The sequence below is a fragment of the Molothrus aeneus genome, chromosome 8 (genome assembly GCF_037042795.1).
Source record: "Molothrus aeneus isolate 106 chromosome 8, BPBGC_Maene_1.0, whole genome shotgun sequence".
Taxonomy (NCBI): domain Eukaryota; kingdom Metazoa; phylum Chordata; class Aves; order Passeriformes; family Icteridae; genus Molothrus; species Molothrus aeneus.
Window position 1 is genome coordinate 30,385,752 of NC_089653.1, and position 276,636 is coordinate 30,662,387.

The window sequence follows — 276,636 nt, forward strand, 5'->3', positions numbered from 1 at the left end:
GGTCCCGGTCCCGGTCCCGGTCCCGGTCCCGGTCCCGGTCCCGGTCCCGGTCCCGGTCCCGGTCCGGCCGCACCTGCGGGACCGGAGCGCGCCCCGACCGCAGCTGAGCCACGCCCCCTCCACCGCTCAGCCAATGATCGCGAGGAAGCTCTGGCCGACAGCCAATGGGAGCGCGGCAGCCGCGCCCCCGCCCCCTACTTGAGGCGCTCCGCGCGGCCGCGCGATCGCAGAGGCGGCGGACGGGAGCGGCCGCGGGCTCGGAGCGCCCGGTGCTGCCCCGCACCTGAGGCGGGGCCGCTCCCATGGAGGCATTCCCGGGCACCAAGCTGGAGCAGCACCGGCACCTCCCGCCCGTGGAGTGCCTGCCGGGCGCCCGCTACGGCGGCCGGAGCCACAGCGCCTGCGGGAACGTCTTCAACTCCTGGAACGACTACCTGGGGCTGGCCACGCTCATCACCAAGGCCGTGCGGCCCGGCAAGGGCTTCGGCCCCGAGCCCCCCTCGGTGGTCGTAGCGGCCGCCGTGCCGCCGGCCGAGGAGGAGGAGGAAGAGGAGGAGGAGGAAGAAGAGGCGGCGGGGCCGTACTTCGAGGGCGCGCTGGACTTGCACGACCTGGAGCTGTGCGGCCATCACCACCATCATCACCACCATCACGGCGAGGGGCTGCTGGAGGAGCGCTTCGCCGAGTTCAGCCCCTTTCCCGGGCGCGGCGGCCCCGCCGCCGTGGTGTTCGACTGCTCGGGGGAGCACCCGGGCCGGGAGGGCTCTGCCCACGCCTGGGGCGGCGTGGTGGTGGCGGGGCGGCTGCCGGCGCACCCGCGGGCCGCCTCCCGCCTGCTCAAGCCCGAGCTGCAGGTCTGCGTCTTCTGCCGGAACAACAAGGAGGCGGTGGCCCTCTACACCACGCACATCCTCAAGGGACCCGACGGCCGCGTCCTGTGCCCAGTGCTGCGGCGCTACACCTGCCCCCTGTGCGGCGCCAGCGGCGACAATGCCCACACCATCAAGTACTGCCCCCTGTCCAAAGTGCCGGCGGCCCGGCAGCTCCGGCACGCCCGGACCGCGCTGGGCAGGAAGGGCCGCTAGCGGCCGGGACCCCCGGGGCTCGCCCCGCGCCCCCCAGCGCTGACACTGCCCCGGTCCCGGCCCCGGACCCTGCCCCGGGGCGGCCGCTGCGCGCTGGAACGCGCGGAGCCCGGCGCCGGGCACGGGCACTGCGAGGCGGAGATGCGCTGTGTTTGTTTATTGTAAGAAAAAATATATCTATATGTGATTTTTATGGAGACGGCGAGGTCTGACTGGGTGGGGGTGCGCGGGGGGTCCGGCGGTTCAACCCGCGGCCGGGGAGGTGGCGGGGTCCCGGTGCCCGCGGCCGGGGGCTCCCGGTGCCCGCGGCGGGGCAGCGCCGCCTTCTGCCCCCGGCCGGCCCGAGCGCTCCGTGCGGCGGGAGAGCTGCTCTTCATTGCCAGCTAATAGCAGGGTATTAATTAGGGTACAACACTCCGCCCTTCAGCTCTTAAAGCAAACATCCCAGCGGTTTCCTTGGCCGGTATTAAAACCGGTGTGCAAATCGCCATCGAAGCTGCTCTCGGTGATTCGCTCCTGCTTCCCGGAATCGCAGCATCCGAGCGGTCAGCCTTCCTCCGGTGGGCACCGATGGCGCTGGTCTCGCTGGTCCCCGTGTGGAATACGCAGCTTTAGGGAAGGTCTGAGGGGAGAAAACATCCAAGTGCGTGTTTGAAAACGTGCTGACTCTGGGCTAGAGAGCAAACCGAGCCCTTGCTGCCGGCAGAAAGGCAGTGAGAAAGGCAGTGGAGCAAGCTTTGATGCAGCTGTGTTTGTGGTGGAGAATGGGGGAAGCCTGCTTGAAAGAGACCTGGACAAAGCAGAAAGCTGTGACTGTAGGAGAACGGAAGAAAGGGAGGTTGTTTGTTTTCAAGAGTTCAGAGAATGTAGCTCCTTGCAAGTAAAAGAGATCTACCCATGTGGATAACAAATATCCTTAACTCTACACAGACTGTTCAAAGCATAAGAATTAGGCTGAAGTCCTGGACCACTCTGGGTGATGGCAGTTCCTTGGTACTGAATATCAGCCAGGGTTATATCACTTCTAATCCCAAAGTGAAAAAAAAAAAAAGGCTTTTTTTTTTTTGGTTCGTTTGTCTGTTCCTTGTTGCTATTTTGATTTGGGGTTTTTTGTTTGTTTTTAATTAAGGTTTTTGTTGGGTTTTTTTTTTGTTTGGTTTGTTTTGAGTTTTTTGGTTGTTTGTTTTTGGGTTTAGTTTTTTGGGGGGCTTTTTGTTACCCAGAGATAGGACAAGGAGCAGCAGCAGTTTGGAGTTTAAGAGTACTCTGGAGCAGAGAGATGGGTGCTGGAGTTTTCAGGGCAGAGGGTCACACTGCTGTGAAGCAGAGAGGTGAAGAGAGCCTTGTGGAGGAACTCTGGGACATCACCAGGAAGATGAGAAAGGAGATGGGACAGAAAAAGGGAACTAGGAAAGTGAGGAGTAATCCACACTTGAGTGGTTTCCTTTTGAAAAGCTGCCCAGCAGGGTGGCAAATGGGGTCAGGAGAGCAGGACAGTCAAGGAGGGAGTCAAAACATGTGTGGGATGGGCTGGGGATGAGGACCCAGGGTTCATGAGTCACTGCTGTTGACTCCCAGCCACAGCAATTAGGAAGGAGAATCTGATTTTTTGTGGAAGTGTTCCCTTAAATCTCCATCAGATGGCTCCAAAGATGGTGTCAGGTCTAATTATCAAATGCAGTGGGGTTTGCATTAAGTAACACTCAGTGGCTGCAGCTATCCTTGTGCTAAATACATTACATTTTGTCTCCTGCTCTATGGGGAGTGCACCACAGGCTCTTCGAAGCTGTTCAAGTTAGATGTGTTTGGTTTTGTGATTCCTGGTCCACGTGGGTTTAATTTGTGTCCATCACACATTAGAATCGAGCTCCTGTGTGATGCTGTGGGAAGAGTTTTCTTCTGTACTTTTGTTACCTCCTTGTGGGAAGTTTGAAGATCCTTATATACATTTTAATGCAGTTGACTGTTACTGGACACAAAAGCAAGAAAGATCAAAGAGAAAACCTGTCTCGGGTGTTTTCTGAGGGTTAACTGGCCGGGCTGGATTGGAGGTGTTTGCCATGACCCTGCCCCTCCTCTCTGCTCTTTCCATTCAGCTGCTGTGCAGCACCAGCCCTGTAGCAAGGCCTGAAATCCCTCAGGATAACAGCAGATCCTGTGTCCTGGATGGCACTGGCCTTCTGCAGAGCCTGTGTGAGAGGAGAACTTGTGTCCACAGCCTGTAGCTCCTGGTTCTGTTCTGCAGGGAGCTGCAGCCTTGCTCTGGAAAGGCCAGGAGCTGCTTGGCCTCGCTGCTACCCAGCACTGGGCATCTCATCAAAGGCTTCACAGGTAAAGTGGAAGAGTAACAGCTTCAAGACCAGTTGGGGGTGGGGGAGGTACAAAAAAAAACCAAAAACAAACCTCAGACTACTGCAGAAAGATGACAGGATTCAGCAAAAGCCAGCCTGACAGCAAGGCTCTTCAGTTACTTTATGTAATCATTCAACAGGACAGCTTGCCCTTTAAAGATTTACAAGTGTGAGTCTAACAAAGACCAAACCTTAAAGGATTTTTTGGTTGTTTTTTTGAAGTAAGCTCCTGTGATTTCTGGTGTACCAGCACACTCCTTGTGGCACTGAGTGAGCAGAAAGATGCTTGTTCTTGGTCACTCTGAAAAGGTTATTACAATAGACAGTGTTTGTATTGCTACTTTGACTCCTTAAATACAGGGAATTGTTTGCATTAGTAATTTAAATTCTAGGAACAGCAAAGAGCTTAATCTGAAATCTATGGAAAGTAAGATCCTATTTTCACTCTTCTACAGGCATTTGCAAATCAAAATATTATGGTCACCTGTTTAAACTTGTGCATGTAAGTCATGGAATCTTTTTTTAGTGATAGTCTGGCAAGAGGAGGAACATAATATTGAATAATCATGCTCAGCTGGTGCTAGTTTTGGCAAAAAAAAGTAAGCTACTTCTAATTAGAAACTACTTTCAGGTGTATAGGAAACTTGATTCAGCTGAAGTCAGGTAAGTCTGGGCCCATCTTCAGTGGAAATTCTGTTTGGGCAGGTTGCTGTCACTCTGCTGACCAGTGCCTCAGGTAGATGCCATAGGACCAAACCACAACAGCTATAAAATGTCCTTTTTTTAAATTTTTTTTTTCAGTGCCAGTTTGATCCACCAGATATATAGATTAATTTTTACTGGAGATGAGTTGCTAAGAGTTGCATGAGGAAGAAGACACAATTCTAAAATGCCTGTTTTCTGGACAAAACAAGTGATTCACTAAAAATGGAACAAGGTTTAGCAAAGCCCAAGAGAGGAAGGGCTAACAGAACTTTAGGTGCAGCAAGGGAGGTTTTGATTAGTAAAATGCAGTAGAATAGTTTGTAAAATCTCCATTCTACTGTAATTAAAGGCATTAAATTTATTTAAGAGGAGAACCAGACAAAGTGTAGAGCATTTCAGCTCCAGCTGGTCCTGCCATGGCAAAAAAAGGAAGAATTGGGTGTTTTTGTTACTCCACTTGAGTGCCTACTTCTTGCAATGCTGCAGTAAACCACAGGATGGGCACTAGTGCCTGAATGAAAGGTACATTTTGGATCTTGCATTTCACTGACCCAGTGCCTTCCCTTTGTAGGCCGGCACCACTCAGCAGAACCCTTTAGCCACAGGAGGATAGCTTGCTTACATGCAGCAGCTCCTGCCAGTGGCAGCAGCCCAAGGACAGGGAAATGACAGAGATATATTTCATTTACAGCAAGACAAGCCTTCCAGTGCTCTTGCTGTCTGAGATGGCTCCTAGCTGCCCCCCAGCCCACCCCAACATCCTCCTGGCCCTCCTCATGGCCTCACTGAGGTCACCAAAGTCATGACATGTCCTGGGCTGCAGTTGTGGCTGTGCCTAGTCAGGAGCAACACCACTGCACCCTGCCAGTTCTCATAAATATGGATTTTGTAAGAAAATATTAGTTTTTATAGGTAAAGCACTCTAGAGAAAGCTTAAATATAATGCCAATTATGCCCCCTTCTGCTGAGGACCCTGATGTCCCTGCCCATGGGCTGGGTCAGTGTCTGGACTGCTCCTGGAGCAGGAAGGAAACAGCACTTCTCATATCTGACACTGCCCTGCTGGAGATTTATTTTAATCCAGCAACATTTGCACCCATTCAAACAGCAGCAGCCTTAAGTTCTGCCTTCCAAATACAGCCTGTCACAGTTTGTGTTCTTCTAAGGTTCACTGAAAAATTTAGCTGTTTAAGGGAATGTGACTCAAACAAGGCAAAGATTGACACAAAACTCATTTGGCAACATTTTCACGTAACCAAATTTTGTGTTCATTTTAATGATGGAGGTGGAGGTTTGAGCTGTTGGATTTGGTCAGCAGAGGTTTTTGATCACTGTCAGTATTGTGTCTAAACAGAGCAAGCAATAAAATAAACACATTTGCATGCCTGCAAAACTCACATCTCTCCAGCCTCTCCTCAAGCTGCCCAGCCCTGAGAATGTAACACAACATTACCACAATCTCAAATAATGCAAATTAATAACACAGATCGGGAAGCAGCTTTAGCTGGTGCAGGGATGACTAACACTCATCCCTGTGTGAAAGTGTCTTTGTGTGGATACAATTAAAACTGTGCAACTGAAGGTATAATGACTATTTACATATTACAAGGCTGGAGAAAGGCAAATGTTGTGCCTGTCGTTGATAAAAGGCTGAAAGGACCATCTGAGAAAGCACAGGCCACATGGTATCACTTCAGTTCCTGGGAGAATCAGAGGAAATCCTTTCAGAACATCTTTTTGGGGACATGCAGAAGACAACTGGGAACAGCCAAAATGGAATTACTGAGGGTAAGCCATGCCTGGCTCAGCTGCCTTCTACAATAAAATATCTTTGTGGACGAGGGGAGCAGCACTGGATGTTCTTCATCTCAGCTTTAACAAGGTTTTCAGCACTGTCTCACACACCATCCTTGCACCCAGCTCAGGATGCTGCAGCCCACATAACAAAGGGGGCAGAAAACCTGCCTGGATGCCCAGGCTCAGCACTGTGGGCAGGGGCTGGGCTGGGACCATCCTCCAGGCCTGGAGCAGCCACAGGATGACCCTGAGGTGGGATCCCAGCCCTGGGGACACACCTGGACGGGGCTGCTGGCCAGAGGGATGGACAGGAGCCTGCTGAACTCAGGCAGGGGCCTGCCCAGCCAAGGAAGGAGCCCTTGCCGTGCCAGGCTGCAGGCTCAAACAGGGGAAAAGGTGAGCACGAGCCAGCAGAGCCCAGGCTCTTTGAGCTTGGATCCAAGCCCGGAGAAGGGAAGTGTCCCCCTCAGTTCACCTCATCTTTCCTGTGTGCTCTTTGGGCTTCCATTCCCCCCACACAAGGACTCAGCCAAATTTGTTATCAGTAGAGGACCAACACAGTGTCCAGGGCTGGAGCACACATCTGGGAGGAAAGGTTGAAGGGACAGGGCCTGTTCAGCCTGGAGAAAGGAACACCTCACAGCAGTCACCCATTTCCTACTAGAAAGTTCTCTGAAAAATTCCAGCTTTCCGCAGTAGCACACAGTGAGCAGAGAGACAGGGCAGAAGCCAAAAGAGAGAGGTTTAAACTTTTTGAGGGCCACAAAAATGACCAGAGCACTGGAGCACCTCCCCAGTGAGGAAAGGCTGGGGTTTTTCAGCCTGGAGAACAGAAGGTTCCACAGAGCCCTAACTGTGGCCTTTGAAGGGGGCCTGTAACGTGGTCATCGTATTGCAGAAGTTCCACACCTCCTTGGTGATTTCTCATGGGCAGCTCCTCACAGCACAGCCAACAAACTCCAGCTCTCTCCTCACCCAGCTAAGCCACTCTTTTATAGCACTCATCATTACCGGACACAGCTGTGGCCTGTTAAGGGCAGGCCTGTTCCTAATCTTTGGTGATCAGTACAGCTGCAGCTCCTCAGATGTGAGATTACCTTCTACACTATTTTCTTACATTCCATCCCTCCACACTGTAAGAAGAATGGGCACAGATTTTTTGGCAGATTTTGTTGTGATAGGAAAAGGGGTAATGGTTATAAACTGAAGGATGGTTGATTCAGATTAGATACAAGAGGTTTTTTTAACAATGAGGGTGGAAAACACTGGCACAGATTGCCCAGAGAAAGGCTGGATGCCCCATCCCTGGAAACATTCAAGCTCTGAGCAACATGATCTATTAAATATGTCCCTACTCATTGCAGTTGAGGGCTGGACTGGATGTCCTTTGAGGTCCCCTTCAACCCCAAACCATTCTGTGACACTGATTTTTCACTCTGGAGCAGGCAACCATTGGAAGAGGCTTCCCAGAACACTTGTGCAGTCCTCAGCCTTGGAGGTCTTCAAAACCACACTGGACAAACGTGGTTCTAAGTACCACAGGAATTCCACAGCCAGCACTGGAGTGAGCTCCTGGGTCCCGTTTAACAGCATCCAGTGACACAGAATGCAAGGACAGCAGGAGGTGGCTGAAGAACAGCAGCAACCCCTACTCCAGATCCAGTAAGCACCATAACTGGATGGCTGCTGGTCTCTAGTTCCATCCTTTTTGGGACGGTATAAAGAACAAAAAATACAGCATTCTTTTTTATGCTTGGAAAACACTACTTGTCTGAAGGAGTCATATGACTCAACCAGCAATGACAGGATCCAAAGACACAAAAATCAAGCACTGAGAAGATGGCTCTGAGAGCAAGTTTTTCCCAAGAAAACTACTGGCCCTGGATAACCCAGAAAAGGGCAGGAAAAGGACAACCTGTTCACACACCCGATTTCTCAGGTGTTCTCACCTTCTCCTTCAGCTGGTACTGAACAGGTCTGAGAACAGAAAATGGTTGTTCAACAACTGTTCGGCATGGACACATGGTGCAGGACTCACCAAAAAGTCAAGACACTGCAGCAGCTAATTCCTTAACTTGTTTATTTATCATTGAAGAAACACACAGCAGCAAGTTCTGTGTTGGCTTCAGTGTGACCAGATTGTTCCTTGTTGTTACTGCACCCCAGCTTTAAAGTCAACACAGCCATTACTACAAATCACTTTTTTGGAAAGGGAAAGAATTGACCCTGAAGACAAAGAATTGGGGGGAAAATTGAACAATTTCTCCAAAACCACACATTTTAAATATGACAATATTTATAAATCCTTGAAAGGCATGAATTATCCAGTAATGGAAAAAGCAGTTGTGATATTGGCAACAGAAAGTACATAGCCATATGCTTACCAAAACACAAATTGTAAAAGCTGCAAGTTTGATTTGTACACTGCAGCAGTGTGTACATTACTGGAACAATGACTGCAAAGTGGCCTCAGAGGCATTATGGATTCAAGTAAATCTACAGAAAATATCCCAGTGTAGCTAATTCACAATGTTTATTGTATTCAATTCAAATTTAAACAACTTACTGAATTTAGATAGTGATAAAATATCTCAGAAAGAGCCTGCCCTCAAAAATACCTATGTAAAAGAGGGCTTTTCTACTTTTTGGCTAATTATGCAAATTCTTTTAGCTCTGCTTTTTCAATAATTCCACTGTGTGAACAGAGGCGTTTTCAAATGCGTGTCCTGTGACAATAATACCCCATTCCAAACTAAGAGAGACTAAAAATAAAAAGGGCAGCCTGTTTTTGGTGCAAAAGAGAAGCTGTACTGAAGACAGCTGTTGGGCTTGCTTCTTTTTATTTTAGCAACAAATGACCCATGAAATAAGCATCATTTGAAATCTCAAAACCTGGCATTCAATTTCCAACCTTCTGCTGTGAGTTTTGTGCATGATCAATCTATATGAGTAAGTAATTCATGCTTTCATGTTACCTCAAAACATTGGTTAAAGAATTCCAATTCAGAATGTTTATAAGCACAAATATAATCTGTGGATTCCATCAAATCAAAGCTAAAACATCAGTTAAACTCTGTGATTCCCACTTAACGTCGTACAGTGGTCCACCCTTCTTCGTCTGTCTCGTTTTTAGTGCGGCGTGTGGGTTCACGCTCCTTCTCTGCTTTCCAGGATCCCTTCTCCTTCTCCCCATCCCTTTCTCTCTCTTTGGATGCTGCTGGGGCAGCAGAAGTTGGAGGAGCAGCAGGAGCAGGGCCCGAGCGCCGCGGCGGCTCCCGCTCCTCGCCGCGCTCTTCCCTCCTGTCGTCGGCGCGCCGCCACGAGCTCGCTGCGGTGCGGGGAGAAAGAAAAACAACTCAGTCACGCTCCAGCAGCAGCCTGCAAGAGTTCCAACAAACAGCCCCGACCCTGGCACTGGGATTTACTGATCCTCAGCCCTGCCAACAGGAACACCATGACAGTGGCCAAATACACCTTTTAATTTTATAGGAAAGCACAGCAGAACTACTCAAACCTCTTCTCGGGTTTGGGATTGTTGTGAGCAATCTAAATGTCATCTTTAAAACACAGGAATGGCAATTAAAATGTTCTGCTGATGCACATGGTCTTATGGTGTAGAAATATATTCTTATATTAGCAGAATTAAAATCACAAAAGTGTCTCCTTAGAAATGACTGAACCCTGAAAACACAAATCCTGACTTAAAAACATTTGTGGAAAATGTTTGCTGTTATTAAACGAGAGGAAATTGCTCTTCAGCCTACTGGAATCAGAGGTAAAATGGTAATGAATTACATTACTCCACTGGTAACAGCATCCACCCACCCTTTACTGTTCCTTTCCACCAAAAGGATGCTAAGAGTGCCACCTGAGCTGTGTGTGAACAAAGCTGTGGCAGATGCCAAGAAGTCAAATCCCAAAACTTCTTGAAACATTAAAAAAAGAAAAATCTCCACACTGAGAACATTCTGCCTTTCTGTCAGCAGAACTCCTGTGTTTGCTGCCATGTTTTGCTCCAGCCTGCTCCCAAGTGTAGGAGCACCCACATTTGGGGCAGAGACAAAATGAGATTCTGAAGGTAAGAATGCCAGAATTGGAAGATGCGGTGGTCCCTCCAGGTTAAATGGATTTGCTGTTAGTGTATTTTTAGAACACAGTAAAGGATTAATAAATATACGAAATTAATACAGGTCTGTCATCAAAATTAATACCATTAATAGTGTGAAACCCTCATTCACAAATATTTCTGTCACATTTTAATGGTTTTAAGGAAAGGGTTTTAAGAAATTACTTTCTGGGATATCTGCCTTGATAATCTGAACACAAGGACTACATACACCCAGAACACAATCCTATGAGAAGTGCATATTTGAAATGTTATCCTCCTACTGTAGAAGTGAAATGCTACTAAGATGGAAAACACCACAACTACAAATAGTTAAGATTCCCTGAAGAATTCTGTATCACGCCAAAGGTGCTTTTTATTATTTTGTTTATGGAAAGGCACTTTAAAGACAGGCTGAAAATATAACCCACTCCCATGTGAGCCCTCCCCAGCAGTGTCAGGACTTTAGGGACACCAAAAGGAACGTACGCTCTTCCCGCTCGGATCGCAGCGGGGCTCCTCTCCTGAGGGGCGGCTCCCTGTCGTCACCACGCCGGTCTCTCATGTCACGGCCACCTCTGTCCCACTCCTCACGACGACTCGAATCTCTCCAGCTGGAAGTTTCCTCAGCTGGCCCTCTCCTCCAACCGCCTTCATCCCTTTGGCCACGCAAAACGTAAAAACGAAATGTTAGGATTTTTATCTTTACTATGGAAAGGAGCAGTAATAAATCACAACACAGATATTTACAGACTTAGTGGGTGTCTATTTAACATACTTCCAAAATTGGTTTTGTTTTTCTGGAGCCTAACATGGAATTCTCTTGATAATAGGTTAAAAAGAAAAATTTAAAAGCATTTTAAGCATTTTGGAATTCCTCCCGTAAACAGATATCATCCTAAAAATAACAAACCAAAAAGGTCCCAAAATGCCCCTATCCATTTGCTGCCCTAAAGTGCTTAGCTTCACACAAACTAACCCTTGTTCCTTTCACTCAGCAATTCCACGTTATTTCTGTATCAGCAGGGCCCTTTTTTCTTTTTGCAGAAGCATTCTAGAAGTACTTAAACAGAGCAGTCAGACCTGGGACGCCTGAAACGATCGTCTCGATCAAAATCTCTCTCCCTGTCGAATTCCCGCTCCTTCTCACTTTCATCCCGATCTTTGTCTCGATCCCATTCACGGTCTCCCGAAGGTCTGGAGTCTCGGGGAGGGCCCCAGCTGTCCTCACGAGCCTTCTCTCGTTCTCTCCACCCACCTGGAAGAAAGAAACACAGTCAAAGGAGTTTGTGACTGACCTCTGATCTCTGTTGTAGACAAAGAACCCTTCACTTCCATCACAGAAACTGATTCTTCAAGTTCTGACTCCTGAAGATGCAACTCAAGATGTTTGTAAGAAGTTTGCACACAGGAGGCACAGAGAAAACCTTGTGCAAGCTGCTAAATGTAAAGCCAGTAATGCACAGGGCTGCAGTTCAGCAGAGCCGGCTGCACCCTGCAGTTTTCAGCCAGAAACCACAAGGGTCTGGTGCAAAACAAGTAAAGCAGAAGCAAAGGTTGTAGCCCAGACAGCAGATTCCTTACTGAAAATCCACAAGTGAGGAGATTTTAAGGAAGCAGATTTTTAAAGAATTTACTGCTTTTTAAAGCACTACTTTAAAATGTGACTTTTGTTACCATCCACTTAACACAGTGCACTCTGCAGTACTGCTCAGTTATTTATGAATGGGAATTCTTTATTATGTAGCCTGCTTTGGCTTTAAATAGGAAAAACTGGAATGCAAGTTTTGATATTTATAGTAAGTTTTCTAAATGTTTGGATTATATAATTAGTGTCTATGAAAGCTGACATGTTGCCTGCCAATACCTAAGTGAAAAGAACCAGGAAATCAAAATAATATCTAACATTCAAATGTCATCAACAGCTCTGAAAAGAATCAGAAACAGCTCTAGACACCACCAATGACACTTAAAATAGAAATAAACAATACAAGAACAGGGTAATTCAGATTTTAAGGGACCTCAGAAGGTCATCTAATCCAAGCTCTGCTCTAAACAGGACTCTCAGTAAGGGTTAAAAACAAAAAGGGAATGTTAAAAACTTTATCTCTGTACACACTGGAAGTGCTTTTCAAAATCACACCCACTTGAAAGAAGTATCAAAATCTTCCTTTAGAAGGAGATTAACTTCACACACATGGAAGTGGTAGGGAAAGAGTCCAAGGTGTGCTAATCTAGTGAGAATGCTCCCAGCAGAGCATTCAACTGCATATTTTGCTTTTGCACACAGGGAGGTGACCAGTGTTAAGTGTGTGACCATCACGTATCTTCCAGACAAGCAAATTTTTTTTAATTCAACCAAATGAAAAGGTTTAATTACGCTAAGTGGAGGAGTGTGTAGCCATGATATTTTCTGAAAAATCCTTTCCTAAGGATTTTTTCTCCTGAGAAGCTGAGAGGCCTCAGGAACAAAATGTAACCAATGATTATCTGCTGCTGTGGAATGCAACAGGTGCATCTGGGATTGGTCTCGTGTGGTTGTTTCTAATTAATGGCCAATCACAGTCAGCTGGCTCAGACTCTCTGTCTGAGACACAAGCCTTTGTTATCATTCTTTCTTTTTCTATTCTTAGCCAGCCTTCTGATGAAATCCTTTCTTCTATTATTTTAGTATAATTTTAATATAACACATATCATAAAATAGTAAATCAAGCCTTCTGAAACATGGAGTCAGATCCTCGTCTCTTCCCTCATCCTCAGACCCCTGTGAACAGCATCACAGGAGTGTCCACATAAGCCAAATTAATCTAGATGTTTTCAGAGCCGATTCTCCCACCTCTGGTATCAAGTATGTTACACCCCCTATCTATGAGGACAACACACACTTTGGAGGGAGGATTATTGTTTCTGTGTTTTACCTGGTTTACCAAACGGTCTCCAGGGACCTGGCCTGGAGTCCTCACCGCCACGCCACGGGCCCCTGTCATCGTCTCTCCTGGAGAGCCTGTCATCGTCCGCGTTGCGCCAGGGTCCCCTGTCCTCATCCCGCCGGGCCATCCTGTCGTCATCCAGCCCGCGCCGGGGCCCTCTGTCATCATCCAGCCCGCGCCGGGGCCCCCTGTCATCATCTGCAGCCCGCCAGCTGCCCCTGTCATCATCCAGGGCACGCCTGGGGGGCCTGTCCTCATCCAGGGCCCGGCGGGGCGGCCGCTCGTCATCCAGCCCGCGCCGGGGCCCTCTGTCGTCATCTGCCGCGCGCCAGCTGCCTCTGTCATCGTCCAAGCCGCGCCGGGGAGGCCTGTCGTCATCCAGGGCACGTCTGGGTGGTCTGTCATCATCCAGGACACGTCTGGGGGGCCTGTCATCATCCAGGACACGTCTGGGGGGCCTGTCATCATCCAGGACACGTCTGGGACCCCTGTCGTCATCTGCAGCTCGCCAGCTTCCTCTGTCGTCATCCAAACCACGCCGGGGCGGCCTGTCCTCGTCCAAGCCACGTCTGGGGGGCCTGTCCTCATCCCCTTCTCGCCTCGGGGGCCTGTCCTCGTCCCCTTCCCGTCTAGGTGGCCTGTCCTCTGCTGATTCTGGAGGACGCTCCTTGTCATCTGCAGGAGCACGCCTGGGCAGATCGTCCCCTCGCCGGGGCAGATCGTCCCCGCGGCGGAACGGTCGGTCATCGTCTCGTGGATCTCCTCGACGCCAGTCTCTGCAAAACCACAGGGAACGACTGAAAAGTGGAAGGTGACATCCAGGAAAGCTTTACATCAACAGCATCAAAACCCTCGGGGCCATTTCTGACTGCACCCTCTTGGTGAGTGGCTCCAGACACAAAGTGTGCAGTTTCAAAATGCACCTTTTAACGCCCTCCATTGCTATGGGAAAGCAGTAGGTGACTGTTCCTACAGCTTCAGTGAAGACTCAGCAGTTCATCATCTCCTTTCAAGCTACAGTTTGGACAGTCCCCTGTTGGTTATCTGCTGCAACACCACAAAGAAGAGGGCTGGCTTCTACACCAAGCCTAATTTGGCAAACTTGACCCAAGCTGAAAGAATCAATACTAAATAACCCCACAACCATCAATTAAGTATCCTTCTCTCCAAGTACATGCCAACCCCTACATACCATTAAGTCTACCGTCTACAAGATTTTAAACATACATTTAGACCATAAAGCCTGTTTTTGTCACCACATTAATTTATTTCAGGAAACTAACATTCCTCAGCAATAAAAGAAAAAAAAAATAAACAAGAAATAGAACATCACAAAAATGTACTGGTACCTGCTTCTTGGCAGAAGCAGAGAAGCTGCACTGGGGTTAAACCTCATGGATTAAAAAAAAATAAAACCCAAACCAAAACACAACAGAAAGAACATCCCAAGGTTTAGAAATCCACTATGCTACTAAAATGTAAACAAAAACTAGCAATGACTTGCTACAAAACAGCAGATGTAGGACTTGAAGAGGTGAGAACAGAGAGACAACAGTTTGTGACAACTCAAGAGTCTTGAGAATTTTGAGGAATTGCAAACAGTGCATTTCATGGGTTTGGAAGAATAAGGGAGAATGCAATTATCATTGATCTGTGAGGTAAAAACCAAGACATGGAGATTGTTAATTTCCATTTAGATTCAAATTGGATAATATTTCCCTTTGAAAAATCTAATTATTTTACCATAAAAGACATGTAGAAGAATGGTTGTAATGTTTATCAGATGAACAAGTATTTAATTCATTCAGATACTGTCTCAGGGTCTAGGATTTTTAAATCTAATTTTAAACTATTACTTTTAAACTACCTCTACTCTAATCCATCTCTAGGAAAGTTGAATGAGAAATGACTAAGACAAGCTGCATCACCCTGTGTGGAAAAAACCAAATCCATTGAAGCATACAAATAAAATTAAACACTTCACAAAATCACAGAATGGTTTGGGTTGGAAGAGACCTTGAAGATCATCTCATTTCACACCCTACAATGTGCAGGGACACCTTCCACTATCCCAGGTCCTGTCCGACCTGGCCTGGAACACTTCCAGGAATGGGGCACCACAGCTTATGCAATATATTTGTACTGAAAGGCTTCATAAAACAGTTTGATCCAATTGCTAGATTCTGCAGTTCATGACAAAGTGGATCACTACCAAGAATGGCAACACAGCTTTTAAGGAAAGATGGACTTCTATTTTGTTTATAGAGATCATGCCCTTCTAAAACATTATAAGAAATTACTAGAGAGAGAAAGAGTCAATAAACTTGCTTCCAATGGAGTCAGAGCAAGCAGTAATGGATTTAAATGGCTGTATTGGAAATTAGGGTTAGACATTTACAAAAATCTATCTACCTACAAGACTAATTAAGCAATAAAACATACTGCCAACTGGAATCAGCAGTGTTATCTCCATCAGCACAGGCTTTTAAGAACAACTAGATGTGCACCATCAGAAATATTTTTAGCTACAGTTCATCCTGATGTGAAGCAGAAAAACAGACAAATGTTAAAAAATCTTGTTTTCTACAACTGTATAAACAGTTTTCATTATTAGTGAACATATCCAAAATAAATGTAAACAAGTGTGGATTTTTTTATATTTTTAAAGTTCAAACATAATATTCTTCCATCAGAAATCTATCCCTCCCTGTTCAATAAAGCTCTTCAGAACTTAGTTTAATTTCTGGCATGTGTTTTCTGCTCTGTGGCTTACTCTGGGACTTGCACAGTTACTATCAGTTTTCTAATTGGAAAATCTCTGTACAGGAACACTGTACTTGCTTGTCATCCTTCTCCATTCTGTATTTACAGAACTGACACCAATGTTTGAGTGGGAGAGAAGTTGTTAATTTAAAAAGGAATCCAAGGAAGAATATTGTTTATCACACACAGAAGGTGTCTGCTGGCCTTCACATATCTAAGCTAAATAAAACAGGAATGTTATCTGAACGTGGTTCCAAGATAAAACCTCTCTCTCATTCTGAGAGCCTTACAAAGCAACTTTTTAACAGAAGGTAACTTTCAGAGATGTAGAGGCATGAGATGCTACTCAGTTAGTGCAGCTTTAGCACCAAAATGGGAGCCTACATTGATCCAATGTAACTGGGGCTTGGTAAGCCCTGATTACCTCTCCACTGGTGCTCGACGCCATTCAGATTCCGGCTCCCCTCCTCTTCTCCAGGAGCTTTCTGACTCCCTGTCACCCCAACGAGATTCCTGCATGCCAAGAGAAATTAGGAACATTCTCTTTGAATGTTTAAAACAAAGATTTTCAACATATAATTCACTCTCAAGCATGTTATGTCATTAAAAACTCACTTGTCACACTGCAGAACACAGAATTGTCAGGAGTTTGAGTAACTAAAGTATGGTTTTAACTGACTTTATTGTTTCTGCTGCAGTTCAAACAAAAACATGGTTCCCCTTGTGCCACACACTTTACCAGCAGGGTAGGATATATGAAAATACACTAAAAAGTTTAAGAGAAGTGTATAAATTATTGAACAACAGCTACAGTCAGCCACAGACACTACCTGTTGACACAAAAGAGATGTTCTAACAGTTTCACTTTTCCTGGGCCTTTATAAAACAGGAATGAACTTAAGTAATTATTTGCTTTTGTGCTTTCTGATCTCATCAGGAAATGTAACTGAATACACTGAAAGCTCTCTGTGGCAAGAACGATTTTGCTCCCAATTCCTCAGTGCACAGAAGAGGTGAGGTATTGGTGATTCACACAGATTGCAGGGCAGAGCAATAATCAATCTGTATTTTTTTAAATAAAGTTAAAATGTCTCTCTCCATTGCCAGACAAACCATTTAAATGGATTTTTATGCCTTAATTCCACCACACAAAACTACTTAGCTAAACCATCCAAAATACCTGATTTCACATAATCACACAACCTCTTTATAAGAAGGGTATTCCAGTTTTAAACCCCTCTTTGAAAAGTGCTTTTATTCATCAATATGGCTTAACCAAGATCTTGTATATCCACTACTTTGTCTCCTTAAATGCTTTTGAAATGGCCCCAAATAACAACGGTGAGCAAAGAATCCCAAAACTGCAAATGGAATTTCTGGAGTGGTACAGGTATCTCTCTCACAACCTGGGCCAGCTTTTCCATATAATCAAGTGCCCACAGATAGGAGACCTCTTATGTGAAAAATACCCATCATGATTATTTACTTGACAGACTGTCAAAACAATTTATATAAGCTGATAACTTATCTTCATAGTGTTCCTCAATGAAATATGTACTAAACAAAGAGAAAGGCTGTGGGGGATGAAATTTAAAACTAGTTCTATTGAAAGGTAAGTTCTGAAAAAGTGGGAGTGTAGAAGGCTTATGGTATTTAATTACATTCTTTTAAACCATTAAACATTTCCAAGTAACTTTTGTTGTTTAATTTCCTGTTGGGTTGGGGTAACAAGTTCTCCCAACCCAAGTTATATTTGTAAAGAGAAAGTTGCACACATATCTTGGTTTTATGTTATTGCATATTTCTTATAAAATACAAAACTGTGCTTTTATGTTTAATCTGGGGGGAATTTTCCTTCAATATCCACTTGAATTTCTGACTTTTGCATGAGTCACTGCACTTGCTTCCAATAGTTTTCCTTCTTTTTGTATTAAAGAAAACTTTGTCCAATATTCATTTTAGTCTTTATTAATTTAGTTTTTAAACAGCTTGGATATCTTAGTTTCTAAGTATTTTCTTTACTTTACTTTATTGCTAAACTAGAGATTCCAGATCCTGATGGTGAGCTGAAACTAAGTGACAGTAATTTAATTATTAATTTAGCCACTCACATTATAACTTAAGAAATAAATAAATAAACTAACCTATGACTTTGCAATGCTAACACCTTATTTCAAATAAACTACTGAAGAAGGAGCAGTCAGAAAGAAACAAACCTGCAGGAATTACCCACCTTCCTTGAAAATGGGTCATCCAGCCCTCTCCTCTCTTCCTCTCGGCGGCGCTCTCTTTCCTCTATCTCCATTTCTCTCTGCCGTTTTTTCTTCTCCAGCTCCTCCAGTTTCTTGACCCTCTCCTGGTACTCCCGCTGCTCCTGCTCGCGCTTCTCGCGCTCGATGCGCTCCTTCTCCTCACGCTCTGCACAGTTGCAAACACACAGAGAAATTGTTATCAACACAAATTCCATTACTTTGCTGCATCTACAGAAGGGTTCCACAACACAATCTCTCCCCTTGGACTCTATAAAAAATAAGCACTTAAAAATACAAGCATTTTGTATGATGTGTTTAGCTAACCACAGAGCCTGTTTTCTGCAAGTTGCCTAACTCAAAAGCAATAGGAAAAGATACATCCATTAATGACACATCTGGAACAACTAGCAAGAAAGAAGATGTTACAATACCTGTATGTTAATTTAAGGTACATACCACAACTGTAGCAACTAAAATATCAGCAACTACCTCAAACATGGTAGAGGATCCTTCCCTTAGAACACATCAAACAAAAAAATCAGCTAACAGTCTCAGAAATTTGATATTCATGGCTGCTTCTGGTTTTGTTTTTTTTTTAAATACTGCATTGTGATGAACTCTGATACATAAAATCTTCAACCTCCAATTGACAAATAGGGCAGAAATTCATCCTGCAGTTTGCCAACCACTTCTTCTCCTCTAAAGCCCTGAAACAAGCTATTAGGGCTATCTGACACAACAATTCACAAGGAAAGGTGTGTGAGTCATTTACAATTTTGGAGTTCTTGATCTGATACCAATGTTCTTTAAGATGTGCACAAACAAGTCACCAGAACTCCAACTATAGGCTAAAATCAAAGACTCATTTTTTCATTAGATTAGACTCCCTTACTTTATCTCCTCCTTCACTCATGTCTAGGATCTAAAAAGCTTTATCTTCCTTCTGTGCTGCACAGGTAAGCAAGGAAGGTGCAACAACTGGAATTTGAAAAGACTTCCTCCAAACTCATGAAACAGGAAAGCCAGACACTAGCTGTGTTACAAAATGGGAAGGCTCAAGGATGGAAAGGATGAAGGATTCTCAATGCCACCTTTAAGCAGCTGCTCCTCCCGTAGCCTTTGCTCCTCCTCCTCCTTCTCCCTGTAGTAAGTGATCCGTCTCTCCTCTTTGCGCTGCTTCTTGCGTTCCTCTAGACGGTTCCGCCGCTCCTCTGCCAACCGCTCCTGGAACTGCTTGAGTTTATCCTGAAATACCAACAAGACACCTCAGAACACCACACTCTAATGTCTGACAGCCAGGCAGTTACACAATTGTTAAATAAAGCTACACAGAAACTCAAAACAACTGCAACGTTAATTTTGTTCCACTGAAAAATGACCTGTTTGGCATGCCAAACTCTTCTGTATTTTGTATAAAAGAATATAGTCCAGTGTAGAAGAAAGAAACAATCAAATCATCATGTACAGTATTAGTCCTTTATCTGCTTTTTCAGAATGGAATTGCCTAAATAATAATTTATCTATACCTAAAACGTATTACCCAAATATTATTGCAAAGAATAATACGCAGTTACTAATTTATATCAACGTAACACCTCTTCTGCTTTTCTTTGGGTAAAGCCAGATTTTACTGCAACATACCCAAATACTCAAAGCTTTAAACAGGCAGATACAGCTGCCTGCCTATCAGACACCCAGTGATCCCTTACTAACACCTGTAATGAAATAAACAATTTAGCTTCTCTTTTATTTTCCATATTAGCTATTCCAGAAACTGTCAAAAATTTTAAGTGATACTACTTAGGAACAGGTGCAAGAAATTTAATTTAAAAGTCAAAGCAGAAAATAAGCAATTCCACAGTTCTGAACCATTTTAAATACTAATTTGTTTCTACTTTGATGAAGAATCAGTTTTAGTTCTCCACTTTAAGGGTGTACTTTGTTAGCAATGCCACATCTCACGTACCTCATACACTGTTCGTCGTGATGCCTTGAGCCTGGCTTCAAATAAATCTCTATCCTCCAACATCCTGGAGAGTCTGCTCTTGTGCTCAAGGGCTTTCTCACGCTCCAGCTGCAGGGTGGTGATCTGAAAACAGAAAATATACAAACTATAACTTCACTATACATTTGGATTCAATCTACCCCAGCCACTAGAAAGTGAAATTTTTCTCTTCCCCTTTCAAAGCAAAGACAGAAGAAATTACTGTCCACTAAAACAGTGAAAGCACAAATCTAACAATTCTGTGAATTTGTGTAAAGATTTTAATCTTTCTTTCTTTTTTGGAAAAAGAAAACAGTGCAAACCCCACTATTTTTCATGCATTGCTAATGCACTTTATCAACTGAACAAAAAATTCTTACCCTTTCTTCTTCCTGTTGCTCCCACAGCTCCATATCATGCACTCTCTGTTCCTCATAGGCAGTCTTTATTAAAGGAATTTCTTCCAAGCGCTTCGCTCTTTCAAAGTAGTCAATCTGAGTAAAGGTAACACATCTTTAGTGTGACACAGTGCACACATAAACCCCTGACTTCTGGAGACTTCTCCAATATAGCTGATATATTATGGCAAAATAGCAACAACCACACTGGACCATCTAAGGTCAGCCTAACCAAGAACCTCCCTCTGCCACTGGCAACTAACAAAGTGTACTCCCAGGCAAGGATGCACGAATGGAGACAGGCACATCATAATTCTCTCTCAGCATCATCCATTTTCAGCTCCCAGCATTTTCTGTGTTGAAATTATTTTTATATTTTAAACAGTGGATTTCCTCTCTTGTCCTGAGCTCAAAGCTTTTCATATACAACAATGGACTTTGGAAAGAACTCCTGCATGTCTGTGGCTCACAGCATGAAGATCAAACTTCTACCTACAAACAGCTCTGAACACTGCTCCTGCTGGCTTCATTTGATGCTTCTCACTCCACTACCCCTTGCAGGCAGTGCAAGAACAATTGCTCCCACCAGTAGCTCTTACAACAGGTACACTCTTACAGACTGGCACCACATCCTCTCTCTAGAAATCTGTCAGACAGAGGGGTACTATTTTACAAAGACAATTCCCTCACAGAAGTCAATTTGCATCATTGATAATTCTTGTTGGCCTCTTGTCAGACTTTCAGTTCAGCCACATCCTTTTAGACATAAAGAGACCAGAACTGCAGACACTGCTCAAAATGCAGAAGAACCAAGTTCTCACTGCTAGCAAAGAATGGAAAGCCAAAGACTGAGGAATTCTTTCCCCAGTTTTCCCTATATAAAGTTTTAAATCTATCTAACCAGAATATAATTCAAAGACTTCCTTTTGTCACGCTACTAAGTTGGGGTTTTTTGTGAAGAGCTTTGGAATAAGCTTTTTTTTGAAATTCAACTTAGTTGCACCCATCAGATCAGCCTTAGTCATATATTTGCTTTGACAGCTTCAGAGAACCGTAAGAGGAAGCCCTTGCTAACATTCCTTTTACAGAAGCTGTGCTGACTTTCTCAGGTAGATCGTATTCACTCAAGTGACCACTAATTCCACTGGTAATGTATTTTCTGCTCTTCTGTCCAGTGCAGGGAACAGCTTTACAGACCTGCAGTGTCAAAGGTCCTCACTGGAACCTTTTTAACTAACCTTCCACTTTCTACTAGCCATTTCTCTTCAAACCAATGTTAAGTGACCCAAGTCACCAACTGTACCACAGAACCCCTGTTTCATTCCTGAATAGAGCAGGAAGCCCTGGCTGAGTTTCACCTTGCCCAGGTCATCTGTTTCTATTTATTACTACACATTTCTCACACTTTTATAGCTACCCACGTTTCAGACAGATCCTTTTCTATCATCTAGGAGGGCTCTAGCAGTGGAGTTTCTTTCAGTGAGGACTAACACCGTTAATTCATTTCGCTTCTCCGTCACGGCCTCTCCTCTGAACATTTAATCTGTTCTGAACATTTTTTAATTACAAGTCTTCCCAACTAAGACTCAGTTCACATCCAGCTTAAGGGTCCTTGTTCAAATTAACTCAATTAATCAGAACATTAAATTTTGCACTGAAATCAGAGACCCAACTGGTATATAATACATTTACCTTTCTTTAGTTTCAAACATTTCCAACACCACTATTATATATATATGTGTGTGTGTATGCACATATATGTATCAACACAGATCACATTCACTAAAAAATTTTATGGACATTTTTACCCTTCCTACTTTGTACCTTTTTCTCCTGATTTTTCAGTCGTTCCTGAAGTTCCTTCTTTTCTTTTTCCAGTTGTTCCACTTGTTTAGCCATAATAAAGTCAGGATCCAATTCTTCAAGATCCTACAACCAAGTAAAGTTATCAATACAAAAAGGAGACAAAACTCCCACAAAAGGTAGTCTTTATTCCCCCAAGTAAAAAAGGTCCCATCCAAACCCAGAACTAAAGTTAATTGTCTCATTTTTAAGAGAGACTACAAGACCAGTTGCAGTACAAACCTATGAAGCTCAGGCAGCCCAGCAATGTAACACTGAAATAACAAAATAACTCCCCACTGCAACAATAAATCCCCTACCTCAATATCAATATCTTTAAATGCTTTGGCTCCCAGTTCAGTCTTCTTGATCTGCTCCAAGCGCTCCCGAACAGTTTTCTTTTTGATCTGCTCATGCTCCTGCAGGATCCTCTCCTTCTCCCTCTCCTTTGCCTCCTGGCGCAGCCTCTCCTCCTCAGCTTTCCTCACTTTCTGCAGTTCTGCTTCTCTTTGCTCCAGCTCCTCCTTTTCTCGCTGGATGTTCAAACTTTCCAGGCGCTCCTTTCTCTCCTCTATGGTCTGACGGCGTGCAAGGATACGCTGGTGCTCCTTCCTGGAATTTTTTAGGAAGGCAGTGACTGCCAGCTGATGCTGTTCTTCCTTCTCTTGCTGGATTGAAATTGAGAATAAGACAAGGATGCAAACAATCCCTCTTTAAAAAGGCAGAAAGCAAAACAAGTGCTTCTCAAGGAAAAATGCAAAGTTAATTAATTCTATCCTCCCAACTTGCCAACTGAATGGAAGTACAGCTGTAGTGGTAAATCTAACCACTCATCCAAGTGGCATCCAAGGCAGTGCCAACTGCCCAGAATCAAGTGCACATGGAGAAAGTTGTCTGTAAAACACAATATTCTGCAACATAGCTTGGGTACGACAGTTTCATTTTTCCTGTCCAAAAATATTGTACACCCAGATGTCATTGATATTGAAATCTCTGACTGGAATGAGTGCGTGGGCCAATCTTGTTTGTCTCTGTATGTGTTTACAAGCATATCACCACAAAAGCTGTTCTTTTAAATTTTGTTATTTTCCAAACACACCAACAGAAGAAAAATGTATCCTAATTAACACATAACACTATTTGTGAGATGATAAAAAAGTAAGTCGACAACTTAAACATTGTATTTAAAAGCATTTTCATTACCTTATAAAAAACACTAGGATTCTAGACACTAGGACACAGACTGCTCTTTAAGCAGCCTTCCCACCCCCCAGCATTGCCCAGAGCACCCCCCAGTTCTTTGTGGACATTCATGCTGTACACACAAGGAGGTGTCACTGTGCCTGCTCAGGGAGCTGCCCATTTCCGTGAGTCCAGCCAAACACTGCAGCCCAAATCAGCTCCCACACTCCACCAGCCGTGCTACTCCTGAAATGTGAGCACCCACAGGGATATTTTTAGTAACCTGTCACTTCTAGGGCACTCAGCAAAAACACTGAAACATCCATACTTTGCTGCAGATCTGAATGCATTGAAAGCTAAATGGAGGGGCCAGAAACACCAAAGTAAAAATCTTTAGACAAATCTAATGGTTTTGTGAATTATTAGAAACGTGACAAATCAAAAGCTTTTAAGCAACTGACAAAAATGGAAGGTTTTGACCTGAATAGTGAAGGAAAAAAGGATATCAACTTGTTCTGCAGCTTCTCTAACCACACAGATTGATATTAACCTTGATACTGTTCTCCAATTATACAAGTGTAATGACCACTAATGGGTTAAATGAGGAGGATTTATGTCTTATTCAGCTACTAACTCTACTAAGATGTCAAGTGCAAGACTAACTGCCATGTCTATCAATGGATATATAGTTAAAGCATGTTTTTTCTTTCAAAATAACAATCTAATACTCATCACAAATCAAATATTTTTAAGGGAAAACCTATATAAAAATATTTTTATCTTAAGCACCAATGTATGGTTAAGCTAACATAAAACAAAGTGAGCATTGGGTGCCGTGATACAGTTCTATGCTCTGCATTTAGATTTTAAGAATATTACTTAGTATTTCAATCTGTAGAGAATCTAACATAGACATGTTGTTACCAGCCTTTTTTGCCTATGCAACAAATATCTAAAGCGTCAGCTATGAAATCTTTCATAAACCTGAAACAAATGAAAAAATTATCAGTGTTCCAGTGAAAGAAGTGAAGGTTTAATTTGCCATGAAGAAAGCATGCTGGAAATTTGAGACTGATTTACACCTCGTTGTTACAGAGCTCTGGAAAACCTGAAATACGAGTCTGACCTTGAAGCCAAGAGCCCCAGGGAGGAGGAAAAGAAGTGACAAAGACAGGTCAGTTCTTAAGCTGTGGGATGTTTTTGTTCTATAAAGCTGCATTCCAGGTTTTTCAAAACAGCAGTTTCTCCAGGAAGAATAAATGAAGCAGGCTCTTGGATTTTCAAAAATGCATACAAAACTTTAAACAAATCCTAGCTCTGTAGGCTCACATATGGGACAGTTATTATTTGTTATATCCTAGACCTGGTATTTGCAAGACTGGAAACTTTAAATTCAGGCCTCTTGTGTACATATTGTCATATTTTGGTTATGACCAGAAACTAACTAGCTGAGTGCTTTTAAGAATGACTTCTTTAAAAGCACAAAAAACTGATTACCACTAAGCTGAAAAAAAGGAAAGTAAAATGTCTAATCTGAGAAAACACATTCATTAAAATATAAGCTTTGTCAACATTCTCCTAAGACTTTAAACGACTTACCATTAAGTGAGGAGGCTTAATGACTGCAAGAGCCTTAGCCAGAGCTGAGGACATGGCAGTCAGCTGGTTTCTGATCTGCTCAGAAGGCATGCTCTGCAGCTGAGGGCCCAGGGGAGCATCCTCTCTAGTACAGTAATTCAAATCTGAACCAAAACTCAGTGTCCGGGTTGTATGATCAAGGCGAACCTTTGTAAAAACAGAAAAAAAAGGAAGAAAAAGGACTGGATTTTTTTATTGAACAATTTCTCTGTTGCTCTGCCTACGACCACCATGAGTCAAGAGAGGCTCTAAGCAGAATAACTTAAAAAAATTAGTAGGAGAAAAATAGCGCTGTCAATGAAGGTTAATTTCTATGGTTTAGAAAAAAAAAACCCCAAACAAGAACAAAACCAGAATCACTGGAAGAGGCTGAACTTTCAATGACTCAAGGAAATGAGCACTGAAAGACAAATCACTCTTGTCTCTTCCTCCACATTGTCAAGCAGTTCCTTTTTATCACATGCAATACACATGACCCCAGACATGACTGACAGTCTTTGTACAGCCCTCACCTGTAGGTCACAATGCCTGGCTGCATCCACGATACAACGCTCCAGCTGGAAAGCATCCACAAAGGGAACCAGGGTGCACAGACGAGCAAACTCAATGCTTTGATAAATCTGGGCCACCTGAATGTGAACAGAAACATCATGTATTTTTCCTCAATAAAAAGAAATCAGAAGTAGAAGTTGTTGTAGAGGCCTTAAAGTTAACTCGCTTAATTGTCAATAAATGAATGTATACATATGAATGCAGTTGCAAATACTGTTTGAGGATTCTATTTCTGTACTGTATTCAGATTAAACCCCATTCCTGAATGGCTGCTTTGTATGAAGGAGACTGGCAGCAGTAACTACATCCAGCTATGCTGCTAATTAGCCTTCAACTATTTCTTTAGCACACCAGAAATAACACTGCTCATCACTGGCAATGAAAGCAGGTCAATGAAATGTGCACTTTATAAAAAAAAACTTAGATACAAAAATACAATTAAAAAAAAAAGAAACTAAAAACCAAAGCAAAAAACTTCCCTCCCTGACCTTACTCCAAAGAGAAATAATGATGAAAGTCTAGAGAAGAAACTACACCACTGTACCCCACTATCAGGTATATCTACTATAGCTGTATTTAAATTATACACCAACTGAAGATATGGGTTATATATTAGAAAAATGTATTTGAAAATCAGTCTTCTATTTGATAGAAAGAAAAATTATTTCAGCATTAAAGTTTTCAACTTAATCTTCCTCCAAAGCATATTCTATCTAGCTTATGTATATTAGGAACATACACTATCTTTACTCATACCTGCTGCAGAAGGCGAAGGATGGTGTTGTTTTGCAGGTGAGGAATGTACAGCTGCAGCTCAGGTTCCTTCTCAGCTTGGTCCTTCACCCAGTTCAGAACCTATCAAAAGTCTGAAAAGTTACTCTATCTGCATTGACCTGTACAAACTTCACCATTAAAGTAACATTTCTGGTTTACACTCTTAAAACAAGAGCACTTCTGTCCAGATACTGTTTTACTGAAGTGCATCCTTTGATCAGAACACTTACAGTTACAAAGGAGAGCTGACAGTTTTTGTATGAAGGCGACTGACAGTACTGGCAACGTTTACCACACTGCTAATTTACCTTCAAGTTCTTTTTAGCACCTCAAATATCTTTGTTCCCACTATCAAAGAAAAAGAACATGATGTGCTACATCAACTGCAGAATTTACACTAATCTAATCAACAGCTCTCACATTATTCTACCTCCCAACACTCTACCTTTTAATAGTAAAACCAGTCATTGGTTCATCTTTCCACTTAGCACACAACCCACTTGCCAGCATATGCCCACGTGTGCACACAGTATTCTTATTTTGAACCTTTAAACAAAATTAACTCAGTATCATCTCCACCAACAAAACCTTCTGACACATTCCCAAAACTCTGCACCTTCATGGAGCCCTCTGAATAGCACCCAAAAGACCTGAGTGAATTTTCATTTCTATTTCAGTAACATGTGCACATGCCATGCACATGTCACGGTAATGGAACATCACCAAATCAAGGCTACTATTGAAAAACCAGGCAATAGAAAAAGGTGGTTGATATTTACCACAAATCAATACTGAAATAACAGACTATTAGTCAAGACCAATTACTACACACACAGAGCTACAAAAACCTTACCTTGCTGACACGGGCACTCAACTTGAGGGGGTGAAAGTCTACTTCAAGCCAATTGTAAAGTTCTTTCACTTCTGGGACAACATATTGCACTACATTGAACCTGACCTACAGTCAACAAAAAAAAATCCAAAGATCCCAACATAAATACAGTATTAACCAATAGTTAATGCTTTAAGAATTTCATATTCAACAAGTTAAACAGGAAACAGATGTGGTTTTTAGTACAGGAAACTAGGTATTTTTCATTACATTCTTAACTGCAGTGACAGTAATTCTACACTACATCAATCAAATGTAGTTAAAAATGGGAAAGTAGACAAAAAACAAGCAATCTAACCAGACTAGAGTGCCATCCTCAGCCATTTCTAAGACGCAAGCCTACTACACAAACACAGGCCCACATCCAAACTAAAACCACACATCTCTGTTCATTATTAAATTTCTGAAGCCTTAAATTGTGGGTTTGAGGCAGACTGGAGAGGTGCTGCAAGAGGAATAAATTCAAATTGTAAAATGAGCTTTGAACCTAAATTTTAGATATGAGCGCAAATGACTGCAAGAAATCCAAACATTCTCTGAAAATACCCATTACTTAATGTCTAATTTGTTTATGAGCATTGGGGGAGATCTGAAAAAAGATAAATCTAACATCCCTTCAAATTAAACACAAGGAAGTTTTCATAATCACTTAGATCCAACATTTGACATCTGGCCTGTGCTTATCCAAAATACATTTAAAACAGAAAAATAAGCACTTGGTTCAGTTAATTACACACTTCAGAGTTGGAAAAAAACCCCAAAGTTCTAGATCACAACATGTTTCAGACCCCTCAGTGTTTCTAATCACTATTTAAAGACTCCACTGAATTGCACACAAGTGTTCATTACCACTGCCATTTCCAAACACTCCTTGTGAATCTGCAATTAAGTTCCAATTACCCACACAGCTGTTTTAGCTATAAAATTGCTGTCCCACAGCTAAGCAGAGTGCTCTAGAAGGAGCAGGACTCAGCACTAAGAAGCTGCTGAGCTGAGCCCTAGTGCCCACCATGTCATTGATGAGGCTGGCCCGGGTAGGGGGCGCCTGCAGCCCCAGCAGGGTGGCCAGGCGCCGCTGCTTCTCCACGATGATTCCATCCATGTCCAGGAGACGAGCAATGTCAGTTCTCTCTGGAGTTATTGGAATGGACAGCGTTGCCAGAAGGACTCGAGTGGACATCCTGGTGAAAAAGCAGAAGTGCAAGAGAACACTTAGTAATTCCTGTTCATGTATGTACCAGGTCAAGAGAGGAATGGGGAGCATCCATGATGCAAAACTGTGTAAAAACACCAGAAATAACAGAGGAGACACCAACTACAGCATGAGAGGAAACAGTGAAATCTTGTGAGGAAAATACCACCACTCAAAAGAGAAAAAGAAAACAAACCCCCAGATATTTATTGACTTGCATATCTTCTCAGTAAAGAGAAGGAAGCTTAACTAAGGTGATGCTAATGTTCAAAATACTTACACTGCAGCTTTGTAAAACATCCTCCTTGCTCTAGCTTTCTTTTGAGGCAATTAGTACTGGCCAATTTAGGCAGAGCTGCTCATAGCCATACACGTCATCTGCTTCTTTTGGGGTACAATCTAGTTTATTTTTGAACCTAAGGGGTTAAAAGTAGATTCTAAGATCACAGCAAGTATCTTTCCCCACCTCTGCATCTCCTCTTGTGTGAGATTCTTTCGCATTTCTCTTGATAAGTGATAAAGGCGGTGAAGGGTGGATGCGTGAAAAAGAGCATTTCCTGATTTCCAGAAGACAGTTGAAACTTTGTGGTAGTAATTTGCCATCAGCTGTGGTTTGGGTGGCTTCTTAGACAATGCAAATAGTCCATGAATATCTTCCACTGCTTTGAAAGCTTCCTAAAAAATCCCAAAACAACCAAAGACACCATTGTTAGGAAGTTTTTTGCAACATCATAAAAAAGGAAAAATGTAAATTTATTATAGGTTATAAGACTATAAAATATTTAATACTACTGAAAGCTGTGATCTTCAGTTTTGTCAGCTACATGAAATTAAATACTTTTTTCTTAATAAATTATTTGGACATACTCACTTTAACTATCTGCTTAGAAGTTGGTATTTTTGAAAACTTGTTTCATTCCAATTTTCAAGCTACAAACCAAGGTGGGTAGGGAGCCAAACAAAAAATCTCTCAAAGTTCTACCATCAAAGCTTGGTTCGAAATGCTGTGCAGGAACACCAGACTAAGCACTCAATATTCTAGATATTAAAACTTTATTCTTCAGCTCTTATCCTCTCTTCATCTTGCTGCGTGTACCATGAGACAAGAACAGCTTGGGGAAAATTCTGGCAAGGCTGCAGACCAAGCGTGATGGGGAGCCCTGCTGCATACCTGCCACAGCTCCATGCTGATAGCACTGTCCAGCTGCACCAGCCTGGTCTCCAGGTGCATGGACTGGCTGTCAGGGTTGTTGAGGTTGATGGCTGTGCTTTGGTTGTGGTGCCGCTGGATCTGCCCCAGGTGCATGCGCAGGTTATCGCAGAGCTTGCGGAACTCCGCTTTCCGCGTGTACTGCAGGCAGAACTTGAAAGCTGCAAAAAGGAATGATGGAAATGGAAAATGTTCACTAATGGTGACTTCACGGTACTTCTAAATGGGATTCAAGTATGTAAATCAGTACACTTAAAAAATCTTCATTTGCAGTCAAAAGACATCTCAAAGATGATACAATCTGTCACACATAATGAGTAAGTGACAATGCAGCGCATTTTCATCTTGACCTCAAAAGATGAAGATGTTTCCACATAATTAAGATTAAAGAGCAAAGGGAATACTTTAAGTCTCTTTAAAAATGTTCTAATTTATGTAGTGATTCCAGTTTTTAGTCTGAACTAAGAGCACACAAAATCCTGTGAATGGCATGAATTCAGGTTTTGGCTTTATAAAATGTGGGGGAAAAATTCTCAAGTCATCTAAAGATGGTAACGTCAAACGAAGCTTTCAAATGACTGGACACGACACAGACAAAAACCCTGTCATTAATCCCATAATTCTCAAACACCAGTCCTTGTTCTGGCTTCCAGAGATAAGCACAACACAAGTGCAGGAAAGAGGTCAAGAAGAGGGGATGGACTGTAGAGGGGGATCAAGACCACCCAAAACCCTGGAAGCCCTCCAACCCATTTCCAGAAAGGTCCAGAAGAACAGATGGAACAGGAGAACGGATTTGCATAACAAGTGAGAAATTCATCTATAAAAAGGTCAAGCCCAGGTGTGTGTACACCCCAGGACACCCCCATCAGCTGGATCAACACTGAGGACTGGTGACTTCTCTCTTTTACCCTCCCATTCTTTCTCTCTAACCCTCTCTTTAATTCAACCCTCTCTTCTTCCACCCTATCCCTTTACCCAAAACCCACTTATGTGGGTTATACTGGGACTAACACACCAATTTTCAAGCCAAGGGTGTCATTCACTACTAAAACTATGTAAGCTTTCAAGGACCCTCTGATTCTTGTTGTTCCTTTTGACCACATGCATCTACAAATCTTGATGTTCCCCTCCCCTTCAGGGGGACACCACATCATTACAGTTCAAGTTTCCATCTTTTGCACCTACCTTGCTGTGCAATGTCATGGTACAGGCGTTCTACTCGAGAATTATTTCGGAGAAGATCCAAACACTGCCTGTAGGACTCCCACAGAAATTTAACCCAGGGTGTCAAAAGCAGGCGGTCAGTACGATCCTGAGTGTCTTCTCCACTCACAGCACTCAAAAGAACACTTCAGTCAGGGCAGTGGGGTAAGGAAAGAGAAAAAAGAGAAATGGTTTATTCCCTATAATTCTTTCTCATCAGTTTTTCTTACCAGGTTCTAAGATGAGTCTGGAAAAATCTGAACAGCTAATTGCTGCTGAAGGTCTATTGCTTATTTTCAAACTGGTCCCTCAGACTGCTCTCTTTTCTTTTAAAGGACATAGATAATTATTTCAAAGTTTTAAGTTTCAAACTTTGGCCACTGCATATATGACTGACATGTCCAAGCTCCAGAGGTAAGACATCAGAAGCTTGTATCCTTCAAAGGAAACTAACTCCAGGACCTTCACCTTCCCTTTCCTAGCAGGGAGCTGTGTCCTGTACCTCTGTTAGAGTCAAGTATCAGTGCCAATGCAGACACTTTAGTACTTGCTGACACTTCCCTTTTAGTCACCAGCACTGCTGCCAGAGTTCACTTCATATTGACATGTGACACAAATGCTGTGTTATGATCTGCACACATCAGAAACCAGAATACTCACATTAGCATTTCAAATCCTTTACAAATTCTGACATGAAAAAGATGATTAAATACATCAGAAGTAATACAATAATCTTGCATTTAGAGCTTCCCTCACCACAGGAATATAAGGCAGGGGAAAGCATTCCCAAGACACTGAGACCAATTCAGTGCTATGTCTCATATGATCCCTTTCTGCTAAACAATCCATTCAACATGTTTAACTCACAAAAAAACATCTTCCCTAAGCCTTCATTTTGAAAATTCTTTTTGAACTGTTTTTAATATAAAATCTCAACTCTTGTATCTTTTCTACTACACCATTTGCAGCTCTAATTGTCATCCTTGGGTACTACATAAACTATTAAACACGACACATCACCAGTGCTTTCTCTAACAGATCAAGAGGTGAATCCAGCAAAAAAGCATGAGAAGTCTAGAAAACAGGACCTAAAAACACTAAGGAAACTGTGCTTGTTTAGAGGAGAAGTGTGATTGAAAAGATCCATTCTCTAGTCCTCTGTTATAGAAAGGAGAACAAGGAAAAGAGAGGTCAGTAAATCTTCACTGTTTAACTATTAGTGGATTCCTCTATAACAATTTCAGGCACTGAAATAACATGAATGGCACTGCCCCCTATTGAAGACACGTCTGTCACCTTCTCTTTTTTGCAACCAACTTCTACTAGAGAGTTTTGCTGTTAACATGTAATACAGAGCAGGTTTTTGAGTATTATTTGACTACTACAACTCTATTCCTATGCAAGACAAATATTCAGTCATTTCTTCCAATTTTTTATCATTTCTATCACCATTCTATCACCATTACCTATCCTATTAATTCTCTCTTGACTGTACATATCATGTTCTTTCTTCTATTATCTCATCACTTAACCAAGCAAGTATAAAGTAACACTTCCTTTTGTTTGTAGGTGCACAATGTGGAGAGAAGAAATGGAGGCTATCACACACAAGAATTACATTGGTCTGATATAATTAACAGCATTTCTACATCAACTAGTAATGATCAGTTTACCATAATAAACTCTCCAAAACCACTACAGATGCAGATCTGAGCAGACACTGGAAAGTGGTGACCCAACTCCCAGAACCATTCCCACTGCACCTAGATTTTCTACTTCTTACTGCTTACTTTCTTTACTCAGGTTTTTATTCAATGTAGAATTGCTGCCTTTATCCCTATCTTTAAAACCTCTAGAACACCACTAGTATTCCATTTCAAGTCTACCACATATCTCAGCTCTGCAAATGAAATTAGGGATACTTTCTGCGAATTGCTACATTTTAAAGACAGGCTGCACACCTTTCTGGAGTCTGAATGTTATCCAAGTCTTCTATGTCCAGTACCATCTGCTGGGATTCTTCCTTAGCTGCTTCTGTTTTTTCTTCAGCTAATTTTAAATAGGCTCGAACAACATCCTCCAAGGATTTGATGTTAACCTACACCAAAGGCAAAAAAATGGGAAGATGTTTCCACCCACAACAGGCAACATATCTTTTAAAATGTAACTGCTACAAACCCAAGAACATCTAAAAAGCAGATTAATCCTAATTCAGGACAAATCAGTTACTTTTAGATTCTATCAGCTGACAGATACCACGCTTGCTATAAATACACACAATAAAAACTCAAAAGCCATACCTGCTGGCAAATATTCTTGTACTGGTACAATCCTTCTTTTGCCAGGTGGCTCTTGCGCAGATCCACGCAGAGCTCCAGGTACTTCAGCATAATTGGCTCGTGGATTTTCTGCCATGTTCGGTGTTTCTTACTTTTCATAACATCATAGAGAACATCAAGGGCAGGCTGCTTTTTGCCAACCTCAAGAAATTCTGAAAGTAAAATCCCAGTTAGCAAAAACTTGCACACCAGAAGATGCGTTTTTTTATGCTTAACACAGGAAACATTCAGTATTTAATTAACTCTACCCAGAGTGCATTGATGGTTTGATTTAGTTGGCCAGATCAAAAATGTTGGCAACTCAGTGCCAGTCGTTCAATGACATAACCGGCAAACAAATGTTGACCAGGAAATTTACATGGGAATTTCAGGACAGCAGAGATGTCTCTCCATGCATCCAGGCATGACTGAGCACTTCATACACATGAATGTGTATGAATGCACACATCCAGTTTTAACCATCCTGGTTTCAGCAAGGACAAGGAATACCCACCAGGAGGCTTGGGGGTACAGCACTTACCAAGGGCATTTAGCAAGGTATAAAACATACCACAAATGTGACTGAATGTACTGCTCTCAGGTGAGGGAGGGAGAAAGGAAGGAGAGGAAGGAAAAAAACTTCACTCAGCAAAGTTGTTCATTTGTTGTTTTAAACTCCTGAATGGTTTAGCACTTCAGTTTACAGAAGTTACATTAAAAGCTGCTGCAGTTTAGTTGAAGGGTCAGACAGTTTTTAGATCAGCGTTGCTGCTGAAACCAGTGCCCCATTTATTCCTTCCTAGGCAGCTGCTGTTATTAACAGGAGCTCTCAGCATCACAGCAACTCCCCCCTCTGACAGCCCACACATTCTGCCTTGCACAAAACACAGCAAACCACCCACTGGAAACACTGAGGCAGCGACCCACATACACACAGCCCCTACTCTGAATGAGCTCTGCACTGCAGAACAGCACGAGAAATGAACACACAGAATGGGAAGCAAACAGGTTTAAAAGATAAGGGAGGTCAAGTACAGCCAGTAGGAAACATGCCTGTTCTTAAAGGCTGAGGGGTGGAGTCAGTACTGCCATGAAGTGCCTTGGAAAGCACTCATTCCTAAAGAAATAATGGCAGAAACTGTTAAAGTAGGGGCCTGCTCCAGGGGCTCAGACATCACAGAGCTTCCTCCAAGTTCTGGAATCTCAAATTTGACATTAAACATGGCAAAAGGTTTAGACTGAAAGCAGCAGAGTGGTTTTAATTTAAGGACCACAACAGCTCATATTCATGGATCAGTTTATGCAAATAATGAGCTGGCAGAAGATGAGCAAGCTCCTTTCTAGAGAAAGCACCGTGATACAACTGAAGATAATCAAAGTTACCGTGTGGCAGTACCCAGCAGAACTTTACTCACCAGGGGAATTTTAATAAAGCTACCCTCCATCCCATAATTTACACTGCTCTTCTATCTCAGAGCTGCTTTTGAGACAATTACTGTTGAGCTTTACACTTTATTTATGAAAATAAACTTGAAAGGCAAGTTTGATCCTGCAACAATGCCAGGGCACTCCAAGCACAGTGCTCAGTGGTCAATAACCAACTAGACAAAGCACAAAATTAATTTATGTTGTTTTGAAACTTTTAATTAACTCTGGCCAAGCAGGTTCTTACAAGTAAGTCAAATAATTAAGGCTAATTTAAGAGACACTTCAGTAAAAGCACAAAATGAACCTGAAGAACCAATTACAGCACACAATGCCAAGCTCTGCAGTAGGAACTGTAAGTTATGGAAATTCAGATCTGTAACATATGAACTGTAAAGCTGAGTCCCTAAGTAGCTGTAAGAGTTACCTTCTACTAGTTTTGTTCTTTTATACTACTTAAAATGCTAACAGGTATCCAGAGTTGTAACTGAAGCTGAGTGGTCAAGAACCAGCTGATACACATCAACAACTCACCTACTGCTGCTAACCCAAAATCCTGAATTAAACTCCGTTTTCAATCTGAGAAAACATGTCACTACAAGAGGTGACAAAGATGTTAAGTGCTTTACAGTATCTCTAACAGTGAGCAGGCTTAGTATCTGCAACAATAAAACACTCCTTAAAGTTGCATTACATCCCTGAGTACAAAGCAATGCCAAATATAACAACAGCGGAGGGTTGGCCTTGACCTACATTTATCAATTATAAAAACACTTTTCTTACATATCTGTATACACTTAAACTCCTTCATGCTCTTCGTATTTCCAAACATAACCTCTGTATGTTGAAGTCACTGAGAACATGAAGTGCTTCTAATGCTCACTTGAGCCTTACTTATAAAACACACACTGAAATTCTGGAAACTGCACTGAATGTCCCCATTAAAAATGCCAGTTTAACATTAAACTGCTTCCTGCAACACACAATCTGCCTTAGGTATGACTTTCCACCCTTTAATATGCTTGGCTGTGGTTAGATTGAGCCCCTGCAGTTTGTAAGTGCTGACACTGCTTGTCATGTTTTCCATTCAGTCCACTGAAATTCAGGATTGCCAGCATCTGTCTGGAGAACACCCCCTACAGCTCCACTCCTTCACTTCAATACAACTTAGCAGACTTGCAGCAGTATAAGAAATGTGAACTTAAATACCTGGAAAGCATCAATAATAATAATAATAATGAGCAGTTTAAAATCAATATTCCAGAAATGTGATTTGCACACCAAATATCACTTCCTTACCCAAGAATTTCCAATTATAAATAAATTTATATATTATGGTACATGCATCTTTTCCAGTGCAAGGACTGACACAACACATCTTCATCCCTGAATGCTGCCTGAAGCTGATTTTATCTTTCATCTTTTTATATTTCTGGGAAAGATTTTTACAATGAATTTTTGATTAAAAATCTTGAGAATGTGCAGTACTTTCACATTTTCTTGTTACGCTAAGTGCTTGAATAATGCAGAGTCCCCAGACCACACAGCCTCTCCTGCTGTCATTTAAAGACCCATAAATCATCTCTAAGTTGTGCATGTCTTTAAGTGTCATCTTTCGATCAGCCTTGTGACAATGATCAGTCTAAATGGTCTTGCTAAGGGCTTAAAATAGGATACTATAAAAAACAGAAGCGTCAAAGCCATATGTTTGGCCCGAAATGAGCCAGCTGATAAATATAACGAGTCCAGCTTTTATGTGGCAGTCAGAAAGCAACGGCTACAGGGCTGAATTGTCTCTCTCGGTCGGTCTTCTAGGGACAAACCAGTGTTACCAGCCCGTGCAGCAGCGAGGGAGTTTTACCATTTGCGTTCTCACCGGAGTCACGCGAAGGACGGGATACAACACACGGAGCCCACAAGGGCCCGGGATCAGCCCGGGTGTGCGATCACCGCGGGCAGGGCAGCGCGCTCCGGCCCGCTCATGCCGAGGCCGGCGGGCTGAGGCCGTGCCAGCCCCGGCCGCCGCGGCTCCCCCTCCGCCCGGAGGCGGCCGTGGGGCCCAGGGGAGCGGGAGGCGGGGCCGGGCCCGCTCCCCGCGTCCGCCGGGCCTGCCTCCCCTCCGCCATGCGGCGCGGCCGCGCCGGCCTGCCCGGCCCTTTCCCCGCGCCGCCGCCGCACCGCCCGCTCCCTCCCAGGCAAGCGCTCCCGGGCAAGCGCTCCCTGGCAGCCTCCGCTCAGCGCCGGGGGATTCCGGGTGGGCTCTCCCGGGCGGGCCCGGCCGCGGGGTCCCGGGGCGGGCGCGGCCGGGAGCCGGGGAGCGGAGCGGGAGGCGACCCGGCGCTGCGTGTGTGTGGGCGCGGCCCGCACTGACCGTTCGCCCGCTTCAGGGCGTTCTCGGGCCGCTGGAAGTACACCGGCATGATGGCGGCGGCGGCGGCTCCTCACGGGGCGGCGGCGGCTCCGAGCTCCAGCCAGGCGGCACGCGCGGCCGGAAAGGGAGGGAGCGCCAGGGGAAGGGGAGGGAAAGGGGCCCGCGCGCGCCGCCACGGCCGCGGCGGCGGAAGCGGAAACCCCGCCCGGCGCGCGCGCGGGCCGCCCGGCCGGACCGGCACCGGAGCCACGGGGCATTGGGATAGGGACCGGGAGGGGATCGTGGGGAAATCGCGGGAAAAGCGGGAGGGGGATTGGGACCACGACCCTGAAGGGATCGTGAGGTGGGGTCATGGGGAGATCGGGCCCGTGAGGGGAGCGCGGGGCGAGCTGCACAAAGCCCTTTGTCCGAACGAGCCTTAAACGATACCGGGGGCACAGGGGGGTTACCGGGGAGGCGGTCGGGTGGCGCTGGGCCCCGTGTGAGTCGTTCGTCTGTCTCGCACACTCTGTTATTAGAATTGTTCTTACTGATCGTTTACCTATTCTTTATCTGCTTCTAGTAAATTGTTCTTAGCCCAACCCGCGATCTTTCCCATTTTATTCTCCATCCTATCACAAGGGGAGGTGAGGGCGTGAGCGAGTGGTGCGTGGTCTGGGGTGTTTCAGTGGAAACACTAAATTGGGGAATTCTGTTCCTAAACCATGACAGACGTGTATTTTACTATGGTCTGCATTAAGTAGAGTCACCACTAAGGTATTTATAGTGCTGAACAAGTGCTTTTCTTGTGTTCATAAAAGTCTGTCGGGTGACAATCTGAGGTCGAGGTGGGGCAGCTGTGCCCATGTCACCGGAGCCAGTGACTATCCCTGCAGCCTTGTCATGGGGGTAGCTGTGCTCTCATGGGGACTGCAGGTGTTCTGCCTGGTATTTATTGCTGGGTTTGCTATTGGGCAGCCCACTCCATGTTTTTGGATCTCTAAAAGCCCTCCAGGCTGGGATCACAACAATTTTGTATTGTCTCTTCCTCCTAATGTGTGTACTTGATGACTTCATGAAAATCATATGGCAAGCTGCCCTTTAGTGTGTTCCCTAGCCAGGCTGTGACAGGCCTGGCCTCTCCCAGAAATTCACACGTTTTTTATCAGCTTCTGATGCTCCTCTAGTTATCTCAGTTATTCCAGAAGTTTCTTCTCCTAATCAGTATCATGGTAGTCCTAGAATCATTTAGGTTGAAAAAGACCCTTAAGTCTTTAACATGGAGTCCAATGTTCAGGTGCCACTGTTCATCCAAACTTGCAAATGACATTACATTCTTGCAAATGAGATTTACATTCTCAATAAACTTGTTGCTGCATGGAGTTCCTCGGGAAGTTGTTCTGCTTCCATGACTGTTCCTCACACTGCTCAGTCCCCACTTGGGCAGGAGCCAGCCTTTATCCATGCTGTGTGGAAACACAGGAATATCTGTGTTTTGGGTTACTCAGGGTACAGCTCCTGGCCGTGACTTCAGGAGGTGGTTGGCAGCAGGGCCGCCCTCCTTTTATGTAACATTTCACATTAACTCCTTTTGTGTAACATTTCACATCAACTGTGCCCCATGGCTTACAGAGGGCTGCGGAGATGATGATGGCACTGGAGCTCTTCCTTTTTGGGGAAAGGCTGAGGGAGATGGGTCTGTTCAGCCTGGAGAGAGACAGGGATCTCATCCATGTCTGTCACTGTCTGAAGGGACGTGTCAGATGGACCAGGGGGTGTCCAGCAATAGGATAAGAGGCAGCAGGCAGAAACACACGCAATTCCGCCTGTATTGTGCAGTGATCCCACACCGGGACGCTGCCCACGGAAGGTTTGGAGTCTCCCTCCCTGGAGGTGTCCAGAAGCCGTCTGGACACGCTCCCGAGTGCCGTGCTCTGGGGACCTGCTTCAGCACGGCGGTGGCACCGGCTGAGCTCCATGGTCCCTTCCAACCTGAACTACCCAGGGATTCTCTTACGCAGACAACAAAAAGGCCCATTTTTCCCCGGTTCCCGCCGGAGAACGGGCGGGCGGGTCCCTGAGGAGGAAGCCGCAGGGAGCGCTCAGTAAATGGCGGAGGGGCGGAGCGGGGCCGTGAGGGTGGAGCGGAGCCGGGCGGGCGGAAGGCGGCGGAGCGAAGATGGCAGAGCCGGAGGCGCAGCTGCTGCGGGCCGTGGGGCTGATCGGTGAGGGCCGGGGCAGCCGGGCCGGGGGAACCGGGCTGGGGCGGTACCGGGGCCCGCCGCGGTACCGGGGCCCGCCGCGCTGAGGCCGCGGGCACGGGCGGTGCCGTGCCGGCTCTCCCTGTTGCGGAGCTCAGCCGTGCACAACTCGGCCGAAGTGTCTGAAATTCGCGGCTTCCGAGGTTGGTGTTGCGAAATCAGAAATAGGGAAAATCATAAATGAGCTGGTCCGGGTGCTTGTCCCTCCATACCGTGCTCATGTTGAATGTGCATTCAAACTTTGACCTCGTGAAGCAGGTCAAGAATAGAGATTTATTAGTATTTTAAAAAATAAAACCCATGTCAGAATTCCTGCCTTAAAGCTTGAACCGTAGTGGCAGAACTAGATATCTAGGGTCAGGGTAAGGTGGAATTTTAATCTGATTCCAGGAAGCAAACCTGATTAACCCATCAATTTACTTCCTTGCTGCTGTTTGGCATTCTCACAGTGAACATCTTTCCACCATAGAAAAAGACACCAACGGAGATGCTTTGTGGGTTTGGTGTTATCCGTCAGTAACAGCGGAACTGAGGACTCTGCTGCTGCGGAAGTGCTGCCTTACGGATGAAAACAAATTGCTCCATACGTTTGTGTTTGGCCAGTATAAAAGGTCTTGGTTCTACATCACGACGGTAGAAGTTCAAGATTCTCCAGCCTTGAAGAAGGTATGGCTTGGTGGGGTTTTTCAGCAGAATGCAGGGAGGGCTTCTGCAGAGTTCTCTGTGGGTTAAGCAGTGTTTTCTCATGGAGAGAAATGAGAAGGGATTCAAGGTGTTGTGCGCTCACAGATGCAGCTCTGTCCAGGTGTCCAGCTAGTCTGCATTTCATTTGTCACCAGGACATGGAATTGCAGAATGATTGAGATACTCATTACCCAATTCTTTGTGTTAACATACAAATGCTATTTCATGCTGCTGTTTCAAGTTAATTTGCATTTCAAGTTCAGCATTTTTTTTTCTCTGTGGAGTTTGTTTCATAGTGTCCAGAGTCTTGTTCCTATAGAACCTGCTGCCATTTTTCCCCAAAGGATTGAGTTATGTAGGTACTTCCTTTTCCACTGCATTTATTACTGGAAGACAGCAAATATAGTTGTATATTCTATCTTTTCCCTGTTATAAAAATCATTAAACTTTGGTTAAGTCTATTAAATTTTCATGTTTCATGCTATGTTGTTAAGTAGAAAGATAACATGGTAATTTTGTATGCCCACAGCAGAATGTTGCTTGCCTTTCCTCACTCCAAGTTTATATTTCCCATGAAGTAAAAATAAAATGAATGTCACAGTGCTGTCTTCAATAGGTGCAGTGGGAGATGCTATTTCAGGAGGACACATGAGCCTGGTCATTGTCTGCAGACTTCCAGTCTTGTACTGTCCCACCCCACAATCATTTGATTGAGGAAGTTAGAGCAGTTCTGTTTGTGGGCCTGCTGTCTGTGTAGTTTTTTCCAGTTTCTTTCTAAATATGTTGATGCTCTCTGCCTCCATAGCCTCCTTTGGCAACAAATTCTGGAAGTTTCCTCCCTGCTATGGGGAAGGAAAATGCCTTTCTGTTTTTTAATAACCTCATGAGGTTAGAGAAAGCAACTCTTGTGTGTAGGTTAAGCAGAAGATAGACTGTGTACTACAGCTGAGTCACATCAGAATTCCTCTGTCCAGGCCATTCCTGCAGTTAGGAGCTTGGAGCTTGACAGTGAAGTGACCAAGGCTGTTCCTGTGGGGTCATTGACTGAGCTCTGTGTGTTTCTGTGCCTGTGTCATGTGCAGGTGACCCACTTCTCCATTGTCCTGACAGCCAAAGACTTCAACCCAGAGAAATATGCAGCCTTCACCAGGATCCTCTGCAGGTCTGTATAAAAGCTGGCCTGAGGTTCTGCATCCTTAGATCTTGCCAAAGCAAAAGGTTCAATGCATTGTGTTGCATTTGTTCAAACAAATTGCTGGAAACTCAGTCCTACAAAGGAAATCAGATTATAAAAATCCTTTATTTGAGCTGTCATGTACAGAAAGTGTTGGGTGAATGTCAGATGTTCATTGGGTTTTAATCTGTGTCTTCTCCAGACACACACCACCACCACCCTCACACATTTCTCTGAGAGTATATTTTAAAAAGTGTAAATGATTGGGAAGATGTCAGTGCTGGACTTAAAGATCACCCTGTGGATGGTGAATGACTTGTATCCCTCCACAATATCTTTGTCAGTGCTGCTTGCAGCTCCTCTGAGCTAAGCACAGCACCCAGGGATGGTTTTGCTTTTCCTATGGGGAAGTGAGAGCCCTGTTCCAACCTAAAAACCTCTTCTCATTTCCTTGTCCTGTTTACTCACTTCCCTTCACATCCCCATTCTCTTGCTCTCTCTCTCTCTGCTTCTTCTTTTGCTTTTCCTTCAGTTTCCTAATTATTTCAGTCCCAGTTCTTGATACCAAGAGTATTCTCTGAGATTTTGCAGCTCATTGGATGCAGTTGTGAAGTTATTGTGCTCTTGGGGCTTACTATATATAAGCCAGACTTGGAAATGCTTTCAGACTTATCAGTTCTGCAGGGTACTGAAAAACTGAGATGTGTTCTTTTTTGGTGATACATGAAATACTCAGATTCACTGTGGATCACATTTCTCCTTTCAAATCTAGAATGGATTCTTCTAAGTGTGGTAATAATTGAGTTTCAGATGTGATGTTGTTTTGTTCTATAGCTGCCATGGAAAATGTGTAGTTGACAGCTTCAGTGCTATTCCTGAAATATCCTAACCTTTAAAAGAGGTTACAGTGTCTCTGCTTCTGGAAGACAGCTGACAATGCATGGTTCTCTCAGGCTGTGCTTCCTCTGTGTCATTTTGGGATTTTATTGAGTATCAAGGACATGTTTATATTTTTCTTTCATCATTTAGTAAAGAGTACAGAAGAATGGCAAAAGATACTTGGATGAAAAATTAAAAACTACCTAGTCATAGTCTGCATGTAATAACAGGAGTTACTGTGGTAGTTGCTTTTTATTAAGCAGACACCTTCCAAGTCTACAAAGAATCCTTTGTCTGGACAGCTACCTGCACCTTTGGGGTGTGTTTCTATCTTAGTCCATGCTGGTTCATTCATAAAATAGAAAGCTGGAATAAAAATACATAAATAAAAATTCTAAAAGACAGATGTGTTTGTGTGCATGTTGGAAGACTTCTAGTTTAGTATTTAGAACCTCAGCCAGCTGTCCAGAATTAAAATTATTGCCACCAATATTGCTATTTATGCTACTGATTTTTAATATATATCTATATATTGGTGCACTGATTACAGTTAAAATAGCAGCCTCTCTCCTTTTCACCCAGGATCTACCTGAAGCATGGAAGTCCAGTTAAAATGATGGAGAGTTACATTGCAGTCCTCACAAAGGGCATCTGCCAAAGTGAAGAAAATGGATCTTTCCTCAGCAAGGACTTTGATGCTCGGAAGGCTTACCTTGCTGGCTCCATCAAAGGTTAATCTCTGCCAGAGTCTCTACTCTGATTTCTTTCAGCCTAAAATACAATCTTGTTTTCATTTATGCTTCAAGTAAACTCTGCTGACACTGTTACTTGTGCTGTTATTATTAAGCTTCTTCAAAAAATAATATCAGCATAAATACCTTCTATAAAATATTTCCCTCTTTTTTTCTAGATATAGTGTCTCAGTTTGGAATGGAAACAGTTATTTTGTATACTGCACTGATGTTAAAGAAGAGAATAGTAGTGTACCATCCTAGAATAGAAGCTATCCAGGAATTTACCAGGTACTTTATCAATTCATTCCTTCCCACCCACCCCCAGAAGTCCAACAAATTTTGAACCTTCATTGAGAAAAAATCCTGTATTTTAAGGAAAAAAAAATTAAACCTCTTCTTCATAAAAATTCTGTTGAATCCCTCTTAAGGTTTAGCTCAACTCAGAGAAATTTAATGGTGGAATGAGTGATAAACTCTGCTTGCACTGATAGGTGAAATTTCTACAAGTCATATAAAAATAAGTATATAAATATATATAAATATACACACCCCCTAAATGGGACCTAGTGATAATTGTTCTTTTTCATGACATGCAGTTTTTAGTGTGAAGCTTTAGTTACTCTAAGTAAAAATGTACTGTGTCTCAAGTTGCACCCTGATCTCCCTAGGACTTTGCCTGCTTTAGTGTGGCATCGACAAGACTGGTCAATTCTTCATTCATATGTGCATCTAAATGAGGAGGAACTGGAAGCCTTAAAAGCCTGCACAGGTAGAGATGATTTCTTAATCAAAAATACCAGGAAAATTCATTTTCAGCTTCTGTTGCTGCAAAGTTTTGCACCAGGGAACTTTGGAGGGAAAAAAAAGATTATTTTGCTATTAATGCTATTGATCAAAGTTAAACATAATATTCTTTGGAAAAGGTAAATCAGCTAAACAAGTATATGGGAAGATAATTAGTTAATCTGGTGGCTTTGGGTGGATCCACATCAGTCTATCTCTAATCACTGATGCAAAGCAGCCTTGAGACTTCTTTGATGCTTAGATTGGATGGATTAAAAGTCTTCCTGCTGTACAGAACCAGCTCACTTAGATAAGCAACATTTTTTCCCAGCTTCTACACATGACTAGTAACAGAATGTTTTTTTTTTTTTAATTCCTAACTCTGAAGTCCCAGACTTCTGTTTTGATGTCAGTGAAGTCTGAGGCTCCTAAGCACAGGTAAACTTTACCTGTAGGAGTTTGCTCTGTGTGACACAGTGCTGTGTGTGCACAGTGCTTAATGCATAATCCAGGAACAGGCCCAAGCTTTATGCAGAGGTTACTGTGACACATCATGTGGCCATTAAGAGGATTCTTTATACAGAATATGAGCAAGGAGACTACTCATCTTCAGCATTTCTACAGCTCACTAAGCACCTTCCATGGAGAAAAAACTGCTCCAATTTGCTCAGCTGACATTCTATAAATAAGCAAATCTGCTGGGTTTATTCCTCTGTTCCAGTCTAATTGGACTTTGTGACAAGAAGCTCCAGAGTGGAGATTTTGAGAATGTAATGAGAAAGTTACAAATGAGTAATTTTAGTAGGAAGGGAGGAAGAGAGTTTAAAATGTCAGATTGGTAACTTGGTGATATTGCTGTAGTGTTAGCAGTTAATCCATGCTCAAGGCAGTTTTAGAAATTCATTTTTAAGCTCCTTGGAAATGAAGCATCTGCTGAGCACTTGTGGAATGACTGATAACATCAAGAGAGCAGCCTCTTGGGTCCAGTGGGTATTGTGTCAGCTACTCTTAGAACAGACTTTAGGACTGTGATTTTTGATTCTATTTCTGAAGATCCTAATCTTGCTCAATTCTGTGCTCTAGGGTACATCGCTGGATTTACAGACTCTGAAGTGAGCAGTAGATCAGACCTCTATGATGTCTATGTGAATTTGGCAGACAGTGAGATTACAGTTTCACCTGTAGTAAAAGGTTGGTTGCTCTTTATATTTTGGATTTAGAGGCAGTTTATTCCAGACTTGACAGTAATTGCTCAACCTTGCTGTAGGTCAGTCTTGATCCTTCTTCTATCCAGGTTTTGAAAAGTCAGTATGTAAGTTTCTGTCTTTATTTTATTGCCACCCTGGAAGAGTGGTTAAAGTTGGAATTTGTACAGAGATGTTCTTTGTTTTCCAACAAATGCACAATTGAGATTTCTTCACATCCATGTTAGACATGGAAAAGACTTTCACCTGAATGGAGAGATACTACATGGGTTTTTTGGAAATCATGGCACTAAATACTTGAAGACTGGGGATTATTTGAAAGAAAACCTTTTATGTTGCTTATCATCTTGCTGCTCCTTATCACTGCTTTGGGCCACTTCAGAGGTACTGGCTGTTGATACAAGGTTTTTGCCTTTATCAACAGATTTCAAATGGCAGTCATGAAAAGATTCCTCAGTTTGGTGTGTTACCCATATTCATTTCTAGGTATCACAAAGAAGGTGATTTTATGTGTGGTGTTTTGTTTTTTTCTTACACAGAGGCAATGACAATGGGAAAACTTCACAAAGAAATTGGACAACTAATTGTTCAATCTGCAGAAGATCCAGATAAATCAGACAGCCAAGTCATTAAGGTTAATATTTTATTTTTCAATCTAATTAACTTCTATTGCTGAATCTTGGCAGAAGGAGGGAGTAGGAGGAAGAGTGGCACTGAATCAGTCAGTCTCTTCTACCTTCTACCTTTTTACAAATGAGCATTTTTATTTATCATGCAGGTTTTTAAGGATAACTTACTTAGTTTATATTATCTCTTGGGTAACTACATTGCTGAAGAAAGTTCAGAAATTCCATTGATTTTAAGAATGGTTTCCCAGTTTCAGTCCACAAGGCATGGATTTTGCTCAATGCTTTGGCAATAGTATTGGCAATACCTTGAAAAGGTCCTGCTAAATATGGCTTCTTACCTATAAAACCTGATTTTTAAGATGATGGCATTTTATCACTCCCTCTCCCATTTAATATTAGACATTTCACAACTGAGTGACTTGGTCACAGAGCTCAGTAAGGTCAGGAGAGGAGTGGTTGTGCTTCCTTTATCCAATATGGCACAAGAGCAGGCTGAAGAACTGTTACAAGTGGGGTCTTTATTTTATGTGAGCTCTTTATTTACCATTGCTTCCTTTTCTTATTGTAAGTGCATGTGCAAACCTTTTAATACCTAATACTATATTCATGTTGCTTGTTTTTCTGTTCCTTAAGGACATTTCTCTGAAGACAAAAGAAATCTTGGCTACTTTAGCCTCACTTACTGAAGTTTCTGATGGCAATGAAAAACCAACCCTTAATGCTGAGGCCCTGAAACAAAAGCGATTTCCACCAGCCACAGAAAACTTTCTTTTTCATTTAGCAGCTGCTGAACAAATGCTCAAAATCTGATTTTGATGCACTGCATTGTTATGGACCAATTCTGAAAAAGCTGTCTCTGCCATCCAGATAGGTATGCCTGGTATTTTATATGAAAAGTAAAGGTATGAGTCACTGTCCTAGTTACTGATGTAATGCAGAATATTGGAGCTTGACTGGGAACATATGGAGACATATTTGGGAACATTCCTGGTGTCATTATCTCCCCCAACTCTAACTGTGTACCTGTGGCTCCTGTATTTCACCCCACAAAGTGAGTGGATATACAAGTAGCACAGGCCAGTGTGTCCAGGCTGTGTGTCCATCAGTGTAGTGGCTGTTTGTCCTGCACACTCCAGAGGCTCTAACTTGTCTGGAACACGGCTGCAGCACAGCTGGGATGTGCTGATCTCTGCACAGGACACCCTGAACATGCAGCTGCTCTGAGTGCTCCTCCTGGGCTTCCAGGGATGCCAGCCTGGTGTCAGATGCTGCTCTTGCTCTGGACTGCCTGGTACCTGGAAATCCCAAATAAATGGACAAGTTCTCTCTTTCTACTTGAAAGTGTCTAGGTGTGAATAAAGGATGTCTGGGAAAATCTGATGGGTAGCCTTAGTATGAAAAGGAAGGGATATTTTGAAGCTCAGGTGTGAGTTGAGCACCTCTTTGGGACTCTTGCCTTAGAGGTTTTCTCCCTTTCACTCCATCCCATGCCTCTGGTGGAGGGTTAAGATACAGGATTACTGTGCTTGGACTGGGGCTTCCTAGGGGGTTCATGGACAAGTGCTGCCTTACAGCTGGAGTCATTGGAGAAGTTGTTGGGGCTCTCAGCTGAGAAGAGACCTGCCTGGCCATTCATTCCTGATCCACGTGACAGAAATTCAGATGAGTCAAAGCCTTATGCACCAGGAATGCTCAAATGGCCAGGTGGCACAGGAAGAGCAGCAGCTTCTTGAATGACTGGAGCTGGAACACAGGTACTGTCTGATGGTGCTCTGTGTAAATTAAATCTAGATGGAAACTTCTCAAGTCATACTGAAACTGGGAAAGAGATTAGAGAAAATTAAAATTTGTCTACTTGTTTGGTTGCACAGCCATAACTCAAGAATGGGTTTTTTTGATTGTTTGTTATTGGTTTTTTGTTTGGTTTTTTTTTTACTGAGCAGTCTGAAACTAACTGCTTTACAATCTTCTGAGAAGAATTTAGAGTATGTAAGGAAATGCTCTGAGCCAAACAATCTGTATTTGTTCAGAAATGTCCACAACAAATCAGTCAATTCTGCAGTAGCACTTTGTTACAAGAAAAAAATAACCTTTTTCCTGACCTTTGTACAGATAGGCTGTAGCATCTGGTTTTACATAGAGATTTTATACTTATGATTAAAACTTTAGTAACCAGTATTTATATTGTTAAATAATTGGATGTTTCCTATTCTGAAACTGGTAGAGTTCATCAATAACTCTGTGAGAAAGAATTGTCCTTCTGCTGTGTGTGATACCCTAAGGAAATCTATTTTAGAATGTGATTAAGGAATGTGGCATCTGTGTATACAATGAGTGGTTATTACAGTCAGGAAATGAAAGTGCTTCAGAACAGTCCCCTATTTTCAGGGGTCTAAAATTCTGCTTTAAACACTTAGTCTGAAGTTTAAATTCTGATCACAGTAGCATGTAATTTTAACTTCTGAGAAAAATACTGCAACTGCCTTGGTTTACCTGTGAGTGCTCTACAGCTTTTTTCCCCATTTGACCATTCATGGTTTTTGTTAATGGTTCTTTAATATTGCTGCTTCTTTAATATTGCTGTTTTGGGGCCTGTAAAACAGTCAGATTAGAAGAACTGCAAAACTATGCTGAAATTTCTATTCAGGACCTACTTTAAAGTCCACTGAAATGGAATTCTTTCACCAAGGAAAATCTGAACCTGCTTCAGCCAGCTGTCTTAACACCACAGTGTAAGCGAGAAGAAATTCCCATTTTTCCTTATTAACAAACTGCCTTAAGGCATATCTAGAGACAACCACACAAAGCAGAGGAGCTCAATTGCAAACTAAACCTTGAATGCCTGTTTTGATTTCTGTTCTGGAAATGTTTCAGTTGAAAATCTCAGTGTTGTATTAGATCTCCTGCCGTTTGTGCAACACAGATGAAATATGATTTTGCACTTAAGGAACTGGACTCATAGCATGCTTATGCCTATTAAAAAATTCCTGAACAGTCTGCCCTTTCATTTATGTAAATTTATTTTTGAATAGTTGTGACCATGGAGCCACAGGCCTTAGCTCTTAATTTTGCAATACTGGGATTGAGCTATGGTTTGGGCTTTAGGTTGGAAATGTTCAAACACTTCTGTCATTGCTGATTTTATCATCAGCACTGTACAAGATTTATTGGTCTCTCTCAGCTTCAGTGAGTTCAAAGGATTGTCTTAATGTTCTTGCATTTTCTTACTGACTTTAGACACTGTTTCTTTTCAAAAATGTTTAAAATAAAACAGAAAAATTTGCAAGGTCAGGACAGGAAAATAGTTCTACTTATTTCTTGCTTCCCTTTCCCAGGATGCACACAAGCAGGCTGTGGGTGCAGTTCTCTTTTGCAGTCAGATGCCATCCTTTCTTCCTCCTAGAGGCAGAGGCCATTTCAAATGGAATTTTTATTCAAACCTTTTCATCTTACTACCTTTCTGTTCTTGGAGAAATACAAAATGGTGAATGGTTCCTGCACCATAACATCTCCACTACATTTGCAGAAATTGGAAGGTAAAGAGTGAGCAGGACAGAGGCTTGGAAAGGGAAGCAGAATAAACACTCAGACCCTGCAGTTGAGATTTTGCTGAGTAAATTGGGTTACTTGCTTGACTGCTTTCATCCCTGGGCTTTTAGTTCCTGGTAGGAGCTGCCCTGCCCTGTTTCCCTGCAGGCAAATGTGTGAAGGGGGAATGTTCCATGGAGAGCAGTCTAATGCTGTTCAACCTGGAAAAACTTGACATGGGACATCTTAAGCATCCTGGCTGCTTCTGCCTTCAGCCTCTGACTGCTCCTGAAATGGCTACAGAGGATTTGTTCATTGTGTGGTGTGAGATGGCAGTTGAAGCAGCTCCATTTCTTGATAAAAAAAACGCCATAAAGCTCAGTGCAGGGAGTTCCCAGCTGCCTCATAGTGCCTTACACCCTTCCCTAGGCAGCTGGCTGGAGTCTGAGTCAGAGCATCTCTGGTCAGGTGAAGTCATTCCTTGGAGCAGCTGAGTGATGTGGGATAGGAGGAGACTCCAAAGCTGGCCAGCAGCTCCTTCCTGAGTGCCACCGTGCAGCACGTGGTGTTTGCTGTCTGACAGGGAAGGAGCTGCAGTGCAGGACTCCCTCCCTGTGCCCTTCCTTCCTTCCTTCCTCCCTTCCTCCCTTCCTCCCTTCCTTCCTTCCTTCCTTCCTCCCTTCCTTCCTTCCTTCCTCCCTCCCTTCCTCCCTTCCTCCCTTCCTCCCTCCCTCCCTCCCTCCCTTCCTCCCTTCCTCCCTCCCTCCCTCCCTCCCTCCCAGCATGTGGGGAAAAGTGGCATGGCTGGGTTACAGGCCTGGGGGTAAAGCAGGGACACAGCTCCAGCTGAGAAAGGCTTTGATCTCACTATTTTTTAACATGGGAGTGGCTGATTTATTTTTTTTTTTAAGCTACATTAAAGGGGCCTGAAAGCCTCAGTGGATTTTCCTACATTTCAAGATGACAAGCTGAGTGGGTGAGGCACAGCATCTTATACTGTACTAAGGCTTCTGTTTTCCTTGAAGCTGAAAGCTTCCATCTGTTATTCGCCACAACTTAAACTGGTTCCACCACTAATGCACTGTCACTTAACACCAGGGCCAGCTAAGGCAGGATTCAGGCCTGCCTTGGGCTGGTATGTTGTTAATTTATTCCACATTACAAAGGGGAAGGTTTCCGCTTCCCAGGTCCCTCAAACATGCTGCTTTGCTGTTTGTCCCAGTCTTGTTCCCTGACTTGTATCTCTGGACTACCAGGTGTCTGCTCCTGGCAGTTCTCATCTCAGGGACTGGTTCAAGGCTGAGGATGCTAGGGCCCTTTTAGCAATGTCATTTCCCTGCCCTGATTTGGGAAGCAGCTGAGTCAGCCAGGCTGACAATTTAAATGGCAGGCACCTGCCTTCCTCTTCTGGAAAATTCTGGTTAGGGCAATAGGAACATATATGAGAATGGGGGAAAGGGGTATTTAATAACCCTAAGTGAGCTGGGTTTAATATGGCAAATTTCAGCTCAAGTATTCAGTAAGGAGCTGGTGGAGTTTGAGAAGGGGCAGCTGTAATAACAGACTCTATTACCAGACCTATTCCAGAAGCCTTACTCATGGAGTTGTAATGACATCAATTTGCTTAAAACATCCAAGTGTGCTGCCAGTGAATTTATAGCTTGTCTAGTTACCATGACAATCCAAAGTTCACCAATATATTCTCTTCTATTTGTTGGCTTTGCCCTACTCTTAGGTTTTGGGGTTTTTTGCTTGTTCCCACTCTGGTTCATGTAATTAGCATTTGCTTTAGCCATTCTTAAATTATGTTTAAAAAAGGAGTGGGGAGAGGTGCAGGTCTTCACTGTGGTGCCTGTTAGTGTTTACTGAGAGTGGAATCAGACCCCTCCTGCATTTGCCTTTGGTATGTGACAGAAATAGGAATAGAGAAACATGGTTTAGATAATTTAACTGCAGGATGTTATTAAAGCTTTGGAAGGAGACAAACACTTCACCCAGAGAGGCAGGCTGAGGCTCAAGCCTGTTCCACCTGACCCTGTGCTAGAATCATGGAATGGTTTGGGTTGGAAGTGACCCTGAAGTTCTAACCTCCTGCCATGAGCAGGTGACATTTGGCTCAGCAGACCCTTTGGTCTGACACAACACAATTATCTTCTTGACCCTGATGAGATTTTACCAGGTACTGAAGGACATCACCCCCAGAGGCTGAGTGAGCCTGCAGAGTTCATAGGTGTCAACAATTTTTAAAGGTAAAGACCTTTAAAAATTCACTACAGTTCTCCAGTGGAGTAGTGCAAACTCTGCCAATTACAGACAGTATCCATATGGTCTTCCTGGAACAGCTTTAGAGCATGTTCCCCTCCAGTTCCAGGTCCTTAGGATGTGCTGCTGCTCCTCTCTCTTCTTCCCTTGTCTGACTTTCCCCTTCCTTGTCAGAGGAAGGCTCAGAAAAGGCAGAACTCAAACAAGAAATTAAACTCAACCCCCAACTTCCTGCTTTTGTTCAGTGCCAAAAGCACAGCAGGATTCTCTTCTTGCAAAAGCCCAGGCCTGCTATTTTTCCTTGCTTTGCTCTATGCTGCTCTCTTCCTGTAGGATGGATTAGATTGGGCAACCATTGTTTTCCTCACACTGTGAAAAGAAATCCAATCCTCCAGCAACAGCAGAGCAGTGACCTGTGTATTGTGCCTAAGTTAAATTATGGCACACTTTGAAGGCTGCACTTGTGATAATCACCTTCACATCAATAATTTTATATTATTTAGTGCATTTCATCACACAGCCTTAGCAGCACATCAAATAACTACAGGCAGGGGTTGTAGCAGAGGTGGCTCAAAAATCCCTGAAGATGTCACAATCACAGAGTCTCCTGTAAGCTCTTTCTGCAGCTCTTCACAGTCAGCTGAGGATAATTTCATAGGATCAGCAAAATGTATCACCTTACTGATCCACATACAGAAATGATGGCACATATCAAAAGAGCCTGCTTTCTTTGGATAAACACAGCCAACCTGCTAAAGTGGAATTCCTCAATGTCCACCACAAGGTCAGAAAGACATGGGATCTCCTCAAGGCTTCAGTATAAAAACCAAGTTCTAAAGCTCAAGGGCCATCAAGCTTCACAACTCCTTCAAGGATGTTTAGAAAAACAGGAATTAACTGGTAGTCAAATTTGTCACCCATTTCCTGAACATTTTTTAAACAACTAATTTAAACCAATATTCTGTTGCCATCAGGGTTGCTTTGTCTAATATCACTTCAAGGGCTGCCTCACTCACATCTCATCCTCAAAAGGAGCATTGTTACATCACTGAGAACATCAAAGTGTTCTGAGAGGAACCAGCTGGACTTTACCCACAGGAGTGCTGATGTCAAAGCCTTCACCAGCTGGGTTCCTGGAAAGAAGCACACCAAAAGTTGCAGCAGCAGAACAAACTTACGTACTCAACAGTCATTTAATTAAGAAATCAATCATCTGGGGAAACACAGAACACAGCTTGTGACAAAGGCTACATTACAGTGCTTTTCTAGCACTTCTCAGCAGCAGCTGAGGTGTGTTTATGTGCCTCCAGGCTGGGCTGGAAAAGCCACGTTGCCAAGTTCTGCCTCTTTACAGCCTCACCATCGTACACTGGATCTGGCACCTCTGCCACACAGAATCACAATTCAGTCCCAAATGCCAGTGGTGCATTCAGGATTTCACTTCTGTATAAAAGCCAGGCTCTAAATGCCCCTGTTGTAGAAGAACTCTGTTTCTTCTGTAGATGACAGAATTTCTGGTTCAAGGTCTGCTCGCTTTATCTGCAATGTAGGAGAAAAGGGAATCAGCACCACCATGGCCTGGAAAGTCCTTGTTACTCCATTGTTTGTGCAAAGTGCAATGGAGTAACAAGGACATGTTAAGTCCTTGTTACACCATTGCACTTTGCACAAATTCAAGTACTGCATCCAGTATTTGGGACTTGAGGCTCTTTCTTTATTTAGGGATTTGAAGGATTTTGTTGTTGTTGTTTTTTGTTGTTTTGGGGCTTTTCTTTTCTCCTCCAACATTTTTTACATGTGCACACATATTGGAAAAAATACTTATTTTTTTTAAATAGTGACATTATCCCTGTTCACTATAGAATCACAGAATCATTTAGGTGTGAAGAGACCTTTAGGATCACCCAATCCAGCTGTAAATATATTTGGGTGACGCATAGAAGAACTTCTGCTGTGGGCTGAGCAATTGGGAAGCCCCAAGGGCATCAACCAGCCCTAATCTCAGTACATAATTCCTCAAAAGTCCCTTCATTTATGTTCAGTTTGCTTTGTTTTTGTAAGAGATGAAGAAATCTAAAAAAACCCAAAAAACTAAAATGCCAGAAAGTTTAGACAAATAAAAGAAACCACTGAAAATTTCAAGAGTTAGTTCTCCTGACCTTGCTTGCTTCGGACTGTTGTGAAAGCCTGATAAATCTACACTGAAAAGTGTAAATATAAATAACACACAATGCAACTCAGACCTCAAAAGTCCTGTGAGCCTCTGCCTGATACATGGGCCTTCACAAGCAGCCTCTCTGCTGCCCCATTTAAGATGTACCACATGAATCCTGTTGATTTTTTTTTAGACGTGGCCTTCAGAGCGCTGGCCATAGTTCTGAAAGGCTGATTTAATGTCACAATAATCTTAAATCAATTCCTGTGAAAGGACTTACCTCCCCACACTGTGGGAACATACTAAAGGAGACTGGCAGCATCCCTGCTAGGACTGACATAATCACAAACATCCTCACAGGACCCAAAGCACGAGGATTTTTAACAAATCTTGCTCTGTCCAAGACATTGAAACAAGTATGTCAGTACGTTAAAAAATAACCTGACAGTGACACAAAGAGCATTAGCTACTGTTTTACTGAAATTAGTAATAATCTAGGCTTATCATCTAAAGATGTTTCCCTACTTCATTTCCTATGTTCTTACTCTTAACTTCCTGTGCTTCCCCTTGGTTTTGTGCTTGCCTGCAGCATTTTCCAAGCTCAGATTGTCAACATTAAGAAAAAAAGCAGCAAGATCAAAGTGACAAAAGGAGAGAAAGTACATTAGTGCTTTAAAGTGTCTCAGGTTCCTTCATTAAGATTTTTCTTGCCTTACCCTCTTTCCTTACACATTCAGTTCCTGTGGGCAGCCCTATTTTACCTTGTGCGAAAATTTATGACTTGACATATAGATATAAAATTTTATTTTACATCTGCATTTATCTTCTGGTAACAGGAGTCCCTTAAGCTGATAGGGAATCAATTTAGGCAATACCAAATTACCTGACAGAGATGATCCCCACCTGTATTATTTACATGACAAAAAGCTCAGGGCAAGCTAAGAACCCTCTCATAAAGCATACAATGTATTCTTCTAAGGATACAGGGATTTAAAATGTTGAAAAGAAAGAACATGTTTTACAACAGGTGGAAGACTATTAGGAAGTTGGGAATCCAGCTATAATTGCAAATTCAAGTGCCACATTACCTCTTCAAATATACAAACCTAAGCTAAGTGCTGTGAACAAGCTTGATACAGACATTGAAACTCAAATCTTAAATTAGGGAACTGGAGGTAGGTAGGTGCTGGAAAAGAGCCTGTCAGGAGAGCACAAACATGTTTCCTGCATGGGAGCAGAGAGGAAAACCTCATTCCTACAAACCCTGGAGCATGGGTTAGACATAACCAGATTCACTTAATGATCTCCAAGAATCACAGCAGCTGAACAGCAACTTCCCACATCACCACTTCCACCAAGGCAAGCAATACTGCAAACCCAAGGGAAAACCTGGCAAATGGTGACAGCCAGACTGAAAAGCAGAGTCCCAGTGCCCAGGCACCCCCAGCCCCTGCAGTGCCTCTCACCTCTGCACACAGTACATCAGCACTTCTGGCAGGAAGAACGTTGTCCCAAACAAGACTGCTCTGGACAATGCTGTTTCCATAACGGCCTTCAGGGACAGAGCAAAACAAGTGGTGTCAAAAGAATGTTCTGGGCAGCTTCAAGCACTGCCTGCTGCCCTGAGTGCTTTTTTGTCTTACACTCTGGGGTTTAAAGCAACAGGTTAATGAGGGATAACAACACCTATTAGAGGAATTCTTTCTTAAATGGAACCTAAGAGGCAAATACTCTGCTTATGAATGAGAAATTCCTTAAAAAGAAGGTGAAACTACTAATGAGATTTCCTGCCATGATAATAATTTTGCTAAGACTTGCTTTTTAAAGTTGTGCTGAACTTCATACAATTGGTTATACCTTCTGGGCATCCTAACTAGCCTGTGTTAAATCTGAAGTTCTCTCTCCAGCTGTCCCCAAATCCTTATGCTCATGCAGTTGTTTCCACAATACAACTTTTCTCTGAGGTGTTCCTTCAGAAGATCCAAGGGTCTTATCTCCTTCTGGAGGTGACCAGAGTAAACACAAATGTCTGTGCCAGTGTCTCTGGTCCTCAGTATATTGGTGTGGGGAGGCAGCCAACCCTTGATGGCACTGAAGTTGTGGAATAACCTGGTTCCAGAGACCTAATCCAAGCCTTATTCAATATATCCAACCCTAGCTACTGTCAGCATCACATTCTGCTCTTAGCAGGGAATGAAAGGCAAGTCAAAAAAGTTCTGCACCCCCTCACCTACCTTCTCACCAGCCTTCTTGGACACTCCTATAACCTTGCCATTCCTGTCCATCACTTCTATCCCATTATCAAATTCTGGGCTTCTCACCATCGCCACGGTAAATGCACTTGTCAAACCTGCAGGGTTAAAGGGGATTTTGCTTTAATAGATCCCAAAGGGCTGCCTCAATAATGCCATCCATAATGATGTGCATTTTACATTTCCAGTTCAACAGTTCACAATAACCTGAATAACCTGACAGCTTAAAAAAATACTGCCCTATGAAAATCTACTCAAGATTTGAATCTTTGTTTCAGAAGCTTGAGAGAGACTGCAAGGCTTCAGGCCTAAAAGGTGCTTTGTCATTGTGGATTCAGAGCTTTAAAATCATTTCCATCCAGCTCAAACCATGAGTGCTTTGTCTTAAGAGAAAGTGGAGGGATTTCTGTTGTGCTTAGGTTTTGTCCTGCTCAGCATAAAATCCAGCACAGATGACAAAATCCTGAAAGGAAAAGGGTTTCAGAAAAGGTTGCATCCTACATTGAAAGGAAGAGCATAGACTGTCAAACTGACCTTGCCTGAAAGAAGAGGTTGCTCTTTTTATTAGTTTTTGGTAGAGCTATTCCATAAAGACATTAGTGTACCAGAGGACACTTTGCAAATGGCTGGACTAATGCTAATCAATTACCCTCAGGCTTTTCTCTACATTTAAGAAAATGGAAGCACATTTAACACCTGCTTCAAGGAAACAAGCCAGAAACCTCTAATGTACTTCAGAAAGATCTGAGTAGGCATCTCACATAACTTGCAACAGAGGAGATGATGCATTTTATCAATTTTTCCCTAAGAAAGGCCAAAAATGTCTAAAATGGCAATAGAAACATAATTAATGACATTAAATAGTTAAACTTGTCCTGGTGCAACTTCACCCTGGCAGTAGAGCTGTTGCAGTAATGAACAGCTCTTTCCTTGTAGGATTAGTGACACCCTGCTGGAGCAAGTCTCCCTTTCTGCACTCCCAGAGCGATGTCGCACTCTGGTGTCACACGTGTGCCACACCAGGTCACATCAGTGCCACTGCTACTGCCCTCCTGATGTATCCAGGTGCTTTCAGGTGTGTGTACAAAGCTCACAAGAGTGCTCTGCAGCTCTGATACTAAAAAATAGGTCGAGGACACTGCCCAGTGAGAGTTGTCTCCCACAGAAAGGAGGGGACCAGCAAAGGCAGCCAGAGAAGAAACAGAGACCACACCTGTGCAAAAAGTAAGAAAACTCTACAGTCAGACAGGCAAATGGCCCTCAGGCCAGCTGCATGGTGCACAGTTGGTTCCCACTCACCAAGCAGAGGAGCAGGCAGCAGTTTTCTGACCACAAGGTGCATTAATGAGTTCTTCAACGTGTAACGATTCACGAAGACAAGAGGGAGAGCCTAAGGCATGGAGAGGAAACAGGCCACTGAAAAAATGTGCAGCATTTCAGTGTAACAGGTCAGGAAAATCAATCTGTGACTTAGTTACCAGCTATGAAAATAAACAAATGCCTTGGTTTAACATTCCAACAAAATATACGTCTTCTCTAGTTAATGAAGGTGCTTGTAATCACTCTTTTAGATAAGAATGCAAAACATTGTGATAAAAAAAGCATTCAACATTACTATGTAGAGGACAGCAGCAGTGTGAATACAGAGACAGAAAAAAGAAAATAATTACCTCTGACTAATATTCCTTGGACATTCGTCCAACTGCATTGTGTCACACATTCCTCTCTCCCCCAAACAGGAAATCTGGTTTACTTCTGTATTTTTCCTGCTTCTCTGCAGTTTCAGCCCAATTCCATATTCCCATAATACACTTGCAGGAAGTTTCATGTAGGAATAAAGGGCCAGGACACCAGCTGGCCCTCAGACTCCTCTGAAGGACAAAGGGAAGCACTCCCAGGATGACCCACAGGCAGGGCTGCCTCCCCAGATTTCTGTAAGGCCTGAGCAATCCTGGCCAGCTGTTCTGCCCTGCAGTGGGCAGAGGTGAAACTCCCTCTAACAGAAGCAAGGAACAATCACATTTTTCTGCCAGAAGCCTATGAAAATCACTGCTTTGTGTGGGGGGTGAGGAGAGACATTACAGAGACATCTACACTTGTGATGAGTGTCATGGTAATTCCTGAGCTCATTCTGATGTAACAAACTCCAGAAACCAAAACCTCCTATCCCAGCAGAGAACACAGGGTCAGCTCCCTTCTGGAAGGCTGATTTCCCTGCATCCAGTGCAGTATTTTCATGGCTACGTTCCTGGGATTTGAGCAAACACCGTCCAGTACTGATGCTTGCAGACCTCACCACTTGTGTGGAGTTAGATCTCTTCCACAGCATCAAAAATCAGCTACAACACCCCAGTGGCTCACCCTGTGTTTGTAAACACTGGCCAGTTCCTCTCACCACCTGTTTGCTAAGCTTGCAAAACAACAAAGAAATTGACACAAGAGGAAGCATCAGGGGAAGCCAAGCAAAATAATGGCTGACATGATCAGAGAATATCCTTATTCTAGTTCTGTGGCAGGACATCAGAGCAGTGCACCAGAGCAGAGTCCTGAAGGATATGTGGCACTGTGGATATCCTGAGGGATATGTGGCACTCAGTGCCAACTCCTTCTCAGGAGAGCTTCTTAGGAAAGCAGTCATTGAGCAAATACTTACACCAACACAGGCTGAATAGGAAATGGCTCCCAAGCCAAGCAAGAGCTGCTTTTGCTGAAGTGAGTATTCCTAAGGACAGAAAAAACCACACTGCATAAATACATTGTAGAACACTTGCAAATCAAGTTCAAAATGGCATCTGCACAATGAAGATGATTACAAAAATAAAAATCAACACTCACTTCAGCCTTTGCGGTGCCATTTCCATTTACCAGAGTGAATGCTGTGGTGTATGTGTGAAACACAAACTGCAGAAACAAGAGATTGTAAGAAAAAATGAATTCAGGATTGAGACTAGAAGAACTGTAAAAGTAGAAAGAAAGAGGCAATTACCTGCCAAAAAAAAGAATGCCTTGCATGGCGCTGAACAGATGAAACAATGACCTAAGAGGAAAATGCACAAGAAAATAAGGTTTGAAGAGTGTGGAGGTTTTTGGTGCAGGAGCACCAGGAGAACTGCTGAGGTACCACTGGCAGCAGGGTCAAAGGCTCCAGCCAGTGCCCAAGGCCATCAACCCTGGTTCCAGCCTGGAACATTCTCTTGTTACAGAGGTGGCATGTTCATTTTTCTGTTCAATAGAAAGCACACAGACATGTATAAAACACAGACACATAGTGGTAAAACATTGTGTGCAAGAGTATTGCAGCAAGGTGCTTTCTTACCCAAAAGAAAAATGCATTTGTGCCTGTGAAGCTTAAATAGATGCAAATAATATAACTAAGGTAACAAAAGTCTAATTAAAGAAATTATTGAGAAAGGATCAGATTGGTTTTGCTGGGGATGTGAACACTAACTTACATCTAACTGATCTAAGATCAAAGGTTTTAGGAGTTAATTCTCAGCTACTTCTCAAATTTAGACAGTGAATAAGCACTTCAGCTTTAATAAAACACAACCTTTCTTGAGTTTTCAATCTCAAGGTGTGGAACATTTTCAAAAAAAACCAGAGTCAATCAAGGTAAGAATACAAAATATTGAATAAGAGGAAGGCTGAGAATCTCCAAAGCCTCAGAGAAGGATCAGTAATTTGTTTAATATTAGCGGATCATCCATCTTTATTATTAATGCCAGCACTGACTCTAACCACATCTATGAGAGCACATTAAGCTGTAAATATCAAAAATAGGTACTTCTATTAATTTTATTACTGTTATTAATGAATTTAACAGCCATCAAGACTTTCATTGTACTTTCTAGCAGTGCCATGTAAGTTCATGCTGTAATGTCTGCATGGAATGACATATCTCAGGATGTACACTCATAGGCCAAGCCCAAACCCAAAGAATCTAAATGAATAAATAAGCACATGATTACAGGTACAAATTTTATGAAACAAAATGGTGCCATTTATATCTTTGGTAATTTACTGACAACACCATTTCCTACTTGCAAATGCGTATCTAGATGAGAAAAAAAAAAATCATATTCTGGATCTGAGACACAGAACACAAGGTTCCAACCCCTTCCCCGTGCAGTTCCAGATTTTTGAGGCTGAACAGACCAAACCTTGCCTTGCTCTCATTGCTGAGTGATCTCACCTTGCATCAGAAAGCTGTCCTTCACACACGAACAGTCTCTTGGAATGCTGCTGGAGAAGGGTAACCAACAGCTTTGGACTTCCAGGGAGATTCTTTAAGGGCTTGATTTCCTGGTTACTTCCCATAAGAAGGATGTCTTTCAAACAACTTGTGCTGAAGCTACAATAAAGCCCCACAACTTCCATTCCCTCCCTCCAGCCCCTGGCTATGGAAAATGGAAGCCTTGCTGGATGCACACTGGCATCTGTCATGATTACTCACCAAGGGAAGAGTTACGGGCATGAAAGCTAAAAAGAAAGAAAACTTTATTTCAGTAAAAATAACATCTGTGAGTGTAGGTGGATGGTCTAGAGCAGAAAATTCCCCTCATTTCCCCTGTCCGTTTCCATCTCCAAGCAAAACGCTGCCCACAAACCCCAGCATCACCATTAACTTCAGCCCTAAGCTTTATCTCTCACTCCTGGCTCAAGAAGCCACAACCCCTGCTCAGATTTCACAGCCAAAAGGAACCCTCATGAACCTCCCTCCCCAGGGCTGCTTGGAAATGAAATAACTGAAGACAAGTTCAGCCCTCTGTTCAAAAAGAGAGGTGTAACAGAAGCTGCCACAGTTGTGAGTGCTCACAGGAGATAATGAGTACAGCCTCAGTGTGGTTATCTCTGATTAACAACCTGTGCTGCCTAAACAAACCCCAAGCACACCTGATCTGTCACCAGAATGTAAATTCATCCAGCAGCCACCAAGGGAAAAACTTAAATTACAGCAGACAGTTAAATGTGGAGGGATTTGGGAACTCATTCTGCACAACAAGAAGCAGAGACTGATCAGAGTGTTTCCAACTAGATGAGCAGATTATCCCAGGGAGAAATTCCCCAGCAGGACCATAGGAATAAATCAATCAATCTTCAACACATTTAACAATGCAACTAAGAGAAGAGTCTGCTTGCTTTTCTATGTGGAGAAGAGTGTGACTGTGGTACCACAGCAGCTGCTCACCATGAGCTATTCCTCCCTGATGCTTCAGTCAAACACATAAAATTTCACTTAAGGGAACCCACCTGGAGGTCTAAACAAAACAGGAATTATCTTGTCTGTATCAGGATGCACACTGGACTTAAAAAGGAAAAAAAAGCAAATTAGAACATCTTTCCCATACTTGAATAAGGGGGAAAAAATAATCTAAATATTTTGTAAACTTACCAGGCTTAGCAAGAAGGCCTTTTTAGTCTACAACAGTTGGAAAATTAGGTTAATTATTAAATTTCAGAGGAGGTTGGGTAAAATCTTCTTTCTAAATTTATTCTATGTCTTTTTCTAATCACTTCCTTTTACAAAAAGTGTATATGTTTATATATCCTTATAATTATATTCTTCCCGTGAAATTTCTCTCCATATACTCCCTGTGGAATATAAAGCATGCACATCCCATGAGCTGTGTAACAGCACCAAAGCACACACTAGGGCAGAACAGAAGGTTTATTTTAAAAAGTTAAAACTAGTAAGCATTTTTAAACCATAAAACAGCAATTGAATATGGATAAATTGAATATGGATAAATATGGATATGAAGTCTTATGTTAAGACTTCAACTGCAGTCCAAAATACCTGATTATTCTGTATGGGCTCACTTAGGGTCTTCTCATTGATTAGTATTGATAACCTGGTACTTTTTATTTCATTCTGTATTTGAGAGAAAAAAATAAACAAAACAAAACAAACAAAACCCCCTCAGTTTCAATATTTTAAGTGCAATATATCAGCTATAAAACAAACCTAGAAGCTAATGATGTATCTGTTCTTTGCAGTGAAAGCAAGAATACTCCTAAACACAATGAATTCATAATCACAGAAACTTTTAAACTATTGGGATAATTCAACTGCTGGCACAGTCTGAGCAGGGCTGCTGAGATGGCCGTGGGTAGAAATGTCCCTTGGTTAATGTAAGTAGAAGTGCACACACGTGTGTTTCTGTTTATTGTAGGACTGTGGAATGCTCCGGGTTGGAAGGGACCTTAAAGCCACCCAGTGCCACCCCTGCCAAGGGCAGGGACACCTTCCACTGTCCCAGGCTGCTCCAAGCCCTGTCCAGCCTGGCCTTGGGCACTGCCAGGGATCCAGGGGCAGCCACAGCTGCTCTGGGCACCTGTGCCAGGACCTGCGACCCGCACAGGGAGGAATTCCTTTCAGCAACACAACCTAAAACTCCTCTCTCAGTTTAAAGCCATTCCCTTGTCCCAGCACCCGTGCCCTTGTCGAAAGCCCCTCCCCAGCTCTTTGTCGCCCCTTTAGGCAGCGGAACATTACATCCACCGCTACATTCCTCACGAATTTCCTTCTCCTCAGCAGCTCTGCAGTGATTTCACAATCCCATTCCACCCCCGGCCCCGCCACAGCCCCTCAGGCCGCCCGCTCATCTCGACCTTCCCGCGCTACTCACGGAGGACTTGAGCAGCAGCAGCGGATCCAAGGCGTCCGCCCAGAGGAGAAACCTCTGGAAGAAAGACTGAGGGAGACACGTTGGAGGCGTTATTCCGGACCTTCCCTAACAGGACCCGTGCCCCCTCCCGGCCGCGGTGCCCACCTGCCCCTCCGCCCTCCAGAAGCGCAGGTTGGCGTCCATGGAGCCGCGGCACCGGAAGCGCCGCCGGGCCCGGTCCGGTGCCGCACGCTCCGCCCGGCCGCGGAGCCGCCGCGCCGGGGCCCCGCTCCCCGCAGCGCGCTGGGGAGAGGCCCCGCGGCCCCACGGGCTTTCCCTTCCCAGCGGCTTCCCCCAGTGTGAAAAATGCGTGTTTTATGTATTGGCTTTTCGCAAATATTAAAATGAATATTATATGTGTTGTGTTAGAAAGTGATGCTGTATTAATTCTCTTAAGTAGTATGTTAAATAGAGTTTTAGGTTATAAAAATGTTAAAATAGAAGCTATGCTATGTAGGATACTTTTTGCCTTGCCTTCCAGGTTTTTCACACCGGGAAGGCAAGGCAAGGTCCCACGGGCTTTTCCCTTTCCAGCGGCTTCCCGGTGTGAAAAACGCCAATCACTTGTTTTTAAAATTTTAAAAGTTTAATAGGAATAAAATGGTTATAAAAATAGTAATACAATTAGAGTAATAATAATTTGGACAATTTGAATTAGGACAATATAAGAAAATAGAAACAAAGAGTTACAGATGTCCAGATACCTTTTTCTGGCCAGCATAAGCCCGAAAAAGGACACACATTAACGAAGGATTAACCCTTAAAAACAATAGCCTGTTGCATATTCATACGCCTCATACATGATGCATAAATTCCATTCAAACATAGGATTCTGTCTGGTCAGTGTCAGCTTCTTCCTCTGAATCCTAACCGGCGTCATCCTGGCTGTGCGAGGTGGGAAGAAGTTCATTTCTGCTGATAATGGGCAATAAATTCTCTTCCTCTGAAAGATTTAGGTGTCCTGTGGCTGCTGTCTCACTATGAGTCCTTTCTTTAAAAAAAAAAAAGTATCCTACATAGCCTAATTTCTCTTTTAACATTTTATTATAACCTAAAACTATATTTAACACACTACTTAAGAGAATTAATACAGCATTACTTTCTAAGCACAACACATATAATATTCATTTTAATATTTGCGAAAAGCCAATCATAAAATACGCCTTTTTCACACCGGGCAGGCAAGGCAAGGCAAGGCAAGGCCCCTCAGGCTTGTCCCTTCCAGCGGCTTCCCCGGGCGAGCAGAGCCGAGCAGCGGGGAACCCTCGCGGAGACCCCTCGCGCCCCCCGCGGGATGGCGGCGGGAGGACAAGGCCGCGCCCGGTGAGGGTCGGGACCCTGCAGGCACAACCCGGCCACTTTGGTGCGGCAAATACCGGGTTAACCGGGAAAAACCCACGGTTACACTTCACAAAAAACCCAAACACCGGGACTGAAAAGATTTGCAGCTAGCGGGACCTGGAGCATCAGCACCGGCACCGCTTCAGTCGCATTTTTTCATGTTACCGTGGAGCATTGATCCCCGTTATAAAGCTAACTCAGGGCTCAGCCACCTTGTACTTCTTTGCTCAGAGGGACAGATGAAAAACAGAAACACACAGAGCGTTGTATTGATCCGTGCAGCCCCTCAGGACTGTGCCTCCATGGGCTGCTCCCCATGGCACCTGTGAGCTGCTGTCGGAACACATCCAGTTCCTTCCAAACAGAGAAACAGGGCTTTGGGGAAAGGGAAAGAAAAGCAAAGCACCACACCTGCTGCTAGGCCACGTTAAGATTATTTTATTATGGCTAGAGAGATGCTACATCAGGTTCAAGCAGTACAAGAGTCAAGCAAATTCAAGTGAAAGAAACTTTGCCATTAAGCTCTAATAAGTGCACTGTGGGGGTTCAAAGTTTTTTACCATCTCCCAAACAAAATTAAAGTTCATGCTTGTTAGTGCTCCTGAGAAGCTGCACTTGTTTTAAATGGCACACATTTACATTCTTTCCACGTTTTAGTGCATTTACACATAAACCCAATGATTTTAAAATTATTTTTACTTGTTACATTTATCTCTTCCTCTGCAAAAATCATTTAATATAAACCATATATCAAAATTCTATCCTTGTATTTTCTCTTTTTTTTTTAACGGACTTTTACGTTGTGTGAGAAAATGAAACGCAGGAAATTTTCTGGTCCAAAACTAGATAAAGGGAAAAGCCAATGGAAGGCAACTGTAACTTGTGTACTCATCACATTCAGGAAGATGATTAATGGTCACAGAAATCCATGAAACTGAAGTTGCAGAAGGCAGGGGGGAAAGCCTCAGTTTTACCATTTTTAAAGCAAGACAAAGGAGTCAGTAAATATTTTAGCATTTAATTTCTTCTTAAACATGAGAAAAATGACAGCTTTTATTTTTATTATTAATTTTTACAATCACAGCTGTTTTCCTAATGTCTTCAGTAGATAAAACTAAAGAATTTTGTCCACATATTTGAGTGTTTAGTAATGCACTTTTTCAAAATATTCTTTGGAACCTTCTGGGCTTGGTTTGATCTGTCAAGAAAAGAAAATTAGGTTATTACTTGGAACAGGTATGATAAAAAACCCACAGATTTGATACTTTATCCAAGAAAATACATGCATAGTTTATAAAAACAGTGATCTCTTTATTGATTGGTTAAAAGACAAAAGCCTAGATCATGTACAAGTCGTACTTGAAAATTTTAAGTATAAACCACATTTTTCCTCTTAAAGTAAAAAGAAAGTAAGTAATTAAGTAAGTAAAAAAATCTGAACTCAGCTAACATATAAACCACATTTTTCCTGTTAGATTACAATGCGTGAAGTGAGTAAAAAATCTGAACTCAGCTAACATATAAACCACGTTTTCCTGTTAAATTACAACGTATTAAGTAAGTAAAAAAATACAACTCAGTTAATGGAGAGTCCAAGTCAAGTTTGGAGTTCTGAACACAATTTACATCTCCTTTCCTTGCTTTCACTGCAAGGAAAATTTCTTCACAGAAATCCCACAATTACTACCAGACAAACAGACTAAACCGGCCCAAGCTGTAACAGCTTTGACAACAGGTGCAGTGAAGCACCTCACAGCTGAGTGGATCCCAGCCCTGCAGCCAAGCACCAGTGGCTGTCTTTAGGAGGATTTATTTGTCCCTGAGCAGGCACTCACCGTGGGGGAGTTTGGAGTCCAGTCGGCCGGGCACACCTCGCCGTGTGTCTCCACGAACTGGAAGGCCTTGACCAGGCGCAGGGTCTCGTCCACGCTGCGCCCCACGGGCAGGTCATTGACACTCAGGTGCTTGATGACCCCGTTTGGGTCAATGATGAACAGACCTCTGCAATGCAGCAGTTCAGGCAAGCAAATCAATTTCCCAGGCCAAACACAAGGAACTGGATGTACAATTTCAGCAGTGACACGCATCAGTTAGGAGGGGAACTGCAGCATTTGGTATCTTGTTTGTTAGCAAAGTGATCTCCTGTGGTACTGTGAGATTACTAAGTATCTATGGAGACTATTCAATCCACTCAGAGCAAAGGGAGAGTTCCACCTGTACTTCAAAACTGAAAGCTGACATCCTGCCCATGTCTTTTTGGTCAAATCTGTAGGTGCTGAGTGAAGAGCTGCTTGTGAATTATGCTACTAAATTAAATCCTGTTGCATACAAGCATTTGTGAAAACCAAAGTCCCAATCTTACCATACTAATTAACTTAATCTCTCAGAAAATAAGTGCCAAAAGTTCCTGATCCAAAGAGATCAGAAACTGAAGGTCTCCAGAAGATTGCTACCCAATCCACTGCCCTTCTATGCTGCTCCTTTTCCTTCGGGACATGGAGTTCTCAGCCTCTCTCAGAGCAGAAGAGCTTTTCCCTCACACATTTTCAGAGAGGCCTGGAGCCATTCTCAGCTTCATGGCCAAAATGAGCAGGTGCCCTTTTCTTAGGGTGGGATCCACTCATCCTGCAGCAGAAGCCATCTCCCAGTCTTCACCTGGTGCCATTTCCCTGCAGGAGGGGACAGTGTGCCCTGTGTTGGTTACACTGGGTTGTGTCCCAGCACGGCAGTCCAGCCTTACCTCAGTGCTATGCCAGGTCCTTCCAGCAGCACCCCGTAAGAACGGGAGATCTCTTTTGTGAGATCTGACAGAACTGGAATATTCATTTTGCCCAAACCACCGCTCTAGAGAACAGAGAAAGATTTCACTTGGTTACAAAAAGCTCCATAGGATCATCCTTCCTGAGTGCTGGATTCCATGTTCTTGAGGGCATAGAAACAACAAAACCCAATCACTGCATCTGCTCCATGAAAGGAACCAAGCATGTGTGGTGTTACTTGGGTTTTTTTGTTTGTTTTTTTTTAAAGTAGTCAGGAACAGTTTATTTCTTTAGAAAGTGAAAATTTCTTTTGCACTGAGCATTTTAGAATTGCTGTTTTCGGTGGTAAGAGGCTACCAATGGCAACAGCCATACATTTCCAGAAAAACTTCCTTTGTATCTTATTCAGGAGCTCTGAATAAAAAATTTCTACTGCATATTTAAGTGTTCAGAATTAAACAGGATGAACATGGTGGGGAAGGAAGGGAAACAAACTTGTGAACAAACAAACTTTGGAGCACTCATCTGATGAGGAACAGCTGAGGATATTTAGCCTGGAGAAAAGGAGAGTCAGGAGTGACCTCTACAACTACTTAGAAGTGGGTGTAGCCAGGTGGGGGTAAGCCTCTTCTCCAGGTAACAAGGGACAGGACAAAAGGAAATGATGTCAAATTGCACCAGGGGAGGTTTATATTGAATATTACCAAAAATTTCTTCACAGGAAGGATTGTTAGGCATTGGAACACACTTCCCAGGACATGGGAAAAAAAACATGGATGTGGCACTTGGGGTCATGATTAGTGGTGAACATGGTGATGGTGGTGGCAGTGAGTTCATCATCTCATCACCATCATGAGACTTCATGATCCTAGAAGTCTTTTGCAACCTTAACAATTCTGGTTCCAAACACAATGCTCTTACCCACACACTAAGTATGTCAGAGTTCTGCTGCTCTATTCAGTGCACATGGTTACTTTTGTTTTGCCTCTCACAAGTCAATTTAAATACTATTTGAAGAGTCAAACAAGATTTCTTTCGTTTTGCCACAGACTGAGACTGCAAGAGAGATAAGCTCTCTAACCTTGAAACAAGGCTGGAGTTTGTTAGCTTTGCTATTCTTGGCATCATCAGTGATTCACTGTGTAATCTCAGCCACAGACCCAGATCCTGCAAACACTTGTCTGCAACAGAGTTCCCTGCACAGAGCTGTGAGCACAGATGTCAGAGAAACCAAGGCTTCAGCTTCTCTGGGTGTCAGTTTCCTGTCTGTGCCACCATGGAATTCTTTCCACCCTGTGCAGGGTGTTTTGAGCTGGGCCTGATGATCCTTGTGGGTCCCTTCCAACACTCTGTGCATCTGTAAAACACTACGCACGACTGGCATACCCTGAACACCTTTGGGATAACGCTGGGAACTCAGGCCACAGTCACATTGCTGAGCTTTGAACAAAGCATGCAGAAAAGAAATACTCTTGACAGGCTCAGCCAAGGTCTATTAAATGCAGCAAACTCTCCTCCCTCCCCTGCATGTCCCAGTGGTGCCAGGCCAGGAGGCACCCAGCCTGCAGCACAACTGCACACTGCTGTCCACACAGGCTGGGACTGATGGCACAGGTGCTTCTGCACCTTCCTGGGACACCTGTGGTCCTCTACAACTACCTAAACCAGGGGGATGCTTTATGTCATCAAAAGCAGGTGTTTTTTATATCTGAAAGAGGCTCCTCTCCACTAAAAGGCTATCTTTATCACTTTCTTTCCCTAAAGAAAGTCAAAAACCTCCACTTGTACTGCAAGAGTGGAACCCTTTCATCAAGTGAGAATTAATGATACAAGTTCTCTAATAAACTGGTGGTTCCTCTGCTTCCAACCTGAAGCCACCACCGTTGGGTAATTGTTAACAGTAACGGATGAACAGCTGCTGCTCCTTTTCTGTGAAAGTTTCTGTGCATTATCAGCTGCCACACACACTTTGGGACAGTGACACGAAACTGAGCATTTGTCTTTTGAGATATGCTATCAACAAAGTATCATCACAGCAAAACAAGTTAAAAACCCAAGCCAGATAATTACGAAAAAGAAAACAAAGACAGAGGTCAGAATTATGTCATCAAATGCAGAAGTTGATGGCATACAACTTTAGGAAATCTATTAAAAATCAGAGGTGGCACAATTATTTATTCAACTCCTCTTCTCTGTAGCTCTTGAGAAAAGAAACCAAACCAAAAGAGAAAGCCCCAAAAAGATACTCAATTCCTACCCTTCGTGGTGTGTTTATCCATGCCAGATGAGTAAAATGAGAGTCCACTGAAACTGCCACCACTTCACAGTTCACATCACGAAATTCTTTTGCTTTGTTGCTGAAGGCCACAATTTCTGTGGGGCAGACAAAGGTGCTGTGGGAAGACAGATCAGGCTGTAATAATTCTGCCATCTTCTCTAGAGAAGACTCATGTCTGTTTCTAGGCATTTTCTTTAGACTGATAATTTTAGCAATGTTTCCTGCTCAAAATTAGTTTCAGTCTCAAACCAACAGTCACAGCCGCACAGCTGGCACACCAGCTCCATCTCCAAGTTCTAGACAGATTCCTTACAAAGATGGAGAAGCTGCCTCTGCTAGAGACTCTCTGGACAGAGAGTTTTTGGCAACTATAGCAGAACGATCTGCAGGTTAAACCCTTCTCCATGGGCCCACATGCACCAAGATACTCTCGGCAATTCAAGTCTTCCAAGCAGACTGACCCCCATCCTATCATGTTTTGCTCTAAAGCTGTTAGCTGCAGTTCTGCTGGCCTTGCTTCTTCAAGGACAGTCTTCAAGGCAGTCCCAAAATGCAAGGCAATGTCCTCACCCCCGGGATCTGAGTGTAACAGGAACCACAGCCAGCTCCTGATGCAGGCCCTGCAGCTAGAAGATGCTCTCCAGCCACCCTCTCCACTGCTTTAACACACAATGGCCGTGTGCCCCCAACCTTATCACTCACACCCTAGATACAGGCACATCTGCCCCGCAAGACTGGCTCAAATCGAACAAACCCAGGACGACCTGCAGCGCCTGTGATGACCTTCAGCAGGACCTTCAGAAGGCCCATCGGGAAAGGGAGAAACCCGCACTCACAAGTCCAGGGGGTAGAAGAAGAGAACCAGGTATTTCCCCTTGAAATCATCTAGGCTCAGCTCCTTGAACTCTCCGTTGACGACGGCCGTTCCCTTGAAGGCCGGGGCGTGCTGGGTCACGGCGACGGCGAACCGCGAGGAGCCTGCGGAGGGGAGAACGCAGAGCTGCGGGCCGGGCCCGGGGGCGCTCCCGGGGCGCCTTCCCCGGCCGCCCTCCCGCACTTACCGAGGCTGAAGGGGCGGCGGGCGCAGGCCGGGGGCCGTGCCGTCGCTCTCCTCCCGGCGGCGGCAGCCAGGGGCACCTGCGGGGACAGGGAGGGTCAGGGCGACGGCGGGGCCGGGCGGGCAGGCCGGCGGGCGGGCCCTCACTCACCGCGGCGCGGAGCAGCCTCCCCAGCGCGGCGGCCATGTCGAGCGGCGGGCGGAGCGGGGCGGAGCGGGGCGGAGCGCCGGGGGCGGGAACCCCGGAGCGGCCGTGAGGGACGCACGGGAATCGCGGAATCGATCCGGTTGGGAAAGGCTGCTCGGACCATGGAGTCCGACCTATGGTCGAGCACCACCGGATCAGCCAGACCATGGCACGGAGGGTCGCGTCCAGTCTGTCCTGGAAGACCTTCAGGGACCGTGACTCCACCACCTCCCTGGGCAGCCCATTCCAATGTCTTACCACCCTTTCTGTGAAGCACTTCTTCCTAATGTCCAACAAAAACCTCCCCATGCACAGCTTGAGGCCATGTCCTCTTATCTTGCCATTTATTGCTTGGGAGCAGAGCCCGATCCCTGTCAGGGAGTTGTGGAGAGTGGTCAGGTTGGCCCTGAGCCTCCTCCAGGCTGAACACCCCCAGCTCCCACCCCTGCTCCTCACAGGACTTGTGCTCCAGACCCTTCTCCAGCTCCATTCCCTTCTCTGGACCTGCTCCAGCCCCTCAATGTCCTTCTAGAACTGGGCACAGCACTCGAGGTGCAGCCTCACCAGTGTCCTGAGCGCTGTGCCCACTGATACAGCCCGGCTTGTGCTCAGAAACCTTCCACATACACACTTACAACTGGCTCTGACTTTGTTGAACTCACTTGGATTACAGTTACAGAATCACAGAATATACTCAGTAGGAAGGAATACACAAGGGTCATCAAAGTCCATCTCCTGTGCCCACTTCCCTGGGGAGCTTGTTCCAGCACCCAATCATCCTCTGTTTTTTCTAAAACCTGATGGTTTTTCAATATACAACCTAAATCTCTCCTGACTCAGCTTCAGGCCATTCCCTTGGGTCCTGTCACTGATCACCACAGAGCAGAGATCAGTGTCTGCCCCTCCTCTTCCTCTCACAAAGAAGTTGTAGACTGCAATGTGTTGTCCCTCAGTCTCTTCTTCTCCAGGCTGAACAGACCAGGTGCCCTCAGCTGCTCCTCATTCAGCATCCTCTCAAGGCCCTTTACCATCTTTGCAGCTCCTAGCTTCATTCTTTGTGTGTATTCATCTAAACACTTAAACCAAGCTGAACTCAGTTTCCCTTCTGGGTTTCAGTAACTTCTAGTTTCATATATTTATTAATATCCACAACATTTTAGAAAGGGTGGGCCTTGTGGACTGGAGAAAAGTCTGGCTCTGGATAAGCTCAGCCATCAGCATTGGGGGGCAAAGCCAAAGGCAGCCAGAGAAATGGCAGCTACCCCTGGGATGAGCTCAATGAATGCTAAATCTACACTTCTGAACTTGTTCCTGGTACTGATCCATCTGCATGGTCCAGTCACCTCTGTAACAGTGAACCTCTGAGCCTTCAAAAGTGGGAGGATTGTGTTCAATCTGCCTGTTAGGTTTGATAACTAGCTGGTATTAACTCCCTACTATGCCTGGGAATTGTTTGGGGCAATATTAGTTGGTGCTGTCCAAAAGTATGCTGAGACCTTTCTGAATATTTAACATCAAGGCAAATTTCAGTCACTGGCACCTTGAATTTATTAATCCAGATGTAGCCAATGAGAGATGGAAACGTGGCTATGAAAATCTTCTCAAAAAGAAAGTAATTCCCAGCAGAGCAGCCAGATAATGTTATCTACTCAAAACATGAAAGTGGAAGTGAGTAACCAATTTGTACATTAGAAAGTATGTCAGGTAGAGTGTTGGTGAACTGTGCCCCATCCTACAGCCTTGGATTAGGAGAGGGAAGGAGTGATTGTGGAGGTTGTGACCAGGTTAGAGGTGTGGGAGGGCTTTGTGCTGCTGCTGAGGGCTGCAAGCAGAGCAGTGAGCAGTGAAGCTGAGCCTGGGACACCTGAGGAGTTGTAGGTGGAGAGCAGCAAACCCATCAGCCATTACCTGGGCTGATGCTTTTCAGAGCAGTGCAGGATGGCATGACTGCATTCATGTCTGAAACCTGGCACATGCCCTCAGACACAGAGATGTGTTTGCCCAGATGAGTGCCCTGGGGCTGGGCAGCAAACTGTGTGCCCAGGGGTGGCTGGGTTCCTTTCCCTCAGGTGTGGCAGCTGCACTGTGGCAGCCAGAAAAGGGCTGTTGCTCGGATTTCCTGAGGATGGCTGTCTCATCCACAGATGATTATTCACAAAACTTCTAAGTTGATGTATTCTAAACCAATGCCCTTCCCCCATCCCCGGAAAGTTATATTTGTTTAAAACTCTTTGTTTAAACTCTTGGCTTGCAGGTGGGGAAATATTGCTCATGCTTTGTTATGGAGGCAGCATAATTCAGCTTCTCAGACTTCTGTGCAAAAGCTTGAACTACTGCCATTTAATGAGGATTATTTTCCATTTTGCTTTTGCAAAATGAGCATCCCTGCAATCTGAAGATGGACCTTGTCACTGCCAAAGTGCACCTGATAAAAGTTTTTCCTTTTTCCTCAGCTCTGGCTCTGGCACAGGCTCGAGCAGCTGCTAAACCTGGTTCTTATTGACATCCAAAGCTCAAAATCAATCTACCGAGTGATACCATTTACACATCTTTTTCCAAATCTTGTTGGTTGTGTCCTTTGCTGTCTTTAAGTGTGATTCAAATTGACATGTGAAGTTGCTGAAAGACTCTCCAGGGATTTCAACAGGCTTTAAGGAGAAGTTGCTATACGAGGTGCAGAGTAGTCCATAAGGCACTTGAATAGATAATGGGAGAAGTGAATGTTCTTTTTGGTTAGGATCCTTATCTGCCTGCTCCCATTTTGTGCCTCTCTTTTCCTATCTGGGAATAGTTAACTATGTCTTTCTGGTGAAAAACTACAATATCAGTTGATTAAAAATACAGATAATGCTTGTGTGTGGTTTCCATTATTGTTTTGTAAGTGTTAGATTTTAAAGAGCTCCTTGAAAGATCATTGTTCACACAAGAAAATTTTAGGGGAAAAGTAGCTGTTTCTCTCTAAACTTGATGAAAAGGATAAGCAAATCCCAAATCAGAACTGCTGCTGTGGATCACTGAATGGGAAATTCTGTGCAGAGTATGGGATACATATGTCTGCTTGTTTAAAAATAAAATCTGTTCAATTTCTAGAAGGTTATGTTATTCCATGTGGTCACATGCTGTAACAATCATTTGTCCTCTACCTTGAGGAAATAGATAACTGAAAAAGAAGCTGGGAAATTGGAAAAAAAAAAAAAACAACAGAGGCATAAACATTTTTATCTAAACCAAAGCAAAAAGTTTGGCTTAGGCAGCACGATGCATCACCCCGTGACTGTTGGTAGATGGCAGCCTCTGTCCTTGCACACAGGGGCGCTGGAAAAATCTTCCAGCTGCCTGCAAATGCTCTCACAGGCCTGTGTGCTCCCACCTGCTGATACCCAAGCTCAGCAGGAGGAGAAAGAATTTGCCCGTTCGTAGCAATAAGTTTCAGAAGCAATCCCAAGAACAATCCAGCTTAGGGCTAATCATGAATGGGCTTTACTGCACGAATTAACTGTTGGAACATGGATTTAGGAGACAGCTGCTGTTAGGGTATATTTCCAGGTGATAAGTACAGGTAAAAGCCTTTCTGACATCTGCTGCACCGGGGGTCTTACCCTTGGCTGTGGAGGCGGCCGTGCTGAGGCCGAGCGGTTTCTCTGGAGCCAGGATCAAACTGGGTGTGTTGCCGCTGTGTTTGGCTGGAGCTGTGCGAGCCCACCCTGCCGATGAGTCATCCTTGAGTGGCTCAGAATATCACACTGAGCCTCGCTGCTTCCCTCTTCCTATTACACTGATGCATTTGGGGCTCGCTCGGTGTTGGCGTTTCATTTACAAACCTCGCTTTTCCCATAAAGGAAAGATGGCTGCCAGCCCTGCTTCACCCTGATGTTCAGCACTTTTAGGTTTTTAGGAGCCTCTCCTGAATGACTTCAGATGGAAATTTTAAAGCACATTTTTATAGCACCTTAGAAAGCACATTTTTCAGAATATGAATTTTTTTGGGGTAGCCTCTCTTTTTTTATTTTTTCCTTCCAGTACTGGTTGATTCTGCATATGATTCAGACTAAATTTTCCTTTTTCTCCTTCAAGTGTTGAATCAGGATATTCAGGCCAGCAAAAGAGATGTGTATTCCTTCCCTGCATTCCTTCCCTGCCACCCTGTCTTTGAGTCCACGTATTTCAGCACCATTTTACAAGAGTGAATAGAGTCAGATATGCAGTGGAACACATTTACAGGTCTCCCGTTCTCCCTCACTCACAGACTGTTCCATTAAATAATGTGCAGACATAGCTTGAAGTTAAAGGACTGTGTCACCACAAGAGAAAATGGATATGAATAAATCTACCTCTTTCTAATTTTCTTTGTTGGTTTTGTGAACCAGTTGTTCCAGGTGACATGGGAATGAAGCTACTGACAGCTGTGAAGCAGTCATGAGGTAAGAGTCCAAATGCTGCAGTGGGTTTTGCAAAAGCCAACTGATGGACTTTCTGTGCAGGGGAAACACATGGGGGCCACATCCACGAAAGGGGCCATCCATCTTAGGCCTGTGTCATATACAGGGTTTAATCAGGCTTTAGCAATGCAGTAGAAAAGAGAGATGCAGTAAGGACTAATGTGGAGCTTCAGACTAATCACCTTGATCTTGCTTTTCAAAGTAGTGCTAGTGAGTGCTAGTGAACACACCTCCTTCCATGTCCTAGTGCACCACAGTGAGTCAGATTTATTAGAAACAAGGGGGACTTTGTTAATTAACATAAGAATATTGAAAAAAAAACCCCCTCCATTGGTCTTCCCAAGAGGCACAGAGGCAGAATCGCTGCTCTCCACATAGGTGTGTAAGTCAGACACACACATTATTGCAGACCCTCAGCAGCCTGCTAGCAGAGCTCAGCTATCCCACTCCCTGCACTCAGCCACATTTATGTGGCTGCCTCTGGTCCACTTCAACACAGAGCCATGCAGGAGCTGGAATAACCCCTGTGTCCCAGCACACTCCTGCTGCCTGGCTGTCCCTGCTCCTGCAGGAGCTGGAATTACCCCTATGTCCCAGCACACTCCTGCTGCCTGGCTGTCCCTGCTCCTGCAGGAGCTGGAATTACCCCTGTGTCCCAGCACACTCAGTGCTGCCTGGCTGTCCCTGCTCCTGCAGGAGCTGGAATAACCCCTGTGTCCCAGCACACTCAGTGCTGCCTGGCTGTCCCTGCTCCTGCAGGAGCTGGAATAACCCCTGTGTCCCAGCACACTCAGTGCTGCCTGGCTGTCCCTGCTCCTGCAGGAGCTGGAATAACCCCTGTGTCCCAGCACACTCAGTGCTGCCTGGCTGTCCCTGCTCCTGCAGGAGTTGGAATAACCCCTGTGTCCCAGCACACTCCGGCTGCCTGGCTGTCCCTGCTCCTGCAGGAGCTTGCTGAGCGTGCCTCCCATTGCCAGGATGGAGGAGCCTGCGGGAGCTGCGCCGCTCACGAACACTAGGTAGCTCCGTGGGATTTCCAAACTCCTGACAGATCTGTCGTAACTCTTTTGCTAAATAGCTTTGCCCTTTCAGGAATTAAATATTTGAAACTATACAGGGCAACATCAGCATGCTGGAGTCATGCTTTTGTCCCCCAGGGCAGCACTGTGGGTGACTCCACATATCTGGAGGTACATACAGATATGAGATAAGAGGAGCAGTACAGCTGTTGGGTGCACGTGCTGATCTCCAGTGCAACTCATACTTGAGCTCTTCAAGATCTGCCCTCTTCATTCAGGCACTTCTATAAAAATACAGTCCGTGCTCCCTGTGGAGTCTCCCATGAAGGTAAACCCCACTGATCAGTCTCATCCTGAGGCGCAGCAGAAACAGCAATATCCCAGTGCTGCTGCAGTGAGTGGTGCTTCACAAAGTGGGCATTTTGACACATGCCTTCATTTGTCCTCTGGACAGAGGAGTTGCTTGTAGCATTAAAAACATTCTGTATAATAAAAGTTCTGTCTTCCACCAACCATCAGCCTTGTTGTGGTGTTTGCATTGTCCTTATGATGATCATTAGTGGGAGGCTGGGCAGGGATGTGAAGTGCACTTAGAACTGAGCATAATCTGGTCTGTTTACATCAGTGCTTGCACAGAAGAGTTCAAACAACAAGCAGGGCAGATGCTCCTTAGGAGCCTCATCTCTGTGCTAAGGCTCTGGTTTCCAGGAAGCAATTTCTCCCTCAAGAATTATTTAATCAGAGAAAAATCTTCCGGTACTTACTGACACAACTGCTGCTGTATAGAACTTGTATTACAAAGAAAGGAACCACAACATGAAATGGCTCTGAAAGCTGAATGTTTTTCTGAAGCTACAGGAGAAAGGCTGTGGAATATTGTACATAGTAATGCCACCTGCTATGCAAAATAACTTTCAAAGGTCAAACCTTTGACACTTAATCAGGTACAAAAGGCATTTATTGTAGCAATTTTACCCGCAAGGTATTATTCATTAAATGCATTTCTCATCTATTTCCTATGTTCAGAAAATGTGTTCTAGGCAGTCTGCAATCTCTGCTATTGCAGGCCATTTCTGTGTGGCTGTGGAAAGAAATAAATTGATACAATAAAAAAAAAAAAAAAGAAGAAGAAAAAAGTAGTGTCTATGCTCCACTTACAAGAAGGTGCACGTTAATTTGATTTTCTTCATGTGGATTTAATCAATGCAAATATAGATGGAGGAAGAGTGTCAGTGGGAGTAATGGGTCGTTTTTATTTCTCTTTCATTGCTTGACCTGATGAATCGATCTACCCCGTTGCTAGGAAAATCAGAATCATGCTGACATGAGCATCTGTCCTATGTAGACACGGGAGAGCTTATGTTGTAATCTAGCGCTTAAAATTCACAAACTTTCCACAAGTGGCTGATGCTTCACACAGCTCCTTACGAGGGTGAAAACAATGGTGTGGCGGAAGAGATGGGGTTCCCTCGGGTTCTTCTGTAGGGGCTTTTGAGATTCCGAGAAAGGCGAGAAGCCCCGGCCCGAGGAGAAGGGCGGGGAGCGGGAGACATCTGCGGGTGTCGGCGACCCCTTCCCACGAGCGGGGACACCTGCGGGGGGTGACACGCACGAAGAGCCGAGCCGGGGAGCCCTGGGGACCGCGGGCAGGACAAGCGGAGCCCCGTACCGCGGGATGGAGCGCGGCACCAGCGCTACGCCGGGGCCGGGACCGCGGGAGCCCCGAGCATCCCCGGCGGCGAACACCCATCCCCACCGCCCGGGACGCTCTGACCGGCCCCTGTCCGTGCCCCTGCCCGTGCTCTCCCCCTCCCCGAGGCGGACAGTGGCCGTCCCTCCCTGCGGACCCTGCGCGGTTGTGGAACCAGCGCCACGTGCGGCGGGGCCGCCCCAGGACTACACGTCCCGGCGTGCCCGGCCCGGCGGGGCCGGCGCCTGCGCGGGGCTGCGGGGCCGCTCCGCGGTGCCACACCCCCGGGGGAGGGAGGCAGGAGCGCCCGAGCCCTCAAACCACCGGGGGAGCCGGCGGGGCGGAGGATGGAGTAGCGGGGCGCGGCGGAGCAGGCAGTGCGGGGAGCGCCGCCTCCGCCCGGGGAGCGCGGGGGAGCGGGCGGGCGGGCAGGCGGGCGGGCGGGGATGATGCGCGGGGGGACAGCGCGCTAGGGGCAGGAGGCGGGTGGTCGCCCGGAGACTCCGCACCTCGGAGTGACGTCCTGCTGCAGTGCCGCTGCCTGCGCTGCCCGAGCTCGTCAATGGAGCTGGAAAACATCGTTGCCAACACCGTTTTGCTGAAAGCCAGGGAAGGTGAGAGAGCGGCGGGAGGGGAGAGGGGGCTGGAGCATCCTTGTCGCAGTCGCCCCTCCGCGGAGCGATGCCCGCGGGATGCGGGCGGGCACCGGTGGGGATGCGCGCCGGTCCCGCCGGCGGCGGCTGTCGGGGTGCCATGTGGCTTGCCGGCGTTGGAAACGGCTTGTTTGAGACGGAGCCCCGGCGAAAAGGAAAATACCGCTGTTTTTCCCTGTGCGCGGGGGTTTGGGAAAGGAAGTGAATGAGATTGCAGAGATTACAATATTCACCCATCTCTTCCTTCCCCCTTCCCGCCTCCCCCCCCTCAAATCTGGTCCCACAGATTGTGCTATTTCAGCGTCTATTGTTAAAGGTCAGCTGCAGATGCATTCATTCAAGAGGGCTTAGCAAATCTGCAAATAGCTTTCCGCGCCGTGTGGTGAGACCGGCAGGATCGTATCGCTTCCCCGTACAGTCATTGCCTTATTCGGCGTTATTAGGTGAGATCATGTTGCTGCAAACATGCCCATTGTTGAGAGCGTGTTTGTCCCCGGCCGGAGCCGGCCGGAGGGGCTGGGGGCTGTCCCCTGCCCACGGCTGGCGCGGGGGTCTCCGAGCAGGGCTGTCCCCCGCGGCCGCCGCCGCGCTCGGGCGGCACCGGGGATGCTCCGGGCGATGCCGGAGCCGCCGGCGCGGAGCCGCCGCTGCTCGGCGCCGGGCGCCCTCGGCTGCCGGCTGCCCGGGGGCTCCCCCAGCATCCCCGTCCCGACCCCGAGGGCTCGCAGAAGCGAACCCCGACAGCCACCGGTGGATCGGGCTCCCGGCTCTTTCTTTCCCCCCGTGGGGAGCGGACGCGGTTTCCTCTCTCCGCGCGGGCGGAAACCCTCCCGCGGCCGCGGGGCGCTGGGCACGGCGGGGCCGGGTTTGGGGTCCCCCCGCGGAGCTCCGTCCGCCCGGGAGCATCCCTCCGGTTGGAGCGGGAGCGCCACGCACAAGCAACACGTCCTACGGCTGCGGCATCGCTGCCAAGACGCGATCGCCTTCTGTCTGCTCCAGCCCGTTTTTATGTTTGTGTTTATTTACTTGCTTGCTGCTTAAAATAAGGCATTTTTCCAAGCCCTTGGTCAGAGTTTCTTCCCTGAGAGCACTTGCTGGAGCTGGCGTTTTTAGGTGCGCTACAACCTGCAGCCTGTTCCGCACCGCCCGCCGGAGCGCTGGAGCTGCCTGCCCGCTTGGGTGGGCTTCAGCTCCGGCCGCTCTGAAGCTGTGGAGCTGCGAGTAAAGGAGCGTTCAATTTGTAAGAGAGATCATTCAAACAGTCCGCCCCTGGAGCGATCCTTTTGCTGGGAAAATAGCTCAAATTGTAAAATAGTGTTTATATAACTCACAGGCTGTTGAACTTTTGAGGCTTAGCTAAAGAGTAAAGTCCTGAGATCCTCCCAAAAAAGCTCTACAAATAATAAGGGCAAAGGTGTTCAGCAGATCAGTGAATTATAACTTTTTGACTTCTGATGGAGATCTTTTATTTTGTGTTGTCATTTTTAATGTTGTTTAGGATGTTGTTTGTTGCTACCAGTCATACAATACTGGTTTAGATTTCAGTAGACTTTAGGAATACTTTAAAGGACTGGTATTAATTATGCTTATTGTGTGTTGTTTACAGAGAGCTGATATTTTGCAAGTAATTTTAAACGTGCTGCTCAGTTTTATGGTCCTTTTCTACCATTCTCAGGAAGATGGTTACAGTCATGTTGCTTTATTGTGTTAGAATTGCATTAAAGAAGCTGTTAGCTATAATCCAAATGGCAGAAATTTATCAAGATTTCCTCCAAACTACATTCCAAGTGTTCTTTAAGCCACGTATGAATCTCCAAAAACATTTTCGAAGGCCTGGTGCTAATTTATTTTAAAGCTCTTTTTTTTTTTTGGAGGGGATATGAAATTTTTTTAAAGGAAGAACAAGGGCAAATTATGTACCTGACATCAGCCACAAGTATTATTGCTGTATGAGATAGGTTGCCACACTTTAGTTATTGTTGCAGGCTGCTGTGAGTAAAGTTGTTTTAAAATTTGCAGTGAGTAATGTAGGTGGCTTTCATTGCAGATGAGGAAGGCAGACAACATATGTAAGACCAAGAGTAAAAGCAAGTTAATATATTGAAGATTATGGTATCTAAAAATAAGTTTGTTCCAGGTTCTGCAGACTCCATCAACAGATTAAGCCAAGTAGGTGCCTGTGTGTTTCCACTGGTGAAGTCAAAATCAAAAGCTGTATTAGCTCAATCACATGCTGGTTGGTGCCTGCAATGTGGTCCTTAATGTTAGGAGAAGAAAAATGATGGAACCACTCTGCAAATGTTAGTAAAGGCAGAAATTTTGTCAGAATTGCAAGGGGAACACAAACCTACTCTCAGTAGCAAAGGGAGTGTCAAGGAGGGGTTTAGGTTGCAGTGTGAGATCCAGCAGAGAGGACGTTTGAGGGAGTCAGAATTAGGGCTGAGTGGCCACCACAAATGTTTTATAGCAAATATTGGTTTAAATTTTGCAACTCTTTTGCTCTGGCCTTGGTGGTAGCTTTTTTTTTTTCCCCTGTAGTCCCTTGTCTAAGTCCCTTCACCCCTGATGTAAAGTGAGCTATTTTAGCTGAAATACCAGGGGGCAAGTTTTATAACTGCTACACAAATACTTGCACTTAAATCCTGATGATCACAATGAGAAGCACACCCAGAATTAACTGATGCCATGTGATACATGAGTAATCTTATTAGAGCAACAAAAAGAGTAAATGTGGTTCACATACAAAAATGCATTTCAGTGAATAATTTTGAACAGAGAATAAATTTCAGGAAATTCTAATATTTTTGCAGAATGTGAGGGTTTTGACACAAAATTACACATAAGTTACTTGTTATACTTAGAAGTCTGTCAGTTTGAACATGTAAGAATGGAGATTTACTGCATTTGAAAGTCCATTCATTATTTATTAGGAGTAAATTTATGCTTTTTCCTCAACTGTAATTTCTCATTTCTTGAATGCAAAGTCCCATTTCACAAATCACTAATCCCTTTTCAGACCGAACGGAAAATACATCTGGTTTAATTATAGGAACCAAATAGGTATTTGGGAACTATCTAGCATTGCCTGGGGAGAAGAATAAGCTAAGAAGGGAAGGCAAGAAAGATGAGAGTCATAAAAAGAAAATCAAAACAATAACAATTGCAGTCATTTTGGGTTGAGTAAGAACCCCAGATTATGAGGTGATAAAATACTTACCTGGATCTTCATGGCATCATAGAATGGTTGGGTGGGAAGGGACCTTAAAGATCATCCAGTGCCATGGCAGGGACACCTTCCTCTGTACCAGGCTGCTCCAAGCCCTGTCCAACCTGGTCTTGGACACTTCCAGGGATTGGGATCCACAGCTTCTCTGGGCACCCTGTGCCAAGGCCTCACCCCCCTCACAGGGAGGAATTCCTTCCCAATATGCCATCCAACCCTGCCCTCTGACAGTCTAAGCCATTTCACTGCCCTTTCTTTTCATCAGCCTTTGTGTTCCTGAGTCTCAGCAGCGGTGGCTGAGGCTCAGAACCACCCAGCCATGAGCACTGGAGATCTACCAGCTGCCAGTCCAGGCTGGGCAGGGAGCCCCAGGTCACCTTCCAAATTTGGGGTTTGACAGAGGGCGTCATCAGAAACAAGGAACTTTAACAGTCCTAATCCAGAATTTCAGTTGTGTCCACAGAGTCTTGAATGTGTCCACACATCCTTGCCTGTCAGAGCAATAGGCTGACAAAAGACAAGTCTTTCCAAGAGGCTGATAATTAAACTACAGTGTTTGTAATAAAAATAAAGAATAGGGTCTGAAAAGCATGACCAAGGCATGGTGATTACCTGAATACTCTTCCTCATGAACTGTTCTTCCCAGCCATAAGATCAGCCTTCCCTGATGTTTCCTGCTGCTTCTGTGGGCATGAGTTTCCTCAGATAACCCAAAACACATTTCAAAACAGAAATACAACTTGACTCTAAAATTGCAAAATTCTTGAAAAATTTGTGCAGACAATTCTCACCACTTCCAAGTTCTCATGATAACTCTGATGTCTAATTTAGTCATTAGTCTTAAAGCACCCACTTTGGAAGATGAACTGTGTTTTTTTGTCAAATCTAGAGTTTCTGAAGCGCAAAGTTTACCATGTAAAAGGAAAAAAAAAATCTTCAACCGCTGCAACACAATGCAAATGCTTTTTTCCCTTTTTAGGTAGGCTGGAATTCTAAAATAAGCTTATTTATGGCACCCAAGCAGAGCCTTCTATTGGCCTACACAAAAGGAGGGACCTTTTATATGCTCAGAATCTTTTGAAGTGTGCACACTGATGCCATATAACATGCAAAATGTTCATAAATTGCTGTATTTTTAGCTTGCTTTTGCAGGATGATCACAGGAGAGATTTGTGTGTGTCCGTACTGGCAGAAGAGTAGCAATAAATCCTAAACATGAAGCGCAGTTGCTTTCCAAGAACTTGGCTGAGGAGCAGTTGGAAAAAGGGCAGGAGAACAATGAAAAGCATATTTTGAAGGAAAGAAGGTGTCTGTAGTGGCAGCCAAAACTCTATGGAGAATGTGATTATTGCAACTTCATTAACCACTGCACTGAATGCAGAATCTAAGGTCCTGTCCTCCATCCCTTGAAGTAAACCCAACATTCCTTGTATAAAAAACATTGTGAGCAGAGGAAGCTTCCATGTGGTGTCTCAGTTTAGTTTTCTTTTTAGAGTTCAAGAGAAGCTCACCACTGTAATAACTTTCAAAAAAAATTATTTCAAGAATGGAGTCAGCCATTGCTTCAGATGCAACAGGGTGCTTTCAAGCAGTAGTTTAAAAAAAAATTAAAAAATTAAAAAAAAAATTAAAAATTTAAAAAATGGAACCATTTCTTCCTGGGAAAAAAGGTACCCAGAAGAGGAAAGACTATCTCATTATATTTTAATCAAGGAAATTCAGAAAAGAGGATTTTTCAGGCCTTTCTGGAAAGAACATGCAAGTCTGAATCATGTCAAAGGTTCTTTTTAGAGAAGGCAATTAGTTCTGTAGCCACACCTGGCTTAGGGCAAATGTGTGTGCATGTAGAACTGGCTTGAAATATATTTCCTATATTGTTTTTTTAACATTTTTTCATAGCAGGGCTGATTCAGAGCAAGGTAGAGCTGTAGCTGTGCCCTTGGTGGACACTCTGGGATTCTCCAGTCTGCAGACATGGGCAGCAGGGCTGGGGATGTGGCAATGCTGGAGAAATCAAGAGCTCTCCCATCCAAACTTTTTCACTGCTCCTACCTGTGTTGTTGTGTGGAACTGTTATGGCCTGATTGCTATCTGTCTTGTTGGGTTTGTAGGCATTTAAAAATATTTAGTAGTGAGTCAGGTTATTAACACAGAGAACCTATTATGTAGTAAAACTTTTAGTACAAATGTTAACTGTGGAGGTTTAAGTAGAACTACTTACATCTGCTCCATTAATCTCATGGGATTGCTTTCCTCAAGTGCAAAATAATAAATCTAAGAAGAGACTGCCTGTCTCTGTTATCAGTATGTTCTTTTTCTGAGAAGGTTTTAACTTAGTGTTGCTGAAATTATCCACTCAGAAAAGAATTTTCAGTACTTATACAAGACATTGACATAACTTCATGACTCTTTTTTTTTTCTTAGTTAAGAATACTCTGAGAACTTAGTCAAAAACACCCAAAAGAGGTGGTGTTAGTGATGCTCTGCTGAGTGTTGCCAGAGCAGCAGCACGGGGACCAAACCAACCCACGTGTCTTTGTGATAAACAGCTCCAGAATGAAAGTTTTAAACACAGTCCTGCCCCAAGATGAGCCCTACCTGTCCATGCCTTTGTCCCCAGTGACTTGGGTTGGCATGAGCTGCCCCATTTTTAAGGAGAAAATGCTTAAGAGGAATTCAGCAGCTCTGACTTTGCTGCTTTAGGCCCTGTGGGTGTGTTACACCTGCTTGGTGGCTGATAGTGCTTCCTTTTTCCTTTATACCTGTGGACAGCACAATGTGTTGCTCCTGGAAAAAAATACTCAACAAAGACCCCACAATTGCATCCTGGCTGACTTCTTGGAACATGAGCTCCCTTTCCAGGTAGTGCTGTGCCAGCTGAGAGCTGCCGGTGATCTCTTCCCAGCTCAGAGGATGAAGTCCTGGGTGCTGAGGACTTGGATGCTTGCAGGGAAGGGTCTGAAGCCCCAGCTGTGTAGTCAGGCTTACTGCAGTTGTGTTCTGATCCCCACAAGCCTCAAAAGTGACTGCCAGGATGGGGCAGGGTCCTCCTCCGTGGGTAGAGACACCAGTTGTGGGTTTGTTGTTCAGCTGACTGATTCTTCTCCCACACTGGTTTTCTGCCAGTGTTACTCTGTGGGTGACTTCTGGTTTGTATGGATCCAGGGAAAGCTACAGTATCACATCAGGATCCATACTGTTGCACTGAAAAACTTTAAAAGCAGATTGTTTTATCAAAGCAGTTACTGTGCTTATGTAAAAATCCAACCAAATAAACACAGGACAGAAAATTGGGAGTTGGGGATTTAACTCATGTTCATCTGAGATCTTCCCCTGCATCTTTATTTTGAAAATACTCTGTGTGCTGTATGAGTTTTTTGTGTGGCAGAGGGGAAGAAAATAATTGGTTACCCCCTATTTTTACTGGCATGTAACCTAAACAATAACAAGATGATATAATCCTAATATTTCTTTAAGACCACAGGATGTGAAATTAAATTAAAAGGCCAGGAAAATAAAGAACCCTGCAGTTTGATTACACTCAGCTGGATTATCTTTGTAATTATTTTCCTTGGAAGATTTAAAAATGCGTACGGCTTTGTGAAAAAGATTAAGTAGGGAAACCAAAATTAAAGTAAACAATCTAAAGAAAATATTGCAAAGATGATGGGTATTTTACTTAATTAAAAAAATGCACCAAGTTGCCTGTTAAAAATGAAAGGATGGAACAAAACACAGGTGAGGAGGAAGATGGATGAGGCTGTTCCACTGGCTCAGCTGCTTCTAGCTCGTATAATGTCCTTTCAGACATAGTTAAAAAACTGTCAAAAGCAGTTATTTAGGGAAGAAGGGCAGGCTGAAAGGAGCAGAATTACACACAGGTACTCGAGCCTCAATTCAGACCTGGGAGCAAATAATACCAATAGTGAAGGTTGTCTGTGTTCCAGATGAGAACAGTTATTCACAGAGAAGTTTCTGGTGGTACAGCCAAGGCTGAAAAATGTCTCTATCCATCATTTCCAGCACCTGGGGATGTGTTTGCTATGCATGAGTAGTCCCATGGACTTCATGGGCTCTGCTTGCTGGTTGGAAATGCAGCTTGTTTGTGCTCAGGGATCAGCCAGCTCTCGCTGCAGCAGAGCTGTTCCAGGCAGTAAAACCACATGGATAGAGCTAAGGGGAAACTACTGGAAGCCACTGGGAAAGGCCTGCTACGTCATCTTGTCCCTGGTCTGCCATGTACTTTTTAAGGTATGAAACATTTTGGTGTAAAAATGACTCCATTTATGGGTCTGTCTCTCTAGATTTTTGTTTTTTTAATGAGCCCAAGAAATCTTGGTTATATTATTTTTCTCACTCCCATCTCCTTTACTCATGCAATCCCTTTTGTACAGTATTCATTTTTCCAGGTACTTTCTGTTCCTCACCAGTTACAGTCTTTGCCAAGTTGAGCAGGATTTGTTCTTTCCTTCTCCCAGCCTGTCAGCTTGGATGGCCCAGCTCAGCTTTTGTGCATTCAGCACTGGAGTTCCCTGCTGGTGCTGGCTTCCTTGGCCATGCAGGGAGGCTGAACCTGCTCCTCACCCTGCCCCACCTCAAAACCAGCCAGAACAGCTTCTGTGGTGGGGACAGGCCCTGGGGAAGGGGCAGGACCCCCAGGGTGTTTCAGCAGGGTGTTTCTGGGCAGTTTCTCCTGCTGAGGTTGCTGGTGGAGCTCCCTGTTGTCCCCAGGATGCCGGAGGGGCGGTGAACAGGCTGGAGCAGCTATTTTTTGCCTTGCTTGAGTATTCTCTTGGGTCCCATTGAATGCATGATTTCACTATGAGCCTGGCTTTTCCTGGTAGGCTGAGGTTATGTTGCAAGTTCTAGAAGTTACCGTATTTTTCATACAATACCTCTTTTGCTTCACTACTCAAAGAGGCAGTCTTTACCTTGTGTGGGTGTGGGGAATGATGACTTTTTGGATGCTGTTTGCTGGTTCCCAGTGCTCCTGAACCCATCCCTTTTTCCTAGCATCATTCTCCCTCTGAATAAATTTGGAGGATTTTATTTCCTCTCCCTGCTGGAATAGTCCAAACTTTTCTAGACCAAAATTCCCATATTTTGTTCGTCCCACTTCTCTGTCTAGTTTATTTTCCCTGTCTTCTGTTTCTGACACCACCTTTGAATTTGAGAAGTCTTTGATGTACTGTTTAAAACACATTTAATTAGTTTGGATTAAATGTCAGTTTTCTGGCCACATGTAAGGCTTTATGTATTTACACACTTCTATTATCCTTGGTTGCTCTTTGGTCAGTGTTTAGTCTGCGTGACAAGGCTCCTGTCTAAAATTACTGAAACTGTTCTTTTTTTCCTCTCCATGCATGTGTTAGGAGAGACCTTCTTGGCTCTATAGGAAGTCTTTATTTACAATGAAAGCTTTAGACTCTGCCTGCCTCAGAGTCGTCCCTCAGTTTTATTTGTGTGTCCCAGGAAAGGTCCTACCTGCCAGGATGATAGTGGAGCCTCGGAAAATGTTAAAGATAGAACTCTGAAAATGTTAGGCTTTGTGTTTTCTCAGATCACTGCACCTGCGTAAGCAGTATGATAAATTATATAATTGTTAGATGTGATGATTGTTTAGTAATTAAATTATTATATAATCATAAGAAGAATCATGAGAAACTATGTTGGAAATTTAAGGGGGCTATGTTTAGCTGAAATTTATGTATACAATAGAACAATATAAGTTTAATAATTAACATGAAAGTTATATAACGATAGAATATAAAAACACAATCATCTCAGATGTATGGTCGGAGTCAGATTTGAGTTGAATACTCCTGACACCCAGAGCTCTTAATACAAGCACCTGCATATAATCACTTATGTGACTATGTGTTTCTGAAGGCTAACAAGGAGAGTGGAAAAATTCTGTAACTTTACAGTGGTGTTCACTTAGCAGCACCTGCAGAAGGCACTGATGGAAGATCTCCTCTTGTGCAGAGAAAAAATGGTTAAAAAAGGAGAGAAATGCAGCTGGAAGAAGAGGAGATTCAGAAACAAAGGGAAAATGTCAGTGATGCCAGGTGAAAACAGCACCAGTGAGTCCTCCGTGACACTTCCGTCAAAATATTCCTGTAGGCAGTGCAGGGGAACTGACACCTTTAACAAGCTGATGAGTTGGAAAGAATGGATGCCAGGCTAAATCATCATTTAGCCAAGGTTGCCAGAATCTCTGTGGAAGATATAGATATGTGTAGATACATATTCATTCATACTGGTGGTGTTTAATGCTTGTCCTTAGCTTTCTGCTGATTTCATCTTCCTCTTCCCTCTTAGCTTAGATTTTGTTTCTTCCTGGGGATGAAGGTTATATTGGTAATCTCTTTCAGCCAATGTTCTCTCTTCCATCTTCTTCAGTTTTGGTTGTTAGAGATGTGGTTTCTCTATTTTCCCAGTGCTCTGGGTCTCTATGAAGGAGGAGAGGTTTTAGTGAAAAGGACTCTGGAAATCAATAGGGTTGCATTTTGTAGGGGTGATCTTGCTACTTGCACAGCAAGCCTTTCTCCTGCAGCAATCAGTGGAACAACCTGCTTTTCCTCTTTTGTTGCACAAAAATGCAACTGCTCACCATGCAAGTTTTGCAGAGGAGATTTTACTTGGCTACTCAGTTATGGAAAATTAAGGGAATCTAGACACTCATCCTTAATCTCACTATGAGAGGAAGGATAGTTGCCCAGTGCAACATTTGGAAGCTGTGAAAAAGCTTACAAGTACAGAAGTTTGGACTAATCTATGAAGAAACCCTTTTTATCTCCCTCCTTAGCAATTCCACATCTACATTCCATCTTTGCATCATGGTTTTGTGTTTTCTGAGGATGCCAAATTATAAATCATACATTTGAGTGAGAATTCCTCCTGAAGCACACAGTCTGGGAAAGTTTGTGCTTTGTTTATTTCAGCAGCAGCAGAGTTTTGGGAAGAACTATGCAGATGATTTACATAGGATGTAAAGTTCTCCCAGGGTTACCATACACCTGTCCTGGAAGCTCTGTGTGTTTAGTGTGCATCTCCTTTCACTTTTTGCTGGGTGAGAGACAAGGAATGGTTCAGGAATGGAAAAAACCCACAAAACTTAAGCACTCTGGTTTGGAGAGCTGGTGATAGAGCAGAAAAGCATTTGAAGTAAATCTCCTTCTTGTCACATGTCACTGATGGACACTGAAAAGCAGCAGGTGCCTGGAAAGGCTTGGATATCCCAATCCCTCCTCAGGCTGATTTCTTCAGCCTCCCATTCAAGGGACTTACTGAGCAGAAGGGACCCTGTGGGACTTAACTATCCTTTGTGAATTGATTTCATCCATTTTTTGGATCACATTTCTGCTTTTGGCCTGAGCAGCTTTCTGTGGTGATGAGTTCCATCATGTAAGAAAAGCATGCAAGCTTCCCCACATGTGTCCTTCATGAGGGACTTGGTCAATGCATGACTTTTGTTTTGGCAGCCTCAGAAAGCAGTCATTGTGAAGACATGGAAGTGTCTTGGAGGGGAAGAAAGGGAATTATCCACAAATCAATCAAATATTTCTGGGTTTTTGCTGTGTTGGTTTGGTTTTAACTTCTTTTTTTTTTTTTAACATGTTTATTTCATTGCTTCTGTGATTTATATTAGACCATCCATGATTTTATAACCTTTTATCATGTTCTCTTATAAATAGTGTATCTCCATGCTGAAAGGTCCAAGTCTATCATCTCTGTCCCTCTGCATCTTCTAATTCTGTGTCCTTTTTTTTGAATTGGGTGACCAAAACTACCTGGCACTGGTGTGCACTGTGGGCAGTGGCACAGTGATGCTGACCACTTTGCACTTTCTTCTTGTCACCATTTTTAGTTGATGTTTGTTTGTGTTTTTTCCCCACTGCCACAAGTATTCATTACTAGGCCTATTGATGGTGACCTCAGAAATTTGTCTCCTGAGCTGCAATGTTTAATTTGGAGCCCATTGTTTGGTGGATGTAGTGAGAGTTTTTCTCTTTCATGAGCAACACTGTGCTGACACAGAATATAGCTTTTTTTCCCTCCTAATTTTTAAGTGATTTAGTACTGCAAAATGCTCCTGCAACTCTTTCCAGGCTGTTTTTGTTACAACTGTCCTGAAGAAATCCATCTTGGCAGCAGGTGCCATCTTGTTACTTATCTCTTTTCCAGACCATTTATAAATACACTGCATAGTCTGAGTCCTGTTGCAGATCTCTGTGGCACCCTGTGAGCAGCCCTGCTCCACTGTCAAACTCTTATCCCTGATTTTCCATCTTGTCAACTGCTACTGGCTCACAGCAGGGTCCCCTTTCCAGAAACAGTTTAGTTTCTTAAGAATTGGTGGGGAAGGTCACTGCCAAGAAAATCACTGTTCAAAAGTGTCAAAATCCACCTGCCCAGGCAGCTGTGTGTACAGCCAAGTTCTTCCAGAGGTGGGGAGGAGAAGGGAATGAGAAATGTAGGAATTTGCCAGCTGATGGCAGTGTTTGAAGGAGCCATTCCTGAGACAACTGAAGATTGGCAAAGAAATGAGGGTTGCACCAAGGGCTGAGGGACAAGGTCCCAGGTGAACACTTAAAATGGGCACTGTGAAATGCACCCATCAAATCTCTGGGGCTGGTGTAAGGTCAGTGGTCACCCCTGATGCCCCAGAGGAGTGTGATACCTGCCAGGGGGCCACTGGCCACAACACACTGAAAAATGAACCCCCATCCCCAAACCCTGCCAATCGTGGCAACAACAACAACAAAAAGAAAATGAAAGATGTTTTCAGGTAATTAATCTTTAGGACCTGTACACTAAATACTTGCCTCTGCCCATGCATGCATGCACAGGATTTACCTCTTCCATTAGACAGCCTACTCCAAAATCTCTAGCAGGTCTCAGGACATTTGTTATTCTGGCTCATGCAGACCTCCAGCTGCAGAATGTTTATTTGGCTGTGAAAAGTCTATGAAGTAACAATCTTTGATGGATTCAGCATATTGTTTTCTCTTCCTTTTTTGGGAGGCTGTTTGCCTCCAGCTCTCCTGGGGAACACATCTCTCTTTTCTGCGTATCATAAATACCAGAGGCCACAAAGGGCTGTGGAGGTGGCGCAGGTAGGAGCCTGCACTGCACAGAGCTTGCCTAAAAGTAATGCTGTAATCTGAGTGCACAACAAGTTAATGTTTAACCTTGCCAGCATTTCAGGTTGCTAATAATTTATCCTTGCTTATTAGCAGCTTATGGCTTGAATAATACCACGGCACTGGGATCGTTGGTGGAGGCAAGTGAAGGAAGTAAACTCTGGCTCGTCAGTGTACTTGGGAAAGCAGATAGGGAAATTTATTATTTATTGAGTGACCTCTCCAAGACCTCTGTGTGGTGGCTGATAGAAGCAAGCTGGTAATTGCAAAGAGTGAAATAAGTAGAAGGCAGCTTTTAAAAACTTATGGGTGTGCTGTGGAAGTGATGCTTCCAAGATGAAGCTCAAGTCTTTATGTTACAAATCTTTTTCAGAGGGATGGTTGGAATATATTTTAAAGCAAACGTTTACCAGCTGTGTGAAGGCATGAAGCTTGTTTAGAAGCCCAGAAATATTTTACAAGGTGAGGACAGAGCATGCTTTTGTTCAGAGTTCCTGGCCTAAATTTTAAGAAATACTTAGGGATTAAAAAAAAAAATAAAATTTCAGCTTTTAGATACAATGAGCTGAGAAGAAATTAAAATAGGGAATTAACTACTGGATATTAAACTCTGTTAAAATGCGCATTCTGTGCAGGGAAGAGGTAAGTGTGAGAGGTCAGGCATGTTTCTAGGGCCAGATACCAAGGAGGGCAGGCAGCAAAGCTTTGACCTCCGCCCTTTGTTCATCTCTGTGCTCCCTGTTATCGCTCAGATCCTGGGATGCAACATCACATCTTAAAGGGGGAATGTAGAAATGCTGCCTGTGAGAAGCTGCCAGTGCAGGTGCCAGCTGAAGATGCCATTTTATTAACACTGAAGCAGGTAATAAGTTTCAGATGTGAATAGTCCCATAAGGTGAACAATTTGTTGACAGAGGCAATTGGAGCAGTTGTTCATCAGTGAAATTCTTCACATTCCTGGCTCTTGCCTTCTTGTATAAAAAAATCACATTTTGTGTAAGTAGTTTGAGGGCCTGATGCCTAATTCCAGCAGATAATTGTGGGAAGACTGGTTTTTAAGGAGGTTTTGCTTGTTTCATTAAAAAGATGATGAGATTTGCAGGTACTTTGCTAACATAGATATGCACTATTACTGTTATCTTTTCATCTGGACTGATTGCAAATCACAGTGACTGTGTTTAAAAAAAACACAAACAAGTGATGTATTAACTCCTCTAATATCTCATTGCAGGTGGAGTTTCATTTGACCTTAGTAGATGATGTTCAGCTGGAGGATAAAGCTAAGTTTTAGGATTGCAAAGTTTTGCACAGGAGTGAATTTTGCTTTTTATAAATCTTACTGTTTTCCTCTAGGGAGGGGGAAGAGAGAGAGAAATAGCTTGACAGGAATCAGTTGTTTTGATTTTAGATAATGTGAGGAAACGGTATCTTCCAATAAATACAGATTTTATTAAAGTTGAATACTGTGACAAATAGTTTAGACTTAAAACGTCAGATTTGGTATGTAAGCAGAGCAACTCCACTGAGATTTGAGAGCATTGCTAAGATTAATGAAATATACTTTGTAAAGAAGGGCAATGATTCACTGAGTAAAAATAGGCAGCATCTTAAAGACCTTGTAAACACAGCTATTAATTTTACAGCTAGAATCTTAAACTCTTTGTCTTAGTCTGAGAATAATGCCACTGCATTCCCTGACACTATTCAGGGGGTGCAAATTCAGCTCTTAAATAGATTTTAAAACAGATTCTGACAATGGCCACAGTTGCATTTTTGTTTGCATGCTCTGTCCATGCTTTGGAACAGCTTCATGGTACTTCTGCTGTATAAAATATTAATCTCTTCCCTCTTAAGCCATCACCCACACCACAAATCCTGCTTGATACACTTGCTGCAGACAGTAATGACAATACAAAAGGAGCCACAACTGACATGTCCATACTTTTCTACCTACTTATTCCAGGATTTAGCAGTCTAGAAAGTACTCCTTGGTGTGAGGCACTAAGTCCTTCCCATTTTTGATTGTGCTTAATGCTTAGTTTGATGCCATAGTTCACGTTTGATTTGAGGGAAGGGGAATCTCTTCCCCCTTCTCTTCCTCAGGTCTGTAACTACAGACACAGGCAGAGTGTAATTTGTGCTCTGACTCCACCTTGTTTTTAGCAGTGGAGGAGTGCTATTTGAGAAGCAGCTCCTTTTCTGGCCAGGGTAACCCACATACCAACCACTACAACGTGGTGGGAAGTGATGGGATGTGATTGCGGTGGTGAACACTCTCATTTGTACATGTTCCTGTCTGTGGCCATGTACCTCTGCCTGTCCTCTCACTGTACATGCTTTTCATGAAGAAATAACAGTACTTTTTGGGTAGGGTGCAGATCCCTTAGAGGATGCTGTAGCTGGCCTTTTGAGTGGTGGGAATTATTTTCCCTCTGCTGCATCCCAGCTGTGCAGTGCCCTGGGGCTCAGCTCCCTTCCCTGTCTGCCTGGGAAGGCACAGGGGGACAGGGTTCAGGCTATGGCCCCTTCACCCAGCCCCTGGGAGCAAGAAACTTCCAGTCCTGGGAGACATATCAGGGACTCACAGCTGTTTAAGAGGGGTCTGGGATCAGTTAGAAAGTGAGCAATTTTTCTAAGTGTGAGTAAATCCTGCACCTGGAAAGAGAAAAGGACTCAGGAGACTGAAACTGGAGAGGAGCAGGCCACCAAGCACCATTCGCAGTTGTGTATCCCAGCACTGGCATAGAAGATTTTTTTTCCTGCCTTTCAAGTTGTGACAGATGAGGCTGGAGAACAGGAGAATGGTCTCTACCACCAGTTAACTTGGTGCATCTGAGTCAACTGTTTAATCTTTCATGGTCAAAACCTCTTCTGCAACTGACCTGTGTTCTGTAAAGCAGCTGAACTTAAGGCTCTAATAAAGGAATATTAATGCAGGTGTCTCTGTTCCATGGAAAACAGAGTATGCAATGACGTCCCCTTCTGCTGTGGAGCAGCATGTGGTTTTTATTTTCTGTGTATAAATCAGCATATTTTATTTGTTTTGTAGTAATTTGTAATACATGGATCAGTGTATTCTACAGGAATTTACACTAATTATTCAGAAATGATCCCCTGCTTAATTGTTAGGACTAATTTTTCAGCCTGGTTCTTCCATTAGCTGTGCCATGTAAGCAAATTTTAAAAAATGCATGTCATCATTAATTATCTTATAGTAATTAAGTCATGAGTAAGGCCACTCTGATGTCTGAGCAGATCAAGGAACATTCCTGTAGCTGACACCCTGGGAACTTTCCCTTTGAAGTCACTGTAGACTTCGGCTGATTGAAAAACTCAGGACTATGTCCAGGTTGGTCTTTCTTCTCAAGTTAAACCAGGTGAATTCTTTCTGCTTCTTCATGACATTTCTTTGAGATAAGTGCATATCATGTTCTTCCTGAGACACTGTAACCAAGCATACCTCACATTTTCTTAAATATCTGTATTTGACCACCAAAATTTGTAATTTTTCTTTATAGGAATGGCTTAATGAAATTCTTGGAAGTTTTCTGAAAGCTTTTGAAAATCCTGGTTTGCTTTCTCAGTTTTGGGCAGCTCTGTGCTGACACGTGAAAGGGAATATGCACATACCTCAAGGGTGATAGCATTACTCCTGCAAAGTTTATAAGCTTACAGTAAGCTCACATATATTGAATTCAGCAACAGTTAAAAGCATAAAGGTATGGAGAGCCTTATGCAGGCACTTAACCTTTCCTCACAGAGCTGGCTGCTACAGGCTATGTTGACAGCTCAGTAATTTTACAGAAGTGACCATTAGTGTTTCCTGCCCTCCTTATGAACTTCAAAAATATTCAGTGTTTACCTCTGATGATGGTAGCACTCCAGATGCAGAATCCTTTAGTGCTGCTCACTACTGGCAAGCACAAGGGAAGAGGATGCAGCCTGTTCCCTGAGCAGCATAAAGCTTTACTTTTACTTTTGCTTTTATCCATGAGCGCAGGTGGGCAGTGTGCAGAGTGAGGAGCAGCCCCTTGCTTGTGCTCCCACAGAGCTTCTGAGCAGGACAAAGCAGCAGAAGGCCCCTGGACACTGTTGATCACTGCACTCACAAATCTCAGCTCCCCACTGCAGCAGCCATTTGCCGCCCATGAGGTTAATTCATCTTTTTTCGCCTCACCTCTTGGTTATAACCAGTTGAGAAAGTCATCCTCTCATGCAGCTTCAAATTCTTGCAAGAATTTCAGTTTGAAGAATTGCAAGAATAAGAATTTGAAACTGGAAATAATTCTGCAGCTGGGGGAGCATGGTTGCCACGAGGAGAAAGTGTGTGTTGGTTGTAGGGCTGCTGGTTTCCTCCAAACAATTTACCCAAGCAGATTAAGATCTGAGATTTTCCAAAGTACAAGTGCAATAAAATACAGTGGAAAACAAGAGCTCCTGCTCTACTGTGGCTACCTGCTGAAGTCACAAGGCACATGTTGCCCACCCCATCCGACAGCAGTGGGATTCAAATCTTGGTTTGCATCAACAAACTCATTTACAATAAAAACAAAAGAGCCGCTCTGGAAAGCGTTGAAGAAATAACTGCTGTGTGGGAACCCACAGCTTCTCGGGGGAAGGAGTGGAAAGAAGGAAGAGAAAATCCTGGGGCCTTTGCTCCCAGATGATAAAAGCCAGGCCTCCACGTGCTCCCTGCAGGGAGGCTCACTCGTGTTGGCTGCTGGGTGCGTGGTGCCGGCGCTCAGAGCAGTGAGTGGGGCTCCCTCTGGCTAAATCAGCTGCAGCTTGGTGTGTGCCACTGCCACCCTGCCTTCCCTGAGGCTGCCTCAAGTACCAGCGTGCATCCAGAAAGCAGTGCTGATAGCAAGTTTTATTTGCAGCCTGCTCTGTTAGAGGGAGTGAAGGTTTTCAGGCAGTTTAGGGCTTGGCTAAGCTTTGCATCCACACACGTGCCTCCCTCTGATCTGCAGAGGTTGTGAGTGAATGGCTCCCAGCAATAATTGCTGCCAGTGAAATATGGAGCTAATAAATGCCTGCAGTTAGCAGCAAACTGAATAACATATTCTAAATAGTAAGAATAGTGTTTGAACTCCCATAAGTGTAACAACATGTAGCTGTAGACTTTGTTAATGAATAATTACAGTGTAAAATTAAGCATATGGAAAATATTTCCATTTCTGTTTTCTGATTTATAACTTACTTTAAACACTTTGGGACAATGTTCTTTCCTGCAAAGGAAAATCACTAGTGTATGGACAGGTTATTAAAGATATTTGATTTTCACCTTTGAATATGACTTTATTCCCCAAACCCTTATGTGTGGGGAAATGTATATGTGTGAGTAGCTCATCTTGCTTCAAAGCAGAACACATCTGGCTTCAGAGTCCACCTCTGGAAGGTGACTTTGAAGAAATCCTGTAAGAATTTCAAAAATTCTTCTTAAATCTTTGTATCATTAGGCAGTCATCCCCAAGTCAGTCTGCTTTAAGGTCTAGTCTGGGACCTGTTTCCAAAGTATATGAACACCAGTAGGTTTTGCCAGTTGGCAGCCTGGGACCTGAAATATCTGTTATTACTTAGTGGAAGTACACCATGCTGCAGACTGTGATTTAGAAGGCTGGTGTTTGCAAATAATTTATGAAAACTTTCTTTTGTTTCCTCCTGTAAAACTTTATAATTCAGCTGCTGCCCAGGGTGTTGTTAAGCTTGAGGGTATTAAGTGTTGTAATATTTCTGGTTTAAAATCACAGTTTTAATGCATTTTAGGAGTTTCAAACTCCAAAAGCATTCTCAGAACATGGAACATTTCTCATTACCAAAACTGATGCTGAAATAAACTTTTTTTTTTTTTTTTTGGTGAGTAACCCAGCTCAGCTCTGTGGTGTCCTATAAAACCTTTCAACTTGGGGGATGGAGTGTATATGTAAGGAACAGGCTCCCAGGCTTAGGACAAAATGTTTTGATGCTGCTGATGCTGCAGAGGGAATTCTTTCTTAAATACTTTAACATCAGTGTAACTGGCATTTTGGCATCACTGCCTTACATTGCTCTGTGTCAAGTCAGGGTATTATTTTATTTGGTTTAGGAAATGTGTTTGTGCAACTCCTGTTTATGAAGGATACCATAGACTGGGCTCCTCAGCCTAAGACAAATACCAGTGGAATCTGGTGGAAAATGCAGAGCCTTAATAGATGTGCTGGTATGCCCTGTTGAATTTTGTTGTTGTATTTATTTTGCTCGGAAAGAGAAAACAAGTAATTAGCCAAGAAAGCTCACAGCTGCATAGCACACTCCCCTCTCTCCTATATACACACAGTTTATTGGTATACACAAAACTGGCACTAATGAAACATAAATAGATCCTTTTCCTGTATGGAAAAAGACTTTTAGCATTGAAAGGCAATGAAAGCAATGGGATTCTTTGGAAATCCCAGTTATTTGGGTTTCCCAGTTTGGGTGTTAGGCTTCAAAGCCCTCTGTGGTTCCATACATGGTATGAAGTCTTCCTGGGTTTCTTGGGGTTTCTTTTTTTTTGCTTTATGTATTTGCTTAAACCTGTTGGGAGATGGGATCCTTTTTCTGGATTTCTGTAACCACATTATTTGCTGCTTCCAGCAATGACCCCCTCTTCCAGAATCAAAGCTCCTCCTCTTTGCAACAGCCACAGAGCCTCCAGCTGTGTTCAATGACTTTCACCCCAAAAACAACAGCCAGGTCCCAGCTTCTTTTACTGTGTTCTGCCCCCATTTTAACTTCTTGCCTCAGCTCCTAAAAGCAGTGCCGTGCAGGAGGCTTGGCAGCCCTGAGCAGTGCTGTTCCCACCAGGCTGTTGCCCCTGCACCTCTCTCTGTCCCAAGCTAAAATAGCCCTGCTTGCAGACCTGGCTGAGCACCAGGTCTCAGCCACTGGCTGTTCTGTCCTCTCCTGCTTCTCTGAGCAAAATTCCATCACGTCCTCTGTCCTTTCTTCACCTACAGCTCCTCTCAAGATTATTGTTTTGAGAAGCTCAGCAGCAATGTAATGAAGTCATGGCATTTATTTCTAGGCCTCCCTAACATTTCTGGTCAGAGGTGCCTCACGTTCCAGGAATAGTAGGGTCTGCACCATGGTACTCTGTGCTCTTCAGGACTTTGAATAAAATTCAAAGAGACCTTCTAGGTTTTATTTCAAAAGGGGGAAAGGTAATCTGGCTTCAAATAAGGCAGGTTGGATTCACTTACATAAACTTCATGCAATGTGGCAGGATCCTACCCTTCAAAACCCTCCCAACAGGAACAAGCTAATGAATTCACCATTACTGTTCTCTTAGAGCAGCTCCGAAGGAGAGAGTTTTCTCCTTAGTGAAACACATTTCCTTTCAAATTCTGTCCTTTTTTTTACAATTACTTTTCTGTTCAGACAGTCCCTTGACATCACTAGAAAACCTCTTCTGAACACCTTAAACCTCCTCTTTGAGAAGTTCATGCAATTGCTTAGGGAGGTGCTAGCCCCAGCTCAGCCCCACCTTTCCTGTTATCTAGCAGAATCCCCTCATTCAGACTTTCTGCACGTTGTGTGGAATTTCCTCTTCTGTCTGCCTAAATTTTTGGAGAGCCTTAAACACTGGCACTGGCTCTGCAAAATTTTTCTGGGGAGCTTGGTAGAAGCTGAGCTGGAATGGTGAATTATAACGGGAGTAAAGATGATAACATCACATAATTCCCCAGGAGACTCAGGTTCTGCTCTCACTTTGCCAGCTTTGTGGCTCTGTGTGCAAACCTGGAGCTGCTGGACCCTTACCTCCACAGAGCTGCTCTCAGTGACTCCCGAAGGGCTCTTGAGTCTTAGAAACCCCTCAACTTTGTCTCAGAAAATCTCCCTTTTCCAGTATGTGCACTAGTATAGACAGCAGGAAGGTGGAGGGTGGCTTCTAGACAAAGATAAATTTTCAAGGGGTTTGTTCTTCCTATAGGCAGAGGTATTGTACAGAGGAATAATTTAACTCCCCCCCCACAACTGTTTGTGCTTCATGGTGACAAATTTGAAAGGTACCAGTGACTAAGTTAGATAAACTTTGAAATGCCTAATTGTTCTGTTTTTCGAACGCACCCTCGCAGTAATGTTCAGTGCTTTAATAACAGTTTCCTTAGAAAGTTCAAAATGTTTTACATGTCACGATGCCAGAAAAATCCGCTTGTAGGGAAACAAAACAAATATGTCATTCTTAATGGGAAAGGTCACTTTTCTATCCCTTCCTCCTACCTGCTGAAAAGAGTTATTTAACTGTGTGTGTTTGGCCATGTGAAGTGGTGCCCCCTCAAGCTTTTCTGCCTGCGCCTCCCTGTTGGTGCAGAGAGTTTCAGCCTCTTATCACGGCCCTTGGCTGCTGTGTGTGTGTGGAAACAGCTGTTGCCACATCTTTATCGAGGAGCCCTGAGCAGCCCTGGTGAGCAGCAGCCAGGGCAGCCTCGCTGGTCACAGCAGATTGTGGCAGATCGTGGGTGACTCGGTCCCTGCACGGCCTTATCTGGCCAGGACCTGGGCCAGGCTGCACCGAGCTCTGCCTTTGTTTTCTCTCCTCACAGGGTCCTGTCCCCACCAAAAGTGTGGCCCTCAAGTGCAGAGGGCAGTCACGTAAGAAAAAACATCAGGGAAATGCTGCAGCAGGGATAAGAAGAGGACGTAGGCTGGTGATGAGATCTGAATTGTGCGTGCTTGGCAGGCTGATAAGGTGGCTGAGCCTAATCAGAGACTGGCCAGGCACTGTTCAGGGGGACAATCGGTGTCCCCAGGAACACAATGGGAGGGGAACTACGTCCTCGCACGCACACAGAGGGAGGAAGCCTCCACTTGACAGAGGGGATATTTTAACTGCACTTATTTTCCCCAGTTTCGCCGCTGCTCGTTGGCAAAAAGGCTTCAGATCTCTCTCAAAGCAGTCAGAGGAAGTGAAGTTACAGAAAAAGATCAAAATGGGCAATCACTGAATAGCTGCATTTCCATCCTGTCTTTGTATGACACATGTTTTTCTTACATACAGGCACAGGAGCGTGCAGTCAGTGAGTGACAGTTCCAGAGAATTAGTCCTTTTGCACTAATGGCTGAAACCACTCAGAACTTGTGCAGGAGATGCCAACACTTTCTTCCTGGCTGTGATTGCTCTCCCTTTGCTGCAGCCTTTCTTGGGGCTCCCAGCTGGCTTTGCTGTGATAAACTCTGGTTCTTACATTTTTATCTCAAGATCCACAAGCTCTCCTTCCATTGCCGTCACCCCACGTTTGCCTCATGGTACAGTCTGACATGTACATGACCATCATCCTTGTTTTATGTCATTTGTAGCACTCACTTCCCATACAAAACCCCTCTTTCCTTATTTCCCCACAGGAGTCTCTTCAGGTTATATTTTTTAATCTTTTGCCACTTAATACATTCACAATTAAAAAAAAAAAAAAGTGATTTCTTGCAGAATGCTACAGCTAGAAAAGGCCAGAAAGCTTTAGGACCTCTTGTAACTGTTTTATGATAAATACTGCTCAGCAGTCCTTTGAGCACACCTGCACTACATCTGGCTCTCCAGTGAAGGCTAAACTTGTTTTCCAGAGTTATTTTAATTTTTAATTACATACATAATTTGGACTGTTTGTATATTATATTAGGCACTTAGAATTGTAGGCAATTCTGCCTATACTAGAGTCACATCTTGGACTGTACTACTGGCCTCTGTAATCTGGATTTTTTTCTGTGACAGTAACTAGAGCCAGATGACTGAGGAAAGTGTAATGCTTTGACTGTCCCATAATAAAATATTTGGGAAAGGCTTTTTTTGTTGCTAGCCAGGGATCACTGGACAGCTGAAATCTGATGCTTAGCACTGATTTTTGATGTGTTTTGATCCAAGCACCCACGCATGCTTCCTAATAACTTGCTGGAGTCCCAGCCCAGTCCTGCATTACCCCTCTGAGAAGCTGAACAGCCACACCAAGTGATCTTCTGCAGGCACCTGGACAAAGCAGCTAGAGAAGCAGCTAATCCTATTCTTAGCTCGGCATGCTGGTTATCTGTAAGAGGACAGCCTGCCAGAAATGTCTGGTGACATATTTGTCCAAGGGACGGAGGCCTGTGCCAAGATGCTGTGGGTGCTGCTGAATGGAGTTGAGCTTAGGAGGAGAAAAATCTGTGAAATGTGAACTCAAAAACACAGCTGTTGTTAAAGAAAATGAGAAGCTGTTCCCACCAACACAGATATATTCAAGATACAGATATTTTTAAAAAATTATTTTTTAAGTATCAGGAAATTAAACAGTAAATGCTGCGGTGTCAGCCAAAGTTAACTCTGCCTAATACTTTTGGCTTGGCCACCAGAGGTGGCAGCAAGCTGTATGCACAGCTAAATGCTGTTTTTATTTCATTTAATTTTAAACTTAAAGCCCTTTATGCAGGTTAAACATTCTGGGACTTGTGCTGGAGTGTCACCCAGCAGTTAGGGCTGCGTGTGTGTAACCCAGCAGTGAGTACGTGTTACAGTCCTCCCTCTGTGCCTGCTCTGCAGCACTTACAGATGTGTTCACAGCTCCAGCAGCACAGCCTGGCTGGCCTTGGGGGTGTCCCTGCAGTGCCTGTGCTTACAGATGCCCATCAGATCCTTGGAAGCCACCAAAGGATCCAAACCAATGCAGCAGTTCCAGAGCAATCGTGGTAGCTGGTAAACAGCTGCTCTCTGTTGTCTGAAATGAGGGCACTCAGTCTGCCACAGGCACCCACCCCACACTGCTGGGTCCTGCACCAGAGACCCCTGATGGGAAATCTTGTTTGCTTCATGTGCTTCCAACCACCTCAGAGTCAGGAGCTCAAATCAGAAGCCTCCCCTGAGGTACCTGAGCCCACCTCCCTCTGTCTGGGTGCCAGAGCCTCCTCTGCCTCTCTGGGCAGAGAGCTCTCCAGTGATAGCTCCATGGCTGGCAATCCTTTTTCTCCCATATATTTGAATGCCAGGCAGGGTTTAGGCTAAGGCTGTGGTGGTCAGGATGACTTTGGTGGGCACTGGAGAGGATTTGGCTCTGGGGAGTCCCTCAGCACTGTCTGGGCTGGGGCTGACCTTGCAGGATCTGCTCCTGCAGTCCCTCAGTGCTCGAGCTGGAAATCTTCAGGTGCTCCTGCTGCAAACTGGTTGGGATTCCAAGGGTGACACAGCTCTTTAGGTTGTGGTGCCCTTTGAGAGAACATCAGTGTGGAGACAAGAGGGACTGTGGCTTCTGTACTGTTTGTTCTAACCACAAGCAGAGGTGAAAGCTGATCCCTGTGGACAGGTTTCAGCTGTGCTCATCTGTGCCCTGAAGAACAAATTGCTTTGAATTCCTAAAGCCATGAATTTCGTGTGTGAATATAATATAAAAAGTCACTTCAGTTCAGCAGAAGAAATATTGCCCATGAGGCAAGGAATTGTTTTTTTATTATCTGCATCTTGGGTAACAAATCCGTTCTGATAAATGCAGACGATATCAAGTCCATTGTTGTTGGCACCCAAAAATAACAGATAAGTTGTCTTGGGCAGTTCTAGTGGATGATGTCCAAAGATGACAGGCTTTTGCTGCTGATAAGTTCAAAGTAAATGTAGTTTTTAGGTATATAGGAGAATTGTTGTTACCTCTGGGTACTGAGTGTTCCTAGTCCAGTTACGTAAGAGCAAACAGTGACGAAGTTGGCTTGAAGCCTTCTTCAAGGTTTATTTGGATCACAAAGAGAGTTCCCTACTCTGTAAAGAGAGAAAACTGGGTTGATTTCACAGTTGAAGCCATTCACTATGAATGCCTGTAGCAACACCTGGCAGAGGTCCCACTATTACAGAATGAAGGCACCAAACTGTGTATCAAAAATACAAGAAGAGCAAAGCAGCCAGGCAGGACATCTCTGTCAAGGAAATTGATGTCCCATTCATTCAGTCCTACAGTATGTTTTCCTTAGACATCCTGTGCCTCCTTCAGGGTTTTAAAATGGGCCATAACAACTTGTTCCTGCACACAAAGCCTGGTACTCATTTGTACTTGCCAGGTCAAGCTCTTTTCTTGCACAAGGGCAGAGACCCTCCACTGAATCAGCTTATTGAAGGGGGAGCTTCCCAAGTGAAAGCAAGGTTTAAAACTGCTAATGCACCAAAATGGAATGTAATGCCAAGTGATTGGGCTGCACAAGTCACAGTTTGTGCTTATTGATGAGAAGTTTTCAGGCAAGTGGCAGTTTTGTGGTTTGTTGTGGTGAGGTCTCATCTAGGGCAGTAATACTGGTGTGTAGGGAAGGGGCTGGGGAGAGACCTGGTTCTGGTTTGTTCCCAAACTCCATCAGTTTCCTGCTGAGCCTGTAGCAAAGCCTCTTGTCACCTGGGCCTCTGTTTCTGTTGATAAATGACAATGAACCCAGTTTCTCACCAGGATGAATGCATCATCAGGCATTTAAGAAGTGCTTTAAGATCTTCATAGGCAAGCTTTGTTCTACAGAGGAATAAAATGTACTTATTTCTGCATGTGGTTGTTGCTGTGATACATTCTGCAGCTTTGTCTACCTCTCTTGTGCTTTTTCTAGCAGTCCCTGCTGGTAGCTGTTTCTCCTGTTTATGTCCTTGCAGGAAACAGGGCCATTCCACATTTGAAAGTCATTCCCTTCACCTTTATATGCAGTTTAATACAAATTCAGTTCAACTGTGCACAATCTCTGCTCCCTTCCACTCAGTACTGGTAAGGCAGTGGGAGATGAATGGGAGATGTTTTCATCTGCATAGATTATGAATGGAAACTTCTGAAAGCAGGTGGCCAAAAGTGACAGGGTCAGGAGCAGGTTTGAATATAGCCATAGCTTGAAGGTTCTTTGTGACACCACAGAAACAGTAGTTAACAGGCATTTTCACTCCAGCCTTTAAATTTGCATAACCTAGGGTGCAGAGACTGCTTGCCTGATCTGCTGTGTAAGAGCTGCAGTGCTTGTGGCCAGCTCTGGTATCCCCAGCACCATCCCTCATTCCAGTGTGTGAACATTTTCAGTGATTAGCTGGCAGAGGGAGCCCTGGCTGGCCTCACAGCTCTCCCTTGCTGTTTACTATCATTATAATAAGATATTTGACCCATACAATAACGGCATTAGTGGTGGGTCCAAACCAAACTCTTTGGATTCTAAATGCTCTAAACTTCGGGAAATGGTCAGACCCAAATTTTGTGGCTTGGCACAAACTCTGAATGAAATGAAACCAAACATCCCTAGGATTTAAACTCCTTTGGAGTCAGAAGCCTGACTTTATTTTGAAAGAGTTTGATCTCTGTTGTTTGAAGTGTTTCTTAAGACTTTGCAGAGGCAAGTCAGGTTTCTCTACAGTTTTTTTTTCACCCCCAAATCCTTTCATATTTGTGGATTATTTTCTTAGACTTCTAATATTATTTTCCCCTTGATTTTTGCCTATGTTTTCATCTCTGTTGAGAGAGGAAGAATTAACAGTTGTAGCCTTGATGTTTTTAGGCTTCAAGCTTTTTTTTTTTTTGATGCTGTGTAGATAAATATACACTTTTATATGCCATACTTGGAAAATGTACTGGTGATATGGTTTTAATTTGAAATTGGTCTGACATCTGAAGCCAAATATCTTAATTGTCCATCTAATGCTTTCCCTGTGTCCATCTAATGCCTTCCCTTTGGAGACTTGTGTGCTATTGAATCTTTGATACACAAAGTCCACTGAGTGCCAAACTCATAATGTTACAGAGAAATCCTTGGATTACGTGTAATGCTTAGGGAAAGCTTTGAATGCTACCAGATCTCTAGAGAAGGACTCGAGGACCCTGGGCTGAACTTTTCTTGTTTTGACACTGCTTTCTTACTTGACAGATGACAGCCTGATTTTCCTGACTGTTTATTTTTGAGAAGAACACGAGCATTTTCAGTGCTCCTCTCAGCAACTCACTTCTGCCTTCCCGAAAAGTCAGATGGCAGGCATTTCTCTTAACCTTTCTGTTTACTCCCTTTATAAACAAAGATTAAGGAGACCTCCCTGGGAAGTTGATGTTTAAATCCTTTAAGGAGCTCAGAGACTGGATCAGCCTGATGGGGAGGTGATGCTCGCACACCTCAGGGACGTGTGAGGCTGGCACAACAAGGAAATGAATGGGGAGCTGCTTCTCCTTTCTCCTGCTGGCTCTGCTTGTGGTTCCCCTTCCCTCTGCTGAGCAGAGCCTTGTGGGTGCTGTGTGGCTGGCAGAGACCCTGGGGCTGCAGCTGGTGGCCTGTGGGCTGGAGCTGACCTGCAGCGTGGCCTGGCTCTGAGCTGTTCCTTGGAGAGGATGGGGAATGGGCACAGCAGCCCCACTGCTGCTCATTTGCAGCAGCTGAAGACCTGGCCTGGGTAACTGGAAGGAACACAAACCATTCCTGAGCCTCGAGGCGTTCCACAGCTCAATCTGGGTCTTAGGAGCCTCTCCATATTCTTTATTGCAGTGTTTGTGAGGTTTGTATTTGTATTAACTTCAGCTCAAAAGGAGTGTGGTTGGTGCTTCTTGTGATGCTGAATCCAGGTGCTCCCAACTTCTTGACATTATCAGCGCTGAAATAAAAAAGAAAAAAAAGGAAAAATAAGCTGAACCTAGAGTGTGGTACATTGTGTTGATAATGTAAGCGTGGTAGACATCCATAGGCATACATTCAACATACATTTATATGTCATGCCTGAGGAGAAAATTATTGTAAAAGTGTGCTTCCTAATGCATCATCCAGACCTTGCAGCCTGAGCAAAACAGCAAAGGCTTACTCAACTAATCTTCTCCTAAAGATAATACCATGATATTTCACGCCATTTTGGGTTTGTTGGTTTTTTTTCCTAGCAAATCTGTATGCATTTATCATACATTAAAAGGCTAAGGGAAATTATTTTCCTCTAGAAAATGCCAGCTGCAATAAATCCTCCCCCCTCACCACTCCTGTAATGGAGAGCTTGGCATTTTAAAGCTGTTGATTCACCTTGCTTGCAGGAGTCCCAGCCAGCTCACCTTCCCAGCCACCAGCTCCTCTGCTGCTCCACTCTCTCCATCACCGGTCCTGAGATGCTTTTCCACACACCCTTCCTAATCCTTCACATGGAGCTATGTTCCCATCCCTGTGTTCTCCAGCTGATCCCCACCAAACTCCCAAGGGGGGTGTCTTGTCCCTGACAGCTATTCAGGGACCCAAATTAGCATCTGTCCCCTCAAACTCCTCTGTCCCTAGCTGCAGCCCCTCGGAACCCTCCTTTCAGCTGAATGGTGCCGGTTAGAGGTGCAGGCTGTGCTGTACCCAGAGGGTGCACGGTGTGTGTGCGTGTGTACTTTGTGGTATGTGCTGGTTGAGCCTGGCACGCTGCTCTCTGATACTGCTTTATGACAGTAGAAATGTCTGCTTGTGTGCAATGTCACGTCCTGGTTGTCATGTTTATTCTGTGGCCAGCATTGCCAGTGGGATCCAGGCTGTACCTACAGAAAGAAGTGCTTTATGCATTTGTACATTTTAAGAACCGAGGTTCATCGCTGTTTTTCCATGTCCTTACATCTCTGCCCAGGTCTCAGTAGCCAGAGCTCCCTCACACAAAGCTGCCTGGCAATCCAGGCTCCTATTCTTTCTCCAGACTGGAAGCAAAATTCTCAACTCCTGTTTTTTGAGCCGCTTGCCTGGTTTCTGTTGCTGCACTGGGTTTGGTAGTGCTTCATGGACTTGCCCTTCCAGCTGTGGCTGGTAGGGACATTTCAGTATTACTTGGAAAAAAAATGAAAAAAAAAGGAGTGGGAGTGAAACACTCAAGTTCTGCAGCGAGGCCGCAGTGACAGTTTTAAATGCTTATTTGTGCTTTCTTGTGCGCTAGCACTGGAAAATGAGAATGTGAGGGTGGAGGAGAGCGCAGCGTTGTTCAGCGGCACCGCCTCTGTGCAGCGGCGGCTCGAGGGACGGGCACGGCGTGGCCCTGCTGTGGTGGCCCTGCTGTGGTGGCCCTGCTGTGGTGGCTCTGCTGTGGTTTAGCTGCTGGGTGTGAGTGGCTTGGCCACCAGCAGCCCCACGTTATGTAAAGGTCATCTGGGCCAGGGTTAATTCTATTGCCACCAGACTTTGGCGAAAGTAAATACGCAAAACGTTACATAACCCGAGGGGAGAAGGATGATGAAAATTGTGCTGCCCACTGATTGAGTGGGGAGGGTTGTGGGTGTTGGTAACTAGTAATTTAGAACATCTGCAGACTTTTTATTATTACTTTTTTTTCTTTTAGTGTTTTCCATTTCCTTGCTTTGTGGCAGTACCTTTCTTAAAAGACCTGGAGGCAATGCTGTATCCAGCAGTAGTTGAATTTAAGGGCTTGGGTGACTTCCATTGAGGTTAGTGATGAAATGCAGTGCTCAGAATCTGAATCCAAATGGTGCTAGGATAATCTCAGCTAGCCATGTCTATAAAGAAACTTACCCCAACTCTTCCCAGCACCTCTCCTCTTGTGTCCCCCAAAACTGGGGTGTTTGTATAGGGAGAGATCTGCCATTTCCCACATCAGCACTAACTGGTGTGGGAAATGCTGTGTTCTCTCTTCCTTTGTGGAGGAACCACAGTGCAGTCACCCCTTCTACAAACTGGTGTGCTCAGACCCCCAGCTCCCCCAAGGCTCTCTGTTGATATTTTCTCCCTCTATCCCCACAAGCACAATAACATTAGTAGCACTTACAGTCTCCTTTCCATCCAGGAGTGCTTTTGGTTTTTATGGGAAAGCTGTAAAAAGAATAATCCTCTGCTTGCAGATACAGATCTTCATGCTAGTCTAGATATATTCCCCATGCTTGGGACAGGGCCAACTGGACCTCTTTAATGTTCAGCTTTCCCCTTTTTCTTTTTTTTGAAGAACTTATCTTTATGAGATATTTTAGCATTTCATTCCTTTGTTGCTTTATTTCAAGAGAGCAGATATTTCTTCTTCCACATGCTCAGTTTAATCAGACGGCTGAAAATAGGTGTTTGGGGATTCCAATGTTATTTACTTTTCCCTATTAGGAAATGAGTCACGAGTAAGTGACAACACTGTCTCCAATCAGAGGGAGTCAGAGCTTGTGGATGCCAAGGACTTGTCTGCTAAAGATGACTTTAAACTGCACAGTCTTGCAGCCTTCTCTGAACCTCAGCCTGTTTCAGGTGTGGCTTTGGCCTTTTATTGTTCTTCTTCCCAGCACACTGAAAAGGACATTTCACTCTCTGTCAGCGAGCAGACGTCCTGAGAGGTCCTGAGTGCTTTTTCATCCCAGTAAATGGAGGGGGTGTCACAGACGGTCAGCATTGCTCAGCACTCCCTCAAGTACATCACAGAGGCATCTGTTGGCAGAAGCACTCACGAAATTACCCATCAATATCTCTGCATTTCAGCTGTCACATACTCACTGCCCTGATAGAAAGTCACGTGTGTGGGCCAGGCTGGGATGGCTTTACGGGAATGATGGCTAAAAAGTAATTTCTCTTCCTGGGAGACAGGGAGTGCTCAGGATATTCTGCTTACAGACAGGTATATAAGTCCCATTCAGTCCCACACCTCTTAAAATGTGTATAAAGTGCTGCCTCGAGAAGCTAAATATGAAAATTGAATGAAAAAAATCAACTCCTATTGTATTTGTTGCTCAGGACCTTTTCCTCAGGGTAGTCCTTTTTGTTATGATACTGCTCTGATATGAAGTAATCTTCTCTCTTCAGTGCTAAAAATTAATTACTTTTAAGAGCAGAATGAACTCTCTATGTTAAAAAGCATTTACTTTCTACATTAAAAAGTACAACTGGCTCTTAAGTCCAGAGGACAATTATAATGGCTTTAAGGGAAAAGAAAAGTAATTACAAATAACTGTCTGCGAAGCCAGATGAGATTGGCTGGATTTTGAGGAAAATGTATCTTAATCCCTTGATTTGACAGTCGCCTGGCAGTCAGAGCAGGAAAAGAAAGTCACTGAGCTTTTTTTCCATCTCTGTGAGGTGGGAAATGCACATCCTACTGCAGAGATAGAAAAGGATCAAATAACTCTACAGGGCAGCATGACAGTCACACACATTCTTTTCTGGAAAAACAGCCCATAGTCAGGGTATTCCTGGCTTCCAGTGACAGGAGCATCACAGGCTCTGCCCGAGTCTCCTCCAGATCTCTTGTGTATGTTTACATAAGTGATGTGGTAGTAAATTATGGAGCTGCTTTTTTTTTTTTTTTGGGTGTGTGCTGTGTTCATCATAGCTGTCACTCCAAGACCTAAACAAAACTGGAGGCTTGCCATGCTGCTGCTGTGGCAACACAGGAATAAACTGTTCATGACCAAATAGTTTGAAGTCTGAGACAATTAAAAAAAAAAAACAGATAGAGGAGAGGGACAGGTTCTGCTCAATCATCCCTATGTGTATGCTTTATTTGCATATGGACATGCTTTGTTTGCACAGAGGCATTGGAAGTAGAGTTTTTTGCTGATTGATATTTATTTTGTAATGTTCTCATCATCCAATGGCTTGAAACCATGGCAGAGCAAGGTGTGACGCTGTTCTCTCTTCAAATCCCAAAGCATTTTATTACCATTCTTGTTTTAGACCAGTTCCTTACTCCCTACCCCCCAAACAGGGAATTGACTTGCATCCCCCCAGTTCAGGCTACAGGCACTTCCAGATCCTGGATTGCTCCCACAGAATTAACAAACCCACGTGTGTCTGGGGGCTGCAGAGCTAATTGCCACCTCCTAAAGCTTCACTTCCTCTTGTAAAGACTGAGGCTGTGGTCAAGCTGTAAAACAACAGCTTGAACAAACATGTTTGAAGTTTTTGAGGTGCACAATAGTTGTCTATAGAAACACACCTAAGGAAGACACAGATTTCCAAAATTCAGGGTGATTTACCTGGGATCCTTTCCTATGTAGCTCAAGTCCCCATGAAAACAAGTCCCCTGTGGGAAGTTAGAGAAAGGCAGAGCTGGGGATGTTCAGAACTGTTTTATGGGAAACAATGAAATGGTATCTAGCACACATAAAAGCCATAATATATAGCAAATGCAGATGGAGCTGCAGGCCAGTGTAGAAAGAGCAAAGGTGTAAAAGCATGTCAGCAAACTTATAAAAATGACCCCAAGGGGATCTGAGTGTGAGGAAGAAAAAAACATCAACAAGAGCAGTATGTTCCTGCTGGGAGAGGGATGAGAGAGAGGGATATGGGTTCACTGAAACACCCCCAAATGCCTGAATGAAACCTGTGGCCTTGGGACCTAGAGACACTGGGAAAGGGAGAAGATAGCACCAGGAAACAGGGTAGAAACTAAGTCTGTGTGTATATCAGTTCTTACTATGCTAATATTTTTTTTTCTGTAATTAAAAAAAATTGAAAAAATAAATATTGACTAATACTGATTAAGGCATTAAGTTATTCTAGTGTTAATTATTTATTCTAGTTATTCTAGAATATATTCTAATTATTTAGAAATATTTATTTATATAGAAATATAATATCTAATTATCTAGAAATATTCCAATTATTTATTCAGTTATTCTAGCAATTAATACTTGGTCTTTTGTTTACATATGAGTATTTACACATACATGTATATGTATATCTAGTGTGCTTCCTCTTTACTGATAAAAGAATAATTAATCATGGTGACACCACCTTTCAAATGAAGGTTTGGGCTGTAGGATTACAGCCTAGAGATGATAAAGGTCCACAGCTTAGTGTCACACACATCCCACCTAAATTATTCACACGCCCTTCAGGCTGGCCTTGGCTGCCCTCAGGACCCCTGGCCGTGGCTGCACATGTTGGGTCTCAGGCTGGGATAATGATGTGTGTGACGGCTGCTCGGGGGCAGGGGGGATGTGTGAAAACAAAACAGCCTTGAGTGCCTTCCAAGGAGGCCCTGGGACCACACTAGGCTTGTCTCTGTGCTAAGGCAGAGCAGCTCTCCTAAGGGTGCTTTTCCCCAGGTGAGATCCAGGTGATGTGTTTGTGTTTCGAGTGATCAGAGCAAACCCCAGTGTGTTCTGCTGTGGCTGTGAGCTGGGCAATCTGCTTGTGCTTTCATACCAGATGGGTTACATACTCCCCACCCTAAGGGCTGCTTTGCACAAAGGCAGAGCACAGGAGGAGAGGGAGCTTGGCCAGTGCTGTGGGAATGGGCAGAGCCATGGAAATCCTGTTGGGAATGGGGATCCATCCACACTTGTGGCTGTGGCTGCTGCCATGTGTCAGGCTCTGGCTGTTCTCACTCTCCCACCCAGTCTCCCACAGCTGAACAGAAAGTGGCACAGGCTGAGGGGCCAGAGGTGCTTCTCCTCCAGCAGGGCTGGGTTTCCATGCTGCTGGCAGGTGAGGACCTGCTCAGGGCCTCCTTCAAGCATGGTGTGACTGCAGAGCAGCTCGCTTTGGAACACAAATGAGCTGGCTACTCTTCATAATTCCTTCTCTAAGGAATCTTGTGTTGGTTGTGGAGGTGATGACAGTCATGGGTGAGAGGTGGAGGTGGCATCTCACACGTCTGAGCTTGGGGAGATGGTCTGCATCCCCTTAGGAAGCAGGATAGGACAGCTGGGCTTCCCCAGGAGCACAGGTCAGCTGCTTGGAACCAGGCTCCTCCCAAAGCAAGTGGAGGGTTCTCCTTGGCTTCAATAGCCACACTTCTGAGCAGGCCTCCTCACTGAGGGCAGCCTGAAGTGCCTTAGCAAAACACTCAAGCAGACTTTTAACAGTGGAAATTCCCTCTCTTCCACTTCTCCCACGCTTCCAGCTGAGCAGAAGAGTGAAACTCCTGCTGTAGTCCATGGAGCAACATCAGTGCAGCTTCTTAAAATTCCCTGAGGCCTTCATTTGGCTCAAGTCTTGTCCTAGATGGCCATAAAATTTTGATGTTTGATTCTGTGTTTGGTTTTTGGACTTTTGCTACTGCCAGACGTTGAGGTTCACAGTGACTCTTGTTCACTTACTATGTTGAATGATAAAAGGAAATAAAAATTCTTGTACTCCAGGCTTTAAAATGTCCTTTAATGCAGGAAGAGAACCTCAGGTATATTTAATGCATTTCATCTACAAGAAGTGCTTTTAGAGGATGACTGCATTAAAAATATTTGCTCAAAATAAAGTAGAGAGCATTGATATTTATCAACAAATAAAACGGCAAATAAAAGAGGCAGCTGGTTCAAGGTTTATCTCTAAAAATTACTGAAGCATTTACAGAAAGGTTTTGTCAGGTAATTTGCATATTCATGAGTAATTTCTCCAGTTGCTGTATTTAGTTGATAATGCCTTTTTTTAATACTGTAATTAAAAAAATTTGATCTAGGTTACACTTCAATTGTTTTCTCAGATGCACCAGAGCAATTGGTGTTTTGTTTACTTGCTGCTTTAAAAATAGCTATTACCTGTAAAACATCAGTTGCAAGGAAAATTTCCATACCTGACAAATTTCTGGGAGGACCTCCCAGGTAATTAGACTCTGGACACTGCCATTTGAGAACCCCACAGCTACAGAGATGCTTCTAGGACAGGCAAGGGAAGGATGGAGGAGAAGACACATTAGGAGGCTAAAGAAGGATGAGAGCATGCAGCAGGGAAGTTGGCTGCAGCAAAGCCCAGAGCCACTGATAAGTCTGTCAGTTCTTCTTTAGCCTTGAGGCAATGAAGATTTATGTTTGTTTGTGAGGGCAACAAGAGAGAAGTTTCTTCATCAATCCATTCTGCAAACGTCCCTTGCTGGTAATCCCACACTCAGGACTCCAGGCTGCTGTCATCTGGCTGGAATTTGGAAATCTTATTCCATGGGCAGCATTGAAGCAAATGAGATCCCAGTTAGGACAAGTATAGAAAGCTGGGAAATTTCCCATGTGCAATTTCCTTTTAGAAAGGGCTTCTCCTCTCTCACATATTAGTATTCCAGTGAAATATTTCACTGAGACTGAAATATTTAGCTTTCCACTTCTATCAGCTGGTGTCAAGTTATGTGATTCTATAATAATGTAGAAATCTAAATCATGAAGCTAAGATGATGCTTTTTGACCTTTTGACTACCACATAGTAGTATTCCAGACCAGTCAAGTCTGAATTACCATTTTTAGTGAAAATGTTGACAAATTGTGTATCTTCTCATGGAACACTTGAGTTTAATGGAAGCATCATTTCCCAGTGGGAAAATGTGCCATTAAACAAAATGTCAACAGCTGCTGGGCTGGAGAACATGCTAGTGGACAATGGGAGGGGAGGAAAAAAAGACACATGTCACTGACACACACATACACAGTTGATGAAATCAATTTCAATTTACTCAAGTTGTTCTAGCATCACTTTCAATTACATATGCCAAGGAGAAAGCTACAGCATCCAGCTGTGGGAATCAACAAGACAATTGTGTGGCAGTTGTGAAAAGAACAGTCAGCAGAGAAATTATTTGCATTTGCTTTTCTTGACAGCTGATATTTTCCTGATAAATTGCTGCCCTTTGTTGTTCTAGCTGCTTTGAAGAATCAACCCACTCAAGGCGGTGGTGGCTTTGCCCTCATTCCTGGCTTTCCATCAGCTGGCACAGGTTGGGGAGGAAAACAGGAGACTGAGACAGGAGGAGGAGGTTGCAGAGGTGAAGCTGAAACAGTGATTCAAGAGATGCTGTGGATAGGGTGCTGCTCCAGCAATGGTGTTGTCCAGAGCTGTGAGTGTTAGGGTGGATTTGGGCAGGATTGGTGGTAGGAAAGATACTTTCAGGGCTTGACATGAGCTGATGACCATCAAAACAAGTAGGCCTGTGAGGCTGCAGGCTGCTGAGAGAGGCAGAGGAACTAAAACCAGACATCTTCACCCTAAGGAGTGTGGGTTTGTGCCAGTGAGAGAGGGGGACAGGAGAGATTGTCAAGGCAGTTTGCATTTAAACTCCAAACCATGCAGCTGTGCCAGGGGATTTCTTTCCATAGCGAGTCCCAGCAAGGAGGAGGTAGAGGGAAACTTGGGCAGCAGGATGTGCAAAAGGTGCCCGTATCAAGTATGCAAAATTGTTCCCCCAGGATTTCCCTTCAGTGGGGTCAAATTGTTGTTAAATGGATTGTTAAATAGGATTTAAATAGCTTATTAAATGGAGTCCCCATCTGGGTGGCTCTTAGTGGGCAGACTGTTCCAATTATTCTGGATTTGCCCTTTTCCTGCAACAGCCCTGCCCTGTCTAATACCAATATTTCAGCAAAATTCACTTTTGCGGGAATGTTATTCTATCCTAGGATCTGGGCCAGGCCTTTATTTCTGCTAATTACAGATCAGTCATTCTTTTTCTTTTCTAAATGTTGAAAAAATGTGGTTTATGTGCAAGAATGGCTGATAAGTGATACACCCACAGGAACATTATATTTTTCTAACATCCGCCTCTGTGTTCTTTCTCTAATTTGCCTGCCACTGGCTTTGTAGAGGATCTGTCCCCTTCCCCTGTTCCCTGCCTTTTAGATGTTTTATCTTCAGCCACCTTTAGTTCCCACCACTGCCACATCACAGTTTATTGCTTTTTAGTGCTCCATCAGTTGGTGAGTGGGAATTTTCTCTTTGTTTCAGGCATTCTTTGTAAGTCTTCACCAGGTGCTTAATGGTAGAACCTCACCTGCACCATTCTGCTTCATGGTGGGACCAGGGCAGAGTGACAGAGCAGGAGCACTACAAGTACCATCTAACCCCTTTCAGTTGGTGATCCTATTCTTAAAACCTGTCTGTGCTACTTTTTATGGAGAATCTTCTGGATGTCTCCTATTTATTTCAAAATAACATCTTTGGCCATTGAAAGAGACTGCTATGAAGGCTGAAGCTGGCACCAGGGTTTTCTAAATTAGACTGAGGCAGCTCAGAGATAAAACAGTGGTTTATCAGTCTCAGCTGGCTTTATACTGATGAAGATGTTGTGTGTCAGCATGGATGGCCCTGACTCATCCACAGAGAATAAACTTGGAGGCTTTGGGCAGCATTTTTAAAGCACCTCAATAGCCAGGGATCCCACATCCCCTCCTTGTCATCAAGGTTTGAGCTTCAGAGTGCCAGAGTCACCACAAACAGTGACCATTCCACACGTGAGGTGTGTGGAGTGCTCGTGGCCCTTTCCCTTCAGGTTTGTTGTGGTATGAGGGCTCTCCTAAAACCTTTTCTGTGCCTTTTGTGCAGGAACACCATGCTGAAATCTCAGCAGCTGTTGGAGGCACCCAGCCTTTGTCTGGGTCCTGTTCCTGCTGCCATACAGTAAAATGAGGAGCCAAATGATCTCCTTGGAGTGCTGGATCCATCAGCAGAGGCTGACCTGTCTCAACACAGCACAAAACTTCCATTTTCCCCTCAGTCCCAGGGATGGGAACAGAGCTGGGGCACCAGGAGCAGCTTCTCACACTTGAACATTTCCTATGAGAGCACTGCTTTGTTCCTTAGGCCCACCAAACTGGCAGAAGTGATGTTTCTTGCCCAAGATGGCTGCTGAGAGCTGTGTTTTTAGGTTCCATATTTGAAAACCACCTGGGAGGTCTGGAGACACATCTCTCCATGGGGTGACACGTGTTTGTTGCACATGTGTGGAGGAAGAGCCATGGGTGTGCTGTGCTGTGTGTGAGGATCTGCCTGAGAGGAGCAGTCTTGGCATGCCTGGCCAGGGAGAGGCCTGGAGCCAGCTCCTGACCAGGCACCTCGCTGCTCCTGACAGCAGAGCTGCCAAAAAACCACTGAGGAGTGTGAAATCTGTTTTCTGGGGAAGGAGCTCACACCTGGGGCTAGAAACACAGCTCTCCTTCCCAGTCTTTTGTGGCCAGGGCCCATCACATGTCTGTCTGGACTCGCTGCTGTCCAGCGGGGCCTGTGCCAGTCGCTTCTCCTCCCTCCTGTTTTATCTGGGCTGCAGGGCAAAACTGTCTTAAATTCTTCACTGGGCTCTTTGAGCTTGCTGTGGGAAGTCTCCCTTGTATCTGGCTGCAGTGAGTGTGGTGTGGAGATCAACAGAGTGTGGAAAACTACTGAGAGCTTCTGGGAGGGGATGGTGCACCACTGCTTCACATAATGTGTGAGTAGAGCCCCACAGAGCTCTCAGCCTCTCTCTTGTCTGTGTGTGGTGCCCACGGCTCAGAGGACAGGCTGGGGATGGATCCTCTCTGACCATGGTTGGCTGAGGGAGGAGCAGCACCAGAGATGGATTTGATGATGCACAGTGTCATCTCCACACTCAGTAATAAATAAGACCACAAAAGTTCTCGAAATAGCTCTCCTTGGGTTTGTGTCAGGGTGTCCAGGAGAATGGCAGCCAGGGACAGATTATGGCAGCCTGGAAGCTTCCTCACTTCAGCATCCTGCCTGCAGGACACCAGGAGCTCTCTACAGGACACCAGATGATGGCTAGTCAAGGATGGACAGGAAAGTACCAGGAGTACAGTTATGTTGGCCTGCTGGGTTTCACATAAAGAAGGGTGCTGGTGTGTCAGGTATCTCAGCTGAGGGTTTTTGGATGTACATCTCAGCACTGGTCCCTCAGGCACAGCCCTTGGACCAAGCAGGAGGGATGTGGAAAGGGCACTGTCACCTGGAGCACGAGCCCTTGGGCAAGGGGCAAGGGATTGACCATCTGCTGCTTTGAGTTGTGCTTGCCAGAACAGTCACCACCCCAAATATATTATTTTGTCCTTTTGACCATCACACTCCCAGGCATGCTGCTGCTTTGCAGACCATCCCAATGGCTGTGTCCCAGTTCTTGGTAGTGTTTGAAGGGTCATCCTTCTCAGGATGTCCCAGTGAAGTTAAGAGAATCCATGGAAGTACCCAATGTAAGCATGATTCTGTACACAAGTCCATCCTGAAGTGCTGTAACTCCTTTTTCCTGAGGCACTTTTTTCTTGGTTGCACAGAGCTTTGATTTATGGCAACATGAGAGAATGAGTCTGACTTTCAACATCTGGCTTTTGGAGGCCTGAGAAACTCCTGTGATTCACAGAGAGGATTTTCATGATCAATACCTTCAGGGCCCTCTGAAGCTTTTTATTCTCTGTAGTGGCTGTTTGAATGTGGCCTTCACTCCTCGGTGGGCACATCTCATGGCACTGGCCAACCTGTGAGGAGAGAAGCTGGGGGAAACCCTGCCAAGAGCTGTGGTTGGAATACAAAAAGTGTAACCAATCAAGCTACTTACATAATTTCTTTAAATCAACAAGGAGCCCATTTGACACCCTGTCCCTCCAGCTGTCACCAATTGCATAAACAGGATCTCACCTATGACTGAGGGGTTTTTAAAGCAGAAAGAAAATGTGGAGGTGGTTACAATGTGGATTCAAAGCTTCCCCTCCCTGGATCTGCGTTGTGTTGATCCCTTCCTGAGCAAATAAGCATGCCAAAGGCTGCTGTGCCCAGGTGTGCCTGAAGCAGAGGTCTGATGGCTGGGGTGCAAGTAGAGCAAGTGTCAAAGCAGCGATGCTGTGCTGCTGTGAAGGCTCTGTGCCCTCCTGAGATCTCCATACATGAGGCAGACTTTTCCAGGCTGAGACAAGCCAGCTTTTTGGGCAGCTTCTTCCCCTGCAGTGGTGCACACACTGGCCTGCTTCAGGGGCTGGCCCCAGGTTTTGAGATGGTAAAAACTTTGGTCTTTTATTTCTGTCACCGCTCAATATTATGGGAAAAGATGTTATCACAGCTAATCCATGTGGTGTCTCTGGAATTTCTTGGCCTGTGAGGGTTGATGCTGCATTCATGTATTCCATGAATTGGGCGCAGGTTTTGCTTCCGACAGCAGGAGATTTTTTCAAGGGCATCCCAATAAGATGAAAGTGTGGTCGCTGACAGAAACCACAGTGTCAGACTACGGTCTTGAGGATGTTTTGAATGGCTCTGTATTTTAATTCTTGATTTCCCCTGGCATTTAGACAACCAGCAATTTATTTGAAATCCTAAGGGGAGAGGAAAAAGAAGGAGAACTGGAGGAAATGCCTTAATTTAATTGATCGGAATATTTTGGAAGTTCACATGTGCTCTATTTTTTTTTTTTAAGAAATAACCAGAGAATAGAAAAAATACTGTGGAAAATCATACTGAGACTTTAGCATATTTTTTCCTTTTTTTTTTTTTTTTTACTTCTAATTATAATCCTAATATGCTGGGAAGGTATAAAGCAATACCTAATGGCTGAAAAAAATAAAAAATGGACATAGGAGCAGTCAGCCTGGGGAACTCACTGCTGCAGCCTTTTGGCAGAGAGTCACATTTCTTGTGGGAAGACTTTGAAAAACCCTGGTACTATCACGATTATAAAGTTTCTGGTTTTGTGTAGGAAGAGTAAGAAAAAGAAAATGAGATCTTGAACGTCAGGATATGATCTATCCTTTGTCTCTTCCCCAGCTCCATATTAAACACTTCAGTAGGCATTTTCAAAGGTTGCTGTGTGAAGTATCGAGGAGAAACAATGACCCAGTGTTGTGATCAAGGCTGGAGAACCTTAACTAGTAACTTGCAGCTGCCTGTGTGAGTTATCTGCAAACCACATCAGCATTGTCTTATGTATATCAAAGCTGATCATTTCCTATATTGTTCTAACATACCTGCCCTGCTCTGTTGGGGCTGCAGGAAAACAGGAAAGGAGGAGCGTCTTGGCTGTAAGTGGGTATCTTGTTCTTCCTTTGTGATACCAAAACATTTGTGAATGAGCTTTGACCCTGCAATAGGCTGAGCTGGTAAGGAAATTCATCATTTTCTGTCCATTCACATTTCATTCATGTTGTTTACCTTTTGTTTAAACAAGGAGGTTTTGTTGGGTTTTGTTTTGTTTTTTGCTTTGTGGAACATGATTGGCCCATAAGCCCAGACACCAGCCCCTCTTCCCAGTCCTTCCAGCCTTTTGGCAGGGTGAGCTGTGCTGGGATGAAACAGCAGAGGTCACACAGAGGATTCACTCAGGCTTTAAATGTACAGTCAATAATATTTCTTAAATTCTGTAAAAATTGTGGTGTAAAAAAATGGTGTAAATGATACACCATCTGCACAGAGGGCCATCCCTTCCTTCAGGTCTCCTAGCTAGACCTCATGTACAGAAGTTCCTACCACAGTGTTCCACCAGGTATAACAGTCCAGCCATGAAGATCACTGGCTGCATTGCTGACATACTGGCAGCATTCCTTTCCCTTCAGATTTTGCTGCAGAAAGTTGGCATCTCGTTATTATGCATGCATCCATTCAAACCTCTGTTTTCTCTTGCTTGTGACCAAAACTTGCTGTTGGTGTGCAGCCATTATCACTTTACAGCTGCAACACCTGCAAAGGTGGCACATGGTAAAGGAAGGTAAAGCATAACCAAGCAATGCACTGCAAAACAGCACAAAAATAAATGTGAAACAGCCCTGTGCGTGAGAGCAGGGGAAAGCTTGCACACAAATGTAGGATCAGATAATCCTGGTTAAATGTACACCACGGTGTAATCAGATTGTGCTGTTGGTTTGTGTTGTTGTAATGGTATTTGCAGTAAGCAGCTTTGCTCAAAAGCCTGGTGTTTGTGCTGAGTGCTGTCCTCTCTGGGGGTGTTTCTCAGGGTGCTGTGCTGTGTGTAAACAGGGCAGCTCAAGGTTGCTTCCCAGTGCTGGTGTCCCAGAGGAGCCAGGAGCCAGGTGAGGCTGGGGAGCTCCACTGCAGAGGAGGAGCTGGTGGCAGGGGAGGCTGTCAGCCCTTTGCTGACCCCAGGCTGGACTGCACATGGAGCAGAGCGTGATCCAAAGGTCCCTGACCCCACAGCCCAGGTTTGCTGCAGACATGTGAACAGCAGTGTCACTCTGGGGTGGCCTTGTGCCCAGGCTGGTGGGCAGGGGCTCTCAGCTGGTATAGCCCTGCTCCCAGGCATCCTTCCCAATGTGCCTCCCCTGGCCACTGACTCACAGAGAGCTCATCTGCAGCCTTGTGCTGAGCCCCGTGGACAGCCCCATCTTCTCCCTCATTCAGGGAATGAATAAGGCTGGATATAACCCCTGCTAATTTAACCCACAGGTCCATATTGCTTAAAATCTGCGCCACAAGCAGGATGCAGGTTTTGTAAGAGCCCCTCAGAGCTCACAGGTGTGAGATGCCGTACAGAGAGGCGACAGCAGCTCCTCTCTGACACGACCCTCTCTATGTCTGACATGCTTTTTTTCAGATAATGGTGGTTTTTGGCTTGCCTGAGCAGCCAGGCTGGGTTAACAGCAGAGAGCCCTGTGTGAGACAGATTCCCAATAGCCAGGGCTCAGCAGCTGAATTTGTGAAATAATCCCGCCGGCTTTAATCAAGAGAGGAGACTGCGAGAGGCTTGTAAATTCCTACAGCAGAATTCTCATTCACGAAGCAGATCCTGCCTCCAGTGTGCTTATCTCCCTCCCTCTGTGTGCAGAGCCCTTGACGTCAATGGAAGATTCGCTCTTTCGGGGAGAGCAGAAGACTGAGGTCACGCTCCTCCCTGCAAACAGCAGAATTATGTCCCTGGCATTGAGGCGAGAAGGCTCTAGGCTTTTGCACAAAAGCAAAAAAAGACTTGAAACAATGGCATGCATAGAAAAATGAAAAGGTAGAGCAAATGCAGGAGAAGCATTTGGAGCTGTATCAGCAGGCGGTGGAAGGATGCCACTCTCGGTTGCATTTAAAAATGAGCTGTTTGGCAGCCATGAATGGTGTGCAGGATTTTCATTCATTCATCCCCTTCTCCAGCTCTGGGAAGGGACATCTGTCAGCCCTGAACCCAGGCAGCAGTCAGGCTGCAGCACGCTGTGCTCAGAGCCCAGCACATTTGAATCAGCAACCCAGAGGTTAAACTCCACAGCTCAGCCACCAGTGGCCTCAGTGATATTTATAGATTGCATTACATTTGCTGCAGCTTTTATGAGCAAAAGGTACTCCTCATGGCTAAACTATCAGAGGTTAAGTGTGACCAGTTGTAGTTAACCTCATGATGGATGTTGCTATTTGGATTTTTTTTCTTGTATTTGTGAGGACTGAGCATAGGGGTTTAAGAATCTCTGAAAAAAAATTAGATTTATTGTTTTTATCAAATTCCATTTATAAAGCTGCTTTTGTTGAGGAAGTGCTCTGCAGAAATTAACATTTTACCTAGCTTAAACTTTGGAATAGTATCCAGCCCATGCAAATTAAACACTGCCATTCCCCTCAAAGAACTGTTTATTTCTTCTCTGCAATAAGGGAAGCGAGTTCCTAACTCCGCGGGGAGCTTATCACTCTGCAGATGAGGTTTGTAGCTGCACAGAAATACAGCATGGTTCACCAAGGCCAAAAGGCAGCTGAGGTGACCAAAGCCAGCAGAGGTGTCCTGAGAAGGAGGAGGGATGTCTTCTGCAGGACACTTTCCTCCCAGGGCTGCGAGTCAATCAACATGTGGCTCACGCCACGAAGCCGGCAGCGTAAACGGGGAGTTTGTGTTGCTTTCATCCCGTCTCATGTTCCTGCCGAGGCTGTTATTATTCACCATTTACCTTCTCAAAATATTGAGCCAATTAGAAAAGCAAATCTCTCTTTTGGTGAATGCCCAAGGGTGAAGCTGTAACGATGTGTGTTCTCCGCAAGCCCTAATTGCGGGTGTCGCAGTTGCGCCTGGGACCGCTGGGCTGAGCAAACCCAAATTCCTGTCTGAGATATTTTACACCTTGGCCAAGCCACACTGAGTGGCTGCTTTTGTCCAGCTTCATGAACAGGCTGGTCAGCTCTGGGATGGGAAAAGCAGTGAGAGGGAAGGGAGGGATGGCTCCCGGGGAACGTCATCCCGGGCGGACGGCGAGGGAAGGTCCCAGCTGCTGGATCAGGCTCTGCTGCTCACAAACTGAGCTGCCAGTGCATTTAATGGGATGGGGGCTGTAATCCTGGGTGGGAGACACAGAGAGAAGTCTCTAGGTTTTTCTTGTTAATTGTCAGACAGGGTGGGGTGTGAGGGTTATTAATCATAATGCAGACAGGATTACTCCTGTGTGCTGTTGGTTAGATTAGCTATTGATCTAAGGTGTTGAAATCCTATACTTTTCTTATATTTCCTTTCTTGTGGTGAATTGAGTAGCATACTCTAAAAGTTTGCATGAATGAGGGTGTGTATGTCAGTTGAGAGATTTCAAGCAAAGGAAGATTTCAGTATGGAAGTCCAAGAAGCTGCTGTACTTCCTTTTACATGCCAGGAATTCTGCCCCCCCTGCACGATGAGAGCAGGGCTAACTTAGTGAATCCCTTTATTAAACTCATCTGATGGTTCAGGCTGCCTGCCATTAGTACTGTTTCATACATGATAAGTGGTATTGCTAAGCTTTCTAAAATGAGTATAACAATCTAACTGGTGCCCAATGGGATATCCATCTTGTGGCTGACTACAAGGAATAAATTATACTCTCACACTGATAATTGCTCATGCCTGAGTTCAAGGATTACAGTCCTGCAATGCTGATGATTAGAATTGGTCTCCCTTTTTTGTGCACAGATGCTCCCTGTGATCCACTTCAGTGACTGCCTCAGCTTCTCCAAATTGATTGCTTTTTGCAAGAGAAGGAAGACACAATTCTGCAAAAGCTTTGCAGGCAGCTAGGAGCTGATTTAAATTCTGAATATAACTTGTGATGTCTTCTAGGTAACCTAAAGAAGTATTCTTGGACATTTTCAGTGGTTCTGAAAATGGGGTGGGTCACAGAAAAACAGCATTCAAAAAGAAATGCCTTCAGAAAATACAGAAGTATTCAAAAAAACCTGTAAAAGTTCATGTAAAAGTAACTCTGTTCTGAATGGAAGAAGCAGAAATAACTACGAATTTTTTCTCCCTAAAATAAATTCCCCGAGCTCCTTAACAAGACTGGTGACAAAGCAACGTACGAAGTTCTGCTCTACGCTTCACTGCCTATTTTCTCACCCTCAGCTTAAAAATAACAGCACTGTAGCACCTTCTGTTTTCTCATGACGTCTGCACACACTTTATGAATAATCTTGAGGGGGAACGCTGTGCTTGATCTCTGATTGGGATTTTCCCGTCTTACCCGGTGTTGACTTAACCCTGCTTCCAAGAAGTCAGGAGTAAAACGCCCATTGATTTCGGAGCGAGCAGATTTTTGACTTTTCAGAAATGCTCAGCCATATGTGTTCTCATTTTGGAAGTATCATGTGGTTGCATTTGGCCCATGTCGTGTTTTAGTCACTCAGAAAGAACACGCAGAGCTCCAGCCTGTCCTCACCTGCCCTCACGACTGCAAGAGCTCAGGGCCTTGGGGAGGTTTTGAGGGCCAAAGGTTCTGCTGTTGTCCTGTGTTGGGGTTTTGCTTGTTTGTTTGTTTTCCTTCCCAAATTTCAAGAAAACATTTCTATTCTAAGACAAAGGGAATACAAACATTTCTGATGTGCTGTGAAATAAATCCGAGGGAGAAAAATGTTTGAGCTCAGCTTATATGTTTTATTTGGGAATAAATTGTAACAACAACTTTATTTTATTCTATTCTATTTTATTTTATTCTATTATTTTGTTTTATTCCTTGTGAATAAAGGAATAAAATATAATGTAGTATTTTAAAGGGGGTAAAATAGCTCGGAATCAGAAGTTGAAACACTGTTTTAATCTTACTGAGGACCTTTTAAATTTCCTGCATTTAAAAATAAAATGTTATCAGAAGTGACACATCTGTGAAACATTTACTTTTGGCTGATGGGAATTTTCTGAGGGAAAAATGTTTCACTGAAAATTTCTATCAGGCTTTAGGGTTTCTCAGTCTTTAATGTATTTACACCCATCAATATCAAAGGCAGGCTTAGGAAATGCTCTGGGTTTGTGTTGTGTGCTGGGAGCTGGCTAGGGGCAAGATGAAGGGCTCAGAGTGGAGATGCTGTGGAGCTTTAGGTGGGATGAGCCTGCAGGCAGGGATCAGAGCCCTTTGGGTAAGGGGAGTTTCAGCAGCTGTGAGTCAGGAGCACAGCCCATTAAACCTGCTGTTCTCCAGGGGTAACAGCCCCTGGCTGGGTGAACAGACCTGTGTCTGCTTCAGCCACCTCCTGTGATCACACTTTCACAAGGTGTTTACACAGCCCAGCTCTTTGCCTAAAATCATGTCAGAAATCTGTGCTAGAAGAAGGACTTAAAACTAATCCTCCCAGGGTCTGAGGTCAATGTCCTTTCCCCTGGATTGTCTTTCCTGGTGCCATCCCTGTCCTCCTGTCTGCTTAGTCACCTGTAAGGTAAGCTGAGCATGGTAGGGAGAGCTCCTCTCCAGCCAAGGGTGTAAGCAAATTAAGAAGACAAATGCAATTAATCTGTGTTTTCTCTCACATTCCTCATGCTGTGTCCTGCTGTCACCGTGGGTTCCCCACTGTAGCCACTGAGGGATTTTCATGGTCCAACTTTTGAGCATGTTTCCTGATCTAGATCTGCTGGTTAAAGGATTTGCTTTTGTCCCCCTCACATGATGATGGCACATACCAGCAAGGCTTCCCATGACTTTGTGAAAAAATAATTGCTGTTCTCGTGTCATATGGTTGTTCTGGTTTAAACACACTGGTCTGAGCAACGTGAGTTGGAAGGGGAGTCAGCCCGTGACTTTGAAAATGTGCAAATCACCCAAAAGAAATTTGTCTCAGATGTTTTTATAGTATTTCAGTTGGAGTTCCATGAAAAGTACAAAAAATAACACTTTGCCTAAAAACAAAGTCCCAAAACAAACAAACCCATAATAAATAAATGCTTGCCAAGAGTCATAAAAATATTAAACTGTGATTTAATATCCTGTCTCTCTTTGTCTTAGTGGAAAAGGTCATATAGATGAAAGACATCTGCTGTTGTATCTCTCTTGGATTTCAGGACAAGACCAAAGTGCTACTCTTGGCTTTTTTTTTTTTTTCTTCTTTTGTGTTTGTGAGCAAATTCCCATAAATTCCTTCTATTCAGTTGTGTCAGCTCCTGAAGAGGATGAACAGGCCTGTGGCAAGTGATTTCAGATGGAAAATCCCTTGTGTTTTATTCCTCAGAGACTGATGCATGCCTGTTGCAGTCCATTCCTAGAGGCATTTCCCTGAAACGAGGGGAGAGAAGAGCAAGAGGCTCCCAGCCCCTATTCCTAGGGTTGCTTTCAAGAGCAGGAAGGATGTGGAGGGGTAGCAGTCCAGTTTGGAACAGGTCAGAGATAGAAGGTGTCCTCAGAGACTGATAGTCAACAAGAAGTGAAAAGAGGACAAAACTGGAAAATAAAATAAGTAGTTAATGCTAGAAATGTTAGAGATGGGCAGAAGACAGAAAGACAAGAAATGTCAGGGTGAAAGTAGGGGAAACACCTGGTCTGACTTGCTCTTAATTTTTCAATGTTCTTTCCATCATCATGCTTTTATTGAATCTGTTTGAAATGCAGTCAGCTCTGGACAACAGTGCATTTACAGCCCTCGATTGTTCCTGGCAACTTTTAATGTTTTTTCAGTAATACCACCCCATTTTGAAAAATGGGCCTTCCTCAGAAAGCAGTTGTGTTGATGAGTGGGAAAACTGTGACCCTCTGAAGCCACAGGGGATGAAATCCTAACCCTTGCTGAAGGCAGAGGAGCATCCCCAGTGACAGCAGCGGGTTCAGCATGTCACAGGGAGTGCTTTTGGCTGCTCTACCCAGCTGCAAGCTCGTGGAGATGGGATCTGTGTTCATGTGTTGCCTTGTACAAAGAGGTCCTGAATTTGTTGGCCCCCAGGAACTGCAGAAAAGCAAATGATAAGTTGTCCTGTGAGCAGTGGAAGTGATTAAACACCCCTGCCATTGGATGCTCGGTGTCTGGTAAAGGCTGTTCTCAGCAGATCTTTTTGCTGCTTGTTCTCTCAGCAAGAGGAGGTGATGTGCAACCCCTGGACAAGTGACCACCATTTGATGGAGGGGATCCACTCCTGTGTGTGTTCCCTTTCCAGAGCTGGGCAGCTTAAAACAAATTTAAGAATGCTTTTCCTGCTAGCATCCAGCAGCCCTAGTTTTCTTATGTCTTCTGACAATATCAGCTAGAAAACTTTTCAAGAAGAATGGGTCTGGTTTTATTTTGGTTTTCTTTTTCCTAATTAAAGCTGAGCATTTAAACTGCCTGTGATAATTCCTTTTCCCAGTTGCACATGTGGAGTGTCTCAACACGACTGTAAAAGTCATGCTAATTTATGTGAGGGCAAAGTGAATCTTTAAGCTGGAAAAGCTTTCCCTATTCTTGTTTGCAAAATGCTTTTATGTCTTTTAAGTAGAGGGCACTGCTGAAAAGCCAAGGTTTGTGTTGGTTTTATTATTTTTATTTATGTACTTTGAAAGCAACTCAGAAATCTTTTACTTGATAATCTGAAGCCAAGGCAGCAAAGTGCAAATGACTTTGTCATCTACTAATGTGGAAAATGTGAAACAAAATAGGTGTACCTTCTACTGGTTTTTTTTCCCCTCCCTCCATATTTGTTTTTCTGCCTCTGGGAGATAAACATTTATTTTTTAATAATTTAGAACATTGCCTGTTTAGGCATAAAATACAAATAATTTATTTTTATTTTTACTCTCACTGTAAGCACTCTTCCACATCTCCCATGGTATACTCCCATGAAAAACTTCCATACCAGGAAGCCTTGGAAAACAGCACTTACTCCAGAAATACTCTACACTTATAATTTTGTGCAGAAGGCACTCCTCAGTTCAGGTCCTTATCTCTCCCTCTCACAAGGGACTTGTTGAAAGGCTTGCTGGAATTTGTGGTTCCCCATAAAATCAGCTGGAGTTGTGGGTGCTGGTCCTGAGGCTGTTGGGGTTGAGAACTAGTTCTGCTCTTGTGACAGGTTTTAGGGCAATCAGAGCCTGCATTTCAAGAGGACTAACTATAGAAAAGCATAGAAAATTACTGAAGATCCTAGTAAGACTGAAAGTCTAGCCTTTACCTTGAAAAAAAATCCCATATCTTCACACCTGTGGAGGCACTTGTATGTTTGCTGGAGACGGAGGGAGGTTGTTAAATCCAGTCACTCCATCAGAGGTGGAAAGCACAGCCAGGACAATCCTGCTTCCACCTGCTGCCCTGACACCTGTCCCCTGCTGCAGTTGGGGAGGCTGAGGGTGGCTCTGTGCTGTGCAAGGTGCAGGATTGTCCCCAGCACCTGGAGAACCTGTGCCAGGAGCCCTGGCCTGCCTGCCTCCTCTTGTTTCTGCATGTTTTTCCCAGAAGCACTGTTTTCAGCTGGGGTCCTGTGTGTGTTGTCATTTTAAAATGTGTTTTGGAATGTTAACTTCAGCCAGCTGAAATGATTTCCTTTTTGCCCCCTTGCTGAGAGGGTTTATAAATATCGAGTTACACAGGAAGCAAATTCTCCTGTTATCAGATTGTTCTGTAGTCACTTTTCTTTTCCTCAAAAGCATAATGGTGAACTTTATCAGTGCTCAGTCCTTTGTTTCCTATTAAACACGAGTGATTAAGATGCTGTTTGGCTCACTGGGAAGAGTTACTGACCTGTTTTGTCTGTAAATGTATCTTCAAATTAGGAGACACCTGAAACTGGTAGGAAGTGGGTATTAATTGGGTTCAAGTTCCACAAGCACAGATTGCAGTTTCCCAGTGGGATGTGGTAAATAGCCGTCACCAAGATAATATTAATTACATTATCTCCCAGAATGGTCCCAGGAGGTGCTAAAATAGCACATGGGCCACTTGGGCTTAGATGCTTAGACACAAAGATCAGTGTTTGCTGCTGTGCTGCTCAGCACAGTGCAGAGCGTGTGGCGTCACTGGGGCAGTTGGGTGAGATAAGGAGGCTGGGATTTTCTGCCCAGCTGCTTGGGGTTTTTCTCTCATGAGTTTGAAAATCAGAATATTATCTAAAGCAATAGCTATATTTCTTCTCTCTGCCCTGACACCCGACAAGGAATGATGATAGCAAGCCCTAAAAAAATGAGTTTCATAAAACACCTGGACAGAAAGTGCTTCTTGCTGCAGAGATTGTGACTTCCTTGTAGATCTGCTCTAGGGTGACTCCAAGTGCCACACAGGCAGTACAGAGCCCTCATTTATCAGAATCACACTCCATGCAATTGAGTTTATACCCAGTCATGCCCCTGGCATTGCAGTGCTGTGCTCTGTACCACCAGCACTGTTACAGCTTGTGTGGCTGCACCCTGACCACTGCCCCTCCCAAAACTGCAGCTCACTGGCCTTTCAAAGGCCCCTCTCTTAGTTTTGCTCAGCTGGAAGGACAGGGGCCATGGGGCATGCAAGGGGAGCTGTCTGTCTGGTGCCCATGTGAAGGTCAGACCATCCTCACACTGGAAATGCTGAGCCAGATGCCTCCCTTAGCCCTTGAGGAGCATGTTAAGTCTTTTTAGCCTTTGAGGACCCAGCAGCCTTCCTCCCCCAGGTACTGATTAGGGGCAGCAGCAGGAAGCAAACAAATACACTGTTCAGTGATGTCTTGTCATGAACTTCTGCATTGGTAATTGAAGTTCAGCAAGCTGGGTTCATGTGGGATGGAAGCCTGGCCTTGGAGAGGAATGAACTCTGACCTGATAGTCAGACTCTTCTGTCTGGGCTAGAAAAACATGGACCTGGTGGTTTGTTAGGGACATGCTAGCAGACACTTAAAGACAGTGATGCTAAAGGCACCATTATAATTAGCTCAGCCAGAGACTGAGCACATAGATTGACTTAAAAAACAGTGTGGCTGTCTGCAGTCATCATGACCTCTGTAGAAAACACTGCTGAAAGAATACTTAGACTTTAGTCACCTAATTCAGGGTTAGACATCCTTGTTAACAGTGTTATACATTACCACTGTTAATTAAAGGTATCAACATGTCTCCTAATGAGGGGGATTGCTTGCCACGTAAGAAGTCACATTATGCTTCTCAAAAACTGACTGGTAGGTTGACACTGTGTTTTTTAATATTCAGAAAGTGCCTGTTCCTTGTTTGTGAAGCTTAAATTAAACACCAGAGAGGGGTTCACGTGTATTCAGATGAAGGGGAAAGATGTGCCCTACAGTTTCTTTCACAACAGCTCAAAGCTAACATAACCACCTTAAAACAAAGGGAAGCTTTCATCCTTCTTCTTACAGCTACACATGAAAATCTGAATTGCAATGAGATTGAGCAACTGGAAGAAAATAAATAAGTAGACCTTATCCTTCTCTGTGGAAGTTGTTTCAATAGAAAAGTATTAGGCAGCTTCAGAAAATGTCACTAACTGGGTGAAAGTGGTCCCCATGTACTTCCCAGTTTCCTTACTCCTCCCATGATGACAATTTCCACCAAGAGATGCATTGTTGAACCAGGGTTGTGCAGGACAATGAAAGAGGGACATTTTCTGGAGAGGGAAGATGTACAGATTTCTTTTGCATTTTTTAATATATTCTGGTAATTTTTTTTCCTGTTGCTCTCTATTTTTCTTCAAAATGAGAGGAAACAAGCACAGGCTGATTTTAATGGTGAAATTCACACTCCTCTAACTGTAATTTTTTTTTTTTTTTTTTTTAATGCTTGCATATTCAAAGCTCTAGATCTGACTTTTTTATTAAACACAAGCAAACCATGTTTCTCTCCAGAGTGAGCAGGGTAATCTGTGTCTGGGCCCAGAAGGTTCTGGTTTGTGCTAGAGTCAGCAGCAGTTCCCTACAGTGACTTCGTTTGACCTGCGCTGCTCTGACAGGCTGGGGCTGGCAACAATCTCAGCCTCAGCCTTCAAAACATTCCTTTGTAGCCAAGTGTGCTTCTGCTTTCTCTGAAATATCTGGTGTCAGTTTTAACAAGAGGGGAACCAGACGTTCGTCACCATTAATTCACTGGACAATTAAGCCGCTGATCTCTGACCTCCTGCCATTATTGCCTTTCAAAGCCAGGGTAAAGACCCCACAGATATCTGTTCTCTGTCATTCCCTGAGAGCTGTCCTGGTATTTTATTTACTCTGAGGCTTAGTTCTTGCCCACCACCAGCCAAATGTGTATGCTTTGTAATAAAAATTGCTAATAAGCTGTCCCAGGCAGTGACATTAATCTGTGAGTGACGATAACAGCAAGCAAAGGGAGCAGCTGGCTGTCAGGAAAGCATGTGAGTGGGAATCATACATTTATTTAGATTTATGTACATATTAGAAGTGCCCATCCCTGGCTGCAGCTGCTTTTGGTGCTTTGGGCTACCTTGGGCACCCAGACCAGAGACAGAGGCTTTCCACTGGGAGGTGTGGGATTGCTGCATGGTGCTGTTTATTCTTCTTTCTGCATCTTCCAGGCTATGACAGTACTTGGCTTCTGCTCTCTCCTGGAGTCCCTGGTGGTAGGATCTTTGCTGCTCTCAGGGGGCTGATAGCCCAGATCAATACCTTGTTTTAGTTCTGGCCCCAGGGCTGCGGTGAGAGCCAGTGGAAGTGCAGGACTGTCTGAGCCATGAGGAAATAGTTAATCCCTGCCTGGCACAGAGCTCTGGTTTGTGTTTATGAAGACAGCCGGGTGGGTGGGTGGGTGGGAGAGGCAGCCAAGCTGGGCCAGCTGCTTGCATCATCTGACGCTTACACCATGCAACCTTCAAGCCTCATTTTTCACTCACTGCTTTTGAAGCACTTCATTAGCTAATCAGAGGCACCCTCTGCCTTTGCTCTGCAAGTTCCCTTGTTTTTTGTCTTCTACCTCCTGATTTTTTTCTTTTTTCTTTTTTTTTTTTTTAGTTCTGCTTTTTGTGTTGAGTCCTTCAACTGGTAGCTATAGTAACACCCCTGAGTGAGTGACTGTAGTACACTTCTGCAGCCCACTCCCCTCAGCAAAGCTGTGCCAGGCTGTCACACACCTGCAATGCCTTGGCACCCCCTCCTGTAGGGTTTTCTCCAGACAACAGGGACAGTCTTAGCTTGGAAGCCAGCTCCATCCTGCTCTCTATTTGCAGCTGCAGCCCACAGTATATTGTGGCAGAAGGAATGAGTCACTGGCAGAGCAATCTGTTGCATCAGATAATCACAGATTACCTCCATTAACCCAAATCCCTTCTGTAACCTTTTACAATAATGATCCCCAAAGCTGACGCAGACAATACTGTTACCATCACATCTTGGGCTGTCAGTGCTTTTTAAAGAGGATGTTTTCTGTGGTTTCAGGGGGGATCTAGCAGCACCATCCACAGAAAGCACCTGTTGGTACCTTGTTGCTGGACAAGATGATGGGGCCAAGGCCAGGATTTGTAGCTAAGGGAGGGGGAAGTCTTCCCTAAAGCTGGCTGTGTCCTTTTGCATCAGTGCTGTGCACCCTCTTAAGGCTTTCCCTGGTATCCACACAGAATCCTCTTCCTCCAGATCAATGTTTGTGCCCACATCTTTTCCCCTCTCCCAGTCAGTCACTGCTGCTGGCAAATGCTTGTTGTAACCAGGCATTTCAGGGGGTTTCACCCCCTCTCCACATTGCCCCCGTGGTGTGTTTGAAGGCTCCTCATATATCTAGGGTTTTAATTTATGTTTTATGAATATGTCTGAGAAATTAGTGTGTTGATTGACCATGGAGAGCAAGGAAAATGGTAGTTATCTGCTTTTGTGATGAAGAAAAATGTGTCTGATCCTGATCCCAAATAGAACATGACCTAGTTTGAGACATGTTGTGATTCTGCACTTTCCTTCCTGGCTGACTCTGGAAGCAAAAAGTGTCACAGAAGGGAAATTCCCCTAAAAAAATCCTGGCAGTACAGCCCATACACATGTACTAAGGAGGTTCCCAGCCTAATTTTCACAATTTTTTAACGTGTGGATTTCTGGGTTCTTGTCAGAACATCTCAAAGCTTTGCCAATTCTACCAATTTGGTGGAACTGATTAATCAGCCAGGCCTAATAAAACAAGCTATTGTTTTAGTCTCAAGCAATTAATTTTTCATGATGTCTGCAAAAATTCTTTTCTTTAGTCTTGTTGGTAAGTTTATTTAGGTGAGGGTAAAAAACCAGAATAGAACATAATTCTCAGAGCCTGGCTATAGACTGCTGATAGGAACACTTGAATTCTCACCTTCCCTCCAGCTGGATCTCCTCCCCACAGTTCAGAAATACTCCTTATGAGACTCAAATGTCAGGAACACAGAGGCTAAGTTATTTTTTTAGATGCTGCAGAACTATTTGCAGGAGAAAAAGCCCACACAGCTCTTTGACAGGGACACACAGAACCCTCATAGTTTCCTGCTCAGGGCTGGGTTTTTGCAAGTTCTCCCCTGTGGAACTGGCATCCTATTTTTCAGGAGAGCTGAACCCCATGTATTTACCTGTACCAGGGTCAGGTTTCCTTGCAATCCTCCTGCCTGTCTCATGTTGCACATTGTGCTGTTGTGTTGCTAAACATCAGAACTGCACATTATGGATCAGCAAATCAGCAGAGCTTTTTAGGTTTCTCCTCACTTATTTCAGTGTCCAACTAGGATCCAGGAGTCCCTGTCAGGTATTTTGGGTTTAGGGGCCAACCCTGAGAGCCTTTGGGCTGTTTGAGGATCACTACACATCCTCTTGGGCAGTATCCATGGGCAATGCATGGGCTGTATGTGGGTGATGAGATCACAGACTCACAGAATATCCTGAATTACAAGGCACCCACAAAGATCATCATCCTGACCATGCACAGGACCACCCCAAGCTGCATTTGCAGGTTTGGGTTTGGAGGCATTGGTTGGTAGCTTGCATGCATGTTTAGCTAAACAGGGTAATAAATATATAGAACAGGTCATAAGTTTAAAAGCCATTGCTTAAAGAGGAGTTCCTTCCTGGAAAGATGTTATCAAGCCCTATTCAAGCAGGATTTCTGGAGCAGGGGTTTGCATTCTTCCTTTGGAAGAATGGGAAGGAGGTCTCTTACAGTCAGTGCAACTCACAGCTGCGCAAATTAACTCGAGGGAGTTGGTAAGAAATGTGGGAATTTAGAGTCACTCAAACATTCAGCTATGGGGAGACCACGTTCCTTGTTTAATTCTTGTGTACTTCAGAGCATGTGACAGTTGAGAACATTTCTGACAAAAGAATCTTCCTTTCAGAGAATGAAGTTTTGTCAAAAATTAAAGGGTTTGCAGGAAAGTGTCTGCTTAAAAGAAAAGATGATTTGCTTTCTCTACCTTCTTATTGACAATATAGAAACATCATCTTAACAAAGTAAAGAATGTCAATTTACCATACCCATTTTGTTCCAGTGATATCTTAGCACTCTTTGATATGTTCTATGATAATGTTTTGACGTTAGAGAACTGAGATGACTCAAATGTTATCACAGTGAAATGGTTTCATGTCTTTACATCAGAATTTTGTAGAACTTTGAAATACAGTCTCAGCTGCAGTTTGGAGGAAAGGTCCACTGAAAGATTTAATATTTTCAGCAGGGTGATAACCTTGAATCTCAACAACTCTGTTCAAAAGCTTGGTCTCCCATAGTAATCATTGATATGGAGGTGTTACAATTTTTTTTTATGGTATCCACACTATTGATGAAGAAAACCTCTCAACAGTCCCCAGACAGTCCCCCCAGATATGTTGAATCAGCCAGGACATGGTGGTGCATTCTAAACCCAACAAAAACGCCTGGGTTTGTGCCAGTAGCCTTGTTTACTTTGAGGTCAAGAATAGGAAATTGAAATTTTGGGCTCTTCTCAATTTCACTGTTTTAGATTATAGCTGGCTTAATTTTTGTAAGATTTAATGTTTGTTTGTTTGTTTTTTAATAGATTGTAAATCTTCCATAGGCTTTGTATCTTTTGGATGATTTTTGTTCGTGGCATAAAAGCCAACATTCTCTTTCTGCTCATTATTCAGCTGCAGATAAACATGATGCAGTTAAATACAAGGTACAAAAGAGAGAGAGATACCGTAATAGACAAACTATAGGTGTTTATGTTGGGGGAAATTAAACTGCATCCAGGGAAATTTGTGACCAGGCAACTCTCTGTTAGCATAGCAGTGAAATGTAAACCCAGTATATGTGAACTGACCCACAAAACCCAAAGAAAACTTGTTCAAATAATCTCAAAAGATGCATTAAAAATATCCAGTGGAGGATGTAGGCAGAGTTGTGTGGAGAATGCCACAAACTGGGATGCCTACTTAAGACTTAGAGAAGAAATTAAAGGCTTGATTTTTAAGTTTAATTAAGTCCTTTCAGTGTGCTCTGACCAGGCATGCAGGTAGCTTGTGCAAAGACTCCTTTATATTCCTAGGGTAGTAACAAAATGGCCTTGACATATGATAGTAAAACCCTGAGGATCAGTCTTCAAAGACTAATCCCTTAGCTTTCTCTGTCCCTTCAGGGCAGTAGATGTTACTAAAGCATATAATTATTATTATTATAATTAACATTAAAAATGTGTTGTTAAAGTCATGTTTCATCCTTTTATCAGTATTTGCAGTATTACCTGACCCCTTCTTTAAATCATAGGCAGATATTCCTGCAGTAAGTGTTTATCAACACTGACTTCTGTAAGCCAAGGTTAATGGTACTTTAGATGCCAGTTGTGTACAAAATATATTGCCCTCAGATTGCAAAGCCAGCCTGACTCTTGCATGTTCTCCCTCTGGAACTGGCATCATATTTTTGCTTGTGCTTTTGCTTGTGAAATTCCCATCAATGTGGTTCTGGAGGCTTACACAGAAACACATCTGCTCTTCATTCCCAAAAAGCAGTGAGGTGTTTGACACAGTGGTTGTCAGGCTTAGGTATTTGTAGCAGCATTTTGAGCAAATGTGCTGTGGCAGCAGGGGAGATGGGCACAAAACCCTTATCATGGTCTGTGACTCTCCAGAGCCACGCTCATCAAAAAAAGCTGCGGGAGATAAAACCAGATTAGCATCGATAAGAGGGGCTGTGTAACAGGATTCTCTTCTGAGGGCCTGCAGTGGACTTTTTATTGTATCTGATAAAAGAGACTGGTTTGCAGAGGCACTGCACCCCACGGTGGACACCCACCTGCTCTTGGGAATCCAGCCCTCGTACTCATGGCATTTTCCTTGGGTTGACGGGGGGGGATTCATAAAGAGGCTCCTGGCAGTCTTGTAAGTGCTCGTTTTAAGCACAGGTTAAATCAGGAGTATCATCTAAGGTCTTTTCGGAATAAACCAGGATTCCTGGGGTTTTTTTCCCAGAGGAGAGAGGCAGGATGAAGGGCAGAGAGCAAGCAGTCTTTTATTCTTTAAAAACAAGCCGGTTTTATTTGCTAGTACAGCTGAGCGTAGGTGGAACTAATAGGAAAGAAGAATAGTGAACCTGGGAGAACTTCCACATGAAACAGGTCTAATAAGGGTGAAACTGTTTGCCTCAGAGGCTCAATGTATTAGACATGAAAAAATCCTAGGGGAAAATGATGGGCTGGTAAGTTTTATTCATGCTGTCTCATTAGGACAAGGTGCTCTAGGAAAGCAAGATTAAAATTAGTATTCTTTTCCTTCACAAATACACAGTTAATCTTTGGTATTCACACCCACATGAGACATGAGGGCATTCAACAGAGCAGGGCGTTCACTGGGATCATAAGAACAGCCTGATTCTAAGTAGCACAGATGCTAAAAAAGGAGAAGAAATTGATTGGAAGCCATACACCTTCATGTTTTGTTAGCCATATCTAACAGAATATGGAACAAATTTAATGTTTTTCAAATACTTCAGAAACAGCTTTTCAAGATCTTCCTCTGAAACTGCCTGCAGTCCATCCTGTATTGGCCAGACCTTACTCTAATATGGCAATTCCATATAGAACACATAGCTTCAAACACCTCCCTGGGACAGAGCAGAAAGGGTGGCAAGTGGAAGAAGAGAAGAAATGCAAACATCTTGTGAGTGGAAATAGGACACTAACCATGATTTTTCTGATTAATATTTTTGGAGTTTGTTTCACTGCTTTCACTGTGTAATCAAGGCCTTGCATTCTGAGGCTACAGAGCTCTCTGCTGTTGTTGGGGAGGCCCTGGGTGACAACCCAGCTACTGTTGTGAAGTGGAAGATGGAAGCTGTAGTCATCCTCCAATGATCTGGATCAGCTAGATTGCAGTTAATATAACTGCAATAAATACTTGGCAGTCTTGGATTAGCCAGGCCTGGCAGCATGGGATGTGTTGCTGTCTTATCAACTTGGCCAAGAGCAGAGCAGCAGTAGGAAGCCAGATTATCCATCCTTAAAATCCACCTTGCATGGTGGCATGAGGCACAAATGGAATATGCTATGGGTGTGGTGCTGGAATAAATTCATCCAACAATATGTTTTACTCTGTGTTGTAAATAATTTTCAATCATCTGAGCAAGAGCGTGGATTGGTGCTGTCTTTAGCAGAATTAACAGGCTCAAAGCCTTGGCTTCTTCAGCATCATCTTCTTCTGTCCTCTGTCTCTGATTTCCCATTTAATTTTGACTTAATATCTCACTGGCTTAATAATATGCAGGTGTTTTCCTGTCTGCTCTTGGTGTTAGGAGAGTAAGTATATACTGAATAATGGAGAGGGAAAAAAGGTAGGCACTTTAGACTAAGGGTAACTCCTGCTGGCAGATGTTTTACATGTGTGCCTCTGGTTATGTCTCTCTCCTCACAAGCAAAGATCAGAGCTAGATTTGCCATGCAGCATCACAAGATGATGTGAAAAATGCCATGTATTTTTCAGTAGATAGGATGTAGAGCAAATGCTTTTGTTTCCTACAGGACTGGTTGACATGTTAGAGAATTAGCTTCAACCCTCAGTTTGCAAATGCTGAATTGTTGAGCGCAGGCAAGGCAGCAGGGCTGCTGGCAGCTCACCTTTGGTTGTCAGCAGCAAAGCAAAATTTTAAAGCAGTCAGACCCTCCAACACCACATGATGGAACTTGGATTTTAAACATGGCATGTCTGTCAAGTCCTGCCCTGAGAGCTGCCTTGAAGAGTGCAAATCCTCCTGTATGGAATAGAGGGTGCAAAGGCAGCAGTCGAGGCAACGTGTGAAAAGCTTCCCTCTGCAACCTGCACCATGACCTGCTCAGAGAGACCTCCCCTTTTTGCTTTTAGCTCTGCCAGACAATTTACTGTGTGTCTCAGCTGTCTCACTGCATTATGTCCTTCAAACCCCCCCAGAGTTAACGTTTGGAGGCAGCAAACACTGCTGGCTCCACAAGAAGAGCTGGGAGCGGAAAGGTCAGGTCGATTAAAGCACTTGATCAGAATCTTTAACATAAAGACGTCACAAGCAAAGCAGGAACGCTGCTTCACGCTCAGCTAAGAGCAAATGATTCATCAGGCAAGGCTGCTTATTTTTGGAGGATAGCCACAAAAGAGAGGGGAACATGCTGGCTGTATCGATCACGGTGGTAACGGGGGGCCGCAGAGCCCTTCCCTCGTTTTGATGGGAATTTAATGTCAGGAATACATCATCCCATGTAAATACATCAATACATATTTTACATTGAATGGATTTTAAAGATGTTCTGGCCCAGCTTAGCAGGATCACATCACCTCTGCACAAATCTCAGAGCTGCCATTTAGAGCAAAGGGCTATTCTGCAGTATTCTCTGTTGCTTGATGCCACTAAAGATGGAGCCTTTTTGGGAGGACTTCTGTAAAGGTGGCTGGAGAAGCAGGTGTGCTCTGGAATCTCTAGTGCCTTCAGGGCAGACCTTCAGTGGGTGAAGACGTACCAGTGTTGAGCAGATTAGCCTGAAGGATGGTTTCATCTGGCTGACCTCCATTGCCTCCTATGTCCAAAAGTGTTTGGGAATACATCCATTGAGCTGAGAGCTCCTGCTTGCCCCAAGCAGCATCTCTGTCTGACCCTTGGCAAGGGCAGAGGTGCTGCAGTGGCAGCAGCCAGAAATGAGGGTGACAGAAATGAGGTTTAGGTTTGGTATCAGGAAAAGGTTTTTCACCCAGAGGGTGGCTGAGCACTGGAACAGGCTCCCCAGGGAAGGGCTCACAGCACCAAACGTGTCTGAGTTCAAAAACATTTGGACAGCAGTCTCTGGCACAGGTGTTTCTTGAGGTGTCCTGTGCAGGGCCAGGAGCTCAACTCAGCGATCATCACGGGTCCTTTCCAACTCAGTGTATTGTAGGATTCTGTGATTCTAAGATAAATGAGCGTGAGGAAAAACACAAAGAGAAGAAAAGTTCAGGGGAAAATGGTTCAGAGAAGAAAATGCAGCCATAGAGAATGACTGGAAGAGAGAAGGAAGCAGGAATTCCTGGTGGAAGGATCATTTTGCCTATGTGAAGGGAGGGTGCAGGGAGAGAAGTGTAGGTACAGTGTGATGAGTCAAGAGGGCAGGAGCACAAAGGGAAATGCCCCTGGAAGAGAAGGAAAAGAGGAGCAAGTGGAGGTGGCAGCCTGGCATGCAGGAGCCACTGTGCAGGATGGCAGGAGTGGGCTTTTGGGGACATGAACACCAGTGAAGACCCTTAGAGTTGCTGAATCCAACCCCTTGTGGCCACTGGCAGCCAGAGCAGAGCCATCTGGGAGCAGATGTGCTCCAGAAGTTGGTGAACAGATGATCACAGTGCTCACCCCAGCCCACAAAATGCTTAACAGCACTTTGTAGCTCACCTAAGGCCCTCAGCATGCAAGACCAAGAGAGCAGGACAAGCTCTCTGATGCTGTGGGCAGAGGGATGGGGGAGGAAATTACCTCAGCAGCAGTGGTTGGGATGCACTGGTGGGGGGGTTGAAGCAGAATTCATTACAGACCCAAGGGGTATGTCTGTGTTGCAGAATACTGTGTGGTGGGGAGGCAGTCACAGCTCTCTGTGCTTTCCTGCAGTCTGATTCCTGGAAAGGATAGCAGGGCTGTGCTCCTGAAATTCCAAACAAGCTGGTTCCTGCAGGGCCAGTGCAGATATCTCAGCTCTACATTACCTACTGCAGAAATAACAATCAGCTCCTGTCAAGAAGTTTAAAATAATTCAAGGCAGACTCTATGATGGCAAAACCTTTGGCCATCAGAAGCAAAGGAATAAAAGGTGAGATTCAAAATAAGCTCTCCTGTGCCAAAGGTGACATTGTGTGATCAGAAATGACCCACAGAGAGCAATACTTGTGATTTTATTCTGAGGCTCCTGTTTTCTCTCTGGTGGTCTGCTACTTCTTGAGTCAGTGCTCTCCTAATTTAGCCTGTAATGTCATGCAGGACCCAAGACACTCAGTCTGCAATTGTGACTCTACCAACCCCTCTACAGAATTAGCTCTGAATTAGTCATTCAGCATGCCAGTGCATGCAAAATAGACTCAAGTGGATCAGAGTTTGTGTACAGGGACTGAATTGCAGTAAATACAGGGACTCAGAGAATCCCAGTCTGCATCTGGGCTCTCGTGTCCAGAGGGATTCTCCTCCTCCATTGGCTGCACAGCCTCTCCAAGCAGAAGAGAAAGAAGGACCAATGAGTGATACTTTCCTCATGAAACCATTAATTTTATCCTTCAGTTGTCCTGTGGAAGCAGCAGTGGCCAGAGTGTGTAAGAGCAGCAGTAGTTCCATGTTGGCAGGATATGCAATGTGAGGGTGGGAGGGGATGGCAGGAATTGAATTTGGATCTTCCTTTCAGCACTTTTTTGGGATAGAATCAGGGCTTGTCCCAAAACCAGAAGGGGGATATCTGTGTTGAAAAGGTGTGAGCTGTAATTTTACAGATTGTTTCCCTTGGTTGGGGAAGTGGTGATGCTGGAGGTAGCACTGTCATCTCAGCTGGACCTGGTGGGCAGCAAGTCCACTAACTTTTAGTGAGCTGATCTTCTGGCAGATGCCACCTCCTTGGTCTGTTTTGAGTTCAAACAAGTAGAGATGTGATCTGTATCATAGAATCATAAAATGCTTTGGCTTAGAAGGGACCTTAAAGGTCATCTAGCTGCAAACCCCCTGCCATGAGCAGGGATCTCTTTTGCTAGGCCAGATTGCTCAGAGCCCCATTCAACCTTTCCTTGAACACTTCCAGGGATCTGCTTGTACATCAACCCACAGTGTCTCAGCTTTAATTATTAATGGTATCCATAAGAATTGTGACTGGGCAGGTGGAACTGTGTCCCCAGAGCAATCTAATCCTGGTATTTCTCTCTCTGCAGGGGGTGGAGGGAAACGCAAAGGCAAAAGCAAAAAGTGGAAGGAAATCCTGAAATTCCCTCACATTAGCCAGTGTGAAGATCTCCGAAGAACAATAGGTAAGAGCTTTTCCCTTCTTTGGAAGCACAGCATAAATAAAACATTCTCTCAGAACTGGCTCATTAGAATGACATTAAAGGTACTCATCATTACAGGGAGTCAGTTTACAGGTGGGCATGCCATGCACGTTCCTCCCGTGGTGCTGCCATGCAAAAAATGCTGATTTTCTGTTCCTGAAAGGGGTTGTGGACCAGGCAGGAGAGGCTGGAATGCTGCACTGGCAGGGCAGGGCATGGGGCTGGCAGCATCCAGGCCCTTTGTGTTCCATACACAGGTTCCAGGACCCAAAGGGGTTTCAGAGCTGGACAACACCTGGCATATGGGACAGGGGCTTTCACTCTGTCCCTGCCAGTGTGGCTGTAAAAACACATCCAGAAAGGAATCCCCTCATCACATCCTGCATTCCCTTCTGGTAAGTATCTCCTTATCTGGGAGGAAATGAGCATTGCTGACTGTAAGTTAGTGTTAATTATAGTGTGGATATGATATTTGAAGCAGCAGCCAGGCTTCTGCCAGGCAGGTTTGCTCAGCAGCACCATCCCCTATTCAACTTAATGGAGCTTTTTTACAGGACATGTAAAAAACTTGTTTTAACTTAATTTGTTTTATTCATGTGGGCCAAATGCTGCAGATTTGGCAGGGAGTTTGCAGTGTCCATTTTCATAGCACTGCATTTCTCCTGCTCATACATGCCAAATTTCAGCATTCCTTTGACTGCTGCCTTGGCAGACAGGGCCAATAGCTATCTCCTTCTGCATTCTCCCCTGGAAAGCCCAGGATTACTGGTCTCACCACAAGAGGTTAACTTCAGCATTTGAGGCTTCTTTTCTCCTCTACACATAAAATCCAGCCACTGGCAAGAAATGAATGAAAGGCAAGAATCTGTAACAAGTGAGATAATGGGCAGCATAATTTGTCTAACTTGGGGTCTGAGTGACAGTGCCCTGGCACCATTTACATTAGAAATCCACAGCATGTTTATGCAGAGGAAATATGTGGAATGTTTGGAAGACTCTTTTCATGGTTTCCTTCAGTAAAATTTTCTTCCTTTGCCTTCTGTTGTAGGTAAAAGGAGGTAAAGAAAAGAGGGGAGGCAGGAGAATAGAATGTAGGTTTTCCCCAGCTGACAAACACACAAAGTCTGACCAATTTCTGAAGGTACAGAACCTGCTGGAAGCAAACCTGACTCAATATATTGTAATTTGCAAAGGGAATTCTCCCCATTGTTCTGTCATCCTTTGTTTCCAAAAGGGAAAATGGCTCCAAATAAAATGTTCTCTCTTGACAAAGGTGTACTATCCTAAAATGAGTAGTCTTTAAAAAATTAAGTCTGCCAATTATTTCTGTTTCTGAAATGTTATTTCTGGAGGTTTTTGTGTGTGTCAGCTTCACCCTAATGTAATTTGTTTTGCATTTTTTTGGTGAATGATTTGGTGATGTAACCAGGCAAGAGCCATTGTGGGATCTCTGGGCAGATTTGGTTTCAGTCACTGCAGTGATTACCTGTTAGCTGGGAATTCTAGCAACTGCCTTTTCCACAGTGGGAAATAAGCTCCAAATCCTGGTTCTGTAACTCTGATTTTTGTTGAGTTGAGCTGGATGTGATTACACAAAGGAATAAGACACTGCTGAGCCTGAATAATGTTATCTGTCCTTGCTGGCTCTGCCATTTTCAGTGAATCTCTGAAGTTGAAACACCCCAGATGAACAGTTGTCTGAACCTCTCCTGCCTCATACAGGGTGTCTCACACATCCTGGGTGGGTGGGTCTGTAGCATTAAATCCTTTTCATGTGTGTGCTCAGGCTGGATCCATTGCAGATCCCTTGCACTGGGCTCTGTGCTCCCTGGACACCCAGGAACGAGCACTGGTCACTGCAGTCTGGCCTTAAATGGCTTCTTTTCCTGCCTCTGCTGAGGAAGAACCATTTCCCTGGCTTTAACCCTTCTTCATTTGTTATTTTCTGCAAGTTCTTTAAAAGGATCTCAGGATTTCAGACTAGTGTCTGCACAGGTACAGGGAATGTCCTGCAACATCTTTCCTGGCCCTTCAGCTGATCTGGGACTTGCAGGGGATTCAATGTCTTGGGGTGTCTGCACATCAGCCCCCACCATAGCAAATTCTTAAATTTCTAGTTCAGAAATAGGGAGCACAGAAAGGCTTTTTCCTCCAAGGCAGGTTGGATGGGGCTGTTAGTGGAAGGTCTTTTAGGGGGATTGGAGCTAGAAGATCTTTCCAACCATCCAAACCATGGTTCTAAACTTTATACAAGGGAAAAGCTACAGCCAAATTCAATTTGTTTAGAGATCAGGACAAATACAGGCAGGTTCTGCTCATCACAGACCTCTTTGCTGCCTGTCCTCCTCCCAGCATTTTCCATCAGACAGAGTCTTGCCACTTAGGTTAAAAAAAAATAATCACAGCAAGTCTTGGAGGGTTGGATGAGCTGGAGCACTAGGCTGTTGAGGTTTTGTTGTATTCCTCTCTTCTGGATGCTTCCCAAGAGCCTCCAGGGAAAGGCTGGAGGCAGGAATGGGATGGACTTTTTGATTTAGAGCAGTCATGGACTGCACAGCTTAGTTGAATGTAGCCATAAGCAATAGATGGAAAATGCTGCTGTTGAAGTTGTGGCAGTACAGCCTACATGTGTGTGTAGATGCCCACATTTTGGTGTAAAAACGTGTGTGCTTTTGCACCCCGCTAAGATGTACTGAAAAGAGTCTGTGTCTTAAAAAAAATACTGTAGTGTGAAAAGAAATCTGTGAAAAACAGGAAGGCTGAAATAAACCAAGGGTCTGCGACCTGTGTTGACACAATTATGAGTCAGTTCATACCTTTTGGTTACCTCTGTGTTTACAGGAGACTCTGTGTTTGACTATCCATCATCTGGTGTCTCACTGAAAGACTTGCTTAGTAAAGCCCTTTTTTTCCCCTCCTTCTTGTGCACAGAAATAAAAATCAAAACACCCGAGAGAAACACTGCTTTTTGATAAATAAACAAACACTGGAAACGTCTTTATTAAAAGTGCCATTTAGCCAAGGAGCTATTTTTTTGGACTGGACTTAAAAGCAACTTCTTTTCTCCTTTCTTTTTTGTCCAAAGTACGCAACACCTTTTGCAGGGAAATTCAGTGGCCTTCATTGTGTGCTAATTAAATAAGCAAGGGAAGCAGGGATGCTGCACTTTACTGGGCTCTGAGAGAGGCTTGTATACTATGAATGGCTAATGCATGTTTCCATTTGCAGCCCTCTTCCTGGCTGTATTTAATTGTATTAAAACAGCCGGCCCTGTCCAGGTTGGAAGATTTCCATATTGGCACCAGAGGCCCAGTCAGTCAATAAAAACTGATTTTTGAGGCATAGCTACCATGACTCATGTGATGGATGCTGCTGTAGATGGGGTTCTGCTATCTTTAAAGCTCGCAGATGACAGCTTAGCAAAAGAGAGATGTTTCAAGGGAAGAGGAAAACATACCAAGGAACAGCTTTAAAAGTTCCTGCATTTGACATGACATGAAGAGATGCCAAAAGTTAGAGATATCCATTGGTTTAAAGGCCATCAGTTAAAAAAAAAAATATACGAAAAAGTTGCAATTTGAAAGGCCAGAGTGTCATTTTGATGATAAAAGATTCTGGATGTCTGTAAATATTTCTGAATGACGCAAAAGGTTCTGTTGGTTAAAAGTGTGGAATTTTTATTTATTTTGCTCAGACCCATTCTGTGCTTTTTTCTTGCATAAAAAAACTGCCCGGGTGAAAGAGTTGATTATTCTGATCTTTGGCAAATTTTCATTCACAACTGTCCAAATGCTATATAATAAATCAAGACTTTTTTACCCCATAGATTGAACCTTGTGGGGAAACTGCCACAGAATGTGTCTGTGCTTGTTGCACAGAGTGATTTGCTGCATTATTGCAGACAACTTTTAACTCCTTTGGTAAAGCAGTTTCTGGTTGTGCATGATGCTCAGGTAGAAGAGAACGCTGAGGATTTCTCTTATTAAATATTTTTATTCGGTGAGATTTCACAGTCAGAAAGATCAACCCCATTAATACTAATTTGGCCATTAGTATTAATGGCCAAAAAAAGAAAAAAATTCTTCCTTTGCCATTCAACCTCTTACATGGCATTTGCCTTTTACCTGGGGTAAAAGTAGCTCGAGCTTCCAATTCTGGCACATTCTTTTCCATCTTGTTAAAAATACACTTCTGTGTGAGAAACACTTTGTAGAGCTGGTGAACAGAGTAAGTGGGACAAAATTGAAGCCACAGAGTTCACATGCTCACTTTTTACAAAAGCAGCCTCTTTTCTCCCCCCATCACTCTCTTGGGTATTGTATTTTTTCAGACATGATCAAGACCTTCACCTACACGAATTTTTTTTTCCCAGTCACTTTGCAGTTTATCTGCCTGGAGGCACAACTGGCAGTGCAATGAGATTCAGATGCTTTGAGTATTTTGGAGCTTCCTAGAAATGCTTTGCAGCCTGCACTGAGCTCCATCCTGTGGCAGAAAGCCTCCTGCTGTACCCCTGGTGTCTCATTCAGAGGTGGCTTGGACCTCCCTCTCTGCTGCACATCTTCCGTGAATTCCCACCAGGTTTCTTGACTCCACAGGTTTTCCAGCACTGCAGAGAGAAACTCATGGGTGAGAGGTGTTGCAAAAGCAAAGTGTGAATTTCCAGGCCTTGCTGGGGAGTCCCTGAGAGACCGAGTGACAGCATGGCCTGTCAGAGTTCATTGTGGGGTAACTGTGGCACTTTGTCCCTCTTCACTGGGAAGGGCATCACCCCTGGGGCTGTATCCCTCAGGGGATGGAGATGTAGGCAGGGAAATGCTCTCCATGTGCAGATCCCAGAGCCTGAGGCCCCGTGGTGGTGTCACATACAAAGCTCAGGCACTGGAACGGGGAAAGAGAAGGCATCAAAGCCCCAGTCTGATCAAAAACACAAAGAAGCAGCCAGTTTTCTCTCCACCAAATTCTTCACCTCTCATGTTTACAGTGATTAAAAAGCATGGTTGGGAAAAGTAATCCTGAAGCCAACAAACAGATCAAAGGAAGGAATTGCAGCTTGCCTTCCGCTGTAAATAACCAAGCTCAGCTGGTTATAACTTCTGTGATTGTCCTGTAGTATTGGTCTGAGTCCTACACCTAAGGCTGGTCTCGTGTTTTTGGCTAAAACTGGAGTTTAAGTTTTTGAGAGATATTTTTTTTGGTCGAAATCATTAGCTTTCCTTGGAAAAAAACCTTACATTTTTATTGGAAATAGTTTTTCAGCAAGTAGTCAGGATTCCATGGCATGAAATAACCGCAGGGGGAGCCATCTCCTCCTTTCTTTCCAAAAGTGTAGGAATCAGGGTAGCTGTGTTGGGAGGATGCTGGTGGGGAGTTTGTGTGTACAGCCAGAGCTGAGTACCCAGCACAGAGCTCTACACCACTTCTGGGAGGAGCTGGAAACCTGGGGAATTAGAACTACTGGAGTAGAAAATGCTGTCTAGTAAAAAGATTTAAATGAATAAATAAGTCAGCATACTGTATTGTTCTTACACTCTTAATTGAAATATATTTCTAGAGAAATTCATATCATTTAAGGCCCAAACTGGTAAATGTGTAGGCTCAAAAAGAATTTTTTAACCTCGCAGGGCGTCCCTTTAAATTCAGCTGATGCCAGGGTGGGGGGTTTTTAGCAGAATCATGCTCTGTGTGAAAAGCACTTTTCCCACACTGGTGCCCTTAGATACCTGCAGCATAAGACATATTTCAGTCACTATCAGCAGCAGCAAAGGGATATCTTGCTGCTGTTCCCCATCACCCAGGTGCCAGCCCCTCACCTGGGTGTTTGTTCTCAGCCCAGGTGCTCAGGGGAGGAGGGAGTGGGGCTCTGCTTCACCCCTGGGGTCACCAGGACCTGAGGGCTTCTTGTGGGTGATCCCATGGATGCTGGAGTGGTGCCTGACAGAAGATCTCCTGGATGAGTTATCCTCCATGGTGGTTGTCTGCAGGGCCAGCACAGAAAGATCAGAGAGAAGAACCCAAGAAGGACTGAAAACAAAGTTGGAAGGGCTCCTGAAAGCTCTGGATAGGATTTATTGCTCTGGAAAAAGTTATGCAGAGTTTTTTGGATTACGTTAATGCAGAAAAATACATCAAACTAATTCATTTCTAAAGGAGAAAGAAAGTCCTTCCCCTTCCCAGTGCCCTCTCCATACACTTCTTTCTTTTTTCTTTTTCTGCAGTAGACATCACTTTCCCCTCTCTCCCTTGAGCCAAAAGGTCTCTGTTGCTCCTTCAAAGTACAGCTTATGCAATCTTTCCAGCACAGACCTTCCTGCAGAGTTGCCCTGTAGTTTCTTGGACTTGGTGTGCTGTCCCATATCGTGAATACATCTAAATTAAATTAGATACTCTTCAGGGGCAGGAACTGGCCACATGATAGAAACAGTTCCAGCTCATGAAATGATATGGCTGACGTCAAAACCATAGTGTTTGTTTACAAACCCACAGTTGGTTCAGTTCCTTTCTTTAAAATCCTTCAGATTCAAGTGTAATTCCATCATAAACATAGGTTTCTAGTGCTCAAATGTGGACAAACAGAGCAATGTTTGGTGCCCTTGCAAGATTAGCTGTATCCAGTTTATAGCTATGGGTGGAATTGAGAAGGGTTGGGTTTTTTTTTTTTTTTTTCCCTCTCCTTGTAATTTTTTTTTAATGCCATCACAGAAAATATGTGAAAAACAAGCTGTTTTATGCATCTAGTGAGACTCAAGACTAACACTGGGAGAACAGGCTGCTTGCAGGCTGCTGGTGCTTGACAGCTTCCAGGACGGGAAGGGGACGCAGGGGAAATGAGTTGAAATGATCTCAGCCCACGTTCTATTTACAGAATTTATTTCACAAGACTTAATCCATTGAGTATTACCTTGGCAGGGGCAACCCAGAAAGAAAGCAAGAAAGACTTTGCTATTCCCCATAAAGAACGGGCAGCAAATCCACATCTCCTTACCAAAAAGTGAGCCCCCCACCAGTCATCCTTCAACAGAAAGCCTCCTAATGAACAAATATTATCACTGAACTTCTGCATTTGTGTTTTGTGGCAAAGGCTGTATTAGCCTTTGCAAACTGAGAAGGAGAAAAATGCCACGACTTGCACACTTCGAATTACTTTCCAACATTATTACAGGGATGTGCAGGAAGGGAATTAGAAGAGAATATCCTTTTACAAGATCTATTTCATCTCTTGCTGAAAATAGAAGTAGATATGGTGAGCTGCAGGGTTTTTCATTATCTCATTAGGCAATATGAGTCATTAAGTCTAATTAATACTTATGCAGTGATTTGTAAAATGCTATAGAAGTGCTCACGGGTCCTGTTAAATAGTAGTACTTGGTTGTTAAGGAAATTTATTTTAAAACCAATTCAGCATTTGCTGGGTATGGGGAATGAGAGGTAGGGCTGCAATTATGGTAAAACCTTGCTCTTATCTCTGCAGGACTCTCTTGTGGCTTTGCTCCTGGTAGTGATGGGAAGGTGGTGGCAGGACAAAGCTTGGCTGGCTCTGCTGGAGTCAGGGAGAAAGTTTCCCTTAAATTAAACTGTGCAGGAGCCCTCTTATAATGGAAGGAGGCAAATGCGGGGGGGGGAAGGGAGAGAAAAGATCTACCAGACCTACTTTATAGGGATGCTGTGAAGTGAGCAGCCTGACATCCTCACCTTTGGGGACACACTCAGGCTTTCAGGGATTGGGATGGGATTAGCCAAAGTTAATGCTTCTTGAGGAAAAGAACTCATTTGGAATAGTGGTAGAGGAGGTGTTACTTTGACTTGGCTTCTGCTGGTTACTACAGAGGCCTCTAGGATTGTGGCTGGGCTTTTTTTCTGGGTTTTATGGGAACAGTCATGCACCAGGGGAAGTCCCTCAGTGGAAATATGGCCCATTGTTGTCTGTGCACTCACAGCTTCCAGCTGTCAAGGAAAAGAGAGGTTGAGTGTTTTTAAGATAGTCCCACACCTATCTTTTCATTCTGATTTCAAGACAGCAGGAGGGAATTCACATGTGGAATGTTCCAAGCCTGATTTTTCAGTGGTTTGGCTGAGTCCCCGAAGTCATTGAGAGAGTCCATTTATTTTTCAGGTAATCACTCCGTGCTGCTTTGAAAACACTTGGAGGTGATAATTTGAAATATTTCTCTGTGCTCTGTAGGTCAGAAATCAGGGCATGGCCATGAATTTTGCTACATATTTCTGTTAAAATAGAACCTCCACTCGGCAGGATCAGAGCAGGAGCTATGAGGCCATTTCTGAACAGAGCCTCTGGTTGTGCCAGTACTGTTATTTACTTATTAATCACATTTTTACCATGCTAAACTGATTCCAGGGAATTCTAAGACAAGTAAAAGAAAATACTCTCTTGCCCTCAACTGTGTCTCTTAGCTGAACTAATGGAAAGAATGAGTGAAAGTCCAATTTAGAGAAAAGAAATGAAATTATAGAGCAGGAAACTATAATGCAAACTATGAAAAAAACTCCCAAGTTTGGGTAGGATGGTAGATTGATACTTGATTTTGTTGAAGAACCCCCTGTTGTCCTGGCATTGGTAAAGCCAGTGAAAAATGGCTCAACAAATAGTCTGAACTCTTATAATCCTTAAAAATACGTTATGGACCAAGACATTTAAGTTACACTTCAATTTAGTGTATTAAGAAAAAAGTGAAGTGTTTTACCTTTCCAGAATTATTATGGATTTCAAAAGATGGGGAGTCTCTGTAGTATTAAATGACCCACAAAAATATAATCTTTGGAGATGGTGACAAACTTCTTTGTACCTGCCAGATTTCACCATCCTCCAGCCCTGCACCTGCTTTATGTTTGTACAGTGACACTTTGAAGGTCTCTCCACGTCACATTGATTTTCTGAGCTCTCTCTTGGACAAGTTAGGTCAGTGTTGACAGATTGGTGAAGGCTGTTCTCATGAGCAGCAGGACCTGGCTCAACTACATACAAGTATTTGCAATGTTGAAACAGCTCTCTATAAGTAAGTGCTTTCAGGCTTTCATAACTCCTGCTTCAAAATATTTTTGGCATTTGTAAACATGGCTTATGGAGAAACATGGTTTTGAGCACAGGAAGAATTTGGTGTAAGTCACTTCAGAACTATTCTGATCAGTCCAAACAAACAACATTCAGCACTTGAGCGCCAGGTTCCTGGCATTTGACCTTTTGGTGTGGGTATAGTTTGTTTCATGAGCTGTGGCTTCAGCACACTGAGCTTCAAGAGGGGTCTAAAAAGGTACAATACTGACTCTGTAATGACTCTAAAAGAGAGAAACACATGGTGGGGAACTTACTGCATAACAGGGAATATTTAACTTAATGTAGCAAAGTTGGACACGTCTATGCTGATCAGCTCTCCAGTAAGCCAAAGCCAACTGGCAGCCCTGCCTCTTCAAGCAAGATCCTTTTCAGATTTCCATTTCAGATCTCTTCATCTGAACCTGATAAGCCTGACCATGAGTACCTAGGTGGGAAATCTTTGGAAAAGAGCTCTGTGCTGGTGACAGGGTGAGCTCCACATGGGAGGGAACAACAGCACTGTTGGCTCCTGGGGGCCTCTGTGTGCCCAGGTCTGTGCCTGAGGAGGATGGAGAATGGAGAGTGGGAAGTAAAAGTTACAACCCCTGTAGGTAAATAAAGCTACATCCCCTTTGTATCATCAGTGGGAGTATTCCCAAGGCTTGTTCTGCCTGTGGGAGAAGAGCCAGCATGAAAAGAGCTGCTGTTAAGCAGCCCCAGTGCTGGGAGTGGACCTCATGACTGTCCTTAGCTCCATGGAGGCTTTCTTCCTCCAAGGTAGAAACTCTTTCCTTCTAAGACTGCTTTCATCCCTGCCCAGGAGACTGTGGGTGTCCATGGGGCACTATAACCTCATTATCTTCTATGGAAAAAAAACCCCAACCAACTTCTAAAAATATTGTCTATGTCAGTATTGCCTATGCCAGTGTGACTATGAATCAGTGGTCAGAGCTGCAAGGGAGAATTACAGCCTTTTCTCCCTGTTCTTTGCCATGGACAGCCCCAAGTCCTATGACTGGCACTAATGTCCTTTTTAGAATCTACATCAAAGTCTCCTCAGGGCTCAGGGACCTTTCTTATGAGTTAAAAATCAGCTTCTTTAGGTGAGATCTCAAGGAGCGAAAGGAGGCAACGCGAAGTTTCAAACTTCAGAGGAGCTGCCAAGGCAAAGGTCACCCAAGGTTGTGGTTACTCCCAGTGTGCTCTGCAAAGGGCTCTGTGCACCAGCACAGGCTGGGATTACAACAGGGCCAGCACAGAGACAGGGAAGACACGGATCCACCCTGCAGCCATGTGGTTTTCGCAAGTTTTCTGGCACTCTCTGGCCTCTGCTCCGAATCCTGAAGGAGCTCTGATGGAGACCTGCTGTCCCCCTTCAAAAAAAGGGATGGGTTTTTGTTCCCAACAGCACCGTTGAGCTAAGTGGAAAGTAACCATCACCCACAACCAGTACCTAGTAAAGCACCTATAGACTGAAATCTGCAGAGTGCTCCATTAGTGCTGCTCACTGTAACTCTTAGCATAGGTAGGATATTCCTTTATTTTCTCCTTGTTCATATCATAGGAGAAAACTTGTCCTTCTTCATCCCCAAGGACAGATTATAATTTTTTTTCTTAAACCCCCGTGTTCATTGCAGGGGATTGGACTAGATGACCTTCAAAGATCCCTTCCAACCCAAACTATTCCATGATTCTATGATTTTAGCCTTCTGTCTCACTCGTTGCTGGAGGCTGATGATGCTAAATCACATCTCCCCAAAAGCCTTTATTCTTTGTGTAAATTAGCTGATAGCTTCCTTCTACTGATGCAAGTCAAAACAATGCTTTAGCTGGCAGAATTATGTGGAATTCTGCCTCATCTGTTTTTTGCCTCCCATCAACAAACTCGTATTTCCCTAACAAGTCCTCAGATCTGGCAGTTTTCCAGGGTTTCCCTTTTTGGTAGGCAGCAATGAGGAAGGGAATCTCATCTCGCTGCCAACTCACCCACTTACAGCATGCATTGGGAAGGGATCAGAAAGCCTTTCCTTTGACTGCTTCAGAGAGAGGAGGCACTGGGAGTTCAGCTGGAGGCTCTGCCTGTGAGATGTGGGTCATCAAGACAAACCAGAGAGCAAACGCACCCCTTTGCTTTTCTTCCTGCCTTTTTTACCTTTCATTTTAGCAAATTTATGTCCTGGTAATGCACAGACAGCCCTTGAAAGGGAGATATTGTGTGTATCTCCCAGGCAGGTGCAGTCTGACTTCCCTGTGTGTGCTCTGGTGCAGGGTGGAGGTGCAGTGGCAGGAGAGGGAACATTCCAGTGGCCCTTGGCCAGCTCTGCCAGCCTGGGTGCCAGCTGTGGTGGTGGGTTTTGCATAGCTGTGGGTTTGATACCAGGCTAGCTTGCCAACTGGCAGCATGAGTTGGGTGACTTTCAACTCCACAAATGCCATGCCAGCATCTGTTTCTCATCCTACAGCATTTTAAATAATGCACATTTCCAGCTGTCTTCCCCTTCCTTCCCAATTCCAGAGTGCAGTTTGCTGGTTTCATGCCTTGCTCTGGGATGCATTTCCAGGCTATGCAGTTGGCATGTCAAAAGCTGATCAGGGGGCTGCAGGGTTTGGTGTGAACTGTCCGTGCCCTCATCCTCCAGAAGGAATCCTCAGCTGTGAGGAGTCCTACAGCTTGTGGAATGCATTAATTAAACAAGAATCTCTGGAAGAGGTAAAGTGGTGGAGGTCCTTTGCAGATAACTTGGCAGCTCCCTAATACAGTATTCATGGCTTCAAGTCTCTCAGGGAGAAAAAAACCCCAGCTTTATAAAAGGTTTTTTAAAGGCCTGCTTTCCAGTAGGAATGTATTTGAAGAACACAGTGAAGGCAGTGGAATCATGCTGCTCCCAAGCAGAGGAAAGATTAAATTCCAGTGCTTTGTTTGGGGTAAATTGCTAACCTTTGTCTTCAGCATTAAAGCCATCTGAAGAAAACCATTCCTAGCATGCACTGAGCTGCTTTTTCTGGATTCTTTCCTGCATACAGTGTAATAGTTTAATATGAATATAGCAGGAAACAAGGAAAATTGAAAGCATAATTCATTTTGAATGGCATGATGTAAGAGGTGATTTCTTTTGAGGAGCTAGAAGGCAGAGGGATCAGTACTGAATATTTTAAGTAGGCTCTTGGAACAATCCTGTAATGGACTTCTCCATCCCTCTGTCTTCTTAGGACCATAAGTCCTATGTTTCCTCCTAGTCCTCTTTTTTATTTATAGTCTTTAAGCCTTAATCAGGACAGTTTTACTTATCAGGTTGTAAAAATCCTTTATTTCCTGTCCCAGAAAGTCAATAAGTGTCTGCTTCTTCAGCTCAGTAACAGTTCCCCATTCTGCTTTCTGGGCAGATTTACTCAGTATCACTGCAATTTCTACCCACCAAGCCAATGTCTCTAGGCACAAACTCTTCCTGCTGTGTTACAACTAAGCCTTTTCTACAGCAGCCTTACAATTCCCCACATTTCTCCTCCCCTCCAGAGCCTGGGAAAGCAGATGGACCCTGCAGGATGACCTGGGGAGGGGTCATGAAATCCAGGCTGTTGGAGCTGAAATGGCGAAGCACATTCCAGAGGAGACAACCCTTGCACCAGGAGTGTTTGCAGAGCCCCAGCCCACACTGCTGAGCCAATCTGGAGCTCTCCAAGGCACTGCAGTGACATGGCCTGGGGCAGGGGACAGCAGATGTCTGCTATTTAGGCTGTTATGGTGTGAGGTTTTCCACTCGAGCTGGAACTCAGCTCCCAGCTAATGACAGCCATGGGAACCCGGTGCAGTGCAGGGCTGAGCAGGAAAAATCCATGGCAAAGCATCCTGCTGCTCTCAGCCATCTGAAAGGGGAGATGGCATGTGGGGAGCCAGCAGAGGCAGAGGCACCGCAGAGAGGTCCACAGTCAAATGTCAAGCCCACAGTTTCCTCATCAGCCATAAGGAGAAAAGCACATGGCAAATCCAGCCCAGCCCTGAACCTGAGTGACAGAACAGCCTCCTTCAATCTGGCTTCTCATAAGTGCTGACTTTTCTATTGTGTTTTAGTAAATCAGTTTTATTCCTCACCTCAGGCTTGAAAGCTCCATTTAATGTCTCTGCATCCTATTGGATTGGCCTGTCACTCAGCTGCCCAAGAGGGCATCCAGGGATATCCAGATGTGATGTCCTGTCAGAGCTCTGCGTGTGAAATAAAACTGGGATGGTGTGGATCTCCCATGGAGTCCTTGGAGTCAGAGAATGAGAGCTTGGCATTGCTCTGCAGCTTCTGTTGCTGGAGAAGGGGAAGGCCATGTGGTCAGTAATAAATATAGCTGACCTATCTGAGAGCACTGCTGTGGGCAAATAGCTCTCTGTGGCCTGGAGGAGGTTATCAGTCAGCACAAGGAATGTGGACTCTGGGTCATATTCAGCCCTGGAATCAAACAGATCAGGGTTAAACATCTGAGAGCAACAGAGCTCTGGCCATGGTAAAAGATCATGCTTTAATTCAAGGAAAAGTGAATACAAAAGCTAATGAGTACAAAAGTGAATACAAAATACAAAAGTGAATACAAAAGCTAATGTCTCAGGCAGCATGAGATGAGTAGGAAAACATTATTGCCACCATAAAAAAGCCATAAAAAGTTTTAGTTTTCTACCTCTGCAGCAGCAGTAGCAAAGGTGATGCTGTTGCTTTCCTAGTTTTCCATTTCAGAGCTTTCAAGAACTAAAAGCTCCATTTTACAGAGACAACCTTGCTTGCTGATAGCTTCCAGGGAGGAAAACCAACTTCATATCCATATAGAGTTCTGTTGGATTGGCCCATTTTAATTTGGTGGGTGTGATTTAGAGTCCCTATGTCGCTATGAAATGTTATGATTTCTCCTTAGAAGATGTGGTGGTAGATCTGAAAAGAAATGAGGTTCTAAATGATATGTAACGACACCATAAAAAAGGCATCATGAAAAGGCAAGATCAAATGGAGAAGAGCAAAACCAGCACCACAACAGGCATCCTGGTTTTGGGCTGGTGGAAATCCTTGTGATCTTTTGGCTGAGTTCACAGAAGCTGTTTGCCCAGGGCCCTTGCCAAGCAGCCCATGAATTACAGGCGCAATGTGCATGGTTAACGCAGTGGGCATGGGAAAAGAGTGGCAGCACAGCCTTGTGAAGAGGTAGCAGGAGCAACTAATGCTTGTGAGAGGCTTCCCCCTGCCTGAAGAGGAACATGCCAGGGTGTTTCATGCTGTTGCCCTTTGCAGCTGGCACAGACTAGCAGGCATTTGTTATTTCAAAGTGTACATGCACTGTCGTTTCATGGTGTTGAGCTATGTTACTTTAAAATAGAATGCTTAGAAAATGGATCGTGCTTGGACCTCCTGGTCTCTAATTTGCAGCAAGTGAAATTTATGCTCCTATTAATTTTAGAGAAAGGTTGTTTTAAGGCATTCTCTCATGCATTTATTCTTATTATTAATGACCTACTGTAGTTCTTTGAAATTTCTGCTCTCACCCAGGTCTCAACAACCAACTGCTCATGGACAGTGAGGCTTGTGGAATCCAGAAATGAAGTCAATGCCATATAGCTGGACTGATGTAGAGCTGTGAGATGTGATGTGATCCCAGACACAAGTAAAAGGTGGTCTCTGCCTTAACTGTGGGCAGTAATAGAGTTTGTTAATCAGTGATTTCTTACCTTCCCCATTTATTTTTTTTGTCGAACCCAAATATATTCCAACTGAAATGTGAATACCCACATGGAAATTTTAAAGCTCCGGCCTTGCTTGCTGAGCTTTTCACAGTCATTGGACTCCTCTGAGTAGATGCTGAAAGACCTGGTCTGTACCAGGTGTTTTCAGTTATTTAATCAGAAAATTATGTCAAGGCTGGAGTGGAGAATACAGGAAGACCTGATAAAAAAAACTTAGCAAGATAACAAATTTAAATGTTGTCTCACAAGAATGCTGAATTGGGAAAAAAAAAAGAGAAGCAGACCATTTCAATTATATGAATTATCTGATTTGGAGATCTCCACAGTAAAACAGTTCCCATTGAAATCAAGGGACTTTGTATGAATTCCTGGACAATCTTGCAACATTTGTAAGACTTTTCACAATGATGGATGAAGAGGGGAATTATCTGAATAATGTGCTACAGTACTTTCAGTGAGGCTGTGCCAAGGGCAGCACCAGGTGACAGGATGGATGAAATCAGGCTGGTCAACACAGACACCTAAGGCAAAGGGAGCGTTGTCTCGGGCCTGTTCAGTGGAAATATCGTTTGTGAGAGATGCAAGCAGATTATTCCACACTAGAGCCAGGTCTGGCCACTCTTACTGATCTAATTACTCTCAACTGATGAGAGTAACCAAAACCAGTTTTCTTAATTGTGCTGGAAATTTTACATCTTCCTCCTGTCGTATTTTTTCTGACCTCCTGCCAGTATTTGCACATTTGTCATTGAACAGTGCAGATTGGTTCTGGGGAAAGTAAGGCAAGTCAGCCATGCTCACCATGTTGACTGTGTGATTCAAAAGTGGTTTGGCCACTCCTAAAAAATGAAGAAAGAAAATTCTCCTGGTCCTTGGCAGAGGATAAGGTGACAACTTTCCAAACACCCTGATTTCCTTTTGCTTAGAGTCCGACATCCAAAAAACGGGGAGGCTGTCGTCACATGTATGAGTGAGTTCATTTGAGAGCACAGTGATCAGTCAAGGGAAGCAGGCCAACAGGACAGGGTGGAAGAGAGGCCTCTTGCAGATGGTTGTTTGGTTTTTTTCCCCCAGGGGACTTAGCTAGGGCACTCCAAGACAAAAGAAGCTTGCTGTCATCCACAGCAAATGTTCTCCAAGAGCTCCACCACATTTGGCAGCTGCAGCCAGGGTCGACTCAACTCTTGATGTTGCCCAGGGCTATAAATTCTGGTCTGTGTAGTTTGTTGTGAGAGGGATTATCAGAGGAGATCTTTTACTTTAGCTTGTCTCTGCTCTGCTTGGACACTGCAGCCTATATGGAATTTCTTATTTAGAGTAGAATGTTAAATGTAGCGTCCTGGCTAAATTCCAGCCTGGGTGTTTATATTCTGCTCAATTAAATGCCATTGCTGGATCATTATTTGAAAGCAAACTGTGGTGCTTGTCCTTTGCTAGTAATGTATATACCCTTAAGACCTGATTTATGAAGAGACACATCAACCCTCCTCTGAGGATCACAAAGTCATGATTCACATCAATAATGATAGTGTGCACTGGACCAGACCTTCTGGATTCTTTTTCTTGTTTTTTTCTTTGTAATCTCAAGGTTTATTTTCTTGCTCTTGCAGCATTGTTGCTTTTCCTGCCGTGTTGGTGTCCCTGAGTTATCACATGATGTATCTCCAGCGAGCTGCTGTACCTACCACAGGTCCTGGCAGCGGGGGAAGGATAAAAAGCCAGATCTTTTCAATCAGGGTAGTTTCTCAAATGCATATTTCTTCAAGAGGCTTGTTTAGTCTGTTTCTGTTTTGTGTTTTTAGGAGTCTCCTGCTTTCCCTGTTTAAGTCATGATTCTCTTTCTCTACATCAACAGTAGTGGTTGAACCTGAGAAGGCTTGGAAGGTGTCTCTGACAGGCATCCAAAAGCAATGAATATTTATTTGTATTATCTAAACCTTTCCACTCATAAGGGTAGGACTGCCCTGTTTTCCTGTGTTTATTCAGTGCCTAGCACCATGCTCCCCTCCATATGTTCTTGCTCTTGTGCCATGATTAGCCATTAGCACAGTAAAATAATCTTTATTAGTAATAATGCTACAAATTATTACCAGGAAGAGTGAGTGAGGAGATATGAGTTTGCTTTTCCCTGCATTGCTTCTTTGGGAGAAGGTAGATATTCCAGCAAGGCAATTCTGCAGAGATACAGTAGGGATCTACTCCTGTCTTCTCTTTAAGTCTTGTATCAGAGATATAGCCACAGGTTTCCCCTCTTTGCATGCCAAAACCCAGGTATTTATTTAATTTTTAAAAGTATTGATTGAATTATCTCATTTTCTAGGTGCAAAGAATGGTGGAAATTGTTGAGCTGTAGAGCAATGGTTTGACTCAGACATATCAGGTGCACTGACCTATTAAAACATAACAAGAATCCAGGTTTTGCTTAAAAAGGATGTGTTCTATGAGATGGAGAAGCAGTTGCAGATCTCATTAAGGCCAAGTACATTTATTTTATTTTTACCTGAAGCATAATTAATTCAAGAAGCAAGTTCCACAGGTTATATTTTTAGATACTCCTGGGCTGAGGTGAAAAAGATAAAAGCTGGTCATTTCCTCATAGCTGGGCTGCAGTGAACAGAAAAAGAGAAATGGTTTCTGAGGAAGGACTGATAGCTCCAGCCCTCTTCCATAAAGCAGCTGGAGGTTGGAATTCACACATGAAGGACATGTCTTTGTGTTCTGAAAGCAGCACGACAGAAACGTTGTGCTGTGACTTGCATAACGTGTAGCTCCATTTCCCAGCACACTGGTGCTGGCAGAATCCAAGACCACAACAATGGCAAATTCACATGGGAACTAAACGTGCCCAGCCAACCTCAAGCTGCCTTCAGATCCCTTGACTAAGGAACACACTTAGGAGCTGTTTTTTCTGATTTTCTGTTGTTTCACATGGGGTTGGCCCCATCCAGAGGGTCAAAGCTGTGTTAAGGATGATGCTGGTCATGCACAGGCAGTAAAATGATCTTGCCCTGCAAGTGCTACTTCCTAAATTTTCTTCTTGACTTCATCTCCACAGATGAGATCAGTGGAAAGGAAGATGGGGAGGGAATAGCATGGAGATTGCAAAACATGCTGGGAGAAATGTACTTTTCCATGCATGTCTTGCTTGCTGGACTGCACATTCCACTTTCCCTGATGACAGTATTATGTGCTGGGTTTTGCTGGTAGCTAGGCAGCTACCCAAAGCAACAAATCCAGGTGCCAATGAAACTTTCCATCGACTGAAGTGGGTTCAAGGGCAGCAGTAACAACTCACAATTCAGTCTCTTCTGAGGCCACAACACAAGGTCCCATGCAATATTTTTAACTGCAAATTATTCCAAAATCTCTCTCAAAACACAATCTGTACTTCATGCTGCGCATCTGTACCAAGGATTTAGAAGAAAAATGGGTTATTAGTACCTAATTTGCATTTTATGTTTTATGCTTCCTGGCAAGTTAAAGCTGTGGTCAATGGTTCGGCCCCAAATGGCCTTTCATTACTCAGGCTGTCCAGACATTCATAACCTTATGAGTCCTTACCAGAGAGGCTCAGATTTGTGCCAGAAGTATTGGGAGAAGAGAGTGCTCATGTGGAATATGTATAATGTAAGAACTGAATGGAATTCAAGGAAAGAAAGGCGATATTAATCCCCAATAAACTGACAGAGATGCTTAATTATTACAAATCATAAAATTATACAAAACGTTGCATGAATCTTATGCAGTCACTCTTATTTCTCATCTTCTGCTGTTTTATGTTTATCTATTTAGGCTAAAACTCTGGGAAAAGAAGCTGCTTGTGTTTTGGTTCCCATATGACCCTCAAAGATAGCATCCTCTGAGAGTTTTGCAGCCAGCATCCAGTGAGGCTCCCAAGTCAAGGTTCCCAAACACCAGCAGTCAGGACAGAAGTGGCCCTGTAACACATGATAAATAATAACAACTCTTCTCCCAAAGCCAAACCTTCTGAATAAGGATTGCTGTTACTGGTGGGCTGAGTAGCACCATCCATTATTGAATTTGTCTAATATTGGACATTATAATATTAAGATCTTGCCAGAGTTATGTAGACTGAAAATTTTCCATGCTTGGTTTTTTTCTGTGCTACATTTTTTTCTTTTTTTTCCCTTCTTTTAAATTTTGTTTTATTAAAACTAACAGTCTGAAGGTGGAAGCCAAGATTGATCAGAATGACAAAGTGTCATCAGTCTGGTGAGGGAATGAGCCCTGGTGAATTAACACCATTATAGCTATTCCTTAAATATCCAGGCTAAGTATGAGATCTATTGCAGTTTCAGAGGATGTTATTTGCATTGCACACTGCTGAGGGAGCTGACAAAGTTTAACATATTTTGCTGCAACTCAGTGATGCTGTTCATCCTCTCAGGCAAAAATGGAAGAGGCCATTTAGGGTGCATTTCAGGGAAGGATCCCATCGTGAGGATCTCTCCATGCTTTTCCCTCCAGTGAAAGAAAGCAGCCACTTCAGACTGGGCCTCAAGGTCTTGCAGATGTCTCCCAAAGGGTGGCACTTGGAGAGCTGCTGCAGAGTTGCTGGTGTGCAGTGAGTCCATATCCCACCTGTGCTGCTGCACACTGCCAGTGTAGGACAAGTGCTGGGATCAGATAGAGGGGGAGAAATTGTGACCCACTGTCTAAAGAGATTGAGACTGAGTGTAGAAACGGAGGAAATCACCTCAGAGGAAGCAGAATGGAGGAGCAGTACTGCTGCAAAATTAGGAAAGGAAGGTGAAAGAAAAAACAGAGCAGTCATGGTCCAGAGAGTCCAGAGAGCCCAGGATGATCAGCCAACACAATTTACAGCTTCTTTCCCAGCTCCCAGCAGCACAAGCAGATACACTGACACCCCTGTGTCAGCTCTGCTGGTATAGGTATCACTATGAGTGTCAACACGAAGGAGTTTCTGTTTCAAAGAAAACTTAGGAAAGAGCTCAAGAAAAGCTGTGTTAAAAGAACATTCTTCAAGTTGTCAAGTTGAAAGTTCCCAGCCTTTTGTGTAAACTCTTCCAAATGAGCAAGATTTTCTTCACTGGTCCACAGCAGGTTTTGTTCTTCATTTTTTCTTCAGTTCCTTAAAAGCTTAGGAAATTAAGCATGCAAAAATATGTGTTAAAACAATGAGCACCTAAAATAAATTTTGAATTAAGGCTGCCTATGCAGCTTAAATTCATCTTTCAGTATATATATCAAGTAATTAGTTTTCTTCCCCAGGAGCCCTAATGCAGTCAGTTCAAAAGCCTGAGTTAGTCTGGGGCTGGAACTGGGTTGTCTAATAAAGGAGCATAGAATGGCTGACTCATTTACTGCATGAGGTAAAAGGTGTGTGATAAATTTAAATGGGGATTTGCGGCATCAAAGGAAATGGTTTCATAGCCAAAGCAATTGAATAGCATGCTAAGGAACTGGACAGGGATAGATCTTATGTGATGACAGGCAAGTCACTTAAAATTAGTTTTTCACAGTTGGCCTCTAATTGTGCTTTTTCCATTTTCTGAGTAGCTGCCTTGAGATTTTTGGGTCTTGGTTACGAACTTGTCCAACTGAAGCAAATGGAAGGTTGGCTTTGGACAGAGAGAACAGCATTTAAAGTTAAATACACAGAAAATCAAGTAGCACTGATCATTGGATGCTTTTTACCTTAATCTTCACATGTTTCAGTTCCCCATCTGCAAAATTTGTCTCCCAAAGGTGGGGTGCAAATATATCCATGAATACACCTAAGATATTTAAAGGCTTGGAGAATGTCACAGAAATATCCATGGAGAAATGAATCACTGTGTCTCCAGGGCAGGCCTGACTGGTGTGCAGTAAATACAGTCCAGGGCCACACACTGAACCAGAGGAGAGCACCAAACACTGAATAGCTGCTCATTATTAGGCACTGTCTGTCCTGTGCACTGAATGAGGTGAAGGCCCTGTGGGAAAAGCAGTTTGCAGTGATGTAATTAAAGACTGTACCAGAACGCACACACAGTGAGCAGTGGCATTCAGGCTGTACCAGCAACTTTAATTTAGGTTTTTCCTGGGTCTTGAGGCTGAGCTTTGCAACCTCAATCACGTTCCTTTAATAATTCGGGGTGCGTCGACGTAACGCTGCAGCTGAATTCTTCCTTGTGGGATATTATGTCCTATAAAAGAAGATATTCTGTAATCAAAAGTGAATGTCTTGCATTACTTCCTGTTTGCTCCCCATGCTGCTATGGATAATTGCCTCTTTCCTGCGGGTGGAATGAAGACTGTTGAAGTCCAATGGCCTCAACCATGGGCTGCTTATTCAATGTGGCGTGTAAGCAGCAGGGATTTCCTTGTCCCTGGCTGGAGACCTGCATACTTTACCTCTTCCATGCAAGTAGGATGAAATTAATCAGTGTTGGTTTTCTCAGCAAGCAATGAAATTTTAACCACTGCAATGTCGGAGGAGGAAGACTCCTCAAAGGGGACCAGGAGAAAGTGCATGAATCAGAAGTTCCTGCCAAGACATGAACACTACACTTGAGTGTGTCTGAAACGTTGGGCGCAGAGAGTAAATAAGCCCCATGGCAGGTCTAGCCTAACTACCCGGCACTTCCATGGCAAGTAGCCCATACTTTCACCAACCTTGGCATCGAGACGAGGATAATATTTTTGCAAGGATGAACTGCACTCCAACAATGTCTCTAATGTTTCAGTGTCAATGCAAGCATGCTTTCCTTTCAGATCAGCCATGTGGCTCTTCTTTTCCATCCTTTTCCCCCTTTTCCTTTCAGAGAAGTACATTTTATGTGTCTGCTGAAGAGGAAATCCCTGTCTTCTGTGGAGTTCCTGGGCTGAGGACCCAGAAGACAGTGCACCTCAGTCCTGGGAATGGAGCTGTTAAGCCTTAGCTGATGGTTCTCTCCCAGCCTCATGCACTGTGCTGAGTGTTCCCATATTCCACTCTCACAGGAGAACCTACCCATCTCCAGAGTGATAATTACACACTGAATTCCATTTTTAGAGAGCTCCCATCAGCTGTTGCACTGACTGATGAGGTGACAGCAGCAGTCTGTCTGTGCACATGGGACACAGAATACTGTTGGTGAAGCCACAGCTTGCTCCAAACATCTGTGCACCCAAAAGCCATACACAGCATCTGCCCTACCCATCCTGGAGGTCAGCAGGAAAGTACAAGCACAAGAGGCTACCCTGCTTGGTAAAATTGAAGGGGAAACCCAAATCTAAGTGGTTGCCCCATAAAAATGATCCTTTTCCCCATATCTGAGCATTCCTTCACATTTACAGACTCAGAGGTGATGCTTCACACAGAGGGAAGGTATCACCCAGCTGAGAAAAGGCAGTGTGAGCACTTGCACTGTTCTTATGTCTGACTTCATCCACCTCACTTCCTCCTATGTTCTTGACCAGAATAACTTGGGAATGGATTTCTCATGTAGTTGTGAGGCTGCTCTACCACACCAGAGTTACTCCTTGCCGTGTGTCACCCTGGTATAAACCTTCATGAGATAACCAGATTAGATTTCAGTGGAACCAGTTGATATATTTGAGCAAAGCAATTTCTTGGTGGGTCAGCACCTGGCTGGAAGGATGCTGAAAAAAGCAGGCATTAGGATCTCAGCTATGCATTTATTTCTTCAGATCCAACATGTTGAAGTATCCTCTTCCAAGTGAGAAGTAAAATGTCTAAATACATTTTCAGCATCTAAATATCCTATCACTGCTTATGAGGTAGGCAACCCTCCTTGAAGTTCCTATTAATTTTGCCTTCTGTTCACTGAAATCTTTTCAGTAACTTTGGAGGTGATAGTCTGGGCTTCTTGTTTTGCAGATCTGAAATATTATCTGAAACAACACCATTATTTCATGTTGCTGGATATTTGTATGTTGAAATTTAGGAAACAAAATGGGGAAAAAACACTTCATAAGGATAATATGTTTTTCATATGGCAGTGGAAAAATAGACTGAAAAATGACCAAAAAAAAAAAAGAGATAAACTGAAAAAAATCAAATACTAGAATAACTTTTAAAAGTGCAAAAGTTTTCACATATTTTCCCCATGACAATCCAGTCTTCATAAGATTGAAGTTTTCTCTAAAATTGGTTTTTCTTTTTTTGTAGACCTAAGTAAGACTGTTCATGGTTTTTGTGTCTGGACACAAGCTGCCACACCCTCTGCATCCATCCCAGTAATTTGGTATGAAGGGATCCCTGGTACTGCAGAATTCTGTCAAAAAGGAGAAAAAAATGCTTACCACTGGCAATCCCCCTCTTGCACAAGTTACTTTCAGTACATTTGGAGTTTCTAAATGACTTTAAAACCTCCTTTCCACTCCTCCTATCAATTTTACTCAGCAGCTCAGCTCCTTCACACCCACTCAGAGGGGGCTGTCTCTCAGCAGGCAGTCAAATCAGCCTGTCAGTATAAACCAAGGCAAAGTCAGTGTCTGTATTAATACAAATGAGCCACTTGTAGTTGAGCAAAAGATCCAGTTAAGTGGTAATTTAGCAGTGTTGTCACAGGTCAGTGGTACCCCCTAAAAATCGCTGAGGATTGATTATGTTTTTCAGTATATTATTGTCTCTGATTACTTAGGTTGGTGGTTGAGCTTATTGTGCAATTTTTTTAAAGGTTGGGATTGACAAACATTTATAAAATAAGTAGAGTTTTACCAGTGTGGGATTTTCTTGTACTCGAAGCTTGGAGTATCAAAACATCAGGAGAAAAAAATGGAAAGAAAAATACCCAAGAAAATTTAGCAGTGGAAGTAACAACTAATAGCATCTACTATTCTGTTAAAGGATTCACTAATAAAAGGGCTGGGATGCTTAGGACTTGCAGTGACTATTGAACAGCATGCAGAGTAAGTAATGCCTGTGAATAGTTTTATTATGTGCCTGTCAGTAACATGTGCTGCTTAAATATGCACTCACAGAGTGACTGTGCTGGTGGCTCTGTGCACTCTGCCTCTTACTGACCTGGTAAAAGTTTCATCTTGAGAAAGAAAGCTGCTTTGCTTTCTACCTAGGCTGCTTTAGAAGTCAAAGAGTAGTTCTGCAGAAGTCTTTTCGTCTTAAGAAAGTGATTCACAAGATGTCTGCATTGGTTTCCTGGAACTGAGATGTTTATTTTGTGCTATGTACAACAGCAACAGTTCTGTAGATTTCATAACATTAAACATTCAAATTGCAACTTCTACTGAAATTTTCTTTCAGCATGCGTTACCCAGAATGTCACCAGGCAGGAGTCTAAATAACAGAACTAGACAGAAAATAAGTTTGGTATTTCAGTTAAAAACTTTCAGACTGGGCATAAAAGTCCCAAATAAAAAGAAAAAAACTCTCAGTAGCTACGGTCTTTGAGAACAAATCATCCAGTTCTGTCATTCCCATCCAAGGCAGAACAAAATGAGAACAACTCAGTGTTTGTTCCCTGAATTTCACAGGGCGTTTCTGAGGTGAGCTTTCATATTTCTTTGAGGGATTTTTTTTTTCCAGTCCTCTGGCCTTGTGGCAGAGACATTGTTGAAAGCCATTTAAGAAGATAAAGGCAAACTCTTTTTCTAGCCAGGGTGCTGGTCAGGGTTTTGGTGTGGGCAGCCCTTCCCCTGGGGCTGCACCAGTACCACATGAAAGTGCTGGGAAATGTTGGTGGGGCATCTTTTGTGATCAGTGTGAAGCAGTTTGGAAGCCCACCCTGCCCTGAATACCTTTGTGACTGGCCACAGAGGCAACTGTTCAAACACTGTGCTTGGGAAACCTCACCAGAGGCAATGATCCAGGGCCATGTGCTTTTCAAGTGTAATTTATGGGAATGGAAAGCAGCTTACTAGTAGTAATGGGAATTTTTTGACTAGAAGTGTAACACACCTGCCCATCTGTCTGTCAGCCAGTCATTCTGTCTCCCTGCTCTTTTTTGCTTTTTGTTCCCTTTCTGTGCACTGTTATTTTAACTGGCAGCCAAATGTAAAAGAAAGGATATGTTTAAGAACGTGGTACCTAATAATTTAAGTTAAAAAAAAAAAAAAGACTTTAAAATATTCCCATTGCACATTCACAGTCCAGATTTCCTGGTGATTAATCCTGGTGCATGCATTTCCACTGTCCTGCTGGTGTTGACTGTGGAACTGAGAGACATAGTGAGTGGTTTATTCATGTAAATTGTGCTTGACAGAAGAGAGGTGGGAAAACTAAGGTGGGCTGATCAAGGAGCTACTGGAATTGGTGGGAGTCATTCTTTCCATCCCAGCTGGTCAGAGCATGGTGCTGATAACACCAAGGCTGAGGGTTCAATCCCCATATGAGCCGTTCAGTTGAAAGCTGGACTCGATGGTTGGGTCCCTTCCAGCTCAGAATATTCTGTGCTTTCAGCAGGTTTAAGGAATGTCTTCATTATTGGCAGCAATTATTTGTTGTTTTTCCCTGCACCCCATAATTCACACAGTGATATTTTTGCTTCTCTGATTGAGAGGCTCAAGCATTAATGGCAAACTCCATCTTCATCTTCCTCAGCTGAGCCTTGACCCTGCAGTTTCTGCTTTTGAGCACAGGGCTTGCTCAGTGACCCATATGGAAGGGACGCAGTTGCCTGAGCGAGTAACTTCTACAAGATACCAGAAGTCTTGGGGGAGAGCTGGAATAACTCAGCAGAGTAGCTCAGATTTTGTTAGGATGAGAATTTGTCTTCCACTGGCAAACAGCCTGGTCTCAGGGCAGGGCATTTTCACTTTGCCATCTGACTCTGCTCCTGGCACAAGGCTGGATGACCAAATGAGAGCTGAGGGTCCCTCCCCAGGCTCTGGACCCCACTCCTGTTTTCCTGTGCAGTGATTTTATATTGAGCTCACAGGATCTTGTTTGATCCTCCTCCTGCTGCTGCTACAAAAAGGGTGGGTGGGTTGTTATCCCTCCTGTCAAAATTTTTGTCCAAAATCAACAAAACCACAAACGAGTTCTGGTTCAAGTACTCGTGCAAACATATTTATGCAACTGCTTGTAGGATTTGACTTTCAAATAGAATTCCATGAGCAGAGCTTCAATGCAGCTGCTTTCAAAAAACAAATGAGAAGATCCATATATATCACTGAAGTGTATTTAACTGTGAGTTTGTTCCAATATTCTCTGAGCATATTTTCCATATCAGTCCAGCTGGACGGTTTCCATCTCCAGTGTAATGCTGCTGTGATGTGTGGAGTTTATCCTTGTAGCCTAATGCCATGAAAAGAGTGGAAATAAGGGAAGTTATACAAAGCAAACACTGTCTCCATCTGAATAATTGCATTAGATGTTCGATGATCAGGAGATTAAATTTTGTTTGTTTTAAAAAAGACAGCTTACAAATAGTAAAAATTAAGTTGGCAGGACTTAAAACCAGTTTGGGGTAATTCCATTGTCTCAAGTAAGCTTGATTGCATTCTTATTTTTAATTAATTAAACTTAGATAGTCAGTGCCAGAACAACTCTTGCTGTAACAGCACAGATGAGGGTCTCCAAGTCTCTTGTAGAAAATCCTAAATTCAAATGGAAAAAAATAAAGGAAGGCCAAAAAAATGTTCTTCCCCAGTACTTCATACGTTAGGTCTAGAGCTTTCCTCAGCAATGAAGGGCTGGTTTGAACTGCAGAGCAGGACAAGCTGCTGTTTAGAATAAGGAATCTATCAAGCCATTATCTTGTCATAGGTTGTAACAATTTCCAAGTTTTACTAAAAAAAAAAAAAAATAAAGCAAGCAGATGAAATATTTATGGTTAGAGAGAGTGTGCTTTTGCCACCAGCAGGAGAACTTCATCCCAGCCCTTGGCTTCAGAGTTGCTGTCCGGCACCTGCAGGGCTCTGGAGCTGCCAAGACAAACACTCCCTGAGACAGAGGCTGCCTCGTCCTTTTTAATCTCTCTGAAGTGCCAGGTGAAGCTCTGGAGCAGTAGAGTGGTTAATGTATAAAAAGGCTCTGCTGTGCTCTCCTGGACTGAATTTCCTCTGCAGGAGTTTGTGCTGCAGGTGAATAGCCAGGAGCCACGGGGCCATGCAGCAGCACTTGGGGCTCCCACACCTCCATGGACCTTTCCTGGCTACACTGCTCAGGGGCAGGCACTGCCATTAGCCCCATTTTATAAATACAGCATGCCCCTGAGGCAGGCACTGCCATTAGCCCCATTTTATAAATACAGCATGCCACTGAGGTCTGCAGGGCACAGAATGTTAGCTGTGCTGGTAACTGAATTCCCACGGGAGCCTGGATGTTTGTGTTAGGCTTTTATAACGTGACTTGCTGCCACAGTTTATAGGAATTTTTGAATGAACTGAAATGTGGCATTTTTATTCCTGTGTTGTGCTCTCTAACCATCTGGCTTGCCTCACTTTTTAAAGGCATTGCTGGAGACAGGGTGAATGGAGAGTCCTCAGCATCTTAACCACAGGTTTGCATTGTAAAACAGCCCCACTCACTCCCCAAACAACAACAACAAAAAAAAACCTAAACCCAACAAACCCCAGAAAATAACAGACAACCAAGACAACAAATCAAAATATTAGATTTTCTCCCCTTTTAATTGAAAGCTGGGGATTTTGACATCAGCAACTCTCTTGCCTTGTGTTGAGCTTTTGACTTCATCAATGGTAGGTTTTGACTGGTATGAAATTTTGTTAATAGGACTATTTTTCTTAGGCAGGGGCTCAGATATTTTTAAGAACCTTACCAAAATATCTGTTTGGGAACAAATAACAAGGAACTTCCCTCCTGTTGCTTCCTCCCATTCCTGCAATACTCCCAAATAGGCACCATGAAAAAGAGATCTCTCTCTACGTTACTGTACAGGTTTTTGATCAGGCTCTGCAGTTTAAACAGCAATATCCCTGTTTCTTCATCAGAAATGGGCCCCTATTTTCAGTTTCTCAAAGAGAAAAATATTATATGTTTTCCACAGCAAGTACCTGAGTTTCCAGAAAAGTTCATGAAGTCCTGACTGGCCATGACATCTCCAGGACTGGAGACCATAGAAAATTAAAAGTGAGAGTAAAAAGGTAGTAAGAGGGTCTTCAGATGTGCTAACATGGCCCATCTTGGGGTTTTTCTCTTGAACACAAGGATTATCTTTTGTATTGAAGCATTTTTATTAGAGATGGAAAACCATCTTTTGTAGAATGCAAGAGCTAATGTTCCAGCTTTCCAGATCATTCTGAAATACAAGAGCAACACAGACACTGTTAATAATGCAATCAAAGCAATTTAAATCCTTTTAAAACATCCACAAAGGAACCTTTGATAAGAAGCAACTTTCATTAGCCTGAAAGACTAGGCAGTTTAGTGTGTGCTGTTTATTAAGTTTATACATAGACAGTGGTAATTCCACTTTTGGCTGGAGAAGAGCAGCAGTAAATTATAAGACATCTTTATAAGCACCAGTGTTAGACTTGCTGGTTTAAAATGAAAAATGTATTTATATTAATATAGCTCTAAATGGGGTTATTCAGTACTTAAAGATGCAATTTGTTTTCCATTAGTACTCTGAATGGACACAAAATAATTCTGTGAACCTTAAAGGATTTAGTCCTTTTTTTGACAAAAAGAAGGAAATTGCTACAAGTGCACAGTGTATGATGGGCTGTGAAAGTCTGTTTGGTTCAGTTGTGCTGCATATTCTTTAATCTTGCTCTTAGTTCCTGCCTTTGTCCTCCTTTTCATTGTGTGTCCCTGTAAGAAAACTTACATAAAGAAAGCAAAGATGGGCAAAAAAAACCAGAAGTGGTTTTATATTTGGGCTGGGCAGGGTGGGATTTCTTTTAGCAGCATCTCTCTGAGTTTGATTGAGGAGGGAGGCGTGCGATTTTGGGACATTTTTAGCAGAAATTTCCATCCATCTCACAGATTTTGGGGTCACTTTAACAGGCCCCAGCCCCTTGGAAGAAGAAAGTTTTATATTTGGTGTGCCAGCATCTTGGGAGCTGACTGCTGCTCCCTTGGGCTCTGATGCTGCTCCTCTTGCCCAGCTTGAGTGTAGGGACTGAGCCATTCAAGTGCTTTCTGCCATTAATTTTGGGGTGCTTTTGTTTTTCTGGGACAAAGCAGGTGAGAGGAAGAGAGCAGCAGACAAATCATAGACTTGCAACAGCATCTGAGTGGTTTTGGTTCACCTAAAAGAGGAAAAATCAGGAAGGGAAGATGAATTCTGATCTTGGATCACTGAACATGAGCAGGAAATCAACAATTAGGTCTTCCTACACCTCTTTGGGGGTTCCAGGTGTTTGTTTGTTGGTTGTTTGTTTCGTGGGGGCTTTTTTAGGCAGCATAATTACTTTGCATTTGGGTCTTACTCATTTTTCATCTGATTTAATGCCAAGGATAGCAGGGATCCAGAGGTCAAGTCCAAATGTTCCCATGCAGCAGCATGGTGCATGTCTTCTTGGCAATTCTCCACGCATTCCTTTGGAAAGTCTGCTCTTGGAATTCCACTATGTCGGAAAATAAAATGTTACTTAACACATAGTGCATAAATACAATCCTTGGCCACACCAATAAATGACCAAAGAGCTGAAAAGATGTTCCTGGCTTTTGTAGACTTTAAAAGTGAGGTTTAAACTGAGCTCATCCCTCCCCACAGACATCTACAGGAGGAAGCCTCACCAGATGATTGCAGGGCTTGGCTTTGCAGCTCTTCAGAACGAGTTGCAGAAGTGCAACTTTTATAGCAGTTTTACTTAGACACCTGCAGTTTACACTGAATATCATAAAAGACTGATTTTCAGCCAAGAGTTATCACACAGTTTTTTAGTTCATCACTAGCCCATCAAAACCCACAGGTAGATTGCAAATGTGAAAGAGAAGAGGGGACCTGGTCTCTTTGCAGACCACTCGTTCTCTCCAAAAGGTGATATTTTGAGCCAGCCAAAAAAATGAAAGGTATTTAAATGAGAAATTAGGACAAAAAAATCTTCACAGTGCACAGGAAGTTTTTTTATATAATTAAAATATTAGATTTTCTTCCCTTTTAATTGAAAGCTGGGGATTTTGACATCAGCAACTCTATTACCTTGTGTTGAGCTTTTCACTTCATCAATGGTAGGTTTTGACAGGTATGAAATTTTGTTAATAGGACTATTTTTCTTAGGCGTGGGCTCAGATATTTTTCAGAACCTTACCAAAATATCTGTTTGGGAACAAATTTGGCCATAGGCTTTGAATGGTGACGGCATGACGTGTGCAGGTGCAACTATTTCAGTGTGTTCTTTGTGCTGGCTGCTCCTGAAATTAGTATTTCAATACATAAGCTATGAAGTAAAGGGGAAAATGAGTCAGTAGAATTATGAATAAACATTATTTATCTTTATTTATCTTATGAATGTTAATTATGGAATTTTATATAATACCTTTTCTATATTAATCTGTGTTGTTGCTCTGTTAGGAAGATGGAGAATTCACTTGCATGTGTGCGTTGTTTGCCAGCAATATTTTCTAAATAAAGAGTTTGGCGTCAGTGAGAAGTGTCTGCTTTCCCAAGACTTTGACCCACCCAGCCTTTCACCCTCATTTTGGGTGACTTTGCAGGTGTTAAACAGGATGGCGCTGAGGCAGGAGGGTCTGACTACCAAAGATATCACTCTCAGAGCTGTTTTAGTTACACTTCATCATCATAAGCATATGGTTTCACTTCCAAGTGTTTAGCATTTCCATTTCCTCAGGAAATCATTCCTTCTATTTTTTAAACTTTTGAAACTGGATGGATGTTTTTACTGGCAGGCGGAACGAGAGCGACACAAGGCTCAGCCCCAGCCCAGGAGAGCCCCTGGCTGCGGTGCCCGCCTGCCTCCCCATCCCTCCCCATCCTGCAGCAGCTCCTGAGCACGGCTCGGGGTGCTCCGGCCCCATCTCTGGGGTGCAGCACGCTGCTAAAACACTTCTTGCTGTAGTAAAACCATCCACTCCTTTTTCAGCTTTAGCTCAGACCTGTTTTTCTTTCTTAGTCCGCTCCGGGCCCATGCATCCCAAGAATTAGTTGAGTGCAGATTCCTTTAGCTGTCTTAGAGAGGCCAACAGCAAGATCAGGGCCTAAGAAAATAATTTGTGTCACCTACAAGGAATGAAAGCATTTTTGTCGTGTGTTTATTGTCTGTGTTGGTACATCCAGCAGTGCAACGCACATGACGGAGGCATGGATGGCTCCAGGGAGCTGCTCTGGCTGTTGCGTTTTCAGAGATTATTTCTGGTATTTCCTTTTTCCTCGTTACCAATGGGTCACCCTTCTCACGTGCTGGCCAAGTTCTGTAGAGTAGGAGGAAATCTGTGCTCATGTCTTATTTATGTTGTGTTTATCCACATATATCGTAGTGTTTAGCTGCTTGTTGTCTTTCCCTGCTGTTCTATGAAGTTGTGGATGTGCAATTTGCACACTAATTTACCTGGTCTCACTGGCCCTTTTGGTAGAAGATCATCCTCTGCTACATTGGGTGTCACTGTGTCATAACAACTTTGATAAACTAATTGCATTTTGTACAACAGTTATCACTGTCCATCAAATGATGTTGTACAAGAAAAAATATGGGGCAAACCAGCTGATTGTTGTGCTTGTCCCTTTCTGGTTTACTCTCTTATGGATCCATACAGTCTCATTCTTTTTTTGGCATGGGGGAGCTTGCTGTGGGTCGGGGCTTCTGGAGGGATTGAGTCCTGCCACCAGGCAGGCTGTGTGCTGCTGGTATTCAGGGTGTATGTTTTATTCATACCTTCACAAGAGTTAGTTAGTCAAGGCAGCAGAAACCAGCATCAGGGAGGTGTAGTTAAACCTCCAAACCTCCCAGGAGAGCTCACCTGGGCTGCTGAGCCTCTGGCTTCGTGCTGGCCTCTGGGATGTTGTGAGGGCTGTTCTGATCCACTCTCCTGACTCCTTCACTTCCCTTAGTGCTGTACCTGTCTGCACATCCCTCCAGCAGTTTCTCACTAAAAATGCCACTTGGTCAAGCAGCACAAGCTGGTAGCACCCACAAGGACACCCCAAGGCTGCTCCGTGTCCCAGGGATCCCGCTGCTTTCCTACCACACCCATCAGTGCCATGGTGTTCCATGCTGAAGGCTCCAGCTCAGGCAAACAAACCAGTGCCAGGGGGTGGCTGCTGATAATTAGATTGACTGGAGGTCAGGTTAGGATTTACACAATGATTTTGATCCAGTTTTGCTTGCAAGAGAGCATCAAAACATTGCAGTTTTCTCAGTAGATTGAGTGATATCCTGTTCCAAAATGTAATGGCAGTGCCAGCCAAAAAATGCTGCTGGCATGTTGTTCCCAACTGCTTCAGAAGAGCAGACCAGAGCAGGACCAGACTGAATTAAAGCCCATTTCAGCTGTCCCCAGCCCATGTCTCTAGTGACCACTAGACGAAGTTCCTGACCAAGTGCTTCAGGAATCAGTTCCTGAGGTAGACCCAGGTGCAGCACTGGGCAGGCTCCCTCCTTCCCCTTAGGAGAGGCAGCCTTGGCTGCTCCTGCCCACTGTCACCCAGCTACAGGGCAGAGGTCCAACACCTCAAACAACATTTTCTGTTCAGGACAAATGTCCCCAGAGCGTGGGGAGGCCCTGGCATGGGCTGCCCAGAGAAGATGTGGGTGCCTCATCACTGGAAGTGTCCAAGGCCAGGTTGGTTGGAGCAACCTGGGATAGTGGAGGGTGTCTCTGCCCATGGCAGGGGATGTGTAATTAGGTGATCTTTAGGATCCCTTCCAACCCAAACCATTCCATGATTCTATGGCAATTCTGATTTTGCAGAACATGGTCCCCAGGGCACAAGCTGAGTTGAGCAGGTCCTTCAGCTGGGTGCCTCAATGGCAAAGGGCAGCTCCATCACAAACATGTGCCTGCATCCATGGAGTGGGAAGAGGGCATGGGGGCCAAAGCAGAGGGGGAATCAAAGACATTTCAGGGGCAACTACAGGCCCAAGAGAGAAATAGCCAAGGCCTGACAACTCGTGTGGGTTTGGTATGTCTGTTTGCAGTGCTGTGTTATGTGTTTAGAAGCTGGTTGTTTCCATAATAACAGCAAGTGCCATATGGCAGCGAGGAGGGTGGTGAGAAGAATGCCTAAGGAAACACAGTATGTTGTTTGACATGTGTGTACTTGTAGAGGAATAACGTGTCTCAAGCAAGTATTGCTGCTCCAAGCAGGCTGGGGGATTTTCTGCTCTCACCAGAAAAATATCCAGAGCCCTTGGCATTTGTGCTGGTGCCATGCCAGTTAATGATGCCTGCCCTTCCTCCATATTCTCCTGCTGATAGTCCTTGTGATGGGCAAAGGACCTTTTGCTGTACTGTGAGTGGTGGTTGTGGATGCACCAGCACAGAGGAATGGCATTTAAACATGGCTTTTAAGGGGAAATACAGTTCTGTGAGGAGTGCTGTGTTAAACTGAACTGAGCCAGATGCCATATGCTCTATCCATTCCTTAATGCTCAGCAATTAAATAGCAGAAATTTTGAAACCTTTGAAAATGCACAGTTTACTATAATTGTTTAATAGAAAGTAGGCTAAGCATTTCCAGAGATGTGGAGCACTTTAGTGCATATCTAGGAAGCATCCAGGAAGGACTCCACAAATTCCAGCTTTTTCTGCCCTTTACTGTATGACTCATATTTCAAGGACTTGTAATTTGCTCCCCACATTCCCACCAATACCACCAGTCTGAGCTGTACCTTTGCATACATTTCCACCACAGAAAAATATGAAATTATTTCCTCATAGTAGCTGAATGGCTTTTACTAGACCTTTACCAACACCAGCCCAACAAAATTCAGCCTCTCTTAATTGAGTCCTAAAGCCATTAATTACATTTGTATTTGGATACCTGAAACATGGTGGCAGGGAGAAAGAGGTTGTTGTGATTTGGGCTTGTAGTCCTGCACTCACTTGCAATGCTTTAAACTCATGAGCAACCCAAAAGGCAGAGCTGTTCTCATTTTCATGCTTCTGTTCTTCTCTTTCCTGCCTGCAGAGAGAGATTACTGGAGCATATGTGAAAAGCAGCCCATTGGAAGGCTCCTCTTTCGGCAGTTCTGTGAGACTCGGCCCGAGCTCGAGTGCTGCATTAGGTTCCTTGACTCGGTGGTAAGTCAGTTCTTGTGGTATTTTGGGGTGCTTTGCAATGTTCCCGTGGCAGAGCAGACTCATCTGACCCCGAGAAATTGCTGTTTTGTGGGATTTTGTGTCTGAATTGCTGGAGTAGGCAGTGGGCAGGGCTGGCCCCAGCATCAGCCTGGCACCACTGGCAGCACAGGGACACTCAGGGACATGAGCCACCACAGAGGGTAAGGACAGTCACCCCCACAGTGCTGCTGTGGCCTCCCTTCATGTCAACACTCAAGCAGCTGAGCTGCTGTGAGCAATGTCTGCTGATGGGGGTGAGGGCTGCCCTGCTGGGAGGCACTGGGAGGAAAGGGAAGTTGAGAACGGAGTGACAAGAGTGGATGGGGAATGTAATAATCCTAATATCCTTTACCAAGGCTTTTCATCCATAGAGTTCAGGATGCTTCACAAAGGACACCCTGATAACCACCCTGGTTTTTTCAAACAGGAGAACAGAGGCACAAAGTACAGAAATAACTTGACTGAGGTCACTGAGAAACAAATCTGCTCCATTTTCCACCCCAGTGAGCCATCAGTTAACCCAGCCACTGAGCATCACCCCCGAGCCCTGGGGGACCTGACGCTCTTTCCCAGTCTGGCAGCACTTGGCCATGTGTCCTGCCAGCTGTTCACAGTGGAAAAGTCTCTCTGTGACTTCTTTTGCTGGGAACACGTGGAAGGGGAGGGTGTTGATCGGCCAAAAGGTGAAAAGGTATCAAAGAACAAGATGAACTTGTCACTTGTGAGTGCCCACAGGGTCTCGCTCCCTGGGTAACTGATAGAAGCAAAACAATGCACACCAACAGGAATAAAATTGTTTTGTTTGCACCAGGGTGAAGCTACTCTGAAGTACAGGGAAGTGTGAGGATTGCACTGAAGCTGTAAATGTAACAGTCTGGAGAGGACATGTGATCTCTTAAGGTTTATGTTACTCCTGCATTACAACAGGACATCTACAGCATCACAAAAAGTGTTGGATAAAGTCTGAATCAGTTTTTAAATATTTGGAATCAATAAACAAAGGAGACTGCTGTTAATTTTTAAATTTTCAAATTTTCAAATTTTCAAATATTATTGATTTCAAATATTATTATTCTGTATAAGCTTGCTCCCAGCCCATGAAAATCCCTGCATTAGGCAATATTAAGGTCAAGCAACACAGCCCTTTGCCATTAAATTGGATGATTGCTACTGAAATTTGCCCAGCGGGGTCACACTGTGTTTAGTGAGTAGTGGGATTCAAGCCAAGCCCTAAGTTAGGCAAAAAAAAGCCCTATAATGAGACCAGGAGTCTGACTTTACAGCCCCAATCTGAGACCACCAGGAATGGAAAACCTTTTCTAGACCACCTGCTGTAACAAGCAGGAAAAGCCAAGATCCTTCATTTTCTTTTGTCTTAGTTATTTTTCTAACGTGAGATGCAAAAATTACCTTTTGTATAATGTCAAATAAAGGGAAAAGATAAAAGAGGATAATATTTAGCTGTTCTTGAGGGACTCACAGAGCTTTTTGCACATTGAAAGGGAGGACCACCTCTCTTTTCCAGTGTCCATCTAAGTGACTTTACCAGGTGACACAGTAAGACACTGGCAGAAGCCAGTACTTGATGCCTCTCAATATTTTATTCAGTTTTTCAACTCATGAACTCAACTGTCTGCAAGGAAAGAAGTGACTGAGGCTTCTGGGAGACAACCAGAAGCTGAGTCAGACATTTAACAACCTCTCAACATCCTTGTGAGAGACTAAGCTCTCTCACACCTTTGCTTCCAAAGGCTGGTGGAGTCATCCAGACCTTGCAGACCAGAATTTGTAAAGAGACAAAAAAAATCCTCTCCTGACTGGACATTTATGTCAGCTGTTATGTGAAATAACTAACCTGGTCTGATGTAGCCTCCTGCAAATGTAATTATGGCAGGATTTGGGGATTTTTTTTTTCTGTTAAACAGTTGTTAAGCTGCCCTCTGAAGAAAAAGGATTTGTATCACTGAATTCTGCATGCATGTAGGCATGTAGCTGTCAGTTCCCTCTGAGACCTGTGAATACCTTGACCAATTTCAACCAGTAATTGAGAGGAAAATGCTCAGAGGCATAAAGTCTCCCCATGTTTTGTGAGAGCAGTGTTTGGGTAATTAGTCACAATCGATTGCAGCCCAGACTAACACGACATGTGGTTTGTAAGCAGCAGGCCCCAGCTTTAGATGATAACAGTGATAAGAACAAAGAGATGCAGAGCTCTGCAGCACAGCACTGGTGGAGCTGTGGGTCTTTGGTTGCCATTGCTGCTGTGGGAGCAGTGAGTGCCTGTCAGTGTGTGTGTCTGTCTGTCTGTCTGTCTGTCTGGGAAATGGAGCAACAGCAGCCCCTTGTCCCAGCTGGCAGGAGGGCTGTAAGGACAAACAGCCATCTCTTGCTGCAGATATTGTGCAAGCAAGCTCATGACAGAGGTCCTGATTGCTGAGATGAAATATGCACTGAGCTCCCACGGGGCTCTGGAGGCATCACGTGCTGGTCTGGAACCACAGAGCTCTCCCTGAATGGCTCAGCAAAGCCTGATGGAGCCATTCACATGGTGGAGCTGTGTGAGCACAAGCTGTTATCATTAGATGGAGATGGTTTGGGAGTAAATGGGCTCCTCTAGAAGCCCTTAGCCAAGGAGTCATGCACAGCCCTGATGGGCGCCGTGCTCTGCTTACAAATATTTTAGCAACACTGGAGCTGTTGAAAGAGAGCCATCAAAATAAAGTGTGAGGGGAAATGTTTCCTGTGCTAAAAGGCAGATCAGTGAGCAGGCAAGGGGCTAGCAAGATGTGTTTGCTTCTCCACAGCCAGTGCCTCCAGCACAAGAAGGTGGCAGTTCAGTTCAGCAGGGACCTCTTGCTCCTGTCCCCTTCTCATCAGCACATTCCCTGACACTTCCTTCTCCTCTCCTGTGATTTTTATTTGTCATTAAAATGAAAGATTTAGCTTCTAAAGTCCCTTTCCTGCTTCATCTACTCACATTCATAATGTGTTTTTTTCCAAGGGAGGGCTTTTAACAATTTAATGTCGACCAGATTTAGGTTGACTGGAGGAGAACGTGGACAATTTTCGTCATTATTTTCTCTCTAATGTGAACAAGGTTACTTTATTTGCACTGGATTCACACAAAAATACATCCTCTGGAGGAAAATAGCCCTGCTGCCTCTCCAGGTTGTTTCTGCTTGTGATATTTGGGCTCAGGGGCCAGGGTGAGAGGCACAATCTGCTCGGGTGGACTTTTCAGCTGAATGCTTCACTAGACATGGCACTTACCTGGAGTGAAAGGATGAGTGAGCATCCATTTAATGCCATTTGTATAAACCCTGTCTTGCTGTTAGGGAGATTTCATTTGGTTAAGTCCCTTTTGTGGTATATAAACCATCTGTGTATGTGTGTCTTAAAGCTGTTCAAGGCTTTCCCCATCAGAAATGCCAGTTTGTTGGTATCAACAAACTCATTAACTCAAAATGTGTTTTCAAACAGTTGAAAGGGCTCTCTTTGCCCTGCCTTTAATATGAAAAATATGGTTTCAAGTTCACTTTTCATTTAGAAATGTGAGTTATTATGAATAGCTCTTTGGGGTTTGCCTTCCAGTTTTCAGTCACAGATTTTAAATCTCCAGCAGAGGCAAGTGCAAGGACAGGCAGAGCAATAACAGGGCAGAGCCTGGAGTCTGAGAAAAGACTGAGCAGAGAGATATTCTCAGATAACAGAGGAGGGAGCTGAGAAAATAGGGGTGAAAAATTGGGACTGAAATGCCAGTAACCTCCTGCAGAAACTCAAAAGGTGATTCCACTGTTCCTGACTTTTACCAGGAAGCCAAAACTGCTCTGAGGGAGTGTCTGTTCCCATCTCCATCTTCTGGTGGGTACAAGGGGTGATGATTCCCTCAGCCATGCCATGCTGCTGTGGGAGAGCATCCTCTGAGATCTGCAGAGAGATCTCTTTGGATGTGTTTTTCCATTTTCACATATTTTTAGCCGTGTAGTTTCAGGAGCTCAAATAATATTTAGGTGAAAATCAGATAGTACAAAATTGATGTGTCATAATCAACGTGAGCCCCTGTGGGGTCCCTGTGCCATTGCCCTGGTAGCTCTCCATCCATCACAGGCAGCCTCCAGCCCCCAAACCTGAGCTGTCCCTGAGCCTGTGGCTGTCCCATCCCACAGCCAGGCCGGATGTTGCTCCCTTTCCCAGCTGAAGAGCATTTTTCCATCTGATCTCTCAGCCCATCCTGAGGGCAGCTGCTCCAAAGGGAAGGATGCTTTGCACTCCCATTCCTCCATCCAGCCACGGCGGCTTCTCCATGGAAGAAGGAGCCACCAGCATAACTACTACCTCCAAAAGAGCAGCCAGAAGAAAAGCTAGCAGCAGACAGTGGCCAGCCCACATCTTCTCACCATTTGGGCTGGAGGATCTGTGCCTGCCCACAGAAGGAGCCTTCCCTGCAGCTTGTCCCACGGAGTCAGGGTGATCGTAAATCCTCCCCTCATTTATGGCCTATGAATAGGGCCCTGTCTGACCTAACCAGGGCATGGAGAAGCTATTAGACTTCAGAGCAGGAGCCTTGAAACACATGCCTGGATTCATCAAAGGAATAATGGAAAATAGTTTGTTCCGCGGATTATAAGAAATCATGCTATTTCTAGCAATTAGGGACTTGCAAACTGTGCTTTTGAGCATTGGGAAAGGAGGGGAGGTATCTTGTGATTTAAGCACAAGACCAGGAGTTGAGGACCTTGGTGGCTTCCCAGGCAGGTGGCAGAGAGAGCATGGGGACATCCCTGTCTATCTGCTGTAATCACAGGTCATGGCTGGAAATGCACCAGGATCTGTTGCTGAATAGCTCAAAAATGGCACCGAAGGGAGAAATAATAATGAGCTTAGGGACAAAATGGAACAGGCTTCTAGTGCAGACCTGCAGTGAAATCAACACTGTGCACAGTGTGAGCTTATGGTTCTTTCTCACATCCTCACTTGTCTGTCACTTCCCACCTTCGCCGCCACCGTGTCACATTTCCTGGGAATGTCAAATGCAAGTGTAATTAAACTTTCCTTTTATTCTTTGCTGTCTATGTTGAGGCAGAACAAGATCCTCTGTACATGTATAGGTGTGCATTTAGCTCTGCATATGTTGGATCCTATCAGGAATGGAATTTAAGACATCCAGTTCTTGCTGAGTTTCTACCTTCTGGTCTCTCCTGATTTGTTTCCTGTTGTACAGTCCTGATGGGATGTAACTGTTAGAGGTTATGTGTGGCAAAAAAGACAACAAATTTTTCAACAGCTCCCTGGTTCACTTCAAATAGGAGATGATGACTTATAATCAGGTTTTATTTGCTTGGGAGACAATATATTTTCGGAGTTTGAAAGCAAATGAAGGAGAGAGAAATCATGGAGAAAAATGCTGCTAAGATGCTCTAAGCATTTCAGAGTTTCTGTACTTTAAAAGCTGAAATGACCCATACTCAGATACCATCTAAAAGTACAGGAAATTAGATAAAAGATTTTTTTTAAACCCTTGAATTAAGTTTTATGAGAACGTAATCAGTTTCATCCCCAAAACTGTCACTTAAAAAGAAGTACTGTACTTGTGGGTTTTAGTTTTTGGTTGTTTTTTCATCATTTTTATTTGTGGCCATTATCATTTCCCAAACCAAATCAGATCATAATTCCAGATTGTTCAAGCAACCTGCCATGCCTGTGTGTAAATATGCAGCTCCAGACTTGAGCTGCAATAGCTAAATGAGCACTGGCCAGATAGGAGGGGAATAGCATTATTACTACATTGTGGTTTCCATGTCATTCCTGGGTTTGCTTAGCTGGGGTATCCATTACAGCCAGCCTGCAGATTTATTGCATCCAGCCTGGAGCAGCACATACATCTTCCAGTGGGCAATAGTTCTGAAATTTCTTCTTCCAAGTGTTTGCCAGTTCAGTCTGATTTACCTTTTTTTTTTTTTTTAAGCTTCCTCCTCATTTATCATCACAGACAGCTTGTATTGGACCAGGTTATTTAATTGGCTTGGCAGGATTTTCTGGGATCCTTTTTTTAATACAGTCATGAAAGCTGTTAGGCTGTCTTCTTTTTTTTTTTTATTTTTTATTTAATTCTGGAAAATATTTTGACCTGAAGGCTAAAGCTTCATATCCCAAGCATTGCCAAGCAGGAATGTCCCAAAGAACTTGTTGTCATTTAGCCACTGGGGTCCCCTGCAGCATGTGTTTCCTTCAAATGTCTGCCATGGATCCAAAACTTTAGCTGAAGTGATTAATATCTTCATGGTACACACATTGTGCTTCTTTTGCTTCTACTGTAAACAAAACTCATCAGAAGTCAGTAATGCTTCAATACCTAGAGCAGTCAGAATTTTAAAATGTAGGTAGACTTTGTGTGTGAGGATGGGATGCTCCCTTTTTTAGTGCGCTAGGGAAGCCAAAGAGAGTTTTGCTTATGGTGCCTCTTCCTTTAAATGGTCTCTCTTGTTTCCTCTTGGTCCTAAGAAATCTGCCTAAGAAACCAGGAGGGACAGAGCCAAGGGTCACTAACAGTGATGGGCAAGTCTCTCTGCTTTGCACAGGTATTGTTAGACCAAGGTCAAGGCATAAATACATAGAAAAGACACATTAAACAAAAAAGACAATATATGGAAGAATATATATATATCAGTTGGCACTTGAAACACCACTGTGGCAGGTGTTAACAAACATTCACTTTCTCTACCACTCAGAGAAATAATTTTACCTTCTGTGTGCACTTTCTTTTTGAGCAAAACCAAATGAAGCCAATGTCTCTTGTCACTGAATGCTTTCTGAAAGCTGGCTTTGCAAGGTTATAAAATATAAATTAATTAAATGGTATTGGTGTTAATTAAGAGACAAAGCCCCAGAAGATGCACTGCTAGGGTCTGGTCAAAATATAGTGGAAGGTTTTTAATAAGACTGTGTGTACAGGTTTTACTTCCACCAGAAAATGATATTTGTCCTTCAGATTTTTCATACAGAGTGTTTTGTTAAGGCCACATCCAAAATGAAGTTATAATGGTGAAATATGAGTGCAAATATTGACTTTTATTTTTTATATGTCTGTTCCAGGCAGAATATGAAATTGCTCCAGATGAAAAGCTGGGAGAGAAAGGAAAGGAAATCATGATGAAATACCTCACCCCAGAGGTAAGGGGCAGCCAAAGTGGCATTACTGAAGGAATTCTGCAAGGCACACCTTTACTAAACAAGGTTGTTACAGGCTTTGTAAGCCAGACTCCTAAAATTTATGGTGGCAATCTCCAGTGAATAAACCTGCAAGTCTTACACAAACAGTCAGAGAGAAAAAAAATTATAATGCAATCCAGAAATTTACTTCTAAGGATGAACTTGACTTACCAAGGGCTTAATTCATCCGTGGGGGAGCAGAGGGCTTCTCTGGTCTCTTCTCAGTGTACAAAGCTCTGCATTGGGGGTGTAATACAAGAGACCTGTTACCCACAGATGCCCCAATCATTTCCTATCCAGCTCAGAAGTGGTGGTGGCATTTCATATTCTGTTGTGTAAAAAGCACAGGCAAAAATGGTTTTTCATAGCAGAGACTGTATTTTGGTACAAAAATTCCCACTCCTCCCCCAGCCCCATTTTCCCCAGGCTGGGCAGGGACACGCAGGACTGCCAGGGGACAGAGGGCTTGGGAGCTCAGAGGTGCTGTCACCCATCCTCGTGTCCAGGGTGGGTCCTGAGTGGTGCCTTGTGGCCGTGGGAAGGAGAGGAGCTCATGGGAGCAGCAGTCCACAGGGTGGCACTCCAAACAGACACACAGGATGTGCTGCTGGAATTTGGGACAGGCTGCTCTGGGACCCACCCTTCTGGGGGGTTACAATCATTTCCTGGCCACATTTCACCTTTGCTACACAAGTCACTGCCAGTAAGCAGTAAACATCCAGCTTCAAACACAAGAGCAGCTTCAAACACAAGAGCCATCCTGGGATTTTTTCCTAAGTTGCTTTCGTAAGAGTAATCAAAGACGTACAATTGCTGCTTCAACTATTTTACGAAAGTAATGCATTTGACCTTCAGGAGAATTAATCACATTTTTGGCAGATGTCTTTCTAGAGGGTTTAAATGGTACAATATGTTTTGGAGGTGCAGGGGCAGAGCAGACCACTCTTTTTCCACTCAGTTATTTTCCTACAATAAACTTTGATGCATACTTTCAGTTATCTCAGGCTGCATTTTGGGATCTGGTTTCATTTACTGGGCCTGGCTAGTTTCATGTGCAGCCATTGAGCACTGCCAGTATGAGTTCCTGCTGCCCATTCATTAGGGGCTTGAAGTTCCACTGCTTTTTAAATCCACCAAAATGACCTTTTGTCTTAAAATTCCTATCAACAGAGCAACAAACTCTGAGGGAAAATATTTCCCACTGCTCCAGCTCCCATCTGGAAAGGGAGAAAGGCATTTTGCTGATAGCAGAGCTAGTGAAGTGAGGGGAGGATAGCATTGCTTCACTTCAGCCAGTCTTGCTGCAGGTTTCCAAAAGCCCTTCACTGCTGTGCAGTGGCTCTCCTGCCATCCATGGTGCAGCCAGAAGCACATGGAATAATTTAGTGAATGTGCAGTGAAGACCAAACTGAAAACTGCTGCTTCTTCATCAACAAAGAACGGTGGTGTTACAGGAAGGAAAAATACTGGGACTCCAGAGCTGGAGTTTCCATTCTCTGCTGTGCCCTGGACTTCTTATTTGACCTGTGTACCTGGTTTCTCAGTATGTAAAATTGGCACAGCATATTTACAGTCTGTCCTGAGACTTTTCTGGTATTTGCAAGTTACCTTAACAACTCTGAGCAGAAGGAAACTGGATGACCTCCAGTGGTCCCTTCCAACATCACCCGTTTTGTGATCCTGTGAAACACAGAGCTACTCTCCTTCACTTATAATCTAAAACTGCCTCCCTGCTGGAGGTGCTTTAATGTCTGCATTGGTCTTGCTGCACTTTTGTTCCTTAATGAGAAACTTCTGCTTCTTCCCAGAGGGATGTGGAAACCCTGTATAGCAGAAAATACTTCCTGGAGTCAAGGGTGACTGTGCTGTGACAATGGGTTGAATACTAGACTTTCTAATAGGTGTCCCATGCAACAAATACTTAAAAAACCAGAGAAAGGCCTGGATTGATTTAATTTCATTTTAGATACCTAACTAAGGTAGTCAGGTTAGGAGTGCAGATGGCCTACTGTCCTTTCTTGTCAAGAAAGAGAAATAAGTATCTCCAAAGGACACATTTGAAGCATTAGAAGTCAATGATTGAAAGGACTGTCTGCAGTCCAAGCAGATGAATCTGGACCCAAATGTCCTAATGGAACATCATCCTGGCCAGCAAAGAAACCTTCTTTTCATTGGAATCAGCATTTCTCTATTTAATTATCAGTCCCTTGAAAGGTACAAATTGCTGCTGTTTCTGGAGTCTTCTGCTTTCAGCCGAAAGCTTCTTTTAAGTAAGTGTGTGTCTGTGCTTCAAAGAACCTGATTGTCTTGATACAAAAAAAGCGTGACATACAGCTTGACTGATAGAATAAAATTACAGGTTTAGTTCTTGGACAGATAATTCAGTCTTATAATGTGAGGAGTGTTTTTCCCAGAGTGCAGGATCAGAAACACAGTGAAAACAAAAAGTAGACTTCTTGCTCTTTAATATTTATAAATGATTTTTAGCTCTTGCTTCAGTTTTTAAAGGGCATACATATTTAACATAAAACGTGTCAGTGTATCACCATTCCAAAGGGCGCTCATTTGCATAGGGAACATGCACTTCATTTAATAAAACATACACTTCTTGCACAGCAGAAAGGAAGAGAAGGCACTTTCCCAGATGAGCAGACATCCCAGCAGGACTCCCAGCCCCTTGTGACTCACAAAGTCACAGCCTGTGAGACGTCTGCCCTGAGGCCACTCAACAAACCCTGCACTTGCCAGGATGGTGGAGCAAGGAGGCACTTTCTCAAGTGATCACAATTCAGGCTCTCCACAGCTTTGGCATCCTGAACAGCCCCTACCTGCTTCTTGGAAAATTGAAATCTTAGTCCTGGTGGACAAGCAGGTCAAGCTTCTACCACGTCCCTGACCTAGAGGCAACAGCAGTGACAAATCCTGACAAATGCTGGCACCCGGAAGGAAACGTGGGTGGTTTAGGCCTCTCAAAGAAGAAGTACATGCAAACAACCTCCCTAAGGGTGTGGTGGAGTCCTCATCACTGGAGGTTTTCAGGATGCTCTTGGGCACTGGATCATCTCATCTAGGCTCCCTTTCCTATGAAATCTTCAAAGGTCCCTTCCATGCTGAGCTGTCCCAGGGTCCTGTGTACTCAGGCCCTAGGAAGTCAATAGCATTCCCTCTCTCTTGCCTGAAGTTCACTGAAACAGCCACATCCAACAGCCTGTTCTGAGCTCTTTGGTGGGAGGGAAATGTGATATCTCCACACTAGGAACACCAAAATACGAGTGTTTTCATGGCTTCTGCTGCAGCTTCACTTGAGGGGTGAGCAGGAGGGCAAAAAACCCACAGGAAGGGTGTCCTGTAGCTGAGGGAAACATTCTCTGAAGAATTATTCCTCCTCCATACACAGGAGCAGCACAATGGTTGTCACACCAGCCAGGTCATGGTTTCCTGACTAGAGTCTTGCTTCTTTAAAAAAGGCTTTAACAATTTCCATGAAAAAGACACTTAAAGCTGCCTTCTTGACTTTATAAGCCCCTAGGGCAGAAGTCCAAGCCACAGGAAGTCTGAAATTTCTGAGGTTGTGAAATATGATGGTAAAATGAATTGGTCACAAATATTTCTTCCCTGTTTTTTTTCCTAATCTCAGCAGTTGAGTGGAAAAGGTTCAGTTTTAGGTCCAGTTCCATCTGTAAATGGCTCCATTGAAGTGTTGAATTAAACTGAACCCAACCTGGCTTCATTACCTGACTGCTTCTTGTACTGGAAGAGCAAAGCGATATATTTACCTTTGTACTGCTTTTAAATTAGAGTTTTACGTCTCCATGCAGCATTTTCTCCTTCCTGCCTGACAGCTGCCATGCCTTACTCCACTAAATCACTATCCCACTATTTGCTTTTTCACTGTAAATCACCTTGAGAGACTTGAAGAGACGCTATATAAAACTAAATTGATTTGAAATGGCTCTTAAGACAGTCTCCATATGCCATTATAGTTTATATTTGGACTCAGCTGGGTACTAAAAATGTTACTGAACAGGATGTCTAATGTGTATTGTTATCCCCATTAAAATACTTCACAGAATATGAAGAACAGCAACAACATGAATTTTCTTATCTGAATTCCTGTCCAGTACCCTTTCCTCCAGGAAATGCACAGAATAAAGGCCATGTTTGCACTTTCTTTGCTGCAAGAGGTTAGCTGGGCACAGCAATAACCTCCTTACACCAGTCTGAGGCTATCAGTGGGGATTTTGGTAAACAAAACTATGTCTTTGTTTTTATGAACAATTATAGGATAAGGAAGGGAGGGAAAAGTCCCTTGAAAGGGCCTCTGGCTGATCAGCAGTGATCAGCCTTCCACTTGTCTACTGGCAAAAATGTGCCCTTCTCTCAAACCAGTTGTTTCTGGAGAAGAAAGCATCTCCATAAGATGGGTAGATGAAATTAAAATTACACATGAGGCTTTTTGCTGGGCCAGGCCACGTGGCTGAGCCAGGCTCCTGCTCACAGACACCTCTCCCATCTCTGTGCACCATCCCCTGTGCACCACCATCGTTTCCTTTTGGCCATTGCTTTGATCTTGACAACAAGGACCTTTGCCTCTCTCCTTGGGATTTCTTCCCCTCCTTCCTATTTCCACCCCGAAAATAAATGCAAACTTCAGCACTTGTTCTTCTGGGTGAGTCATCTTTGCTGATCAGTGAAGTTTCATCTATCACTTCCTAATGATTCTGGCTGAATCCTGCAGGTCATACCGTACCAAGAATTGGATTCAAGTCCCCAGACCTCTTCCTCTACCTGTTTAGTTTTACTAAATGCCTCCCAGGGAACATGTTATAATTAGTTTTTGGGATGGCCAGAACAAAAGCTGAATGCCACTCTAAGGGAAGCAGTGGAAGACAGAAACATTAAGCTTCTGTAAAGCAATCTGCAGAGTTTAATGCAAGACAGAAGCTCTGTGTTTTGAAAGGTGAGCCTTCAGGGGCTGTTTTCTATATTGTTATCTTTCTCCTGCAAATTCAGCTTATGTCACTTATATCCAGCAAGTCATTGCTGTCCCCCTGTAAGCTCATTATCTTGCTGATAAAAGGCCAACACAGTATCTCTTTTCACTGGCTGCAGTGGATGGCCCCTTCAGGCTTGGTCCAGCAGTTATCTCCACAGCTAGTTTTCAAATTTTTCTAAACCCTATGCATTTCATTAATGACCCAATTGAAGAAAGCAATGAATGAGGTGCCTGTCTGTCCACAGAGTGTTACATGGGCTCGGGATGGGCCAGAATTATTTACTTGCTCAAAGCGTTATTCACTGCATCCTTTGGGCTCCTACTAGGGGACTTTTCAGGATGCAAAATGCTTAAGTAGAAATCCTGGCATCACTTGAGCCAGGAGAATTTTGCCATTTAATTAATTACCCTGGGACTTTGCCCTTTGCCTCAATGGATTTCTCATCTCCCCTTTCTATTGACTTCACTACTCTACGAGCACCATTTTAGCCAGACATGATAGCATTACTTAGGCCTCTGCTTTGCAGCTCACATAATCAATACATAATCCAGTCTCCAGAGAAATCAATGGATAATTCCTGTTGTTGCTGCAGAGACAGCACGATCAATATCTCTGCTGATCACTGTGTCTGAGCCCAGGAAAGTACCTTCTCAGTGGGCTCTCTGAAAAAGCTCATCTTTCCCAAGTTCAGTTCTGGGAAAATATCTGGGTGGCAGAATGGCAACTGTGTTCCTCAAATTAATGCTTTCTAGTCAGGATTTATTTTAATAAACATTTGTCTGTCACTGAGGCCAGGCTGTAATGTAGTGTGGTAGGGAATCTGAAAAATCACAGTGTTGCCTTGATTAGGAGTCCCTTTGCTGTGGTCTCAGGCAAAAAGGCTTTTTTCTCATGGTTTGCTCGAGTCCTATTTCCTCATCCTTTACCCACTGTTTATAATACAAATGTTAGTTAACTAAACACTTACTGAGGGCTTCTGTCTCCTGCAGTGGTGCCAAACTTGCAGGAGAGCCTGTGGAAACAACTTGGAGCCGGCCCTGCCCTGATGATGCTGCCCCAGAATGGGTCCTTGGGTGGTCCCTGTGTCCTGTCCTTGCAATGCCTTTGCTCAGACTGGTAGAAGGTCTGGCCTGGAGTCATTAACTCCTCTGGTTTTGTGCTTATCAGAGCTATTGAAGCTCTGCTTCTCTTTCCCTGTTTTTCTGGAGAGGTTACACCCCTCAGTGCTCATGCCTCCTAACTGTTTGTCATTTTTGGTCAGGAAAAGCATTGGGATGCTTTGCTCATTGAGAAGAAGCCTTCTGGCTTCCCTGTGTTTGTTGGAATTGCTGTGACTTGACCCTTTGGACAATGGAAATTGGATTCCACTGGTGGATGTCAAGCACACATGTAAACCTGGCTTACATCTGCCTGTGAGGCAGGGCAGGCCCCCAGCCTGCTCCAGCTCCTCTCAGAGAGCAGCCAACCCATCCAAAAGGACTCTGCAAACAAAGAGCAGATCTGCTCAGGATTATCTGGCAACAGGAAGGCTCTATTTGCCTCCCCTTGGCTAATGAATATGCTAATTATAGTTTCCTCCTCCCTGTTTCTGGGGTAATCTTTTCCCTATCCCCTCTGCATGCCCCTCATGACTTATATTTGGTTTGTATGGGTTATCCAGTGGCCAGGGAAGTTAATTCTGAAAGACTTTCAGGTCCATTCAGCTTTCCCAGAAACAGCCTGTTCTGCCTGAAAACTTTGCTCACATGGGAAAAAAGGAATCAGCCTTTTCCATCTGTCTGGAACACTGACTTGCAAAACATCCAGGAATCTGCAGGAGATGGCTTTTGTGTGTTTGCACAGGATGACATTAAAACAGAGCTCTGGTGAGTCCAACCTCTTGCATTCCCAGCACTTAGCCTTGGAGGCATCTGGATGGGAGACATGAGATGACTCTTTCTGCCCACTGGCTGCAGGGAGCCTGGGGAGACTCTGAGTGTCTCAGCTTTTAGGTGATTAAAGTGTGATGAGGTGAATTCCATGCTAGAATACATTAAATTACCTTCCATGGCATATCCACCCAGGTTTCTGTGCACAATTTCTCAGTAGTTCAGGAGTCCTTTGAAGACCTGACCTACCCAGCCCATCCATTCCCCCACTTGCTGCAACTTTGCTGGTTGGTTCAGTTTCAGATTTCTGGAACTTAAAGTGTAATGGATCAATTCATGTCTCCCTGAGCTCAGGATTCCTTGTGCTAAACTCAGAAGCAGTAACAGGGAACCCCAACAAAGCAGAGAATGAAGAGGCACATGGTGAGAATGGAAGTTAATCATACCTTATTTCTCACCTGGCTCCCTTGTGATAGGAAATTAGGATTCTGGAAAAGCATCTGGAGCCTTCAGCATCTGAGTAGCCTCACAAGAACAGGTCAGGCAAATTCCAGTGAGGTGCCTGAGGCTGCCACCTTTGGCTGGGATGATGCAACAGAAGAATCAGTAAGCTGGTAGACTGAGCTAATTTAACATGGAACCAGGAATCACAGGGTTTTAAATTTCACCAAAAAATTATTTCATTTCCTTAAAATATTTCTTGATAAGTGTAAAAAGTGAGATTTTTTAAAAAGTCTTTTTGCAAATTGATTTAGAAATAACCAGCATATTTAAATGGTGGATATGTGACACTTCAAGCTATTAATGTTTATTTTTTTTTCCCCAGTAATCCAACAACACTGAAAAAAGGCATTTAACCTGCTTGCCAAGCTTTAGCTTGTATGCTAATTTATTTTTTAACCAAGTCAGACTCTGACCTGAGTCAAAAATCAAACATATAGCAAGTTTATTATCCTTGCACTGATGTTGTTTGTCCAATAAGCAAAAGTGAGGAAGAGTGGAATATGCCACTGCAAACAGCATGTCATTCCCTACAATAAATGTCTTCCCTCCCAGTTCCTTGCAGATGGCTGTTGCCACCTGATTGCTAATGGATTGTGTGATCAGGGTGATGTGGGAATGCCCTGTTTCCAGCAGTGATTTTGTTTGCCTTCCTGGGTGTTTCCAGTCTGTCTGTGAGTGGGCCACTGGCTCCTGCCTGATGTTTGTTTAATTTGTTTCCTAATTCTTTGCAAGACCTTCCCAGACTCTCTTTTGGTTTTACATTATTTTCATTCAAATGTTTCCTCAGGATTTTTGACCTGCTAATGGAAAAAGATGAGATGAAGGTAAATTCTACAGAATCCCCCCTGCAAGTGATGGCAAAACATCAGCTCAGTGTGGATCAGGCTTCAGCCTGCAAGGGAAGGGTTACTCCTGTTTACAGCCTTGTGTCTCAGGAGTGAATTCAAGCAGGGATCTGTTTGTTTTCCTGCAAGAGAGCCATTCAGTAACGTTGAGGTTGTAAGTGAGTGTTTATCTGTTTAGGGGTTGTTGTTTTTTGGGGTTTTTTGTTTGTTTTTTTTTGTATGGAACAAATGACATTTGGTTTACCAGAGGAAGCCAAGCTATGACTATTGCAACATAAGGTTGCTTGCTAATGTTTAGGCCATCCATCAGTGCAGGAGGATGTTAAAAGGTAGGAAGGTCCTGATAAGAGGCTGGACACTGGATGTTGTCCAAACCTATTAAGCACATGTGACAAGAGAAAAAAACTTCCTGAGAAGAGAAGCTTTCAGAATTGTCCTGTCATGTTTGCTGCTAGTAATAGTGGGAATACATTGTTCTCCCAAAAAGCTTTATCAAATATCTGGCTGCTTGTAGCCATGGCTCTGTTGGGTTGTTAACAAAAGTGGTTCTGTGACACTCCAAAGGATTGTGAGCAGCTTCACTGGGGGGTGGACAGAAAATCCTGCTTGATATCAACCTTCTCTTCTCTGTTCCTTCAGCTGCCCTCCTCATCCTGCTGACAGGTTATTTCATCTGTTTCCATCCTTTAACCTGGGTGCAAAATGCTTTTAAGGCAGAAAAAGGGCAACAACAAGCAAACCAAAACTTTCCCTTCCCCTGCTTTAAAAGCAAACTTATTGAAAACTATTTCAGGTGGCAGTTTTATGAGCACCCCTCCACCAATAAACCTATTGTCTACAGAAAGGAGGAAAAATGTGTTTCTTGGGTGAAGAAACCTCTATGAGCATGTCTACAAAAAGGAGGAAAAAATGTGTTTCTTTGGTGAAGAAACCTCTATGAGCATGTTTCTAAAGAATCATTTAAGAAGTATGGGTGAGAAAGGACTAGGGTTTGAAGATCCAGGAAAATATCCTGCCAAGCACTTCTTGTGAGGCCAGATTTCTCACTAATTGAAGTCAAAAGCATATCTTGTGTGCTGACCAGTTTAGAGTCTTAAAATAAGCTGTACCAAAACCCCGTAGCTGGTTGGGATTGTGGTGAGTGTTTTTTCTGTTTAATTGAAGAGTATAAAGTCTGCAGCTGATTCACTGGACTTGCAAAAGGAGATGATGAAGCAACTAAATTTTGTCTCATGGGACAATTTGTTATTTCAAAATTACTTTCTATGGGGCTTTGGTTGTTTAAGCTCTGGTCACCAATAGGAGCCAGGAAGAATTTTCTCCTTCTTAAGCCTAGGCAGGCTTTTCCTTTGTTGCTCCGAAACTCCTGTTGTGGTTATGCCCCCAGATTTCTCTGAATCAAATAAGTCAACATTCCAAGGAAACCACACTTTGGACAGAAGAGCTGTATGTAGGAAACATGTTGACTCACACCATTTGCATGGCAGTTGCTTGTTTGCCACTATCGGGAGCAGAAATGCGGTTTCTAGAAAGGAGCAGCTACAAAAATGTCTGCTGAGAAGAGGAAAAAGAAGGTATAGCCAGATAGCAGGCCCTGTTACTGACTAACAGGAGAGCCAAAAAATAATTCATATACTTCCTATGCACTTGTCAGAAGGGAAACCTCAGAGGCTGCTGTTTTCCCAAGGAAGGGCACGGTTCTAGACTGCAGCTTGTATCCCAGCTCCAAAGCGGAAGGATGCTGGGAAGCCAGGGAGGAAACTTCTCCTTTTTCTGCTGCTGGGCTTGCTGAGGCACAAGAAGTAACCTGAGGAGTCCAGGGTAAGTGAGGGAGCCTGAAGCTACTCCAGATCCTGCCCCAGAGCTGAGGTGGTAGCTGGCCCTTTGTGCAGTATTAGCAAACCCCTCCAGGCCATTCTCAGCTGCTGGCTGAGGGCTCTGCTGTCTCCACTCATTGTATTTCTCTGTGTGTCAACATGTGTTTTGATAGTTTACTAGCATATGAGGGAAAACAGATTTGTCATGACTCCAGATCAGCTTGCAGCTACAAAACAAACCCCACAGCTGACAGGCACTGATGATTTGCTTCATTCAGATACAGCAAGTGATCCTGCCCTGGGTATTGGGATTGGGCTCAATATTTTCTCTGCCACTGACCCTCTCTGTAATCCTGATGAGATATTTCATGTCTTTGGCCCCTGTTCCCACTCTCAGGGCTGGTGGGATTGGTTTGCTTTGGCTCCCATAACATGTCCATAATGCCTGGCACTACAGGCCCCCATTCTTAGGTGTCGTGTCTACACACTTGCAATAGATAAATTGCTGCTAATAACACAGCTGCCTTCCATGCTCCCTGTCCACCCCACTGCCAATTCCTACATCTGTCCTCTCAAAGCAAATATCCTGGAATTATGAAGCCTTTTGCTTTACTGGTTCGCCTCATACAGACCCAAATGAAAAAAAGAAGTAAAAAGAAAATGCAGAAGTTGATTAGTTAAAGTGTTGCAGCTGCTCCTGATGTAGAATTGGCTGTTTACCACACATACAGCTCAGGCTGAATAGATAAGATCAGACACAGGGAAAGGCAAAAGAATGTTCCAAGATTTCTTTGTGTAATGCCAAAAGGCATCAGGAGACTGCGTGTGCTGTGGCAGTGCTGGGATCCTTTCCCTCACCAGGAATGCCCAGCCTTGATTTCCCAAAATCTAAATACAACCAAGACATTCCATTTCCTCATCTGCTGCTCTCCTCTGAATTTCTTGATGGGACTCAGTGATCTTAAAGGTCTTTCCCAACCTAAAAGAACTTTGGATTTCCCCTGTCAGTCCCTTCACACTTTCCCTCAGTCAGTCCCTGGCTAGATGGTTGGAACTTCCCTGGCTGGAGCTTAGACTGCTGGATAAAGCCAGAATTTCCAGGTTTTTGTGTATGAAATATTCTTGTCTGATCATACATCATCTCACACAAAAAAGTTCATTTTAGCCTGTTTCTGTCATCGTTTTGAGGTCTCTACTAGTAGCAAATCTGTGTGGAGATTTTCAAACAGATTATATGTGGAACATTGCTGTCAACATCTGAATGCACACATATCATGAAGACAAATGCTTGGAAGGCAATTCGAGAGGCAGCTCAAGAAAAGTTACAGCTTGAACTTTTGTCCATTGACTGAAAGGTTTTTAATTGTTTTAAGCCAGTTTGTTGTGGAATGTTTTCATAACCTGAAACATAACATATGGTGCACGTTATTTATTTTACGCAAGTGACTTTTAAAATAACTCATCATGTTTCAGTATCAGCTGCATGCCTGAAACTTGCCAGGAAAGCAGTTGTGTTTGTGACAGAAGTTTGCATCAGGTCTATTCAATCTAAAGAGTGTGGAATCTTTCTGGTTCATATAGCTTCTATAGTGATGAGCAGTTGTGCTGTAAGACACCCTGATGACTCACATCCACTGGCAGGAGCTGGTATGAAATGAAAGCCTGCACTTCTAGGTTTCTATTCTTTATTCACTAATTGCAAGGGACAATTGGACTGATTTGAGGAATCTGAGCATCTCTAGCTTTCATTTATCTCAGTGCGACTTCTTTGATTTCAGCCACAGGTGATGATCAAATCTTCTGCAAAATACATAAACACATCTCTCAACCTCTGTGCACTCTTCTGTAAAATATTGTGAGATTGCCACCTAGCTCATGAAGACTTAATCCTGCACTGGAGATTTAGTATTCTGAGGTTCTTAGATGAAAGTCATTATGTAAGGATGAAGAATTACCTCTGAACTATGGACATGCTCTGTTTCTTACCAAGTCAGTCTGGCCAAACTCAATGCTTTCTCTTTTTCTGCTCTGAACTTCAGGGATCTGCAAGCCACGTCATTTATTTTTTAGGAGACTGTGATGATTGAGACAAGTCTTTGAAGCAGGATTGCTAATTTGCAGAGAAGATTCTTATTCCTTTACTCATAGCTACAGGTTTCCTTTGGTGGGCACTCAGCAAACAAATTCCCTTCCTCATCTGTTCTCATGGCCATGCCATGTGCCTGTGCTTTGTGAAGCCCAGTGTTTTGCAAAATTATTGGTACAAAGGACTGGGAAAGGGCTCAAGAGCCTCTTGCGTTGAACAGAGATCAAATACACTTAGATGATCAACAGATGTCTGAGTGCCCTCGGAGGTCTTTCAGACCTCTGAGAACAGATTCCACAATATTCATAGGCCTGTTCTTCTGCTTCCCTGTGTGAAAAATTAGAATAAAAAGCCTTCATATCCAATTAAGTGGATTTCTTCACATCATTCCCCCAGAGCAGAGCAGAATATGCAGAATAATTGATCCCTGCCCTTTTTATTAAAAACACTTCTATATTAAAAGTCCTTTATCAAGTTTCACCCTTGTTTTTCCAGGCTAAACAGATTCTAAGATCCCTCAGTGCTTTCCTCCGGGCTTTTTTCCTAAGTATATTTCCCAACACTCCAGGCACTTGGTGCTCTTGTCAGCTCTCTATAGGTTTCTCAAATGGTGGTGACCCCAGCTGGATATGTCTTTAGCTGGATCCTCAACACATCAGTCCACTCTCAGTCCACTTTGTCATTTGGGCACTTTTCCCACAGGAGCACCAGTGTTACACACAATGAGCCAGCTCTGCCCACACAGGTTTGTGTTGTGTGTGCATCTGCTCTGGGCTCTGGGAATAACTGGGGACACCTTCCCACCTCACCCCAGCTCCACAGGTGTGAACCCCAGCTGCTGGGCTGGCCAGGAAAATGCTTCTGTTCCTTGAAAGTGCCAATCTCTGCTTGCTGCCCACCTGCTTTCACTCCCACAGGCGTGGAGGCGACGCTTGTAGCGCACCACGTCTTGACCGAGGTCATGCAGAGTAAATGTTTGGAAATGTATCTTATCTCATAAGGAAAGCTAGAACAAATGACACATCTTCATGAAACAGTAAAAGAGAAGGTCTTCTGAATGCCTCCCTTGGTACTGCCAGCACTTGAGCTTGTTTGATAAAGAGTTTGATTTGCTGATAGATCAACAAAAGGTCGGATCTCCCCCACACAGTCACAGGGGAAGCACTGAGAGCTGCTGTGAGTGGCATGGCAAACACATAGAGATGACTTTAGGAGAAGGTTTCTTGATGGCTGTGCTGTTCAGTGAACTCAGCAAAGACTGGGTCTTGGAGGTCTGGGTGAAATAGCCTGTAGCAAAACTTACAGAGCTGTCAGAAAAGGAGAGGCCACGTTTTAAAGTGTAGCGATGCAACATGACATTCACAATAACAGATGATGGGGAGCCACAGAGCCTGGAAGCTTTCATCTGATCTGAATCAGTCTTTGCTACTCTTCAGTACTCCAGTGGGGTGCCAGGCCATGGGCAGCACCAGACACTGCTGCTGGACAGGGCTCTGCTGGCATCCAGAGTTTTTGTGGGCATGAACACAACTAACCCTGACAAATGTGAGATGTATCAGCTGTTCTCATGCCATTATTGGAAAGGGAAGAGCATCTGAGAGGAGCTCTTTTATAAAGACAGAAAAAAAGACCTTTAAAAGTGGAGACTTTTCTCAGGGTGGGCTAATGGCACTCAGAAGTAACTGAATATCCATTTCTTGTTTCTCAAATAACCACTAACACAATTCCTAGTTGCATTCTTTTCTTAAAAATTAAATGGGAGAGTATCATAAAACAGAGCTATTGCTATGCCAGAAAAATATTTGTAGAGAGGTTTTCAGTTTCTGGCCATAAAAGAGAAGGTACAGGAGGTAGGAGATTTTGGTTAAAACCTGGTAAAAGTATTGTGGACTTTTGGACTACTGTTAAAATGTCTGATCAATAAGAATAATGCGATGAGAGACATTTTTGTTGTAGGATCAACTTCAGCACAGCTTGTTCTGCCAGGAATCTGGTTTCAGTTCCATCAGCTTTACCCTAGTGTTAATCACTTGGTTTGACTGGCATAATTTCTGATTACATTATTGTAAGTGAGATCAAGAATCTCCTTCTTTGCCTTCAGGAAACAGAATAGCCATTAGGGGAAATATGGAACTATACTTGTAACTCCCCAGTGTTTTGTTTTGAATGCAAGAAGGTGTAACTGGTTTCTGCAGGTGTTTCTGAAGAGTTAGCAGAATATTCTTTGTCACAAGCTCAGATGTAATGGTCTTAATCAGGGTGTATGACTCTCCTAGCTGCTACAGGACATTTAATATGTTGGAAAAGGTGTCTCTCTTCCCTTGTAAAAGCCAAATTTGCTTTTACAGCCATTGCCCATAATGCAGCAGGAGAATGGTGTTAATAACCACTTCATTGTGGCTGCAGAAATCTTCTGCACCTCTCCAGGGAAGAAGCAACTTTTTCATCTGTAAATGGCCAAAGTGTTACCTTTGGAAGCTTTCACTCTTGGGATCCAAAGGTTTTCTTGCACACATAACCTGTGCTGCCTAATGGTTCTCCAGGGGAGCAAAAATAGGTTGGTGGGTTGAGTTTTGGGTTGTAATTGTTTCTGGCTTTGTTTGAACTTCTGAAGGCTGTGGGTATGCACAGCATTCACACAGGGAACGTGGCAGCCATGGCTGTTTAATGGGAGCAGTGGGAAACTGGGACGTCTCAAGGAGATTCTCAGGAAGGATCCTCCAAAGGCTCCCTGGAGCTGCAGGCAGAGTTGGGAAGGGTTGGGTATGTTCTTCCCAGGCATGTGGTGCCCTGAACTCTGTGAAGGGCTGTAGAACAGCACAAAACGTTTTGTTGGGTCTACAGAAGCTTTGGAAATGATCAGCCTTTGAAAAAAAAAAAGAAAAACCAAACAACAACACAACCTCTATTCCTTGTTATATAAAATGGAGTGGTCTAGGGAAGTGTTTGCACTGCACTCTAAGGCTTTAGTCCATGCACAGGATTTCAGTGAGTTCATGTCTTTACCTACCTTGATATTGTTACCTTGCTCAAGGTTGTGCAGAGGGAGTAAAGACTCAGAGGTCAGCAATGAGTGGTTTTGAAAAACCAAGTGGTGACTGTATCTCCCTCAAACTTGGAGAGAGGAATCACAGTTTGTGTCATTTGTAAATACTTCCCACATTGTCTTACTTACTATTTCTTTTGCTCATTCTTCCCCCCTTTCACTACAAGAATTTAATTTCCTCTTTATGAATAAGAGTTAGCTGATGCTTATAATTTATTTTTTAAGTGTACTTTGATCTCAGACAAAGTTTGATGGGATTATTACTCTAGTAATGTGTCATGGGCATGATCTTCAACACTAACCTCAAGGCAGTTTACCTTCCACTGGGAAATGAATTCCCAATGGGAGATGAAGTTGCCTGGCATGAGTAAGAATCAGGTCACTTGGTCTAAATGACTAATTATGCAGTTTAGTACTTAGCTTTTGGATTCCTGTTTTGACCTCTAAAGGCAGAACAAGTTCCAGATGTGCTCAGTAGTAACTTCAGTTAGAGGCCTCAGTACAGATTTTACTGAAGTGCTGCTCCATTCACATCAGAAACACTCCTGGTCCACAGCAGCCCCAAAACTGTGGAGTTCAGGGGTGTTTCTGTTCCCTGTAAATCAGAGAGATGATCATCTGGAACCAGGGCTTGGACCACTGGATTCATACAGCCACCAACTTTGGGCTACCAGCGAGCATGTATGTGCAAATGTGTATCCACTGAGTGCATAAATTGTAAATTAAAGGTATTCATTCATCTGGTTTCTGGCCAAAATCAACTGAAATACTGCTAATCATTAGGCTTTTGTTCATATCTGAATATTGCTTTAAAAGCTTTTGGTTTAATCTGCTTTCCTGTCTTTTTCCCCAGGAGTTTCAGTGTTGTAGGACTGGAAAACAGGAGGTTTTTTTTGTAGTTCTTTCATTGCCTCCCTCTTGCCTCTACTTACTCTCTTGAACCAAAACTGGGACTAAGATTTTGTTGTGGGCAGGTATAGTTACCTCAGTGGTCAATCAAGCTGACAAAATCTGGCTTTGTCTCATTTTACCTTTTAGATGTTAACATGAGGGGCTGATCTACCTCTCAAAAAACCACGAGACTTCCTAGTTATCAGTAATCTACTCTGTCTGTGATTAAAAGTGAGTGTTCCCTAGATATCTTTTGCTGAGGAAATGGAGGAATATATTGAGGGAATGAGGAAACATTTCAGTGAGGTCAGAGGTGTCTCCAGCACGTTCTGCAGATTGTCTGTCAGGGCTGAGCAGTGAGAGTGCATTGCACAGTGTGCACAGACAGTTCTGTAAACCATGTTCCCATTTAAAAACATTCAAGTGGAACAAACTTACTTTTTCATGTCACAACCAGGATCATATTCACATTTCAGCAGTGGGAAGGAAAAGATAAAAGACTTAATTCAGCTTTCAACATGCTGGAGATTTTCTGTGGCTCCACCTCTGCCCCTTCCTCTGTCCTCATTCCCAGTGTTTTTGAACTCTGCCTGCAATGCATTTCAGGGCTTGCCAAGATATCTCTGACTAGGGGTGAGTTAATGGGAACATCTGGCCAGGAATGAGGGATGATGCTCTGTGCCCCACCCACTCAGCACATCTGGTGGTTGTGGGCATGGACTTACTGAGGGACCTTGCTGAGCATTAAGGCTTCTGCAAGGAGAGAGGATTTTACCATCTATGGCTGAGTTTATTGAAAATGCCCAAATCCAATTGGTTATATAAAGGGACTTTCATGTACATGGGAGAAATGCCTATAAATAGGTGCACACACACACAAATATACACTTTCCAATATGATTACAGTATACAGCCAATGTGTAAGGATGTGAACTGTCTAAAAAACTGTCTTTTTAGATAATTAGTCCCCAGAGTCCTAAACTGGTTAACCATCAAGGCATATTGCAAGAGACCTCTCTTTGGTAAGGTCTGCAGGGTTGAATATACATTCTCTCCAAAGGGAGGAGAGGATGAAAAGAGTATATGTGGTTGGTTGGCAAAGTTCCTTTTTGAAATTATTATTTTAAAGCTACTGCAATATTTTTGTCTAAGGATGAATTCAGGTGTCTAGATATTTTTGTGAACATCTTTTTTATATAGATAGATGTAGATCTGTATCAATAAGTACCAATGCTCTGCTCTTGTTTTGCTTTGCTGGTTAAAAAAAAAAAAAAAAAAACGAAAAAAAACCAAAAAAACCAAAAAAACCAAAAAAACCAAAAAAGATGGATTTTTCAGACAGCACAATGAATCACCCGTGAAGTGAAAATACTGGGCAAATTCTCTTTTGTTTAATAGAATGGGCTGTACACAGCTCAGGCCAGCACATTTTTCATGGGATGCAAGGGAGCAGTTCAAAGAATTGGCAAGGAGTGCGTCCTGCATATTCATGAGGCTGGGCAAGGAGGTGAAAGCACCGGAGAAGGCAGAAAAGCAATGTGAGGATAGAGTGGAATGTGGAGCGAGTTGCCACGGTATCCTATTTTACTGCTCTTTGACGTAAAGCTCCTTTGCTTTTACACAACCGCTGGAATTGAATGGAAGCAGCTCGGGGGCATAAATAATGAATGTGCCTCTCACAGGTTGGGAGAGCAGAACCTGCACCTCGCCGGGGATTTAATGTGCCCCTCTCTTCTCTCCCCAGTCTCCAGCCTATGTTCCCGAAGTCAGTCAAGAACTTATCCAGCAGACAGAGGAGAAACTGGAAAACAGCCCCTGCAAGGAGCTGTTCTCTCCCTGTACAAAGTAAGTATCACACGACGCCCCGAGATGCCGGGGCTGCAGCCAGCAGCTCGTGAGGAATGTGGCAGGTAGGGACGTTCCAGCCTGAACCTGAGGCTCACATCTTTGCTCACACTCCTCGAGGCAGAGCTGACAAGCGGTGAAGTCATTTCATCTGAACAAAAATGTAATAAATATTTCCATGCCATTATATACCGTGCACACAGGCACTTACTGTTTCAGGTATTTGACAGAGTGTTCCAGCCAAGTAAGCCAGCCGTGGATTTCATGCTGTGTGAAAAGAGCTACAATGATAATGTATCCAAAGAAAACATCTCTGTTTCAAAGTGAATAAAAATTAAGTGGCTATACAGTCCATTTAGACAGAGGAATGTGCAAACTTGCTCTGCATGGCTTTTCCAGAAAATCTTCACCAGGAGAACGGAGCTTTTTTAATGCTTTCTGTCTGCCCGTGGCGTTCAAACCAACGTGCATTATTTCCCCCTTTGTCTGGGAAAAGGCTTATCAGTTTCTGCAGCCATTTGTGCCATTGTGTGCTAAAGCTCCAGGTATGCAATCTGCCTTTGCAAACCCTGCCCTGAGTGCATCCACGCCAGTAGATCATAAACCAATAAAAATATGAAAAGGAGGGCTCGTGGCACGCAGGCCCGTGCGGTTTCTGGCTGAGCGCGGTTTGTTTTCCCTGGGTGATGTAATGGGGATTTGTAAAATCTGCTCCACTGTCATTCATTGTTTTGACTCATTTCATTGACCTTTTCTGGTTCCAGTTATTCTTTGAGTTGGTAGGAGCTGTGGGTTATTTCTGGCCTTCCCTTGTAGCACAGGCAGTTTCCCTGCATGGTGTCCTGTAGAGATGCTCTGTGACTCGCACCAATTGTGGGTGCCAGTCCCAGTGACAAAGGCAGAGCTGTGCTCCACACAAACCCCCCTGGTGCCTGTTTCCAGCTCTCAAATGGGTTTGAAAGCTGACAGTTCCCTCTAAAATGCACTTTGTTGTTGCCAAAGAGGAGAACTAAAAAGCAAACAACTGCTGAAAGGCAGCTATTGTTCTTTTAAAATACGTGCAGCTTTTAATTAACTGAACGGAAAGGGCGAGCATTGGGCACCACTTAATGCAGGCTCCTTCCTTCATCCCAGCTGAAACCAGGAACGAGCAAGGTTTGGGACCTTGTTAATAAATATGCTGATCATCTCACATGGACTAAAATGAGGTCAAAAGGAAGTTTTAAAAAATTGCTGTTGGTATTTACTGGTACTGAATGATGTTAATTTTGGAAGGGTTCACAGTCAGACCAGGAAAGGGAGGCATACATGCAAATATGAAGCCTGCTGTCCTGGAGGAGCAGGGATGGGATGAGTTCCATTCACATCTTCATAGATAAAAATCAGTCTGCAAGAAAAGTGCATGCATGTAACTTCTGCTTTCAGCTTTAATATTTTGACTGTCTGCTCCTGCCCTCCTCCAACATAACCTAGAATTCTGATGCTGAATTTGGACATTTGTTAAAGTAAATTAAGGCTTTTTATTTCATTTTGTAATCGTAAATCTGTTAAGGGAAACTCTTATGATCTGTGTCCAGTCAAAGCTAATAAAGACAGCAACAATTTGACTTGTGCATACTGAACATGTGCAATTACCTGCCTTCTCCAAATTGATGGTGCAAGAATTACAAAAAATAATAATATTGTAACAGCTGAGAAATTCCCAAAATGCTAGCTCATGAACAGGGAGGAACTGAGCTGAGGAGTCACATTACTCATGGTGACTTGTTTGCTCAGAGAACTGCCCCAGGGTAAGACATGGACTATCCATCCACAGACTAGCGCAGTCATTCAGAGAGGATTTCCTCCTTCCAGCAAGATCTGTAAATGTGTCTCTGTGCCCTTAGACACAGACACAAATGTGTCTGTATACACCCAGACAGAAATGCTCATCTCTTTGGGCACTTTTCACCCAAACCCAACTTGTGTCCTGCCAATGCTGTCAGCAGAGGTGGATGCAGGAGCCCCAGTAAGCAAAGCAAGAACCAGCACCAGGAGTTGTTGAACAACCTGACCACCTTCATTTTAGACAATTCCCAGCTCCCAGCTCCCAGCTCAGCCCATGTTTTCTTAGTTCCAAGCCTTTGGCCTTTCTGATGGGATGCCTAATTCTCTCTGGCTGTTTGCTGCTGCCACAAGCAACAGACTTTCTTCTCACATTTGCAGACTGACCTTTTTATTCCTTTATTCTTTCCATTATGCAAAAGGCTCCATCCACTGCGTGAGCCCCAAAATGCTTTTCTTGGTCCAGAAGCAAATCCACATCCCATCAGACTTTTCTTTCTTCTGTTTTACTCTACAAAGCACATAGCTGTTAGGAAACCCCCTTTGACTTTAGTCACATGTACTAATTCTTCCATATAGCAGGAATTGAAACTGATCTTTTTGCTCAAAATGATGCCTCAGATGGTCTCTCTTTGATAAAAATGGGCTTCAGCCAGAAATTTTCTATCCAGATGTAAACATCCCTCAAAGTTTAGGAGCTCAGTTCCTGAGGATGTTGTTTCAGTTTACTAACAGAAGAAAAGACATTCGCTGTGTGGTGGCTAACAACCTCTGTGAAAGTCCATTAAAGCCAGTGGGAGTTGCCCTGATAATTTTCAGCAAGCGTCACCAGTATTCAGCTTGTATGAGGCCTCCTGTTATGAAATACATCAAGCACATCACTTTGTTTCTATATTGAAAGAGTGAGCAAAATAGAGTACAAAATAAAGTGCAAAATAAAGTAGAAATAACGTAATCCTACCGTAAAAGAACTCTGGACTTTTCTCTTCTTGTTTTATTTCTCTTTTGCTCAAAGTTCAGGATTATAAAATGCTTATATATCCTTTTCATCTGAGATAGATCTGTCCTTGACCACCTCAGTGGGGAACCATTCCAAGAGTACCTAAACAGCATGTACTTCGACAGGTTCCTCCAGTGGAAGTGGTTGGAAAGGTAAGTGTCACGACACTTTTTTTTTTTAAATACAAATAAATAAAAATGTTTATTTTTACTTTCCGTGCAAAGTCTGTCGAATATGCTCAAAATCTGACAGTTGAGATAATGTTTGCTTCTACAGCTCAAGTGTTGGACCATTTAATGGGCTTAGGTACATTAAACATATTTGGTATGATTAATGTACATTCAGCAACTTCAGCTCTCTTTCTGTTTAGCCGCTCTCTGAATGTGGTGACTTTTTGTCTGGACCAGTTGTCACTGTTATTAAATCACTCTAAAGAGAGGGGAAAATGTGGCGTGTAGGTCCTCTCACTGTATTTATTGGCTGGACATTCCTGAGCCCATTTAATAACCAGGCAGCCTTGGTGGGCATTAATTTGCAAGGAAAGTGCCTTTCCCTTGTCAGGGGGTGCTGCAGCAGACGGTCACTGCTGGGTGACAGTGACCTTGGGCAGGGAGAAGCCCCGTTTTGCACAAATGGCATTAATTACGGCGGGTGAGCCAGGGCCGGATCCGTGAGCGCTGTGTGGCAGCAGGACGCCTCCAGATCAAAGGAGCTGTGCCAGTTCCTCTCCCTGGAAAGCTGCAAAGCTGCTGCTCAGGAGGGGTGGGCACAGGGAAGAGCCATTTCATGCCAAGACATGCTTCACATGCCATCTTTACTGAGCCCAGCATTTACTCTTCCATTTCAATTAAAAAAACATTGAGTGATTCATCTCTAGCCAGGCTATTTCCTATCTGTTTTCACATTAGGGATAAGGAATTTTCTGCAATGCTTTGAGGATTTTTTTTTCCATTCCCCCAACAAGTGTGACAAGCTATTGGATATGCCTGGCTTAAGAAGCTGGGAGAATTGTTTTTTAGGATTAGCAAAGAGATGTTAGTAGCATGGAGTGATCAACAGCTCCAAAGGAGCAGTCACAGAGTCCATTTATTCCAGGGACATTGCTGAACATGTAGCTATCACTACTAATTGATGCTTTTAACCCCAAAAGCATTTGCAGCAGCCTCATGGAATACTGAAAATAACATCTTTTCCTCTTCTAGTTTTTTTACTGTCTGCATTCTATTCTTCCCCTAGTTTGGAAAACAATAAAGGGCATTAATAAAAGGATTCAGTTCAGCATTTATTCTTCATTGTCATCAACCTCATCATCCCTGTGGTGGGAACAGCCACGTTCCTGTGCTCCCTCTGCCGGCTGGCTGCCTGCCAGAGGGGAGCAAGGAGAGCAGGAATGTTCATATCCACTGCTGGGATCCCTGTAAAACCTTGGTGCTGGATATAAAATGGGATCTCACTGAACCTGGAATTCTTCTTCTGTCATGTTATAAAACTCTTACAGTAGCAAAGTAAAAGTTCGGTGTAGGGTTGGAGCTGTTCTGGTGGAGCAGATTTTGTGGGAAGCCTGGGAGGTTGTGTAGGGATCTTGTCAAGTGATGCCAAGGGAACTCTCTGCCCTCAAGGACAGACTGATTTAACCTTAATTTTGCTCTTGATCCCTTCTTGCTCGTGATGCTCCCCCAGGAAGCAGGTAGTCCAGAGGGAATGGACTGGCTTGGATCTTGTCTTCCTGCTCTCCCAGCCTGCAAATGTCACACAAATCCTCCTGCTCCCAGGACGGTTTCTGCCTTTCATTCATATGAGTTTCATCTTTTGTTTAACACAACAGAAGTATTTTCTGGTGGTTTGAATTTTGGATCTCTTTTTCTCATCTTGCTGGCCAAGCAAAGCAATGTGTTAGCCCATCCTATATGTCACAGGAATTAATGGGAATCTTACTGGGGACCTCTTTGCTTAACAAAGGCCAAAACTGTATAATGGAGATTCAGAACCCTCCTTGGTCCTAAGATGCTAGCAGAAATTATACTGATGACTCACTAATGTGTTATATTTTATTACAGCTTAATATGTTGGAATTGAAAAGTTCAAGCCATACATAGTATTGAAGTAATGTAATTATGTAATTATATATTATATTATATAATGTGATTACCTTGAAATAATGGGATTATATAATATTTATCTATTTTGCTTTTCAAAAGTATGCTCTGAAATAAATAAATCACAGAGAGTGCATTAAACATAGTGTGGTGGGGGGTTTATTTATTTATTTCCTTTTCTTCCAGGCAACCAGTAACAAAAAACACGTTTAGGCAGTACAGGGTACTGGGGAAAGGCGGCTTTGGGGAGGTGAGTGATTCTGAAATTTTATGTTAAGAGTGTTTCTTACTTTTTAGACACTGCAGGTACAAGAGCCTGATGTGACAGAGGCTGATTTACATTAATTGCTGACAGTTCTACTTAACCCCTCGTGACACCGTAATCTCAAAAGGACACTTTGGAGAATTATTTTGTGTTCGGCTGTTGCATTCACGGTGGAATTGGGGTCACACCCTTATTTGTACTTTCCCGGTGTCTGGAGGTGGCAGCAGAGGCAGGGGAGGTGCAGACTGAGAGATTAAAATCTGCACAGACAAAAGGAGGTGGGAGAGGAAGCAGGCGGAGGAAAGTGAAATAATTAAACCAATATTCCGCAGCAGGTTTGGAAACAGTGGTTGATCCCCCAGCTGCCCCCGCCTAGGCCTGGCTCACTAAGCCTCCGTCTCTGGCCTTAAAAGGACTGATCCAGAGGAGATGGTGAGGAGTGAAGTGCAGCCCAGACACAGCTGGGTTTGCTTTGAATCACCCACAGTTGTTGTCCTCCGTTTGCAGGTCTGCGCCTGCCAAGTGCGAGCCACGGGGAAGATGTACGCCTGCAAGAGGTTAGAGAAGAAGAGGATCAAGAAGAGGAAAGGAGAATCCATGGCACTCAATGAGAAGCAGATTTTAGAGAAAGTCAATAGTCAGTTTGTAGTGAGTATTGTTTGAGCTCCGTGGTTCCCTGCTCACCTGCTCTGGTTGAATCCAGTGCCTCCTCCATCTCCTGCTCCTGGAAAGGTGCCAGGAGCTGAATCCCTTTGCTTTGCACCTTAGCCCTGCTCTGGGTACCTTTGCAGAGTCTCATTTTAGTCTCTGGTCCGGGAGAAGTGCAGCAGTCAAGGGGCCTGTGCCTGCCATGGGAGCATGATTTGTTTCACAGCCTTGGCTTGCATCAGGATGAGCTATTCTTATCCAGTGTGATCACCTGAATTCCCAGGGTCTGGGATAGAGGTGCTTGGAGGAGACTGAAGGAGATTCAGCCCAAACAGATCAGATGAGATTAGCTTGCAGAAGCATCTAAGCAGTGAGGTGGAGCTGGTTGGCCTGATGCAGGGCTCTCCTGAGTCACACCAGCTCTTGTGCCTCCTTTAAAACTTGCCTTAGATTTAGAAAAAGAAAAAAGGTGTTATCTCAGCATCTGTCATGTTCTGTATACTTATTTCAGGGAACACTGTTATACAACAGATGCAAGGTGTTTGCTTAAATGTTTACTTGCCTGTGCCAGAGGATGGCACATATTTAAAAGTGATGGGTAGATTTTGGCTGGTCTGATTTTTCCTTGGGCACCCACCAGAGCCCCCAGGGATGATGCTGACCTTCACATCTCCGTGATGATCCCTTTGATCACCCCAGGACTGGGATATCTGGGCCTTCCAGGGAACTCACTGGAATGCAAAACAATGCATCAGGAGGTGTAGATTCCCTTGATTACTAAGATTTCTCATACATGGGAAAATATGCCTGGAATTAGTATTTTTGTCCAGCCTCTGAAGCCATCTGAGCCTTGAGGGTTTCTGGTGGTAAATAGGCTGGTTTCCACAAATTAATCTGTATAATCCTAACATCTGATTTTTCCGTATTTTTAAAATATGTGTTTGCCATTGTAAGAAAGCCCATACCAAATTCAGTCAATGTATTTTTTTTTTTCATTTTCTGGAGAAAATCTTTAATGAAAAGCTAGCTCTTCCTTCTTAGCATCTATCTGAACTGTCACAACTGTGCTGCAAATGTTTTTCTAGGTCAATTTAGCCTATGCCTATGAAACAAAGGACGCACTGTGTTTAGTCCTGACCATAATGAATGGAGGTGACCTTAAGTTTCATATCTACAACATGGGAAACCCAGGCTTCGAGGAGGAAAGAGCTTTGTTTTATGCAGCAGAGATTCTTTGTGGCTTGGAAGACCTTCACAGAGAAAATACTGTGTACAGGTAAGCACCCTCTAGAGTCTCAGGATGTCTTCTCTGGGCAGGAAAGAATTGTCTGCTTCCTCCCTTCTTATTGTGGTGCTGCACAGCTGAGATGCCCGAGTGCTTTGCCTGAAATTTTGCAGAGCCCTGTATAAATACAGCATGATACAGTAATCATGGAAGGAAGCAGTTGCTTCCCTAAATACATCCTGTCTAAATTATCCAGAACTAGCACAAAGCTCCCCAAACCCTACCTCAGTGTGCACTGGGTGACAGAAGAAAATGATGGAAATTCCTTTAAAGGGATTTCATTTAGGAATTGAGTTCCTAGTTGGGATGAAATGGAAATCATTCCATCCAAGCCTCTATTTTAATCAGTTAGATTATTTTGCATGAGGGGCTGCAGCATGTCAGGTGTGGGAAAACTTCTATTGCAGAGGGCTTGCAATCCCAAGAGGGTGTCTGAGACAGAGGGCATGGATTTCCACTGGTGTGAGTGTGATTAGCTGGATGGGATCATGGTGATCCTGGCGTGCCAGCCGTGGAAGGGGGCCCATTCCCAGGCACACCACAGAGGCATCCTGCTGGCAGCATCCCACCATCCCTGGGTGCAGCCAGCGGGCACAGCGCTGCCCGGCGCCGCCGCTTCCAGGAGGGCAGATCCCAAGTTCTCAGCTTCCACTTTGGCTTCCAGCTCTACACAAGCACTTTTCCAGGGCAGGCTGGATAAGCAAGCAGATTGCAGACAGAGTTCTTGTGACTCCATGAGGATTTATTTTTTTTAATCAACAGCCACTGTAGTTGTAAACAACGGTTCTTGTTTGTCTTCATCATCCCCGCTTGTGAAATCATCATTGCTGGCATTCACAGCAGAAGAGGGCCTGTAAATTGATGAAAGAACTTCCAAGGACAATGATTAATAGACAATAAGATGCTATTTTTAAAAGCCAAGCCACACTTTAAATCATTTTATATGCCTGGGTGTAATACATGTGATGCATGTGCTTGTATGCATAGAAATTGCAATATTTTTGTTCCTTGAGGATCTCTAAGAAACTGACACTTGGTTGCCTTGCATCTTGCTAGCTGGCACACAGAGGGCAGACAGATAACATGCTGATTTAGTTGGTGCTCACCCAAGAAGGAAGTTTTTTCTTTCCCCAGGGAACAAAATGGTACTAAATGTCTAACGTCAATTGAAAAATCAAATCATAAGTGAAGCGTCTGGCTTCCTTTTCCCTTAGAAAACCTCCTACCACATTTTCAAACATTTTAGGAGGTAGTGTAGTGTTTCACAATCATTTTATTGGAAAAAAATGACTGGTGCATTCATAACATGGCTGGTAAAATGCCATACTAATTCCATTTTCTAATAGAACAAATCAGATCTGGCCACATAAAATAGTGTGTGGCTCTGAGAGAAATGGCACCTACTTCCTTAAGCAGGAATTTTCATGCTACTCTTAAAAGAGCTGCTACTTTACACCTCAGATGGCACATTCATTTTGGTGATGAATGGTACTACATCCTTGTAGGTGACATTTTCTAGCAGTATGTCAGGAGCATCTGCAGAGACCCCTCATTTGTAACAGCGCAGCGTGTTGTGGGACCCATGAGAAGTGCTATATAGGTCAATAAAAAATAGCAGCTAAATGCCACTGCCTTCTCAAGGCGAATAATTCATCACAAAACACTTCTTCTTCAGACTTAATTTCATTTTCTTTAAACAAAATGCTCCTGAGTAAATCACAGCTTTGGAAAATGCATCCCCATCTCCTGGGCCGCTGCTGACGCACGCTGCAGACGTGACCTGGGAGAACAACCAGGCTCAGAGTCAGATTTATCTCATTCAGAATTCCCTTGTCAAACATGGCACTTGTGCTACATCTCTCAACTGCAGCATGTTAGTAAAGGTCAATGGGTTGGTTGTTCGTGGAAAGCAAATGTAAAAAGCTGCTGGTTCTACTCAAATTATTTATATATATATATATATAATTCATTTTTATTCATTTATATTTCATAATTTATATTATGTATTTATATTTTAATTTTATAAATTTGTGTGTATATATATATATATATATATATATATATATATATATATATATATATATATATATATATATATATATATATATATATATATATATATATATATATATATAAACTCATATATATATAAACTCATGCCTGGAAGCTCCAGTCAGCACCAAGCTCACATTGTCCCAGGCATTGCACAAATACATGGTAAAGCCTTGTCCAAAGTGATTAATTGAGTTGTTTAGGCTGTCCTGAACAGCCAAACAATTGCCTTTTGAGCATGGGCACAGTGCCAGCAGTTTATGTTTCAGTATGTTTGGGCAAGGCTAATTTACAAATGGGAAGCTGAGCCTTTGGGAAGTAGCTTTATGTGTCAGTGTGTCCAACAGGGAGTTTTATTTCTCCTGGACATTTCAGTCATGAGCCCTTGGAAGTGCTGGCCATGCAAAGGAAGCCGGCCTTGATCTTGAGGAACCAGAAGCCTGAAAACAGGAATGACAGCTGATGCCTGAGAGGGAAGGAAAGCTTCCTCTAATTGCCCTGAATCACAGAGGACCCTAAGAACTGAACTGGTGTTCTCAGAGTCCTTGTGGAGTCTCCCATTTTCTCATTCAAAGACAACAATTTCCCAAGTTGCACATAAGATTCTTGTCACTGGCCCCCAGTTGCAGTTTTATGTGGGACTAATAACTGCTGAGCAGAAGATGAAGTAACTGATGAAGGCTGAGTTCTTCAAGGGAATGATTCTTACAGGATTCAGAACCTATTTTCAAAAATAAATAGATGATGCCCTTGACCATGCTGCTGCAGCATTGGAAACCTTCTGCTGGTTGGCAGGGAAAGCCCACAGTGGTATGTTAAACAAACTCACAGCTTCTCCTCAGTATTCAGCTGCCCTTCACATATTTCAGCATTGTTTGTTTGAAAAGCAGGCTTGTACCTCTGGGCACTGGGTGAGATTTATCTGGGAGGTCAGGAAGGTCTGAAGCAAGCAAGAAGAGGAGATTACTCACAGAGCTCTGTGTTCTTGCTTGAAATCATAAATGAAAACAAGGCAAGTTTCAAAATTCCAACTTTGGCATTGTCAAAACTATAAAATACCCCTCTTTATACACAGGAAAATTCATGATTACTGGAGTGGTGCAGCTGGAGAGGTGGGGTGGGCTCCTGCACAGGCTCTGTGCCCTGGCACAAGGATTTCTCTTGTGCATGCCCTCTCTTTGCTCTTTGCACAGAAATGCCTCTTGCTGGGCAGTTACCAGACCCAAGCTGGTTCACAGATGCAAGGAGGCCTTACAAAAAAGAAGAGGCTGAGCAGGGCTTGGATTTGCACCAGGCTAAGCACTGTCTTTAGATAAAAGCCAGGGCATGATGTGGTGAATTGAAGCAATGCTGTTCTCCCTGCCTCACCCAGCTGCTGGTGCCTCATTCAGGCTGAGACCAGCACAGCCCAGTCCTGGGGCACTGCTGGGACACTCCCTGCCCAGCGTGTCCAATTCCTTCCTCTGACACCTCTGGTCCCATCTCTTGGGCTGGCTTCTTTCCCCCTCTGCACGAGCAGGATGGGAAGGAGCCTGCCTGGCTCCCACCTCAGCAGCAGCTGCAGAGGAAAGGTTTGGAAAACAGCCTTGGTCAAGGAGGGGACAGCGTGCCTGGGCTGGGAAGCACCTCAAAGCAGCAGCTGGTGGAGGAGGTTTTGTGCAGACAAACTTTTCAGAAGAATGATCTGCCCAGGCTCTGCTAAATATATGAAAACTGAGATTATTTACTTCAGAAGTTTATACCTTGCCCAGATCTGGAGCAGTGAAAGGCACATCTTTGACATCAGATTGACCACCTTGCCCATTTTCATGGCATTGCTCCAAACCACACAGGCACTAGGGTTTCACAAATGCTTGTAAGAATAATCTTAATCTGGGCACAGCATTCCCCCCTCTGCCCTGCATTTTCCAAACTCAACAAAATTATTGCACATGTGTGCAAGTGCATGGACACACATTCACATATTTAGTCTTAATCAGATGCCAGACATAGAAAATTAGAGCCCAGCAGATTGCTATTTCCTTTTTCATATGTAAATAAAGGATTTTAAAACCTATTTTTTAACATAAAATTTTATAACAGAAAATGTTAGAGAGATTTTACAACACACAGGACTATAGGGATTCGTTTACAGGGCTTACAGGACTAGATGGATGAGTCCATTATAGGCTAGATTAGGAACTAAAAGCTTGGCTTAGTGAAAAATTGTAACTCCAGTTTAGAAAAAGACATATGGTTTCAGTCTATCTGTGAAGTGAGTTGTAAAAGGTTGTATTGGTTTCAGGAGTTCCTTGCTGTTTGAGTTGACACTCAGTTGGTTTATTACAAGTAATAAATGCCCTCACACAGTTGTATGGTTATGTTATCAAAACCAGCTTCATACCCATAACTGCTATCTTTCATTTCCAGAGATCTGAAGCCAGAAAATATCCTGCTGGATGATTATGGTAAGTCTCGGAGCTTTACAGAGATGCTTTCACAGTAAAGTAGATTAAGTTAGTTTCAGGATATATATTGCACAAAGACAAATAATGCTCTGAAGTGATTAAGAGGCTCAGCATACACTGATATTCCTGTCCTGGGGTGGCTGAGCTGCTGGAACTCTCTGCACAGATGGAAGGAAGCAGCCGTGCCCTCAGCAGGGGCTGTTCTCGAGAGCTCGGCATTGCTGGGGCTCTCTGCCTTCCCTCGCTGTTTTTCCATCCTTGTTGCAAGGCTGGTGCAACACAAAGGGAGTTCTAATTTCTAAATCTGTGCTTCCCTCTCCATTTTTGAAAGTACTTTCACCCTCTGCTGAGCCAAGTCTGGTTTTATGCAAACCCAGGTACCCATTCGTTGCTGGAGGCAGCGATAATCGAATCTCGTGCTGACTTGCAGACCAGATGTGGCCTCCTCAGCCATCACAGAGTTACAGAATTGTGTCAGCCCATCCATCCTCTGTGATCAGTTCAAGATACTTCCCCACAGCATGCTTCTCACTGCCTTTTTTCATTGGTTTTAAAATACCTGATGCAATCCACTGCAGTCCACAGCCTTACTGTTAACATTTATTTCACTGTGTTGTAGTGCCCTTAATAATTCCTCTTTTCCAAATCAATGAAACTGCTCCAATTCAGTGATTCAGAACACTCTTTTCCTGAAATGTCTGAGCAGTAAATTGCAGGAGTAGTTTAACAATGACCACAGTTGTGGGTTTTGGACTAATTTGGGTCAGGTTATCATATCTGCTTTGTGTTGTTTTTTTTCTTTTTTTCCTTCCAGGCCATATTAGAATATCTGATTTGGGTCTAGCTGTTAAAATCCCCGAGGGTGAATCAATCCGTGGAAGAGTAGGAACAGTAGGGTATATGGGTAAGTCTTCCACAGCTCATCTTTTTAAAAATTTACCAAGGTTACTTGAGTTTTAGAGATTTTTCTGCCAAGAAAGCTTAAGAAAAAGAATAAAAAATATTCACATTCAGCTGGGTCCAGTTTCATGCAGCAACTCCTACAGAAATTCTGATAGTGAAAATCGGAGGAGGGTGAAAGGCTGGACCTGTACAGCTCTCAGTGAGGCTGGTCTATAACCTTAAATCAGAAAAAAAAAATGGAAAGGGGAGGCAGCAAGTGGGATTCTAGTGATTTTAGTGTAGATTTATCTTAGAAGGGTTATGTGCCAAAATAAAGGTTTCTTTCTAGTTGCTGCTTTGTATAGGAGTTACAATGTATTTGCATGGTTATGATAAAATGGGTAAGTCACACCTATGGTCATCTTGACCAGGGTCACCTTGAGCTTTCCTCTATGTGCAGGGGAGGATCTGCACAAAAGACAAGTAGAGATTTGTACATTGGTAAAAAAACCCCCAAAAACTACACTCCCTTATTTAATTAGATCTGTTTTCTAAACTCAATGTAATTATTTTCATGCATTCTCTGGGTGGGCATATTTTCTTGGAGTAAAAATTGCTTATGCTTATTTGACTGAATAGAAACTAGCTGATGTGAGCCACTGTTACACCATATGGAGACTTTAATGAAAGCAAGCAAATCAGTTGTCATGTCTAAATTTTGTTATCTCAGTGTAAGTTTGCGTGCACACCAAGGCTCTGTGCTTGTGAGCACGTGGGGATGTGTGTTTGTACCCCTGCATGGAGGTGAGGGTGCCTGCAAGACAGTGACTCTCTGCCCAAAAGCATTGTCTGTGGTTGCAACACAAAATTAATGGATTGGAGTTTCTTTAAAGGGGAAAAAGAGGAGAAGCTATGAATTGACCAAAGAGACAGAATTTGCTTTTGAAGAAATGTCACGGCTGTTTACAGGATGTGTGTTTGCATTTCCTTTCTTCCCTAAGTGGAGAAATCTGGAGGAACTCTTGAAATTAGGTCTCTGCTTAATATTTAGACCCAACTTCTTTCGTGATTTTTTTTTAAATTTAAATTGTACTGAGTTGGTAGAGAAGTCAGAAGACAGCATGCATGAGGCATGTAGCATGTAGAGAGAACACCATGGCATGTAGCATGCTGCATCTCCTGTAATGCCCTCAACTGCAGTCAGGAGGTATTTCTGTATTTTACCCACCATTCTCTGTGCATGTGTATTCAGTCACCAAAATGAAACTTCGAGGCATTTAAGTGCTCTGCCTGTGTAAATACCAAGCATTTCCACAAGGCATGTCACTCTCCTCCACAGCTCCAGAGGTGCTGAACAACCAGAGATACACACTCAGCCCTGACTACTGGGGGTTAGGCTGTCTCATTTATGAAATGATTGCTGGGCAATCGCCGTTCCGTGGAAGGAAAGAGAAGGTGAAGAGGGAAGAAGTGGACAGAAGAGTGCTGGAGACAGAGGAGGTGTACTCCCATAAGTTCTCTGAGGAGGCCAAGTCCATCTGTAAAATGGTAAGGGGCTGGAAGGCTCAGTGGGGCAGCTTCACTAACCAGCTGTGTCTGACATGGTCTGAGCAGTAACAGGGGGCCATGGAGGGGCTGCAGAAACAAGGACTAACCAAGCTCATCTGTGGATGGGATGACTGCACTCTCTATTCATTCAAACTCTGTTTATTTGGGCTTGTTTCTCCGTGAGATTCATCACGGTCATCCCGAGCCCTCGCCAAAGTTTTATGGCCGAGGGAGCGGTATCTATTCTCATGAGATTTTGAATGTTAGTTTGCAGTCAAGAATGCATCTCTGTCTTTTATAAACTTGTAGAAAAAAAGAAAAAGGACTTGATGATGCAGGAATCTGATTGTCTCCTGCAAGGAACTGCAAACCCCATGCTTCCATTGTCTTTGGTGAGAGCTGGGGGTAAGCAGGACAAAGATTATGCAATGAAATTATTGTGACACTCAAATGTTGTCCCAGCCCATCTCACTAACTTTGTTAGCAGCTTTTCCCCTGGGGTGTCAGGGTATCCAGCTTTTCTTAATACTGTGGAGCTGTTCTTCAAAATGTTTTCTCACTCCTTCAGCTGGGAGTCATTTTCGTAGCACAATAGCCATGTGTGACAATGGAAATCCTCAATCCCTCTGAGAAATCTCAAAGCTGCGTCTGAATTCATCAATGTCTTATTGACATCCATCTTTAGAAGGCTGAATTGTAATTTGGAAAAGGATGTGGCCTTTTTCTGGGTGTTGTTTGCTAAGGAGTGAAGTCTCCTTTGGAGACAATGACCTATCTGTGTTTGCTGGTGGAGGGAGAACGGAGGGGAGGAAAGGTCAACAAATAGGTAGGGAGGGTTTCACCAATGTCTTGTGCAACAGGCAAGCAAAGAGCAGATCCACAACACCCTGGTTGGCTGGCTGCATGAAGAGACACTGAAGTCTCCTTGCAAAATAATAATGGTAGCACTGCCAAGAGTCATGCCTGGAAGTCATTAACTCACAGTGCACCGAGTCATTCCTGAGTCCTCGGGGTGGTATTTAACTGACATCACTCTTGAGAGGTGCTCTGGGCCCTTCACTGCCCTTAACTGGTGATGCAGAGCCCCCAGTGAAGCTGGCATGGGAGGAGTGGGGCAGCCATGGGCTCTCACAGACCATCCCATGTTCCCCAGCTGGCTGCCCTCTCTCCTCAGGCAGCATCTCAGCCCTCACCAGGTGAGCAGCAGAGTCTGCTGGAGTGGCAGGGAATTTGTGTGTGTGTCCTGCTGTTAATCTGAACTGGAGATGTCAGGCAAACATTTTACCTTGCTGCTTGAGGCACAGAATCTGGGTAGTTTGGGTTGAAAGGGACCTTTGAAGATCACATTGTCCAACCCCCCTTTTCTGGCTGGCATACCTGTAGAACCCCTCTTGTTACTCTATTTCCCTTGCATAACAGAATGAACATACACTTTGAAAATAACCATGAGAACTTAAAGCTGAGAAGAATTAAATGTAGCATTGATGGGATAGTGCTGTAGATATCCTACCACACTCCCAGGGCAGCAGACAGGCATGACACTGTAGTGTCACTGTAGTGGTCATTTTCATCTTCCAGCCATGGAGACTCTGGTTTCAGGGAGTCGGGACCTCAGGAGATCACCTAGCTCTTTCTCTTGCCTCAGGGAGGTTTGGACTTTATATAAATTATTCCTGAAAACTCGATCACTACTGCTTCCCTGTCCAATCATGTGGCATGTTTATTGAGGTGGTTTGTGCAAACTATTGATAGATCAAAAGATAAGCTTTCCTTGTCTGAGCATTAGTATCTTGAGGCAGGAAGAGTCTGAGTCCTGATACTGACTGTGATGGCCTTTGTGGTTTCCCATTCAAAAGTAATTTATTTTATCAAGTGATGTTTTTTATTTTAAAATCCATCATTCAAACATATTTTCTCCATTTCTTTTTGCTTTTTATATTGAAGGCCAGAACTTTGTTGCTTTCCATCAGCATCTTAACAAGGAAACAAAAGAGTCATAAAGTACCCATCATGTCTGCAAAATTAAGCAAAAAGTTGCAAGACATAAATGAAACTTGAGCCTTCTTGAAGATCCAGCACAAAAGGCTTTCCCGTGGTGGGCTCTTCAGGGCAGGAGTGAGGAAATGTTTCCCACCACGTTGCCCAGCCTTCTCTTCAGAGCTTACTTCATGAGCTAATAGCATCACCACCAGGAAATACATTGTCCTTGTTCTTTACTCATAGGAAAACCCTCTGGTGTCACCCCACGTCAGCCCTCCCCTCCTGGATGTTTGTGCCCTTTTGCATTTTTGCAGGCACATATCATAGCTCCCATTAATCATCATCCATCCCATATTTCCATGTTTCATTTTGTAAGTTATTTCCCATAAATCAGACCTCATTTTGGACTGAAACAAAGATGAATAACAAATAATTAGGAACAGGGGCAGCTGGCTTTCTGGGAAGCTCCCCAACCCATAGTTCCCATATAACATAGCTGCTCCTGGTGTGTTTTTTCTGTGAAAAAATCCAGTCTTTCTAGGAAATGCTCCGTGTTTGTTGTGGTTATGCCTCATACTCCATGATGTTCATGCCTGTTTTCCCTGACAAGTGCAGTCATGCATCCAGAGATGTGACTTGAAGTGCATTCAAGTCAGCAGTGTTGGATGGGCCCTCATTGCTGTGCTCCTCTGTCACTCTGTCAGTGCCCTGCTTGTCTGCATTTCCCACAGACTTGGCCTCCCTGGTGCCCTTTATCCCTGCAGCCCCCATTTTACCCTGCACAAGGGGTCTCTGGTGGGATGGTGTAAAGGAGACAGAGCCAAACTCTTGGTTTGGTGTCCGTAACAGGACAGGAAGCAAGGGAAACAAACTGAGGCACAGGAGCTGTTCTGCTCCCTCTGAACATTAGGACACATTTTTCCATGGTGAGGGTAGCCAAAAGTGGAACAGGTTGCCCAGAGAGGCTGTGCAGTCTCCACACTTGGAGATATCCAAAGCCCAACCAGACAACATCTGGAACAACCTGCTCCAGGAACCTCTGCTTTGAATTAGGACAGGGACTAGAGGGTTTGGACTAGACCATGTCCAGATGTGGCTTCCAGCCTCAGCTATTCCATGTTTCTGATCTCCATTCCCTTTTCAAAGTGCCACCTCAACCAACTAAAAGATAACAGGTTCTGTTTTCCTTAAAAGCAATTTTTTCCTCCCTTACCATCAGGAGCTCTGTCATACAGCTACTCCTGGCTGCTGCCATCCCTCCTTTCTGCTTTCATCCCAAGGAAACCAGCATTATGACACCTTAAAGTTTAGCAGTGCCCAAGAATAACTGCTCTTTCATCTCTCTGCTCTCATTTAGTAATTGGCCACAGTATTGCTTTTCTGTTCTCTAAATATTGCTTAAAATAATATGTTTACTTCAGTGTCAGGACTGAACTTTAGCTAGGTGATTCCTCAAACTGCTTGATCTGCTGGGTCAATGGGAATGGTTTTAGCATTCCCCTTGTCTCCTTTCATGAGTGGCAATTTTTTTGTTTTCCTTGCTCCTATAATTTTAGGACCGACATCTTAGAACTTGGAATTATTTATTACATGGTATGGTCTGGAGATGAACTGACTGATTACATGAAGATAAAACAGTGCTTTGGGGACTTTTGGCTTTTTTAGCAATCTTCACAACAGTTGTTTCTTTTTGTAAAGGAAGCAAAACAAAGTCATGGAAAAAAAGTCTCAGACATTGCAGAGTTTGAATCCCCAGTGGGGATCAAATGAGTGACATGAAAGTATCAGAGAGCTCTTTGTATCAAGACCTTGACGGAACTTTACTGCTGCTACTCAAAACTCTCTTTGAAAGTCCTCTTCTAGTCATGCTCTGCCCATGAACTCTGGAGACTAAACCCTAAATGTCCAGTGTCAGCTGGAGCCTTTTTTACCAGAACTCACAGCTCTGCTGTTTGCCATTAACTTCATCCATGGTTGGGTGGCCCAGGCCATCTCCAGATTTGAAACTATGAATTATCTGCAGGCCCTAATGTAGAATTACATTTCAATTACATTTGATAGGGTCCCTTGCACTGCTGTCCCAGGAGGGCTTGTCATCAGCCTGATGGAGTTGCTTTTGTTCTGCTCCCTATTCATATTAAACAAACCCTTTGAAGCTGAATTAAACAAAAGTGTAGAGATGACTTATAACATACTGTTGTTATCTCCATTTTCTTTTCCATGTCAGATTCCCAAATGGGGTGCTTATTTCAGGCTCTTGCACAGGTTTACTATTGCAGAAAGCTTCTGGGGCTGCAGGAAATGGTGAAAGATAATAATCCCTTGGTGAAAGGAAGGATTCTCCCTTCTGGAAAATATTCTAGTCCATGCTATGTCATGATATCCACAACAGAAGCCAGGAAGAATGTCTGGTTTCACCTGTTGCCATTTCTAGAGCTGGCTGCATCTACAGCTTTTCAAGTTCCATTGATTTCTAGCATTTTTCTCCATTGTGACTCTCCTGGGACTCTCAGGAGACTGCAGCAGGGTTTTGCAGGAGAATCCTCTCCTCTCCCTGTTCTTTCAGTCCCAGCCTATTCCCAGTGGCCTGTTCCCTTTTGTGTCTTTCAGCCAGCAGTGGCCAGCCACCCACAACCAACTGCATTCATGCTCCAGAAACTTCCTTCTTGCATCTGAAGTTACTGAATACTCCCTTGTTTGTCATGGAGGAACCCAGGAATCCCCAGGCAGCTTTTTCTGTCCTCAGCTACCCTTTTCTCTGACCGCACACTCCAAACATCCTACAGCCTGACAAGGGCAAATTCACAGATCAGCCTGGTCTCCCCACTAAGCCCAGAATCCAGACTGCAGAGATGGGAAATAACCCCCTTTTCATCCCTTCAGAGCTGACTTGAGGGCAGAGACTGCAGAGGTCTCCTGTATCATCTCCAGGAAGGTCCAAATGTATCTCTTCCTACCACCACTTGCTCCTCAGCTGTTCCTCAAAGGTCCAAGGTATCATTTCCAAAAGTATACCAGAGCCATGGGTACTAAAAATGGTCTTTCTGCTTTCATATTCTTCTTTACAACTGTCAGGAAAGCCCTACTGACTCGAGAATAAAAGACTAAAATAATTTTTGATTTCTTTGCCCAACCGGAATAGAGTAAACCTGATTCCGACTGGAAATTCCAAAGCAATCATCTTCAACAGGCAAGAGCATAAAACTGTTGAGATTTTAATAAACCCAAGAACAACCCAAAAAATCTCCTCACAACAAAAATCCTAGTCTCAGGACGATGAGAACTCAAAGTCTAATGCAATTATTTGAAAGCAAAGCATCCCTCTTTCCTTCTAGCAGGGAAAGCAAAGTCCAGAGAAGTGCTCTGAGACAGATCTTTTGCAGTGAGTCAGATGGATGTGGTTCAGTATCTTGTGAGTATCTCTGCTCAGGGAATGGCAAGGCATACAGATGTTTCCTCAAGTCTTTTCACATTTATGGATCAGCCAGTTGTGATCTGTCAGCCCAGATGTCACCAGCTTGACAGCATCAGAGGCAAAGTGTGGGGAAGAAAGGGCTGTTGCTATTTGGAAGCTGAACATTGCTACTGTGGCCAGCAGCAGTGGCTTTAAACCCATTCCTCTGACCATTCAGTCTCCTGCTATTGCTGCTGCTGGGGCAGAAAGACCTGAACAGAAAACTCTTAAGTCTACAAGCCCCTTCACCACCATTTCTGGCTTGGCTGCTGCCTCTGCACCATGGGGCACACGGATTGCCAAAGCCATTTGCCATCTCAGGCTGGAATTGAGGCCCCCAGCAGCACAGAAACAGAACTGAGGTGGCTGTTGGAAGTCAGACCAGAAAACCACCGATGCCCAGGTGGTAAAAATGCCCAGTGGTAGCAAAGCCTGAAGAGCTGTGACACTGTAAACCCCTGATAAGGACAAGAAACCCCAGCTCCAGCCAGGCACCAGAGGAAAGAGCACAACATGACATTAGCAACAATTAATTTCCACGTTCCCTGTTGGTGAGATGAGGCAGCTGAGCTGGGCTGCTGCCTCAGTGGCTGAAGCAGAAGGTGCTGGGGCACACAAACCCTGATCTGGGCACACAGACCCTGAGCTGGGCACACAAACCATGAGCTGGGCACAGAAGCCCTGAGCTGGGCACACAAATCCCAAGCTGGGCACACAGACCCTGAGCTGGGCACACAGACCCTGAGCTGGGCACACAAATCCCAAGCTGGGCCCACAACCCCGAGGTGGGCACACAAATTCTGATCTGGGCACACAAACCCTGATCTGGGCACACAAACCCTGAGCTGGGCACACAAGCCCTGAGCTGGGCACACAAGCCCTGAGCTGGGCACACAAATCCCAAGCTGGGCACACAAACCCTGATCTGGGCACACAAACCCTGAGCTGGGCACACAAGCCCTGAGCTGGGCACACAAACCCTGAGCTGGGCACACAAATCCCAAGCTGGGCACACAAACCCTGATCTGGGCACACAAATTCTGATCTGGGCACACAAACCCTGATCTGGGCACACAAACCCTGAGCTGGGCACACAAATCCCAAGCTGGGCACACAAACCCTGAGCTGGGCACACAAATCCCAAGCTGGGCCCACAACCCCGAGGTGGGCACACAAATTCTGATCTGGGCACACAAACCCTGATCTGGGCACACAAACCCTGAGCTGGGCACACAAGCCCTGAGCTGGGCACACAAATCCCAAGCTGGGCACACAAACCCTGATCTGGGCACACAAATTCTGATCTGGGCACACAAACCCTGAGCTGGGCACACAAATCCCAAGCTGGGCACACAGACCCTGAGCTGGGCACACAGACCCTGAGCTGGGCACACAAACCCTGAGCTGGGCACACAAACCCTGAGCTGGGCACACAAATCCCAAGCTGGGCTCACAAACCCTGAGCTGGGCACACAAATCCCGAGCTGGGCACACGATCAGCATCCCCAGGCAGCCTTACCCCAGCGTGGAACCCGCCTGGCTCCCGCTCCTGCTCCTGCAGGGATGCACCCGAGAGCTCGGGAGTCCTCCCCAACCTTTCCAAAGGTGTTTGCATCCCATCAGTTGCAGCTGGGACGGTCCCGGGAATCTCAGACAGCCCAACCCAGCCCCTGCCCCTGCCCCGCCTGCAGCTGAGCCCCGGTGGATTTTGATGATGCTTTCGGTGCCATCACCGAGCTCAGCCCACCCGGGCAGGGCTGAGCGCTGCTTCTGGCCCGGCTGCGGGCCAATAAAGCCGGGGCCAGCGGCGGAGGAGCGGCGGCAGCGCTCCCACGCCCCGGAGCAGCCCCGTCCCCGGGCAGCGCTCCCTCCGCTGCCCTTTCCTCTGCTGCCTCCCGGCGGCACCTCCCGAGCGGCTCAGCATCACCTAGGGAACCGCAGGAAGGTTTGTCTCGGAGGGATCCTTAACACTGTCCAGTCTAACCCTCTGCCACGGGCAGGGACGCCTCCCACTGTCCCAGGTTGCTCCAAGCCCTGTCCAAGCCCCGGGGTCCAACCTGGAGTTGAGCACTTCCAGGGATCCAGGGCAGCCACAGCTTCTCTGGGCAACCTGTGCTAGGACCTCATCACCCTCAGGGAAGAATTTCTTCCTAATATCCTATCTAAACCTGCCGTCCTTCATTTAGAGCCATTCCCCCTTGTCTACTTGTGACATGCCTCTATCCAAGGTTCCTCTCCAACTCTCTTGCACTGGAAGGTGCTGTTGAGTCTCCCCTGTTGAATCTCCCGTGTAAATATCACAGTTTCTGTTCATGGGCTTGCCCATCTGATAGTGCAAAGATGCTGAGTTCACTTGGTGGCCATTGCTCCTGCATGGGTACCCAGGAAACAGGCAGGACTTGCTGTAGCAGGTGGAGGCTGTGCACTGCCCTTCTGTGAAAACAAACAAGGCAGAACTGAGGATAATTACTGGGCACTGGCTTCATGCATGGGAACCCCCTTGAGTTCAGCAGGGATAAGCCCATGAGTGTAAAGGGTTAGTTCAATGTGTCATGTGATGCTCTGGAATGTAGTGCAATGGGTGAGGGAAATACAATTTGGTATTTTTGATTTTGCCTAAGCACCTGTTCTTTTGAGGGAAAAATAGTCTTACAAATGTAAAAAAAAAATGGCAAAACAAAAAGAACTGCGACAAAGCACATGGAACTTATGAATGTGCATCTTTATATGTAAGTAACATATAAGAAAGTAACATCTTTATATGTTACTAGGGTATGTCAGATCTCCTCTTGAAAGTGTTCACCTAAAGCAGGCAAAAGAAATGGTCTCTATTTTGACTGTAAACACTTTACAGCAGGTGATTTTCTGAGGATTTCACCAGCATGTAGAACAGTGCAACCCTAATCCATTTAACTTCAGCTTTTAAGCAGCAGCAGTTGCAACTCCCCTCTGTACATCCCTATGGGCACATTCAAAAACAAGTGGAGATAAAAATATCTCCGTAGAGCTTTGCTTTTTCTGACAGCCTCACCATTCCTGTTGGCACTCCTCTGTTTCAGCTCCTCACCAAAGACGTGAAGCAGCGGCTGGGATGTCAGGGGGAAGGGGCAGCAGAGGTGAAGAGACACCCCTTTTTCAAGAGCATGAATTTCAAGCGGTTAGAAGCAGGAATGCTGGATCCTCCCTTCGTGCCCGATGTAAGTACGATTGCAAGAATCCCCAGTGGCCTCTTTTAAGAGGTTTGTTTCTAAAATAGCCTCTCTCTCTCAGGGCTGTCATCACTCTCTGCACGGGGAGCTGCCCCAGGAAGGTGTGATGAGTGGTGGGGCTGGAGTGGGGAGGCTGGGAGGAAGAGGAGAGAAGGTTCTGTTGGCATGTGGATGTAATCTGGGGCTTGATCCATTCCCACTCCTTTTACCGCAGCATTCCTGTACGGCACTGGAGGCACTGGAACCTTTATCCATGGTGTTACTGTGAAAACAAGTGTGCTCAGAACCAGGTGGTGCTTGGGACAATCAGCAGTGAAAGCCAAATGTGTGCATGCAGGTTTATAGAGGTGAAACCAGAAACACGAAGTCCAGGGCTCTGTGGATTATCATGAGAACAGTCGTTTGCTACAGAGAGTCTGAGCCAGGCTCAGCATCAAGTGTCACCTCAAGCAGAGAAGGTGACTTGGACCTTAGAGAGCATTTGGAGCTTTTTGGGGTACAGAACCCAACACTGAGTCCTTGCTCAGATTTACACACCAGGCTCACACATACTGAAAGGCTTTGTTGCACTGGCAACAACAAAACTTTTTCCACCCTTTTGTGGTATCGGCTTCTAGCCCAGTGCGCAGAGTTATCTGATTATTTCCCTCCTGCAGGGCTCTCTTTCTGGCTGGAGCTTCTATCCTTAAAGTCCCCATATGGTTCTAAGTAAACACTGCCATTTTAACGTATTAAAGAAAGTAACATCTTGGCAGCTCCCATTCCCCTTGCTGCAGGCTCAACCAAACCAAAGTGGTTTGAACGCTACAAAAGTTTACTTTAGTTGCTCTGGTTTTGCTTTACATTTTACTATGCAGCCTAGTTATTCCTGCCAATTAGCCCGTGGTGTTACGACCTGCTTTAGTGGGGAGAAATAGGAGACAAGCTACTATTTCTTTCTGATGTAGAAAATTATAAAATTCTGGGCTCAAATTAGGGATCCGCCAGAGTGCATAAAAACTGTGGCACGTAAGGCCTAGAAGGTACCTCTTAGAGCCATATTTGCAAAAAGCAAAGGCATATAAATTTTTATGGATCTTTATTGGGAGCTCAAGAGCTGCCCCTAATTTAATTTATTTGGCACTTCATCCATAGATCTCCCAGTCTTTACTGAAGTCAGCTGAATCACCCAAAGCTAAATAGCCAATGGCAGAAGTTGTTATCCAAACCATGTCTCTCCATCCTCTTCTACAAAAATTGTATTGCAGCTGTCAGGAATGCAGAGGGATGCAGCCTTCAGCAAACAGGACTTCTGTCAGGAATTAGGTCAATTTGTTTGGGCACAGTGCTCAGATCCAGATCAATAAAGTTGGACCCCTGGCTGTGCAGTCCTGGCACCAGGGACAGACAGCAGGATTCCACATGGGCTGGGGCTCAGGCTGGTCCCACAATCCACCCCTCAGTTATCCCTGCACAGCAAAGGGTGGCTGTGCTGGTGGTGGCAGATCTCTGGGCACACACACTGCCTGTGACAGGCAGCCACGGATGGCTCTTTCTGCTCCCTGGGGCTGACTGCTGGAGGACGAGCTGAGAGTTCCATCACTGCAGAGAGTTTTGTCTCTGTCATCCCAGAAAACTAAATAGTTCAAAAAGGCAAAGCCATTTGACTGTTCCTTTGAAGAAATGCAGCCAAGTTAAAAGAGTTAATAGAGGTAATTCTGGGCAGCTTCCAGCAGCTGAGCTATTAATAAAAACAATGGAAAAATGCCAAACCTCCTCTGTTTTCTTTAGCAATTAGGATACATTCCTTTAAACTTCCAAGCTGCAAACTCCACAGCTATCTGGGCAGGAAGGCACTTCTATCTGAGGCCTCTTTCCAGTGCTCTCTCCAGTGTGCCACTGGTAAACATTCTGGTTTTCTGTTGTTCCCTCTCTAAATGAAAAGACTGCTGAAGGGTTCCATTTTTCTTTTCTGGCTCTTTCTGTCCTTCTCCCCTCACCTCTTAACCAGATGGTACATGGATGACTAAAACCCACTTTGACTGATGCTTTGAGGACTTTGGAATAGGAAGCTTAATGTGCTTAAAGTGAAGTCAGCCTTTGATGATAAACATGCAGGCAGAGCAAGCCTGGAGAAGGAGGATGCAGACACACACTTGTTAGACATTCTCACTTGACTGAATCTGTGAATGAAAGCACATGGTCCGACTCAGAAATATTTTTCCTCTTGTCATTTCTCCTTTTTTTTTCCTGCTGACATAGCCCAGAGCAGTGTACTGCAAGGATGTGTTAGACATTGAGCAGTTCTCCACAGTGAAAGGAGTTAACCTGGACCAAACAGATGACGATTTCTATTCCAAGTTTTCCACAGGATCAGTGTCTATTCCATGGCAAAATGAGGTAAGGATGTATCATAGCAAAATTACTGCAATAAACCCCATAACACAGACAATTTAAGAGGAGCTCTATGTTCCAGTAATATATAGCTACTGGACAACTTGCCAGACTCTAATGCTTTCATGAGTTACAAATGGCCTCTTTCAAGATCTGTAATGCACCACAGATGTCAGGTTCAGGTGACTGTATCTGTTGGCTCTGTGTGTTTGTGTGAATTGGCGAGGATCCTACTGTACTTCCTCCTCCTGGATTTCTACAGAGGTGTTTTGAGCTCTCAGCCCCTTCTGTGGTTCAGCTGGAAATCCTTAAGGATCCTCCTCTGGTGACCCTGCTGTCACCCACTGTCTGCAGTCAGTCCCAGCTGCAGCAGCTCACTCTGGACCCTGAGCTCCTCCAGCATTTCCATGGCTGGGTCTTTGTTTCTGCTTGGTATCAAAGCACAGCCAACAGTGGATTTCAGAATCCAGCTCTGCATCAAACAGCAGATCCACTTGGGCAGAGGGCTGCTAATAACTGGGATTTTGTAAGTGTGCCTGTCTTTGCTTGGTATTCTCTGCAATGCTGGAGGAAAGAACAGAAAGTCTTGTGGGGCAGCTTCTGACAAGCCTGATGTGCAAACACGCAGAGCAGACTCAGCCTCTGCTTTTCATACTCTCTGTTTGCCCTCAAATACACCAGCAGGAATCAACTGTTAACTCTCCTCACACACTGCTGACTTTGAAGAACCTAGCACTACTGGAATTTATTTAGTGCAGATGAATAATTCCCTTTTTTTTTCTCTCTCTCTCACTATATTCCACTAGATGATAGAAACAGAGTGCTTCAAGGAGCTGAATGTGTTTGGACCAAATGGTACTATTTCACCAGACCTAAACAAAAGCTACCCCCCAGAGCCACCCAAGAAAGGATTGCTGCAGAGAATATTTAAGCGACAGGTGAGATCTTTTATGACTAAGACCAGGAAATCTCCTGTAGATGCCTGTTTTCACAGCCCTGTTCTGGTGATATTTATGCCAGGAGAAGGGCAGTTCATCTTAGAGAGGGCTGGCTCTCACATTTTCCTCCACATCTCAAGTTTTTCATCTACATTGTGTGATTTTTTTTTTCCACCAGTGTTGCTCAGGAGTTTTGTTTCCAGCAGTTGAAAACTTCTTACCCAACCTGTTTTTCAGTGCTATGCTGAAATGCCTTTTGAAACTGTTCCATGGTTTTAAGAAGCTCCTCGTGAAAATCCTTGATTTATGTGTTTAAAAAATAAAAAGGAAACTGCACATTTTGAGGGAGGTAGTTGTGGCAGGAAAGCAAGATAATAAAGAAGAGAGCCACCTGGATAAAACATGATGTGCAGCTTTCATGAGACACCAAGGCACCACCTGCAAATGTCAATAACATTCTTAGACTGGCCTATTTCTGTAGGGTTAAAGCCATGCCTGAGCGTTGGCAGGTACCCACTGTATTAGTCAGATTTAGCAGATACTGACATTTTGCAGTGAATTGATTTGGCTCCTGGAGCTGGAGTGAGTCTTCTTTGCTGCATTGCTCAAGAACTGCCGTGGTTCTGCTGACCTAGAGAGACTACAGGTAGGAAAATGAAGAGGATTTCGCATCTGAAGATCTTCAAGGAAGAATCTTGCAGTCCAGCCAGTATCATAAAATGAAAAATGCTGGATTAAAAATAAAACCATGGCATATTATGGAAATTTAATTGTCATTTTCTTCCTCTTCCTACAGCATCAGAACAATTCAAAGAGTTCTCCAAATTCAAAGGCCAGTTTAAATCATCACATAAATTCAAATCACGTAAGTTCAAACTCGACTGGAAGCAGCTAGTTCCAGCTCAGCCCCATGAAACAACATGTTGCATCCTTCCACTATAATCTCTGGAGCTTCTGTGGATGAGAGAGCCTCCACCGTTGAGTGAAAAGAAAGAAAATCTGGATCTCCCAAAATGGAGATTTTCCATCCATTCCTTCCAGTGGAGCCTCACATTTTAAGAAGAAATTTCCACTCAGGTCTGTTTTTGGAGGTGGCACTCAAGACTGTGTGAATCAAATTTGTCTCTTTAGAACATTGCAATAGAAATTCAATGAACATGACTACTTGCACGTATTTAAATAGCATCATACTAGAACTGAATTTTGTCTTTATTATTTTTAAAGAAAAGTTTTGTAAATTTCTCTATTGTCTCAGTTTACATTTTGTACATTTGTATTTAAATGAAAGTCAGACTTTGGAGGTGTATATTTTCCAAGCAGCAGCTGTAAAGCCATGTGTTTTAAGACATTTTTTTAAAAGAAACAAAATGTGACTCAAGACTTCCAGAGCCTCAAACGAGAAATCATTCTTTTTAGCAATTCTAGAAAATTCTTCATAAATCACTTTATCAGACGGGGGTTTATTGACATGCATTTTTATGGAACAGTTTATTCTTCATTATTTTACATCTGTATATTTGGTTTACAGCAACACTGCATACATTTCTCCTCTTCATTAGTTTGTAATGTCTCGCATTAAATGCTAAAAGACAAGATATTGATGCATTCAAAAATGCAACTTGCTACGCTGATGGTTTGTGATGTCTTGGGACCAGCACAAGCACACACTGAGATTTGCACTTATGTTGTTGTTCCATCAAAGGCTTTTCAGTTAGACAGGGAGCCCTGTTTTAAGCTCTTTTCCTTCACTAGTGTTTGTGCTGTTTCTAGCAACAGGCAGAACAAAGCTGAGGGAGAGGTGACCAGGAAAGCAAATGTCCATTTCTTTTTCTAGGATTTCAAACCTGCACCTGCTGAAATGAGAGCAAAACTCAAAGTGTTCTCCACGCTGCAGTCAAAAGCCCAAGGTCTTTCCACAGCTGCCCACATCAAAGAGGCAGCAGGAGGGAAGTTCAGCAGCCTGGTTTGTGCCAACCATGAGATTTGTGACAGCTTTGTAGAGCTGAGCTGTGGAGGTTCAGAGTGGGATCTGAGCTGCTTTTGGGTAGTAGCAGAACCCACAGGCTGTGCCTGCACTTAAAGTACTTCCATGTGTCATGCAAACACCCCCTGACACATCCCCTCAATTAGATCCTCAACTGAATGAAATGCCAGTATGAAATAACTCCCACTCCCAGCTCCATCATTCTTTGTCCAGGCTCCTTTAACCATTGACAAATACTCTGTCTCCATTAGGATGAGGAGGATCAGGCAGGATCAGTAGGAGTACCTCAGGCATCAGAATCAGGCTCTTCTCAAGTATTTCACTCCTTATTGTTAAGAACACCAGGCCAAAAAATATGGTAACTTCCCTTCCACGGGAACTGGACAACCTTTGTGCCCACAACTGCAGCCCAAAGTGTCCTGTAGGCTGTGTTGGTTCCCCAGACCCTTTACAATGTTGGCTAGACTATACTGATTTTTTAAACCTTTGGATCATCAGGAGCATCTGAAAGCCACCCTGGTGTGTCTAAAATCCTGTTAGCCAGCAGTGGAGCTACCCCAGGGTCCAAGGAAGCCAAAATTCATTAGACTGCCACGTGCATGTTCTGTGTGGCCAGTGCTGAGGGGGAAAAGGATGAAGGTTAGTGCTGGCAAATCCCTGGCTGAGAAACACACAGGAATGACATAGCAAAGCAGCTTGAAGTTGTGAGACAGAGAGACAGAACAGGGACTTGCATAGAGCAGCTGACAGAGAAGAGTCAAGACAGGGAGATGAGGCTTCAGCCATTCTCCCATGTCAGATGGTGGCATTGCAGATCTTAAAGAAGATGCAGGATTTTAGAGATGTTGCTAATTTGGCAAGTGAAGATGAAAATCTTCATTCTTCACCATCTCCTAGTATTGAGAAATAGCAGCCCTTACTGAAAGCTGGTGAACAAACTGCAAATGTTGATTATATCTTTTAGATTCTCCCAGCCTTAACCTGTGGTGGATGACATTTTAGGGACAGCAGTGAATGACAGCATTTGTGCCTTGTCCTGCTGTCCTTTGAGCCAGGACAGAGCTCACTCAGCACCTCTAGGACTCTGGCAGTTGGAGTTTAGGGGCAATGCAGAGTCCTGGAAGGGTGAGAGCATTCATTCTCCCTGGATACCTGCAGGGTGTGATGCTAGGGCTGGGTATCCTGAATTCTCATGGCATGGAAGAAGGATGCTGCTGTGCACCTGAAGGCATCAAGCCTGGGATGGAGCCCCTCTGAATCCAACCTCCTTGGAGCAGTGAGAGAGGAAGGGGAAAGACACAAAACACCACCAGCAGACAGAGATTTCATCCCTGCAGTGTCTCTACAAACAATATTACCATGCTGGGGCAGCAGAACTTTTCAGCCCCCAGCCCTGGAAGGCTTAAAATCCATCAGAAGTGCTAATGACCAGTCCTAGGGATCTCCTTGTCATGGTTTGCCTACAACAACAAAACCTGCAGGATTTCTTTTTTATTCCTTCTTATTTTTGTTGGGATTCGGGTTTTTTTTATTTTTTCAGCTTACCTTGCACTCAAAGCTGGAGTAGGAGCACAGTCCTTGCACTTCCATTGTGTGACCAGGTGCAGTTTGGGCCCAGAACTCAGGGCTGAAGCCCTGTCAAGGCAGTGCCCTGCTCAGCCAGGCTTCCACAGGCATTTGGCCATTGGTTCCGTGGAATCAAATTTAAAAACCACTGGGAACTTTGAAAAAAACTTACAGTTTTGTCACACAACCTTGGAGAGCATTTGCAATAAGATTTTTAGTATTTTGATTCCAGGTGAATTTTGAGGTGAGTTTGCAGGTAACAAAGGAGTAGAAAGGAGTAGTTCTGTAATAGCTTTGCAGACTGATTCATTTTCTTTATCTCCTCTTCAGTTAGCATCCAAATTCTTTCCAAAAAATGCATATACTTAGGTCTGGTTGCTTGTTTTAAATAGACAGATGAGCAAACTTAGCTCTTTTTAAGAATCAGAAATTGTTTCCAATCTGATCCTGAATTATGCAAGCATGTCTTTTATTTTTAAATCTTTATTGAGGAGTCTGATGAACACTAATTAGTTGACAGACTTTCATGAGTCAGGTGTTTGCTATTCATTTCCTACAGTGTCTCAAGGTTCACTTGAGTCTTGTAACATTTTTTCCCCACTGTTGGATGTGAGGCTTTTTTTAAACAAATGAATAATGAAGGGAAAAAAAAAATAAACTCTTAGATGTGCACTCTTGACCTGGATTATCTAAAAAGAGGTTTTTCACAAGAATGGCCATGACTCAGATGTTGTTTCTGAACAAAAACCTGCTTGTGAAGCTGGGAAAGGTGTGAAGATAATCAAACCAAGCAGGTAGTGCAGATCAAAGTGAGAGTTAGGGAGCTGCAGAATTCAATATCTCAGTGTTCACCTGGCCCTGCTGGTTCCTGCCAGCTCAGAGACAAAACAGCTCTCCATAAACACAGCTTGGTACCACCTCAATTTGCAGTCACCCCAGAAACTACAGCTGAGAGTGCCATCAGCAGTAGGAATCAAAATTGGCTGACCCAGTAAAGCACCAGATTTGAAGACAGTGATTCTTAAGGTCATTCACCCAAACCTCAGGATCCCGCTTGAATTTGCTGCTCACATTTCAAATCCAGCTGACCTTTTTCAGTGGCCATGCCTCAACTGAAAGAACCAGCAGGAAATGAACTTGCATTAGTGGTAAAACCACAGGCAGGGTGAGGAAGACACAGAAGCTGTGAGCTCTGGAGGACAGGCTGTGAAGTCCCACGGGGTGTGAATCTCCAGCAGGGGTGCAGGGGCACCACACTGCTGCACCTCCTTCCTTGGGGCCACCGTGTGTTGGTCAGAGTTTCTGCAGTGACCTGGGACAAGGGCTGGCCCATGCTTCAAAGACAATGTTGTCCCTCTGAGGGTCAGAGGGGAGAGCTGGATGAGGCAAGCAGGAATCCCCCAGCCTGCATGGACAGAATCAGCCGGGTCTGTGCACCCCAGCCTCAGCCAGGAGCTCCCTGCGCAGGCTGTTCTGGAAGAGCAATAAATGCACAACCCCAGAACACAGCTGCTGCTCCTCACCAACATCCATGGGACAGGAACGGGCTGCATTGTGAACAAGATGTTGGTGTTTTCACCCCTGCTCCACAATTAGTTGTGATCATTGATTTGTTCAGTTAATATTTGTCATATTCACTGAAGTTGCTCACTGCAGAGGAGATCATTTGTCAGGCATTTCCCATACAATCTTGGAAAGACTGGATTTTTCTTTGGAGGAGCATCCTTTCTGTCTCTTGGCATGTGGACCATCTTCCATCACGTGGAAGCCTGCAGGAGCTGTAGAAGCCCACACTTCAAGGCTCTCCTGCCCCAGGATGGTCCCAGTCTGTCTCAGGCTGCAGGGAGGTTCCTTTGGCAGTGAATTTTGGAAGAATCAAATGTTCAGCGGCTCCGTGGAAATCAGGAAGTTCCAGAGTTGTCTTTCTCAAGCCTTTCACAAATATGACCTTCAACTTAAAATAATACTAAGGATTTAGAGTAATGAGAATAATTACTAACACCCTCATGTAAAGTTAAGAGAAAGTCTGCATCAATTTAGAACATCTCTTCTGTGTGCTGGGCAGGACACACTTCCTTTTATACTAAATAATATTAAAGTGCTGGCTGGTAATAATTGTCTTTCCTTAAATGCAAAAACTGAAAAGATAAAGAAATTGGTTCAGAGGATTTTTAAATTATTTCCTTTGGGGAAAAGAAAAAATTTCATCAAAGAAGGTGAAAGCCAACAATATGCTACAGTATTATGGGCTGACCTCCCCCAAATGTCTCTGTGATAATACAAATACAATCTGCTGCAGTTGGATCAGCTAAGCTGGTGTACTGACAAATGGGCTTTATGAAAGAAGCAATTTTAAACAGATTGCTGCCTATTCATTAACATGAATATTACTGCTGGCACATATGTATTCTCCTTGCTTTATGTACTGGAGCCAGGAGTGATGGTTTGTATTCCTCTTCTGGCTGTGTTTTTCTTCACTGCCCTGGGCAAACCTCGATGCAATTTTGTTTTCCCATTCCCAAACACGGAGGGATGCTCTCTGTCTGTCAATGGAAAGCACTTTGGAGTCTGTGCATAAACCAGATCAGTATCAAGTCTTTGTATTATTATTTAAATGAAATAGGCTTAGTGTAGCTGCTCTTTATTTACATGACTAATGAGACACTCTCCTAAATTAGGACTCTTTTATTATTGGTTTGTCTTAGCTCCTTAGAGATACTGAAACAGAACAAATTGCACTTCTGTAAGACATCTCCAGCAGACAAAGAGGTGGCAGTGCAAATGTTTCAAGTATTCATTTCTTGCTGAAGAGCTGGCCAGTAAGCGTGGCATTCACATGGAAACACTTCCTCTGATTTTTGAATGGAGATAAATAGTTATGAGGAAGGGAGCAAAACAACATTCATTGGTTCAACTTTTTTGGCCAAGCCTGCAAAGGATTCTCAAGGCACCCATTGACTGAGGTGCTGTGTGAAGTCCCAAACGTGGATCTGGGGCAGATTGGATCTGGAAGCAAAAGAGGCAAAAAGAGCAAAAGTGCCTGAGGTCCGTGGGCTCCAGAGGGGAACTCCGGGGTTTCTGGAGTAGTCCTGCAGAGAAGATTCACTCCCAGAGAAGAAACATCTCAGGTAGTGGCTGGATGGCAAATGGGTTTTCCTTTCTCATCACCCCACATGCAGCTGTTGGATGTGTTAATTAGCAAGGTCAAACGAGTTGTTTCATGTGTATTGAATGCGGTCTCCCTTAATTGCATTTCTTTTAAACACTGGACACTCTTCTAAAAGACTGAACATTTTAGCCTTTTGAAGCTGAAAGCTGTAAAAACTTTATTTTGTGTTTCTGAGCAATGTAGATAGACCTAAAGATTTCATGAACTATCATGTGGTTGCCCATATCTGACTAATAATTAAATTGTAAAATTGCAGTTTCATATTAGGGTTAGTCTTTTCACCTGCTTTAAAAATTAAAAATCATATTTGGTATATAAACACACACAGAATATTCTTCTGATTGAATTTCAAGACCATATCCAGGAGTAAATGTTTTTAAGCACTTCTAATACTGTAGTCTATAAGAGGAGCAGACACTTCTAAAGCAATGTTAAAAGTTGTCTTTCATAACTGAGTCAACAGATCATTTTTGTAATAAATTAAAGCAAGTGTTCTCAATTAGAAGAGCTAGTGGCTGTTGATATTGTACAAAAAAAGTCATTCTAATATCCAAAGGGTTAGGGGTGGGGAGGGTCTGTTTGGTTTTGTTTCTCTTTCCAGGGAGATCTTTAACATTGTTTGATGAAGCTAGTTTCATTTTGAGATTGTTACTGAAGATAAAGGCTTCTGTGTTCTATGGCTGCTTGGATTCTTCGTACATAATGTCCTAGTAATGTCACAGTGCTGCTGTATTTAGATCAAACCACTGTTTTGATTGGGTTTTTTGGCTTTTTTTTTTTTTTTTTAATAAATTCCTTAATTTAAATACATGGAAACCATATGTTTTGCTTTAATGAGGCACCTAATCAAGCAGAGATTCCTCAGGTGCTTTGGATCCTGAAGAGGGTTGCAGGGAGGGTGGGGTGCAGCCCATCTCTTCCTGGATGGCTTTGTGTGGTTTCTGTTTTCTGTCTCCCTACAGAGGTTGAGGGACCCAGCCTGAGGTTGGACCTCACTTTGGGCAGGTTCTGTTCTCATCAGGTCGTGTTTCACCTTATACCCCCTTCCCTTCCCTTCCCTTCCCTTCCCTTCCCTTCCCTTCCCTTCCCTTCCCTTCCCTTCCCTTCCCTTCCCTTCCCTTCCTTTCCCTTCCTTTCCCTTCCCTTCCCACTTTTGGGGTAAGTTCAGGGAGAAGGTGACAAAATCAAGGCTTGAGCTCTGCTTTAAGAGAGGTGAGCACTGCCTGATTTATGAGGCCCTGCTTTGAGAATAAATATACAGGACAATAAATAAAACAACAACCAGCCAAGGTGCTGTGCAGAGTTCCAAGGAGGAACATCTGAAACAGAGATAAAGGGCGGCTGCAAAATCACCAGCACCACAGTGATGGTGCACTGCTTTTCCTTTAAGAGGAGAAAAAAAGAACTTTTCAAAGAGGCATAAAGAATATTTTTATGAGACCACCAATGGCAAGCAGTGTCTGCATCAAGTTGCACAGAAGAACATTGAGAAAAGAGATTATCTGCATGAAAGAAGCAGCCACATCCAACAGCTAAGCTCAGTAAAACCCAAGGTAATAGACTGTATAGATTCAGGTCATGCATATTATCACTTTCTAAACAAACCCAAGCCGTTTTTCACAAGGTTTTAACAATCTGAGAGGCTGTGAGATGAAATTTTATTTCTTCTCTTAACAGCTCTTGGTGTTTTGTTGTTTTTTTGGGGCTTTTTTTCTCTGTAACTTCATGTCTTTTCTGTGCAGCAACATCTAGATATGTTCCCTCCAGGGAGATTTAGTCTTCTTAGACATTTCCACTATCTCTGACATGGGATGTGCAGCTTCTCAGAGGAAAGTCATGACACTATTTTGAAGGAAATCCAATTTAAAAGGCACGTCAACTTTTTATAATTCCTCGGGGTGCTTTACAGATGAAAAATACCATAAATGGGCCTGACTGTGAAATTCCAGGTCTATGGGGTCCTTCTGGGGGAGGAAACATTGCAAGTTTCTGCCAAGTCAGAGTCTATCTTTTAGGGTTTTGAAATTCTATTTCACAATTGGTATTCAGTAAAAGTAAAAACTAAAATTTAAATATGGCCTGTTAAAAACTGATGCTCTGAATTGTCTTGAGTGGAGAAAAGGAACTGCCCAGAGGCTGAGCAGCTTGAATAACCCATTTACAGATGCTTGGGTAAATCACAGAACCATAGAATCATTAAGGTTGGAAAAGACTTCCAAGATCATCAGGTCAAACGTTTGACCAAACACCACCTTGTCCACTAAACCATAGCATTAAGTCACTTCTGGAACATTTCCAGGGACTCCACCACCCTCGCTGGGCAACCCATTCCAAAGCCTCACCGCTCTTTCAGAGAACAAAATTCCTGGTTTTCTGGTTTCTTTTTAATTGCAGCTTATTGCTGCTGATTTTTTTGTTAAGGGAGCTTTGTTTTCCTTTGCTGTCAGCAAATGTCAGTCACACCCTGACAGTGCAAGTCTCCACATACCTCTGTTCACTTAGATGGCAGAGACCTGCAGAGAGGCTCAGGATGCTCCAGACCTGCTCATCTGGGGTTATTGCAGTGTGACAGCCATTAACATATCAGGAGCAAAAAGGCAGGCAGTTTCCTTTTTCTGAAAAGCTTGTAGATGGGAAATGACTTGCAACACCAAACTTCAAAAGGACACATCCAAGTGTGCAAAGCCACATGTTTAAGAAATGAAAGAATTAAGGTTGCCTGTGTCCCATTAATACTGTTCCTCATGCACTGTTATTATTATGCCCTCACATAATACCATGTTATTATTGTGCATCCACTCCTAGAGGAGAAACCAACCTCTGGCAAACTCACAATGAAAACCAGATGCATCCCCTCAATGGCATCTGCTAATACATTATGAGTTTCAGACTTCCATTTGAATCTTTGAAAATAAAAATATTTTCCTGCAGGGAAAATCTCACCTAATTGGCTGCTCCCTCCCTTTGCAGCAGGAAGACAATTGGGAATTCAGAAAAATTCATTTGGCCTAAATATTTAGTGTTTTCTCCCACACACAAAGAACTGAGAACTCTCAGTATCCCATCTCACTTCCCTTAGATTATCTTGATCCCAGGATGGGGAAAAGGATGTGGAATGAGTCTTACATGTTTCCCTTCCCCTTTTTTTAGGGGGGAAACTCTTGGCTGTTTCCTGAGGGAAGTAGCAGAGGGATGTGAGAAGTTCCTTAATCTGCCCTCCATTTCCTCGTATCTTCAAAGTCTGAAAAACACAAACATGAGGCCAAGAGCTGAGGAGGCAATGCAGAAGAAATATTTCTGCAAGCAGGTGTTGGGAAGAAGGAAAATGTGACCTGCAGAAGGGACAAGACAACTTGGGGCAAGTTTCACCAGGGCTGAAGAAACAGAGGCACAAGAAGGGAAAAGTGATGGAGAGGAGTCAGACTGGAAGGGGCTGGGTATAGCCAGGGCCATGGTTTACTTGTTAAATCACATTAAAACAAGTCTGAAAGCAAAGAGAAAAACATCCATTCAAACCACAACTATAATGAGGAATTTATTGCTGACGATACCACAGGCAGTAATAGATCTTTCTGGAAGTTTAAAATCATTGCTTCATTTGGGTCTGATATTCACTGTGGAATTAAACATTGACATTTCCCATAGTAAAAAGATTCAGCTGCAGCTGACATTTTATACTTACATGACCACGATAAACATTAAAATACAATAAACAATTTGAAGTTCAGATTACATTAGGAATTCCCTATATGGTTCTTGTATTTACAGAAGGAAAGAGGGAAGGAGCCTTCTTTCATACTTAATTCCATCATTCTAACTTAAATCCAGCATTTTTTCCTCTTTGCCCCTGTGGTGGTTTTTGAGTCAAGGGGTTTTGAGTCTGCAAATGAAACCATAATGGCTGATCATATTTAAATGTAGATCTTATGTCTGTGTTTGCTTCTTCATGCATCAGACTCTTGCAGTGATCCACCTCGTAATTACATGGCAATGACTGAAAATCAGTAATTTCTCATCAACTATTTGCATCTGTGTCAGAAATAAGTCACAGTAAGAACATAAATCAGTTGGGCCACAGTGTCACGATAAAAGCAAGGGGCTTAAAAGAAGTGAAATAGAGTCAGAATACAACAGCCTTTCCTCAGATTAATTAACACAAAGTGCACAGCAGGAAACAAGCTACTCCTCTGACACTAATCAGCTTTTTTGAGGGCAACTTAAGTATTCTAGGAATACATGCATACGTTGAGAACACTGCTGTAACATGCGTGTGTTTAGAACACTGCTATAACTGCACCTACGGCTCAGTCATGCTGATTCTTTCCAGGAAATAACTGAAAACAAATATATGCAATGTTAATCAAGAACAATCCCCAAACAAGCCCCTTTCTGCATCAGAGCTAAAATCAGAGTGGTGCAGAACAGGACCCAACTCTTCCAGGACTGCACGAAAATCTGCGACCATCTCCAGCATCACTTCTCCTGCACCAGCGCTTCTAGAGGAGCAGTGATGGGCACTGTCAAAAGCTCCAAGAAGTCTCCAGAGTAGACCTTTAGGATGTTCTGGATCTCCTGCTGAGCCTTGCTCTCCATTCCCCTGTGGCTGTGCTGCTGTGCTGAGCTGCAGGGCTGCTCTCCCTCCTGGCCCAGCACCCGCACGGCGCCGCAGCCGCTCCTGCGCCGGCACACCCTGGGCTCCAGCAAGGGGCTCTGGCTCCTCTCTGCAGAGGCCCTGGATTTCCTGCTGCACCTCTTGCTCTCGTAGCTCCCCAGCTCCATCAGCCTCTCGTTGAAGTACTCCTGCAGGGGCTTGTCCTGGAAGCCAGGGCTGGTGGGCTGGTGGCCTCTCAAGCAGCCTCCAGAGGAGCTCCCCAGGCAATGGGGTAGGGAGCCCCTCCTTGGGAAGTCACTGAGCCTCTTCCCTCTTTCCAGGTCCTGGAAAACTTGGTTGAAGGCAGGATTTCCCAAATAACTTTTTGATAACTGTTTTAAAGGGGGGGAGGTGAGGGGGGGGAAGGCAGGGTTGGGGGCAAAAAGAAGAAGGAAATCTGAGTTAGGATATGCTGGCTTAAATAGAAATAGGATCGAAAGTATAAGGTTGCATACAATAAACAGCTGTTGAGATGTTTGAGATTCTTAATCCAAATTGCCTGAAGATCAAGCAGTTTGGTACCAATCCCTCTCTGGAACAGAAGTCCAGGGGGCTGAGGTTAATGCTGAGCATTTTTACCTCCAGCTGACTGTGACACAATTTGTGTTGTCTCTGTGAAAATCTAACTCTTTAATTTCTCACTTGTCTGTATTAACAGAACTTTAGGTTTATCTTTTTCAAATCCCATTAGCTTGTATCTGCTGTTTCCCAAGGCAAAACTTGATCCTACTTCAAAGAGATTCATTTCCCCCCACCTTCTTTAATCCCAGGTAACTGCTGAACTCAGTGTACTTTTACAAAATTGCATTTTTCACATTCAATATACATTCATTTCTGAAGTTTATTATTATTATTATTTTCATCATCATCATCATCATCAATATGCATATTTTTTTCTCCTCTTTTCCCATTGCAGGATGCCTCTCTCCTTTCCAACCAGCCAAATCAGTACTCAAATTATTTAAATAGTAAAGAAAAACCTGGCCCAGCCCCCATTGATACACTTGGGCATGTTTAAGGTTGATTTCAGGGGAACATCCATGTGATAAGACCTTTTATTGACTGGGAGATAAAATTTTGGCAGAAACTCACCACGTAAAAGATTGCCTTTCCACAGTTTAATGTCCTCTGGGTTTTCAAAGTCCCTGCTCTGCCATTCCCACCTTTCTCCCAGGTACTCCAAGACACCCTGGCCTGTCTCAAGCTACCAGGAGCAACAGCTGGTTTCTGTACAGCAAGTTAGGCCAGACCATGGCCTTTTTCTCTGAAAACCTCAGCAGTTTGGCTTGAGAGAAGAACTGTTTTATATTATATTACTGTTTCTGATCAATAAAAAGAAAGACTACACTGTATGTGGATGACAGCCACAGCGGGGTCACGGAACATTTTGCAATAATTTATTACTCCTGACAATGCCTTTGGTATTAAAAAAAAAAAAAAAAGCCATCACTCATGCAGTTTCTGACAATCTCTAATTAAGTCTAGATCCTCACTAAGGGTCCAGCCACAAATCTGGTTTGAGAGCCCAGCAATGTCTCAGTGGGGCACTCCATCATCAGCTCCTGGCACGCTGCCTGCTCCTAATGAATGAGCAACATTGAGCTCAAATGAGAAATAGTGGGTTGGACATGCCATGTAAACTGAAAAGCATTCGAGTTTTTGATCTCCCATCACACTTCATTCTGGAGGGGACCCAGCAAATGCGATGTCCCTGCCTGGAGTGGTTGTACTTTTGGAATAAGTTAGGTAATTGGACACTTAAACCTGACCAAAGCAGTCTTCCTAACTCAAACTTTTTAAAATGGTTTAAAAAACAAAATCAACCTAAAAATAATAATCAGCTTTTAAAATGTAGCAGAATAAAAGCCTTTCAATTTTAAGTTTTTCTACACCCAACCACAGCTCAGACTTTATTATCATATCAAACATCAGCTTCCCAGAACATAAGGGAACTATTCATCCAGCAGAAGAATAGGTAGCAGTCACTGTATATTGCAAAGAGAGTTTTGGCATGCAAACCTTGACATCCTGGAAGCCTGGATATTCTGGGATGATGGGCAGGGCACACTTGCTGACTCTGTCTGACCACTGTTGTTTCACAGTCCTACGAGAGCACCTGCAGCTCCTGGAGAGGGGGCTTTGCCCCAGCTCAGGTGGATTTTCAGCAATGCCAAGCACTCTGCAGTGTTTTATGTAGCAGGTTCTCAGGCACAGGGTCGAGGCAGGGCCCTCCATTTCAGCAGGATGCAGAGGAGTTTGGAAGCTGTGTGTATTCCAGAGTAACTCTCTCCCAGGAGTTTGGAAGCTGTGTGTATTCCAGAGTAACTCTCTCTCCCAGGAGTTTGGAAGCTGTGTGTATTCCAGAGTAACTCTCTCTCCCATGAGCCTGGAAGCTGTGTGTATTCCAGAGTAACTCTCTCTCCCAGGAGTTTGGAAGCTGTGTGTATTCCAGAGTAACTCTCTCTCCCAGGAGTCTGGAAGCTGTGTGTATTCCAGAGTAACTCTCTCTCCCAGCTCTCCTCTACTGCATACCCTGGTGCCAGGGTACAGCCCGTGGTGCTGAGTGCCAGCACAAACAGATCCCAGCAGGAGATGCCTGTGCTGAGCTCTGGGACCCTCAAACCATTAATGCTGCTTTTATGCCCTGAAAGCTCCCCACAGAAGGTCGGCAGATCTGAAGCAAGAACGCAGAGGGCTCAGGTGAGAGGGAATTTGCAGGGATTACAGTGTCCCATGTCATCTCAGCCAGGCTGATGTGGCTGCTGACGTGGCAGCAATTAGGGAGGATCAGCAGCCAGGGCAGGAGTTGTCACTCAGCCTATTTGGAGCAGGCAGATCACTGCCCTTGTGACTGACAGGGATTCCTGACACCAAAACCTTCAGGGCTTTAGCTCAGCAAGGTGAAAGGTGAGTTAACACAATGAACAAACAGTGTAGGAAGCTGCAATAAAAAATTCCTCCCAAGAATTTCTGTGCCTCTTGGCTTCCTCAGTATGGTTGGAGATGGGCTCTAGCCCTGGAGAACCAAGGAGACCCAAACTGCCTCACTGTGTGTGTCAGCAGAGGGATGCTCTGCCTTCAGACAGCCCAGCACCAGGGCAAGTTTGGCAAGAGATGATGGAAACAGCAGGATTCCTTTCAGCCAGAGCTGAGCAAATGCTCCCAGCAAGAAGCCAGAGCTGCCCTGAACAGCCCAGAGCCCACACATTGCAGGGGAAGGGCAGCCAGGGAGCAGCTCCACAGCTTGGACTGGGAGATACCTAGGTGGAATCATCTGCTGGGATGTATGTAGCTGCCACAGTTGGCACAGCAGGAGCTCTGGCAGCACAGGGCTCCTCTTTGTCCCCAGTGACAGGGGACACCTCCAGTCACTGCCCCCTGGGGCCGCTGCATGCAGAGCTTTGGCACTGGGGGATGAATTGTCCCTTCTCCATCACACATCATGGAGTAATTACTGTGCACACTGGTGCTTGTAGAAGGGATACAGAGGGCATTTGCAATCCCCTCACCCTCCAAGGCTTCTCATTTATTCAAGGTATTCATAAACGTTTGCCCGCTCTGAATGCATTCATGCAAATACTTGCAGGTGCCCTGGATGAGCTAGAGGTCCTTATCAATCCAGGGTATCCACCAACACTTGCATGCACGTTTTCAGAGCCCTGACTGTGAGCTAAAGAGCTTTGGATGTGATCCATGAGGCCATCAGCTGGATTCAGGTCAGTGCTTTAGGCTCTCTGGCAGATGACAGCAGGGCAGCACCCTCAACACCCCCCTGGCTGGTGGAGCAGCGTGTCAGGAGTGGGACAGGAAACATTCCCACCCAGCCCTTCTCTGTCCACTGTAACACTCCTTTTTTTACCTGCTCTGTCATTTTTTCATTTGAGGGTAAAAAATTCTCAGGCAGAGAACAAATCTCTCCGTGTGAGTGGCCATTGCAGCCGCCCCCCAGCAGCCCTCACAGAGCAGGGTCTGTGTCCACAGCTCTGTGTGAGCCACACACAAATTCAAATGTGAGGCTGGCAGTAGCAATTTGCATGCAGAGATGCCACAGTGCTCACAAAGTAATGGAGCTGTGAGTCATCCCTGCTGCTGCAGCCCTGATGGTTTGCAGTGCTGTTGTGTACATAATGGTACCTTCACATAGAAATATAATGTGGCCTTGCTAGGAGTACCTGAGAAAAAATTTTAAATCATCAAAAAGATTTCCTGGAAAGGATTTTTCCCCAAAAAGCCTTTCCTTGTCCCATTTGGCAGGGGAAAAAAAATTAATTTTTTTACTAGTCATCCTTCCAAAATTTTTCAGATACACCCTGGGCCACAGTTGTTTTGTGTGGTGTTTGTGAAGTCCCCAGGATGAGGTGAGAGATGAGAATTTAACTCCATGTTCTCAGAAGGTTGATATATTATATTATATTATATTATATTATATTATGTTATGTTATGTTATGTTATATCATATCATATATCATATTATGCTATACTAAAACTATACTAAAGAAAGAGAAAGGATACATCAGAAGGCTTAGCAAGAAATGATAATGAAAGCTTGTGACTGACTCCTCAGAGTCTGACACAGCTGGACCATGATTGGTCATTGATTAAAAATAATTCACATGGAACCAATCAAACATTCACCTGTTGGTAAACAATGTCCAAGCCACATTCCAAAGCAGCAAACACAGGAGCAGCAATCAGATAATTATTGTTTTCGTTCCTCTCTGAGGCTTCTCAGCTTCCCAGGAGAAAATCCTGGGCAAAGAGGATTTTTCAGAAAATATCATGGTGACAGTTGTGGGGATATGTTCCAGGCAAACCTGGATCAGTAAGTCCCTGCAGACAAGCAGGGGCTGGGTTTTGTCTGTGAGTGTTCAGAGCAGGTCACTGCCCCCAGGTACAAATGTGCTGCCCAGAAAGAGGTACCCGGACTGTCCGTAACTCTTTGTCTCTATTGTCTCACATTGTCCTAATTCAATTTGTCCAAATTATTATTACTCTAATTGCATTACTATTTTTATAACCGTTTTATTGCTATTAAACTTTTAAAATTTTAAAAACAAGTGATTAGCATTTTTCACCAAGGTCGTTTATTTTCTTTTATCTAACACATTCTTTCTCTGACCTGCTGAGATCTGCCCAGCAGGTTGGTTTGAGGCACACTGTCCGCCCTTGGGGTGGTGTTAGTCTTTTATACTAAGAACTACGTGTACTTTATTTACAATGATTTTCCAATAACTATGTCGGACAGTCTGTCTCTACCCTAAAGCAATCCAGAAGTGCCACCATCCCAGCAGAGGATGGAGGACAGGAACAAGCAGAAGGACAGAGACAGAGCAATGTGCACTGCAGAGCTGCCTTGCCCTGCCCAGGGGACAGAAAACAGCGGCAGCAGCAGGAGGAGCCCAGCGGGTTCCGCTGAGTTCTTCTGTTCCCAGGTCAGGAACCCGCGGTGCTGCCCACACTGTCCCGGCCCAAAGGAGAGCTGTGTCAAACAGCTGCTGCTGCTGCTGCTGCCCACGTAAAGAGTTCCCTCTTTCCATTCAAACCTGCAGCCTCAAACCTCTCCTTATCAAACCCTGCTGGCCCCCAAAGCGTTTCCCGGTTCAAGTGAGACACCAGCAGCTTTTCGCCTGCAATTGCGGATTGCGCTCCGCGGATGTGCGAGCGCTGCGCGGGATGGGTGAATTCCAGGAGCTGGGAGGAACAGGCCACATTCCTGCTTTAACGGGAGGGTCTGGTTCTGCTCCCGCAGCCTGAAACTGGAGCTTTGCTCTTTGCCGTGCTCCTTCCTATCCCGTGGTCTCGGGTTTTGTGTTGCTGGAATGGCTCCTGAGGTATTAAAGAGTCTTTTTTCCCAGCGACCGAAGAAGAAGTTGAGATTCCTCAGCTCTGGTTTTCAAGGTGTGAAAATGTGTATTTTATGATTGGCTTTTTGCAAATATTCAAATGAATATTACATGTGTTGTGTTAGAAAGTAATGCTGTATTAATTCTATTAAGTATTGTGTTAAATACAGCTTTAGGTTATAACAAAATGTTAAAATAGAAACTATGCTATGTAGGATACTTTTTTTCCTAAAGAAAGGACTCGCCCTGAGACAGCAGCCACAGGACACCTGAATCTTTCAGAGAAAGAGAATTTATTGCTCCATTATCAGGAGAAATGAACTTCTTCCTGCCTCACTCAGCCATGATGACGCTGTCAGGAGTCAGAGGAAGAAGCTGAGGATGACCAGACAGAATCCTATGTTTGAATGGAATTTATGCATCATGGATGAGGTGTATGAATATGCAACAGGCTATTGCTTTTAAGGGTTAATCCTTTGTTAACTGGGGTCCTTTTTCGGGCTTGTGCTGCCCAGAAAAAGGTACCCAGACATCTGTAACTCTTTGTTTCTATTGTCTCACATTGTCCTAATTCAAATTGTCCAAATTATTATTAATCTAATTGCATTACCATTTTTATAACCATTTTATTACTATTAAACCTTTAAAATTTTAAAAACAAGTGATTGGCATTTTCCACAAAAGTTGTTTATTTTCTCTTATCTATAACATTCTCTCTCCAACCCACTGAGGTCTGTCTGGCAGGTTGGTTTGAGGCACACTGACAGCCCTTGGGGTGGTGTTAGTTTTTTATACTAAAACCTACGTGTACTTTATTTACAATAATTTTCCAATACCTATCACCTATGTTAGGCAGTCTGTCTCTACTCTAAACCAATCCAAAAGTGTCACCATCACAGCAGAAGATGGAGGAGGAGGAGGAGGAGAAGGAGAAGGAGAAGGAGAAGGAGCCCAGATTCCTCCATCTTGCCTCTTGAACCCCCATTCTAAATCCCCAAAATTCTACCTTTCCACCCTGTGGTAAATTAACTGTCATTCTACTTAAACTCCTGTGGCTTGTAACTCCTCACACAAAGTTGGTAATTGTTCCCAGGGGCAAAAATCGAAGGTACAGGTATCTTTGACTCTGTGCCAAGGTCTCTGAACCCTTTGCCAGGGTCTCAAGTCCTCCAGGACAACCAGAGCAATGTCCTGGGTTCCAGCACTGTGTCATCACTGCCTGCTGTGGGGCCAAGGCAGTTCTCTCTTCAGCAAAACTCTCCATCCTGTTTAATCCACGACTTTGCGTTATCCTGGGATCCTCCAGGGAGAGAAAACATAGTTTTCAGTAATGTGTAGGCTTCATTAGTTACCCACCATATCTACCAACCTTTAGATTCTTTTAAAAAGAATTTTTGGATAGTTTGGGGGACAGTCACACCCCTGATGTCAGATGAGGTGCTCAGGATGTGCACAGCCTGCATCAAACCCCAGAAGGATGCTCTCCTGTAAGACTGAGTGCATGAGCAGACAGGAACAAACACTCATGGCAAGAACAAAGTGAATTGCACTGCAAATCTCTTCTCTGTGCTGTTCAAGGGGTGCCACTGCTCCAGCACATTGTCCTGTGCTAGAAACAGTCCAGAGTGCGCCAGGACACAGCAGCAGTCCTGCTACAGCACCCAGAGCTCAGCAAATCCTCTCTGAGCTGCCTCAGTGCCCACAGAGCAGGATCCCATCCAGCCAGCAAATCCTGGACCAAGTGTGGTGTAAAGCCTTTAAACTTTGTGTGTGGTGTAGAGCCTTTATGTCTGATGTAAAGCCTTTATGTGTGATGTAAAGCCTTTTAAAAAAGGAGTTCTTGTGCAAGTGGGGTAAGTGCTGGCTTGTAACACCTGAGAACAGAGACAGAAAAGCCAGTCCCAAATCCCTGACAAGGCAGAGCCAGGCAGGGGAGCCCAGCAGAGCTGAAGTTCCTCTGGCCCAGAAGTCCAGAAGGGAAAGATGAGCATGGACACACCAACCCCATTGCTCCTGACCACGGGAGCAAAGTGTGTCCTGAAAAGAGAAGCAAGGAGCTGTTTCTGGCACAGAGCAGGGCTCTGGTCCCTGCTCCAGGGATGGGAGCAGAAGTAGAATTGCAAAAAGCTGAGTCAAAATTTTCTGTTCTGATGTTACTCAGTTCTTCATTTAGAAAAGGCCTTGGTCTGGCCCTAAAAAGAAGGCTGAGCTCAATGATTGCCTGTGCATCCCAAGTTCCCCCAAATCTACAGGTGTGACTTCATGTTACCTGCAATTATCTCCCCCCCAGTTCCCAGGAAGAGCTGGGGGGGTATAGAAATGTGCTTTTTGTTGATGGAGTGACAAAACTGTCCTTTGTCCCCTCAAAAAGGAAAGAAGCCTGGAAGTTTTCTCCTTGATAAAGTGAAAAAGCCATCTCACAGGCCTCAGGGACTTCACCTTAAACTTAGGGACAGCTAACTGGACAGAAGCCAAAAGGTCCTGCTTAGGCAATTCACTAGAAAAAGAAGTGAACAAAGAAACTAATTGCTTTTGGGAGGTGTTTTAATAGGAGCAAGAACTTCTTACACTTGGCTCAGCTTTTCTCTGTTTGTTATTTTGCCTTTTAATTGAACCTTTTTGTTTCCCACACTGCAACAGAAGCTATCTTACTGATTTGATGCCTCCAATGGTAGCTGAGTTATCTTGGGTATGTTACAGACTTTTAAGAGCTTATGAGACCTTGGATAGATATTCACCTCATGGGTGAATCTATCCCCCATTTTACTTTGCAATCAGAAACCCCTGATCTCACTCACACTCTTCTGACCTCAGACCAAGTTCCATGCATCTCTTTTCCTTTTTTAGACAGTTAATGCTCTTACAGGGAGAGACAGATGGCACCCATTTGCAGATGTCAAACACTTGCCTCACGTGGCACGTTCACTGTTGGATTCCACCAGAGGCTCATGGCTCAGATACTGAGATTTCAGTCACAATCACCAGCTTGAAACGTGAAGCAAACGCTCCCTGACCAGATCTGGCCACAGTTACATCACTCACTGCTTCTGATTCTTTTTTAAATCATTTGTAGGTTGGAGTATAGCAGGGGGATTAAATGCCTGGAGTGCAGGAAGAAGAATATTGGAAGTGGGTGCTAAAGAAGAGATGGAGAAAGAATAAAAAATTGTCACTGCTGCACTCGTGGGAGGGAAAGGGCAGAGCTGCAGGGCAGGACCCACATTTCTCAGCACATGTGAAGCTGATTTGGGAGCAATGCCACGGGTGTTTGTGATGAATATTCTGATTCACACTTGGCTCTCCTTCCATGCAAACTTCCCCAGGTGCGCAGTGGAGCAGGCAGGTGTGACCCTCTTGGCACAGAACAAAGCAGCTGTGAAGCTGTGAAGTTCCCTCAGAACTCAGCTCTCGGGGCTTCTGCTTTTTGTTTCTTTTCCTGTTTTTGAGCCCAGGTTTCTGAGCTCCCTGGCGAGTGGCTGGAAGCACAGGGAATGTGCTGCTCCCTCTGGGAGGGCAGTGGTGGTTCCTTGTGTCTGCTCACAGCTGCTCCCTGTCAGCAATGAATGCACCTGGACCTGCTCAGCCCTGGGGCAGCTTTGGGGCACTTTGCCAACATTGCCCATCCCCAAGGGAAGTGCTCTGTAAGGTACTAAAGCAGCCTCCTCACTCTTAATTCTGGAAACTAAAGGGCAGCACAATTGTGACTGTGTTCACAGGGATCCAAGGATGAGGAAGAGATGAGGATCTGACTCCATGTTTCACAAGGCTGATTTATTATTTTATGATATATATTACATTAAAACTATACTAAAAGAATAGAAGAAAGGATTTCATCAGAAGGCTGGCTAAGAATAGAAAAAGAAAGAATGATAACAAAAGCTTGTGTCTTGGACAGAGAGTCTGAGCCAGCTGGGCTGTGATTGGCCATTAATTAGAAACAACCACACGAGACCAATCCCAGACCCACCTGTTGGATTCCACAGCAGCAGATAATCAATGGTTACATTTTGTTCCTGAGGCCTCTCAGCTTCTCAGGAGAAAAAATCCTAAGGAAAGGATTTTTCAGAAAATATCATGGCTACACATAACCACAGTGCTGACACTGCCACGTGTTTTGGACACATTAAACCAGTGTGGTTATTCCAAAGTGCCTCACCTGCCCACCTTCATCCCATGGCAGCTTCCAAAGCACAGGGAGCCACTAGCAAATGCACAGCCGAGCATCCAGGGTGCAGGAAAAATACCACAAAAGTCAAATTAAGTATCATACACGAGGTGGCTGCTGGTCAGGAACAGAAATGCTCTGATTCCCTCCACAGATACATTCATTTTGTCTGTGTTCAGTACCTGAGCTGTGCTGCTGACCATGCAGGGGAGCCTGGAGCACAGGGACAGCAAGGGAGCCCCCCATGCTCACCTGGTACTCAGCAGGCTCAGGATCCCACATTTCAGCAGGTACAGGGGGTACATGGGGTTCTCCTGAGCTGCAAAAAGCCTCAGATAGCACAAGGGAATCTCCAGTAATCAGTGTTTGCACCCCCATGATATCAGCTCTTCTCAGTGCTACCAAAAATGTCACAGGCAGAGAATCAGGGTCATGAGCACGACTGGAAAGTCCAGGTAATTTTCACTGGGACTGCTGCCTTGGTGGCCACAAAAAATGTCATATCTGGGTCTACCACAACTCTCCTCCCAGGGAAGAAATGGGTTTGGTTTGGTTTCTCTGAGAGTTATCAGGCCCTGGCACAGCTTGCTCAGAGAAGCTGTGGCTGCCCCATCCCTGCAAGTGTCCAAGGCAAGGCTGGACGGGGTTTGGAGCAACCAGGGACAGTGGAAGGTGTCCCTAAACCCCAAATAAAACACTGATCCTTAATCCCCAAATAACATACAGAGACCACAAAACCATAAATACAATACAGAGATCCCCTAAGCCCCAAATAACATACACAGACCCCAAAACCCCAAATAAAACACTGAGATCCCCTAAGCCCCAAATAACATACACAGACCCCAAAACCCTAAATAAAACACTGAGATTTCCTAATCCCCAAAAAATACATAGGGACCCCTAAATCCTAAATAAAACACAGAGATCTCCTAAGCCCCAAATAACTCACAGGAACCCCTAAACCCCAAGTAAGACACTGAAATCACCTAAGCCCCAAATAACACACAGCGACCTCTAAACCCCAAATAAAACACCGAGATCTCCTAATCCCCAAAAAACACACAGCGACCCCAAAACCCCAAATAAAACACTGAGATCTCCTAAGCCCAAATAACACACAGCGACCTCTAAACCCTAAATAAAACACCGAGATTTCCTAATCTCCAAAAAACACACAGGGACCCCTAAATCCTAAATAAAACACCGAGATCCCCTAAGCCCTAAATAACGCTCAGGGACCCCAAAATGCCCAAATACGCCCCAAAATCCGCCGCACCCCGCGCGGCCCCAGCGCGCCCTCTGCCGGTGCTTCGGGGCCCTGCACGGGCCGGGGGCCCCGGGGCTGCCGTGGGGATTTGGGGGTCCTGGGATCATGATGGGGATTTGGGGGTCCTGGGATCATGATGGGGATTTGGGGATCCTGGGGCCGCGATGGGGATTTGGGGATCCTGGGACCATGATGGGGATTTGGGGATCCTGGGGCCGCGATGGGGATTTGGGGGTCCTGGAGCCATGATGGGGATTTGGGGGTCCTGGGGCCGCGATGGGGATTTGGGGGTCCTGGAGCCATGATGGGGATTTGGGGGTCCTGGGGCCGCGATGGGGATTTGGGGATCCTGGGACCATGATGGGGATTTGGGGATCCTGGAGCCGTGATGGGGATTTGGGGATCCTGGAGCCATGATGGGGATTTGGGGGTCCTGGGGCCGCGATGGGGATTTGGGGATCCTGGGACCATGATGGGGATTTGGGGATCCTGGAGCCGTGATGGGGATTTGGGGGTCCTGGGGCCATGATGGGGATTTGGGGGTCCTGGGGCCGCGATGGGGATTTGGGGGTCCTGGGACAGTGATGGAGATTTGGGAGTCCAGGGGCTGCCATGGGGATTTGGGGGTCCTGGGGCTGCCATGGGGATTTGGGGGTCCAGGGATTGCCATGGGGGTTTGGGGTCTCTAGCCACAATGGGTGTTTGAGGGTCCTGCTGCCACAATGGGGATTTGGGGTCCTGAGGGTGCCATGGAGATTTTGGGGTCTCTGCTCTGCCGTGTCCCCCTTGCACAGAGCTCACTGGGAATGGAGGTTTTCCCCCCTCCCAGGGAAGAATCCCTTCCCAATTTCCCATCTATCCCTGCCCTCTGGCAGTGGGAACTATTCCCTGTGTCCTGTCCCTCCAGCCCTTGTCCAAAGTCCCTCTCCAGCTCTCCTGGAGCCCCTTTAGGGGCTGAAAGAGGCTCTGAGGTCCCTCTGGAGTCTCCTCTTCTGGACTGACACCCCAACCCTCCCATCCTTTCCTCACTGCCAGCTCTGACCATCCTCAAGCCTCCTCTGGCCCAACAGGTCCCTGTCCTCCCTGTGCTGAGGCCACCAGGGCTCCATCCTGCAGCAAGGAGAACATTTAGCAAAATGTCCCCTCTGGCTCCAGCTGCAGGTTTAGGTGCTGTTTAAGCCTCTGAAAATCCCAGCATTAATGTCATGGTGGAGGTTGAATCTCTGGCTTCTGTCAGTCCAAACAGGCATCAGAGACAGGTCCCCAAAAAGCAAATCTATTAAATGGTGTTAATTCAATGAACCTGCAGCAGATACAAAAGCTGTCACCTGATTAAATCACGTTTAAATTAGTGCTGTTATCTGTGGAAATAAAAGATGGGGCAGTTATCTGTGGAAATAAAAGATGCAGCCTTGGTGGAACACATGTTTGCAAATCCTCCCAAGCCAAGGGAGCCGGGGCAGAGCCAACTGCGGCACCTCCAGGCTCCCAGGAAGGATTCACTGCAAGGCACAGCCAGAGCGGCTCCTGCCACAGCTCCATCCACACCAGCACAGCTGCAGCAAACTGAAACCTCAGCTTCTAGTCTTGTTGGCAAAGAATATAACCAGAAAATACCCCCAGGCAAAACCCTTCCCTTTGTTCTTAAAGTACCAGAACTGTGTAGCACAGCCCAGTGTCAGGGGGAAAAAAATCATGGAACAGGTTACATGGAAAACAGTGATGCTCACCACACTGTGAGCTTGATTTTCCTTTTCTCAGCTCAGTAACAATGGCTTCTCTTTCCTATCACTGTCTTTTTTCCCATGCTGAAAATTGGTGGTTTTTATAAGGTATTTAGGAGGGTTTGTGGTCCAGAGGTACAACCACTCCTGCCCACTGTATTTATAAGCTTTCAAGGAGAATATGAAGAGGGAGAAAAAAGTAATAATCCTGGTGTAGGTTATGCCTGTGCAAAATGAAAGCGTGAAGGAGCAGGGTGGAGGCCACAAAGACCAAAGAAAGGGCGGGAGGGATGTCTGCACATCCTCTGGGAAGTCGGTGCTCCGTTCTGCTGTGCTCCAGATGCTCATAAATCTCCCGCCCTGGTGAGGCAAGACGTGCCTTGAAGCAAAATGCTGCTCAATAGAAGATTGCTGCCACATAAATAACATTAAAATTGTCAGGACATCCCCATATCATGATTCTGGAGATCTTAGTTCCCAGCTGCACCCACCCAGAGGCAAATTAGGAATCAACAGTGAGGTAAATAATGGTTTTCAGGTTATAGCTACAGCTCCCCTGGGACCAAAACTGGAACTTGGCTGAATGCAGACTTTTACTTTGTCTGTGTCACTTTAGTTACTACTATGCCTTTCTCAATTTTATTTAGCACACCATGAATGCTTTTTAAAACTGATAAATATAAAAATATAAACTGATTTTCCCCCTTATTTTTCTGTGCAGTTTGAGAGCCCTGTTGGGACATCAGTTACATACACAAGGACAGCTGACCCTTAGCACTGAAACCTTGAACAGAATCTACCTTTGGCAGTTCCCAGCCCTGCAGCTTTCCCTTTCCCTCTCACTCCCACCCCTCTGGGGGTCAGCTGCATCCTTGGGCATCCCTCTTTGAAAATGCTGAGCCCTGAAAAAGGCTCAGCACTTCCCAGTTCTGTTTCCCTAACTTGTAGCCTCTCTTTTTCAAAAATGAAAGAAGAAGAAAAAAAAAAGACTGATTCAGGTTTTGGCAGCTCTCCTCTCACAGAAGAATATTCCACGCCTGCACACGAAAGGGAATTTTTAGTCAACCAGAAGAAAGAATCAAAATAAAAAACGCAAACAATTACCCAAAAAAATTGCCACACTCAGTAGTTTTTGTGACTGCTGCTACTGGCTCAGTGAGAGGCTGGTCCCTTGCCTAATCTTGAGCTCAGAAAAAGACAGATCATCTTTAAGTTTGCAGTGTTGTTGGCCCAGCTACAGAGGATAGGATTTCCCTCAAGCCTTTGCTCAGTGATGACTCCAAAAACAACAACTCGCCCCGAGGCTGGAAATTCTGCTTCAGAGGGATTTTGTTCGTGTTCCGTAAATGATACACAAATTTTCATCTGAGCGGATGGAAAATGTTTGAAAGCTGCAGAAGGCAGGGAATGAGACCAGTCCCGAGATGGAAATAATTTCCTTAATTCCTTGCAGCGCTGCTGTCACTTCCAGCCATCTGTTAGCTGGGAAGTCTCTGATAATCCAGGGAGCAGCCTGGGCAATGGAACCTCCTGAAAGCAGAGATCACAAAGAGTTCGCTTATTGCTCTACAGTAGGAAAGGAAGTGGGCGGGGGAAAGGAATGAAAGAATGAAACACGCAGCTCGTACCCTCCTGGCTCCAGGATAAAAGATTTGCTTTAAAGAAAACCCTGGTAATTTCATACTCCCTTAAGGAGAAATGGTGTCCAAGATGTGGAGTGAGCAGCAGTCAGAGGCAGGGTTCTGTGAGCCCAATTATCTTCATTATGAGGTTAGATTGTCATTTTAATCCCACAGGTCTGGGGATTTTCCCAGCAGCCTGGTCAGGATGTTGAGAACAGCTTTTAGCAGTGGCTGGCTGAACACTGCAAGAAAAGCAACAGAGATGGGTTTCCCACCCATCCAGGGAATGACTTGCACCAAAACTCTGCCCCTGACAGGTTCTTAGTCTCAGTGATATCTGTAGCAGTGTTGCCTTTTGTCCTTCTTGTTTTGGGGTTTCATGTTGTTTGGTGTCTCTTTACAGACTAAGAGGGGCATGAGCTTCTCTCTGCTCTTGGCTGTCAGATCCAGCTCTGTGGCACCTCAGGTATGCCTAAAGGATATGTTTAGGTTGAGTGTAGTGCAGGGGTGTAAAAAATGTCTAAACCTAATATTCAAACCTTGGAAAAATGATGAAATCTGTAAATACAGAACAGGAAGTAAGAAAAATTTATGTTCAGATGTTCCTCTGGACTGCAGCTTGAGAAAGGACCTGAAAGGTTTCAATTTGTTGCCAAGTCAGTGGGGTTTTTGGTAACTCTGGGAGAGCCTGAGTGCTGCAATTGTTAACCTAAGTTGGTCAAACATTTCAAGTTCCTATCTCATCTTAGTCATGGCATGGAAAAACACTCGAAATCTATCTAATCAAATGGTTCACCAGCTGAGATAGGCCTGATGAGAACCACATTTGCTAATGCTGATAGAGCTTGAGCTCAGCTCCTGCCAGCTGAAGTGCAGCCTGGCACTTGGACATGTCACCCTTGGACATGTCACCCTTGGACAAGTCACCCTTGGATGTGTCACCCTTGGACATGTCACCCTTGGACGTGTCACCCTTGGATGTGTCACCCTGTCGAGGGCACACTGACCACCACAATCCCCCATGGATGCCTTGGGGAAAATGTGCCCTGAGGGGCTGCCATGCTCCAGCAAGGGGACAAACTGGCAGTTTCTGCTTGAAATTTGTATGGCAAAGAAAACAGGAGCCTCCTGTCTGGCATCATCCCCCTGACAGCAGTGGTGGTGCCTGCCTGAGGCACAGAGCAGTGCAAAATCCCCATCCCCAGCCCTGAGCCCACAGCTCTGCTCTTCCCAGCCAGCCTTTCCTGCTGGTTTGCAGAGTTCTGTGCCAGGTGAAACAAGAGCCTGAGAGCACACAGGGCTCAGGCAGGTGCAGGGTTCAATTTTGGGCACATGACCTCTGGAAAGGTTGCAGTGATGCCTCAGGTTTGGCTTTTCTATTTTTCCCATTCTGTGCTGCTTTAGTGTGTGGGTCTGGGCTCACATCAGGGAATGCTGAGCTCTGTGCACAGAGCAGGGAGACAAAACAATTCCTGCTCCAGCTGGGCACCAAGGACAAATGATCCAAATCTCAGCCCAAGAGCACAAACCCCGTGGGCTGGAGAGAGAAAAACAAGCAGGGTGGGACTGCATGGCCTAAAGCTGGAATTGGACAATTAAATCCAAGATGCAAATGGAGCAGAACTGATAAAAGTGAGAGACCCTGTGACCAGTTGTGCATTTTGGGACCATTTTGGTTCATCTTGTCTGGGCTCTTGTGCTGTCCAAGGCGGATCCAGGGAGACCTTTTAACAAATCCCTACTTTATTCTTTAGCTCAGTTCAGTCTCTGTTCTAGGGCAGCCTTCTCAAGGCATCAGAGTGTGGCAGGAACAGGGGTAAGAGCTGTCAGCATCCTGGTCACTGCTTCCTGCAGGAAATGTCCTGACTTTGGGGGCTCAGCTGGGCACAGCACACAGCAGGGGTGAAGGTTTGTGTCACAAAGCACGTTATCAGAGTGTTATCTGCTCTACAATGCCAACTTTCAGAGCAATTTTAATCTTAGTGCATGGGGATCCCCCAAGTTTTGATCAGAGCAGCATCAGCTGACAGGCAGAGCCACTTCAGCAGAGTTTTGCTGTCTCTGAGCTACATTTCCTGCTGACAGAAAGGTCACCAAGTGCGCTGCATTTGAGGAACAAGCAGCTTGAGACCTTCCCCTGCTGGGAGTCTCTTTCCAAGCCCCGAATCCCTGCCAGTTATTCAGCCGAGAGCCAGGAGAGGGTGCTGCTAATGTTGGCAATGCTCCCGTTCCTCCTGCCAGGAGCCGCTTTCCCGGCTTCTTCCCAAGCCCCTCGGAATGGGAATGGGGCACTTTTGAACTCCTGGCTGCCGTGGATTTGCGCAGGATCGGTGAGGACAGAAGAGCCCTGATGAGAAGCATCTTTCCCTTAATTACAGCCAGACGGGAGCCATCGGAACCGCGGCTGCAGCTGCGCGGCAGCACAGCAAAGTCCCAGAAATCCTCGGGATAAAGGATGGGATAAAGGATGCCCCACAGCTCACTTTGCACCGTGGCTTTGCCAAGAGCCCTGGGACATGAGCTGTGCTGGATGCAAACAAGAGGAACTGCCTCTGGCACGGGGAAATCATCGCTGTCATGTAAACAGGGCTTCTGGTTTGTCAGGGGGGACATTGGGCCAAAAAATGCATCCCCCCCCTTTGTAGGACTTGCTGCCCTGCTTTAGGATGGAAAGAGTCATAAACAATTTATAAAAGGGAGTTTATACCACTTTTCATCTTTGGATCAGTCACACAATTATACAGGACCTCTCTGCATCACCGACATAAATAGTTTTTAGCCCACTTAAAATGTCTGAATTGTCAGTAAAAAACCAAGCACGTTCCAAACCGCTATCCAGACAGGAACATTAAAATCTTTTTGTCTCCCCCCCACTATGATTTTTCAAACTCTCTTTCTCCACACCAGGGCAATGAAAGAAACGCAGCAGGAACAAAAGAAATGGAGATGGAGCAGGCACAAGAAGCATCTTCCCTTGTCCACCTTCCCCTGACTCACTGCAATTTGTTCAGAGCCCAGGCAGAAGTGAGCCCCACTGTGCCATTCCTTCTTCCAAGAAAAAAAAACCCACACACGAGGGCAGAGTGTAAACTGTGAGAGCTGAACATGGGAACATCATGGGACATGAAGCCATCTCAACCCAAACTCTGCTCAGAACATAAAACACCTGTCAGCCCATAGATTTGGTGTATTTGTAGAATATTTTTTATTTTTTTAGCTGAGAAACACAAAATAGGGTAGAGTTTAAGGCATGCAATCAGGCATGAAACTTCTCTTGCTTGTTTTGTGCGCTCATACCTTCAGTGTAAGTTCTATGAGAGGGAGTAGATCCTATCTTTAATCTCTACATGAAGCAACTCTGAGCACCCACTTACAGCCTGAGGTTGGATGCAATATTTACAGTTCCTGGAATAAGGATTTACTCCCAGGGAAACAGTTCTTTTTCTGTCTGTGGGATTTGTTCTGTGCCACGTGGAGCAAGGTTGTAGTAATACCAATTTTCCCCACATATACACAAATTGCAATTACAGACATCTGCTTGCATGGGTTTAATTTGATTGCCCTTTTAGTGAAAAATACAGATAATCTAATGAATAGGAAAAACATCTTTGCTTTCTGCACATTGCAAGTCTACTTGTGGGTGTTGTAGAGAAATCAAACAAACCCAGGCACCACAACAAGAATGGTGCAATCAACTTTTTACCTCTGAGGTAAAAGAGCAACTCAAAGGTTAAGAATTTTGTGGGTTAAGGTACCTTAGGTTAGAAACATAATAGGTATTGAAATAAACATGATAGGATTTAGAGATGCTGCTAAAAGATCCATTTCCATTTCAGTAACTTTCATCCTGGGGTAGTGTAAAGCACCTTTGTGTCTACTCATGTGGGGCATTTGCTCTGAGCAAGCAAAGACAGTACCTGAAAGGGAACATATTGCCAAGGAAATATTGTTCATAAGCAGCTACAAACTTATTGTCTCTCTTTAACACCCCACCTTTGTTCATAAGGCTCCTGGTTTTGTTTTCTATTATTACCCTTTTAAAACATGACAAAGACTCTCCTGCCTTGCTCATGCATTTTTAAAATCAATATGATTAAAAATGAATCTACTGTGCATCCATGTGATGAATGTGGTAAGAGCTCGTTCTGCATCTTTCCCATGAATGTCCCCATGCTGAATTTTTCAGTATCACTAAGATTAATGCAGCAAACACTGGGAGAATACAAATCCCTAGTCCTAAACTGGTTGAGCTGCCCACTCCCAAGGGCTTCAATGCTATCAGAAGTTCTGTCCTCTGCTGTGGCAGGCATTAGGAGTTTTGTTTTTACAGTGGATTTTCAAAAGAGGCAATCCTGAGATTACAAATAGTTGGCAAGTCCAGAACTGGATGGTCCCATTTCCAAGGCCCCAGCAGAGGGAAAAAAAAAAATCATGCACATGTTTAGTTCATTCTTATTCAGTAAAACATTGAAATACAGCTTAAGCATGAGGTCAAATACCACTGAAAGTGCCTGAAGTAATGAGACTTCACCATTAAATCTTTCAAGAGCATAAAAAGAACATTAACTCAGTGCATAAGAATTACACCTTACAACATGCATATTATGGAGGCACTGACCTCTTCTTTTGATTTCCTAAAAATGAACAGGGCATGGAGCTCTAGGGGAAGAATCAGAACTTCCATCCCCACTTTTAACTAGGGAAAAGCCCATGGAAACAATTTTCCTTACACAATACCTGCAAGAGTGGCTCAGAGTTAAAAGAAATACTCAAGTCTACCAAGTGAGTCTGCATTCTCAAAAATTACAAACTAGACTTAGATTTTTAAACATTGATTGTGACAGCAATGTATGAAACATATCTGGCCTTTCTGACAAAAAAAAAAATAAGTACAAAATGTTCAAAAGCCAACTGTGCATTTAGGTTAGCCAGCACATAAACAAAAGTTCAAGACAAGCAGTGCAAAAAATGGAAGAGTAAATAATGAGAGAGTGGGAAACAGCCAGACTACAGCTGTGAAGCTTGTAAATAGAGCAAGTAGCTAATACACTTTCCCAGCTTAAACTGCAATTTAGTAACAACTGCAGTGAATTAATCAAAAAATACATGAACACATGAAAAACTCTATGCCAAAATGTGCTTTGCAGTGCTGACACATTCCCAGGACAGCATGGAATGTTCATTGGGAATGGGAATTGGTCTTTTTCCACCAACCTTTGATTGCACAGGGCAGAAATAAACTCCCCTTGCTCTTGAGCTTGATCTGAGTGGGTGAACCCCAAACCCAACTCCCTGTTCCACTGCAGCTCTCCAAAATCACAATTAGGAAACCCTGAAATATTTGAGTGGGGCAAAAAAAATTCTGCATTCTGGTGATTTTAGCGGGAAAAAAAAAAAGAGTAAAACAAAAGCAGATTTGGTGTGTTGGTCCTTGGCCAAAGCACTGTTGGTGCCCAGAGCAGGACTGGTCAGGAGACCTGGGAGAGACCAGATGCTTCCTGATAGCAGCACCTGATGTCACACTGGTGTGAGGGACAAAGCCAAGCTTTGCTGAGACCAGTGTGCCCTGAGAGGGAGATTTACTCATTTGCTGTCACACTTCCTAATGGCAGTTAGGAGTTCTTCAGAGATTCTGCCTCTTTTAGAGCCTTTGTGCCCAAGGGAGTAGAGGTTATCCCATCCTCTGAAGAAGGTGATTGTCTACTGCAAAAAAAAAGGGGAAATTTAGGAGATATAAAAATGAAAATCATGACTAGGGAAGTGTTTTGATTCAGCAATAAAGGCAAAGCAAAACAGACATCACCCTGAAAGAACAAAGTCACACAGGAAGGGATTGGATTCTACTGAGCTTAACCCTGAAAGATGCTGTCCCTTTATGATTAAATTTGCTGTGAATGACTCACCCACAAACTAATGTGAAATGTTCTCCTCAGCTGCTTCTCCCAGCAGTTCAGGATGTAAAAGCTAGTCCCAAATAAAAATTACAAGGCAAAAAATAAAAACCCAACCACGCTATCTCCCATTTCTCATCACCAAGATGCCTCACAAAGGAAAATAAAAGAATTGAAAGCATTTTAACTTGTGAAGTATGAAAGGCAATTCATGCTAGGGAGGAATACCTCAGCCTTTTAGCTGGGGAACAGTCCTTCCATGGGTGCCTGGTTAATAGCTATCATGCAAAAACAATTAGTCATTCAAGCAATTAAGAAGGTAAGTATCTCCTAAAAAGGTTCTGAGCTTTCCAAGCCCTAAATGCAACTGCTATGAACCTAGACTGTTCCTGAGTGTAATTTCCTTATGGTATGGCCTCTCCTGAGGAGATCCATTGTGTCTCATGTGTTGTAAATTCTGGATGCTCTTTTAGCTGCAGTCTGAGCCTCTGGGGAGTTCTCCTCTTGCTCCTCACTCTTCTTCTGGTTTAGGAAGATGTCTGACTTGAGGAAGCGGCTGTAGCTGTCATACTTCATGAGGTTGAATATCTGGGAAGAGAGGGGAAAGAATACAAAGCAAATGAGCTCAGTAAAATGAGATTTTCAATGAGAAGGATGCTTTAATTCCAATGTACTGTCTGTACAATGTTCTGTCTGTACTAGAGCATTGCATTTTAAAAAAATACACTTGCAGCTCTCCAAGGGGCAGCCTGTAGCAAACAATGTTGGTTCCATGGTCACTGCCTGGCTGTAACATCCACATTAGTTTAAAAATCAAAGTACACTTTTCACAATAGCCAGCTTTGCACACCTGATACTGAAGGTGAGAGGTGCCATGCCTGGGTCAGGGAGGAGATGCTCAGATCCCCCTGCAGGTGTCTGGAAGGCACTCAGAGGGACAAAGCAGAGCTCTGAAGAAGGAGAGAGAGGTGCCTTCTGTGCACCTTTCTGCTGCAGTGACTCCTGAGTGCTGCAGAGTAACTCATGCAGAGCACTGGATAACTAAGGAAAGCCTCTGAGTAATTTACACAAACACTGAAACAACTGGTTTAGCCAATATTCCTTAAACCTTCACCAATCTTCCCACCCTTGTTAGACAAAATGCCAAGAGTGGTCTCAGGCCAGATGAGAAATGTTGCAGGAACCTGCCACAAAGAGCTGACCTGGTACAGATGTGCTTTGCCAGTTAAAATGTGGGTTTAAATTGCTGGTGGATTAAATTTGTGTAAATACACTTTTCACCAGGCCAAGAGCTTCTCACAGCCAGCATGGAAACACAAAGTCAGCCTCAAGTACAGCTTTTCTCTCCCAGGGCTTGAGTTCAGGCTCATCCCTCAGCATCACTTCTGCTCTTCTATTTATACCCAATATCCTGCAGACAAAAAAACCAAACCTACAACTCTTTTGGAGTTTTCTGAAAACAAAAGGGATGGGAGAGGAGCCTGGAATCTGTTCAGGTGTCAAGGTCAGGACTATATTTTGCTTGGTGTTGAAACAGAGGGGAATGGAAAAAAGTAAACTTCAAAACTGTAATTGAGGCAAAACCAAAGCCAGCCTCACCCTCAGTCTATTATTTCACTGGTGGAGCCTCTCTGAGTCATGGTTCAGGACAGATTTATTTGATACTCAGAATAACTGAATTTCCAAGACAAATTCCTGGGTTTTCACCTGCAGATGTGGCTGCTCCATGTGTAGATAACTCAGCTTTGCCTTTACAGGCCTCATTTCTAACTGATAGTACAATCAGCTAACACAACTCTTTGCTAGGAGTAAAAAAAAAACAATCTCAAACTGCTTTTTCATTTCACATCCTCGAGGAACCTGGACAGATGCAGGCAAACACCTAAAATCTGACTGTTCTTGTCTGTGCATTTGCTGAAATAGCTCCCTTACAAGTAAATTACTAACCAGTAATTTACTGGATTTTACTAACCAGTGTTTGTTTACATATTTAAATATTTAAGCTATTGTCTAAAACTGTGGAAATATTATTCTTTAAGATACATATTGGAATGTGAAAAAAATCCCAAAACACCCACTCTGTGTAGAGCCTGATCTTCAGGGTCTGAACTCTTCCTGAGTTAAGCAAAGCCAAATTATCCCTCCTGGCACTGGCTAACTACAATATAATTAAATTTATCCAACCAGCTCAAGGGAAAAAAAAAATAGGAACTTAGACCCCTCTTGTTCCTGGTATCACTTAAAGCATCTCCCAGAGAGAAAGAGCATTGAAGATGAAGATCTTCTGCAGTCTGGCCAGCCAAATACACAGAGCAGAGTTCACAATCATGTGCCAAAGCAGAACCCTCCTTTCCCCCTCCCTGCCTTTGTGGAGCAGGAACATTTACCCCACAGGCATTCTGGAGCACGTGGGTTTCTGTGAACCACTCTCACCCCACTCCATCCAGCACAAACAAATGGCCTGGGGGCACCCCATGGGCAGCAGCCAACCCCGGCAGTGTCCCCAGTTAAACCAGGAGCTCTCTGCAGAATGAAGCTCCTGTTACCAGCACTGCTGTACAGCAGGCTGTGGCCTTCCAGCTCTGCCTTTTTCTCCTCCAGACCCACAGTGCCAGCAGTGCTCAACTCTGCTCTTCAGAGAGCAAATTACACCACTCCCATAACTTTATAAGGATTGAAAACTGGAGAAGACCATAACTCTTCTGAGCCATTATCTAACAGCAATAAACAGTAGCTTCAAGCACTGGAAACTTGCAATGACCCATAAATGCTCTGCATGTGTTTTGAAAAGCTCACAGATTTTCTTCCCACACTGCAGGGATTCCTCTATCACTAGCCCAGTATGTTTCCAGTTCAGGTATTACTGATCCTTGGCTCTCCATGTGCATGTCATTTATAAAATAGCAAATATTTTAACTCCAGCACTCTCTCCAACTCCACTCACCCTGAACTGTAGTGCTTAGATCTACCAGAATATGTCCTTCCCTTTACCCAGGTCAGAACTTTTTCCATTAAAAACTCTTTTTCTTCACATTGAAATAGGATTTCAGGTATTTCCACTGCTAATGTCTTGGAATCTGCCTGAAAAACAGCAGAACCTTTGCTCCTCAGACCCCCTCCAAGTGCCCCAGCCAGTGTATTCAACACCTGATTCAAAATGGGCTGAAAACACTGTTTAAATCACTGAGCTGTTTCTCCACAAAAGGAAAGAGCCAAATGGAAAATACAGGTAGTCCTGAGGATGGTACAGGAATTAAAAATAGTACTGCAAGTGCTGGAAAGCTGCAGATAAGAATGACTCACTTCATAACTTATGCTTTGAAATCAGCTGAATATCAAGAAAATTTACCACCTAAAGACATGCCTGCAAAATTTCTAATTTGTACCAGACCTCCCAGGTTCTTTAGAGAAAGGCAAAGCAGAAACCAATTCCTCTAAGTCTTGCATGTTGCACAAGAGGAGGGTTTTTAGAAAACTGTGCTACATTCATATCAAGATAAATACCAAAGCAAAGTAAAATGAAGAAATTTGAGCTCTCAAGGAAACCAGGGGCAACTACAGAAACAAACATCAGCAATGACTCAGAGCAAGTGAATACACAGGAAAACAAAGGCACTGAGCTAGTCAGGGTGATTCTCAAGCTACCCACGCAGGAACCCTGGAGAAAACTCCAGCCAGTTTTCCAGGAAAGTCCTGAGCTGGAATTAGAGTGATTTTATTGAATCTCTTAATTAACTGGTTGTAGTGAGATGGGGCCAAGAACCTGGAATATCTCAGAGCAGCTGCATTAATATCCCCAACCTGACAACCCAGCTCTGTGCTTACCTGTTCAATCATGGCTAGAAAGCAGAGCTCACTAAAACCAGACAAAAATACCAGAATAAAACTGTGTTACTGAAATAAATAACTGTACCTGGTCCTGGAGCTTCTGGAACATGAGAGGGTGAGGCGTCTCCAGGATGGTCTCACTCAGACGGGACTGCCCTTCAACATTGACCTGGGAGGAAGCTTTGCTGGACAGGAAAGTCATGTAAATCTCTTTAGCTTTTTCCTGCATCTGCAAAAGGACATTTATTTAAAGAGTTATTTGCTGTGGGAATGTTCTCTGCATCAGGTTTATCTCACTTGTGTTATGTTCACTTGTACTGGAAGAGGAACACCCCTGCAGACCAAAAGCTACACTGGGATCAGTGAAAGCTGCCAGAATTCAGCAGCTTGGGATGCTTGAATCTCAGCAGCCACTGTAAAACTGCTCAGCATCATCAGCTACACCTTGTCTTTGCTTTTGAGAAAAACGGTTTTCCTAACAGGTCATCAGCATGGGCAAGAAACCCAGAGGCAGAAAAACTTGCTACAAGGGAAAATAGAGTGAGGAAAACAAATTAAGAAAACACCAACAGCTTGGCTAATTGGCAAAGATAAGACTCTCAATAGCCTCTGAGTTGATAAATAAGGGCCTGACCTGCCTAAAGCTGTTTGTTGGCATTTACCCTATTTCAGAGCTCTTCCCTTGTCTAACCAGTAACAGCAACAACATCTTGACCCCACCAGCATCTTCAAAGCAGTGAGTGGCCACAATCCCCTGAAGTTCAAGGAAAGGCCCCTTAACAGATGGTTGGATGAGAGGAAGCCAGAGAGGGAGAAGAGAACCAAGCCAGGCAAGAGCCCAGCCCCTGCTGCAATGTGAATTCTGCATGCTGAGAGCCAGCAGCAGCAGCTGCTCTGGGCCATCTGAGCCCTGGGCACTCACCAGGGTCCCCAGGGTGCCCCTAATGAGCAACCACAGCTCCACAGCAGCCAAAGGGATGTGCCTTTGATGGGGATGGGGCTTGAAGAAGGAAGCATTTAAATCCTGCCCATGAAGGAGTCTCAGAATTACTTCCATGTTTTACAGCTGAGGCACATTTACACTCAGGGGTAATTAGAAGAAAAGCTGCATGTGCCTGAGCATTCAGGAGGCCTAAAGAGTTGGGGCTCTCTCACTGCTGAAGGGGACACCCATGCTCTAGAATTCCTTTTTAAAACTCTTTATTCATCTGGTGGGTAGAACATTACGTGTCAAGTGTATTAGGTCACAATAAACTGTTTTTAACAATTTCCAACTTGTTTCACAGCTCAGGGAGGACTGGGTCAGCCACTTCTGTTCTAAACGACCAGTTAATACAAGGGATCAAAGGTGTGGCTGCTACAAGTGGCAAAGTTAATGTCCTAATGAGGGCACAGCAAAGGGGCCTCCAGCTATTATTGCATGAGCAATTGTATTGCCAGTCCCACACAAATGACTTCTGAACCTGCTGTCCAAGCTCAACCATATTGAGAGAGGGGCAAAGGACTGAGAAAAAAATTACCCTCCTGATGAGTCAATGGAAAATCAGCAGGAGAAAAGAAAAGGAGAGGGAAAGCAGCACAAGCACCAAGGGAAAAGCTGCAGTCAGAAGTTCTCTGCTCTGCTTGAACTGCCAGGATGTTCTTTGCTGCTGGCTAATCAAGGCAGATGTAGCTCCTTGCCCAAGGCCACAGGGGCAAGCTGGGCACTACAGAGAAAGAGCAGAGGGAGGCTTGAGAGGGAACACAAAACTAGAAGTAACTGTGAGGAAGTTTAAAGAGCATGGAGAGGAACAACAGGACTGTGTGGGAGGCTGCTCAAACAGGGAGGCTCTTTGGATTTTGTGAGGAAGAATAACAAAGAAAGGAAGTGAAAGAGCTGTGGCAGGGAGAGGAGGCCATTGCAGAGACACAGAGGACCTGGCTTTACAGCAGTGGGGAAATTTGGAAATGCTCAGCTGAAGGTTACAGGTTCTGCTGCAAATAGAACTGCTCTGTGCTTCAGCAGCACAGCAGCTGATTAACTACAGCTTATAATTTGCTTTAAAAAGAAAGAACAGTTAAAGCTGGCAGTGTGCTCATACACCCCCCAAATGTCACTCAGGCAGAGCCAGGTTCAGGTGGAGGAGGCAGAGATTGTCCCTGTTCACTCGGTGACATTCTCTGCTCTGCAGCAGCCTGAGACTGAAGCCTCAGCTCAGGGGACTCTGGAAATGGAGCAACTCTCAAACTGGGCTCTTGTTCACAGGTGGCTATTAAAGGATTGCTGGCAGTCCCCAGTTCCATCTGTGTGCTCTCCCCAGTGTCCCTGCCAGATTCCCATTTGGACTATGAAGCTCTGCCTAGAGCACCCCCCTCGCTATTTCCAGTGCATCTGATATTCCTCCCCACTTCCTTTCCTAAGGTCAAGCTCAGCTCCCAAGCATGTGTGGCTCCCAAACGAGGTGAAGGGAGCCCCAGATGCTCACCAGACCAGGCTCCAGCACTCTGCAGCTGTGCAGCATCACCCAGCCCTGCTAAACCCTTGCTGCATTCCACATGGGAAGCAACAGGAGAAACCCCTGAATGTACAGGACTTTGTTCTGGAATCATTCACTACACAGAACTTCAACAAGGACATTTTGGTGGGTTTTAGCAATAGCTGAAAATATTCCCTGTTGTTGGAAGCATTTATTACAATCTGTAATTTATTTTTATTTATTACAATCTGTAATTTATTTTTGAAGCTGGGCTGCAAGAGGAGAAACATTTAAACCCTGGGAAGCAGCACGACTGACATGTTGTTTATTTCATTAACAGTCACAAATGCAACAACATATGACTAACTCAAACAAAATATTTAAAGTTAAATTTTATTCCCTTATCCTCACCACTCCCATTTCAGTAATTAAATTCATGCCCTAACACAAGGGTGGCAGCAGAACTCACTGCTATGAGTGGACTTTTGCTTTCTCAAGCTTCACCAAACATTAAATCTGTATTTTAACTACAATTTTAAAGGAATATCCCTTTTTTTTTTTTTTTTTTTGAGTTACAGAGATGTGTCCTGAGCTGAGGGGGAACTTTGTACCTTCCTGTTAGAAAAAGGGGAGCTGAACCCACCTTAAACCTGCCTAGAGCAGCAATGGACTCTGCCTGCTGCCAAAGATCTCCCCTGCTCCCTGACTAATCCACTCTGATGGAGCAGCAGCCTGTACAAACCCAAACACTGCCCAGGCTGGCACAGAAAGGATAACAAGAAATATCCCTGGCACAAGGGATGCTTAACCCACTGCTCATGTGCTGACCTTTGGAAAAGCTTAGACTGACCAAGTAGAACTCCAGGCCAGAGCTCTCACCTCCAGTGATGAAAAGTTCATCTCATCCTTTAAAAATAGGGGGGGGGGAAATCCCATTCACAGAATCATGGAATGGTTTGGGTTTGAAATAACTTTAAAGTAATTTTGAAATAAAGTAAGTTTGAAATTACTTTTTGAAATTACTCAGTTACTTCCAGCCTCCTGCAGGGACAGGGGACATCCCCAACTAGATCAGATTGCTCAGAGCCCCATCCAGCCTAGCACTGAACATTTCCAAGGATGGGGCACTGATCACCCCTCTGGGAAACCAGTTCCTGTGTGTCACCATCCTCACATTAAAGAATTTCCTCCTTGTACCTCATCTAAACTTGCCCTATGTCAGTTTGAAGCCATTCCCCTGTCCTGTCACTCCATTCCTGTGTCCAAAGTCCCTCTCCAGCTCTCCTCAAGCCCCTTTAGGCCCTGGAAAGTCTCCCTGGAGCCTCCTCTTGCCCACCCCCAGCTGTCCCAGCCTGGCTCCAGAGCAGAGGAGCAGAGCTGCTTCAGCCCTTGGAGCATCTCCGTGGCCTCCCCTGGACTGCCTCCAATCTGGGTTCAATTGATATCAGCTTCATCTGACCAAGAGCCTCAGTGCCTGTGAGCTCATCTCTCTGGGAAACCAGTTTTAAGGAGAAGTGAGCTACAAAACAACTCAAAGACTGTTTTTAGAATGCTGTGTGCACAATGGAGAGATGAAAAGGGACTTCTGCAAGAGTCACTTCCAGAAGAAAAATCCACGCTTCATGCTACCATAAACACTGGAAAGATTTCTATTTTTAGTGCTTTTCCTAGCTTTGTAAATTATCTAAACAAAGCCAACCATAAGCAGTAGCTACAAAAATTTACTGTAAGTCTGTGTCATTCTAAAGCACATTTATTCAGGCTTTAGTTATAATAATTTGGGCAACCCCAGACTCCAGGCTGACCACACTATGGAATGACTGGTACTGGATAATTAACCTAAATAGAACCTAGTTAAATCTCTGTCCATGCATTTGGCAATTCATTGAAGGATTCACCAAGTTCCTATCCCTGTACATCTCACTTTAACATTTTCTCTACTGGCATCCTAAATTAGCAATCCTAAATCAGCTAGAAATATGGAAATTATTTAGCAAGGGAAAATATGATTATTATCCCACTGAAAGCGTGGGACCTTACAGAAAAGTTGACTGACTGGTTGTTCTTTCCTCAAGACTTTCTGTATTCCTGGACCTTAATGAGAGAGGGAAGCAGCTGAATACACAAAATTGGAATTACTAAATGTCACAAAGTTCACAGACAAATTAAACATTTTCCTCTTCTTGCAAAAAAAACTAGTTTTGTTGTATTTTTATGGATTTATCAACACCCAAAAAATACTCACAGCTAAACCCAGCAAAATTGTTTTGAGGGGAATTTTCTTTCAGTGCAAAACACAGGATATTTACAGAAAGTAGACTCCCCTAGCCAAAATACATTGTTTGAAAAGACAGGGAAATTTTTTGTTGTTGAAAATCTGCTGGGAAACTGTTTAAGCTGACAATATTTGACTGACCTTAAGAGAGGAACCTGCAGTCTGGACACAGCCCTCTTACTGCACTTAGCACCTCTCCTAGCCCATCTCTCCTATCTGATTCCTGTTCCTGGGCATTCCTGATGTTCCTCCAAGCACATACAATCCCCCAGCACACTCCTGGGAAAGCTGCAGCCCAGGGCTGGGACAGGAGCACTCTGTGCTGGGTTCAGAACTGCCTGGATGGGACAGAGAGGGGTGGGGATGGTGCTGCATCCAGCTGGGGCCAGGCACCAGGGGTGTCCCTCAGGGCCCTGTGCTGGGGCCAGCTCTGTTCAATATCTTTATTGGTGACATGGATGGGGGGATTGAGTCTCTCATCAGTAAATTTCATGAATAAAATAAATAAAATTAATGAATTTCATTAGTAACTTTGCAGATGACACTGAGCTGGGAGCTGTGTCCATCTGTCAGAAGGCAGGAGGGCGCTGCAGGGAGCCCTGGAAGGGTTGGATGGATGGGCAGAGTCTAACAGGATGAAGTTTAATAAATCCAAGTGCCCAGTCCTGCATTTTGGCCACAATAGCCCCTGCAGTGCTCTGGGCTGGGATGGTGTGGCTGGACAGTGCCCAGGCACAAAGGGACCTGGGGGCTCTGGTGGACAGACAGCTGGACAGGAGCCAGCAGTGCCCTGGGGGCCAAGGAGGCCAAAGGCTCCTGGCCTGGGTCAGGAATGGTGTGGCCAGAGGAGCAGGGAGGTCACTCTGCCCTGCCCTGGGCACTGCTGGGGTCACACCTGGAGTGCTGTGCCCAGCTCTGGCCCCTCAGCTTGGGAAGGGCCTTGGGACACTGAGCACATCCAGAGGGGCTGGGAACACAAACCCTGTGAGGAAGCCCTGAGGGAGCTGGGGGTGCTCAGCCTGGAGGAAAGGAGACTCAGGGCTGCCCTCATCGCTCTCACAGCTCCTGAAAGGTGCCTGTGCTCAGCTTGGGCTGGGCTCTTTCTCCAGCAGCACTGACACAACCAGGGCACACAGCCTCAAGGGAAATACAGGTTGGATAGCAGGAAAAAGTTTTTCACAGAAAGGGTGATAAAGCTCTGGAATGGCTGCCCAGGGAGGTGCTGGAGTCCCCATCCCTGGGTGTGTTTAACAAAGCCTGGATGTGGCACTGGGTGCCAGGGTTGAGTTGAGCTGTTGGGGCTGGGCTGGACTCCATGATCTTGAAGGCCTTTCCAATCCAGTCATTCTGTGATTCACTTGGAAGAGGTCTAAGGGCATTTTCCCACTCTCACCTCTTCATGGTGCCAAATGTGCCCTTTGGCAACAAGAGCTACACTCAGGTAAAAAAGCATAAAAGTGGGATTTCAAAAAAAAAGAGCTTTAGGAGTCTGACTCTCAAGGACAAAGATACTCAGAGTTTTGATACTCCTTAATTTCATATTCACAGAATGAGCTCTTAAAGAGCAGAAAAATTTGAAATTTCTCAAGAAAACAACAAAACAAACAAAAAAACAGGCACGAAAAACATTTTGAGAAACAAGTAAACAAAACACGGTACATATTCTAGACCTGACTCTATGGGCTTCAAAGTCTAAATGTGAAAGTGGATCCTGTGCTCCTGGTGGATCTAAATGTAAGCCAGGATCCAGGCAGTGGGAAAAAAACTTACTGAAGGTGCCTGGTTGAAAAATTTTCCAATAGAATAATTCCTACTAGAAAGGTAGAGCTGTCATCAAAATGAAAAGACTCTGCAGATATACACCAATTTGGATAAATATTTAAGTAAAAAAGTTTAAACAGACCCCTTATGTTTTGTAACTTGCAATTTGATAAGGCAAAATGTTTCAGTTTGGTGCTGTAAAATATTTTTGTTAGGGCCATTTGTTATTTTTATGTTGCACTAAGATAGCACACTGGTGTAAATTTCCAGCTAATAGCTGCTGTGCTCGAAAAAAGTTCTCAATGAAATATCTTTATATTTGCAAACAAGATGATGCAACATTACTGAATTAATAGAACTTTTGCTACTCCCTAGAAACTACAAAAAGTTCAGTTTTCAAAACATGGGAAACTTGACAATTTCAGCAATTTGTTTTGATTTGAAATAGAAATGGCTTTGTTTCCAAAAAATTCCACCAGGATGATTTTATGCAATTTCTTCAAATATATTTATTTGCATTCATGCAAAGCACATTATGCAACAGACTTGTTTTAGCTCCAGCTCTGCTAAGTAAACTTTGTTGACAAGCAGAATTTATTTAGGAAACATACCTGCTTTTTTCCCTGTGTTTTCTTAAATTCTTCACACGCTAACCAGAACAAAACGTTTTCTTCACTAAATTCTTTCTTTAAAAATTCCTAGGAAAGAGAAAAAACAAAGCCACAAAGGTTAGGATGCAATTTCTCAGCTGTTTTTCCCTGTTAGCACCAGAAGCTGCCTACAATTAACTTTACCACGGGGTTGCCCAGCCCAGTGTGACAGAAGCATTTGTGCATCTGCAGGGCTGCTATGGAACACTGTGATATTCTGCTCTTTGAAAGCACATTCCAGGAGGAGGATGGGCTCCATCTAATCTCAGACCATATCAGTAACTAACAGGAACAGCTTCTTCAGCCTCCCTTAAATAACTCGAGCACTTTTACAGCCACTGCTCAAAGGGAAATCCAAAAAGAGATTAATTCATTCCCAGGTGAGTAAAATGAACCATTTTAATGAGAGTCACAAATCACTTGGGATTCTCATGCAGCACATTTCTGACTTCTGTAATGAGTAAAATCTCTACAAATAACAGTATTTCTAAAGGGGATCATCAGTAGCAATAAATTCACTTAAACAAACTGAAGCAGAGGATGTAGCTGTGCTCACTGTGCTGTTTAAACACAGCACATTCCTCCAAAAGTGAGGGAGGGGAGAAAATGTACATTAAATTTATTTATGAAATATAATGACTGAAACTTTTATAGCTCTGAGATCATCAGTTTTCTCTTTCAAGTGTTAGAAAATAGAGATTAAGTAATACCCGGAATTAAACAGCACCAAGATTACTTTTTTTTTTAAGAATTTAAAATCGGGATTTTGTTATTCTTGTTTACCTCACTTTTTCAAACCAGTCTGGCAGGAAACCATTTTATCCCAGTGCATTTTATCAGTACAGTATGGCAAAAGCACTTTGAAGTAGGCAGTTCCTATTCTTACATCTAACATGGCAAGAAGGCCTTGAAACACCAACTCACCACCCTCACCTAATTAAACTTCAAGCCATTTTGAGCTGCACCAGCCCACACTTTGTAGTAAACTGAAAGGGAATATTTTCAGTGGAGCTGCTAAACACAGAGCAAGAGCCACAGAGTCATCAGATTGCTCCTGGGAACCCATGGCTTAAGGACAACGGGTGAGAAGTGAGAGCCCAGGATCTCAGTGACGAATAATGCCTGGCAGGAGGGATCAGTGGCCCAGGGACTGCAGTTTATCCAACTTGCTAATCCTTGCAAGAGAGGACAGATCCCATTAGGAAGGTGCAGCCAAAAGCGTTGCCGGTGCCTTTTGAGCCCAGGCTGCAGTGGCAGGGGGCAAAAGGAGGCACCTCAGAAGCTCTGCCAGTGGCACAGCTCCAGCTCTAGAGGGATGTGTGCCTCTGCTCACAGTGCTGGCACAGCTGCCCCCTTCATGCTGAGGCTCATTCTGCTTTAAACCCTGAATTTTGCTTTATCCATATTTAATATATCGACCCTAAAGCGTTTGACTCCCTCCGGGTCCTCGAGGAGGTTCTCCAGTGACGTGGCCCATTTCGAGGTTCCTTTCAAGGCTTGGTGGCTGCTGCTTGGGTGGCCCTCACCATCATTTATCTCTGGAAAAAAAATAAAATGGACAAAACAGCATCTTCTTTAGAAAAAGGCAAGTATCAACCACGTAGATGTCTCCCCCATTTCCCCCTGCACTCCTGATTTCAGCTGCTCTCTTTAAAGGAAACACATTTAAAAAAACACATAAAACTGAAAATGAACACACACACACACATGCAGACACTTGAATTCTAGTAAGGAGGCAAAGATTCCTTACAGCCACATAATTCATGAGCATGCAAGGAGGCACTGTCACTGCTTTAGAGGGGCCCAGGCACCTCCTGCCTGGGGAGCACAATGACCACACCAATGTCCATATTTTGCTCTGGCATTGTCAACAATGTTGGCTTCTCTAGAGGAACTTCTGGCCAGTCACACATGTGAAATTTATTTTTAATAAGAGAATCATCACTGGGAGTTGGATGCTCGGTAAAAGCAAAGAAAAATAATGGTTTGCTTAGCAGGAGAACCGGTCCAAGATATTAATCCAGCCCAATGGGAGGAAAGACACCCAGCAGAAGAGCATCACTCCAGCTGAGTCAGCCTGGTTTTGGGCAAGAGGGTGATTTTACTGTTTCCAAGCCCTGCAATTCTCCTTTTATAAGGTGTACTGGACTGTTCCCATACCTGATCTGCCTGCCAGCCTTCTCACAGACAAGAAGTATGGAATAAAATTCCTATTTTCTCTATCCCAGGAACGAGTGCATTTTATTCGAGGCTGGTGATGGCAAAAAACCCTTCAGAAAACCCATTATTTGGAAAAACTCCAGGAATGCTATTGCTCATCTGAAAAACTCTAACACAGGCATAAAGTGCTCAGCCTCCTCTCCTCTCACACACAAAATGCCCTGGGAACACAGGAGGGAAGTCAGAAGGATAAGAGCTGCACTTCAGGTCACTGTGCACTGGAGAGATGCACAAAACTCTTACTGCAACCAGTAGAGCTTCTATTTATAACCCCTTCATTTCTCCCTACCTTTCCAACTTACTGGAAATCTGGATCTGGATCTGCTTAAGCTCTGCTTTTAAAAACACTTCTTTCACCATGAAACTAATCCTCACTAAGTATCTCAAAAAACTCTCTATGCAGAAAGACACAAATATATCTTTTTGTATTTAAATACACACTAGCAGATGCCCTTTCCAGCTGGTGATTGGAAATAAAACCGAGGTTAAAGCCCTACAGAATATTGGCATGACAGCAGAAGCTCCTGAGCTTTGCTTGGTAGGGACCTGTGGAGTCTGCTTGTTTCACCAACTGCTCTAAATGAATGAACATTTCTTCTGCCTTGATAGGGAGGGGATTTTGTTTTAAAAACTCTGCTATCTTACAGATCAGGAGCCAGAGCCTAAGGATTGTCTCCAAACCACAGCTGCAGCCTCCCCATGTGACAGGAGCACAGCGAGCTAACACCGCCTCAGTTTGCCCCCCTTCGTGCAAAAGGATGTGGTTCTTGATTAGCACTTGAAAAATTTGTTTTAGAAACCTGACTCAAAGTATTTGGGCATGTAATCTCAGTAAAATCTGTGAGATTTGAGTGGGAATGGCCGAGTGTGTTGCAGCAGAGCACAAAGCCCTGTGAGGAGCTGGGATGTGCTGTTGTGTTCACGCTCACCTGGGAGAGGGATGGCAGCCCTGGGTGTGCAGCTGCTGGTGGCTGCAGAGCCAGGCCATTCCCCCTCTGAGCTAAACCACACAACAGAAAGGGGCAACATTTGATTTCCAGTGTTTCTTTTCCAGCCAAATCTGAAGTGGACACTAATGATTACTTAGAAAAGCAGGTGTTTCAATGAGCCAATGCAGACCCAGGCTGTTGAAAACCTAAAAAAAAATTCTGGTGGGCAAAGGCCAGAATAAGTCCTTCCAGAAACTGAGGATAACTCAATCTGCTTTTCTTCTGCAGCTTTGACTGATCTCCCATTTTACTGCTGGCCATTCTCTAGCCTCCCTGATCATCATTTTCCCCACTTTCCTCTCACTTCCCACCCAGCACAGCCCAACCCTACCCCTCCATTCATGTTCTCTCCTCCTTGTCAGCCTCCAAACCCTACTCCCTCTACTCCCTTTTTCCCTGTATTCTCCTCCTATAGCCTTAACTTCAAAACCAGAATTTGGTTCCGAAGGGAGAACCTACATGATTGTCCTGGTGTCCATTCTGCTGAGCCCTGTACAGAACACTGTCACCCAGTTTATTTCCTCACTTAACCAGCTCCCCAGAACCCAAAGAATACCATGGTACAGAGACAAGGGTTGTCTGTCCATTGCAACCCTTCCATTTACCCCTTGGCTCATTTATTCCATTTATCTCTGGCCTCATTGATGTCCCCAGAGCAGAGGCTGAGGGGTGTCTCAGGTGCTGGGAAGCTCTGGGTGCCACCAGAGGTGCAATCCCAGCTCAGCCCAGCCCACAGCTCCCAGCACTGCTCACCCAAGCTGGGGTCACCAGGCTGAGCCCCATTAATCCCCATGTCCAGCGTTCCTCTGCAGCCGCCACAAAACATCAACATTCCCCTTCAACACAAACATAAATAGGCTGCACATGACAGTAGGAAACACCCTGAAATTTTATGAGGCTATTAAAGCTTCTGGGTATTTTTATTATATCCCATTAAATATGCCATCACCAGCATTTATTCTAATACAAAAGTGACCTGACATCCCTTCAGTCAGGATCATAACTTCCCACTCCACATGCTGGTTTCATGCAGCAGATTTAATATGCGATTTTCAGATTTTTTTTAAAGACAGGAAAGAGGTTTTCCCCAAAAATGACCCCAGAAGCTGATCCCCAAATCTATCTCTATTAGTAAATTACCTTAAAAATGATACTTTCACTGAAGTGCAAATTAATGAGTCTGAAAAAATTCATTTGAGGAGGAAATACAGCAGTGTAGTTACATGAATGATCCTTCTGACACCTATTTATCTCTGATATTTATAAAAAGACAACTTTCTCCTGTTAAAATCATCTGCTGACAAAGTTCAGTAATATAGCCTTGGAAACAGCAAGTTTGATCCCATTGAATAACAAGAACCCAAATGTACATACATTTGTATGATCATTTAAATGAGGAAGGCAGACATTTGCTGTTACTAAAAACTGAGAGATAATTTTGTGCATCACAAAGGGCACTACAAAATGGCAGTTCTCCCACCAATATTTCTGTCAAAGCAACACACAGAATACGCATCAGATGATAAATAAACCAACTACATTTCTTACATTACAGTTCATTTATTACATTATCACACGCTAATTAAATTTCAGAGCAGAGCCTGCTGCCTTTTGCATGGGTTAGGAAGCAAGAGGCAGAGAAAGGCGGCAAGGCACGCACAGCAGAGAGGCACACACACAGTTGTAAGAGTTTCTGCTGAAGCAAACTTTCCACTGAGTTGGAAATGTGCTTCAGAGCCACCACGGCTCGCACGGCGTGCGGGGAGCAGCCAGATGCTCCTACCAACGCAGCAAATGATTGAGTGCTTCTTTTAACAGCACCACTCTTCAGAGCACTCCATGCTCAGGCAGTTGCATTATCTGGAGCATTATTTTAGAGGGAAAGCTCGCAGAAGCTGCCTTCCCATCACACAATGGCACTGCAGCAGCGGGCTGCAGATAAAGGTTCTTTGTGTGCGGCACAACGGTAAGTGCAGCGCTAAGAATGCCATAATTATCAGCTGAAGAGTGCTATCAAAAAATGCCAAATATTTGCATCCTCCAAACAGGAACTTGGACTAAAATCCAGGAGGTATCAACACAATACATACAACTTTGCAGGTCAGAACTCACAGTCCTGGCCCTTGTTTCTGACAAGCACGAAGAGCAAAGACCTGCGGGAACCCATCAAACGGAGCGATTCAGACACGGCTAATTGAGTTAGCCACGCTGATCACCCTGCCTCCCAAAGCACTGCCCACTGCAGCCCTTTCCCAGGCTGCTGCCACTCTCCAGCTGTTGATACCGCGGCCTTTGTGGCCCCATATCGAGCAGCACAGACCCACACACCCTCCACAGAGTCCTGCTGATCACATCCCTTCCCAGCCGCCTGTTCTGCCCATCTCCTGCCCACACACCCCTTCTGCACGCCCCCTAACAAACAGCAGCCACACAAACACTCACAATGACAAAAGCACCATGCAAGCAGCACATTCCTCACTCCACATTTAAGCATGGATGTACAACAGGAAAAGCTGCTTCCATCTCTTTTTGAAGAACTTCTGACCAGTCCTCCCCTCATCCACCTGCATCATAAATCTGCAAGCCATGAGCCTTTATTATTACTTTAAAAGCACCCTGAATACCTTGTCTTGTCCTACAGTCACCAGAATGCCTACCCAGCAACAATCACCAGTCTGGAATTAATAAATCCAAGGTATGAAGCAGTGGGAAACTTCATTAGCAAGCAGCTGAAAAGGGAAAATTCCCTTACTTTCCATGTATCCAAGCATCAGCGGATGAATCCTCGCACAACAGTTTTTTCCTAGCAGCAGCTGAATTTTAGACCTTTTTGCTACAGCAGAGCTGTCCTCTCACGCGTGGGGTGTTCAGAGCACGAGCTTCAACATCCTCTTTTGACTGTCTCTAGCAACAGATGGCTACTGGATTCCACTTTTAACTATAAGGAAGGAAACTAAAGGGACGTTCCTCTTTTGTAGCATCTCTGGAAGTGTTCACCAGACATACAGCCTTTAAAATACCCCCTCCCCACCTCCCCCCCCCCTCAAAAAAAAAAACCCGACCCAAAAAAACCCAGAAAACCCAAACAACTCTAGACAAAGATCTCATTTGGCTTTTCTTAGAAAGATTGCAACTTCTTCCTGCACACCATAAAACACAGCGTTATTTTCTAGGATTTGGAAATTGCAACTGTTGCCCCAAGTGTCCCATCAGTGACAGATGTCAGACATCACCCCTCGGAATCGACAGACTCGGAGCATCGGGGATACAAAACACCCAACCGCGTCACAGCGCCTGTCTACAGAGGGATCCGCGCTGTTCTACATTATTACTGCCTGGAAATCCCCATTCCAGCTTGAACCCTCACAGGCAAACTCCTCAAAGTCAATTTGGAGTTGGAACAAGCACGCTCTGATGTCCCGGGCTGTAGCCTCGGCCCCGGTAAGAGCGGCAGTTCCGACTGAGGCTCGGCTGCGGCGGCACAAGCCCGGCCGAGCCCAGTTCCCCTTCCGCGCTGCTCCGCGGGAAGCGCCCCGGCCGCGCATCCCCCGCGGCCCCGCGGCCTCGCTGAGGGCAGAGCGGCCGCCGAGCAGCCCCGGCCGCGGCCCCGAGCTCCGGCGGGGCCCTGGGACCGCCGTGAGCCCCGCGCTTCACCCGGCCCGGAGCGCAGCGCAGCCCGGCCCGGCGCTGCCCCGGCGGGAGCGGCCGCGGGCTCGCCCGGGGGTCGCTGCCCCGTCCCCGTTACCTGAGGGCGGCCGCTTCCTGCTGAGCCGGCTCACGGCCCGGTTGAACATCCCGGGCGCCGCTCGGCCCCGCTGCCGAGCCCGAGGGCGGCCGCGCTGCCCCGCCCCGGGCCGCCCCGCCCCGCCCGGGGAGCGGCGCCAGCCCCGCACCTGCCCGGCCCCGCCGAGCCCGCGGAGCCCGGGGACCTCCCGTGCAACGTGGCAGCGCCGGGGATTCGCCCCCTCCTCAGCCTCCCCCTGCCCTGCCCGAGCCACGCCGCCCCCGCTCCCACAGCGCCGATGTTATCGCCGTGCGCCCGCACCCTGCTCATCCATCCCGCCTCTAACTGTGCCCGGCGCCAGGCTCCTGCTCCTCGACCAGAACTGCTCCTGTCATCGTGCTTGGGGACACGGGACAGCAGCGTCCCTGTCCTCGCCCGGCTTTAGCCACCAGCCACCCTCCTGTCCTTGCTTTAGCCACCTTGGAGCAGGTGCAAGAAGCAAAAACACTTCCCCAAGATGGGCACCTTGATGAAATTGTGTCCTGTCTTGCCAGAACAGACACACCAAGCTTTTTGTGTTGGAGTGACTCCTTTGCTTGTCCAACACTTCAAAGGACAATTATTTCTGAACAGAAAAGCGCAATTACAATATTAACAAACATACTTTCACTTTCAGAAATAATGTTTTTACCAATATACTTGTTCAAAAATCCAGCATGTGAGAAGTTTGTGCAATTCTGACAAAGCTGCGAGCCATCAAACAGACAATTACCTCAGCAAAACAGTAGTGGGAGGCAATGGGAGCGCTTAAATCCCAATGGAAATATCACCAATACACAAAAAAAATCACAGAAACCACTGCTAGCAGACAAGTCAACAGTTGTTTTATTTCCACCTCAGCCAAATCCCATCCTGAACGCACAGTAACACATTGCTAAGAAGCTCCGTTCACAGAGGGAACTTGGATGTGGTCCCCATCTCACTGAAAATTATGGATATTTTCCACTTATATGCACAAGGCCAAGATCTCATTCCTGGGAACTGGTGACACCAGAAGACTGAACACAAGAATCAATTGCATCTGTGCTTCCAAAATAAACAACAGCACAATACCTTCCAGCTGAAGGGATTTGGCCTGCACCCTCTGGACCTCTGCCTTCAGCACCGGGGCCAAAGGCTGTGTTAGCTGGTAAAGACTTCTTGGCTTTTGGGGTGGATTAAAAAAATATGAAAGTTTGCTGTTCTGCTGAGGGAACTGCTCAGCAGCTGCACGTGGTGTTTCCAGGCAGATGTGTGAGACAGGCACAACATTTGGGACACCAGTGGAAATTCCGTGCAAGCATCAGAAGAGCAGGGTGTAACACCCTGGCAGCAGCAGGGCCCGGGAGCCACAGCTGGGAGAGGGCAAGCACGTGGAGAAGCACATGGGAAAGGAGCAGGGGAAAAGGTGGGAGAAGACAGCTTGGACATGCACTTCCCAAAGCTTTTTATAGTCATATCCACTAGTGCCAGGTATTCCAGGCACACATTCACACTGAAGCAGTACAGACATCACCAGGTTTTATTTTTCTTTCAGAATCAGGTCACAAAGCCCAAAGTTTCTATTTTAAGTCTTACGAACTCATACTCCTAGGACAACCACATCATCTTTGAGCCGGTGTATTGACAAGAAGTTACCAGATTAGCTTTAAGACTTAACATCAAGGATTTGGGGCTGAGGGAGTACATAAGAACTGTGAGAAAGTTTGGAGGTCAGATTGTGCTCATGGTGCCTCCAACAGACCCAAGAGAGCCCAGCTCCTTGTGTATTCATATAACAGGACACCTGACCTAAAGATCTGTCACAAATTGACCTCAGGAATCCAAGGTCCCTTTCCCCACCTTGATACAAATGTTTCCAAGATTTGTTTCTGCCCCTTTTCCTTGAAAATACTGCTGTAGAGGCAGAATCCCAGGTGGGCACAGCAGTGCCTGCCCTCTCAGTGCCGTGTTCTGCTCTCTTGTTCAAGAGCCAGCGCTTCATGAGACAAAACATCTTCAGAAAATTTTCCTTCCAGGTGAATTTAGTGGAGGTTTTCAGGCACGGTTCATTTGCTGGTGTTTTTTGCATCTTTTTCCAGGAATAAGCTGCAATACCCATATATAGCAAATTATGACTTAATTCAAACTGTGCCAGTGTCCATATGCCACATCTCTACATTTTTACATTGATTTTTAGACCTTTTTTTACCAGCTTTTCCTTAATTTCACAAGGCAAAATTCCCCTTACAAATGAACCTACACACGTGTTTCATAACCCCTGGCTGCAGGCCAGGCAATATAGAGAGGATGGTGTATTCTGAGTACCTACCACACCTAATGAACTGGGTGCCATTAAAACTGAAATCTCTTCAAATAGTCAAGTGCCCTTAAAAGTGCCCCTGAAAGCTTTTGTGAGCCTCCTCCTGCTCCATTCTGCATATGCATGACTTTTTAGCACACGGTGTGAGAGCAAGCCTTGGGCTGCTCATCAGCCCAAACCAGGGCAGCTTTTTGAATTTGGATAAAATTCAGCAAATTTCCCACTGACACCGTCAGGAACAGGTGTGAGTGTGTGTAGGGGGAAAGAGAATGTGCAAGACACCCAAAAAGGCAGACACACGCTTGATAATGTGATTTCAGACAAAGATGCTATTTTAAAATTTGACTTGTATTCTGAAGAGTAATTTTACTTAAATTTAAATAGCTGGATTTGAAAAGAAATGAAAGGAGTTGTGCTTAGCTGTTGCCATTGCAAAAATCTATTCTGGAACATGCTGAGCTATGAATAACATCACAGAAAA

At 44.3% G+C, this 276,636-nt stretch overlaps 7 protein-coding genes and 1 non-coding gene across 10 annotated transcripts; 3 read left to right on the forward strand and 5 right to left on the reverse strand.

Annotated features, from left to right (window-relative positions):
* The first annotated feature begins 245 nt into the window (after positions 1-245).
* NANOS1 (nanos C2HC-type zinc finger 1) lies at positions 246-1,282 on the forward strand. Its single transcript, XM_066554904.1, has one exon. It carries the CDS (start codon positions 303-305, stop codon positions 1,083-1,085), a length of 783 nt encoding a protein of 260 aa, XP_066411001.1. The 5' UTR covers positions 246-302; the 3' UTR covers positions 1,086-1,282.
* Positions 1,283-8,001: 6,719 nt separating this feature from the next.
* EIF3A (eukaryotic translation initiation factor 3 subunit A) lies at positions 8,002-37,084 on the reverse strand. The gene is made up of 22 exons (XM_066554388.1): positions 36,973-37,084; positions 33,159-33,349; positions 32,820-32,956; positions 30,841-31,004; positions 29,614-29,813; positions 28,909-29,117; positions 28,260-28,431; positions 27,212-27,316; positions 26,341-26,439; positions 25,545-25,661; positions 24,994-25,179; positions 22,533-22,880; positions 22,195-22,299; positions 20,353-20,466; positions 19,955-20,077; positions 19,080-19,233; positions 17,970-18,154; positions 16,161-16,249; positions 12,962-13,749; positions 11,127-11,301; positions 10,533-10,702; positions 8,002-9,266 (listed from the first exon to the last, which is right to left on the reverse strand). The coding sequence occupies exons 1-22, from the start codon at positions 37,019-37,021 to the stop codon at positions 9,025-9,027; spliced, it is 4,122 nt and encodes a 1,373-aa protein (XP_066410485.1). The 5' UTR covers positions 37,022-37,084; the 3' UTR covers positions 8,002-9,024.
* Positions 25,857-25,989, reverse strand: LOC136559792 (small nucleolar RNA SNORA19). The gene has a single exon (XR_010784048.1). It is a non-coding gene; the product is annotated as a small nucleolar RNA SNORA19 (small nucleolar RNA).
* Positions 37,085-39,101: 2,017 nt separating the features above from the next.
* DENND10 (DENN domain containing 10) lies at positions 39,102-48,297 on the forward strand. The gene is made up of 9 exons (XM_066555005.1): positions 39,102-39,176; positions 39,682-39,878; positions 40,979-41,058; positions 42,532-42,680; positions 42,860-42,971; positions 43,352-43,452; positions 44,550-44,657; positions 45,211-45,305; positions 45,934-48,297. Exons 1-9 carry the CDS (start codon positions 39,131-39,133, stop codon positions 46,108-46,110), a joined length of 1,065 nt encoding a protein of 354 aa, XP_066411102.1. The 5' UTR covers positions 39,102-39,130; the 3' UTR covers positions 46,111-48,297.
* A 3,967-nt stretch (positions 48,298-52,264) lies between these two features.
* SFXN4 (sideroflexin 4) lies at positions 52,265-62,342 on the reverse strand. The gene is made up of 14 exons (XM_066554871.1): positions 62,271-62,342; positions 62,127-62,192; positions 61,295-61,369; positions 60,890-60,916; positions 60,748-60,802; positions 59,951-59,976; positions 58,484-58,534; positions 58,333-58,398; positions 58,151-58,219; positions 56,797-56,887; positions 55,480-55,595; positions 54,712-54,797; positions 53,526-53,640; positions 52,265-52,629 (listed from the first exon to the last, which is right to left on the reverse strand). Exons 1-14 carry the CDS (start codon positions 62,307-62,309, stop codon positions 52,552-52,554), a joined length of 960 nt encoding a protein of 319 aa, XP_066410968.1. The 5' UTR covers positions 62,310-62,342; the 3' UTR covers positions 52,265-52,551.
* A 1,579-nt stretch (positions 62,343-63,921) lies between these two features.
* On the reverse strand, positions 63,922-69,803 carry PRDX3 (peroxiredoxin 3). Its single transcript, XM_066554866.1, has 7 exons — positions 69,752-69,803; positions 69,605-69,680; positions 69,380-69,521; positions 68,523-68,658; positions 66,247-66,350; positions 65,342-65,507; positions 63,922-64,704 (listed from the first exon to the last, which is right to left on the reverse strand). The coding sequence occupies exons 1-7, from the start codon at positions 69,785-69,787 to the stop codon at positions 64,651-64,653; spliced, it is 714 nt and encodes a 237-aa protein (XP_066410963.1). The 5' UTR covers positions 69,788-69,803; the 3' UTR covers positions 63,922-64,650.
* Positions 69,804-77,405: 7,602 nt separating this feature from the next.
* Positions 77,406-231,244, forward strand: GRK5 (G protein-coupled receptor kinase 5). 2 transcript variants are annotated; one of them, XM_066555129.1, is made up of 16 exons: positions 77,406-77,549; positions 138,901-138,996; positions 172,766-172,878; positions 180,010-180,087; positions 197,925-198,025; positions 200,909-201,001; positions 203,132-203,195; positions 203,718-203,858; positions 204,944-205,134; positions 209,605-209,642; positions 210,457-210,546; positions 211,864-212,072; positions 220,566-220,703; positions 222,957-223,094; positions 223,895-224,026; positions 224,823-231,244. In XM_066555129.1, exons 1-16 carry the CDS (start codon positions 77,498-77,500, stop codon positions 224,919-224,921), a joined length of 1,773 nt encoding a protein of 590 aa, XP_066411226.1. In that variant the 5' UTR covers positions 77,406-77,497; the 3' UTR covers positions 224,922-231,244. The 2 variants fall into 2 exon arrangements, with proteins under 2 accessions (XP_066411226.1, XP_066411227.1); XM_066555130.1 differs by lacking the exons at positions 77,406-77,549; positions 138,901-138,996 and having other exon boundaries at positions 172,846-172,878; positions 200,905-201,001.
* A 21,957-nt stretch (positions 231,245-253,201) lies between these two features.
* RGS10 (regulator of G protein signaling 10) lies at positions 253,202-273,930 on the reverse strand. Of its 2 annotated transcripts, XM_066554930.1 has the most exons (6): positions 273,836-273,930; positions 272,843-273,043; positions 268,301-268,419; positions 266,843-266,929; positions 259,825-259,968; positions 253,202-256,499 (listed from the first exon to the last, which is right to left on the reverse strand). In XM_066554930.1, the coding sequence occupies exons 2-6, from the start codon at positions 272,859-272,861 to the stop codon at positions 256,353-256,355; spliced, it is 516 nt and encodes a 171-aa protein (XP_066411027.1). In that variant the 5' UTR covers positions 272,862-273,043; positions 273,836-273,930; the 3' UTR covers positions 253,202-256,352. The 2 variants fall into 2 exon arrangements, with proteins under 2 accessions (XP_066411027.1, XP_066411026.1); XM_066554929.1 differs by lacking the exon at positions 272,843-273,043 and having other exon boundaries at positions 273,836-273,928.
* Positions 273,931-276,636: the final 2,706 nt, after the last annotated feature.

Bases quoted from the DNA above. Each gene is read 5' to 3' on its own strand.
- PRDX3 (XM_066554866.1), bottom strand. From the start codon at position 69,787: ATGGCCGCCGCGCTGGGGAGGCTGCTCCGCGCCGCG. The intron at 69,681-69,751 runs GTGAGTGAGGGC...CTGTCCCCGCAG, and splicing joins GGAGGCTGCTCCGCGCCGCG to GTGCCCCTGGCTGCCGCCGC. The intron at 66,351-68,522 runs GTAGGAATTGAG...TCTGTTCTCTAG, and splicing joins GGATAAACACACCACGAAGG to AGCGGTGGTTTGGGCAAAAT.
- SFXN4 (XM_066554871.1), bottom strand. From the start codon at position 62,309: ATGGACGCCAACCTGCGCTTCTGGAGGGCGGAGGGGCAG. The intron at 60,803-60,889 runs GTAAGTTTACAA...TTCCTTTTTAAG, and splicing joins AGGCCTTCTTGCTAAGCCTG to TCCAGTGTGCATCCTGATAC. The intron at 58,535-59,950 runs GTGAGTAATCAT...TTTTCCTCTTAG, and splicing joins TGCCCGTAACTCTTCCCTTG to GTCATTGTTTCATCTGTTCA.
- RGS10 (XM_066554929.1), bottom strand. From the start codon at position 273,884: ATGTTCAACCGGGCCGTGAGCCGGCTCAGCAGGAAGCGGCCGCCCTCA. The intron at 268,420-273,835 runs GTAACGGGGACG...TTTTTTTTCCAG, and splicing joins CAGGAAGCGGCCGCCCTCAG to AGATAAATGATGGTGAGGGC. The intron at 259,969-266,842 runs GTATGTTTCCTA...GTCCTTTTGCAG, and splicing joins AAACACAGGGAAAAAAGCAG to ATGCAGGAAAAAGCTAAAGA.
- DENND10 (XM_066555005.1), top strand. From the start codon at position 39,131: ATGGCAGAGCCGGAGGCGCAGCTGCTGCGGGCCGTGGGGCTGATCG. The intron at 41,059-42,531 runs GTCTGTATAAAA...CTTTTCACCCAG, and splicing joins TTCACCAGGATCCTCTGCAG to GATCTACCTGAAGCATGGAA. The intron at 42,972-43,351 runs GTACTTTATCAA...TGATCTCCCTAG, and splicing joins GCTATCCAGGAATTTACCAG to GACTTTGCCTGCTTTAGTGT.
- EIF3A (XM_066554388.1), bottom strand. From the start codon at position 37,021: ATGCCGGTGTACTTCCAGCGGCCCGAGAACGCCCTGAAGCGGGCGAAC. The intron at 27,317-28,259 runs GTGGGCACTAGG...TGTTGACTGTAG, and splicing joins CCAGCCTCATCAATGACATG to GTCAGGTTCAATGTAGTGCA. The intron at 13,750-16,160 runs GTAATCAGGGCT...GTGGTTTTGCAG, and splicing joins CGTCGAGCACCAGTGGAGAG to AGACTGGCGTCGAGGAGATC.
- GRK5 (XM_066555129.1), top strand. From the start codon at position 77,498: ATGGAGCTGGAAAACATCGTTGCCAACACCGTTTTGCTGAAAGCCAGG. The intron at 198,026-200,908 runs GTAAGTATCACA...CATCTGAGATAG, and splicing joins CTGTTCTCTCCCTGTACAAA to ATCTGTCCTTGACCACCTCA. The intron at 203,859-204,943 runs GTGAGTATTGTT...ATGTTTTTCTAG, and splicing joins AAGTCAATAGTCAGTTTGTA to GTCAATTTAGCCTATGCCTA.
- NANOS1 (XM_066554904.1), top strand. From the start codon at position 303: ATGGAGGCATTCCCGGGCACCAAGCTGGAGCAGCACCGGCACCTCCCG.